This window comes from Rattus norvegicus, chromosome 1 (genome assembly GCF_021556685.1).
Source record: "Rattus norvegicus strain SHRSP/BbbUtx chromosome 1, alternate assembly SHRSP_T2T, whole genome shotgun sequence".
NCBI lineage: Eukaryota > Metazoa > Chordata > Mammalia > Rodentia > Muridae > Rattus > Rattus norvegicus.
Genome location: NC_141534.1, coordinates 57,770,718 through 58,059,075, shown reverse-complemented (window position 1 = coordinate 58,059,075; position 288,358 = coordinate 57,770,718). Strand labels below are relative to the sequence as shown.

The following is a 288,358-nucleotide window of genomic DNA, read 5'->3' as shown; positions in this document are numbered from 1 at the left end:
CCACCACCATTTCCAAACCCACCATTCCAGCATCCTCCTATGTTGAGGCATCACATCTCCACAGGACCAAGGGCCTTTCATCATACTGGTTTCAGACAATGCCATCCTCTGATATATATCACATCCCTGTACCCTCCGTGGCTGGTGGTCTATTTACTGGAAGCTCTGGGTCATCAGCCAGCATATGTTGTTCTTCCTATATTGCAGGACCTCCTCTGTCACAGGACATCCACTGTTTAAGCATCACCACTACCTCAGGAAGTCCACTGTCTGTGTGTCAACTCCACTGTTACAGGACTTCAAGTGTCTCAGCATCTCAACTATCACAGGATTTCTACTGTACAGGAGCTCAAGTGTCTTACAACGTCCAAAGTCATAGGATCATCAATGTCACAAGAACTCCTCTGTCCAAGGAACTGCACGGTCCAAACAACACTATGATTGCAGGACATTCACTGTGGAAACACCTCCACTATGGCAGGGCCTCCACTGTCCATACATCAACTCCACTGTCGCAGATCCCCCATTACTGCAGGACCTCCATTGTCACAGGACCTCCACTGTAGGAGCACGACAACTGTCACAGGATCTCCAGTGTCTTATAACCTCCACTATCCCAGGACTTCCACTGTTGTAGCACCACCATGATCAGAGCAACTACACTGTTTCAGGATATCAACTGAATCAGGACCACCATTGATGCTCCAACTTCTCTGTCACATGATCTCTACAGTTACAAGAATACTCCTGTATCAACAATTACAATTGCTGGACCTCAGTTGTCAAAGGACCTCCAATGTAGCAGAACCTTCAATTTTGCAGCACCTCCACTGTAGGTAGAATGACCTCCTCTATCGCAGTGCCTCCATTTTCAAAGGACCTTCAGTGTCACAGAACCTGCACTATTTCAGTGCCTCCGCTGTTGCAGGACCTACCTTTTCACAGGATCTGCACTGTTGCAACAACTCTAATTGCACTTTTACAAAGGCATTACTGGTTATTAGATTTGAGGCTGAATGGAATGTGATGTTACTTTCGTAAACATAAGAATTTGTTCTGTGCCTCTTGTGATTAATGCCACATGTGCTAGGACCAGTAACCTGTGGAAGATTCCATTAGGTCATAGCACTCTCCACCTCACCTTGTGGAAGCTGGTGTTTTTAGAGTGTGATAAACTTCAGGTGAAGGGATGCAGTCAGCAAGACCACGCTCTAGAGTGGGATACACAGCAGTCATATTCAGTCCCTGCTGGGAAAAAAAGAAATCCAAAAGAGTGAGAAGGCTTGGGTTAGAGGAAGAACCATAAAATATTTAGAGAATATAAGAAGGTAAGAACTATGGGGAACTGGAAAACAGAGACAGAGGAAGAATGAGCACAGAGCAAACTGGGATGGACAAAGCACAAATGTACCTGGGTTGTGCCTTCTGCATGTTCTCTGGACGATCGCCTTGTGCCTCATTTCTAGGAGAACACTCTCTTCTCCCCATATAAAGTTTCTTTCTTGAAAGAAAGCAGCAACACAACTTCATCAGTGAATTTCCCCATTGAAATTGGTGCATCCTTCAAAGCCTCTGGGAAGTCCCTAGCTGGGGAAAGTCCTCTCTGCTGAGAAACAGCAGGAAAGTAGGTTGTCCTCTGTGTTATCATTGCTACTGCTCTTCTAAGTGTGGCTGATTGTTGATTGAAGACACAGGGCACTTCCAGCATGTATGTATGCTTTATTCAGTGTGGGTGGCATTGGGAGTGTCCTGAAAAGAAGGGCAGGCACAGTGGGCCTTCTGCCTCCTCTTTGACTAGCCTTATGATCATAGGCAGACACTAGACCATTGGAAGATGAGACCAATGTGTCTACAGTGTACTCACTTCTACTCCTCTTTAGTCCTAGAGGGAAATCAGTGCCATCAGCAAGGGTGGAGAATGGCACCATAACTAGACAAACTTGCTGAGCCTGGGTTATGCAGCTATGCCGGTGAATAGCTTGCCCTTACATTAAGCAGTAGGATGCCATGGTCTGGTTGTACCTTCCTTGATACAGTGAATCTATAATCTCTTGACCTCAAAGCCCAATATATTACATTGCTTCCACAAGTGGAGTGTCTGGCATGAGAGGGATCACTTCCTCATAGGGAATTGGGAACCACTTACAGTCTTCATTGAGCATGGGTGTGTCATCACCTATGTGACTGTTAGCCCATATCTGGGATTGACTGTCATTAAGAGGCTAAGCTGCCTCTTCTGACACCCCACATTGGGCAGGATACATACCACTCACAACCTGTCTTCTCAGCTCTTGTATGAGAAAATATAAGCCTACTCCTAAAATCCATATGTTGGGTTTTTTTGATTGTTTGTTTTGGTTTTGAACCATCATGAAGTTTTCCTAGGAAGAGATCAGGTACACCAATAGGATAAGCACCATGCTGCCAGTTCAGCATTTGCCCAAGTTTGACTTGCGTTGAAGGCCAAAGTTCATGATTTTGACTTTTCCATTCTTCTCTAACAGAATATAATCTGGTTTAAGGTCACTGTGTACTATTACAGTACCCATAACCATAGATCAAGTCTGCTAATGTTTGCCCAAATATTTCCTTGACCCCGTCCTCCTCTAGGTGGAAAGACTTTCAGGTGTATTTGTAAAGCTGTAAAATTTCAACCAGTTTCACAATAAGTTATAAGACTTTTCTCAGACTCAATTGGAGAAGCAAAATGATGTTGGGGTGGATGAATATCTTCATTATATTTGCCATGGTCATGTTTGGCTGGCACCATTGCTTCTTCTTTGCATGAACTTTTATAACCACTGTAACAGGACTTCCACTCTCCCAGCACCTGCACTGTCCCAAGACCTCCACTCTCACTGGACCAATATTGCGGTAGGACGTCTGCGGTTAGGCAACTCCACTGTTTCAGACCCTCCAAATTGCAAGACCTTTACGGGCACTGGAAGTTACTGTCCCTAAACTTCCACTGTTGGAATACCTCAGCTATAACAAGGATTTCTACCATTGCAGAACCCCCTTGTCATAGCACCTCTACAATTACAAAGAAGTCCACTGTCAAATGACATCCGGTGTCTCAGCCCCTCCACTGTTGCAGGATCTCTACTGTCTTAGGATCACTAATGTTGCAGGACCTCCCCTCTCTCAGCAACTCCAATTTGCAGGAGCTCTCCTATCAGAGGATATCTACATTTACTGTACTTCCAGTGTCACAGCACCTCAACTGTTAAAAGAACCTTCATACTCATAGGACCTCCAATGTCTCAGTAACTTCACTGTCCTAGGACCTTTATGTTATAGAACTTCTGCTGACACAGGATTCCACTGTTGCTAGACTTCCACTGTCATAACACCTCAACCATTACAAGGACTGCTATTTTGGCATGACCTCCAGTGTCCCAGCCCCTCCAGTGTCATAAGACCTCCACTAGGATAATCCACTGTCTCAGCAAGGCCAATTTGCAGGACCTCTTCTAGGACAGGATATCCACTGTAACTGGACTTACACTGTTGCAGAATGTCAACTGTTGTAGGACCTCCAATGTTGCAGGACATGGACCCTGTCAGCAGCTAGAATTTGCAGGACCTCTACTGGCACAGAAATTCCACTATTGCTGGACCTCCACTGTCACTGCAAATGCACTGTCTCAAGATATTCACTGTTGCTGGACCAGTAGTGTGACAGCACCTCCATTTTTTCAAAACCCCTCCACTGATGCAGGATCTCCACTTTTGTAGCACCTTCACTGTCCAAGCAAACCAACTCTTTCAGGATCTCCAGTGTCTCAGGGCATTCACTAATGCCAGTCCTCCAATGTTGTAGGATATCCACTTTCTCAACAGCTACACTTTGGCAGGACCTCTATTGGCAGAGAAAGTCCACTGTTGCTGGACCTCCACTGTCAGTGCAAATGCACTGATTCAGGACCTCCACTTTTCTCAGGATCTCCAATATTGCAGGACCTCAAATGTCCCAGGACCTCAACTGATGCAGCACCTCCTTTGTCCCATCACTTTTACTGTCCCAGAACCTCCACTTTCCAGGACCTATTCTGTTGCAGGGCCTCCAAAGTTGGAAGAACTGCACTGTATCAAGACCTCAACTGTTGCAGGACCTCCATCATCATAGGAACACAATAGTTACACTGTCCATCACCTTCACTCTCCTAGCATCTCCACTCTTACAGGACCTACACTGTTGCAGGAACTCCAATGTCTATGCAACTGCACTGTCTCAGGACCTCAATTGTTCCAGAACCTCCAATGATGCAGGACCTCCACTGTCATGGACCTCCACTGTCTCAGGACATCCACTCTATCACCACCTAGACTTTTGCAGGATCTCAACTGGCACTGGATCTCCATTGTTGCTGGTCTTACATTGTCTAAAGACCTCTACTATCGCAGAAATGCCACTGTTGTAGAACCTTCACTGTCACAGGGCCTCCACTGTCCAAGACCTCCACTGTTACAGAATATCCACTCTTGCAGCATGTGCACTGTCTCAGGACCTCCACTGCACCAGTCAAATCTCCACTGTATCATGACTTCCACTCATGCAGGTCTTCCAATATTGCATGACCTCCAATGTGAAAGTAACTCCACTATCTCAGTGCCTCCACTGTTACAGGACCTACACTGTCAGAGGATCTGCACTACGGCACCAGCTCCACTGTCACATTTTGAAAGCATTGCTTGTTGTTAGTGTTGAGGCTTCATGGAGTGTGATGCTACGTCTGAAAAGTTAAGAATTTCTTCTTCAGCTCCTATGATTAATGTCCAGATGTGCTAGATCAGTAGCGCCTGGAAGACTCAATGAGCCGATAGCCTTCGAAGCCTCACTTTGTGGTGTTCTGTTGTCTTTTGGGAGTGCTAAAGTCCAGGTGAAGGCATGCGGTCAGAAGGACAACTCTAGTGTGGGGTACACATCGTTGTGTTGAGTTCCTGCTGGGAAGGGTAGAAATCCACAACTGAAAAAAGGTTTAGGGTGGAGCAAGAATCATACAATGCTTAGAATAGGTAAAACAGAAACAATTTTGCAGAAATGGAAACCAGAGACACAGGAGGAACCACCACAGATCAAACTGCATAGGACAAATCACAAAGGTACCTGCGCTGAGCCTACCTGCTGCTTGTTCTTTGGATGTACTCTAGCCTTTATTTCTCAGGAGAGACACTGTGCTGTCCCAGGAGAGTTTTCTTGCTTGATTGAGCACAGGAATACTGCTTGATTTGGATATTCCTAATTTCTTGGTCCACCCTGTAAAGCATCTGAGCATGCTCCTGCTTGGGACAGTCTTGCCCTCTCCTGAGGCCCAGAGGGATAATAGAATGTCTTCTGTAGTTTCATTGCTGCTTTTGTTCTCCCTGAGGCTGCTTGTTGACTGAAGGCAGAAGACACCCTGGCATGTATGTTTTGTCCAGTGTGGTGTCATCTGGAATGACCTGAAGAAAAGGCCAGTCCCAGTGGTTCTTCTGAATCCTCTATGACTAGACATAGGCATAAACTAGGCCATGGGGAATGACAAGTCCCAATGTTCCAATGGTGGGTTGGTTTCCACTCCTCTGAAGTCCTAGAGGGAAAGCAGCATAATCTTTAAGGGTAGGGAATGGAGCCCTAACTGGACCCAATGAGTGACCCTGGTTGTGAAGACAGGCACCTGGATAGCCTGCCCTTTCCGTAAGCCATTGAACGCCATTGTCCATTTATAATTTTTTTATTTAAAGAATCTTTATTTCTTTGGCTTAGAACTGAATATATTGCATTACTTCCACAATTCTAGGGTGTGGTCTGAGGTATCATTTCCTCATAGGGATTTGGGAAACCCTCCCATTCTTTGAAGCAAGGTTGCATTATGAGGTTTGTGACTGTCAGCCTATATCTGGGGTTTACTGTGATTAAGAGATAATGATGATGGTTGACCATCATAAACGTTGACAAAGAGGAGTTCAGGGGCAACAGAAGTGTTAAGCACCACAGTGTGCTTCAGCATTTGCCCTGGTTCAACTCGGGTACTAAGGCGAAATACAATGATTTTGTTTTTTCTATTAATATCCAAGATAAATACTATTTGGTTTCAGGTCCCTGTGAAATATTGTGTGCCCAGGGCAGTAGTTCATCACTGCTGATATTTGCAATATATTTTCCTGACTTGTCCTGCTTTAGGTAGCCATACTTCTGGATGTATTTGTAAAGCTGTTGAGCTTCAACAAGCTCCAAGACAAGACATAATATTGTTTTGGTCTCAATCATTTGAAGAAGCCACATGATGTTGGGGTTGTCACCCATCATCATCACTGCCATGGTCATTACTGGCTGGCATCATTACTTCTCCATTACAAGGACTTTGACAGCCACTGTCACGGGACCTAAACTGTGGTAGAACTTCCACTCTCAGGGCAACTCCACTTTCTCAGGACCTCCAAATTGCAGGACCTCCACTGGCATAGAATGTACATTTTTACAGGACTTCCACTCTTGTAGCAACTCAACTCTTAAAAGACATCCACTTTAGCAAGATTTCCAGTGTCTTAGCACTGCCCTTCTTGAAGGACCTCCACTATTGTAGGACCTCCACTGTTGCAGCACATCCATTCTCTCAGCGTCTAGAATTTTGCAGAATGTCAACTGGCATAGAAAGTCCACAGTTGCTGGTTCTTCAATGTCATGATAAATACACTGTATCAGGACCTTCACTGTGGCAGGACCTCCAGTGTTGAAGCACATACACTGTTTCATGGCCACCACTGTCAGAGGACCTCCTCTGTCACAGGATCTCCACTCGCTCAGCACCTGTGCAGTCACGGGACCTCCATTGCTTTGGACCTCCACTCTTGGAGAACCTCCACTGGTCAAGCACATCCACTATCTCAGAAACTCCAGTGTCTCGGGACATTCACTGTTGCAGCATCTCCCATGTCTTAGCACACTTATTTTTGCAGGACCTGAACTCTCCCAGACTCATCTCCACTGTCTCAGGACCAACACTATAACTGTAGGACCTCCAATGTCACAGGACCTCAAATGACACTGGATCTCCACTGTCCAGTCACCTTAACTGTCCCAACTTCTTCACTGTCGCAGGACCTACACTGTTGCAGGACCTCCAATATCGGACCAATTTCCTGTCTCAGGGACCTCCAATGTTGCATGACCTCCGCTGTTACAAGATATCCACTGTTGCAGGATAGCCAGTAGAGTTTTGCAGGACCTCTACTGGCCCAGGACCTCCATTGCTGATGGTCCTCCACTGTCTCAGTACCTTAACTAACACAGGACCTCCACTGTTGAAGCACCTCCACTGTCCTAGGATGTCCACTATTGCAGACAACGTCAGTCTTAAGTACCTCCATTTTTGAAGGGCCTCCATGGGTGCAGGACCTCCACTCTTAGAGTGCCTCCATTGTTGTAGCACCTCCACTGTTCCAACCTCATCTCTACTGTCTCAGGACCTACATTATTGCAGGATCTCCAATGTTGCTGGACTTCTACTGTTGCAGTACCTCCAGTGTTGCAGGACCTACACCATAGCAGGATCTGCACTGTTGCACCAATTCTACTTTTACTTTTTTCTTGACATTGCTTGTTATTAGATTTGAGTGTTAATGGAATGTGATGTTACTTTTGAAAACACAGGAATTTTTTTCTGCATCACATGTGATTGATGACCACATATTCTAGGACTGATATCCCCTGAAAGATTCCATGAGCCCTTAGTCCACCAGTCTTCACCTTGTCAGAGGTGTTGTGTTTTGGGAGAAGTTGAATCCAGGTTAAGGGATGGGATCAGCAGGACACAATTCTCTAGAGTGGGATACATATCAGTCATAGTGAGTCCCCTCTGGGATGAGTAGAAATCCAGAACTGAGAAAATGCTATTACAGGACCTCCATTGTCTAAACACCTCCACTATTGCAGAACCTCCACTGTCCATACATCAACCAGCTCCACTGTCCCAGAGCCTGAGATATTGAAGAATCTCCACTGTCACAGGACCTCCATTGCTGCAGGACCTCCACTGTCACAGGACCTCCAATGACTCAGCAACTACACTTTTGTAGGACCAGCATTGGCACAGGATATGCACTGTTGGCAGGCCCTCCACTAGCCTATAACCTCCACTGTCCCAGAACTTCCACTGTTGTAGCACTACCAGGGTCAAAGCAACTACAGTGTTTCAGGACATCAACTGAAGCAGGACCTCTAATGATGCTGCAGCTTCACTGTCACAGGATCTCTACATTTACAGGAATACCACTGTGTCAGCAAATACAATTTTGCAGGACCTCAGTTGTCACAGGACCTCCACTGTAGCCAAACCTTCAATTGTGCAGCATCTCCACTGTAGGTAGAATGACCTCTCCTATCTCAGTGCGTCCACTTTCAAAGGACCTTCACTGTCACAGAGCCTACACTATTTCAGTGCCTCCACTGTTACAGGACCTACCTCTTCACAGGATCTGCACTGTTGCAGCAACTCTAATTACACTTTTTCAAAGGCATTACCAGTTATTAGATTTGAGGATGAATGGAATGGAATGTTACTTTTGAAAACATAAGAATTTGTCCTGTACCACTTGTGATTAATGGCCACATGTGCTAGGACCAGTAACCTATGGAAGATTCCCTGATCTCATAGCTCTGTAGCCCTCATCTTGTTGAAGCTGTTGTCATTAGAGGGTCATACAGTTCAGGTGAAGGAATTGGATCAGCAGGACAACTCTGTGGAGTGGAGTACAATTAAGTCATATTGAGTCCCAGCTGGGAAAAGGAGAAATCCACAAAATGGAAAAGGCTTGTGGTGGAGGAAGAACCGTAAAGTACTTAGAGAGTATAAGAAGGTAAGAATTGTGGGGAAATGGAAAACAGAGCCAGAGGAAGAATGACCACAGAGCAAAGTGGGAAGGGTAAAGCACAAAGGTACCTGGGTTGTGCCTTCTGCTTGTTCTCGGGATGCTCTCCCTGTGCCTCATTTATGAGAGAACACAGTTCTGCCTCATGTAAGGTTTCTTTCTTGATGGAAAGGAGCAACACAACTTCAGGGAATTTCTCACCTTTTTGGTCCATCCTTTAAGGCCTCTGGGAAGGCGCCAGCTGGGGAAAGGCCTGCTCTCAGCTGACAAACAGCTGGAGAATAGGTTGTCTTTTATGTTCTAATTGGTGCTGCTCTTGTAAGTGTGTCTGCTTGTTGAGTGAATGCAAGGGAAACCACTGGCATGTGTGTATGCTTTGTCCAGTGTGGCTGTCATCAGGAGTGTCCTGAAGAGAAGAAGGACAGTCCAGTGACTCTTCTGCTTCCTATTTGACTAGCCTCGTTATTATAGGCAGACATTAGACCATTGGAAGATGAGGAAACCAATGTGTCTATGGTGGACTCACTTCTACTCCTCTTTAGTCCTAGAGGGAAATCAGTGCCATCACCAGGGGTAGGGAATGTTGCCATAACTGGACAAACGTGCTGATCTTGGGATTTGCAGTGATGCCCATAGAGAGCCTGCCCTTGCAGTAAGCAATAGGATGCATGGTCTGGTAATATTTTCTTTGATGTAATGTATCTATAATATCTTAGTCTCAAAACCCAAAATATCCAATTGCTTCCACATTAGCAGTGTCTGGCATGAGGGGGATCAGTTCCTCCAAGGATTTGGGAACCACTTCCAGTCTTCATTGACCAGAGGTACATCATTTCCTCTATGACTATCAGCCCATATCTGGGGTTGACTGCCATTAAGAGGCTACACAGATCCTCCAACTCTTCAGACACCCCACAGTGGGCAGGATACACACTGGCCACAACATGTCTTCTCACCTTTTGTATAACAACTGAGTCAAATCCTACAACAGTGAAATATAAGCCTACTCCTTATCTCAAATATTGTTCTTTGGACCATTACAATGTTTGCCTACGATGTAATAACAGGCATCAGAATTGTAAACACCGTAGTGCCAGCTCATCATTTGCTCAGGTTCAACTTTGGTAGGAAAGGCCAAAGTTGATGATTTTGACTTTTCCGTTCTTGTGTAACAAAATATCACTTGATTTAAAGTCTCCATGAAGTACACAATGCATATCCCAGTATATTGAGTCTGCTAATATTTGCCTATATTTTTCCCTGACCTTGTCTTCCTCTAGGTGCCAAGACTTTCAGATGAATTTGTAAAGCTGTAGAGTTTCAACCAGCTCCATGAGAAGGTATAGATGTGTCTCAGACTCAATTACTCGGTGAAGCAATATGATATTGGGGTGGATGAATATCTTCATTATATTGGCCATGCTCTTGTCTGACTGGCACCCTTGCTGCTTCTTTGCATGCACTTTGATAACCACACTAGCAGGACTTCCACTGTCCCAGTCACTGCACTATCCTAAGACCTCCCTTGTCACAGGACCTCCACTGTGGTAGTACCTCAGCTGTCAGGAAACTCCACAGTCTCAGTACCTCCAAACTGCAAGATATCTACTGGCACAGGAATTGTACTGCCCCTGGACTTCCACTGGCACAGCACTTCAACTGTTAGAAGGACCTCTACTGTCGTAAGATCTCCTATATCACAGCACCTCCACTGTGACAAGGACCTGCATTGTCAGAAGACCTCCAGTGTTTCAGCACCTCCACTGACTCAGGACTTTCAAATTGCAGGAACTCTACTAGCACAGGTCATCCACTGTTGCAGTTCCTCAACTGTTATAAGGACCTCCATTGTTGCAGAACCTTCAGTGTCCCTGCACCTTCACAGTCTCAGCAACGCCAATTTGCAGTACCTCTACTAGCACAGGATATCCACAGTAGCTATTCTTAAACTGTTGCATTACCTCAATTGCTGCAGGACCTCTGATGTGGTAGGACATCCACATTTTCAGCAGCTAGACTTTTGCAGGACCTCTACTGGCCCAAAAAATTCCTCTGTTCTGGACCTCCACTGAAAGTGCAAATGCACTGTCTCAGGACCTCCACTGTTGCAAGACCTCCAGTGTTGAAGGATGTCCATTCCCTGTCAAAGAACCTCAATTGACACAGGACCTCTGCTTTTCTAGGATTTTCACTGTCCTGGCAAACCAAGTATTGCAGGACTTATAAACTTGGAGCAACTGCATTGTATTAGGACATTTACTGTTGCAGGACCTGTAGTGTGGTTGCACCTCGATTTTAGCCAAGTCTCAACTGTACCAGGCTCATCTCTGCTGAATCAGCACCTCCAATATTGCAGGACATCCAATATTGCAAGTCCTCAAACATCCCAGGACCTCAGTTGATGAAGGACTTCCAATGTTGCAGGACCACAATAGTCACAGGTCCTCCACTGTCCCATCACCTTTATTTGTCCCACTTTCACATGGCCTACAATGTTGCCTAACCTCCAATGTCTGAGCAACTGCAATGTCTCAGGACCTCAATTGTTCCAGAACCTCCAATGGTGCAGGACCTCCACTGTCACCAGAACTCCACTGTCTCAGAACATCCACTCTATCACTGACTAGACTTTTGTAGAACCTCTCCTGGCACAGCATCTCCATTGTTGCGGCTTTACATTGTCTCAAAACCTCCACTATCACAGGAATGCCACTCTTGTAGAACTTCCACTGTCACAGACTTCCACTGTTGGAGGACCTCCCCTGTCTAAACACATCCACTATTGCAGGACCTCCACTGTCCAAGGAATTCCGCTGTTCCAGGACATCCACTCTTGCAGCACATGCACTGTCTCTGGACTTCCACTGTACCAGTCCCATCTCCAATGTCTCAGGACCTCCACTCTTACAGGACCTCCAATGTTCATGACCTCAAATGTAAAAGGACCTGCACTATCTCAGTCCCTCCACAGTTGCAGGACCCAAAATGTCACAGGATCTGCACTGTTTCCTTAATTCTCTTTCCCTTTTTTGAAAGCATTGCTGGTTATTAGTTTTGAGGCTTAATGGAATGTGATGGTATTTTTGAAAAAATAAGAATTTTTCCTGCACCTCTTGTGATTAATTACCAGATGTGCTAGGATCAGTTGCCCCTAGAGGGGTGCACGAGCCCACATCCCTCTAGACCTCACCTTGTGGCAGCTGTTTCGTTTCGGGGGTGTTACAGTCCAGGTGAAGGCATGGGGTCAGCGGACAACTCTGTAGTCTGGGGTACACATCAGTCATATTGAGTCCTTGCTGGGAAAAGGAGAAATCCAGAAGAGGAAGAAGGCATGGGGAGGAGGAAAAAACAGACAGTGCTTAACAGAAGTTAAAACAGAAACAATTTGCAGAAATGGAAACCAGAGACACAGGAGAAATCAGCACAGAGCAAACTGGGCAGGACAAGGCACAATGGTACCTGGGCTGTGCCTGCTTGCTGCTCGTTCTTTGGATGCTGTGTCTATCCCTCATTTCTCAGGAGAGACACTGCCTTGTCCCAGGGGAGTTTTCTTGCATGATCGAACACAAGAACACTGCTTCATTTGGATATTCCTAATTTCTTAGACCATCTCTTAAATCCTCTGGGCCAGGCCAGGCTGGAGACAGACTTGCCTTCTCCAGAGGCACATAGGGATAAAAGGTTGTCTTCTGTGTTCTCATTGCTGCTTCTGTTCTCCCTGAGACTGCTTGTTGACTGAAGGCAGCAGACACTCTAGCATGTATGCTTTGTCTAGCATGGGTGTCATCTGGAGTGCCCGGAGGAGAAGGCCAGTCTCAGTGGTTCTTCTGAATCCTCTATGACTAGAATTATGGACATAGGCAGAAATGAGGCCAGGAGGGATTACAAGTCCAATGTGCCAATGATGGGTTGGTTTCCACTCCTCTGAAGTCCTAGTGGGAAAGCAGCATAATCTTTAAGGGTAGGGAATGGAGCCATAACTGGACTCACTGTCTGAGGCTGGTTGTGAAGCCAGGCACTTGGATAGCCTGCCCTTCCAGTAAGCAATTGAATGCCATGGTCTGGTTATACTATCTTTGATATGATACTATCTTGGACTTAGAACTGAATATATTTTATTACTTTCCTCATAGGGATTTGGGAAACCCTCCCATTCTTTGAAGCAGGATTGCGTTATTATATCTGTGACTGTCAGCTTATATCTTCTATTTACTGTTAGTAATAGAAAATTATGATGGTTGACCATAAACATTGACAAAGAAGAGTTCAAGGGCACCAAAATTGTAAGCACCATGGTGCCGGTTTAGCATTTGCCCTGGCTCAACTGGGGTACTATGGATAAAGTTACTGATTGTGACTTTTCCATTGCATTCCAACATTATATTATATGGTTTCAGGTAGCTATGAAACACTGTGTGCCCATGGCAGTAGTTCATCACTGCTGTTCTTTGCAAAATGTTTTCCTGACCTTGTCCTGTTCTAGGTAGCCATGCTTTTGGATGAATTTGGAAAGCTGTTGACCTTCAACAAGCTCCATGATGAGACATACTTTTGTTTTGCTCACAATGACTTGAAGAAGTGACATAATGTTGAGGTGGTCACCAATCATCATCACTGCCATGGTCATTACTGGCTGACATCATTGCTTCTATTAGCAGGACTTTGATGGCCACAATTGCACCACTCCACTGTGGTAGAAATTCTGCTGTCTAGGCAACTCCACGTTCTAAGGACCTCCAAATTTTAGGACATCTACTGGCACAGGATGTACACTTTTGCTGGACTTTCACTGTTGCAGCAACTCAACTCTTTGAGGGATGCCCACTGTTGCAGGTTTTCCAGTGTCTCAGCCCTGCCACTCTTGAAGAACCTTCACTATTGTAGGACCTCCACTGTCGAAGCACATCAATTATCTCACCAACTAGAATTTATAGGATGTCAACTGGCACAGAAAGTCCACTGTTGCATGACCTCCATTCTCACTGTAAATCTACTGTCTCAGGACCTCTACCTTTGTAGGACCTCCAGTGTTGAAGGATTTCCACTGTTGCATGTCCACCACTGTCACAGGACCTCCTCTGTCACAGGACTTCCACTCTCCCAGGCTCCACTGTCTCAAGACTTCTACTATACCTCTAGGACCTCCAGTGTCGCAGGACCTCAACTGACACTGGACCTCCACTGTCTAATCACCTTAACTATCAAAGAACCTCCACTGTCTCAGGACCTTCATTGTTTTAGGACCTCCAATGTTGGAGCAACTGCACTGCCTCAGGGGCAGGACCTCCAGTGTTCCAAGACCTCCATTGTCACAGGGCCTCCACTGTCACAGGATATCAACTCTTTTAGCAAGTAGACTTTTGTAAGACTTCTGCTGGTACATGACCTCCATTGTTGAGGGTTCTCCACACTTTCATTGCTTTTACATTGACAGGAATACCATTGTTGCAGAACCTGCACTGTCCCAGGACCTCCAGTATTATGGACTTTCTCAGTCCAAGTAGCTCCATTATTGAAGGACATCTCTGGTTGCAGGACATCCACTTTTACAGTGCCTCCATTGTTATAGGACACCCACTGTTCCAGCCTAATCTCCACTCTCTCACGATCTCCAATATTTCATGATTGCCAATAATGGTGGACTTCCATTGTTACAGTAATTCCACTATCTCTGTGCCTACATTGTTTCAGGACCTACACTGACTCATGATAGGCACAGCTGCATCAAGTTCACTTTCAATTTTTATTGGCATTGCTGGTTATTATATTTGACCCTTACTGGAATGTGATGTTACTTTCAAAAGCACAAGAATTTGTTTTTTTAGCACATGGGACTGGTTTTCACATGTGCTAGGACTGTTATCCCCTGGAAGATCACAAGAGCTCATATCCCTCTATTCCTCACCTTGTGGGAGCTGTTGCCTTTCAGAGGGTAATGCAATTCAGGTGAAAGGATAGGATCAGCAAGTGATAACTTTGTAGAGTGGGGTATACATCAGTCACATTGAGTTCCTGATGGGAAGAGGAGAAATCCAGAACAGGAATAACCCTTGGCATAGAGGAAGAATCATACAGTACTTCCAGAAGGTAAGAAGGTACCAATTTTAAGGAAATGGAAATGATAGGTAGAGGAGGAACCAGCACAGAGCCAACTGGGTAGGACAAAGCACCAAGGTACCTGGGCTGTACCTGGTCCTTGTTCTCTGTATGCTATCCTTATTCCTTCTTTTTGGGGAGAATCTCTGTTCTTGTGAAGTTTCTTTCTTGATGTAAAACCACGACAAAGGTTTATCAGGGAATTTCCCTTTTTCTTGCTCCATCTCTTAAAACCTCTGCTCCGACACCAGCTGGTGAATATCTTGTACTCTTCTGAAGCACAGACAGAAAATACATTGTCTTTTCTGTTCTCATTGATGCTGCTCTTCTCCCTGAGGCTGTTCAATCAGTGAATGAAGAAGACAGTGTCTTTTGTCCAGTGTTGGTGTCATCTGGAGTGGCCTGAAGAGAAGGCCAGTCCCACTGGGTCTTCTGCCTACTCTATGACAAGCATTACGGATAAAAGCAGAAGTTAGACCACTGGAAGATGACGAAACTAATGTGCTGATGGTGGGCTGGCTTCTGCTCTTCTTTATTCCTAGAGGGAAAGCAGCAGCAGCATCAATGTTAGGGAATGGTGCCATAACTGTTCTCACTTGGTGACACTGTGTTGTGCAGCCATGTCCTTTGAGAGCCTGCCCTTGCAGTAAGCAATAGGATGCCATGGTCTTGATATACTTTTTCCTGGTGTAACGAATCTGTAGTATCTAGGGCTTAGAACCAAATATATTGTATTGCTTCCACAATTGCAAGTTCTGTCCTGAGTGTGATCAGTTGCTCATAGGGATTTGGGAATGCTTTCCTGTCTCTCTTGAACTAGGTTTGCATCATGGCATCCATGACTGTCAGCCTGTATCTGGAGTTTACTCTCATTAAGAACTTATGCAGGTCATCCAGCTCTTCTCACCTCCCACAGGGGGCAGGATTCACACAGGCTACAACCTGACTTCTCAGCCCTTGTATGACTAGTCAAATGAAACCTCTGACTACCATGAAATATAAGACTACTCATGTCTTCCCTGTGTCATTCTTTGGACTATCATAAAATTTGCCTAGATAGAGCTCCACGGCAGCAAAAGGTAATCATCATAGTGCCGGTTCTCTATTTGCCCTATATCAACTTGGTTCATAAGGCCAAAGACCATGACTTTGACTTTTCCTTTCTTGTCCAAGAAAATATCATGTGTTTTGAGGCTTCTTTGAATTATTATGTGACTATGGCAGTAGTTCGTGTCTGATAGTATTTACCTAAATGTTTCCCTGGTTTTGTTCTCCACCAACTGGCCAGCTGTTCAGACGTGTCTGTAAAACTAGTGACCTTCAAGTAGCATCATGACAAGGTATTGTCTTGTCTCAGACTCAATTACTTGGAGTAGTGAAATGATGTTGGAATGGTCAAAAATCATCAGTACATGTGCCGTCTTCTTTACTGGCTGTCAGCCTTTCTTCTTCTTTACCAGCACTTTGACGGCCACTGTAGCAGGACATCCACTGTTTTAGTATGGTGGTGTCCCAGCACCTCCACTATCACAGCTCCTCCACTATTGCAGGACCTCCACTCTTGCAGCACCTGCATTTAGTCAGGACCTCCACTGTACCAGTCCCATCTCCACTGTCCAAGGACCTCCACTCATGCTGGTCCTCCAATGTTGCCTGACCTCCAATGTAAAAGTACCTGCACTATCTCATTGCCTCCAGTATTGCAGGACCTACATTGTCACAGGATCCACACTGTTCACTAACTCCACTGTCACTGTTTTGAAGGAATTACTGGTTATTACTTTTGAGGCTTAATGGAACGTGATGTTACTTCTGACAACTTAAGAATTTGTTCTTCAGCTCTTGTGATTAATTGCCAGATATGTTAGGATCAGTTGCCCCTGGAAGATTCCATTACTCTATAATAGGCCTCTAGGCCTCTAGGCCTGACCTTGAGGGAGCTGTTGTATTTGTGGGGTGCTCTAGTACAGATGAAGGCATGGGGTCAGCAGGACAAGTCTGTAGAGTGGGGTACACATCAGTCATATTGAATGCCTGCTGGGAAGTAGAGAAATATAGAACAGAGAGAGCGCTTGGTGTGGACCAAGAATCATACAGTACTTACAGAAGTTAAAAAGGAAACAATTTTGAACAAATGGAAATCAGAGACACAGGAGGACCATCATAGAGTAAATTGGGTAGGACTTAGCACAAAGGTACCTGGGTTGGGCCTGCAACTTGTTCTCTGGATGCTCTCCCTGTGCTTCATTTCTCAAAAGAGACAAGGCGTTCTGCCTCGGGTATGATTTCTTTCTTGATGGAGAGCAGCAACACATTTCATCAGGACATTTTTTTATTTCTTGTTCCATCCTTAAAGCCTTTGGGATGGCCACTACTGGGGACAGTGTTGCCCTCTCCTTAGGCACAGAGGAATAATAGGTTGTCTTCTGTGTTCTCATTGCTGCTTCTTTTCACCCTGAGGCTGCTTGTTGACTGAAGGCAGAAGACACCCTGGCATGTATGTTTTGTCCAGTGCAGGTGTCCTCTGGAGTGGCCTGAAGAGAAGGCCAGTCTCAGTGGTTCTTCTGAATCCTCTATGACAAGAATTATGGACATAGGCATAAACAAGGCTATGGGAGATGACAAGTCCAATGTGCCAATGGTGGGTTGGTTTCCACTTCTCTGCAGTCCAGGCCTAGTGCGGAAGTAGCATAATCATTAAGGGTAGGGAATGGAGCCATAACTGGAGTAACTGTCTGAGGCTGGTTGTGAAGCCAGACAGCTGGAGAGCATGTCCTTCTAGTAAGAAGTAGGATGCCATGATCCGCTTAGACTTTCTTTGATGTAAAGAAATTTTATGTCTTGTGTTTTGAATGGATCATATTGCATTACTTCCAAAATTCCAGGGCGTGGCCTGAGAGGTATCATTTCCTCATAGGCATTTGGGAAACGTTCCCATCCTTCTTTGAAGCAGGGATGCATTATCATGTCTATGATGGATATATCTGGGTTTGACAGTCATTAAGTTTCTAAGCAGTCATCTAGCTCTCTTGACACCCAACAGTGGTCAAGATACACACCTGCCACAACATGTCTTCTCAGTTCATGTATGAAAATAGAGTCAACATTTCCAACTACCATAAAATGTAAGACTCGAACATTCATATGTGGTTCTTTAGACCTTCATAAATTTATCCTAGTAAGAGTTCAGGGGCATCAAAAGTGTTAGCACCATTGTACAGGTTCAGCATTTGCTCCGGTTTATTTTGGCTAGTAAGGCCAAAGTTGATGATTTTGGCTTTTTAGTTCTTATCCAACATATTATTTGTTTTCAAGTCCTGTGATTATTCTGTGCCCCTGACAGTAGATCCACACTGCTAATATTTGTATAAACATTTCCCAGGCCTTGTCTTTCACTATGTAGCCATACTTTCAGATACATTTATAAAGACGTTGAACCTCATCCAGCTCCATGACAAGGTAGCCACTTGTTTTGGTCTCAATTACTTGTACATGATGTTGTGGTGGTTAACCACAATTGTCATCATTGCCATGGTCATTATTGGATAGCATAATGCTTCTTCCTTACAAGGATGTGGAGGCCACTATAGCAGGACATCCACTGTCTTAGCACCTGCTTTTTCCCAACACATCCACTGTACTGACTGTCCAAGCCTATGTTGTGTTGCCTTGCCCCTGAACTTCCTGCCATTACAGAAAGAAGTAGAATGCCATGGTCTGCTTATAATTTTGTTCAGTTGAAGTGTCCTTAGTTTCTAGGGCTTGGAACCCAATATATCCCATTGCTTTCACATTAGCAGGATCTGGCCTGAGGGGGATCAGTTGCTCATTGGGATTTGGGAACTACTTCATCATCACAGCTCTTATTTGCACAATATTTCCCTGGCCTTGATTTGCTCTAGGTAGGCATACTTTTGGCATACAGCAAGCAAGATGATCCTATTGTTTGATTATACTTTGTAATATCTTCGGCTCTGAACCCAGTATGTTCTATTTCTTACACAATTGCAGGGTCTAGCCTGACAGAGCTCAGTCCTTCATTAGGATTTGGGAAAGCCTTTCAGTCTCCCTTTAACCAGGGGTACATCATCACATCTGTGACTGTCAACCTATATTTCATGTTGACTATCATTAAGAGGCTAAGAGGTCATACATCTCTTCTGACACCCCACAGAGGTGAGGATACATACTTGCCACAACCGGTCTTCAAAACTGTCAAAACTGTAGTATGAATACACAGTAAAATCTGACTTTTATAACTACCATAAAATGTAAAACTAAGGTCCGTTTGTCATTCTCCAGACTGTCCAAAAGTTTGCTGAGGAAGAGTTCAGGAGCTCCAAAAGAAAAAGCACCACAATGCCAGTTCAGCATTGACCTGGTTCAACCAGAGTTCTAAGGCAAAACTCTACTATTTTGACTTTTCCATTTATGTCCAACGTAAACTTACCAGGTTTCAGTTCCCTGTGCACTATCCCCTACCCATGGCATTAGCTCACAGTTGCGATTATTTGTCTAAATATTTCCCTGTCCTTGTCCTTTTCTAGGTGGCCTCATTTTCAGGTGTTGTCCTTCCACAAGCTCTTACTTGTAGAAGAGATATGCTGTTCAGGTGGTCGACCATCATCATTGCCTCTGCCTTGGTCATAAGTGACAGGCACCATTGTTTCTTTAGAAGGGGTTTGATGGCCACATGGCTGCCACTGAGGTAAATGTGTTGCTCCTGTGTCCCATGGTCCTTAAGACTTTATATTGAGAGTGGAAATTTCCCTGGTCAAAAATTATGCCAACAGTTAGAGTGTGGGAACTCCTACTTACTATGCGTAAGCACTGTAGCTAAAGATACTATAAATATTCCCTAGAAATAATTTAAATGTACAGAATAAAAATAATGAAAAGGATGTAGGGAAACTAAAGCTAAAATCACTGCATTGTTAACTAAAAATGAGCAAAATGTCTTGTGGATTGCAGTGGGATTTTTTGTTATTTTTTCGTTTTTGTTTTTGTTTTTTTGTTTTTTGCTCTCTCAAGAGGGCAACTCTGTAGTGCAGTAGATCACATATTCAGGTGATGTCATGTGAAATAGTAATTGGCCAACTAAAGGCTACAGCCTGTGTTTGGGCAATGGAAGGAAAAGATAGAGCAGAATGTTTTGGGGTAGGGAGAGAAAGAAGAATAGAGACAGAAGATTCGAGCAAGAAGAAGATGGGGGACAAAGAGGTTAAAAATGGAGCAGGCCCATGTGGCTTGGAGGAAACACAAGTAGGTAGCGATTTTATAAAGGGAAATAGAGTAGTGTAGTGGTATATTTGTCTAATATAAGCACTCAGCTTCTAATTATATTATGGAGTTTTCTCTTCTTGCATGGGCCTTTTAGGGTTGGAGATTTACCCCTATAAATATGGCTAGTATAAGCCTCTGGGGTTTTTCATTACAAAAGACTAAGGCAAGTCCTGTGAGAGGAGCATTAGGCAGCCTTCTGCAGGTCAGTGAGAGGTGGTGGATGGGGTGAGAAATGCAAGCAGCAGTTCAGGCATTTCAGATTAAAGTTGTTTGGTTAGAGTAGCAAACTAGCAGCAGGAACCAGGACAAGATGACTGCATAGAGCTAGCCAGGTGGGGTGAGCATTACCACTGATAGCAGAGCATAGCAAGAATTAGCATCCCTTTGTTCTCATTGCTGTTGTTGTTCTCGCTGAGGCTGATTATTGAGTGAATTCAGGCGACACTGCTGGCATGTATGTATGTTTGTCCAGTGTGGGTCTCATCTGAAGTGGTCAGAAAAGAAGAACAGCAGCCCTAGTGGCTATTCTGCCTTCTCTTTGACAAGATAATGGCCAAAGGGAGACACTAGGCCATTGGTGGATGTTGAGACCAGTGTGACTAGGGCGGGGTAGCTTCCACTCCTCTTCAGCCCAAAGGGAATGCATCAACATCATCATCAAGGGTAGGGAATAATTGTTTTCAACATGTGAGCCTAAGTTGTTCAGCCTTGTACCTGGAGAACTTGCCCTTACAGTAAGCAACATGATTCCATGGTTTGATTATATATTGTGATATCTTAGGATCTGAACATAGTATGTTCCATTTTTTCCACAATCCAGGGTCTAGCCTGACAGAGGTCAGTCCTTCATAGGGATTTGGGAAAGCCTTCCAGTCTTCCTTTAACAAGAGGTACATCACCTCATCTGTGACTGTCAACCTATATTTCGTGTTGACTATCATTAAGAGGCTAAGTGGTCCTCCAACTCTTCTGACACCCAACAGGGATAAGGATACATACATGCCACAACCAGTCTTCTCAACTCTAGAATGAATACAGAGTAAAATCTGACTTTTTTAACTACCATGAAATGTAAAACTAAGGTCCATATGTCATTCTTTTGACTATCATAAAGTTTGCTGAGGAAGAGTTCCGGAGCTCCAAAAAAGAAAGCACCACAGTGCCAGTTCAGCATTGCTGTGGTTCCACTTGACTTCTAAGGTGAAAGTCTGTTGTTTTGACTTTTCCATTTATGTCCAACATAATCTTATCCAGTTTCAGTTCACTGTGTACTATACCGTGCTCATGGCATTAGGTCACGGTTGCTATTATTTGCCTAAATATTTCCCCTGCCTTTGTCCTGCTCTAGGTTTCTGAAACCATTTTCAGGTGTTTTGGTAAAGCTCTTTGCTGTCCTTCCACAAGCTCTTACTTGGGGAAGTGAGATGCTGTTCAGGTGGTCGACCATCATCATTGTCTCTGCCTTGGTCATGAGTGACAGACACCATTGCTTCTTTAGAAGCGGTTCGATGGCCATGGGTCTGCCACTGAGACGAAGGCATTGCTCCTGTGCCCCATGGTCCTTAAGACTTTGTATTGAGAGTGGAAGTTTCCTTCCTCAGAGATTCGGCTGGGGACTAGGGTGTGGGAACTCCTCCTTACTATGTGTAAGCATTGTAGCTAAAAATACTACAAAAATTCCCTAGAAATAATTTAAAAGTATAGAATAAAAATAATGAAAAAAGATGTAGGGAAACTGAAGCTATCATCACTTCGTGTGTTAACTAAAAATGAGCAAAATGTCTTGTGGATTACTGTTGGTATTTTTTCCTCTCAAGAGGGCGGCCCTGTAGTGCAATAGATCACATATTCAGATGATGTCAGGTGAAATAGTAATTGGCCAACTAAAGGCAATAGCCTGTGTTTGGGCAATGGAAGGAAAAGATAGAGCAGAATGTTTTGAAGTAAGGAGAGAAAGAACAATAGAGACAGAAGATTCAGGCAAGATGAGGGAGGAAGTGGTTGAAAATGGAGCAGGCCCATGTGGCTTGGAGGAGCCACAAGTAGGTAGTGATTTTTAAAGGGAAATAGAGTAGTGTAGTGGTATATTTGTCTAATATAAGCACTCAGCTTCTAATTATATTATGGAGTTTTCTCTTCTTGCATGGGCCTTTTAGGGTTGGAGATTTACCCCTATAAATATGGCTAGTATAAGCCTCTGGGGTTTTCATTACAAAAGACTAAGGCAAGTCCTGTGAGAGGAACATTAAGCAACCTTCTGCAGGTCAGTCAGAGGTGGTGGATGGGGTGAGAAATGCAAGCAGCAGTTCAGGCATTTCAGATTAAAGTTGTTTGGTTAGAGTAGCAAACTAGCAGCAGGAACCAGGACAAGATGACTGCATAGAGCTAGTCATGTGGGGTGAGCATAACCACTGATAGCAGAGCATAGCAGGAATTAGCGTTGGTTTAATTTAAAACTAAGTGCAATAGATGATGTTGCGTGTGGTAGTCAACAATCCACTAGGGAGTTAGAATTCTTGTCCTAGGGATTAGAGAATTAGATTTCTGAATGAGCAGAGATGAGTCAAGTGACTCCAGCACATGGGAATCTTAAACAAACACAGGGATAGACAGACCCAAATCAGGCTCTGAGTTCTCCTCCTGTAAACAGAATCAGTATAATGAATGGCTCCAGGCAGAGAGGGAGACTGAAGACTGCCTGCTTTTAATAAAGTTTGGTTTAATTGTTGCTAATTTGGTGTAATTTTGTTTAAAGATAGAAGAGGACACAATTTTGGCCAGAGTCACCTGGGGAATTCCTCCTGAGGTTCAGAGCTAACCCAGGGAAAATGGACCCAGATTATCTGGGAGCTCCTGCTGTGCAGGGACAAGCTGAGCTAACAGAAAAACTACAACCTCCAAGGCAGAAAACAGAATTTGGATGAGGATGAAATTCTCTAGGAAAGTCTCAGTGTATCACAGGATTCTCCTATTCTCTCAAAAGTGGGTTAAATATCCTGCCTTGGCAGATTAGAAAAAAACCTGAAAAAATATTTCTACTCTGCTTGTTTGGTTTAGTTCCCTCATTTGAGTATGTAATTTTCAAAATGTATGTGATTTTGAATTTTCTGGTTATTTTACTATTTTTCTGGGAATGATGTCAAGCTAAAAATCTTTCTGGTTACTGGCTAAAGGACGTGCTAATTTGGGAAAAAGACCTTATGTTTCTGCTTAGAGGAAAAGTAATTAGGCCATGGACTCCTTCCAGGGTTCTCTGGGTCAAAAAGGGCAGAAGGAGCCCCCCTGAAGAGCTAGAAAATTCAAGAGAACCAAACAAGAAAGGTAAAGATTCCTTATGCCATCCTTCACAGGCATGAACAGACTTATGATTGGTTATTATTAAATTTGTCTCATAAAAAGATTATCTTGGGCTGGAGATATGGCTCAGCGGTTAAGAGCACCAACTGTTCTTCCAGAGGTCCTGAGTTCAATTCCCAGCAACCACAGGGTGGCTCACAACCATCTGTAAAGAGATCTGATGCCCTCTTCTGGTGTGTCTGAAGACAGTGACAGTGTACTTATATACAATAAATAAATAAATCTTTTTACAAAAAGACTATCTTTTCACATGCTCAAACAAAGAGCAATATTTCATCTTGAGTAGTCAAGGTATTTCATGTTAAACTGGTTCACAATTGGCTTAGCAATCTAGCCTCAGGATGCAGGGTAACAAGTGCATAGAAGTAACCATGGAGGCTGCGTGAAACTCTGATGCCTGTGTTTAGCCAGACTTAGTGCGGGGTTATTTTAAAATTACATGTAACAAAATGTGCTTGAAATGAACTAAAGTCAAAGTTAAAAAATAGAATACAAATTATGGAAAAGATATCAGGGAAAAAGCTAAAGTCAAAAATCCCAAGTAAAATCCAAACAAATAACCAACCTTATATTCTGTTCAGAAAAGTCACAAAGCTCTCTAGAAGGAGACAAGAGAGGATGCAGCTGTTGGGCTATCTCAGGCAAACTCTGCACCAGAGCACCTGTTCAAAGAGATTAGGGCATCATTATTGTATCATGGATGTTTAGTGGGAGAAGTGAATGATTTAACAGCTGAGTAATGGAATTCTGTAGATCTATAAAATAATCTATGCAGTGGATAATAAAGATGAAATATCTTCCACCTTCATTAATCAAAACTCTAAATTTTCAATCTAGCTCATGGATGCTAAAGGTAACTGTGATTTCAAGGTCATTTCCAATCATCTATGTTAAGTGTTTTGACTCAAGGAAACTGGCATTGCCATAGATGAAATCAGTTAAAGGCACATTTATTTCTACTTTGCCACATGACTGGACAAAAGTCAGTTTAAAAAGTTGTCATTCTTGGGTGTACTTTTTTCCTCTCAGTTACTTTATGTATTTTCTCACTTATTTAAATTTCCATACATGTATACAGTAAAGTATGGTCATATCCACCCTAACTTCTATCCTCCAACTTCTAAAAGACTCCTCTCAGAATCCCCCTCTTGACTCTCTAGCCCTGGTTGGTCTGGGACTTGCTGTGTAAATCAGATTAGCCTAGAACTCACAGAGGTCCACCTGAATCTGATCCTGGGCTTAAAATTCAGCACCATTAAACCACCCGTGTGTGTGTGTGTGTGTGTGTGTGTGTGTGTGTGTGTGTGTGTGTGTGTGTGGTGTGTGTGTACCGAAATATGCATACACATTTGTTAGTCCTAGTCATACATGCATACTATGTGTACAGCTATTCACTCTATTATCGGAGTCCTACCAGTGGCCTTGTCCCCCAGGAAAAATGAATTTCTATCAGCTGCAGTTAACTGCAGCACCTCATTTGATGCAAGGGCTTATAAGTTCTACTCCCACACATGCATGATGTGCAGACAAATGCCACAGCCACATCTGTCACTTTACTTGGTTAACATATACTAATAAAATGTTGTGGTGTTTTCAAATTTATATGTATATGTATTGTATATGTGATACATTGTATATACTTGTAATGGCTATTCCTGGTTGTGAACTTGACTATATGTGGAATGAACTACAATCCAGAATTGGAAAGCTCACCTTTGATCCTGATTTTAAGGTTGGGAGATAACAAATTTCTGAACTGCATCTTGGCATGGAGATCATGAGGCAAAGTGGCTATGAATCTCAGGAGCTTAAGGCAAGGAGATCTCTGAGTTCAAGGTCACCTGGGACAAAGCAAGTCCCAGATCCAGCTGTGGTGGTACTCACCTTTAACCTGGGACGCACCTTCTGCTGGGGATTTACATAAGGACATTGGAAGAAGGAAGAGTCTCTCTTTTTCACCTGCCTGCCTGCCTTGTGGGACTGAGCCACTGCTAGATCTTGGACTCCCATTCATACCTGCTGCTGATCATTGTTGGGGAGTTGGACTACAGACTGCAAGCCATCAACCAATTGTCTCACTGTACAGAGATTACCCATAAGTTCTGTGACTCTAAAGAACCCTGTATAAGATAATTCTCTTTTATAATATATAATTTCTATTTATATATTTATGTACAATGTAATGTATTATTTTATTCATAATTTTATTATATACATCCATATATTTATATGTAAATAAAACACAGGTTGTATGCCTATGAAACAGTAACACACTGCATACTTGATGACTGCTGCCTTGTCCCTACTCCCTACTGTAGGGGAGAAAATGGACCAGTCTCACCAATGAAAAAGGTAAACTAAAATGTTAACTACTGGGTGGAAACACAGATGGTTTGCACATACATTTACATCTTCTTGATTACTTCTTTAAAAATTTTTCTTCATTTACTAAAGTCACTTTTTATGATACATTATTATATGATATACTATCTCACAGTTATTATGGTAAGTTATTTTTATTATTGGTACAAAATATACACATTCAGGTGTGCTACTTCCAGTAATGTCCGGGTAAGGCTTCATGCACATGACTGCATTATTTAATGCTTCCCTATGGGATCCAAAGCTCTTTTGTTGTTATATTATGATCTCTAAGCAGATATACCATACCTAAGTTTTTCTCAAACATTTCATTAGCTTTCCATCGAATGCTATTGTAAGTGCGTTTGACTGTTCAGTTCCAGGGTATGAATTCCAGTAGAGCACTTTCTGGATAATATTTCCTTACAAAATGCTGTTAACTGCTTCCTCCAAGAAGTTAATTTCTTGTTTTATAATTTATAAATTATGTTTAAATAGAAGATAGAGAAGGCAGATGCTGGATTATTTAGTACCACAGCTGCTTTTCTGTCCTGATGTGGGTAAGGGCTGGTCACTTGAGGTGTTTCTCATTCCTTTAAACTTGTAGCTGTTTTAGACTTTATAAATAATCATTTTGAGTATTCCAAGTCTATGGGCATTTTCTCACCAAATTGTCCATTTTTACAGGAGTATTTTTCTTACAAGTTTGGAACCACAAAATAGAAACTTTTCCTAACTAGTCAAGCCACCAGGGTGTATGTGGGCAGGATTTTGCTCATTTCTTGCTGTGTGACTTCATTGTGCTGTTCTGACCTTGTTTTTGCATAGGGTGCCTGCCAGTATAAACTGGAAATCTATGTTAAGTCGTTGTCCAATGCGGTGTTGCAGATGTGGTCAGTATTTGTTTTAAAGGAATCAGTGAAGGGCATTCTCCACTCGAGCTTTGTGAAATACTGTGCAGATGCTCATGGCTGTGGATGCTGTGTGGTGTAAAGAACACTGCAGTTCATTGAATATGGTGTGAGGAATGCTGCTGTGCACTGACTGTGTGCTGTGAGGAATGCTGCTGTGCACTGACTGTGTGGTGTGAGAAATGCTGCTGTGCACTGACTGTGTGCTGTGAGGAATGCTGCTGTGCACTGACTGTGTGCTGTGAGGAATGCTGCTGTGCATTGATGCTGCCTTTTTTCTTTTCTCCCTACACCTGCATCCTTCTGGTGGCTCAGGTTGGACAACTAGGTGCCCATGACCAAGTCCTCATTGTGCATGGATTTAGCCTGGTTGGACTTTCTCAGGAAAGGTATGACTAATTGGGTACTTTAAAGCTGATTGGTTAGTCTTAGTGTATTGAAGTGATATTTTGCTTTTTATTTTGAAATTTGAATTCAAAAAGAAGTGATGTAAAAGCTCTTTGTGTTTATTCATCTTCCCCTATAATCCTAGTTGTTAGAGCACATGAATCTCATTTGTGTTCACTCATAAGAATGTATATTCTTTAGAGTATTTCCTTAAATAATTATATAAATATGTACACATATACTTAGAGCTTGTAAAATTTTAAATATCTTAATGTTAATGTTATAGAATAGAATATATTTACCTGTTTTATAATTAATTATCATAAGTGATGTGGACAGGACATAATCTTCTGAAAGCCTAGTTTATTTCCCACACAGCAACCGGGTTGAGGAACCTAAGCACAAGTATTCTGAACATAGACTCTACTATGACAGTGACCGCTGTTTCTTTATATTTTCTACCTAAGGCAGCTGAACTCATGACTAGTACCAGTTCCATGGTTACCCTGGAAGTTGAAAATCAAGGCATCCTCTCTCACTGCCTGTCCACCTTTCTTACCCAGCCATTGTCCCCCATGGTGCAGAGAGGTAAGAGCTAGTGACTCAAGCCAGGTTAGCCAACATATAGTGATCCTGTATTGAGATATGGCTCCTCTTAAAAGTTATCAAAATCTGGGGCTGGAACGATGGTTCAGTATTTTAGAAGACCAGTGTTAGCTCACAACTGCACCTAAATTCAGGGGATTTGAAGCTTTCTTCTAAGTTCTTTGGACACCAGTCAAGCATCCGTGTGCACACATGCTGGGCAAACACTCATACACATAAATTATTTTTATAAAGAGAGGCCCTAAAAGTCCCATGTAGTAGCTCCTACCACAGCTCTTGCTCAGCTCTTCAAGGAAGAAGTTAGTTGAGACTGAGTGCATGATGCTGAGAAATACTTCTGGATCATGGTTCAGATCAGATCTGATGGTATGGTTTCCTAGATAATATTCACAGTCAGTTTAGTGCAGTATTGTGAACCCTCTTCTGACCCTGACACAGCTTTGGAACCTGCACACCCTAGCCCTGACCTTTGTAGCTAGAGTATCAACAACAGTATCAGTATCTGACAGCCTAGAATCCTGTTTACTAAAGCATAGAACAGGAAACAATCCTGGCTAGACCATGTGTTGGCATGTTAAAGCAGAACACCATTTACAAACTCAAAGAGGGACGTGGGTAACGAATGAGTCCCAGGTGAGCAGACAGGAAGACTAAACTGTGAACAGGTGTGGATAATCGCACCAGGGGACAGCACCATGTGATGCTGTCATTCTGATGGATAATATGTGTTTTATCAAGTGAGAGAAGAGAAGTTGAGTACTTTTAAAAAATTACTCTAAAAAGGTTACTTTGTTATTTACAAATTACAATTCAGGTGTTGAGAAAAAATAAGGTCAGTTTCTCCCATAGATACTTACTAAGTAAATGAAATGTTTTTCTAGACACAATATATGTAAAAGCTTTTGAAAATGTTCATATAAAGCTATTTGTGGTGGCATGTACCTTTAATGCCAGTTCTCATGCAGCCGCTCATCCCCAGGCAGCTTCTCCAGCTGACCTAGGCTCCTAGCTACAGGTGCAAGGCTCCAAGGGCCGATTGAAACTGCTTTTTATTCATTTGTTCCTTTTTTGAAACGAGTTAAAATCAAATCAAGGTGTGAATGACCAGAAGATAAAGATAAAGTTTTTACCATTTTCTCTTTTGAACATGAAACATAAAACATTTAAGCAATGAGAAACAAAAACCACAGACATAAACTGACAGACATGGACAGCTTGGTGCACCAAGGACAGACAATAGACATAGAGGGGAAAAACTAGATGGTGTTCCACCAAAGGGACCCAGATTCCAATAGGAGTCAGCAGAAAGGTAGGATTTCCCCTTTCCCACCACTTCCACGGTGACCATCCACTCGAGTGGAATTGATATGGATGGTGGATTGTCGCAATTCCTGGACTAGTCCATCAACGTGTTGAGACCAAATTCCTGTAAGATACTGAGATATATTACAGGATAACTGAGCAGCATGACTGACATTCACAAATGGTATGGAAGTGAAACACAGTCCTGAATATTTCCACTCACAACCCAATTGCATTAACTCCATCAAGCTGTACATGGGCGTTGAGATGTCCTTGGGGGTAGGGGGTAGGAAAAATGAAATGAATGCTGTAGCTGATGTGTCCTGACTGGTCCCAGCTGAAAGTCCTTGAGACCAGGAATCCAAGTAGGCACACTCTGTACAATTCTCAAGACAAAAGTTTAGAATCGAGATACCTTTTTGTTTGATTCTCCTGAATAAATTTTTCAGGCAGTCTACCTCTACCAAATCTAATCAGTATGACTCTGTGAGGTTTCCAGAGCCTAATTACATACCTAGCAATAGCCTCAACTTGAGCCACAACAAAAGCTGCACTGACCCCATTTTTTTATCTCTGCCTTCTCTCTGTTCCTTTTATCTCCTTTTCTTTTTTTCTTTTGAGACCTTTTTTCTCCCTCCGACATACTTTCTTGTTGCTCTGCAAGGACCCTCTGACCTGTCCTAACGGCTATAACGGCTTCCCACACAATGAAAAAAATAAACAAAATTACCAGCCTTGCCCACAAAGGATCCATTGGAAACAACATTGCCGTAAGCTTGCCCTCCGCTGTTTCCCTATCCAGATCTTTTCCTAACTTGTTCCCACGCTCTACGAGCTTAATTACGACTGATTTATGAGCAGGGCGGGCTAACGTGTTTATTTCTAACACCTGCGGGGCTATTACCAGCAGCTGCACTCACGTCCTGTCTGGGGCAGTGGCAATTCAAAAGAAAGCAAATCCACAACACAAAGAAGAAAAGAAACAAAATTATAAGTCCTACCCACAAAAGATCAATGGGGGAGAAAAGCATTACTCTACCTTGTCTGCTTACAAACTTTTCGGCCTCTATACCAAGGCTTTCATTATCTCTGCTTACCTCCAGAGAACTTTATTCATCGTCTCTGCTTACCTCCAGAGAACTTTATCGTCCCTTATCCGGGAATTTCTGACGTCACCGTCCTGAAAGCTGAAAAGTTCTGAATCCACGAGGATGTCCTTGGGTCCCCGTACAGGCCACCACTTATCACGCCCACCTTGGCCAGTAAGGAAGATGCAACACGGTTGGATTCTTCTCAACAGCCTTTATTGCAGGAACACCTTCATTGCTGATACGGGGAACTCGAGCAGCAAAAGCGTTCGCCTTATATACACAGCAGGCTGGGGCTATGCTGCTTGTCCTCCAGGGATTGGCGGGGCATGAATCGCCTCATTAGCATAGTACCGCCCCGGCCAGACTGATGCCAGGTTTAAAACCTGCGCATGCGCAGTACTGCTGTGTCACAGGAGGGCTCCAGATCACCTCATTATCCTAAGCTGCCCTGGCAAGGGGACAAGCCTGCACATGTGCGATAAGTTCTTTACTACCAGACGGGACTGGATGTCGGCGCCATCTTTGTTTTACCGCGCCGCTCCCTACATGTGAGTGTGTGTGTGTGTGTATGTGTGTGTGTGTGTGTGTGTTTATGGTTGTGTAGAGCCACATATTTCATGACCCACCCCATAGCTGACCCCCTCACAACACATGTAGTGAGTGGTAACAAGAAATAAAAATAAAGGAGTAAAAAGCTTGGTGCAAGGCATGTTCTTGGGAGCAGAGCATCAAGAAGAAGAATACAGAGTACAGGGGAGCAGGGTGGGAAAATACAGCAGCAGGCTTAAAGGGTTGCCAGTTCTTAGGGTTTCGGGGTCAGGTGTGTTAGGATCACAGGAAGAAGTTGGATGTGCTTTCAGGTTTAACTAGTGTCTGATCTCTGCAGTGCCATCCCTGGAAAAGTGACCCTTGCTGTTGATGATGTAAGTGGTCCTTAGTGCCCTAGTCAAATCACAGACACTTTCACTGTCAGATCCCAATGTGCTGGGGACCCCTGCACTGGGAAGTCATCGGGGGTGTAAGGAGCATGCACTGGTTTCTTTGTGCCATACTCACCCTGAGTGAGGAAATATGTGTCTGCACCTCTTCTGGGAGCAGAGATAGTAAATATGGGTGACAGTCCTGATAGCCTGTCTGTATAAAGATTTTGCTTCAGCAGTGTCAGATCTCTGGCTCAAAGATCTAATCTAACAAGTCCTGAGATTTCACCGACTATGGAAATATGAAAGCAGTTAACTGAAACACATACTTGGCTATTCTGCATTTGAAACAGGCTTCAACCTGACACTCTTCCTCCTTACCCTTCCCAAACTTCTTAGTTTTGTCTACATACATTCCTAGTGGCATCTCTGAGGACCCAATTCTGACTTGTGACTGTGTCTGGGTCATGTTCATGGGCTGGGGATGTAACAGATGACTACACTGGGGCCCCTGTATCCATGTAGCAAATGAAGTTCCACAGCTCATGATTATAACTCTGGATACAGAACCCATTGCAAGAGATCCTCAGCTGAAATCATGGAACTCAGGTGGAACTAAAGACTATTGACTTGCAACATGATGTTCATCTTTCTAAACCCCTCAAAGTTTCAACAAATACCCGTAAATCTAGAGTACCTCAGCACACACTGAGAAGTGTAGAAAGAAAGAATTTCATGTTTATGTTCCTCTGCCCATGAGAAAGAGGTTTCAGGACAGGAAATAGTTTTTGAGGCGAAGTTTCTCTTTTATAAACACCAGTCTCTCTCTCTTATATACTACTTTAAAATTATTTATTTTTATTTCACATGCATTTGTGTTTTACCTGCATGTGCATCTGTATGTGGCTATCAGCCTAGGAAGTTTGTTGTGTATGGGCAATTCCATTTAAAACAGTCAGAACAAAGAGGAAATGCAACATCAACAGTAGAAATCAGGTCTCTGTCCTTAGGCCCCTGTGGATGTAGCTGCCCTTGGGACTAACAGTCTTCTTTGTGAATGCATGCCATGCGCTGAACTAGAGCTGTGATGGCTCATGTCCTATGGCTACCAGAGAACCTGCATCTCGACTTGTCTCCAGAATACCTGCATCCAGCCCTGTCTCCAGGCAAGCATGCTGAGGAAGAAACATTAGCCACATGTAAACAACATGGGATTTGTAAGTACACAAAGAATATGATTTCCTATGAAATCTGCATTATAAAAGGAGGGTAGCATGAAGGAGAGAGATGCTATAGACTAGGACTCCAGTTGCACAGTGGTATCCATAAGGATTTGTCAGACATGACTAGGAAGGGTTCTGGGAACCTGTGCAGACTTGAACAAACAGAAATGCTTTTCTATAATGGGATCCAAGAGGAAAACAGGATCAGATGAAAGCTCCTTACCCAAGGATGACCTCTCTTCAGTGAGAAGACCAGAGTTATGCATGGCTTCCATTTCTAGATCTCAGGTGGAAAGTGTGGTCAGGTGTCCTTTTGCCTGCTGTTCTCCAGTGCTTTTAACAAGAAGGCTTCCTCCTTCAAAATGGCAAGCTTGAGGGTGGCGAGGTCTGTCCCTTCTGTGGTTGGATTATGGTTGTCCAACAAGGGTGTACATGAGTATATGTGCACTGTGTGTATTATATAGTGCCCACAAAACCCGAAGAGGGTAAGATATTCTAGATCTTGAGTTGCACATGACTGTGACTTGACTTAGAAGTGTTGGAAAACATGTGAAGGTCCTCTGCAAAGGCAGCCAGTTCTCTGAAATCCTGAGCTATCTCTCTAGTTCCTGCTCTGAAAGTTTTCTCATGTTCTGTTGATTACTGTCTGCTCCACTAGCTTGTTCCACAGGAATCAGTCTTATGATTGTGTTGCATCACAACACCAAAAAATACTTTAATCTCTGACTGGATGCCCTGACTGATTTTTATACAGGATAAAAATGGGCTACATTTGTGTTTGAATATTAACAGTGCCTCTGGAACTAAACTCAGATCATCAGCTAGTTCTTTTCACCTCTGAACCATCTCAAAAGCTCACACTGTATATTCTGTTCTGTCCTTAGTGTACCATGTATTGCTGTAATCACCAACATTGTTAAAGCAAGCCAAAGGAGATTTATAAAATCTTCAGATTTTGAAATTTAAAGTCACTCATAGCTTGTGCTACACATCATTAATCCCACCTTTCAGGAGAGAGGTCTCTTTACTGTCCAAACCACCCTTGTGTACAGGGTGAGTTTTAGGACAGCTTCAGTTTGTGGTGACACTCTGTCTCAAATTAACCACACAACAACAACAACCCAACCACACTCACACAGAAACACATGCATGGAACACACACACACACACACACACACACACACACACACACAGCACTTTCCAGTTGCTACCCTTCCCATTCCTCAAGTGAGCATTCAGTGTAACTGTATTTTAACCTCACCTACCTCAGTCCTTCCAGTCTGTAGGCTTCTCTTAAACCCAAAGGAATTGGCGACTGACATCATGCTGGTTTCTGCTTGCTGGTGAGGAAATTGGGTTGTATTGCTTTCTTATTCTGTACTCCCTTAGCCGACCTCCCCAGGCCCTGAGAAGATTCCATTCACCTCCTTCAGAGGACATTAGTGTTTTTAAGTCATACTCAACAAAGTAAGAAACCATTTGTTTTGATTGCAGAATTTAGGATTGTGTTGAGTAGGTACCAGCAGAATGTACACTGTTTATGAAGTAGGTCTGTGAGTAAGGGCTAGGTGTAATTTTATCTGCTGAGTGAGTGAGCGTTTGCTCCATATCATTACCCATTTTGCCTTCTGTGGTATTTTTATTCCTATAGACTAAAGGGTTTGAGTTTGTGTTGGCTCCTTCTGCGATTTCAATATCCAGTACCTCTGGACTTATCCTATAAGTATTACCAGATTAACAGGGCTGTTGATTTTCCATGGAGATGCTTGTTTACATTTTTACTTAATCCACATCTTATGTGTAAGAGGAGGGAGAGCAGCTTGCTGGCTTTGCAGCAACACACAGTGACCCAGAGTGAAGGTTCTCTCTGTTACTGATTCGAATTCCTGAATCACCATGACATTTTGAATGAGCTATCCTCCACTGTCTCGGGCATTTGAGTACTCCTTTCCCAGTTGGTGACTGTTTGGGAAGATTCAGGAGGTGTGCCCTTGCTGGAGAAAGAATATCAGCAGGGCTGGGCATTGAACTTTCAGTGCTCTGCACCACTCCCTATGCACTCTCTGCTTTGTATTTGTGATTCTAGATGTGAGTCCTCTGCTTCCTGCTCCTTCCACCATGCCATGTAGTCATGGAACTTAACCTCTGGTAACACATGGTCTCTGAAATAGGATCACTAATCTCCTACTTGCTTTATAGTTTGCTGTGCTCATGGCATTTCTGTCACAGAAATACAAAGGTAGGGTCTGGGGATTTAGCTCAGTGGTAGAGAGCTTACCTAGGAAGCGCAAGGCCCTGGGTTCAGTCCCCAGCTCCAAAAAAAAGAACCAAAAAAAAGAAATACAAAGGTAACTAATGCAGAAGGTGATGTAATGGAGTGGACTCTTGCTGTGTGATACCTGACCACGCCAGTTTGTGCTTGTTACTTGTTTTGGGAAATATGTAAGAATTCAGAACTTTGAACTAGAAGTGGTTCAGTGCTCTTAGAAGAGTTTAATGGGCTTTACTGACAGGAGCTGGGGAGTCAGGAGTGCCAAGATCTATTCAGGATGTGGAAGCCCAGGACAAGGGGATTCAGAAGGCAATAATGTTTGTAACTGGTCTAGGATAATTTGTATGATGCTTTTACAAAAATGTGGCTTCCTTCCATCCACAACCTAAAAACTTACCTGAAGCTAAATTTAAAAGTAATGAACAAATTTCTTTGATGAAAATTTGAAGAGAGCCCAGTATGGCCTCTGTCATACTGTGGTTATAGGTCTTCAATGAAAAACAGCAAATGGGGCAAATAGAAATGCAAAATGCATAGTTTGCACAGAAAAAGACACTGGGAAGATTAATATTATACCCAATGCCTAGGCCGGAAGAGAGCCTGAAATTGCTTAGGAGATTAGCACCTTAATAAGAGGCCATGTCTCCTCAGGTGAAGAAATCAGTCAACTAACCTCGTAATCTGTGGTAGAAAGTGACTTACTTAGGATTTTCCTGCTGTTAACAGACACCAAGATCAAAGCAACTCTTATAAGAAGAACATTGCTTTGGGTTTGGCTTACAAGTTCAGCAGTTTGGTTCATTATCATCAAAAGTAGGGGCATGGCAGCATCTAGGCAGACATGGTGCAGGAGGAGCTGGGAGTTCTACATCTTTATCTGAAGGCTGCTACTAGAAAACTGATTTTCATGCAGTTAGAACAAGGAACATAAGGGTCACATCTACAGTGACACACTTCCTCAATCAAGGCTACACCTATCCAATGAGGGCACATCTTTAAATAGTCCCACTCCCTGGGTTGAGCATATTCAAATCAACACATGAACATTAGGTGTTTTCAGTTCCTGGAATAACCTTTGATCATAAGCTGCTGCTACTGTGGTTCATGGCGCCCAGATCTTTCCAGAACTGAAGCATCTTCTCATGTACTCTCATCAGTCACTGGAAGTAAGGAAGCTCAGCAAAGGACTGCTATGTGGGCTGAGAAAACTGAGAAAGTGTGCTTGGGAAGATGTGTCAATCTTCATCTCCACATGGAGATAGTATGGGGGTTACCTGACCTGACCTGGCCAGTTTCCATGTTTGGGACCCCTGGACCATATTCATTGTCTGGGAGGAAAATGTCATTTGGCACACAGTGTCATGTGCCTATCGTGTACCCAAAGCTGATAGATGACTTAAGAATGTAGGCTTGAAAGGTATCCAGTTTCTAATCTGGGAAGGAGAACAGCAGGCCTGAGAGGAACAGGCCTCATGTGCAGAGGGATGTACCATCTGTACATGGTTGGGAGAAGCTCAGAGAAGGTTAGTCAAACCTGTCTATCCAGTAGAGGTTAGCTAACTGTGGAAACTATCAATAACAGTAAAGGTAACTTTGAACTTTGAGGAAGAGAAGGTTTGTTACCATTGTTTGTGGACCATGCTTCAGAGATGATGAGACACAGAGAAGCTGTGTCTTGGGTTCATGCCACTAAGCATGCTAGCTGAGCACTTCACATCTTAAGTTGTGTATGTCGTCAGGGCCCTTACACAAAGTTGATCTAGAGACAGTATCTTGCTTTACTTGTAACAATCACATGAATTTAAATTTCCTACTTCTTGTTGTTCTTAAAAACTCATGATTAGTTTTAGCTGAGACTCCTGGGAGACTTTTTTCTCACATGCTGTAAGTTTTAAAGATTTGGTAATTAACATAAATAACTATTCATAGGTCAACACAGGGCCCACACTGACCTCACCTTGCTATCTGGAACTGTTACTCCTGAGCCAAGGGTCTCAAGGGTCTCTGCCTCAGAAAGAAATGTGGTAAAGTGATTTCATAATCTACTCACATTCCTTGTGTCATCCAGAATATCTGCTAGAATGAGAGGATCCTTCCCTGCTCAGGACAATGTAGATACTGCTTCCCCAGGAGGAAAGAAAGGGCCATGTCCTCCCTCCGTGGGACAGTCCCTGATGTTCACTATAATGTCACCCAACAGTCCCACCTTGAATCTGCTGTTCCACTTGAGCATGGAGCCTCCCTTTTATTCTGGGAGATAAACAGGTATCTCCAGCTAGGAACAATGGTCCAAACATGAGTTTAAGTGAAGGCAGTGAGAATGGTGTATACATATTAAGGGTTTCTGATTGAATGATACTGAACTTAATGTACTTCCTACTAGAGTCATCTGTGAGTGACATGTGAACTTTGTATAAATATTACCTTTAGGTCCAAGATTTCATGGTAGGTCAATGCCCTACTTGCTTTTAAAGATATCCTAAGAACTGGATAGAAAAGAGAAAATACAGATCAGAAAATGTTCCTAGGTGTACAGGACTGGTTTACATGTGCAGGTCCCTGTGCTCAACTCCAAGATACACAATATGCCTTAGAAAGTAGATGATAAGTGCTCTCTCTCTCTCTCTCTCTCTCTCTCTCTCTCTCTCTCTCTTTCTCTCTCTCTTCCCTCCCTTATGTGTGTGTGTCTGTGTGTGTGCATGTGTGTGTGCATGTGTGTGTGCATGTGTGTGTGCATGTGTGTGTGTGTGTGTGTGTGTGTGTGTGTGAACCTGAAGGTGAGCTCAGGGTCTGCATGGCCCAGTTGGAACAAGGATCCCATGCTGATTGACTCCCACTTAGACAAGTATCATGTTGTTGGGGTGACCAGCATATGAATATTGGGACAAGATAGAACTATTTACAAAGCCAACAGTTTTTACTGATTTATGTGAATTAGGGCAGATTTGAGAGCACACTTAAGAGTTTTAAACTGTGTTTGAAAAAACTAAACAGTATTCTTGGAATAGTTTCTTTGGAGTAGACCACCGAAGGCCACACTTTATCTGATTGTTGGTGAGCACCTGTGGGTTTTTGTGTTCCTTATGTAGTGTCCCTTGGGTTTGGGTCAGACAATGTAAACCTTACCGTTTCCACTGTTTTTAACATCTCAAATGATGTCCCACTTTCTAGGTGCCACTCCACAAATGCCTACTCCTACATCTTCCCCCTCCTCCCTCCATTTTGCCACTATGATGCTGCTCCTAAACTCACTCACCTTTTCAAAACCCACCACTCCAGCATCCTCCTATGTTCAAGTATCACATCTCCTCAGGAACAAGTGCCAACACTCCTTGGTTGGTGGTCTATTACTGGAAGCACTGGGTGGTCCAGCCAGCATATATTGTTCTTCCTCTATTGCAGGGCCTCCTCTGTCACAGGACATCCACTGTTTAAGCACCACCACTACCTCAGGAAATCCATTGTCTGTGTGTCAACTCCACTGTTACAGGACTTCAAGTGTCTCAGCACTTCAACTATCACAGGACTTCTACTGTTCAGGAGCTCAAGGGTCTCAGCTTCTCCAGTGTCACAGGACCATCAATCTCACAGGACCTCCTTTGTCCAAGAACTGCACTGTCCAAGCAACACTACTATCGCAGGACCTCCACTGTAGAAACACCTCCACTATGGCAGGGCCTCCACTGTCCATGCGTCAATTCCATTGTGGCAGGACCTCCATTGCTACAGGACTTCCACTGTAGGAGCACTACAACTGTCTCAGGACCCCCACTGTCCTATAACCTCCACTATCCCAGGAATTCCACTGTTGTAGCACCACCCATAGCAACTACAGTGTTTCAGGACATCAACTGAAGCAAGATCTCCCATGATGCTGCAACTTCACTGCCACAGGATCTCTACATTGACAGGAATACCCCTGTATCAGCAATTCCAATTTTGCAGGACCTCCACTGTAGCAGAACCTTCAATTGTGCAGCAGCCCCACTGTAGATAGATTGACCTCCACTATCTCACTGCCTCCGCTTTCAAAGGATCTTCACTGTGACAGAACCGGCACTATTTCAGTGCCTCTGCTGTTGCAGGACCTACCTCTTCACAGGATCTGCACTGTTGCAGCAACTGTAATTTCAATTTTCATGGTTATTAGATTTGAGGATATGGAATGGAATGTGATGTTACTTTTGAAAACATAAGAATTTGATCTGTACCTCTTATGATTAATGCCATATGTGCTGGGACCAGTAAACTATGGAAGACTTCATGAGCTCATAGCACTCTCCACCTCACCTTGTGGAAGCTGGTGTTTTTAGAGTGTGATAAACTTTAGGTGAATGGATGCAGTCGGTAAGACCACGCTCTAGAGTCATACAGAAGTCATATTGAGTCCCTTCTGGGAAGAGAAGAAATCCAAAAGAGGGAGAAGGCTTGTGTTGGAGGAGGAATCATAAAATACTTAGAGAATATAAGATAGTAAGAATTATGGGGAACTGGAAAACAGAGAGAGAGGAAGAATGAGCACAGAGCAAACTGGGAAGGACAAAGCACAAAGGCACTTGGGTTGTGCCATCTGCGTGTTCTCTGGGCAATCTCCCTGGGCCTCATTTCTGGGAGAAAGCTCTCCCCCACCCCCTGGTAAGGTTTCTTTCTTGAAGGAAAGCAGCAACATAACTTCATCAGTGAATTTCCCCATTGGAATTGGTTCATCCTTTAATGCCTCTGGAAAGTTCCCAGCTGGGGAAAGTCCTGCTCTCTACTGAGAAACAGCAGGAAAGTAGGTTGTCCTCTGTGTTCTCATTGCTCCTGCTCTTCTAAGTGTGGCTGATTGTTGAGTGAAGACACAGGACACTTCTGGCATGTATGTATGCTTTGTTCAGTGTGGGTGTTGTTGGGAATGTCCTGAAAAGAAGGGCATGCCCAGTGGCTCTTCTGCTTCCTCTTTGACTAGCCTTATGATCATATGCAGACACTAGGCCATTGGAAGATGAGAACAATGTGTCTATGGTGCCCTCACTTCTACTCCTCTTTAGTCCTAGAGGGAAATCAGTGCCATCAGCAAAGGTAGGGAATGGGACTGTAACTAGACAAAGCTGCTGAGCCTGTGTTGTGCAACAATGCCTGTGTATAACTTGCCCTTACAATAAGCAATAGAATGCCATGGTCTGGTTACAACAAATCTATATTTTGACCTCAAAACCCAATATATTACATTTCTTCCTCAAGTGTAGTGTCTGGCATGAGAGGGATCACTTCCTCATAGGAATTTGGGAACCACTTACAGTTTTCATTGACCAGGGGTACATCATCACCTCTGTGACTGTCAGGCGATATCTTGCATTGACTGTCATTAAGAGGCTAAGCTGCCTCTTCTGACACCCCACAGTGGGCAGGGTGAACACCTGCTTCAACCTGTCTTCTCAGGTTTTGTATGACAACAGAGTCAAATGGGAACTTTCCTACAACAGTGAAATATAAGCCTACTCCTAAGATACATATGTTGGGTTGTTTTTTTTTGGGGGGGGGGGGGTTTTGGACCATCATAAAATTTTCCTAGGAAGAGATCAGGTGCACCAATAGGGTAAGCACCATGCTGCCAGTTCAGCATTTGCCCAAGTTTGTCTTGACTTGAAGGCCAAAGTCTATGCTTTTGACTTTTCTGTTCTTCTCTAACAAAATATAATCTGGTTTAAGGTCACTGTGAACTTATACAGTGCCCATAGCCATAGATAAAGCCTGCTAATATTTGCCTAAATATTTCCTTGACCCCGTCCTCCTCTCAGTGGAAAAACTTTCAGATGTATTTGTAAAGCTGTAAAATTTCAACCAGTTTCATGATAAGTTATAAGACTTGTCTCAGACTCAATTGGAGAAGCAAGATGATGTTGGGGTGGATGAATATCTTCATTATATTTGCCATGGTCATGTTTGGCTTGCACCATTGCTTCTTCTTTGCATGCACTTTGATAACCACTGTAGCAGGACTTCCACTGTCCCAGCACCTGAACTATCCCAAGACCTCCACTGTCAAAGCACCAATGTTGTGGTAGGGCGTCTGTGGTCAGGCAACTCCACTGTCTCAGACCCTCCAAATTGCAAGACCTTTATGGGCACTGGAAGTCACTGTCCCTAAACTTCCACTGTTGGAATACCTCAGCTATAACAAGGACCTCTACTATTGTACAGCCCCCTTGTCATAGCACGTCTACTGTTACAAAGAAGTCCACTGTCAAAGGACCTCCAGTGTCTCAGCCCCTCCACTGTTACAGGATCTCCACTGTCTTAGGACCACTATTGTTGGAGGACCTCCCATCTCTCAGCAACTTCAATTTACTGGAGCTCTCCTATCAGAGGACATTTACATTTGCTGTACTTCCAGTGTCACAGCTGTTACCAGAACCTCCATTCTCACAGGACCTCCAGTGCGTCAGTACCTCCTCTGTCCTAGGACTTTTAAATTGTAGGACCTCTACTGGCACAGAATGTCCACTGTCGCTAGACTTCCACTGACATAACACCTCAACTATTACAAGGACTGCAATTTTGGCATGACCTCCAGTGTTCCAGCCCCTCCAGTGTCATAGGACCTCCACTATCACAGGACGTCCACTGTCTCACCATGGCCAATTTAAAGGACCTCTACTATAACAGGTTATCCACTGTAGCTGGACTTACACTGTTGCAGTACCTCAACTGTTGCAGGACCAACAAGGTTGCAGGACATGGACCCTCTCAGCAGCTAGAATTTGCAGGACCTCTACTGGCACAGAAATTCCACAGTTGCTGGAGCTCCACTGTCACTGCAAATGCACTGTCTCATGATATTCACTGTTGCTGGACCAATAGTGTGGCAGCACCTCCATTTTTCCCAAGCCCCTCCACTGATGCAGGCTCTCCACTTTTGTAGTAACTTCACTGTCCAAGCAAACCAATTCTTGCAGGATCTCCAGTGTCTCACAGCATTCACTAATGCCAGTCCTCCAATTTGTAGGATATCCACTTTCTCAACAGCTAGACTTTGGCAGGACCTCTACTGGCAAAGAAAGTCCACTGCTGCTGGCTCTCTACGGTCAGTGCCAATGCACCGATTCATGACCTCCATTGTCACAGGATCTCCACTTTTGTAGGACCTTCACTGTCCAGGCAAACTGCAGGATCTCCAGTTTCTCAGGACATTTACTGGTGCAGAGCCTCCCTTTATTCCAGACTTCAACTACTCCAAGCTCATCTACACTGTGTTAGGACCTCCAATATTGCAGGACCTCAAATGTCCCAAGACCTCAAGTGACATAGCACCTCCATTGTCCCAACACTTTTACTGTCCCAGAACCTCAACTTTCCCAGGACCTATTCAGTTGCATGACCTCCAAAGTTGGAAGAACTGCACTGTATGAGGACCTCAACTGTTGCAGGACCTCCAACGTTGTAGGAACACAATATTCACTGGACCTACACTGTCCATCACCTTCACTTTCCTAGCACCTCCATTTTCAAAGGACCTGCACTGTTGCAAGAACTCCATTGTCTGAGGACCTGCACTGTCTCAGGTCCTCAGTTGATCCAGAACCTCTTATGATGTAGGACCTCCACTGTAACTGGACCTCTACTGTCTCAAGACATCCACTCTATCACCACCTAGACTTTTGCAGGACTTCTACTGGCACAGGATCTCCATTGTTGCTGGTCTTACATTGTCTAATGACCTCTACTATCACAGTCTTTCAGATGAATTTGTAAAGCTGTAGAACTTCAACCAGCTCCATGAGAAGGTATAGACGTGTCTCAGACTCAATTCCTTGGTGAAGCAATATGATGTTGGGGTGGATTAATATCTTCATTATATTTGCCATGGTCATGTCTGGTTGGCATCTTTGCTGCTTTTTTCCATGCATTTTGATAACCATTGTAGCAGTACTTCCACTGTCCCAGAACCTGCACTACCCTAAGACCTCCCTTGTCGCAGGACATCCACTGTGGTAGTACCTCAACTGTCAGGAAACTCCACAGTCTCAGTACCTCCAAACTGCAAGATCTCACTGGCACAGAAATTCTACTGTCCCTGGACATCCACTGTCACAGCACTTCAACTGTTACAAGAACCTCTACTGTCACAAGACCTCCTATATCAGAACACCTCCACTGTTATAAGGACTTGCTTTGTCAAAAGACCTCCATTGACTCAGCCCCTCCATTTTCTCAGGACATCCAAGCTGCAGGAACTCTACTAGCACAGGTTATCCATTGACACTGCTTATCCACTGTTCCAGGTCCTCAACTGTTATAAGGACCTCCACTGTGGCAGGACCTTCAGTGTCTCAGCACCTTCACAGTCTTGGCACTTTTAAGGTCTCAGCAACACCAATGTGCAAGACCTCCACTAGCACAGGATATGCACAGTATCTATACTTAGACTGTTGCAGTACCTTAACCATTGCAGGACCTCCAATTTAGAACATGCACTCTTTTAGCAGCCAGACTTTTGCAAGACCTCTACTGACACAATAATTCCTCTGTTGCTGGACCTCCACCGTCAGTGCAATGGCACTGACTCATGACATCCACTGTTGCAGGACCTCCAATGTTGAAGGATGTTCACTGTTGCAGGGCATTCCCTGTCAAAGGACCTCCATTGATGCAGGATCTCCACTTTCACTGTCTTACCAAACCAACTATTGCAGAACCTACAGTGTTGGAACAACTGCATTATATCAGGACATTTATTGTTCCATGACCTGTAGTGTGTAAGCACCTCCATTTTTACCAGATCTCAACTGTCCCAAGCTCATCTCCACTGACTGAGGACCTCCAATAATGCAGGACATCCAATATTTCAGGACCTCAATGTGCCAGGACCTCAACTAATGAAGGATCTCCAATGTTGCAGCACCAAAACAGTCACAGGACCTCCATTGTCCCATCACCTTTACTGCCCCAGAACCTCCACTCTCACATGACCTACAATGGTGCATAAACTCCAATGTCCGAGCAACTTCACTGTCTCAGGACCTCGATTGTTCCAGAACCTCCAGTGGTGCAGGACCTCCACTGTCACCAGATCTCCACTGTCTCAGAACATCCACTCTATCACCAACTCGACTTGTGTAGAACCTCTAGTGGCACAGCATCTCCATTGTTCCTGGTCTGACATTGTCTCAAAACTTCAACAATCATAGGAATTCCATGGTTGCAGGACCTCCTCTGTCTAAAGAAAACCACTATTGCAGGACCTTTACTGTGCAAGGAACTCCACTGTTGCAGGACATTCATTCTTGCAGCACCTGCATTGTCTCAGGACCTCCACTGGACCAGTCCCATCTCCAATGTCTCAGGACACCCACTCTTTCAGGACCTCCACTGTTGCATGATCTTGAATGTAAAAGGACCTTCACTATCTCAGTGCCTCCACTGTTGAAGGGCCTACAATGTCACGGGTGCTGGACTGTTTTATCAACACCACTATCACTTTTTAGCAGGCTTTGCTGGTTATTTTGATGCTTAATGGAGAATGATGTTACATTTGACAAAATAAGAACTTGTTCCAAACCTCTTGTGATTAATTGCCACCTGTGCAAGGATCAGTTGCCCCTAGAAGGTTGCACGAGCCCATAGCTCTCTAGACCTCACCTTATGGGAGCCATTGTCTTTCGGTGATGATACTGTCCAGGTGAAGGCATGAGATCAGCAGAACAACTCTGTAGTCTGGGGTACACATCAGTCATATTGAGTCCTTGGTGGGAAGAGGAGAAATCTAGAAGAGGGAGAAGAATTGTGATGGAGGAAGAATCATACAGTACTTACAGAGTTAAAACAGAAACAATTTTGCAGAAATGGATAACAGAGACAGAGCTAACCAACATAAAGCAAACTGGGTAGAACAAAGCACAAAGGTACCTGTCTATGCCTGCCTGCTGCTTGTTCTTTGGATGCTGTCTCTAGCCCTCATTTCTCAGGAGAGATACTGTCCGGTCCCAGGAGAGTTTTCTTGCTTGATTGAGCACAGGAACACTGCTTCATTTGGATATTCCTAATTTCTTGGACCATCCCTTGAATCCTCTTAGCCAGCCACTGATGGAAACAGACTCGCCCTCTCCTCATGCACAGAGAGATAATAGGTTGTCTTCTGTGTTCTCATTGATGCTTCTGTTCTGCCTGAAGCTGCTTGTTGAATGAAGGCAGAACACACTCTGGCATGTATGTTTTGTCCAGGTCATCTGTAGTGGCCTGAGAAGAAATCCAGTCCCAGTGGTTCTTATGAGTCCTCTATGACTAGAATTATGGACAAAGGCATAAATGAGGCCATGGGGTTGACAAGTGCAATGTGTCAATGGTGGGTTGGTTTTAACTCCTCTGCAGTCCAGTCCTAGAGGGAAAGCAGCATAATCATTAAGGGTAGGGAATGGAGCCATTACTGAACTCACTGTCTGAGCCTGGGTATGAAGCCAGGCATCTGAATAGCCTGTCCTTCCAGGAAGCAGTTGGATGCCATGATCCACTTAGACTTTCTTTGATGTAAAGAATCTTTATGTCTTGTGTTTTGAATGGAACATGTTGCATTACTTCCAAAAATCCAGGGTGTGGCCTGAGAGGTATCATTTCCTCATAGGGATTTGGGAAATGCTCCCATCCTTCTTTGAAGCAGGGGTGCATTATCATGTCTATGACTGATATTTCTGGGTTTGACTGTCATTAAATGCTAAGCAGGTCATCTAGATCTCTTTACAACCCACAGTGGTCAAGTTGCACACCTGCCACAACCTGTCTTCTCAGCTCTTATATGAAAATAGAGGTAACTTTTCCAGCTATCATAAAATGTAAGACTCTAACATTCATATGTGGTTCTTTGAACCATCATAAGTATATCCCAGGAAGAGTTCAGGGGCATCAAAAGTGTTAGCACCGTAGTACAGGTTCAGCATTTGCTCTGGTTTGTCTTGGGTACTAAGGCCAATGTCAATGATTTTGACCTTATACTTCTTATCCAAGTTTATTTTATTTTATTTGTTTTCAAGTCCTGTGTTTATTCTATGCCCCTAACAGTAGATCCAGGCTGCTAATATTTCCCAGGCCTTGTCTTTCACTATGTAGCCATACTTTCAGATACATTTATAAAGACGTTGAACCTCACCCAGCTCCATGACAAGGTAGGCACTTTCTTTGGTCTCAATTACTTATAGATGATGTTGGGGTGGTTAACCACAATTGTCATTGCCATGGTCATTATTGGATGACATAAGTGCTTCTTCCTCGCAAGGACTTGAAGGCCACTGTAGCAGGACATCCACTGTCTTAGCACCTGCTTTTTCCACACACCTCCACTGTACTGACTATCCAAGCCTATGTGGTGCTGTCTTGCCCCTGAACTTCCTGCCTTTGCAGAAGGAAGTAGGATGCCATGGTCTGGTTATAATTTTGTTTAGTTGAAGTGTCCTTAGTTTCCAGCACTTGAAATCTGATATATTCCATTGTCCTTATACTTGCAGGGTCTGGCCTGAGGGGGATCAGTTGCTCTTAGGGATTTGGGAACTTCTTCTAGTCTTAGTTGAACTAGGGTTGCATCATGACCACAGTGACTTTTGGCCTATATCTAGGGTTGACTGTCATTAGGAGGCTAAGTAGGTCCTCCAGCTCTTCTGTTACCACACCAGAGGCACCACACACACCTGCTACAACCTGTCTTCTCAGCTCTATAATGAAGAGAGAGTCAAATGGAAACTTTCTGACTGCCATTAAATATTAAACTCCACCTAAGGTTTAAATTTAGTTCTTTGGAACGTCATAAAATTTGCCAAAGAAGAGTTCAGGGACACCAAAAGTATAAGTACTGCAGTGCTGGTTCAGCATTTACCCTGGTTGGAATGGGATACTAAGGCCAAAGTTGATAATTTTGACTTTCCCATTGATATACAACACAATATTCTTCGGCTTCAGGTCCCTGTGAAATATTGTATGCCCATAGCAGTAGCTCTTCACAGCTATTTATTTGTACAGTATTTCCCTGGCCTTGCCTTGCTCTAGGTAGCCATACTTTTGGGTGTATTGGTAAAGCTGTTGCCCTTCAACCAGCTCTGTGAGGAGATGTATTGTTTTGGTCTAAATTACTTGAAGAATCGAGATGATGTTGGGGTGATCAACCATCATCATCACTGCCATTGTCATTGCTGGCTGGCATTATTTCTTCTCTAATACAAGGACTTTGATGGACACTGTCACAGGACCACCAGTGTGGTAGAAACTCTGTTGTCAAGTCAACTCCACATTCTCAGGGCCTCCAAATTGCAGGGCCTCTCCTGGCACAGGACATACACTTTCCCTGTACTTCTACTCTCAAAGAGACTCAACTTTTCAGGACTTAAACTATTGTAGGACCTTCACTGTTGCAGAAAATTGATTCTCTCAGCAACTAGTATGTTGCAGGACCTCAGCTCGCAGAGAAATTCCACTGCTGCAGGACCTCAAATGTCAATGTAAATCTAGAGTCTCAGGACCTCCACTGTTGCAAGAGCTCCAGTGTTGTAGGATGTCCAATGTTGCAGGACCATCACTGTCAAAGGACCTCCTCTGTCACAGCCTAGCCCTTCAGACTTATCTGTAAACCTAGTGGCATTCAAGTAGCACCATGACAAGGTATTATCTTGTCTCAGACTCAATTACTTGTGTAGTGAAATGAAGTTAGAGTGGTCAAAAATCACCATCTTTACAAGCACTGTGATGTGCACTGTAGCAGGACATCCACTGTTCCAGTGTGGCTTCTGTCCCAGTACCTCCACTATCACTGGACCTCCAGTGTCATAGGACCTTCTCACTAACAGCGGCTGCATTGTCAGGACCCTCAATTTTCAGGACATCTACCGTCACAGTATGTATACTGTTGCTGGACTTTCATTGTCACAGCACCTAAACTGTCACAAGGTCCTCCAATTCACAGAGCAGTGTCTCAACACCTCTACTCTCCCAGGACCCCACAGTCACAGGACCTCCAATAACTCAGGAAATCCAAGTTCCATTACCTCAACTGGCACAGCATGTCCACCCACTGATGTTGGACTTTCACTGTGGTAGCACCTCAACTATCACAGGACACCCACTCTTGAACAACCTCCACTTTTGGAGGACATCTATTTTTTCTGAAACTAGAATTGGCAGGACCTCCTCTACTGTCGAAGCACTTCCACTATCACAGGACCTCTAGTGCTGCAAGGCTTTCACTATTATAGCATTTCTATTGTCGCCACACCTCTACTGGTTCTCCTACACCTGTACTGTCCCATCACCTCCTAGGTCAAAGATCCTGACTCGTGCATCACTTGAAGTGTTTCAAGACCTCCACTGTAGCAGCATATCCACTGTCCCAGCTGCTACTCCACTGTCACAGGACCTGAACTGTCTTAGGAACTCCACTGTTACAGGACCTCAACTGATGAAGCACCTCAACTGTCACAGTACCTCCACTGTTGCAGTACCTCCAAAAACTCAGCCACTCCACCGTCACAAGTCTTCCAATTTGAAGGAACTCGACTGTTGCAGCACCTCCACAGTTGTCGAAGCACCATTGTTATAGCACTTCCCCTGTCCTGGGACCTCCATAGCTTCTACTCTATGTTCTGAGGACCTCAACTGTTGAAGCACATCCACTGTCCCAGGACCTCCATTGACAATGGACCTCACTGTGTCAGGAACACCACTTTTGCTTGATCTGTCCCTAAAGCCTCTGGGCTGGCACTTGCTGAGGACAGACTTTCTCCCTACTGAGGCATACCAGGAGAGTAGATTGTCTTCTGTGTTCTCATTGCCATTGTTCTTCTTAGTGAGGCTGATTATTTAGTGAATTCAGGCGACACTGCAGGCATGGATGCATGTTTCTCCAGTGTGGGTGTCATCTGGAGTGGCCTGAAGAGAGAAGGGCAGCACCAGGGGCTCTTCTGCCTAATCTTGGACCAGTTTATGGCCATAGGGAAACACTAGGCCATTGGAGGATGATGAGACCACTGTGCTTAGGGTGGGGTAGCTTCCACTCCTCTTGAGCCCAAAGGGAATGAATCATTATCATCAAGGATAGGGAATAACTGAACTCAATGTGTGAGCCTCTACTGTTCAGCCTTGCACCTGGAGAACTTGCCAGGACAGTAAGCAACATGATCCCATGGGTTGATTATACATTGTAATATCTTGGGCTCTGGACTCAATATGTTCCATGTCGCCACAATTACAGGGTCTAGTGTGATGGAGCTCAGTCCTCATAGGGATTTGAGAAAGCCTTCCGGTCTTCCTTTAACCAGGGTTACATCATTACACCTGTGACTATAAACCTATATTTCATGTTGAGTATCATTAAGAGGTTAAGCAGGTCATCCATCTCTTCTAACACCTCACAGGGGGCAGGATACACTTGCCACAACCAATCTTTTCAAATCTAGTATGAATAGAGTAAAAATCTTAACTTTTTAAATACCATGAAATGTAAAACTAAGGTCCATATGTCATTCTGTGGACTATCATAAAGTTGGATGAGTTCAGGAACTACAAAAGAGAAAGCACCACAGTGCCAGTTCAGCATTGCCCTGGTTCAAATTCTGCAGGTCAGCCAGAGGGAGGTGGATGGGATGAGAAATGCATGCCGCAGTCCAGGCATTTCAGACTAAAGTTGTTTGGTTAGAGTAGCAAACCAGCAGCAGGAACCAGGACAAGTTGGCTGGATAGAGCTAGCCATGTGGGGTGAGCATTACCACTGATACCAGAGCATAGCAGGAATTTGCATGGGTTTAATTTAAAACTACATGCAATAGATGATGATGAGTATGGTAGTCAACAATGCACTAGGGAGTTAGGATTCTTGTCCTAGGGATGAGAGAATTAGATTCCTGAATGAGCAGAGATGAGTCAAGGGACTCCAGCACATGGGAATCTTAAAAAACACAGGGATAGACAGACCCAAATCAGTCTCTGAGTTCTCCTCCTGTGAAAAGAATCAGTATAATGAATGGCTCCAGGCAGAGAGGGAGACTGAAGACTGCCTGCTTTTAATAAAGTTTTGTTTAGTTGTTGCTAATTTGGTTTAATTGGATAGAAAAGGACACAATTTTGGCCTCACTCACCTGGGGAATTCCTCCTGAGGTTCAGAGCTAACTCAGGGAAAATGGACCCAGATTATCTGGGAGCTCGTGCTGTGCAGGGAGAAGCTGAGCTAACAGAAAAACTACAACCTGCAAAGCAGACAACGGAGATTGGATGAGGATAGAATCCTCTAGGAAAGTCTCAGTGTCTCACAGGATGCTCCTGTTCTCTCAAAAGTGGGTTCAATATCCTGGCCTGGCAGATTAGAAAAGGCCCGAAAGAAAGGTTTCTACTGTGCTTGTTTGGTTTAGTTCCTTTGTTTGAGAATTTAATTTTCAAAATGTGTGTGATTTTGAATTTTCTGGTTATTTTACTATTTTTCTGGGAATGATGTCAAGCTAAAAATCTTTCTGGTTACTGTCTAAAGGACATTCTAGTTTGGGAGAAAGACCTTATGTTTCTGCTTATAGGAAAAGTAATTAGGCCCTGGACTCCTTCCAGAGTTCTCTGGTTCAGAAAGGGCAGAGGGAGCCACCCTGAAGAACTAGAAAATTCTAGAGAACCAAACAAGAAAGGTAAAGATTCCTTATGCTATCCTTCACAAGGCATGAACAAAGACTTATGATTGGTTATTATTAAATTTGGCTCATAAAAAGACTATCTTTTCACATGCTCAAACAAAGAGCAATTTCATCTTGAGTGGTCAAAGTATTTCATGTTAAACTGGTTCACAATTAGCTTAGCAATCAAGCCTCAGGATGCAGGGTAACAAGTGCATAGAAGTAGCCCTGGAGGCTGCGTGAAACTCTGATGCCTGTGTTTAGCCAGACTTAGTGCTGGGTTATTTTAAAATTACATGTAACAAAATGTGCTTGAAGTAAACTAAAGTCAAACTTAGAAAAATAGGATACAAATTATGGAAAAGCTATCAAGGAAAAAACTAAAATCAAAAATCCCAAGTAAAATCCAAACAAATAACCCACCTTGTATTCTGTTCAGCAGAGTCATGAAGCTCTCTAGAAGGAGACAAGAGAGGATGCAGCTGTTGGGCTATCTCGGGCAAACTCTGCACCAGAGCACCTGTTCAAAGAGATTAGGGCATCATTATTGTATCATGGATGTTTACTGGGAGAATTGAATGATTTAACAGCTGAGTTGTGGAATTCTATAGATCTATAAAATAATCCACAGTGGATAATATAAAGTTATGAAATATCTTCCAGCCTTTTAATCAGAACTATAAATTTTCAATCTAGCTCATGGATGCTGAGGGTAACTGTGATTTCAAGGTCATTTCCAATCATCTATGTTAAGTGTTTTGACTCAAGGAAAGTGGCGTTGCCATAGATGAAATCAGTTAAAGGCATATTTATATCTGCTTTGCCAAGTAACTGGACAAAAGTCAGTTCAAAAAGTTGCCATTATTGAGTGTACTTTTTTCCTCTCAGTTACTTCATGTATTTTCTCACTTATTTAAATTTCCATACATATATACAGTAAAATATGGTCTTATCAACCCTAACTTCTCTCCTCCAGCTTCTAAAAGATTCCTCTCAGAATCTCCCTCTTGAATCTATAGCCCTGGTTGCTCTGGGACTGGCTGTGTAAATCAGATTAGCCTAGAACTCACAGAGGTCCACCTGAATCTGATCCTGGGTTTAAAAGTCAGCACCACTAAACCACCCCCGTGTGTGTGTGTGTGTGTGTGTGTGTGTGTGTGTGTGTGTGTGTGTGTGTGTGTGTGTACAGAAATACACATAAACACATTTTTATATCCCATTAAGCCCTGTTAGTCCTAGTCATATATGCGTACTGTGTGTACAGCCATTCACTGGCAGTCGTACCAGTGGCCTTCCCCCAAGGAAGAATGAATTTCTATCAGCTGCTGTTAACTACAGCTCCTCATTTGATGCAAGGACTTATAAGTTCTTCTCCCACCCATGCATGATGTGCAGACAAATGCCACATCTGTCACTTTACTCGGTTAACATATACTAATAAAATGTTGTGGTGTTTTCAAATTTATATGTATATACATTGTGCATGTATAATAACACATCATATATACTCATAGTGGTTATTTCTGGTTGTGAAATTGACTATATGTGGAATGAACTACAACCCAGTACTGGAAAGCTCACCTTTGATCCTGATTTTGAGGCTGGGAGATACAAATTTCTGAACTGAATCTTGGCATGGAGATCATGAGGCAAAGTGGCTAGGAATCTCAGGAGCTTAAGGCAAGGAGGTCTCTGAGTTCAAGGTCACCTGGAACAAAGCAAGTCCCTGATCCAGCTGTGGTGGTATGCACCTTTAACCTGGGACGCACCTTCTGCTGGAGATTTATATAAGGACATTGGAAGAAGGAAGAGTCTCTCTTTCGTCTGCCTGCCTGACTTGTAGGACTAAGCCACTGCTAGATCCTTGGACTCCCATTCATACCTGCTGCTGATCATGGTTGGGGAGTTGGACTACAGACTGCAAGTCATCAACCAATTGTCTTCCTGTACAGAGATTACCCATAAGTTCTGTGACTCTAAAGAACCCTGTATAAGACAATTCTCTTTTATAATATATAATTTCTATTTATATATTTATGTACAGTGTAATTTATTATTTTATTCATAATTTTATTACATACATCCATATATTTACATGTAAATAAAACACAGGTTGTATGCCTATGAAACAGTAACACACTGCATACTTGATGACTGCTGCCTTGTCCCTACTCCCTACTGCAGGGGAGAAAATGGACCAGTCTCACCAATGAAAAAGGTAAACTAAAATGTTAACTACTGGGTGGAAATACAGATGGTGTGCATATAAAATTACATCTCCTTGATTCTTTCTTTAGAAATTTTTCTTCATTTCCTGAATTCACTTTTTATGATACATTATTATATGATATACTATCTCATAGTTACTAAGGTAAGTTATTTTTATTGTTACTACAAAAGTATACACATAATGTTGTGCTAATTCCAGTAATGTCTGGGTAAGGCTTCATGCACATGACTGCATTATTTAATATTTCCCTATGTGATCCAAAGCTCTTTTGTTGTTATATTATGATCTCTAAGCAGAATATTGATGATCCTGAAATTATATACCATACCTAAGTTTTTTCTCAAACATTTCATTAGCTTTCCATCGAATGCTATTGTAAGTGTGTTTGACTGTTCGTTTCCAGGGTATGAATTCCAGTAGAGTACTTTCTGGATAATATTTCCTTACAAAGTGCTGTTAACTGCTTCCTCCAAGAAGTTAATTTCTTGTTTTGAAATTTAAACCTTATGTTTAAATAGAAGATAGAGAAGGCAGATGCTGGATTATTTAGTACCAAGATGGTTTTCTGTACTGATGTGGGTAAGGGCTGGTCACTTGAGGTGTTTCTCATTCCTTTGGATTTGTAGCTGTTTCAGACTTTATAAATAATCATTTTGAGTATTCCAAGTCTATGGGCATTTTCTCACCAAATTGTCCGTTTTTACAGGAGTATTTTTCTTACAAGTTTGGAACCATAAAATAGAAACTTTCCTAACTAGTCAAGCTACCAGGGTGTATGTGGGCAGAATTTTGCTCATTTCTTGCTGTGTGATTTCATTGTGCTGTTCTGACCTTGTTTTTGCATAGGGTGCTGGCCAGTATAAACTGGAAATCTATGTTAAGTCGCTGTCCAAGGAGGTGTTGCAGATGTGGTCAGTATTTGTTTTAAAGGAAACAGTGAAGGGCATTCTGCACTCGAGCTTTGTGAAATACTGTGCAGATGCTCATGGCTGTGGATGCTGTGTGGTGTAAAGAACACTGCAGTTCATTGAATATGGTGTGAGGAATGCTGCTGTGCACTGACTGTGTGCTGTGAGGAATGCTGCTGTGCACTGACTGTGTGCTGTGAGGAATGCTGCTGTGCACTGACTGTGTGCTGTGAGGAATGCTGCTGTGCACTGACTGTGTGCTGTGAGGAATGCTGCTGTGCACTGACTGTGTGGTGTGAGGAATGCTGCTGTGCATTGACGCTGCCTTTTTTCTTTTCTCCCTACACCTGCATCCTTCGGGTGGCTCAGGTTGGACAACTAGGTGCCCATGACCAAGTCCTCATTGAGGATGGATTTAGTCTGGTTGGACTTTCTCAGGAAAGGTATGACTAATTGAGTACTTTAAAGCTCCAACTAATTGGTTAGTCTTATTGTATTGAAGTGATATTTTGCATTTAATTTTGAAATTTGAATTCAAAAAGTAGTGATGTAAAAGCTCTTTCTGTTTACTCACCTTCCCCTATAATCCTAGTTCTTAGAGCACATGAATCTCATTTTGTGTTCACTCATAAGAATGTATATTAGTATAGAACATTTCATTAAATAATTATATAAATATGTACACATATACTTAGAGCTTGTAAAATCTTTAAGTATCTTTTTTTAGGCCAATCAAGTGCAGTAGTGAGAAGAGGGGAAAGTGTAGAACAGGAGTTCAATCTGCAACTGACTGTAAACAATCAATTGAGATAACTCACTACCTTCGGACCAGCCATCTTTAAATATCTTAATGTTAATGTTGTACAATAGAATATATTTACCTGTTTTATAATTAATTATCATGAGTGATGTGGACAGGACATAATATTCTGGAAGCCTGATTTATTTCCCCAAACAGCAACCAGGCTGAGGAACCAAAGCACAAGTATTCTGAACATAGACTCTACTGTGACAGTGACCTCTGCTTCTTTATATTTTCTACCTAAGGCAGCTGAACTCATGACTAGTACCAGTTCCATGGTTCCTGGATGTTGCAAATAAAGGCATCCTCTCTCACTGCCTGTCCACCTTTCTTACCCAGCCATTGTCCTCCATGGTGCAGAGAGGTAAGAGCTAGTGACTCAAGCCAGGTTAGCCAACATATAGTGATCCTGTATTGAGAAATGGCTCCTCCTAAAAGTTATCAAAATCTGGGGCTGGAAAGATGGTTCAGTATTTTACAACACCAGTGTTAGCTCACAACTGCCTGAAACTCTAATTTCAGGGGTTTTGAAGCCTTCTTCTAAGTTCTTTGAACACCAGTCAAGCATCCGTGTGCACACATGCTGGGCAAACACTCATACACATAAATTATTTTTATAAAGAGAGGCCCTAAAAGTCCCATGTAGTAGCTCCTATGACAGCTCTTGCTCAGCTCTTCAAGGAAGAAGTTAGTTGAGACTGAGTGCATGATGCTGAGAAATACTTCTGGATCATGATTCAGATCAGATCTAATGGTTCGGTTTCCTAGATATAGTCACAGTCTATTAAGTGCAGTATTGTGAATCCTCTTCTGATCCTGCCTCGGCTTTGGAACCTGCACACCCTAGCCCTGACCTTTGTAGCTATAGTATCAACAACAATATCAGTATCTGACAGCCTAGAATCCTGTTTACTGAAGCGTAGAACAGGAAACAATCCTGGCTAGACCATGTGTTGGCATGTTAAAGCAGAACACCATTTACAAACTCAAAGAGGGACGTGGGTAACAAATGAGTCCCAGGTGAGCAGACAGGAAGACTAAACTGTGAACAGGTGTGGATAACCACACCAGGTGACAGCACCATGTGATGCTGTCATTCTGATGGATAATAATATGTGTGTTATCAAGAGAGAGAAGTTGAGTGCTTTTTAAAAATTACTCTAAAAAAATGCCTTACAGGTGGATCTCATAGAGGCATTTTCTAAAAGGAAACTCCTTTCTCTATGATAACTCAAGCTTGTGTCAAGTTGATACACAAAACCAGTCAGTAGACTTATTTATCATACATGTTGAAATATTGGTATTAAATTGTTCCCAATATTATCATAGGCTCTGCAGAAATGTGTTTTTAAGGTTCCTAACATTGGTTATTTGAGCACTTGGGTCTTATTTTGGGTGATCATTTGGGTGATTAGTCTCACTAAGAGTTTATTGGCCAATTGTTATTTTCTAATTTCCATTGTGAATGTGTTTTTTAACTCATGGGTTTATTAAATATCCATTTTAATTTCAAATATAAAAAAAAACAAAAACAAAAAAAACAAAAAAAATTACTCTAAAAAAGGTTACTTTGTAATTTACAAGTTACAATTCAGATGTTGAGAACATAAATAAGGTCAATTTCCCCCATAGATACATACTAAGCAAATGAAATGTTTTTCTAGACACAATATATGTAAAAGCTTTTGAAAATGTTCATATAAATCTATTTGTGGTGGCATGTACCTTTAATGCCAGTTCTAAGAATGCAGAAAGAGGCAGATTACTGTTAGTTTCCGGTCCCCCTGCCTGTGTAGTGAATTCCAGGCCAGCCTCAAATATATAGTGAGACCCTGGGCTCTGTTTTGTTCTGATTGCTTGCTCGTTTTTGCATTTTTAGGCTGGTCAAAGAATGTATATAAAAGATCACCCTATTATACAAAGAACAGTTATTAAATATAAGAATTTTAGATGCGGAAATGGTAGATAGGTGCACTGGAGCTGCAGACCCCCTGTGCCTGAGACACTGCCGGAACCTAAAGGGACTGGATTAACAGCTCTCTGCACCCAAATCCTGTGGGAGGGAGAGCTCAACCTTCAGAGAGGCACCCAAGCCTGGGAAGCCAGAAGAGACTACACTCGGCCCACATTTCTGATACCAGAGGAAAACACCAAACGCCATCTGGGACCTCGGTGCACAGGGCTCCCAGAAAGGGTGGCACAGGCCCTCCTGGTTGCTGCCCTAGTGGAGAGCTCATAAGCAACACCCCACGAGCAAACTTGAGCCTCAGGACCACAGGTAAGACCAACCTTTCTGCTCCAAACGACCTGACTGGTGGTCTCAGGACACATAAAGGCAAAATTCCTCTAGGACCAGACACTTCCGGTTTTTAGCTGGATTCCAAACTTCGCTGCCCCGTGGGAGAGAGAGCTCACTGCCCGGGCAGGTGGGCACTCCTGAGACTGCAGAGCGGGAGAGACCACCAATACTGCCCACCCCTGCCCACATCCCTGGCCCAAGAGGAAACTGTATACGGCCTCTGGGAAATGGTAGATAGGTGCACTGGAGCTGCAGACCTCCTGTGCCCGAGACACCTCCAGAACCTAAAGGGACTGGATTAACAGCTCTCTGCACCCAAATCCCGTGGGAGGGAGAGCTAAAGCTTCAGAGAGACAGACAAGACTGGGAAGCCAGACTACACTCGGCCCACATTTCTGACTCACAGGAACACACAGGAACTCTTCAGGCCCACAGGAACAGCTGAAGACCTGTAGACAGGAAAAACTACACGCCCAAAAGCAAAACACTCTGTTCCCATAACTGGCTGAAAGAAAACAGGAAACAGGTCTACAACATTCCTGTCACACAGGCTTATAGGATAGTCTAGCCACTATCAGAAATGGCAGGACAAAGTAACACCAGAGATAATCAGATGGCAAGAGGCAAGCGCAGGAATCCAAGCAACAGAAACAAAGACTACATGGCATCATCGGAGCCCAATTCTCCCACGAAAGCAAACACTGAATATCCAAACACACCAGAAAAGCAAGATCTAAAATCATATTTGATCATGATGCGGGAGGACTTCAAGAAAGACATGAAGAACTCCCTTAGAGAAACACAGGAAAACATAAATACACAAGTAGAAGCCTATAGAGAGGAATCACAAAAATCCCTGAAAGAATTCCAGGAAAACACAATCAAACAGTTGAAGGAATTAAAAATGGAAATAGAAGCAATCAAGAAAGAACACAGGGAAACAACCCTGGATATAGAAAACCAAAGGAAGAGACAAGGAGCAGTAGATACAAGCATCACCAACAGAATACAAGAGATAGAAGAGAGAATCTCAGGAGCAGAAGATTCCATAGAAATCATCGACACAACTGTCAAAGATAATGTAAAACAGAAAAAGCTACTGGTTCAAAACATACAGGAAATCCAGGACTCAGTGAGAAGATCAAACCTAAGGATAATAGATATAGAAGAGAGTGAAGACCCCCAGCTCAAAGGACCAGTAAATATCTTCAACAAAATCGTACAAGAAAACTTCCCTAACCTAAAGAAAGAGATGCCCATAAGCTTACAAGAAGCCTACAGAACTCCAAATAGATTGGACTAGAAAAGAAACTCCTCCCATTACATAATAGTCAAAACACCAAATGCAAAAAATAAAGAAAGAATATTAAAAGCAGTAAGGGAAAAAGGTCAAGTAACATATAAAGGCAGACCTATCAGAATCACACCAGACTTCTCGCCAGAGACTATGAAAGCCAGAAGATCCTGGACAGATGTCATACACACCCTAAGAGAACAAAAATGCCAGCCCAGGTTACTGTATCCTGCAAAACTCTCAATTAACATAGATGGAGAAACCAAGATATTCCATGACAAAACCAAATTTACACAACATCTTTCTACAAATCCAGCGCTACAAAGGATAATAAATAGTAAAGCCCAACATAAGGAGGCAAGCTACAACCTAGAAAAAGCAAGAAACTAAACGTCTTAGCAACAAAACAAGAAGAAAAGCACACAAACATAGCGTCACATCCAAATATGAATGTAACAGGAAGCAATAAACACTATTCCTTAATATCTCTCAACATCACTGGCCTCAACTACCCAATAAAAAGAATAAACTGGATGCGCAATGAGAACCCTGCATTCTGCTGCCTACAGGAAACACACCTCAGAGACAAAGACAGACACTACCTCAGAGTGAAAGGCTGGAAAACAACTTTCCAAGCAAATGGTCTGAAGAAGCAAGCTGGAGTAACCATTCTAATATCGAATAAAATCAATGTTCAACTAAAAGTCATCAAAAAAGATAAGGAAGGACACTTCATATTAATCAAAAGAAAAATCAACCAAGATGAACTCCCAATCCTAAATATCTATGCGCCAAATACAAGGGCACCTACGTACGTAAAAGAAACCTTACTACAGCTCAAAGCACACATTGCTCCTCACACAATAATAGTAGGAGATTTCAACACCCCACTCTCATCAATGGACAGGTCATGGAAACAGAAATTAAACAGAGACGTAGACAGACTAAGAGAACTCATAAACCGAATGGACTTAACAGATATTTATAGAACATTCTATCCTAAAGCAAAAGGATATACATTCTTCTCAGCTCCTCACGGTACTTTCTCCAAAATTGACCATATAATAGGTCAAAAAACAGGCCTCAACAGATATAGAAAGATAGAAATAATCCCATGCGTGCTATCAGACCACCATGGCCTAAAGCTGGTCTTCAATAACAATAAGGGAAGAACGCCCACATATACATGGAAATTGAACAATGTTCTACTCAACAATAACCTGGTCAAGGAAGAAATAAAGAAAGAAATTAAAGTCTTCTTAGAATTTAATGAAAATGAAGGTACAACATACCCAAACTTATGGGACACAATGAAAGCTGTGCTAAGAAGAAAACTCATAGCTCTGAGTGCCTGCAGAAAGAAACAGGAGAGAGCATATGTCACCAGCTTGACAGCACACCTAAAAGCTCTAGAACAAAAAGAAGCAAATACACCCAGGAGGAGTAGAAGGCAGGAAATAATCAAACTCAGAGCTGAAATCAACCAAGTAGAAACAAAAAGGACCATAGAAAGAATCAACAGAACCAAAAGTTGGTTCTTTGAGAAAATCAACAAGATAGATAAACCCTTAGCCAGACTAACGCGGGGAAACAGAGAGTGTGTCCAAGTTAACAAAATCAGAAATGAAAAGGGAGACATAACTACAGAAACAGAGGAAATTCAAAAAATCATCAGATCCTACTACAAAAACCTGTATTCAACAAAACTGGAAAATCTGCAGGAAATGGACAATTTCCTAGACAGATACCAGGTACCGAAGCTAAATCAGGAACAGATAAACCATTTAGACAACCCCATAACTCCTAACGAAATAGAAGCAGTCATTAAAGGTCTCCCAACCAAAAAGAGCCCAGGTCCAGACGGGTTTAGTGCAGAATTCTATCAAACCTTCATAGAAGACCTCATACCAATATTATCCAAACTATTCCACAAAATTGAAACAAATGGAGCACTACCGAATTCCTTCTATGAAGCCACAATTACTCTTATACCTAAACCACACAAAGACCCAACAAAGAAAGAGAACTTCAGACCAATTTCCCTTATGAATATCGACGCAAAAATACTCAATAAAATTCTGGCAAAACCACTACCTAAAGACTATACATGGACTGACCCTGGACTCTGACCTCATAGGTAGCAATGAATAGCCTAGTAAGAGCACCAGTGGAAGGGGAAGCCCTGGGTCCTGCTAAGACTGAACCCCCAGTGAACTAGACTGTTGGGGGGAGGGCGGCAATGGGGGGAGGGTTGGGAGAGGAACACCCATAAGGAAGGGGAGGGGGGAGGGGGATGTTTGCCCAGAAACCAAAGAATTATTATTAAGTATTAAATAAATTTAAAAAAAAAATTCTGGCAAACCGAATCCAAGAGCACATCAAAACAATCATCCACCATGATCAAGTAGGCTTCATCCCAGGCATGCAGGGATGGTTTAATGTACGGACAACCATCAACACGATCCATTATATAAACAAACTGAAAGAACAAAACCACATGATCATTTCATTAGATGCTGAGAAAGCATTTGACAAAATTCAACACCCCTTCATGATAAAAGTCCTGGAAAGAATAGGAATTCAAGGCCCATACCTAAACATAGTAAAAGCCATATATAGCAAACCAGTCGCTAATATTAAACTAAATGGAGAGAAACTTGACGCAATCCCACTAAAATCAGGGACTAGACAAGGCTGCCCACTCTCTCCCTACTTATTCAATATAGTTCTTGAAGTTCTAGCCAGAGCAATCAGACAACAAAAGGAGATCAAGGGAATACAGATCAGAAAAGAAGAAGTCAAAATATCACTATTTGCAGATGATAGGATAGTATATTTAAGTGATCCCAAAAGTTGCACCAGAGAACTACTAAAGCTGATAAACAACTTCAGCAAAGTGGCTGGGTATAAAATTAACTCAAATAAATCAGTAGCCTTCCTCTACACAGAAGAGAAACAAGCCGAGAAAGAAATTAGGGAAACGACACCCTTCATAATAGTCCCAAATAATATAAAGTACCTAGGAGTGACTTTAACAAAGCAAGTAAAAGATCTCTACAATAAGAACTTCAAGCCTCTGAAGAAAAGAAATTGAAGAAGACCTCAGAAGATGGAAAGATCTCCCATGCTCATGGATTGGCAGGATTAATATAGTAAAAATGGCCATTTTACCAAAAGCGATCTACAGATTCAATGCAATCCCCATCAAAATACCAATCCAATTCTTCAGAGAGTTAGACTGAACAATTTACAAATTCATCTGGAATAACAAAAAACCCAGGATAGCTAAAACTATCCTCAAAATAAAAGGACTTCTGGGGGAAATCACTATCCCTGAACTCAAGCTATATTACAGAGCAATAGTGATAAAAACTGCATGGTATTGGTACAGAGACAGACAGATAGACCAATGGAATAGAATTGAAGACCCAGAAATGAACCCACACACCTATGGTCACTTGATTTTTGACAATGGAGCCAAAACCATCCAATGGAAAAAAGATAGCATTTTCAGCAAATGGTGCTGGTTCAACTGGAGGTCAACATGTAGAAGAATGCACATCGATCCATGCTTATCACCCTGAACAAAGCTTAAGTCCAAGTGGATCAAGGACCTCCACATCAAACCAGACACACTCAAACTAATAGAAGAAAAACTAGGGCAGCATCTCGAACACATGAGCACTGGAAAAAATTTCCTGAACAAAACACCAATGGCTTATGCTCTAAGATCAAGAATCGACAAATGGGATCTCATAAAACTGCAAAGCTTCTGTAAGGCAAAGGACACTGTGGTTAGGACAAAATGGCAACCAACAGATTGGGAAAAGATCTTTACCAATCCTACAACAGATAGAGGCCTTATATCCAAAATATACAAAGAACTCAAGAAGTTAGACCACAGGGAGTCAAATAACCCTATTAAAAAGTGGAGTTCAGAGCTAAACAAAGAATTCACAGCTGAGGAATGTTGAATGGCTGAGAAACACCTAAAGAAATGTTCAACATCTTTAGTCATAAGGGAAATGCAAACCAAAACAACCCTGAGATTTCACCTCACACCAGTGAGAATGGCTAAGATCAAAAACTCAGGTGACAGCAAATGCTGGCAAGGATGTGGAGAAAGAGGAACACTCCTCCATTGTTGGTGGGATTGCAGACTGCTACAACCATTCTGGAAATCAGTCTGGAGGTTCCTCAGAAAATTGGACATTGAACTACATGAGGACCCAGCTATACCTCTCTTAGGCATATACCCAAAAGATGCCCCAACATATAAAAAAGACTCCACTATGTTCATAGCAGCCTTATTTATAATAGCCAGTAGCTGGAAAGAACCCAGATGCCCTTCAACAGAGGAATGGATACAGAAAATGTGGTACATCTACACAATGGAATATTACTCAGCTATCAAAAACAATGACTTTATGAAATTCGTAGGCAAATGGATGGATCCGGAAAATATCATCTTGAGTGAGGTAACCCAATCACAGAAGAACACACATGACATGCACTCATTGATAAGTGGCTATTAGCCCAAATGCTTGAATTGCCCTAGATGCACAGAACACATGAAACTCAAGACGGATGATCAAAATGCGAATGCTTCACTTCTTCTTTAAAAGGGGAACAAGAATACCCTTGGCAGGGAATAGGGAGGCAAAGATTAAAACAGAGGCAGAAGGAACACCCATTCAGAGCCTGCCCCCCATGTGGCCCATACATATACAACCACCCATATAGACAAGATGGATGAAGCAAAGAAGTGCAGGCCAACAGGAACCGGATGTAGAGACACAGCCAGAATACAGCAAATGCAGAGGCGAATGCCAACAGCAAACCACTGAACTGAGAACGGGACCCCCGTTGAAGGAATCAGAGAAAGGACTGAAAGAGCTTGAAGGGGTTCGAGACCCCATATGAACAACAATGCCAACCAACCAGAGCTTCCAGGGACTAAGCCACTACCCAAAGACTATACATGGACTGACCCTGGACTCTGATCTCATAGGTAGCAATGAATGGCCTAGTAAGAGCACCAGTGGGAGGGGAAGCCCTTGGTCCTGCCAAGACTGAACCCCGAGTGAACGTAATTGTTGGGGGGAGGGCGGTAATGGGGGGAGGATGGGGAGGGAAACACCCATATACAGGGGGAGGGGGAGGGGTTAGGGGGATGTTTGCCCGGAAACCGGGAAAAGGAATAACATTCGAAATGTAAATAAGAAATACTCAAGTTAATTTTAAAAAAAGAATTTTAGATGCATACTTTGAAGCTCTTCAAGTCTTAGAACCAGTGAGAGGGAGAAAATGAATGAATTGGCTTTGATTTCAGTTTCAGATCATTATAGCTCAAGTAAACCCAGAGCACAGAGTGAAGTTTTTATGAGTTTTATTTTTCTTGGATATTTTATGTATTCACATTTCAAACGTTATCCCCTTCCCATGCTCTCCCAAGCCCCTCCCCCTGCTTCTATGTGGATGCTCCCGCTCCCACACACCCATTCCCATCTCAGTGCTCTGGCATGATTATGCTTGCAGCTAACCATTGCACTGAATATGGGGACCCCATTGGAGGAGTTAGAGAAAGGACTAAAGGTGCTGAAGGGGTTTGCAACCCCACAGGAAGAACAACAATATCAACCAACCAGAACCCACCAGAACTACCAGGTAGGAAACTATCAACTAATGAGTACACATGGAGGGATCCATGGCTCCAGCCACATGTGTAGCAGACGATGGCATTGTCCATCATCGATAGGTGGAAGAGTAAAGGTTTTGAGCTCTATAATAATTCAGCTCAAAACGGCTCCCCAGAGAGTCCTCAAAAGCCTTGGACAGAGCACAGTGATCCAACGAAGCTGCCCAGTAAAGACAGGCTGATGAAAAACGGAGCAGATCACATTTTCAGCCCCAATGTGACAAGAGGAGGCACTCTCTAAGTCACCTTGTAACCCAGAAGCCAGTGAGGCACTTTGTACTTTGATCATTGTTGTTTTCATAGAGGTCTCATATTAGTCCAAAATTAGGATTTTATTTGGAAAACCCTTGACCTTATAGATCAAAATGCACTGTAAATGTGTTTTCAAAAAAGTTTCAGGTTTCTAAGGTAGTGGAGATCATTTTTACACTTAAAAGAGTGGCTAACAAAGTAGTGAGGATGAAGTATACTGAATAGAGACCCCAACATCCAAAAGGCTTCAACCTCCAAAAGGCTTCACGTATTTACTCTCATGTCTCTAGCACAGATCTCATCTGGTCCTGGAGAAAGTCCTTCTCCTGGGCTGTGGCGTCAGGAGACTTATAGAGGTGCGTGAAGCCGACTTCTGATACATCTTTGTCTCTGGCTCAGTGCTAAACATCCTGCCCTCAGTGTATGATGGGCATGCCATGGCTCCTGCATTTAAAGGAATGTTATGTTTATTTTACTTGTTATTTAATGTGGCACTTGGGTTTTTAACACTATTTCTAATAGATCAGCCTCCTATCCCTGGAGAGAAGTGTGCATATACCGCTAGAACAGCAGCTAACATCTGTCTCCACTGGAGACCTCTGCACTGAGGTCTGAAATGAGCTGGAACACTTTCTTACTTGTGAAATATCTGACTTGTTTGATAAAGTTCCCAACAAATTACATTAACTATCATTCCTGAATTTTGTTCATTGAAGTTTTATTTTTAATATGCTAATATTAAAGTAAATTAATTAAAGTAAATTAATTTCAAGTAAATTAATACTAAATTAATGAATCTGGGAAAATGAGTATTAGTGTAAATGAGTAAATAAGAAAATTTGAAATGTTTTTTATTGAAAGCATAGGGTCAAAATTACATCTTTTAGCATGGCATTTAAAATACATGCTTTTTAGAAAACCATTTATTCATTTCCTTTATAATCCAATATTAGCCCTTCCTGTCTTCCCAGTAACCCACCATACAAATCTTCCCTCCATCACCCTTTCCTGAAATGGCAAAGCTCCTTTCGGGGTGTCAACCCCTTGAATGCTTTTTAAAAGATTGTAAAACAGATCCCTGAGGAAAAAGTATGCCTTTTATGCAAGTTTAAGCATCTGATTGTTTGTTTCTTTACATTTCACAAGAACAGACCCCTCTACCTAGACCTGAAGTTAGGAGCTAAATTGCAGGAGTGACAGTGCCACAAACAGCATGCATCAGTGTATAGAAAAATCTTTTTATTCCTTCATAGACACAGGAACAGCTGGCTACTTGGCGGGTGAGCCATAAAGCAGTGTCAGGTCTGGTTATTCACCCATTCCCCAGTTTTTGTTACCTCCTCTGTGAGGAAGAAACATGCATGAAATTTTGCTAACATCTCTGGTTAGTCCCTGAAGTAGTAGAGCTTCCTCTTTTCTTTTCTCAGCCTGTTACCCCTTCCAAGGAAGAACTTCAGGAAGAGTTTTACCTACTTGAGCTCCATTGAGTAGAGGCTGGCAAGGGTCTCCAGTGTGACAGTGATATGTGGATCCAGAGCTCCTCAGTGGAATCTATGACATCCAGCCAGGAGCACCTGAACCCTTCCTCCAAGTCAGTTACCCCTGCTTCCACTCTGACTAAGAGTGGTCCTGCACTGAAGAAGGAAATTGAAGAAGACCTCAGAAGATGGAAAGATCTCCCATGCTCATGGATTGGCAGGATTAATATAGTAAAAATGGCCATTTTACCAAAAGCAATCTACAGATTCAATGCAATCCCCATCAAAATACCAATCCAATTCTTCAAAGAGTTAGACAGAACAATTTGCAAATTCATCTGGAATAACAAAAAACCCAGGATAGCTAAAGCTATTCTCAACAATAAAAGGACTTCAGGGGGAATCACTATCCCTGAACTCAAGCAGTATTACAGAGCAATAGTGATAAAAACTGCATGGTATTGGTACAGAGACAGACAGATAGACCAATGGAATAGAATTGAAGACCCAGAAATGAACCCACACACCTATGGTCACTTGATTTTTGACAAAGGAGCCAAAACCATCAAATGGAAAAAAGATAGCATTTTCAGCAAATGGTGCTGGTTCAACTGGAGGTCAACATGTAGAAGAATGCAGATCGATCCATGCTTATCACCCTGTACAAAGCTTAAGTCCAAGTGGATCAAGGACCTCCACATCAAACCAGACACACTCAAACTAATAGAAGAAAAACTAGGGAAGCATCTGGAACACATGGGCACTGGAAAAAATTTCCTAAACAAAACACCAATGGCTTACGCTCTAAGATCAAGAATCGACAAATGGGATCTCATAAAACTACAAAGCTGACCCGCGGATCCCGGCCCGCAGCAGCTCTCTGCTCCCAGACCCGGTGAGAGAGAGACCCAACCGCCTGGTCAGGTGGGCACTCCTGAGGCTGCAGAGCGGAAGAGACCACCAACACTGCTCACCCCTGCCCACATCCCTGGCCCAAGAGGAAACTGTATAAGGCCTCTGGGCTCCCGTGGGGGAGGGCCCAGGAGCGGCAGGACTTCTGCGCCTGAGACACCGCCGGAACCTGAAAGAAACAGACCGGATAAACAGTTCTCTGCACCCAAATCCCGTGGGAGGGAGAGCTAAACCTTCAGAGAGGCAGACAAGCCTGGGAAACCAGAAGAGACTGCTCCCTGCACACACATCTCGGACGCCAGAGGAAAAAGCCAAAGACCATCTGGAACCCTGGTGCACTGAAGCTCCCGGAAGGGGCGGCACAGGTCTCCCTGGTTGCTGCCGCTGCAGAGAGCCCCTGGGCAGCACCCCACGAGCGAACCTGAGCCTCGGGACCACAGGTAAGACCAAACTTTCTGCTGCAAGAAAGCTGCCTGGTGAGCTTGGGACACGGAAGCAGAATTTCTCTAGGAGGCACGGTCTGTGTTTACCGGAAGTCCCACACCCGCGGATCCCGGCCCGCAGCAGCTCTCTGCTCCCAGACCCGGTGAGAGAGAGACCCAACCGCCTGGTCAGGTGGGCACTCCTGAGGCTGCAGAGCGGAAGAGACCACCAACACTGCTCACCCCTGCCCACATCCCTGGCCCAAGAGGAAACTGTATAAGGCCTCTGGGCTCCCGTGGGGGAGGGCCCAGGAGCGGCAGGACTTCTGCGCCTGAGACACCGCCGGAACCTGAAAGAAACAGACCGGATAAACAGTTCTCTGCACCCAAATCCCGTGGGAGGGAGAGCTAAACCTTCAGAGAGGCAGACAAGCCTGGGAAACCAGAAGAGACTGCTCCCTGCACACACATCTCGGACGCCAGAGGAAAAAGCCAAAGACCATCTGGAACCCTGGTGCACTGAAGCTCCCGGAAGGGGCGGCACAGGTCTTCCTGGTTGCTGCCGCTGCAGAGAGCCCCTGGGCAGCACCCCACGAGCGAACCTGAGCCTCGGGACCACAGGTAAGACCAAATTTTCTGCTGCAAGAAAGCTGCCTGGTGAACTCAAGACACAGGCCCACAAGAACAGCTGAAGACCTGTAGAGAGGAAAAACTACACGCCGGAAAGCAGAACACACTGTCCCCATAACTGACTGAAAGAGAGGAAAACAGGTCTACAGCACTCCTGACACACAGGCTTATAGGTCAGTCTAGCCACTGTCAGAAATAGCAGAACAAAGTAACACTAGAGATAATCTGATGGCGAGAGGCAAGCGCAGGAACCCAAGCAACAGAAACCAAGACTGCATGCCATCATCGGAGCCCAATTCTCCCGCCAAAACAAACATGGAATATCCAAACACACCAGAAAAGCAAGATCTAGTTTCAAAATCATATTTGATCATGATGCTGGAGGACTTCAAGAAAGACATGAACACACTTAGGGAAACACAGGAAATCATTAATAAACAAGTAGAGGCCTACAGAGAGGAATGGCAAAAATCCCTGAAAGAATTCCAGGAAAACACAATCAAACAGATGAAGGAATTAAAAATGGAAATAGAAGCAATCAAGAAAGAACACATGGAAACAACCCTGGATATAGAAAACCAAAAGAAGAGACAAGGAGCTGTAGATACAAGCTTCACCAACAGAATACAAGAGATGGAAGAGAGAATCTCAGGAGCGGAAGATTCCATAGAAATCATTGACTCAACTGTCAAAGATAATGTAAAGCGGAAAAAGCTACTGGTCCAAAACATACAGGAAATCCAGGACTCAATGAGAAGATCAAACCTAAGGATAATAGGTATAGAAGAGAGTGAAGACTCCCAGCTCAAAGGACCAGTAAATATCTTCAACAAAATCATAGAAGAAAACTTCCCTAACCTAAAAAAAGAGATACCCATAGGCATACAAGAAGCCTACAGAACTCCAAATAGATTGGACCAGAAAAGAAACACCTCCCGTCACATAATTGTCAAAACACCAAACGCACAAAATAAAGAAAGAATATTAAAAGCAGTAAGGGAAAAAGGTCAAGTAACATATAAAGGGAGACCTATCAGAATCACACCAGACTTCTCGCCAGAAACTATGAAGGCCAGAAGATCCTGGACTGATGTCATACAGACCCTAAGAGAACACAAATGCCAGCCCAGGTTACTGTATCCAGCAAAACTCTCAACATTGACGGAGAAACCAAGATATTCCATGACAAAACCAAATTTACACAATATCTTTCTACAAATCCAGCACTACAAAGGATAATAAATGGTAAAGCCCAACATAAGGAGGCAAGCTATACCCTAGAAGAAGCAAGAAACTAATCGTCTTGGCAACAAAACAAAGAGAATGAAAGCACACAAACATAACCTCACATCCAAATATGAATATAAAGGGAAACAATAATCACTATTCCTTAATATCTCTCAATATCAATGGCCTCAACTCCCCAATAAAAAGACATAGATTAACAAACTGGATACGCAACGAGGACCCTGCATTCTGCTGCCTACAGGAAACACACCTCAGAGACAAAGACAGACACTACCTCAGAGTGAAAGGCTGGAAAACAACTTTCCAAGCAAATGGTCAGAAGGAGCAAGCTGGAGTAGCCATTCTAATATCAAATAAAATCAATTTCCAACTAAAAGTCATCAAAAAAGATAAGGAAGGACACTTCATATTCATCAAAGGAAAAATCCACCAAGATGAACTCTCAATCCTAAATATCTATGCCCCAAATACAAGGGCACCTACATACGTAAAAGAAACCTTACTAAAGCTCAAAACACACATTGCACCTCACACAATAATAGTGGGAGATTTCAACACCCCACTCTCATCAATGGACAGATCATGGAAACAGAAATTAAACAGTGATGTCGACAGACTAAGAGAAGTCATGAGCCAAATGGACTTAACGGATATTTATAGAACATTCTATCCTAAAGCAAAAGGATATACCTTCTTCTCAGCTCCTCATGGTACTTTCTCCAAAATTGACCATATAATTGGTCAAAAAACGGGCCTCAACAGGTACAGAAAGATAGAAATAATCCCATGCGTGCTATCGGACCACCACGGCCTAAAACTGGTCTTCAATAACAATAAGGGAAGAATGCCCACATATACGTGGAAATTGAACAATGCTCTACTCAATGATAACCTGGTCAAGGAAGAAATAAAGAAAGAAATTAAAAACTTTTTAGAATTTAATGAAAATGAAGATACAACATACTCAAACTTATGGGACACAATGAAAGCTGTGCTAAGAGGAAAACTCATAGCGCTGAGTGCCTGCAGAAAGAAACAGGAAAGAGCATATGTCAGCAGCTTGACAGCACACCTAAAAGCTCTAGAACAAAAAGAAGCAAATACACCCAGGAGGAGTAGAAGGCAGGAAATAATCAAACTCAGAGCTGAAATCAACCAAGTAGAAACAAAAAGGACCATAGAAAGAATCAACAGGACCAAAAGTTGGTTCTTTGAGAAAATCAACAAGATAGATAAACCCTTAGCCAGACTAACGAGAGGACACAGAGAGTGCGTCCAAATTAACAAAATCAGAAATGAAAAGGGAGACATAACAACAGATTCAGAGGAAATTCAAAGAATCATCAGATCTTACTATAAAAACCTATATTCAACAAAATTTGAAAATCTTCAGGAAATGGACTATTTCCTAGACAGATACCAGGTATCAAAGTTAAATCAGGAACAGATAAACCAGTTAAACAACCCCATAACTCCTAAGGAAATAGAAGCAGTCATTAAAGGTCTCCCAACCAAAAAGAGCCCAGGTCCAGATGGGTTTAGTGCAGAATTCTATCAAACCTTCATAGAAGACCTCATACCAATATTATCCAAACTATTCCACAAAATTGAAACAGATGGAGCCCTACCGAATTCCTTCTACGAATCTACAATTACTCTTATACCTAAACCACACAAAGACACAACAAAGAAAGAGAACTTCAGACCAATTTCCCTTATGAATATCGACGCAAAAATACTCAATAAAATTCTGGCAAACCGAATTCAAGAGCACATCAAAACAATCATCCACCATGATCAAGTAGGCTTCATCCCAGGCATGCAGGGATGGTTTAATACACGGAAAACCATCAACGTGATCCATTATATAAACAAACTGAAAGAACAGAACCACATGATCATTTCATTAGATGCTGAGAAAGCATTTGACAAAATTCAACACCCCTTCATGATAAAAGTCCTGGAAAGAATAGGAATTCAAGGCCCATACCTAAACATAGTAAAAGCCATATACAGCAAACCAGTTGCTAACATTAAACTAAATGGAGAGAAACTTGAAGCAATCCCACTAAAATCAGGGACTAGACAAGGCTGCCCACTCTCTCCCTACTTATTCAATATAGTTCTTGAAGTTCTAGCCAGAGCAATCAGACAACAAAAGGAGATCAAAGGGATACAGATCGGAAAAGAAGAGGTCAAAATATCACTATTTGCAGATGATATGATAGTATATTTAAGTGATCCCAAAAGTTCCACCAGAGAACTACTAAAGCTGATAAACAACTTCAGCAAAGTGGCTGGGTATAAAATTAACTCAAATAAATCAGTTGCCTTCCTCTATACAAAAGAGAAACAAGCCGAGAAAGAAATTAGGGAAACGACACCCTTCATAATAGACCCAAATAATATAAAGTACCTCGGTGTGACTTTAACCAAGCAAGTAAAAGATCTGTACAATAAGAACTTCAAGTCACTGAAGAAAGAAATTGAAGAAGACCTCAGAAGATGGAAAGATCTCCCATGCTCATGGATTGGCAGGATGAATATAGTAAAAATGGCCATTTTACCAAAAGCAATCTACAGATTCAATGCAATCCCCATCAAAATACCAATCCAATTCTTCAAAGAGTTAGACAGAACAATTTGCAAATTCATCTGGAATAACAAAAAACCCAGGATAGCTAAAGCTATCCTCAACAATAAAAGGACTTCAGGGGGAATCACTATCCCTGAACTCAAGCAGTATTACAGAGCAATAGTGATAAAAACTGCATGGTATTGGTACAGAGACAGACAGATAGACCAATGGAATAGAATTGAAGACCCAGAAATGAACCCACACCTATGGTCACTTGATTTTTGACAAAGGAGCCAAAACCATCCAATGGAAAAAAGATAGCATTTTCAGCAAATGGTGCTGGTTCAACTGGAGGGCAACATGTAGAAGAATGCAGATCGATCCATGCTTATCACCCTGTACAAAGCTTAAGTCGAAGTGGATCAAGGACCTCCACATCAAACCAGACACACTCAAACTAATAGAAGAAAAACTAGGGAAGCATCTGGAACACATGGGCACTGGAAAAAATTTCCTGAACAAAACACCAATGGCTTATGCTCTAAGATCAAGAATTGACAAATGGGATCTCATAAAACTGCAAAGCTTCTGTAAGGCAAAGGACACTGTGGTTAGGACAAAACGGCAACCAACAGATTGGGAAAAGATCTTTACCAACCCTACAACAGATAGAGGCCTTATATCCAAAATATACAAAGAACTCAAGAAGTTAGACCGCAGGGAAACAAATAACCCTATTAAAAAATGGGGTTCAGAGCTAAACAAAGAATTCACAGCTGAGGAATGCCGAATGGCTGAGAAACACCTAAAGAAATGTTCAACATCTTTAGTCATAAGGGAAATGCAAATCAAAACAACCCTGAGATTTCACCTCACACCAGTGCGATTGGCTAAGATCAAAAACTCAGGTGACAGCAGATGCTGGCGAGGTTGTGGAGAAAGAGGAACACTCCTCCATTGTTGGTGGGATTGCAGACTGGTAAAACCATTCTGGAAATCAGTCTGGAGGTTCCTCAGAAAATTGGACATTGAACTGCCTGAGGATCCAGCTATACCTCTCTTGGGCATATACCCAAAAGATGCCTCAACATATAAAAGAGACACGTGCTCCACTATGTTCATCGCAGCCTTATTTATAATAGCCAGAAAATGGAAAGAACCCAGATGCCCTTCAACAGAGGAATGGATACAGAAAATGTGGTACATCTACACAATGGAATACTACTCAGCTATCAAAAACAACGAGTTTATGAAATTCGTAGGCAAATGGTTGGAACTGGAAAATATCATCCTGAGTGAACTAACCCAATCACAGAAAGACATACATGGTATGCACTCATTGATAAGTGGCTATTAGCCCAAATGCTTGAATTACCCTAGATCCCTAGAACAAACGAAACTCAAGACGGATGATCAAAATGTGAATGCTTCACTCCTTCTTTAAATGAGGAAAAAGAATACCCTTGGCAGGGAAGGGAGAGGCAAAGATTAAAACAGAGACTGAAGGAACACCCATTCAGAGCCTGTCCCACATTTGGCCCATACATATACAGCCACCCAATTGGACTAGATGGATGAAGCAAAGAAGTGCAGACCGACAGGAGCCGGATGTAGATCGCTCCTGAGAGACACAGCCAGAATACAGCAAATACAGAGGCGAATGCCAGCAGCAAACCACTGAACTGAGAATAGGTCCCCTATTGAAGGAATCAGAGAAAGAACTGGAAGAGCTTGAAGGGGCTCGAGACCCCAAAAGTACAACAATGCCAAGCAACCAGAGCTTCCAGGGACTAAGCCACTACCTAAAGACTATACATGGACTGACCCTGGACTCTGACCCCATAGGTAGCAATGAATATCCTAGTAAGAGCACCAGTGGAAGGGGAAGCCCTGGGTCCTGCTAAGACTGAACCCCCAGTGAACTAGTCTATGGGGGGAGGGCGGCAATGGTGGGAGGGTTGGGAGGGGAACACCCATAAGGAAGGGGAGGGGGGAGGGGGATGTTTGCCCGGAAACCGGGAAAGGGAATAACACTCGAAATGTATATAAGAAATACTCAAGTTAATAAAAAAAAAAAAATTTAAAAAAAAAAAAACAAAAAAAAAAAAAAACAAAAAAAAAAAACAAAAAACAAGCACCTACCCAGGTCAAAATCTAGATGCAGACTACTAAAACAAGCAGCTGACTTGGAGTCTACCCACCAGACTGAGCAACAGAGGAACTTAGAAACACCAACAAACATGCACAACAGTTTTTTTTTCCCTCATTTTGACAGATGTTCACTAAGTATTTTCTTAGTGTTCAGCATGGGACACGTACTGTGTACTTCCTTCAGTTACACATCCCTTGCTTTCTAGAACTTAAATTTCTATCTATTTAATAATACGAAGTAGGAAATTCAGAAAGAAAAAGCAACATGGTACACAAGTATGCTGAAGAAACTGACCACAAGCAATCAAACAAAGACTCAACAAGCTCAGGAAGTTATCCCAAGATCTACTGACACAAATCACTAATCTCAATATTTTCTGAAAACATTTAACAGCTAATAAGAGCCCTAGAAAACTTGAAAAACTGATACACATATAAATTATAAATATGTGTCTACAATCACCCTTCCTGGTGGACCGTGTAAGCAGATGATGGCAACCAAGAAAGACTAATTCCAGAAAAGAAATCCAGATGGCCAGATTCTGTTTTTCCTCAACAGGGTCGTTTCTAAAATAACCATTGTTTTTTTTAAATCTGACAAAACAGGAAACAGAAGTAACTGGGATAAAACCAAAATCTAGATCCTTTCTACTCTGCTATATGTCTTTCTTCTTGTTAATGTGTTTCTAAAACAATGATTTTTTTTTTAATATTTGTGGTTTTATAATTTATTCTACAAGGAAACCAATGGGAAAGACTTGCCAATTTCTTTGGAACTGTAATGCAGGGTAGTAAAACAAATGAAGATCTTGTGATTGTAAAGAGAAAAAAAAAAAAAAAAAACTACAAAGCTTCTGTAAGGCAAAGGACACGGTGGTTAGGACAAAACGGCAACCAACAGATTGGGAAAAGATCTTTACCAATCCTACAACAGATAGAAGCCTTATATCCAAAATATACAAAGAACTCAAGAAGTTAGACCGCAGGGAAACAAATAACCCTATTAAAAAATGGGGTTCAGAGCTAAACAAAGAATTCACAGCTGAGGAATGCCGAATGGCTGAGAAACACCTAAAGAAATGTTCAACATCTTTAGTCAAAAGGGAAATGCAAATCAAAACAACCCTGAGATTTCACCTCACACCAGTGAGAATGGCTAAGATCAAAAACTCAGGGGACAACAGATGCTGGCGAGGATGTGGAGGAAGAGGAACACTCCTCCATTGTTGGTGGGATTGCAAACTGGTACAACCATTCTGGAAATCAGTCTGGAGAATCCTCAGAAAATTGGACATTGAACTGCCTGAGGATCCAGCTATACCTCTCTTGGGCATATACCCAAAAGATGCCCCAACATATAAAAAAGACACGTGCTCCACTATGTTCATTGCAGCCTTATTTATAATAGCCAGAAGCTGGAAAGAACCCAGATGCCCTTCAACAGAGGAATGGATACAGAAAATGTGGTACATCTACACAATGGAATATTACTCAGCTATCAAAAACAACGACTTTATGAAATTCGTAGGCAAATGGTTGGAACTGGAAAACATCATCCTGAGTGAGCTAACCCAATCACAGAAAGACATACATGGTATGCACTCATTGATAAGTGGCTATTAGCCCAAATGCTTGAATTACCCTAGATCCCTAGAACAAACGAAACTCAAGACGGATGATCAAAATGTGAATGCTTCACTCCTTCTTTAAATGAGGAAAAAGAATACCCTTGGCAGGGAAGGGAGAGGCAAAGATTAAAACAGACACAGAAGGAACACCCATTCAGAGCCTGCCCCACATGTGGCCCATACATATATAGCCACCCAATTAGACAAGATGGATGAAGCAAAGAAGTGCAGACCGACAGGAGCCAGATGTAGATTGCTCCTAAGAGACACAGCCAGAATACAGCAAATACAGAGGCGAATGCCAGCAGCAAACCACTGAACTGAGAATAGGACCCCCGTTGAAGGAATCAGAGAAAGAACTGGAAGAGCTTGAAGTGGCTCGAGACTCCATATGTACAACAATGCCAAGCAACCAGAGCTTCCAGGGACTAAGCCCCTACCCAAAGACTATACATGGACTGACCCTGGACTCTGACCTCATAGGTAGCAATGCATATCCTAGTAAGAGCACCAGTGGAAGGGGAAGCCCTGGGTCCTGCTAAGACTGAACCCCCAGTGAACTAGACTGGTGGGGGGAGGGCGGCAATGGGGGGAGGGTTGGGAGGGGAACACCCATAAGGAAGGGGAGGGGGGAGGGGGATGTTTGCCCGGATACCGGGAAAGGGAATAACACTTGAAATGTATATAAGAAATACTCAAGTTAATAAAAAATATATATATATATAAAAAAAGAAAGACAAAAAAAAAGAGTGGTCCTGGCCATTGGAAAACCCCAGCAGAGGTGCTGTCCACCCCTGTCCACGTCACTGTCTCCCAGCCCATATGGACAGACCTCCCTCCACCACCTCCTCCACCACAGGTCCACTACACCAGATTTTGATGGCATTTCAGTGGATTTGCCACTCCCCCCTCCTTATGCAAACAAGGCAGGATCCCAGTCTGCTCAGGTGGCTAGGAAAAAAGAGTGAGGAGCAGCAGCGGTGGTCTGAGATATAGAAGGCCCACCTGGACAAGGAAGCAGAGAGGAAGCACAGGGAGCAGGAGAGGAAAGGGTGACAGATGCACTCTCATTCCCTGAACCTGCTTCCTTCTCTTCTTTGACCACACCGGCCAGACCAGGAAAACCTTCCACACTGCAGAGGCCCCAAGAAACGGTCATTCGGGAGCTGCAGCCCCAGCAGCAGCCCCGTACTATTGAGCGCAGGGATCTGCAGTACATAACCATCAGTAAAGAGGAGCTGTCCTCTGGGGATAGTCTGTCTCCAGACCCATGGAAACGAGATGCCAGGGAGAAGCTGGAGAAGCAACAGCAAATGCACATTGTGGACATGCTAAGCAAGGAGATCCATGAGCTGCAAAACAAGGGGGACGGTAGTGCAGAGGAGACTGACTGCCTGTGGACGCTTATGCTGGAGTGGCAGTTCCAGAAGAGACTTCAGGCCATATTTCTTGTGTTTCTCCCAGGTTCATTTCAGAATACTGTTCAAGAAGCTCAACATTTGATGTTTCCGTAGTAGAAATTTATAACAACAATGTTTTTGCCCTTCTGGCCTTAGACAGTTCTACAGTGATGTCTATGGTTAAGTGCCAGGCAATGAGAACCCAGGAGTGACATTCAGAGGTACACAGGATGACCTGCAGGTGAGGTGCTCCTGGGGCCCAGTGTCCTGAGTGCAGGTCCTCAACCTTACAGCTGCCCACTCCAGCTGTGCCTGGGATGGAGCCAGTGCTACCGACCTAGGAGGCATCTCAGGGAGTGTGCTTAGTATGTGCCCCATTGCTTCAGTGCATGACAAGGTTAATCTGCAGGAGCAGCAAGGATTTTAGCCAGCTCGCGTTCTGTATCTGAGAAAGAACATGTCTTTAAGAACATCAATATGCTCACCTCTAGCACATATCAGCTTTATATGTCAAAGATTTCATAATAAAGCTGTTTAAAACATAAAAAGTTATAGGGTAGATCAAGGGTAGGATGTACTGACCCTGAGTATTATATATAATTACACACACACACACACACACACACACACACACACACAGAGAGAGAGAGAGAGAGAGAGACAGAGACAGAGACAGAGACAGAGACAGAGAGAGAAGAGAGCTACAAATAGTTGGAAAAATAAATCTTAAAAATATATAAATAACTGTATAATTATTAAAAGTCTATATGAGAGTCAATGTTTATCACCCGAAATTGAGGAAGGGGCTTGGAGAAACGAATTATCCCCCTCCAACCTCCAAAAGCATACGTACACACAATCAATGTCATGTGTAATTATACCAGGAAATACCCGTATTTTATAGAATGCCATAATGGAAAGAACCATCTTTTTCGTTAAGGGTTGCCAATAGGGGGCTGGAGAGATGGCTCAGCAGTTAAGAGCACCGACTGCTCTTCCAACAGTCCTGAGTTCAATTCCCAGCAAACACATGGTGGCTCACAACCATCTGTAATGGGATCTGATGCCCTCTTCTGGTGTATCTGAAGACAGCTACAGTGTACTTATATATAATAAATCTATTAAAAAAAAAGGGTTGCCAATATATTCTTTTTTCAAGGTGTGTGCAGATGTGCCAGTCTTGCTCACCATGGGATGGAAGAGGTCCCTGACCTACCAGCCTAGAAGTGAGCAGGGGATCTTTGCTCCATTCTGAGACTGAGAGAGGCAGGATGCCCACTCAAGGGTCCATAGCAGGGAAGGTTTTCAAGCTATGTATAGTCCTGGAAAAGCCTACACAAGGCATACAGTTAGCAGTGATGTGTTTGCAGGGAGTCCAAGGAACCAGCTTTGTACTGATGCTGGTGGGCAAGCATTTACCATCCACCTACCACTCTGACAGCAATAAGAATGTTGCTTAAGTTTTATTTCATAGATTTGATCCCTGACCAAAATACCAAAAACTGCACCCTTAACGATGTAGCAAATAGAATCGTAGCAAACAGAATCATGGATGTTAGGCCAGGAACCTTTGACTCTTCTAATACCATTGTGTATTTCAGAGCAAGGAAGGAGAGGTATCAATGGACAGCAGTCTGCTTTCCCCACGAGTGCTCTACCACTGAGTTAGTAGCCTTAGCCCTCCTCACCTTTAGATAAAGGGTGTGACTAAGTTGTCCAAGCTAACCTTGAACTCATGCTGTAGACCAGGTTAGCCTTGAACTTCTGATCCCCCTCCCTTCTGTGTGTCTTGAGTGGTATTACAGGCCCGTTTCTCTATTGCTGACTGGCTTGCTTGCTTGCTTCCTCCTTTCTTTTCTTCTCCTTTTTATCTTTCTTTCATTCTTCCTTCCTTCCTTTCTTTCTTTTTCGTTCTTTCGTTTGTTCTTTCATACTTTCCTTCCTTTCTTTCATTCTTTTTTCTTTCTTTCATTCTTTATCTTTCTTTTCTTTCTTCTTACATTCCTTTGTTCCTTTCTTTTAAGATTCACTTATCTGTGTGGTCTATCTGCATGTACATCTGTGTGTCCAAAGAGGGCATCAGATCTGATTATAGTTAGTATCCATAATATGGTGACTGGAATCGAACTCAGGACCTTTGAACCACTGAGCCTGCTCTCCAGCCCCAGCCTATTTTCTTAAACTTAGCACACTTGGTTCACATGAGCATTGTCTGTCCAGGAGCAAGATAAGGTTAATCATAGCAAAGAGTGCTTATCCCTTGCCAGATCAACCTGGGGTCTCCTGTGACTTATGCTGTCCTTTTCCAGGCCTGTCACCAGTGCCCTGGTGTTTGTGGGGCTCATCCACAGAGGCATGCAACTCAGAGAACAGCACCCCAACTTGGTGCACAGGAACTCTTCCAGGTGTCACTTGATTGTCACAGGTTTCTGCTCGGTCAGCAAGGAAGGGAAGCCTAACCCTGTGCCAGGTCAGTTCCCAGTACAGAAGTTCATTCATGGCAAACCCAAGTGATCATTGCAGTGAGCGTTGGCGGTCTAGAGCCCACATCAAGGAGGCCTTCCAGACTTTGGAAGTGGAGAGGGAGGGAAGAAAACAAAAGTATGGTACACTCACACTTTGGAAGGACACACATCCATCCTAAGTGAAACACAAGTTCTATTTTCCAGTTGACAAGTATATAACATGGCTCTTAAGGCTACACCCACATTGTAAAAGCCGGTGATGTCAATCACAGCAGGTAAGATGTCAGCCACCTGAGTCATGCAGAGTTTGACCACATGAGACTCACCCCAGGACTTAAATGCAGTGAGTTCAAGGACTCACATGCTATGCTGCGTGGGCTCCTCCTTATGCCACACCTTGACCCCATTGCACCCTGGGCCTCCACACCATAAGCCAGAGTGCAGATCCCTGGGCACAGTAGGACACACCTAGGCTAGTTTCCACTCCCATGGATGTTCTTGTGGCCTTGTCAGAGCACTGTGACCACATCCCACATCTGAACAGCAAGCTAATCAACAGGATGCTCTAGGAGTCCATCGGTTTCTCTTCCTCAGAGACCCCATAATAGAGGGGGCAGAAATCCAGCGTTAGGGAACTACCACAGCCATGATTATTCTTTTGTCCAAGCCACTCCACCTTTGGCCAAGTTACGGCTCTGCCAGGCCCTGCCATGTTCTGTCTTCAGCAGCTTTGTGTGTCAGTGAAACTTACACTGTGTATGAACTGTCCTGCATGTTGGCCTAGAGGCTGGGCTTTCCTCTTGCATTTCCAGCAAGACTACAGAGTTCCCGGGGGAGACTCTCATGGCTCTTCATGTTCTGGCAGCACAGTCTGCAGATGTCTCTAAGGTATTGGACATCAGACCCCACTGAGGAGTGAGAGGCTTTCAGTGGCTTATAGACCCAGGGCCTGGGCATGATGGCCTTTATTGTGTGTTTGGTAGCATGTATGCTCTGCTCCAAGTGTAGACAGACACTCCCCATGCCTGTAGTCTGTGCTTGGAGTGTGGGTACACACTCTCCATGCAAACAGCTGTCTACGCACACACAGATGCCATTTTCATGATTTACACCTGTTATCTTTGATGTTTCTTTTAAAAGACAATCATATAAAGTTACTGTGATTTTGTGCTGGCTTTCTTTACCCAGCCCACAGATGAATATTGGAAGGAGACTCGAATCTGCGTGGGCTCCTCCTTATGCCCATACCCTGACCCCATTGCACACTTTTAGGCAGAGGCATGGCAGAGCGTGGCCTGTAATTGTCCTGTCCATTCCCTATGGATTGTGACCACAGTCTACAGTTCTGCACAGCCTGGCATCCAAGGAAATTGGTATAGTTCCCTACAATGTCTCCACAGGCCCAGAGGAAAGACATAAATAGAATCTTTATGAGACCCAAGTGGCTTCTCAGGGTCAGCCAATGCTCTTGGCTCCTTATCTCTGAAGACACAGGGCACAGGTCCTGGCCTCCATGCACCTGTAGCTGCTGCACACACTAAGGATGACTTGTGCTGGCCTCTGATGCTTCTGGGAGTCCTGAAAACCACATTCCTTGGGCCAAGGGGACTAGTGAGGGACAAGTGAGAACAAGGCCCCTGCCTGCTCCCTGGAGACCAGAAGCCCCAGCAGGGTTCTCACTGCTGTGTTCCCCAAGATAATGACAAGCACCTGTTACAGCAGGTCATGCTCTGGTGGGAAAGGCAGACAGGCACATCCAAGGCTGTACTGTGGCCATGCTGGGCCTGCCTGCTCTTCAGGGGCATACTCTGCCATGCCACTCAGCATATCCCAAGCTGTGTCTGGAGTGCTTTGGTCTCACAGGAATGCTGTGTTCATGGAGACACTGACAAACTAAGGACCAAGACCCTGTCAAGTACCCATCCACACATGACTCCTGCCAGGAATCAGCAGTATGGGCAACCATGTAAACATGGAGACATGGATTATTTCTTCCTTGGTAGCACTTGTGAACCACAGGGTCAGGTGACAAGCTCTAGACCAGGAAAAGATCAGGAGGAGCAGAGTGAACTCACCTGAACTTGAGGAATAGGGAACCCAGCAAGGGGAGTGACCACCCCTGGTTCACACAATTTAGGGACATATGTGTTGGGAAGAAGCTAAGTTGAGGCAGCCTGGACACATCCCATGATAGCAGGTGATTTGTGTGTGTGTGTGTGTGTGTGTGTGTGTGTGTGTGTGTGTGTACCTCAATGTGTGGCTGTGTATGTGTGTGGATGGGCCTGTCCTGACACCAGTCCTGACCGATGCCAGGCACCCACAGTTGGCACAGACCCCACTTTACACTAGGGTTTTTGTTCCCAAAGTTTTTCTAATGGAAGGTAATATGCGTCTCGTACAGGGCTAGTTCACCAGATTTTGTACAAAAGATGAAATCTGATCTTTAGGGGTTGGAGCCTGAGCCAGCCTTGTGGACTCTCCTCTTCCCACTGTTCCCAGTCTGTTTCGTGTCACAATGTCCAGGGAATAGAACCCTTAGTTCTGCCAGCACCTCTGTGTGAGGCATTGCATCAGCTGACATCCAGAATGGTTGTCCCAACTCCACATGTTCTGGCCGAGGTCAAGATGCACACAAGAAGGCCTAGATGAGGAGGTACTGCCCCACCCAGACAGACAGACTTCAGTTCCACTCTGACAGATGTTAGGAGGAGGTGCAAATATGACTCACAAAAATACATCCACTCTTAGGCTCAACTACCAAGAACGTGTGAGCAGCAGTGACAGTCAAGTCTCCTCTTATCCAAGTAAAGGGACATCAAATACTTCTTTGGACCCTGGGCAGTAAAGAAATCTTGAGGGCTCCATGAGTAGATAATATACCATGAACCTTTCCAGAGCCCATGGACAGTACCTGCTTGATGGCCCTGGACCTCCTTGGCTAAGGTAAGGAGAGGAGACCCCAAACAGCCCTATACCAGTGCCTCAGCAACACTGTCAGACAGGATGGACCAGCCTCCACAACCTGAGATGTGCAGTAAGGGTTCTTTTCCATTTCGTACAAAGATGTCTGGTTTGCAGAGTCTCATATGGAACTGAGACATACTGCAAGGGAGGCCTTTGTGTTGGGTACAGTAGGTAAAAGCAAGACATGAGAAGAGGAACTGCAGAGTTGTGATCTAGGAAATCCTGCAGTACCCAGCTCTGGGTTCTTGGAGCCTAGGCAGGCTTTGCAGTCATAGACCTCCCTCTACTGCCCATGTCCCTTCACGACATCTTCTCTAGCAGATAAGACCAGAGCACAAGCTGCTTCAGGTCTAATAAGACACTTGTTTCTCTCATACACTTATGCTCCTGAGAATCCTAGTAGCTTACAGCCACAAACAGGAAAAATAGAGCCCATCCAAAGCCCTAGGATCATGTCAGAGCTGGGTCCCCCTGTCTCCTACAAGTGGGCAGGGAAAGGAGACTGATGTGGTGGGCAGAAGTGGTAAGGGCCAACAATTGACTTTCTTGGAAAAGGCTGGAGACTGGTGATGCTGGAATGATCTCAAGCAACCTTAAGGCTGGCTGGCACAGAAAGGGCTGCTGTATATCTCTTGCCCAGACCACAATGTCCTCCAGGGTTCAGTATAGGAAGAGGTGGTGCCTGAACTTCATGCCATTGAGAGAGCTAAGCTCTTGAGGAACCAGCTGGTCCACTAGTGTGCAGTCTCAGGTTTCGCTGGGTGAGATAGTCGTGAGCTGTCTGTATGATTGAGCAGACACTTGTTGTCCAAGCTGAGGACATACTGGTCACCTCTGCGGTCATTCTCTGCCTCTTCAACCTACAGGGAGATACGAAAACATGGAGGTAATCCGCACCCTGACTTTTGGTGCTTTCTATGCTCCTACAATCCCAGGACTCCAGCTCTACATAGACCATCTAATTCTGACAGAGTCGATCTGTCCTGGGCCAGATAAGCCATCCTGTTGGTTGCTCTGTCTTAGCTTTCATGACACGCGGCCCTCTATTTTACCTCAGGCTGTCTCCTCCAAGCATCCCAGCATGCATCAGCTCCATATCCTGCCCAACATACCTTAGTGTCCCTGATAATTCCAGATACTTTAATGTTCTCCCAGGCTGCACTGTAGGCTCTTGTGTGCCTCACATTCATCCTAGAAGTTCTTGGGAGCCTCCATGCCATGGCATAGGATGTCTTTGTGTCCACACTGGGCTGAGTGATTCCATCCAGTGCAGGATTCTCTCCCTATTGTTGAATTTTGGCACTTATGTCTTTAGGAATGACTCTGCATGTGGTCAACACACACTACCCTGGAAGACCCGAGAGTTCAAGGACGGCCAACTATCACTTAAGCAAACTTGTCCACAGACTGTGTGGGTCCCATCAGCTGAGAGTAGCCTCCACATTGCAGTGATGTGCAAACTTCTGCTTTTCAGTCATGATGGACTTTAGGATCTGCCCTGAGGAGTCTACACAAGCCACAGGTAGGTGACATATAAATGAGGCATGTTACTGGGTAAGGTCTTCAGTGCAGTGTCTTAAGCTGACAGCCTTTTGGGAGGGCATATGCTTCTCTATTAAATGAGCTGGCTCCTCTGTAGGCCTCGACTCTGCTGTCTCTGCCGCTCATGCTCTCTCCTCCAAGTCTCTAACTGTCCCTAGCTCTCTGTGACTGGCTGGTCAATCAGCCTTCATGCCAGTCCAGAGCCATTCTATAAACACAGAGCCCACACTGTCCTCTGCAGAAGTTTCACAGGGCTGCTTGTTTAGTCTCTCTGGTGCGCTATGGGGGTCCAAAATCAAGTTTTTTTGGTCCCTAGGGGTCCTTAAAAGGCTTTAGAACAAGGTAGAAGTAAAGAAATCAGGAAATAAACTCCTGCAGTACTTCATGACTACCACTGGAGGGCTCTACATTTTTCTGGTCCTGGTGTGCCACTCAGCAAGCCCTCTCACTCTAAGGTTCTGAGCCTGATGGAGAGGACTCCTGCTAAACCCAGTGTTCCCAAGAAACTGGCTGTATCTGCAGGGCTGCCTGTAGAGGATTCTCCACGACCCTTAGAGGATTCTCCACGACCCTGAGAACCCAATTTGGAAATCTCAGGTAGGCAGGGTGTGTGGGGGAGTAAACAGGACTGGATAGAGAACTTAACCCACAATTTGATCTCCAGCCCTGCATTCTGATTAGAGTGACCCACACTCCTGCGAAGGTCTCTGGGTGGCTCCTGAAATTAGGTGGAGGAAGAAGAGGAAGAGGAGGAGGATAAGGATGAGGAGGGAGAGGAGAAGGAAGAGGAGGAGGAAGAGGGGAAGGAGGAGGAGGAGGAGGAGGAGGAAGAGGGGAAGGAGGAGGAGGAAAAAAACAAGTAAGCAAGGACAAGACAGGCACGTGGCCCGTACTCACTGCAGTGGCCCATCGTATCCTAGGTGTTTTCCTGCCCTAACTGTGAAGCAGGAACCAAACACCACTCCTCATGGGACTGTCTGAGATGAGGCCAGCTGTGGGTCTGAACTGTCAGCAAGGAAAGGAGCTGTCTGTGCCATACATCGAAGCATAGTGTCCCACATAAGCCCATCTCACAAATGATGCCATCTCCTCCCCAGAGTGGCTCAAGTAAGGGTTAGGAGTGCCTCATGAATGCCAAGCTCTCCCCTACTCCTGCAGACCCATGAATGGTGCCTTCTCAGGGCCCATCTATCCTGAGCCCAGGGAGCAGCCAGAGGGCATATTCATGCGATTTCATACTCAGGTCAATCTGCTATCCTGTACCCCATGAGTCGGGACTGAAACTCAGTGCTCAAGACCACTTGTTTTTTTCTGGACAAGACTTTCAGAATGTGGTCACACACAGTGTTAGTGACACATTGCATGCCCTTGACTGGCCTTCAGTGTAGCCCTGACTGACCTTTCTGCCTGCACCCAGGGATTCAGATCAGCATTGGCCAGATCAGACTCTTTGCTGCCTGGTCCTATAGCTCACCTCCACTGCAGTTCCATGTGTCCTGGCTGCTGCAGCTGCACCAGAAGCTACCAGATGTCTTCCCACAGAATCGTACTGTAATGTGGGCTCATCCTCAGACATTTCACTCTCTCCCTGCTGGGAGTTAGGCTGGATGCCTGCTGTGTGGGAGCTGCCTTGGCTTGTGGAGCAGAGAGAGAAGCAGTGGAGGAGATGTTGTCTGCTGCTCTTATTGTCCTCAGTGCCCAGGGCTTCCCTGTGGTTTGGGTTCAGATCCAGCTCCAGTGAATCACTGATTAAATTCAGCCCATAGAAGCTCCTGACACCATGAGGCACAGGGTAGACCATGACTGAGGGAGAACCAAGCAATCCAGAACCTGAGAGGACCGGGGAAGCCAATAATCCCGGTCACCTCCCTGGCAGGATGCAAGGCCAGGAGCTCTGTGTGCCCGGACAGAGATAGATGGGACCCTGACTCCCACAAAATGATCCTTCAGACCTATTACATCATCAGCTTTAAGAAGATCGTCCTCATTAAGAACATTGCACACAGCTTGCACTGCCATCTAACTATCTTCCAGGGGTGATCCTCCTCAGGAGTATTGACATGTGTCCTATGAATGGTTAATATTCTGATAATTCATTTCATAAACATTTCTCAGCATGGTATCTGTCTCCATAAGAAGTCATTCAGCAATACTTCCACAACAGGGAAGCAAAATCCTCATCCTCATCCTCATCCTCCTCCTCATCCTCCTCCTCATCTTCCTCCTCCTCTTCCTCTCCTCCTATTCCTACTCCTCCAGATTTTTCTCGTCTTCTTCCTCCTCTTTCTCCTCCTCCTCCTCCTTCTGCTACTGCTAATGCTGCTGGTGCTATTGCTGTTACTCCTGTTGGTGCTGTAGCTTCTGCTGGTGTCTTTTCCTTGGCCATGTGTCTGAAATCACCTCCTGTTTATACTCAGGACATGACAATTTCAAGATGGCACTGTGAAAGAAAAAAACACAATTTATTCTAAGCAAGAATCTTATGAGGTAGAATACTTAGATTACCATTTGGAACTTTGATTGCCTTATTATTTTATTACTTCTACTTCTCAGTTAAAATTTTTGAAAGAAATCATTTAGGAATGTTACATATATATCAATCACTAGGTCTTGGGAATGAAAAAATCAGTATGCAAAAAACTATGCATGCATGCAGGATTCTGACCAACAATAACCCACAAACTAGGTTGTTGATACTTATTCAATGACAAACCTTGTTATTAATTTTAAGGCTTAATGGAATGGGATGTTACATTTGAAAACATAAGACTCTGTTCTGCAGCACTTGTGGTTGATGACCACTTGTGCTAGGACCAGTAGCCCATGGAAGAGTCCATGAGCCCATGAATCTCTAGTCCTCACCCTGTGGGAGCTATTGGCCTAAGGGGGAGCTGGAGTCCATCTGAAGGGATGGGTCAACAAGACAACTCTGTAGATTGGGGAACTCATCATTCATATTGGGTCCCTGCTGGGAAGAGGAGAAATCAAGAAGAGGGAGAAGGCTTGGTGTTTGGGAAACCTCATAAAGAACTTAGAGAAGATACAAGGTAAGAATTGTGGGGAAAATGGAAACCAGAGAGAAAGGAAGGACCAGCACAGAGCAAACTGGGAAGGACAAAGCACAAAGGTACCTGGGCTGTGCCTGCTGCTTGTTCTCTGGACTCTCCCTGTGGCTCATTTCTGGGGTGAGATGCTGTTCTGCCCCAGGCGAGGTTTCTTTCTCCTTGGCAAGCAGCAACACAGCTTTATCAGGGCATTTGCTATATTCCTGGTCCACCCCTTAAAACCTCTGTGCCGGACCCTGCTGGGGATGGGCTTATCCTCTAATGGGGCTCTGTGGGAGAGTAGATTATCTTCTTTTATTTCCTTGTTGCTACTCTTCTTACTGAAGATGCTTGTTGTTTGAATGCATGGGACACTCATGGCACATTTGTGATAGTGGTCTTGTGTAGGTGTCATTGGTAGTGGCCTGAGATGACCAGCCACAGTGGTTCTTTTGCCTGCTTTTGGATGAGCCTTCTGGCCATAGTGAGATACTTGACCGTGGGAGGATGACACGCGCAAGGTGCCAAGGACTGGCAGGCTTCCACCCCTCTTTTGTTCTAATCTAAAAGCAGCAGCAGGATCAAGGCTAGGGAATGGGGCTGCAACGGGACTCACTTGCTGTGCCTGGGCTGTGCAGCCATACCCCTGGAGAGCCTGCTGTTGTAGGAAGCAATAAGTTGCCATTTCCTCATTATATTTTCTTTTCATTAGAGAGTATTTTATTACAGAGGCTTGAAATCCCATGCTTTTCATGGCATCCAAAATAGCAAGGTCTGGTGTTAGGGGAAGCAGTTCTTCATAACGACCTGTGAACCCCTTCCCGTGTTCTTCGAACCAGGCGTGTTTCATCACCTCGCTGGCTGTTGGTCTATACATTGGATTTACTGTTAGTAATTGACTAAGGAGGTTCTCCAGTTCTTCTGAAACCCCACAGGGGGCAGGATACACCCCTGCAACAACTTGTTTTTGTAATTCTTGGATGATCACTGAATCAAATGGGAGCTTTCCCACTACCATATAATACAAGACCACTCCTATTGTCCACATGTCATTCTTCATCCCGTCATACAGAAGTCCAAGGAAGAGTTCTGGGGAACCAAAAGAGTACGCACCGCAGTGCTGGTTTAGCATTTCTCCAGGTTGTGTTTGGATGCTAAGCCCAAAGTCAATGACTTTGACCTTTTTGTTTTTATCAATCATTATATTGTCCAGTTTGAGGTCTCGGTGAACAATCCCCTTTCCATGGCAGTAGCTCACTGCTGATAATATCTGTTCGAATATTTGCCGGGCCTCATCCTCCTCTATGTGCCCTGACTCTCTAATGTACTGGTAGAGTTGTTGGCCTTCCACCAGCTCCATTATGAGGTATATTCTAGTTTTATTTTCAATAACTTGTAAGAGAGAAACAATGTTGGGGTGGTTGATCTTTCTCATTATGTTTGCTTCTGTCATGGCTGGCCGGAACCACTGCTTGTTCTTTCGGAGAACTTTGACGGCCACCGGGGTTCCTGTGAGCCGGTGGTGGGCCAGGAGGACCTTGGCATGGCTTCCTTTTCCAATAGTCTTCAATACTTTATATTGGGAATGAAAGGTTCCCTCCTCAGAGATACTGGGATCAGGACTAGGAGGTGGTAACTCCTCCTCAGTCTCTGTAGACATTTTATCAGTACTAATGCTACCTAAAAATAACAAACAATGGAATCAGGTAATGAAAAAGATGGAGCAATTCAGAAACTAAAATTACACATGTGGTACCTAAAAGAAACAAACAAAAGAAAAAGAAAAAATAAAAACAAAGAAAAGACTAGACTAGAAAAATAGAGTAAAATTATGAAAAGGGGGAAAATATGAAGAATCATAAGTAAAAGCCACCCAAATAGCCAACCCCAAAAGAGAAAGCCAAGAGCACACACATACTAAATGCAATGATGAAAATAAAAATCGTCATACTACAATAGGATTGGGCGGCCAAAGATGATCAATACTGTGAATGGATGTTCATTGAAGAAAACAAAAAACAGATGAAAGAAATGAGAGGAGAAAGACTGAGTATAAGACAAAATAAACAAATATAAAAAGCCAACACTTAAGGGGAAACTCCATTGAATTTCAGGACCTAGTGATCCACAAAAATCCACAACTCTCCAGAGCAAAATACTGAAAATTAAAATTAACCAACCACAAGGAATAAGGCAGTTAAATATCAGTGAATAGTAAACCTTAAACAAAGGCCAAAGAGTCGAAGTGTCACAAAGGGCAAATTTGTATCAAGTCTAAGCCAATGATTGCTTGTACTCAATAGAGAAACAGGAATAATGTAAAAGGATGAAACCGCAGGACATTGAAAATGGAGATAGAGTGAATCATCGGACTGCAGAAACGTAAATAATCAAAGCAATAATATAGCATGTGAGAACATAAAAACCACCACCAAACAGAATCCAGAAATCCATAAGAAAGAAAGAAAGAAAGAAAGAAAGAAAGAAAGAAAGAAAGAAAGAAAGAAAGAAAGACAGACAGGAAGGAAGGAAGGAAGGAAGGAAGCATAAATAAAAATCAAAACCATAATAAGGAAATAGCCAGTGGTCTTGTGAATATATGGCCTAGTTCTATCTCTTAAACACATAGAAAAAAAATCAGTAAATAAGCACCCAGCCGTCTATATAGGCCTTTAATCTGACATTATGGGGTTGGCATATCAAACCCCTGGGAGCTACTGGTTATCCAGCCCAGGTACTTGGGCACCTGCAGGCCAGTGAGAAAGCCTGTCTTGAAAATAAGGTTGATGACCTACCTCAGGAACAGCAGCCAGGCTGACTTCTGGCGTCTACACTCTCTAGCACTGAGGTGCAGGTAATATAGATACAAGGGGCAAAAGGGGATGGGCACGTGCGTGTACACACACACACACACACAGACACACAGACACACAGCACACACACACACACAGGCACACACAGAAGCACACACAGGCACACACAGAAATACACAAAAGTGTACATATACTCACGCAGACAATCTCTTACAAACACCCAGATTCACACAAAACACAATCACATAGGAACAGATACACACATACTTACACACAAGCACACCTGTAAAGATGCATATCACAGACACACACACACACATACATGCACACACGCACAAGAGGTACACACATACAAACACATACACACAAACAAACCTGTAAACTCACACACTCCTACATATACTGACAAACACACAGGCGAAAGTGTACACACACTCACACACAAGCAAATCTGTCAACACACACCATCCTAAACACACTGATACATACACATATACACAGTACAGTAAAATCCGATACAACCACACACAGCTCACTAGATACAACCAAGTCCCAGAGGGCTCCATTCCACACCTCCTCTCAAAGCACTCAAAGAAATCCAGGCCTGGCTACAGCTTAACATCTGTTGGCTGGACCGCCTCACAGTCGCTCCTCATGAGGTCACAATAGGACCTGTCATGACATGGCTGGGAAGGGCTTCAAGGCTCTGGCTTCTGTGGGCTATGGAGAGATTTAAGGCTTTTAGAAATCAAAGCTTGTAAGATGTTTACTCTCCTTAGTTCTCTGTTTTGAATATTTGCTATGCCTCCTGCTTTAAAGTCCTCATGTCTATGCTCGCTGTGTCACTTTTTCTTTGAATTCTGAATGATTAGCCTCAAACTGATGGTACAGTTTTAAAAAAATAAAAAACGACAAAGCTGTGTTTCTAAACTGACCCATCAAGAGGACACTGTTCTCATAAGTCCTCAGAAAGGCTCTAGGTTATCATCAAACACCTGAGACAAAGCTGCAGGGATAGGCAGAGCACTTGCCTCCCACGGGTGAGGACTTAAGTTTGAATCCCCAAAACCCCCATCAATGTTGGATGCATCAGCAAAGCCCATAAGCTCAGCATCTGTGGAGTGGGGAGGGGTTGGGGCTTGAAGACAGGTGGTCTGACATGCAGGCGTGAGGACCTGTCCAGAGGATGGCCCCTGACAGGACATGGGGTAGTGGTATGCATGGACACCTAGGCACATAAGGGGGTATGCATACACATGCAGACACTTCCTCTCACACAGAGGTTGGCATGATGTATAGAAAACTAAGTCCATCCTGAGTGTAGGGCTCCCTTTAAATATTAAGGTCCAATGATGGGATGGGGCGTGTGTGATGACAAGGAGCTCTGTGCAACCTGGGACCAGAAGGAACAGAGTGGCTATGCTGACACAGTTGAAATAAATTCTCAATCACAGTCTATGACAGCCAGGTTACAGGACCCAGGCATCTGTGTTATTTGTGAGCAGCCAGTGCAGCCAGAAGCTAACTATTGAGCACTGACTGGCCCAAGCCCAGAAAGGGTCTCTGTTTTTCAGAGTGCTGGGGGCAGTGTAGTGTGTAGCGCTTTCCTTCTGAAGACTCTTCTGGGGTTTTGAGTCCCCTGTAGAGGACCCTCATGGCTGCAGACACTAAGCCTGGGAGGAAAGATCCTCATCTGTAGAGTTCATTGTAAGGCCTGAGAGCAGAAAAGGAAAGAAACAGCAAAATGTGCCACCTCTGTTCACTGTGGTTCAGCTTCTGCCTTTGCAGTTGAACTCAGGTGCCCTGGAGTCCTCCCTAGCCTGAGTCAGTGATCTCAAGTTCAAGTCCCTACTTCCTGGTTTGTAGTATCAAACACAGCACAGTTTCAGGCAAGAAAAGCTGTGAACAACATCTAGACATTGCTGTCTACATTTGAGGGGGACTGTTGAGCCCCAAAGGGAGCAAGGGTTACAAGGTCAGGTATTACAGGAATGGGCTAGGGTTGGAATCCAAGTTCCAGTCTCCCTTTGCTCTGGGCAGAGGGTAGGCCTGGTAATTGGTTCTTGCTGTGTACATGGGTAGAATCAAAGGGTCTTATGGGATCGGTGGACAGACCTGCCCAAGCATGGCTTAGGGAGCCTCACACCAACTCAATATTTGATGTGTTCCCAGCTTTGTCTACCACCCTCAGCTGTGTGCCATTTTCCCTGCCTCCTGCAAGGGACTCTAAATATCTTCCTATAAAAGGCGATCAAGGAGGAGTTGCACAAGGACAGGTGGGGCTCTGTGAGGAGGTTCACATGGGCTAACAGGACCGATGCTGGGTGGACACTCTCCTCTGACATCCAACACAGAGATCAAGAAAAGGCTTCTCTGAAAAGGCAGAGCACCTCAGATTCACAGACTCAGGACTGACACCCATAGAATGCTGTAGAGGAGCCGGTTGTGATTAAAGGGCTCATCTGCCTGGATCCCTGAGCCTCTAGAGATGAGCCCAGGACTGGGCTGTGGCTGGTTATGGGGTCAGACAGGAGGGTGGGAGGGGGCTTGTCCTTGGCTCCTGGGAGTAGAGCAGTTTTTCTTTCCCTGTCCCTGCTTTTTGAACTTTTCTTTCCTTGGGAAAAGGGAAGGACTGGAAGAAGTCTGTCTATGGGGAGTGAGGTTGGCTGGGAAACTGCTCGCTGTTTCCCATTCTCACCCTGCTGGGGTCTTGGGGCTGTTGGCAGGATAATCTCTCCACCATTCCAGTCTGCTTCTCTCCACTTAATCCATGCATCTCTGTCCCTGGGCTGGGAGACCTGGATACATAAGTTCTACCAGTCCAGGGCTTGAGTCCCTCAGTGAGTGGATTCCAGATGGTTCTGTGTAAAGCAGCATCGAACAGGGAAGTTGCTGAACATGTAGGTACATGGAGGAGGATACTGCACTGCACCCACACACATTTCATATGAAACCAATCCCCATGCTCAGGTACTAATTGGTTCTATTTACACCTTTTGCTATTTCACTGTCGTCAAAGTTCTGCGAAAGGACAAGCAGTGGTTCCAGCCAGCCATGATGGAAGCAAACATAATGAGAAAGATCAACCACCCCAACATAGTGTCTCTCATACAAGTTATTGAAAAGGAAACGAGAATATGCCTCATAATGGAGCTGGTGGAAGGCCAAGAACTCTACCAGTACATCAGAGAGTCAGGGCACATAGAGGAGGATGAGGCCCGGCAAATATTTGAACAGATATTGTCAGCAGTGAGCTACTGCCATGGAAAGGGGATTTTTCACCGAGACCTCAAACTGGACAATATAATGATCGATAAAAACAAAAAGGTCAAAGTCATCAACTTTGGGCTTAGCACTCAATTTCAACGGGGATAAATGCTAAACCAGCACTGTGGTGTGTACTCTTTTTGTGCCCCTGAACTCTTCCTTGGCCATTTATAAGACGGGCCAAAGAATGACATGTGGACAATAGGAGTGGTCTTGTATTATATGATAGTGAGAATGTTCCAATTAGATTCACTGATCATCCAAGAGGTGCAAAGACAAGCTGTGGCAAGGGTGTATCCTGCCCCGTGTGGGGTTTCAGAAGAGCTGGAGGACCTCCTTAGCCTGTTACTGACAGTAAATTCCAGCTATAGACCAACAGCCACAGAGGTGATGAAACACCCCTAGTTCAAAGAACACTGGATGGGGTTCCCAAGTCCTTATGAAGAACTGCTTCCCCTAACACCAGACCCTGCTATTTTGAATGTAATGGAATGTATAGGATTCCAAGCCTCTGTAATAAAATACTCTTTAATGAAATGAAAATATAATGAGGCAATGGCAGCTTATTGCTTCCTGCAAAGGCAGGTTCTCCAGGGGTATGGCTGCACAGCCCAGGCACAGCAAGTGAGTCCAGTTACAGCCCCATTCCCTAGCCTTTATGATGCTGCTGCTTTCAGATTACAACTAAAGAGGAGTGGAAGTGCACCAGTCCTTGGCACCTTGCTGGTGTCATCCTCCCATGGTCAGGTGTCTGACTATGGCCAGAAGGCTAGTCCAAGAGGAGGCAGAAGAGCCACTGTGCCTGGTAGTCTCAGGCCACTACCAATGACACCTACACAGGACCACTATCACAAATGTGCTGTGAGTGTCCCATGCATTCAACCAACAAGCATCTTCAGTGAGAAATGTGTAGAAGCAAGAAAATAAGACAATCTACACTCCCACAGAGCCCCATTAGAGGATAAGCCCATCCCCTGCAGGGTCTGGCCCAGAGGATTTAAGGGGTGGACCAGGAATATAGCAAATGCCCTGATAAATCTTTGTTGCTGCTTGCCAAGGAGAAAGAGCATCTCCCCACAGGAAATGAGTCCCAGGGAGAGTCCAGAGAACAAGCAGCAGGCACAGCCCAGGTACCTTTGTGCTTTGTCCTTCCCAGTTTGCTCTGTGCTGGTCCTTCCTCTCTCTCTGGTTTCCATTTTCCCCACAATTCTTACCTTGTACCTTCTCTAAGTTCTTTATGAGGTTTCCCCAACACCAAGCCTTCTCCCTCTTCTTGATTTCTCCTCTTCCCAGCAGGGACCCAATATGAATGATGAGTTCCCCACTCTACAGAGTTGTCTTGTTGACCCATCCCTTCAGATGGACTCCAGCTCCCCCTTAGGCCAATAGCTCCCATAGGGTGAGGACTAGAGATTCATGGGCTCATGGACTCCTCCATGGGCTACTGGTCCTTTCACATGTGGTCATCAATCACAAGTGCTGCAGAACAGAGTCTTATGTTTTCAAATGTAACATCCCATTCCATTAAGCCTCAAAACTAATAACAAGGTTTGTCATTGAATAAGTATCAACAGTCTAGGTTGCTGATTATTGTTGATGGTCAGAATCTTGCATGAATGCATAGTTTTTGTATATTGATTTTTTTTTGTTCCTAAGACTTAGTGATAAATAGAATTTTATAACTAACATTCCTAAATGATTTCTTTCAAAGATCTCACCTGGGAAGTAGAAAAAAAAAGAAGTAATAAAAGAGTAAGGCAATCAAGGCCCCAAATGGTAATCTAAGAATTCTATCTCATTAATATTTTTTTTGCTTGGAATAAATTGTCTTGTCTCTTTCACAGTGCCATCTGGAAATTCTGTCATTTCCTGAGTATAAACAGTAGGTGATTTCAAACACATGGCCAAGGAAAAGACACCAGCAGAAGCTACAGCACCCACAGGAGTAGCAGCAATGGAACAGCAACATTAGCAGCAGCAGAAGGAGGAGCAGGAGGAGGAGCAGGAGGAGGAGGAGAAGGAGGAAAAGAAACATGAGGAGGAGGAGGAGGAGGAGGAGGAGGAGGAGGAGGAGGAGGAGGAGGAGGAGGAGGAAGATTTAGCTTCCCTGTCCTGAGAGAATTGCTGAATGACTTCTTCTGGAGACAGATATATGAGCACTGTTTATGAAAATGATTTAACAGAATATTAACATTCATAGAAGACACAAAAATATTCCTGAGAGGGTTCACCCCTGGAAGATAGAGCCAGATGGTAGAGTCAAGGTGTGTGGAATGTTCTTAATGAGGATGAAGCTGATGAAGTAATAGGTCTGAAGGAGCATTTTATGGGAGTCAGGGTCCCTCCACCTCTGTCAGGGCACACAGAGCTCCTGTCCTTGCATCCTGCCTGAGAGGTAACCTGGAATATTGTCTTTCCTGGTCCCCACAGGGCCCTGGATTGCTTGGTTCCCCCTCAGTCATGGGCTTCCCTGTGCCTCATGGTGTCTGGAGCTGAATTTATATCAATGATTCACTGGAGCTGGAGCTGGACCCGCACCACAGGGATACCGTAGGCACTGAGGACAATAAGAGCAGCAGACAACATCTCCTCCACTGCTTCTGACTCTGCTCCACAAGCCAAGGCAGCTCCCACACAGCAGGCATCCAGCCTAACTCCCAGCAGGGAGAGTGTGAGATGTCTGTGGATGAGCCCACAGGGACTACAGGATTCTGTGGGAAGACATCTGGTAGCTTCTGGAGCAGCTGCAGCAGCCAGGACACATGAACTACAGTGGAGGTGAGCTATAGGAACAGGTAGCAAAGAGCCTGATCTAGCCAATGCTAGTCTGAATCCCTGGGTGCTGGCTGGGATGGTCACTCAGGGCTACATTGAAGGTCAGTCAAGGGCATACAGTGTGTCACTAACACAGTGTGTGGCCATATTCTCAAAGTCTTGTCCAGAAAAAACTGGCCTTGGCACTGAAGTTGAGTCCAGACTCATGGGCTACAGGATAGCAGATTGACCTGAGTATGAAATCGCATGAGTATGACCTCTGGCTGCTCCCTGGACTCAGGATAGATGGGCCCTGAGAAGGCACCATCCCTGGCTCTGCAGGAGTAGGGGAGAGCTTGGCATTCATGAGCCACTCCTAACCCTGACTGGAGCCACTCTGGGGAGGAGATGGCATCACTTGTGAGATGGGCTTATGTGGGACACTGTGCTCTGGTATGTGTCACAGACAGCTCCTGTGTTTCTTGCTGACAGTTCAGACCCTCAGCTGGCCTCATCACGGACAGTCCCATGAGGAGTGGTGTTTGGTTCCTGCCTCACAGTTAGGGCAGGAACAAGCCTAGGACACGATGGACCACCGCAGTGAGTATGAGCAGTGCTCCTGTCTTGGCCCTGCTTACTGGTTTCCTCCTCCTCCTCCTCCTCCTCCTCCTCCTCCTCCTCCTCCTCCTCCTCCTCCTCCTCCTCCTCCTCTTCCTCTTCCTCCTCTCCTTCTTCCTCCTCCTCCTCCTCCTCCTCCTCCTCCTCCTCCTCTTCCTCTTCCTCCTCTCCTTCTTCCTCCTCCACCTCTTTCTCCTCCACCTCTTTCTCCTCCTCCTTCTCCTCTCCCTCCTTCTCATCCTTATCCTCCTTCTCATCCTCTTCCTCCTCCACCTCATTTCAGGAGCCACCCAGAGACCTTCGCAGGAGTGTGGGTCACGCTAATTAGAATGCAGGGCTGGAGATCAAATTTTGGGTAAGGTCTCCATCCAGTCCTGGTGGCTCACACACACACCCTGCCTACCTGAGATTTCCAAATTGGGTCCTTATGGTCGTGGAGAATCTTCTACAGGCCGCCCTGCAGATACAGCCAGTTTCTTGGTAACACTGGGTTTAGCAGTGGTCAGAGCCTTATAGTGAGTGAGAGGGAACGCTGAGTGGCACACCAGGACCAGAAAAGTATAGAGCCCTCCAGTGGCGGACATGAAGTACTGCAGGCGTTTATTTCCCTATTTCTTTACCTCTACCTTGTTCTAAAGGCTTTCTACCAGACCCCTAGGGACCTCAGAAACTTGAGTTTGCACCCCCATAGGGCACGTGAGAGACTAAACCAGCAGCCCTGTGAAACTTCGGCAGAGGACAGTGTGGGCTCTGTGTTTCTAGACTTGCCCTGGACTGGCATGAAGGCTGACTGACCAGCCAGACACAGAGAGTTTGAGACAGTTAGAGACTTGGAGGAGAGAGCATGAGCAGCAGTCACAGTGGAGTCCAGGCCAACAGCGGAGCCAGCTCATTTAATAGAGAAGCATATGCCCTCCCAAAAGGCTGTCAGCTTAAGACACTGCACTGAAGAAGTGACCCAGTAACATGCCCCATTTACACATCTCCTACCTGTGGCTTGTGTAGGGTCCTAGGGGAGATCCTAAAGTCCATCATGACTGAAAAGCAGAAGTTTGCACATCACTGCAATATGGAGGCTACTCTCAGCTGATGGGACCCACACAGTCTGTGAAAAAGTTTGCTTAAGTGAAAGTTGGCCGTCCTTGAACTCTCTGGTCTTCCAGGGTAGTGTGTGGTGACCACATTCAGAGCCCTTCCTGAAAGACATAAGAGCCAAAATTTAACAATAGGGAGAGAATCCTGCACTGGATGGGATCACTCGCCCCAGTGTGGACCCAAGGACGTCATATGCCATGGCATGGAGGCTCCCAAGAACTTTAGAATGAATGTGAGCCACACAAGAGCCCACAGTCCATCCTGGGAGAACATTAAAGTATGTAGAATTATCAGGGACCCTAAGGTAGGTTCGTCAGGATATGGAGCTGATGCATGGTGGGATGCTTGGAGGATACAGCCTAAGATAACAAAGAGGGAAGTGTGTTGTGAGAGCTAAGACAGACCAACCAACAGGATGGCCTATCAGACCCAGGACAGATCAACAAGGCCAGAATTAGACGCTGGAGTCCTGGGATTGTAGGAGCATAGAAGGCACTAAAAGTCAGGGTGAGAACTACCACCACGTTGCTCTATCTCCCTGCACCTTGAAGAGGCAGACACCATCCACAGAGGTGACCATTATGTCCTCAGCCTAGAGAACAAGTGTCTGCTCAATAATACAGACAGCTCACGACTATCTCACCCAGCAAAACCTGAGACTGAACACTGGTGGACCAGCTGGTTCCTCAAGATCTTAGCTCTCTCAATGGCATGAAGTTCAGGAGCTACCTCTTCCTATACTTGCCTGGTGAAGACAGAACCCGGGAGGACATTGTGGTCTAGGCAAGAGCCATACAACAGCCCTGTCTTGAAGGTGGTTTGTGAGCATTCCAGCATGACCAGCCTCCAGCCTCCAGCAAGTCAGTTGTTGGCCCTCAACACTTCTGCCCACCACATCAGTCTCCTTTCCCTGCCCACTTGTAGGAGACAGGGGGACCCAGCTCTGACAGGAGGCTAGGGGTTGGGATTGACCCTATTTTTCCTGTTTCTGGCTCTAAGCTCCTAGGATTCTCAAAAGCAAAAGTGTATGAGAGGAACAAGTGTCTGTGTTAGCCCTGAAGCAGGTTGGGCTCTTGTCTTATCTGCTAGAGAAGGTGTCGAGAAGGGACATGGGCAGTAGAGGGCAGTCTATGACTGCAAAGCCTGCCTAGGCTCCAAGAACCCAGAGCTGGCTGCTGCAGGATTTGCTAGATCACAACTCTGCAGTTCCTCTTCCCATGTCTTGCTTTTAACTACCCAACACAAAGCCTCCCTTGCAGTATGTCTCAGTTCCATATGAGACTCTACAAACAAGACATCATTGCACAAAATGGAAAAGAACCCTTATGCACACCTCAGACTGTGGAAGCTGCCTCCACCTGGCATGACAGTGTTGTTGGGGCACTGGTAAAGGGCTGTTTGGGTCTCCTCTCCTTACCTTAGCCAAGGAGATCCAGGACCATCAAGCAGGTGCAGTCCTTGGGCTCTGGGAAGGTTCATGGTACGTTATCTACCCACGGAGCCCTCAAGATTTCTTTACTGCCCAGGGTCCAAAGAAGTATTTGATGTCCCTTTACTTGAATAAGTGGAGACTTGAATGTCACTGCTGCTCACAGGTTCTTGGTAGTTGAGCCCAATAGTGGATGCATTTTTGTGAGTCACATCTGCACCTCTTCCTAACATTTGTCAGAGTGGAACTGAAGTCTGCCTGGCTGGGTGGGGCAGTACCTCCTCATCTAGGCCTTCTTGTGTGCATCTTGAGCTCAGCCTGAACATGTGGAGTTGGAACAACCATTCAGGATGTCAGCTGATGCAATGCCTCACACAGAGGTGCTGGCAGACCTGAGGATTCTGTTTCCTGGACGTTGTGACACAGAACAGACTGGGAACAGTGGGAAGAGGAGGGCCCACAAGGCTAGCTCAGGCTACAATCCCCAAAGATCAGTGTTCCCCATTCATACAAAATGTGATGAACTAGCCCTGACCAAGAAGCATATTACCTTCCATTAGAAAACCTTTGGGAACAAAAACCCAAGTGTTATGTGGGGTCTGTGCCAACTGTGGGTGCCTGGCATCGGTCAGGACTGGTGTCAGGACATGCCTGCCCACACACATACACAGGCACATATTGAGGTGCGCGCACACACACACACACACACACACACACACACACACACACACATCACCTGCTACCATGGGGTGTGTCCTGCCTGACTCGCCTTAACTTCCCCCCACCACGTATGTCCCTGAAGAATGTGACCCAGGGGTGGTCACTCCCCTTGCTAGGTTCCCTATCCCTCAGGTTCAGGTGAGGTCACTCTGCTCCTCCTTGTGTTTGCCTGGCCTCATGCTTGTCACCTGACCCTGGGGTTTACAAGTGCTCCCAAAGAAGAAAGTAACCCATGTCTCCATTTTTACATGGTTGCCCATACTGCTGGCTCCTGGCAGGAGTCAAGTGTGGACGGGTACTTGGCAGGGTCTTGGTCCTTAGTTTGTCAGTCTCTCCATGACCACAGAGTTCCTGTGGGACCAAAGCACTCCAGACAGAACTTGGGAAATGCTGGGTGGCATGGCTGAGTATGCCTGTGAAGAGCAGACAGGCCCAGCACAGCAACAGTACACATCTCTGGGCCTGGATGTGCCTGTCTGCCTTTCCACCAGAGCATGGCCTGTTGTAACAGGTGCTTGTCATTATCTTGGGGAACACAGCAGTGAGAACCCTCTGGGGCTTCTGGTCTCCAGGGAGCAGGCAGGGGCCTTGTGCTCACTTGTCCCTCACTAGTCCCCTTGGCCCAGGGATTGTGGTTTTCAGGACTCCCAGAAGCATCAGAGGCCAGCACAAGTCATCCTTAGTGTGTGCAGCAGCTACATGTGCATGCAGGTCAGGACCTGTGCCCTGTGTCTTCAGAGACAAGAAGGAGCCAAGAGCATTGGCTGACCCTGAGAAGCCACTTGGGTCTCATAAAGATTCTATTTATGTCCTTCCTCTGGGCCTGTGGTGACATTGTGGAGAACTATGCCAATTTCTTTGGATGCCAGGCTGTGCACAGCTGCAGACTGTGGTCACAATCCATAGGGAATGGACAGGACAATTACAGGCCAGGCTCTGCCATGCCTCTGCCCCAGAGGGTGCAATGGGGTCAAAGTGAGGGCATAAGGATCCCAGGCAGATCCCAGAGTCTCCTTCCTATATTCAACTATGGGGCTGGGGAAAGAAAGCCACCACAAAATCACAGTAACTTTACATGACTGCCTTTAAAAGAAACATCGAAGATGACAGGTGTAAATCATGAAAATGGCATCTTTGAGTGTGGAGAGAGATGTCTGTATGGAGAGAGTCTACTCCAAGCAGGGACTACAGGCATGGGAAGTGTCTGTCTACACTTGGAGCAGAGCATACATGCTACCAAACACGTAATAAAATCCATCATGTACAGGCCCTGGGTCTGTAGGACACTGAAAGCCATTCACCCCTCAGTGAGGTCCGATCTCCAATCCCTTAGAGACATCCACAGACTGCCTCTCAGACTGAGGACAGCCATGACAGTCTCCCCCAGGAACTCTGTAGTCTGACTGGAAAGGCAAGAGGAAAGGTCTGCATCTAGGCCAACCTGCAGCACAGTTCATATACAGTGCAAGCTGCACTAACATGAAGACGCTGAAGACAGGACATGGCAGGGCCTGGCAGAGAGGTCACTTGGCCAAAGGTTGTGTGGCTTGGACAAAAGAACAACCATGGCTGTGGTATCTCCCTAAAGCTGGCCCTCTGCCCCTTATATTTTGGGGTCTCTGAGGAAGACAAATTAATGGACTCCTTAAATAGGTTAGTTAGCTTGCTGTTCAGATGTGGGATTTGGTCACAGTACTCTGACAAGGCCGCAAGGACATCCGCTAGGGCAGCCAGACTCCAGTTAATAAAGTTCTCTTCAGTTTCAATCTAATGACCCCAGACACAGCTGTAAAGTACGCAGACCAGTCACCTGTGAGCATGCCATCAGGAATAGAAGCAGAGATGATTTTTGGGAGCGGCCATGGGGCCCACCCAGTTTCCGAGGAGACACCATGACCTGGTAGCCATTGAGTTACCTAGTTTGTTAACACAGTCCTTTTAATTTTGGGTAGCCATTCATCTAGGCATAGACCAGAAGCATGAAGGCCCGTCAGAAGGTAACAGGGGTATAACATGGTCTTCTGTGCCAGCTCACAATCTCCCTCTACTCTGTTGCCCTTTGGTGATGCTGGCATTCATGCTAAGGCACACCTAGTTCCCTGCTCATCTACACGCTCCCTGCTGACCCAGTCCATGACCTGCAACCTGACCAGGAGCTGCCCAGCATGGTCTGCAGAATCCGCTGGAATGGTTTGCAGAGATCATGCCCACTCGCTTTCTCATAGAGGGAAGCTCAGCTGGACTTTAGGGCTGGGGACAGGAGAGTGGGAAACAGAAGTGGCACAAAGGTTTGCCCAGCCTCACATGGATCTGAAAGACTGATGGTCCCTTTGCATACAACTGAGACTCCCTAAGCACCATGAGGCAGGCATTGCTTTTGCTATAATGTCCCCCAGTGGCTCCTGTGTTTGAACAGTTCTCCTCAACTGATGGAGCAGTTTTAGAGGAGTAGCCTGGTTGGTAGATGTAGGCTAACAGGGGTGGGTGTTGAGAATTATAGCCCAGGCCCTCTCTGGCCTGAGATCCCTGCTTCCTGACAGGTGCCTTCTGCCAAAGCCACATGACCAGGTCTTGTCCCAGCCACCAAATATTTTCCATCCTGAAGGACTATGACCACAAATGCATGCTGGTAAGTACTGTGACCACCATGAGGCAAAGTTGGTGATCTCCTTTCTAGATAGTTCCCTAAGTTTTCTGAAAGCCAACAGGTCTTTCAGGACTTCTCAGATCCAGGGTCTTGGGATATATCTGAGTTCCTTTGCTACCCTGATCATAAACTGAAGTTTGTGTGCAGAAACGTGATCTACTGAATATGACTGCTTGATTCAGACTCACTGTGATGCACCTTAACATACACGTTAAGGATGAACAACTGAGTCTTTTAAGGAAGGTCTCGGCCCCTTGGAATATGATGAAGCTAAATGCAGAATGTTATGAAGACAGGTTTATACATCTATGAAGATTCTTTCACTGTTGATAGATAAGAAGCAAGCCTATGGTTGTGGGTGCATGTCCTGAGGGACCACTCTCACCCTCAAGGCTACTACACATCTCTGAAGCTTACAGAGTGCCTGTCCATGCAGCACAGAGGCCTAAGCTGGCAGGTCTTCTGGGAACAACAGCCATGGAGAATTAGCAAAGATTTGCAACATTGTTTTCCAGAAGCAGTTAGTCAATGCAAATTGATGAACACATCTGTTCATTTGCACAAATATTTAATGAACACTGGCTTGAAGGGGCTGAGGTGGGCGTCCTTATGTCATTGCCTGGCTCTGTCCTTATGTCATTTGTCAGGCTCTTGTGTTTAGGACATGAAAGGGCAACACAACCGGAGGAATCCCCAAAACAAAACCACTCTCGGGGACAGAAGCCTAAAGGAACCAACCTCACTTCTCTGTGAGATTGCTGCCTGCAGGTATGATCTCACTTCTCCATGGGATAGCTGCCTTCAGCGTGTGACCCCACGAACGAGCAATTCCACTAGAGATATAGAATATCCAGCCTCAGGTCTATGTGGAGGATGAGATGGGAAGCCAAGAAAGTGACCTTCCAAAGGGGCTCCAGCGACAGCCACAGGACAGCTCGCAAAGGCCACAGTGTCCAGGCCGTCCCACTGAGACAGTCTACTGAAGACCATCTTGCAGCCTTCCTTCTAGGACTTTGTTTGGTAAAATGATTAGCAGTAGCAGCATACATCCTATGGGGATGTGCAAATGAAACGGGGACCTTGATGGTTTCCTATATGGAAACCTTTACGATACTCCCTCCATGCTTTACGATGCTTCCATCAGGAAGAGAGGTGTATCTGCTCTGCCCGCCCTCTCCAAACTCAACCCTACCCACCCCTTCTACTGTGACCAGATTTACTTGGAGCTTTCTTGGGAGCTCTTCCCATGTAAACCCATGGGAAGAAGGGGCAGCGTGTGTGTCAGGAACACCCAGAAGCAGGCTGCTGCTGCTAGCGTTGGCTAAGTAGCCTCTGACAGGGGCAGCAGCTCTGTCCAGCCTCCATGAGGGCTTGTTTTCTCAGCGCTCACTCTGCCTGATTCATGACTTTGCACAGTTCCCTTGTGCCTGCCCTGAGTGCTCACCACAGGGTATACCTGAAGAGTTTCTCAGCTGCTCTGGGGATGATCCAGAATCTTCCTCAACACCTGAGAGCAACCCAGATTCCTCCTCAAAGTGCAGTTCAAGCATGGTGTAGCTCTTCTCAATTCCAGTCTGTCCATATGCCACAATGCACACATTGTACCTGAAATTCAAAAGTATTTAGGATACCAAAATGTAAATGGTGTCTGGGGCAATTAAGTACAGAGAGTTTTACCTGACTTACAGATTGGAAATGCTCCCCTGCATCTCTGGTCCTTGTAGATCAGGTTTTCATTTGCCCACACTGTTATTTCTGTCCTCCATCTGCTGGACCTCTTGTGAACTCTGATTAAGGTAAGCTTAATCAAAACACTCCTCCCCAGGTTCTCATCATGAGCTCAGACAGCCTTCCCAGGGCCACTACACGGCGCTGCCAGTTATCACATTATTGGCATTCAGTGGTTACAGAGTCACCTTACATGGATCTGTTTTCCTAAGTCAGGCTTGTGCCATCTGATTGGAGTAAAGCTTGCACAGTGTCCTCAGAAAGTGTGCACAACAGTCGCAGCACAGTGGGTACTGTTGTGCGCACAGCCGTGTTTTCATTGGTTTCTGTTTTAACATTTCACATTCTGTTTCATGGCGTGTGTGTCACAGCATACATGTAGAGGTCCAAGGACACCCTACAGAAGTTGGTTCTCTCCCTCCACCACGTGGGTTCTAGGGATCAAACTTCAGTTCTCAGGATTTTCAGCAATCATCTTTACCCACTGAGTCATCTTGCCAACCCAAGAGCCATTTTTAAAATGAATTGTCATCTGAATGTCTGTGGCTTCATCCTCACAGAGGACACAGGAGTACTGTGGCCCACTCATATAGACAGCATGTGCTTCTGCACAGTCCTCTGATTTGCTGTTTTATGACATGATTACGTCATATAAGCCCAGACTTATTGATGGATTTCTTTCTTTCTAGCTATTTTATCATATCACCAAAACACCAGAGGACTGGGAACTTTTAAAGAGTATTTGCAATTGCTTATGAATTGAAATTATATTTAAACTTAAAGTTTTTCTTGGCTGTAAGGAAGCAGGCCTCCAGGCCCTACCTCCTGTCCATGCATCCTGCAGAGAACCTCAATGACAGCTTGGAGTCACATGGCAATGTGCAACAGCTCATAAACTCCTGAATAGAGAAATCCAACCTCATTACCTCAAGTCAGAATTATCTGTCTAGACTTGCAAGTTAAACAAGTGTGTGTCACTCTTTGATAAATGGCTTCATGCAAGGGTCCTGATTGGTGAGCATCTGTGTCACATATGGAGCCACTAGAGGGAGATCAAAAGAACCAAATCAAAGACTTCTCACTCCTTTCTCCTGGGACACTGGGACACTGAAGAGAACAGAGTGGGCAAGGGGTGTTTAAGCTATCGCCCCAGTTGCTACCATACCCTGTTTGTACCACATCCCACACTTCTGTTACCTTCCAGAAACATGGCTGTGTACTTGTCCCAAGAGGGGTCCCTTCAACTGCAACCAAGACAGGCTCCTCACAGGGTGAAGCCACTAGACATGTGGTTGGAGGAAAGACAGCACTCGAAATGGTGCCATGGCTGCCATGAAAGGCAAGTCTGGGAGGTGGTCTGACCACTGTACGCCCTAAGTTAAAGAATGGATGTTGGTCAGGTCATCCCTTGTCATTTCTGGTGGAGAATCTATTTTGCACAGATGCAAAAACAGACCTAAAGCTGGAAATGCATCCCAGAGAAAGGGAAGATTGGCCCATAGACAAGTGTCAGTGGGGAGGATATGGGTCTCCCAAAATGGACTTTGCAGATTGCAGGGCTCTGGCCACACAGCTCTGGCTAAAAGAAAATGTGGTGGCAGAGTTTCTACTTTGCTAGGAAAGTCTCTTCTGGGGAGTTTTAGGAGACTCTCTACAAAACTGAACTTCTCAAAATGCCCACAAAAGTCTTCTAGAAGTCTTGGCTTACAGAGCTGCAATTCATTCTCTGACCCACAGCTCTGACCACTGCCTCTTGTCTATGGGCAAGATTAGAAGAATAGTTCCCAAAGAATACAGATCCCCAACAAGGCACTGTTGTTGCCAATAGTTTCTAAATTGGTTAAGAATTCTAAAAGAAAGTGGGTGGAATGCTCTGCAAGTACCTGTTTCGTTAGAGATGTTGGATCTGTGATATAATTTAACCCTAATTTTTCCCATTTTGTGGGGAGGGGTGTCTGGATGGCCTGTATGCTAGAAAAAGTGAATTATTAAAGTCATCTGCTATTTCTGGGTCCTGGCTGATCTGAAGCTCTATGACTAACAGTGTTTGTTTCACATATTTGTATGAAGTTGAGTGCATCCAAGTTCAGGCATATGTAATGTTCTTAGTGAACTGCTTCCTTCTTTCTTCTGATTAGTTTTAGCTTCTAATCTCCTGGGTATTACAACAGACAATACCTGCTTGCTTACTGGGCCCCTTTGTCTGCAATTCTTTCCCATACCTTTTCTCTAAGGTGCTGTCTGTCCTTGAAGGTGAGGTTTATTTCTTGTAAGCAACAACAACAGGATCCTATTTTCTAATCCACTATGCTAGCCTGAATTTCTGGATGAGGAATTGAGGTTATTAATATTCGAGGTCACTACTAAAAGACATGTGTTCCTTGTGGTCCCTTACTGACAGTATGGTGTTTGTCTTCTCAGGCCTTCTTCACTTAACAACTATCCAAGCCCTTTTTCTCTTTCACTTGTAGTCTTGTGGCTATGCCCACCCTTATATCTGGCTCTAGGTATTCCTTCCAAAACTCTGTGGGATTGACATAAGGTGGTCATAAATTCCCTTATTGTGGGATGTTTTACTTTCTCCCTCACTTATTACAGATACAGTTTTACAGGGCAGAGTGACTTGACTGGGTTGTCATCTATAGTCTCTCAGAACTTGAAGAACATTGTTTCTGAGGCCTCATGGCTTTTAAAGTTTCTTTCCAGAAGACAGTGGTAGCACACTTAGCCTTAACCAGAACATTTATACCACCCCCTCTGAGGTTCAAGGAACATCCTGGGAAAGAAAATAGAAGGAAGAAAAGTGTTGTGGGGGTGGACGGGAGGCCTGTGAACTGTATTCTAAGCATGATGTAGCCATCGGGATCATGACCAGACTGCAGTTGCCTACACCAGGCCTACAGGAGACTGAGCCTTTAAGTCACTGGCAGACATGGCCTGGGGAGGACTCAGTGAGCCCACCCTCTCTGCTGAACTGTCAGCTACCGCTGGATTCAAGGCTGAGTGTTTGTTTTCAGTTGTGGGCCCATTGCTGAGCCCACTAGCTCCATTGGCTACTTCAAACCCACTGTCATACACATGGTCCAGGTTAAACTTAGCAGGTCACGAACAAAGCAAAGGCATAAACATCAAAAAGAGGCTAACAGAAAAGCAGCAGCTGTCAGAAGTAGGAGGAGAATAAGATGATGGGGACCAACAGTGTGAGTGTGTGAGCATGTGCATGTGCGTGTCCCTGTGCCTGTGGGTATATGCCTTTCTAAAAAGACTCTTGTGGTGAAGAAAACTTCTCCAGGCTGACAGGGAACATGGTGGATGCAGCACAGCTTGCAGCCATGAGCTTAGTTGATGCTAGACTGCTCACCTAGTGTGGGATCCTTGTCCCAACTGGGCTTCGGCAGTTTCTGGGCTCACCTACAAGGACACAAACACAGACGCACACAAACACATACAAGCACAGAGAGAGAGAGAGAGAGAGAGAGAGAGAGAGAGAGAGAGCTTATCATCTATTTCTACGGCATAATGTGTGCTCTTGGAGTTGAGCACAGGGACTTGCACATGTAAACTAGTGCTGTACACTGAGGAACTTTTTCTGCTTTGTATTTTCTCTTTTAGATCCAATTTCTAGGACATCTTTAAAAGCAAGTAGGGCATTGATCTACCATGGAATCTTGGACCTAAAGGTAAATTTTAATACAACGCTCACATGTCACTCACAGATGACTCTAGTAGAAAGTTCATGAACTTCAGTATCATGCAACCTGAAACCCTCAATGTGTGCACACAGTTCTTACTGCCCTCACTTAAGCTCAGATTTGAACATCTGTTCCTAGCTGGAGACACCTGCTCATCTCCCAGCACAAAGTGGAGGCTCCATGCTCCAGTGCAACAGCAGATTCAAGGTGAAATTGTTGGGTAACATTATAGTGAATACCAGGGACTGCACCTCAGAGGCAGGAAGTGGCCCTTTCACTCCTACTGGGGGAGGAGTATATATATTGTACCTGCAAGGGGCAGGATTCCCTCATTCTAGCAGATGTCCTGGGTCACACAATGAATGTAGGTAAAATATGAAATCACTTTAACACATTTCTTTCTGAGGCAGAGACAATGAGAACTTTGGCCCATAAGTTAACAGCTCCAGATAGCAAGGTGAGGTCAGTGTGGGCCCTGTATTGACCTATGAATAATTATTTATGTTAATCAAATAATCTTTAAAAATCACAGTGTGTAATAGCAAAAACCCCCAGAACCCTCAGCTAAAACTAATCAGTAAGATTTTAAGAACACAAACAAGTAGGAAATTTAAATTCATGTGACTGTTACAAGTAAAGCAAAAGGCTGGCGGTAGATAAGGTGATAACATTTGTGTAAGGGCCCTGACAACATACAGAACTGAAGATGTGAAGTGCTCAGCTAGCATGCTCAGTGCCAGGAACCCAAGACAGAGCTTCTCTGTATCTCATCATCTCTGAAGCATGGTCTGCAAACAGTGGAAACAAACCTCTTCTTCCAAGTTGGAAGTTACCTTAACTATTGTTAATTGGGGGCACAGTTAACTGGGCTCCACTATCTGGCCAGATTAGACTACCCTTCTCTGAGCTTCCCCTCACACCCCTATATAGATGGTATCTCCCTCTGCACATGAAGCCTGTTCCTCTCAGGCCTGTTGTTCTTCCCAGATTAGGAACAACATACCTTTTAATCTTACTTTCTTAGGTCATCTATCAACAGTGGGTACACTGCAAGCACAACATGACATTGAATGCCAAAAGACACTTGCCTACGGGAAAATAAACATTGTCCAGGGGTCACACTGCCAAGTGTGGTAAGCTCAAGTCACCCTAAACTGTCTCTATGTAGAGATGAAAATTGACACACCTTCCCAAGCACACTTTCTCAGCTGTCTCAGCCCACACAGCAGTCCTTTGCTGAGCTTCCTTACTCCCAGTGACTGATGAGAGTACATGAGAAGATGCCTGATTCCTGGAAAGACCTGGACCCCATGAACCACAGTAGCAGCAGCTTCTGATCACAGGTGATTTCAGGAACTGAAAATGCCTAATGTTCCTGTGTTGATTTGAATATGCTGAGCCCAGGGAGTGGGACTATTTGCACATGAGTCCTCGTTGGATAGGTGTAGCCTTGATGGAGGAAGTGTGTCACTGTAGATCTGATCCTTATGTTCCTTGTCCTTGCTGCTTAGAAATCAGTTTTCTCCCAGCAGTGTTCAGATGAAGATGTAGAACTCTCAGCTCCTCCTGCACCAAGCCTGCCTGGATGCTGCCGTGTTCCCACCTTGATAATAATGAACTGAACCTCTGAACCTGTAAACCAGATCCAAATAAATGTTGTCCTTATAAGAGTTGCTTTGGGGGGTTGGGGATTTAACTCAGTGGTAGAGCGCTTGCCTAGGAAGCGCAAGGCCCTGGGTTCGGTCCCAGCTCCGAAAAAAAGAAAAGAAAAGAAAAAAAAAAAGAGTTGCTTTGGTCATAGTGTCTGTTCACAACAGTAATACCCTAACTAAGACAGTCCCTATCACAGATTACTTAAATGAGAGGTCCTGCCTTAAAGAGACATGGACTCTTATTAATAGTGTTAATCTCCTAAACAATTTCAGTGTCTCATCTGGCATAGGCATTGGCTATAATATTAATCTTGCCAGTGTCCTTTTTCTCTCCAAACTATACATTTTCTATTTCTTTCTGCCCCAATTGTTCTTTTTCATCGAAGACCCATTAAGAGTAATTACTAATAACCACATTACATATGCCATCCTGGGCTCTCTTGAAATCTGCACTGAATAAATTTGTTTATTAATTGTAAATTTAGCCTCAGGTAAGTTGTTAGGATGTGGGCAGAAGAAACCCACATTTTTGTGGAAGCATCATAGGAATTATGCTAGACCAGTCGCAAACATCATTCCCTGCTGAATGCCCTTGTCCTGGGCTTGCACAGTCTGAATAGCCCTTGGCATTCCTGACTCCCAAGCTCCTGCCAGTATAGTCCATTAAGCTCTTTTTAGAGCACTGAGCCACTTCTAGTTCAAAGTTCCAAAGTCTTCTAAACAAACACCTCAAAACAAACACCAAAGGAAACAAGTACAAATCAGCATGGTCAGGTGTTCACTCCCTTACATCATCCTGTGAATTCATTATCCTTGGATTCCTTTGACAGAAATGCCATGAGCAAAGCAACCTATAAAACAACGAGTCTATTGGGGCTCATGTTCCAGAGACCACGTGTTACCATGGTTACGTTCCATGACTGCAAGGCATGGTGGAAGGAGCAGGAAGCAGAGGGCTCAATCTAGAATCACAAGTACAAAGCAGAGAGTGCACAGGGAGTGGTGCAGAGCACTAAAACCTCAAAGCCCAGCCCCACTGGCATTCTTTCTCCAGCAAGGGCACACCTCCTGAGTCTTCCCAAACAGAGTCACCAACTGGGAAAGGAGTACTCAAATGCCCGAGACAGTGGAGGATAACTCATTCAAAATGTCATGGTGATTCAGGAATTCGAATCAGTAACAGAGAGAACCTTCACTCTGGGTCACTGTGTGTTGCTGCAGAGCCAGCAAGCTGCTCTCCCTCCTCTTGAACATAAGATGTGGATTAAGTAAAAATGTAAACAAGCATCTCCATGGAAAATCAACAGCCCTGTTAATCTGGTCATACTTCCAGATTAAGTCCAGAGACTCTGGACACTGAAATCACAGGAGGAACCAACACAAACACAAACCCTTCAGATTTCAGGAATAAATATACCACAGAAGTCAAAAGGGGCAAGGTTATGAACCAAACATCACTCACTCTGTAGATAAGATTGAACCTAGTCCTAACTCATAATCCTACTTGTTAAACCACTTTCATTCCACCAGTACCCCTTCAACACAATCCTAAATGCTACAATCAAAACAAATGGTATGGTATTTTGTTGACTATTACTTGAAAACACCAAGAACCTGTGGGGCCATGAAAGGCCGCCTGGTTCCCAGTTGAGCTAAGGCTAGAAGCTCCAGAGGCCAAGAAGGGTAACTTTGCCTGTTCCCAGCCCCCAGGCCCCAGTCACTGGCAGCAGCCCCCCATAGATTTGTGGCCATCAGTCATGTAACCACAATGCCTCCCATAAGTACAAAAGGATGTGACCATCGGTCATGTAGACTCAAGATATGCTAATGAGATACATAGAGGCCTGGAGGGCTTAGCCAGTAAGCTTTCCTTCACAGACACTCATCCCTGCAAAAGGTATTTAATCTCAGGCCCATCCTGAGAAGTGGGGCATGGTGTCACACATCTAGTGTCCAGAGCAATAAATGATTTGGAACCAAAGACTGTCTCTTTTCATCAGGATCCACTGTAGGGAGCCATGGAGAAGGCCTTCTGTAAGAGAGCCTCTGTCTAATCTCCAGTACAAGATTTCTCTGCACTCCTAGCCACACTATCACCAAGCCAAGCCCATGTCTGTGGCCATCAAGTCAAGGACTACCCCCACGGGACCAGCCGGAGCTCCCTTCTTTGCCCCCTGTCCAGGGCCAGATCCAGCCCAGCAGGCCCAGCTTCTGTTCTCAGCTCTGTTGCGACTTCCAGTGGATTCTGGATGTCAAAGAGCCTGGAAACTCCACAGTCCCTGCCTTTTCTCAGGCCTGGAACCAGTGCTTCCCTATGGCCCAACACCCACCCTGCAATGACATGGGGTATACAGTCAACTTCCTGCATAGTGAGTGGCCGTGCCCTGTGGCAGAGCAGACGCCGTACCCACAACCCTACAAAGACCTCTGACAGAGGTGAATGGAATCTTGTCAAGGCCTGCGGACACTGGCTTAGGGAGTACAGAATAACAAATCAGCACAACCCAACTTCCACAACAGCAAGCAGAAACTGACCTGATGTCAGTGGCCAATTCCTGAGGAATGAACACAAGCCTGTAGACTGTAAGAGCTGAGGTAGATGAGGTTCAGATATGGTTACAGTGCAAGCTCATTTGAGGAATGAGAAGGGTAGCAATTGGTGAATGGATGTTTTGTGTGAGTGTGTATGTGCGTGTGTGCATATGTGTGCATGTGTTTCTGTGTGTGTGTGTGTGTGTGTGTGTGTGTGTGTGTGTGTGTGTGTGTAGTGGGGTTGTTTTTGCTTTGTTGGCTTTTTTTGAGACAGAGTATCACCACAAAGCTCTGGCTGTCCTAAAACTTGCCATGTAGATCAGACTGGATTGGATGGCACAAAGTGCCTCTGCCTCCGAAGTGGTGGGATTAATGGTGTGTAGCACCAGCTATGGGTGTCTTTAAACCTCAAATCTTTAGATTTTATAATTTTCCTTTTGCTTGTCTTAACAATGCTAGATCTTGAGGCAATACATGGTACACTGGGGACAGAACAGAACATACTGTGTTGGTTTGTGAGATAGATCAGAGGTGAAAGAAACTCACTGACAATCCGAGTTTAGTGCCAGAGGCACTGTTCACTTTCAAAAACAATTATAGTCAATTTTTATCCTTTGTAAAAATCAGTACAGACATCCAGTTAGGGATTAAATATTTTTCGTGTTGTGATACTACACAATCATAAGACTGATTCCTGTGGAATAGGCTAGTAGAGCAGACAGTATGGCTCACGGTTTCAGAGCACTGGCTGCCCTGCAGAGGGCCTGCACATGTTTTCCAGCACTTATACGTCAGCTCCCAGCCATCTGCAACTCAAGACCTAACATATCTTACCCTCCACTGACATGGGGGCACTACATAATGCACACAGTGCACATACACGCATGTATGCAAAGCACACATAAACACAAAATAAAAAATGAATCTAAAAGAAAATTCTTTAGGGCAGCCAAACAGCCTCATGCTACTCAAGTGGCCACACTGACTCTTGAACTTGAGATAATGGCTATCTTCTTTCTTTTAACATGGGAGAGCAGCTGCATTAACGAACCCTCATCACCAGAGTAGACATAGAAATTCTTATGACCTAAGAGAGTGGCCACACCAAAACATGTGTCCTGAGACTTCAAGTTAAGTTCAAAACTGCCAATATTAGCAGTCAGTGGCTTTCTAAATTAATTTTGTGATGTCTGCAATAAGTTAGAGCAAAATATAAACCCAACCCAACTCAATGTACCTTCCTTCCTGCAGACTTTCTGACATGTAAAAACTCAGAAGTGACAGGGCTATTAGGACCATTTCCCAACATCAAACAGTGAGCCTCTCCACTCTGAAGATATTCCTGCACAAACCAACTTCTCTCTTCTGAAATATACTAAACTGAAGCTAAAGCCATCTCAGTCCACCTCTACAGCTGCAGCCTGGTCCTCCTCTCACAAGCACTCTTAAAACATAACCCCATGACAGTAGTCACACTGTGAAATGAGTGTTGTTTTAAGGGTGCCTGAGAAAGTCCACTTTCTGTTGCAAGAACAAAATGACTGAAGCTGGCTTATGCATGAAGAGGTTTGTTTGGGACAGTTTTGTTATTGAAAGCTGGGATGACCTCACTGGCTCAGCTATGGTCATAGTACCATGTGACATCATGGTTGGAGTGTGTGCTAGAAAGAAAGATCCCATGACATGATGAGAAGTGAGAGGGTTTGGAAAGAGTTTGGTTTTCATAGCAACCAGGTTTTGCTACACAGGCTCCCTCTAGACATGACCTAATCATCTTGCAGTTGGCACCATCTTTGTGTGTGCGTGTGCTTGTGTGTATATGGTGTGTGTGGTATGGTAGGAGGTATGTGTGTTTGTATGTGATATGGCATGATGTGTGTAGTGTGGTATATATGCATTATTCATGTGTGTGCATCTCTTTTTGTGTATGTACATAAATGTATATAAATATGTGTGTTCCATTTGAGTGTGTGTATGTGCATGTGTGCGGCATGGCATATGTGCTGCATGTGTGTATATGTGCATATATGTGTGTCATATGTGCATACGTGTATATATGCTTCTGTCTCTCTCTCTCTCTCTCTCTCTGTGTGTGTGTGTGTGTGTGTGTGTGTGTGTGTGTGTGTGTGTGTGCATGTTGAGCAAATGCATCTGTATGTGAACATGAAAAGGCCAAATGAAAAGATTAGGTAATTTTTTCATCACTCTCTCTTAGGAACTCAAGTCAAGCCACTCACAGAAACACAAGTCTGTCATCTCAGCTAGACTACAAGAATATGCTGGTATTCCACTGCCCCCCAGTTCTAGGATTATGGGCATACACAGTCACAGCTGGTTAGTGCTAACGGTTCTTACATGAGCTTACAAGGCCTTTTGGGGACATACATAATCAAACGATGACAGGGACAGACGTTGCCACCCTCAAGCATGCCATTTGAAGGAGGATGCCTTCTTGTTAAAAGCAGTGAAAACAGCAGGCATGAGGACACCTGACCTCACTGCCCTCCTGTGATCTGGAGATGGAAGCGACACATAATTCTGGTCTTCTCACTGAAGAGGTCAGCCTTGAATAAGGAGTTTTCATCTGTCCCTGCTTTCCTCTTGGCTCCCATCACAGAAAGGCATCTATGTTGCTCAAGTCTACACAAGTCCCCGACACCCTTCTTAGTCATGTCTGACAAATCCACATGGAGACCACGGTGTAACTGGAGTCCTAGTCTATAGTATCTCTTTCCTTCACACTACCCTCCTTTTATAATGCAGATTTGATAGGGAAATTATATTCTTTGTGTAGTGACAAATCTCACATTGTTTACATGTGGCTAATGTTTCTTCCTCAGCATGCTTGCCTGGAGACAGGGCTGGATGCAGGTATTCTGGAGACAGGGCAAGATGCAGGTTCTCTGGTAGCCATAGGACATGAGCCATCACAGCTGTAGTTCAGTGCATGCATGGCATGCATTCACAAAGAAGACTGTCAGTCCCAAGGGCAGCTACATCCACAGGGGCCTAAGGACAGAGACCTGATTGCTACTGTTGATGTTGCATTTCCTCTTTGTTCTGACTATTTTAAATGGAATTGCCCACACACAACAAACTTCCTAGGATATCTGACAGCCACATACAGATGCACATACAGGTAAAACACCAATACATGTGAAATAAAAATAAATAATTTTAAAGTAGTATATAAGAGAGAGAGACTGGTGTTAATGAAAAAGAAACTTCCCTTCCAAAACTATTTACTGTCCTGAAATCTATTTTTCATGGGCAGAGGACCATAGACATGAAATTCATTCTCTCCACATTTCTCAGTGTGTGCTGGGGTACTCTATCTTTATAGGTATTTGGTGAAAAGTTGAGCAGCTTAGAAAGATTAGCATCATGTTGCATGTCAGCTGTCTTTAGTCCCTCCTGAGTTCCATGTTTTCAGTCAATCATCTGTTGCAATTGGTTCTACATCATGAGTTATAGTCATGGTCTGTGGAACTCCATTAACTACATGGATACAGGGACTACAGGTGGTCATCTGGTACTTCCCCAACCCATAAGCATGACCCATGCCCAGTCACAGGTTGGAATTGGGTCCTCAGAGCTGCCACCAGGAATGTATGTAGACAAAACTAAGATATCTGAGGAGGGTAAGGAGGAACAGAGTCAGGTTGAGGCCTGTTTCAAATTCAGAATAGCAGAGTATGTATTTCAGTTAACTGCTTTCATATTTCCCTAGTGGGTGAACTAGTGGGTGAAATCTTAGCACTTGTTAGATTAGATCTTTGAGCCAGAGAGCTAACACTGCTGAAGCAAAATCTTTATACAGACAGGCTATCAGGAATGTCACCCATGTTTACTATCTCTGCTTCCAGAAGAGGTGCAGATACATATTTCCTCACTCATGGTGAGTACAATTCAAAGGGAACCAGTGCATGCTCCTTACACCCCTGAGGACTTCCCAGGGTAGGGGTCCCCAGCACACTGGGATCTGACAGTGAAAGTGTCTGTGATTTGACTAGGGCACTAGGGACTACTTACATCACTTTTCCAGGGATGGCACTGCAGAGATCAGACAGTAGTTAAACCTGAAAGCTCATCACATTCAACTTCTTCCTGTGCTCCTAACACACCTGATCCCCACACCCTAAGAACTGGCAAGGCCTTTAAGCTGCTGCTGTATTTTCACACTCTGCTTCCATGAACTCTGCATTCTTACTTCTCGGATGCTCTGGTCTGAAGTCCCTGCCTTGTACCACAGTTTTTTACTTCTTTATTTTTATTTCATGTTTCCACTTCCTGGGTGTGTTCTGAATGGATCAGCTATGGGGTGGATCATGAAATATGTGACTCTACACACACACACACACACACACACACACACACGTACCAGTTTAAGACAAGACAGTGTGTCTGCAGGGGATCCAATGCCTTCAAGAACTGGGACCCTGAAAAAAGAGCACTACACTTCAAAACAAAAATCCAAGGAAAATAAACAACTGGAGTGTCAGTGGAGGTTGTGTCAGAAGAGTGTCAGAAGAGCCTGTGAGAAGGTGAAGGGCACACTGAACACCCAGCCACACTGGAAACGTCTGAACCTGAACTGTTCAGCATGCACCCTGCAGTGTGGCATGCTGTGGGGGTGTCTGAGAAACCATATCTCATCACCTGAGTTTGCACCCATTCAGACCAAGTATTTGGGGGTGAGAGGTGACTGCTCTACCCTGCAGATGGGAATGGACTAACAGTGGAACAGATCAAGCCTATGAGGAGCACATGCCTGTGAGAACTGCTCCTCGGAACTAAGTCTGACAGGACAGTGCTCTCCCCAGCTGCAGCCTTGGACAAAGGACCATGGGTATGGGCTTGAAAGCATTCTGTGCAGCATGGCTAGCAGAACGGAAGACTCAAAGATTTGAGAAGAAAACATGTCAGCCATCACTAAGAGCATAGCAGTATTTGGGACTTGGCAATATGGCCCAATGGTTAAGGGCACTTCAAGAGGAGAGTATGGATCCTAGCATGAGTATATGCTAGGTGCACCTATGATGTGTGTTGGGGCAGAGGTGGGAGGATTAGTAGGGGTTATTGGCTACTGACCTCGATGAAAAAATCAAGTTCCAGGATCAGGGAGAGATGCTGCCAGGAAAGAATATAGTGAGGAATGACAGATGAGGACTGCCCCCTAGCACCCTCCTCTAGCCTGTGTGTGTGCAACTATACAAACACATACACATACACACATATGCACATACCATACTCACATACACACACAAAAAGGACAGAAATGGTGTGTGCCATACAAGGAGTGTAGAGCATAAAGACAAAAGTATCAAGGAGGCTGTTATGGGATGGGACAACAGGACCCCAAGCATGGATCTGGCCAGGGAGTCACCCACTGCAAATCCCAAGGAGACGAGCCTAGCCCAGATAGGGAGGTTAGAGGGTAGGAGCAGACAGGAAAGAAAAGAGGAAGAAGCAGAGGATCAGGGTCTTCTTAGGAGCATGGCCGATGTCCTGCTGAGCCTGGGGATCAAGGCTCACTGGAGTCTCACCACCAAGATTTCCTGCATGTCAAAAATATCAACAGTCAAAACTCAACACCCCTTAGCCTCTGGAAGAAGAAAGGGTGGAAAGATGCTGTCTTTGGTAAAACTGAAAGGGGAGGCTGAGTTGGGGGTGGGGGGATCCTGGACAGGACAGAGCGTTAGCTGATGGGTATGTTAACACAGATAATACTCTGGTCACATTCAAGCCCAATCCTGTTGGTCCTGCTCTGTGTCATGAAGGAGCGCCACCCTGAAAGACAGCTTCGCCTGGGCACCAGGAGCTATTCCAGGGTCCAGGGCCAGGAATGCAGGGTCCCTGCAATGCCTGCCATTATCCTCTCTTCAGACGTGTTCCCAAAACAAGCCATTTACAGACTGAATGTGAAATTAAATGACCATCTTTGTGATGCTGAAACACCCAACTTTCTATCAAGTGACAGGAAGGGACTGATGCGACAGCTTTCAGAGCTTTCGGTCATCCACACAGAAGCCAGCTCAGCAGCAGACCCACCCTGACCCCTGAAATCTGAGCAGGGCAGCCAGCTTAGCGCCACTCAGGTTTTTTTATTCAATCATAACAGATTTGTTCACTGAGTTGGAACGAAGATCCAGTTCCTGGGATAGTGGGCATTTTAGGAGGAATTTCAAGAATCCCACCTGTGGTTCGTTATCCTCACCCTCCCTGGGGTCATCTGGATGCTGTCTCCATCAACGTGAGCTGTGCTCATAGAGTCAGAAGGCCAGTCTCCTGGGCAGAAGGAGCAGAAGGATTTTGTGGATACTGTTTGGTTTCAGATCCCAGAACAAGGGACTGAAGTGGATATGTTACATATGAAAGCAGACCTGGCCTCCAAGTTCTCCCAGCATCCCTCAGTCACACCCTGCCCCCAACCATGAACTTTCCAACCCAAGGTTGGACTGCCCTTTCCTTACAAAGGGCTCCTCCCTACATAATCCAGACATTTGGGTCTCTTCCTACCCTCTTTCTCCCCACCCCCTGTCTCTCTGAGCATGTATTCTTTCTGTCTTTCTCTTCCCCTCCCCCTCTCTCTTCCTTCCCATGGCAACTTCTGTCCTTGGGGCTGAGGTGAACTCACGGCTTCCCAGTAAACCTGCATTTCATATAATCTAATCTGGCTTGGATTGGCTCATTTCACTGGCCAAGAAACAACTTATCAGATACTGTCAATGTAGGATTCTACACTGCCAGGCAGCTTGCTTGGTGTCCCTTCTGCCAAACTGGGTTGAAACACTGGTGATCCCTGCTGACTCCAAGGAACAGTCCAAGCCTGTGCCTCAGGCTTGGGTGACAAACCCAGTGCACAGTTTTGGACACCTGGAGTGCTGCCCTGAAGAAGCCCATCCATCTTCTTCCCAGCCTGAAGGCATCCCGAGTTCAGCTGAGATCCTGTCTTCCATTTAGTCAGCTTAGTACCACCACTGTCCTGAGATGGCTCCAGCCTGTATCATCTAGTTTCTTCCCTCTCCAGATGGGGCCGTTGCACAGAGATTAGGCTTGAGGCAGTCCTAACTCAGCAGGCCTCCAGTCAGCACAGGCTGTCGGGGAGCCTTCTCCTGCCTGCCAGCTCTGACCCATATCGCTGACTTGGCTTGATACAGCCTGACGTACCATACCCAAATGCAATCGGATGCCTCATTCAGACAGCCTCGGTTGCACCCAGCCCCTCAGACTACAAAAGCACACTCAGGGATGCTGGAGAAGGACCACTAGCACAGGAGTGAACATGCAGGTGAACAGGAAAGGTTCACATGGGAACGCAGCCCTTTAATGCTCCCACAAAAGAGGGCTGGGGTGTGGGCAAGTGCAAGAAACCTGAGACAGGAGGTGGGACCCAACAGACCCACCCATCTGCAGAGCATGGATGCTAGCCTGAGAGACAGAGCTGGGCCCTCTGCTAATCCTGTGGATGAGGTTGTCGCCATCATTGAGAAGGGTTAGGAAAGACAGGGATAGGCAGAGGAACCCAGCAACTAAGATGCTGTAACCAAAGCCAAGACTGCTGCCTGCATTTGTCGGTGACCTGGTAATACCAGTAGCTATTCAGACATGGCTGCTGTGGTCAGGGACTGTCATCATTGCTGTGGGGACCCTGTGTTCTCCAGCATCTATCACTCACACTCTTCTGGCTCTCTGTGTCTAAGCAGACCCAGTCTATCAACACTGCCTGTTAAGACAGGTTGTGATACTCTTAGCCATTGTTCCCTTTCAATTTCCTATGGTGGTACACCTCAGCACATCTGAAACCGGCCCATTTTCTGTATGCCATGAGGTACTTTCTCAAATGCCTGCAGTTAAGCACCGTGCATCTTCTCAGTGGGAGTCCTTTGTTCTCACGAACTTTTACCCGGGTTCTCAGGGAGGGGCGCTTGTTTTCCCTTTAAAACCAGCTGTGCTGTGAAGATTAAAATGTTTTAGTGGGTGTTTTTTTTTTTGTTTTGTTTAATCTTTTCAAGACAGGGTTTCTCTGTGAAACCCTGGCTGTCCTAGAACTCACTCTATAGTCCAGGCTAACCTTGAACCCAGAGATCCACCTGCCTCTGCCTCCCAAGTGCTGGGATTAAAGGCGTGCATTTCTCAGCTGAAAACACTTAGAGAGAGAAAACACTTGAGAGACAGAGAGATAAACAGAGGGGGGGAGGGGGGAGAGGGGGAAAGGGGGGAGGGGGAGAGAGAGAATTCCCTTAAGTGTTGTATGTCAGTTCTTGTTATGCTTTGAGCACCCAGAATATCTATCCTGTCAGGTCAGTGTTCTGAACAATGACACAGGTGATAGATGAGCTGAAAAGCAGGTGGTTCTCAGGCCTGGCTCAAGTCCAGTGGAGCTGTGTCACGAGGGGCAGACACACAGGTTCTGGGAAATTAGCAGACAGGGTTCAGAGAAACTAGAAAAAACACACCCATGGAACCCTGTCTTTGAGACGTGAGCTGGCCAAATGAACCCTAGGTTTTCACTGTTCATGTTGCTGTGTGGAGGCCTGAGCTAGGCCTTCTGATCTTGCAGGGACCTTAGGTTTTATGCCTCTTAGGAAGGCAAGAGATCCTTGGAGCCTTCTCTGTGGTGGAAAAGCAACACAAGGCGTTGAGGAAGGAAGCAAGGCCTCAGGGACCCTGAGCTTCTGCCTGTGGGAAACTTCTGGGGTTCTCCTATCCTGAAAAAACACCCCCTACTCACTTTTGTCCCACATCTCACATCAGTTTAACCGTCAGTCTTAGGTATCTTGGTATGATCGCATTAACTATAATAAACACAGCTATTGGTGCTTCTTAACCCCAGTACTAGGGCAAATCTCTTCCTCCCCATTATGTCTCCTGGCTGAGCAGAGTGGCCAGTGGCCTCCAGTGATGAGTATGCTTGATCCTGACAGTTCACAGCTCAGCTCTGACATCCTCTGCCCTACCCCAGCTGTGAATCCTGCCGCTAAGCACTCCCGCAGGATCATAACACTTTCAGTCAACTCACACTCAGCTGTGGCCTCACAGTCATCCTTTGGTATACACTGAGCTGAGGGAGCACTGTGGTGACAATGCAGGCACTCGACCCCAGGCTGTTATGGAGGGCTCACCTCTTCTGCTGCTCCAGGTGATAACGTGAATCCAGCTCCTGCAAGCGCTGTGGTTGATGTGTAGCCTCTGACAGGCAAGCTGCAAGGACAGTCCACCCAGGTTACAGTCCAGTCCTTATGAGGAGACGCTATAGTCTCCTGTGCAAGCAAGATTTAAACCACAAGTAGGTTGGTGGAATAGGCTTTGGGCCACAGTGTATTCTACAACAAAGGTTCTAGGTGCTCCATGCTCATGGTAACTAAGACCACAAGAAATCCTGGCTCTGGGACCACCTACTGTGGACTAGAATGCACCCACCCCTGAGCTGGTTCAAGTATGAAACATTTTCATGAGGCCCCTCCTGTGTAGAATGAGACCACATGGCAGAAGTTGGGGCTGACTTCTAGTTCTTCCTATAAATCTGGGACCCAACATTTTCTCTGTCCTACCAGGAACACCATACACATGAGCTTATGTACACATGTAAATATATCACATATAACCGTATCATACATGTAAACGCATACACATAAATATACTATAAACCATATGTATATACATACACATACATACACCTCACAGACATACACACACACATGTGTACATGTATACATGCCATACAAACACACCCATACATGCTCACACCCACAAAAACCTCAGGAACCTCCAAGACCTTACTGAACTGCATCTTACTATGGAGACTACTGTGAAATACCTGGTCACCATTATCTAAAATAAAAGGCTAACCTACCCTCAAAACAGTAAAAGGCTGTTAAGTTTTGATGAAACTCTTTAGAGATAACACAGTGATGACAGACTTCCCTAGGACTTGTCACAGGAATGGACTGCAGGGCACTGGAGAATAACTGGGGCTCTTGCACGCTCAGTGTCACTGGGGGATGTAAGCGGGAGCACAGGAGCCTTCTGGCACAGGTGTAAGGCTGGCATAATCTAACAAGCTCACTCTTGCTCCACATCAGGACAGCTACTAGCAGATTCCTGGAAATGACAACACTGAACTGGTAGATCAGAACCCTACCAATTCCCTATTCACCTCAACTTTTGGAGGAAATCTGACCCAGAAAGCTCACGTCCCTGGACCTGTTATGTGGGCGTCAGAGGGGAAGAGGGGACCTTTGGCAAGATGAGCTACAGGGGAGGTGGGCAGACCAAACACTGGATGCGAGGGGGCATTGAATCACTGTGTGAACAGCACAGTATTTATTACTGCCATCGCATTAGGGATAGGCCAGGAGTGAAAGGAAACAGGGTTGGAGTCCCGGGCTGGTCACTGTTCATAGAGGTTTCTCCTAAGTGTGCACAAATACATGCTCTCACCTTGCAGATCTCACTGCCCAGCTGTGCCCTCTGCACACCAGTCATTGCATCAGAAAGGCAGTTCTGGTACTCATCCTGACAGCACCATAAGAGTACCAGAAAGGAGGGTTGGGGATTTAGTTCAGTGGTAGAGCGCTTGCCTAGAAAGCACAAGATCCTGGGTTTGGTCCTCAGCTCCGGGGGGGGAAAAAAGAGTACCAGAAAGGATTTGGAAACTCCTAGACATCCTGTTGACCTCTCTCTCTCTCTCTCTCTCTCTCTCTCTCTCTCTCTCTCTCTCTCTCTCTCTCTCTCCTCTGAAGAAGGCAGGCACTTTATTGAAGATCTCCCAATCCACTCATATCTTATTCTACTGCATGTGCACTGAGAGACCACAGATCACAGCTTGTCTCAGTGGGAAAACAGAGGTCTGGCTAAGATTTTGATTAACTTATCATGGTTTTGCATTAATTTCCTTTAGCCAAAGCTATTAAATAAGCTAAGGCAGTTATTCATATCACTGGGGAAATTCAGGACATAACAACAAGAACAACAAAATAGAAAGGAACGACAGTCATTTTCTCTTTACAATAGACTCAACTCAATCTGGACTTCCTCAAGCTTTAAGTTTTTAGAGCCTCTTCATTTCTGGTTGCCCGTGGTCTAGATCCATTCACAGGTTTGAAGCTCCTTTAGTGAATAAAAAAAAATTTTTTTTGTAACAGCAAGAGGTAGCTTTTATTAACGAGATCCCTATTAGCAGGATCCCGGGTCGATACGTATCCCACACAGGAGACAGAGGAATTGACCCCAAGCTTCCAAACTCGGGGGTTTATATAGGGGCATTCGAGTGGTTACACATGATTGGTCAATTCAAATTGTGCACAGTTACTTTCGGTGCGAAATTACATCAGCAAGGTGTACATGCTCTCTAGCAGCTCGGCAGGCAGGTAGGGTGGGTCATCTCACTCGGGGGTGAAGGAAGGGGAGGGGGTGGCTACAGATGGTCAATGTCCTTGGGGCTGATAGCTGGTTTGGCAAGTCCTATCTCTGGCTCTCCCTCAGGCACATCCGGACTCTGACAATGAGTAACCTTTTTAAAACTCTAGTTCTACATTCCCTTCTTCTTTTTTGTTAGTAGTTCTAATCTTAGAACTACATGGAGAACTTAGCTTCATCTAGCATAAGAGCTTGGTATTGTTGTCTTAACATGAGGATTCTAATCTGGACACTATCCAAGCCTATCCACCAAGGTCATGACTAGCTTTTAGAACTTCTAAACTTATACAGACTGTGATCCCTGAGGCACAGTCCCAAGAACTATTAGGAGTACTAAGGTATGTAATGTTACATCATTTGTAATAGAAATCAAGCCTATCCTCACACCTATCTTGATAGAACCCAGGACAAACATGACTGAATTTCCCTCTAGGTCCCAGCTCTCAGCCCCAACAGCTAGTACACGGCTGGTGAGGGCTGAGAGTTGATGGCTGTCAGGGTGGTCAGCAGCACCAGGTACAGTCCTTTCTAGCGAGGCTCGAGTGTCTGGGCTCAGTGTAGCTGCAGTCTCCGACCTGGAACTGATGGGATCTCTCAGGGGTCTCCAGGGCATAGGCTACTGTCAGCTGTGAGCAGATTTCTTTCTGTATCACCTGTAGGTCTTTTAGCCTGGCACACAAATCATTATTACTATGGCACTATGACATGTTGGTTCAGTAACATCATCTAATACAGTCAAGGGAGCTGAGGCCCCGTATAAGATCTCAAAGGGGGTAAGGCTGAATCTGGAAGGGGTATTTCTTGCTCTGAAGAGAGCAAGAGGGAAGGAGTATCACCCAGTCTGCGCCAGTCTCCATGGTCAATTTAATTTGGTCAGGGTCTCTTTTTTTTTTTTTGTAAATTTAGAGAATACTTTATTAGTTTTTGTAATCAAACCCACGTAGATAAGACCTTACATATTTAATACAGTGTGTTACCCCTGTACAAATGGAAAAAACTTAAGTTCAACATTTCTAGACCAATATGGCTGTTAATTTCTGTACAGTGCCAACTCAACTCAGTAAACGGGGATACTTTTTTCCAAAGTTGACAGCACAGCTAAAGTTTCAAAAAATTCAAATTATATATCTGTATATATATATTTATATTTATATAAAAAGACCAATAACAGCAGTGTGTTATGCATCAACAGCAGCAACAGCTTTTCCAGGTTCTGCAGTCATCTGAACAAAACTGTAGAGACATCCAGCACACTCCATTAAAAAAAAAAAAAGTAAAAAAACAAAACCCGAGAAAACAGCACAGTTCTGTTACTCTTGTGGTACCTGGCACCATTTTTTTTTAAATTAGCTTCTCAATCATCATCTGGAAAGAAAACATTCTGAGCAACATCATTAAAAACAGCTCTGATAAAGCACGGTCACTACTACGTATCATAAAGCAGGTACAAGCTATTTTACATCCACAGAGGTATGATACAGTACTGTCCTACATCTATAATACTAGAGGATACAATTTAAAAGGCATTATTTGAGACTTGATTCTACTTTTCCAGCAGAGGGCCCAAAGGATAGTGTGACACAGCTTTGTAAAGAAACATACTCTAGACAGGATTTCCTTTCACTAGTGGCACAGTTCTAAGGATTCATTCTCTCCATGAATGTCAGCTAAAACCGTTATTAAAAAAATGAAATATCCCTAGAACAAAACTGTATAACCACCGGATTCACATGAAGATGACCTAGTGGAGACAAGCTGGACCTCACCTTACCAACAAGCTATCAAATCTGTTATGTTTAAACAGTGAGACCTCCAAGGAAGGAGATGCCAAGTAGTGCTTCAAAGCTTCGGACCACAATCAAACACAGCATCCTTTTCAACAGAAGCAGAAGCTCATCTGAATATGCTCAAGGATGCTGACATCAACATTTAATCATCTCCTCACTCATCCAGGAAGAAGGGGAGATCAGTTACTACTGTACTTTATTGTGTTCAATCAAATCACCATGTTACAAAAATAGCAAGCTGCCATAATAAAAAATAAGGCTCCTCTATCCAGCACCAGATAGCATCATTTTACTTTCAAGCCTAGAAATTGCACACTTGTATATAAACCAACCGAAGATGAGGATTGAGAGTTCATCTTGGTGGATTTTTCCTTTGATGAATATGAAGTGTCCTTCCTTGTCTTTTTTGATGACTTTTAGTTGGAAATTGATTTTATTTGATATTAGAATGGCTACTCCAGCTTGCTTCTTCTGACCATTTGCTTGGAAAGTTGTTTTCCAGCCTTTCACTCTGAGGTAGTGTCTGTCTTTGTCTCTGAGGTGTGTTTCCTGTAGGCAGCAGAATGTAGGGTCCTCATTGAGTATCCAGTTTGTTAATCTATGTCTTTTTATTGGGGAGTTGAGGCCATTGATGTTGAAAGATATTAAGGAATAGTGATTATTGCTTCCTGTTATATTCATATTTGGATGTGAGGTTATGTTTGTGTGCTTTTCTTCTCTTTGTTTTGTTGCCAAGATGATTAGTTTCTTGCTTCTTCTAGGGTATAGCTTGCCTCCTTATGTTGGGCTTTACACTTTATTATCCTTTGTAGTGCTGGATTTGTAGAAAGGTATTGTGTAAATTTGGTTTTGTCATGGAATATCTTGGTTTCTCCATCTATGTTAATTGAGAGTTTTGCAGGATACAGTAACCTGGGCTGGCATTTGTGTTCTCTTAGGGTCTGTATGACATCTGTCCAGGATCTTCTGGCCTTCATAGTTTCTGGCGAAAAGTCTGGTGTGATTCTGATAGGTCTGCCTTTATATGTTACTTGACCTTTTTCCCTTACTGCTTTTAATATTCTTTCTTTATTTTGTGCGTTTGGTGTTTTGACAATTATGTGACGGGAGGTGTTTCTTTTCTGGTCCAATCTATTTGGAGTTCTGTAGGCTTCTTGTATGCCTATGGGTATCTCTTTTTTTAGGTTAGGGAAGTTTTCTTCTATGATTTTGTTGAAGATATTTACTGGTCCTTTGAGGTGGGAGTCTTCACTCTCTTCTATACCTATTATCCTTAGGTTTGATCTTCTCATTGAGTCCTGGATTTCCTGTATGTTTTGGACCAGTAGCTTTTTCTGCTTTACACTATCTTTGACAGTTGAGTCAATGATTTCTATGGAATCTTCTGCTCCCGAGATTCTCTCTTCCATCTCTTGTATTCTGTTGGTGAAGCTTGTATCTACAGCTCCTTGTCTTTTCTTTTGATTTTCTATGTCCAGGGTTGTTTCCATGTGTTCTTTCTTGATTGCATCTATTTGCATTTTTAATTCCTTCAACTGTTTGATTGTGTTTTCCTGGAATTCTTTCAGGGATTTTTGCGATTCCTCTCTGTAGGCTTCTACTTGTTCTCTAAGGGAGTTCTTTATGTCTTTCTTGAAGTCCTCCAGCATCATGATCAAATATGATTTTGAAACTAGATCTTGTTTTTCTGGTGTGTTTGGATATTCCGTGTTTGCTTTGGTGGGAGAATTGGGCTCCGATGATGCCATGTAGTCTTGGTTTCTGTTGCTCGGGTTCCTGCGCTTGCCTCTCGCCATCAGATTATCTCTAGTGTTACTTTGTTCTGCTATTTCTGACCGTGGCTAGACTGTCCTATAAGCCTGTGTGTCAGGAGTGCTGTAGACCTGTTTTCCTGTTTTCTTTCAGCCAGTTATGGGGACAGAGTGTTCTGCTTTCGGGCGTGTAGTTTTTCCTCTCTACAGGTCTTCAGCTGTTCCTGTGGGCCCGTGTCTTGAGTTCATCAGGCAGGTTTCTTGCAGGGGAAAAGTTGGTCCTACCTGTGGTTCCAAGGTTCAAGTTTGCTCGTGGGGTACTGCCTAAGTCCTCTCCGCGGCGGCAGCAACCGGGAAGATCTGCGCCGCTCTTTCCGGGAGCCTCCGTGCACCAGGGTTCCAGATGACGTTTGGTGTTTTCCTCTGGCGTCTGGATGTGCACAGAGTGCAGTCTCTTCTGGTTTCCCAGGCGTGTCCGCCTCTCTGAAGGTTTAGCTCTCCCTCCCACGGGATTTGGGTGCAGAGAACTGTTTATCCAGTCTGTTTCCTTCAGGTTCCGGCGGTGTCTCAGGCGCAGGGGTCCTGCCGCTCCTGGGCCCTCCCCTACGGGAACCCAGAGGCCTTATACAGTTGCCTCTTGGGCCAGGGATGTGGGCAGGGGTGGGCAGTGTTGGTGGTCTCCTCCGCTCTGCAGCCTCAGGAGTGCCCACCTGATCAGGCGGTGAGGTCTCTCTCCCACGGGGTTTGGGAGCAGAGAGCTGCTGCGGGCCGGGATCCGCGGGTGTGGGACTTCCCGTGAATAAAAATTTTGATGGTGGCAGAACAAGACTTCTCCATCCTGTAGCAGCTGGGATCACAAAGCACTGTTTCTCCTGGCTTTGGACAGCTGGATCATTGTCGGATAATCTAGAACAGTCCAACTGGATGGTTTCCACTAGAGAAAATGTACAAAGATAAAGACGTTTACAGCCTGTTCATGCTTTTAAGGTAGAATAAAAACAATAAGCACTTCCCATACTGTCAGTGTTTTCTGCAAACTAGCATCCCTTCATTCTTTTAAAAATATTTGTTGGGGCTGGGGATTTAGCTCAGTGGTAGAGCGCTTACCTAGGAAGCGCAAGGCCCTGAGCTCCAAAAAAAAAAAAAAAATTGTTTAATACATATATGTGAGTGCTTGAGTGGAAAGCATGTGCACCTCATTGTGTGCAGTCCCTTACAGAGGTCCAAAAGAAGAATTGGATACCCCGGAAGCGAAGATACAGGTGGTTATGAATCACCGTGTGGGTGCTGGGAAGATTGCGGGACCTCTGCAGGAGCATTAAGTGTTCTTAACTGCCATGTCATCTCCTTAGCCTTCTTTAGTTTTTAATTATTATTAGTGTCTGATTTTTTTCAACGTCTTTTTTTAATTGGATTTTTAAATTTACATTTCAAATGTTATCCCTTTCCCGGTTTCCAGTCAATAAACCCCCTGTCCCAGGCCCTCTCCCCCTGCTTCTATGAGGATATTCCCCAACCTGCCCACCCAGCCCTTTCCGCCTCCCCACACTGACATTCCCCTACACTGGGGGGTCCAGCCTTGGCAGGACCAAGGGCTTCTCTTCCCATTAGTGCCCAACAAGGTTATGCTCTGCAACATATGCAGCTGGAGCCATGGGTCTCTCTATGTGAACTCTTTGGGTGATGGTTTAGTCCCGAGGAACTCTGGTTGGTTGGTATGGTTGGTATTGTTGTCCTTATGGAGTTGCAAGCCCCTTCAGCTCATTCAGTCTTTGCTCTAACTCCTTCAAAGGAGACCACCTACTTACTTCAATGGTTGGCTGCTAGTATGGGAATTCCTCTTGTATTTGTCATGATCTGGCAGAGCCTCTCAGGAGACAGCTATATCAGGCTCCTGTCGGCATGCACTTCTTGGCATCAGCAACACTGTCTGGGTTTGGTGGCTGTATGTATATGGGCTGGATGGCCAGGTGGGGCAGGCTCTGAATGGCCATTCCTTCAGTCTGTGCTCCATACTTTGTCTCCAAATATCTTCCTGTGAATATTTTTGTTCCCCCTTTTAAGAAGGACGGAAGCATCTGCACTTTGGTTGTCCTTCTTCTTGAGTTTCATGCGGTCTGTGGATTGTATCTTGGGTAATTCAAGCTTTTGGACTAATATCCACATATAAGTGAGTGCATTACATGTGTAGTTTCTTTTGTGATTGGGTTACCTCACTCAGCACAATATTTTCTAGTTCCATCCATTTGCCTATGAATTTCATGAAGTCATTGTTTTTAATAGCTGAAAAGTACTCCATTGTGTAGGTATACCACATTTTCTGTATCCATTCTTCTGTTGAGAGACATCTGGGTTCTTTCGCGCTTCTAGCTGTTATAAATAAGGCTGCTATGAACATAGTGGAGCACGTGTCTTTTTTTATATGTTGGGGCATCTTTTGGGTATATGCCCAGGAGTGGTATAGTTGGGTCCTCAGGTAGTACCATGTCCAATTTTCTGAAGAACAGCCAGACTGATTTCAAGAGTGGTTGTAGTCACTTGCAATCCCATGAACAATGGAGGAGTGTTCCTCTTTCTCCACATCTTTGCCAGCATCTGTTGTCTCCTGAGTTTTTAATCTTAGCCATTCTTACTGGTGTGAGGTGTAATCTCAGGGTTGTTTTGAATTACATTTCCCTGATGACTAAGGATGTTGAACATTTCTTTAGGTACTTCTCAGCCATTGGATATTCCTCAGTTGAGCATTATTTGTTTAGCTCATACCCCATTTTTTAAAATAGGGTTATTTGAGTCTCAAGAATCTAACTTCTTGCGTTCTTCGTATATATTGGATATTAGCCTTCTATTGGATGCAGGATTGGTATAGACCTTTTCCCAACCTGTTGGTTGCTGTTTTGTCCTATTGACAGTGTCCTTTGCCTTACAGAAGCTTTGCAGTTTTATGAGATCCCATTTGTTGATTCTTGATCTTAGAGCATAAGCCATTAGTGTTTTGTTCAGGAAATTTTCTCCAGTGTCCATGTGTTCCAGGTTCTTCCGCACTTTTTCTTCTATTAGTTTGAGTGTATGCGGTTTTATGTGGAGTCCTTGATCCACTTAGACTTGAGTTTTATATGGGGGGGAGGGATAAGAATGGATCAATTTGCATTCTTCTCCATGCTGTCCGCCAGGTGAACCAGCACCATTTCTTGAAAATGCTGTCTTTTTTCTGCTGGATGGATTTAGCTCCTTTGTTAAATATCAAGTGACTATACGTATGCCGGGTCATTTCTGGGTCTTCAGTTCTATTCCACTGATCTACCTGCCTGTCTCTATACCAATACCATACAGATTTTATCACTATTGTTCTGTAATACACCTTGAGGTCAGAGATAGTGATTCCCCCTGAAGTTCCTTTACTGTTGAGTATAGTTTTTGCTATCCTGAGTTTTTTGTTATTCCAAATGAATTTGCAAATTGCTCTAACTCTATGAAGAACTGAGTTGTTTGATGGGGATTGCATTGAATCTGTAGATCGCTTTTGGCAAAATGGCCATTTTTACTCTATTAATCCTGCCAATCCATAAACATGGAAGGTCTTTCCATCTTCTGAGATCTTCAATTTCTTTTTTCAGAGACTTGAAGTTCTTGTAATACAGATCTTTCACTTGTTTGGTTAGAGTCACACCGAGGTATTTTATGTTATGTGTGACTATTGTGAAGGGTGTCATTTCCCTAATTTCTTTCTCAGCCTGTTTATCCTTTGAGTAGAGGAAGGCTACTGATTTGTTTGAGTTAATTTTATACCCAGCCACGTTGTTGAAGTTGTTTATCAGGCTTAGTAGTTCTCTGGTGGAACTTTTGGGGTCACTTAAGTATACTATCATATCATCTGCAAATAATGATATTTTGACTTCTTCCTTCTCAATTTGTATCCCTTTGACCACCTTGTCTGATTGCTCTGGCTAGGGCTTCCAGTACTATATTGAATAAGTAGGGAGAGAATGGGCAGCCTTGTCTAGTCCGATTTTAGTGGGATTGCTTCAACTTTCTCTCCATTTAGTTTGATGTTGGCTACTTGTTTGCTATGCATTATTTTTACTGTGTTTAAGTCTGGGCCTTGAATTCCTGATCTTTCCAAGACTTTTAACATGAAGGTGTGAATTTTGTCAAATGCCTTGTTAGTATTTAATGAGATAATGTTTTTTTTCCTTTGAGTTTGTTTATATAGTGGATTACATTGATGGATTTCTGTATATTGAACCATTCCTGTATCCCTGGGATAGAGCCTAATTGATCATGATGGAAGATCGTTTTGATGTGTTTTTGGATTCAGTTTGTGAGAATTTTACTGAGTAATTTTGCATCGATATTCAGGGGGGAAATTGGTCTCAAGTTTTTTTCTTTGTTGGGTCTTTGTGTGGCTTAGGTATAAGGGTAATTCTGGTTTCATAAAAGGAACTTGGTAGTGTTCCTTCTGTTTCTATTTTATGGAATAGTTTGGAGAGTCTGATATAATTATGCACTAAACCCATCTGGTCCTGGGAATTTTTTGGTTGGGAGATTTTTAAGGATTGCTTCTATTTCTTTAGGGCTTATAGAACTGTTTAGATGGTTTATATGATCCTAAGTTAACTTTGGTACCTGGTATCTGTCTAGAAAATTGTCCATTTCTTCCAGATTTTCCAGTTTTGTTGAATATAGGTTTTCTAGTAGGATCTGATGATTTTTTGGATTTTCTTAGTCTCCGTTTTCATTTCTGATTTTGTTAATTTGGATACTCTCTGTGCCCTCTGGTTAATTTGGCTATGGGTTTATCTAACTTGTTGATTTTCTCAAAGAACCAGATCCTCATTTTGTTGATTCTTTGTATAGTTCTTTTTGTTTCGACTTGGTTGATTTGAGAGCAAGTCATGATCTCACACATTCCATATTATTAAGATTCGTAGGAAACAGGACAAGTTTTTCAACCAGTTTCTGTAGTACAGCTCACTGTCGATGTGGACAGCCTTCTGACCCATTTAACAACCTGGTGATGTTGGTGGTGCACCAGGCTGTGTTAAGCAGGAGCAAAACCCTGATGGGTTGTCCAGACCAACTTCTGGAGGCTTCATTACCATGAGCTCATGCCAGTAAGAAGCAACTGTCATATCCACATGCGTGACATAGTTCCAGAAACAGTAGGCACTGGAGTGCTCAGGAACTTTGGGAACAATGCAGCTGATTTCCTGTGCGTCACACATGCTTCCTGTCCAAACTCAGCAATTAGCCCAGGGACTTTCAGCTTGATGACTTGACAATGAATAGTTGAAAGGATGTAGCCTGGTTTAATATTTACTATCAATAACACATCATAACATATTAGTTGAGCTGAAACATATGGTTTTTGTCTCATTAGTTATGAATAATGGAAATTCTTCCCCACTTGGGAAACATGTTAATAAAATGGCAAAGCTAAGCTGAATCAAACTTTTACTATATAGAACATAGGCAGTTATATGGCATATTCAAAGATAGGCTGATCTTCCACTAAGGTGGAAGAGAATTTAAAATGAGTTCTACATAAATCTATTCTGAATGGACATAGTTTAAGGCATCACATCTGAATGTGACAGGTTAATCCTGTTTGCAGATGGTGCTTATACTGTTAAAATCATTTTTTTCCTGTTTCCCATGCTGACCACATTGTTTTTAACACAAGGTAGAACAATGTTTTTAATTAACAATATAAAAATATCCACCACAATCTCATGTTGGAGATTTGCCAAATACATTAAGTGAAATAGCTGTTTTCCTGGCCTTTCACTTTAGAAGCCACCGACACCCTAAGGATTGCTTGAATATGATGCTGGAGCAAGAAATGCCTAACACATCTGACATACACAAATATGTTCTATTAAACGTTAAAATAACAGCAGTTCAGAGTAGCCTGGGTTCAATTGCCAGCATTCATGTGGCAGTTCATAACTCTCTGTAACTCCAGTCCCAGGCGATAGGATGCCCTCTCTGATCTGAGGGCAACAACATGCATGTGGTACAGACTTTCATATAGGCAAAACAGTCGCACAAATAGAAATGAAGATAGCTGTGACTTAGGAGACTGAGATTCCATTGCTCCTATCTCAAGCCATTTGTCTACTGGCTAAAACTACCTACATCTTGTTTTTGCTTAGATGTCAGTCATTAAGTGCATTGGGGCTTAGTTTTATTTAGTGAGCGTTGGAATGAACCTCTCTCAGTGACCTGAGACAAGCCCCACTCTGACAGAGCCAGGCTCTCCTGAGCCCCATGTCACTCAACATCCCAAGCATAAACATTTTGGGAGTGCTGAGGAGGCAACTTTGACCCTAGCTGTAGCCAAGCTGGAAGAAGGCTGAATGAGTACTTGGTTACTGACACTGACTCATCCGGACCAGAGCACAGTGCCAGGCCTCACAGCTGCTTCTGTTCATCCTTCCCTGGTACTGTATAGAAAGAAAGAAAACACAAAGTTTTAAAACCTTGAAATTCTTCAAAGAAAAGGAAGTTACTGATAGTAACACAGGGAGAGATGTGTAAATTGTACAGCACGGCTGTCAAGAAACAGCTGTTGGGTGTATCATTAATGAATTACTCCTTAAATACTTGGGAGCACAAAGATAAATAATTTAGGATTCATCTCTGTTCCAGTATAGGATGACACACTAAGTGTCCACCTCACTGAAGGGGACAATGGCCAAAGGAAACCTGCCATCCTTAACATCTTTTGCAACTGCAGTAGCAACCACTCACATGTGGCTTGTTGGTCAATCAGCCTACAGGACATTACCTCTGCCAATCTCAGGGACAGAACAGCATTTTCTGTTTCCAGTTCAACTACCTTTCTTCATTAAACTACAGCCAAGGATCCAAACGGAAAATGCATCACTTACCTGCTCACTCTGAAATACCATGATTGAACAGAGTGCAAGAAATGGTAGAAACAGTCTCAGCAAGGAGAAAGCCAACTGTCAGGTTGTGAAGACTCCTTCACATACTGCAGAGGCAAGACAAGCCAGCCTCAGCAAGGCTTGATCGGCTACCCACACACACACCATAGCTCTGAGCCCATCAGCTCCAGACCTGAGGACTACAGGGATGCAAGCCTTAGACTCCAGACTCTTTTATCCTTTGGTCAGTAAGGTGCCAGAAAGCCTAGCTGGGAAGCAGTTTACAGAAAAAGCCATAGAAACATTTCAGCATTAAAAAACAAAACCAGACCCCTTCAAAGCCAGGTAGGGGTTTGTGTGTGTGTGTGTGTGTGTGTGTGTGTGTGTGTGTGTGTGTGTGTGTGTAGGGGCTCAGAAGACATAGGTAGTCTTGGAACATCAAGGAGAGGAAGGTTTTTTGAGAAGCTGAGATGGTGGGGAATGAAGGGTGGATGTTGGAAGGAAGCTAGAGCATGGTGGGATTTTATAAGCCAAAGAAGTGAAATTCGTATTTAATTCCCTTAGACAACTGGTCCAGGTGCAGTGTTCCTGATGGTGGTTCAGTGTTCCAGCTGTGGATTCAGGGAACTCAGAACATCGTGATGAAAATAATCTCTCAGACTAAAGAGTCAAATTCCTGCTGGTGCTCCAGTCTCATCAGAGAAGAAATTAAGTCCCTTCTTCTGGGATCTTCTCATTTTTGTCATTCTCTCCTGCAGGAGCTTCAGTCCTTCCTTTTATGGGGTTGCTCATACCTGCAGGGGATATAGACCCTCTTGAAGGAAATTCTGTCTCCAGATTGGGATTCGGACCCTCCTGTTAGGGGATTAACTCTCTAAATCTTCTCACAGAGTATGGGTGATCACCTGGAGACAGCATTTTCTGCACTTCTAAACTGATTGGTAATGGAAGCCCAGTACCCAGGAGTTATATAGTGTTAATTGCTAAATTTCTTCAGTTTATTATGAAAATATCTAATATTTTAATGAAATTTATTTAATTTCTAGATTTCAAGCAATAGCAGCTGTAGGTATAAGTTTAGTATGTATTTGGTCAAATTTATTTCAAAATATTTTTGGTTTTGTTCTATATGGAATTTCCTTGATTTTTCTTTTGTTTACTGCTAGGATATAGAAATACTTTATTTCTGTTGACAGAGCTTATATTCATTGGTCTTGTATAGTGCAAAGGTTTTAGTAGATTCCTTAGGGTCTCTTCTATTTAAAATATAGAACGAGTAGACTGCCTTGTTCTTCCTTTCTCATGGAATACCTTTTTCTCAGTTTTCACCCCAAATTGACACAGTTATACCACTAGAACAATGCTGTGTAGCAGTGCCAGAAAGAACTGTTCACCACAATCCTGAGATGCAAACATTTCCAATGTCTGGTCCAATTAGAATAAGGCACTGTGAGGCAGTTCTGTCAGGTTTGCTCTGACTTCAAGTCTCTCTTCCGTGCCTTAGCTTGGCCAATGTGTAACCCAAATATTACTCAGCAGGTGACATGTGAAGACAGTGCCTTCAAGGTGATCGATTCAAAGGAGCTTTAAGGGTGAATTTTCTTATAATGTCATTAGTGTTCTTCTGAAGGGATCCCCAAAGCCACAGACACTTCAAGGATGTGCAGAGGGAAGACCACAAGACACCATGGGGAAGCAGCTACCTAATAACCAAGAAGAGACTTGGGGCCAACTATTGGGCCCAAGACTTCCAGTCTCAAGCCCACAGAAATCTCTGCTCAGTTCTGGGGTCAGACCACCAAGATTACAGTGAGCAGATTTGGTGTGCCCTTGAGTCTGCAACTCATGATGTAAGCCCAGGTCGATCTTGGGGTGGATGGGACTAAATGACAAGTACTAAGATTTGTCTCTCAAGGTGAGATAAAGTGGTCCTGTGTTAGGTGTAAAGCAGTCCTAGGATATAGCTAAGCTAAGGCTTGAAGCAGGCAGAGCTGTGCTGTCTTCAAGGAACTTATCACTTGTTGCCGGAACAATTCTTCCTTCATGTATACTCAGGCAAATGCTGCCTGTGGCTCTCACCAGTTTCCCTTGGAGCATGCCCACAGACTTCCTTGTCTTCTACTGGGAAGCCAAGCCTTGTCTGATAACGGGCTGCGTATGTAGTCATCTGATCTCTCTGGTCATGAAATACTACCTGCTACAAACTCACTTTTAAGAGGCAGATCAGATCTTCTTTCTGGTTATGGTCATTCTGTAGTGTCTCCATAACTGGTAAAACAGTCTTTGGGTGTTGGCCATGAGCCTTGTCTGGCCTAAGCTCCCATTCCCTCAGCCACTATGTTATTTCCAGTATACCACACAGCCCTGGTTGGTCACATATTCCTTTCCACAGAGACCTCTGTCTTCTAAGCCCTCAGACCCCCCTGTTAACAGGAGTTTCCTGTCCCTGCAGCCCAGTCATGTACTTTTTAACTTTTGGGTGAAGCTGATTTGAAATCATCATGTAAGGTTCAGAAATTCTGCTTGGTAGCCATTTCCACTCATGGTATTTATAGTTTTGTTCATTTTATCGATCTATTTGCTCTGATCTGTTCTCTAAGAGGGGAAGGACTAGGATTACATAATTACTGGTTGTTAACAACTGTACTCCCAAAACTTGCTCAGTATGCAATGTTCAGCAGAGCTGAAGGAGGTGCTAAGTCAGGAGACTCTGATGTGCTCACACGGCAAATCAGAGGTCAGAGAGGCCCCAAGTGAGAGTTGGAGGAAGGAGCCTTAAGAGCAGATGGGAGAAAACAGGTCAACTTCCATAAGATTCTGAAAACAAACCAGACCAAGTTGGTCTCCATCGCAAGGGACCTCAAGATGAGACCCACAACACAGTGCTACAAAGCCAACCCCAATTATGCTAGGTTCCCCACATCCCTGAGAACAGAGAAGGGTGGTTTCAAAATTCCTGGGCTCCCTTCACATTCACCTTCATTTGATGCTAAGTACCACAGTAACCTAAGGTTCTCAGGCACTTCCCTGCTTCTGAAGACCTGAAGACTGAAGGGCATGGCTAAGTCCTGGGGGTACCTTTCATCAACTGCTCATGTGCACATGCACTATGTCTACCAACATTAGCTTTTCCCAGGCTAGCTTAATGGCTCATGGGATGTGGGACATTGCTCCTGCCTTCTCAAGAACAGCAGATCCCCATGGCACTTGTAGAATACGTATTACCTTACTGTGGCCTTGAATATTCACCTCACCTGGAGGCATCACTTTCCCAGCCCACTCAGGATCCAGCCTAAGCCTTCACATTGAGGAGGCTCTTCCTCTTCCCCTCTACCATCTGGAGAGCCTACGTTACAGATAATGTCTTGTAGGGTCCTTCAATCAACCTCCAAAGGTTCTATGTTCATTTCTCACATTGTTAAATGTTATAAACATATATGGTCTGCATTCTGATCCCCCAACCTACCCTCTATGTGACTGCCTGGAATCATGGGGTGAGTAGGGGCAGTACTATCTGTACACTGCTTAAAAGGTTTAGGCAATCTCAAGACTGGCACTTAACTCCCAATGCTGTGAGTAAACAGGTTGAAAAACGTTGTATACAAACACAATCACCTGACACTTTAGGAGATGAAAATTTCTTCTGCCAAGTCAATGAACCACCCTATTCTGCTTAATTGTATCATAAATTCATGAGTATAAGTGTTTCTGAAATCACTTTATTACCTGGGAATGGACAGAGGAAGTCTTATGTTGGGTTTGGAAGAAAATGAAGTGGTACAGAGACCAGGGGGCACAGTAGGCCAGAGCCACAATCTCCCTAACAGAGTAGGGTGCATAAGAACACATGGTCCTGAGTCAGCACCAAATCTTATATGGGATGTCTCTACATATTTAAAAAACATAGCAAACTACAATATAGAAACACAAACACTAATCCCAATATATAAGTTCTGTTCTTCCACAAAAGTTCCCCACAAGCTTTTTAAACCCTCAAACATGCTTCCCCTTTCTTAAAGTTCCTTTGCATTATTTATAGGACACTGCTGAGTGTCATAGGCTACAGGTAACAGTACTCAAAGTCATTCCCTGTTCATCTGAACTTTACATCCTTTGACCAGCAACTTCCCAACTCCATCCTTACATTTCACCCAAACCCTGAGATTTGGACACTGTCCTGCTCCCCCTGCTAAAGCACAGTAGTCATGAGGGTGAGGGGACCCAACATCCCACTGACCCTTCAGCCTGCTGGAACTGATCAGTGTATCCTGTACTATGATAATAAAACATACCTTCCTTCCATCAGTACTGAGTGGCCACTTACATTTGAAACGTGAATGACCAGAAGACCTTTTAGGCAATGGGCTTATCGGTGCGTAGTTTGGGAGTCCTGGAACCAGGACAGGGGAGTGAAATGAGACATGGACCCAGTGGTCATTTGGAGCAGAGAAAGAAGACATCATCCCAGTGGTTTTTGGGATGTTGAATTCATAAGGAACAGTCATGAAAACAGAGGTGACCAAACCTTCACAAGGGACTCTTGTGAAAGTGCCACCCTAGTCTTCTGCTGGCTGAGTCATCAAAGAGCACTTTCCCACAGACAGAAAAATAATCAAGGGACAAAGGAAGGAATGACTCAGCAGTTTAATGAAGGAGTGAAAGATGGAAATGGGAAAAAGGAATGCTGGCATTACAAATATAAACTTTGTCAGCACTTTGAAAACAATAGCAAATACACTTAAATAGATACAAAGTTTATTAAAAATAGGCTGCAACTGAAATACAGTAGAAATGGAAACAGCAGTTTGGGTATTTCCCCACAGTAATACACACTATTCAATGTGTTCTTGCAACACTTATTCACATCTGACCTCACTGTGCAGGGATGGCCATGTCTACTTCACTACAGGTCTCACAAACACACATGCAGAGTTTGCAGATGCTTGCAGGTTCTTGAGTGCATCTGTCTTCCCATGGACTAGGGACAGCAGGTACCTGCTCTTCTTCGGGAGGTATTTTTATGATATCAAAGGCTGCCCATGTGCTGCAGACACAAGGAGAATGCACTTCCTGGGCAAGACAAGTGTGCAAATCCTTCATCAGCTCTCTGGGACATTCTATTCTCTTACAGAGGAAAAAGCAAAGACACACTTTCAAATAGGAAACTGGATAAACATAAAAAATATTTACACTTGTATTTCAACATTTTATCATACAGCTCTTATTAAAAGTGGTTTTTTGGGTTGCAAATACCTCTGTTCTACTTGAAAGTGTGCATATTTTCCTGATGCACAGATTTGTAAGAGAATAGTATGATACAGAAAGATTATCTGGACCCACATTAGAGGATTCTCAAAGAGAAAATGTGCTTGAAATAATAAAGTCAACATTACCACAAAATAAGCAAACTGAGTTCTTTCTCCCATAACTCAGCTGAGGAATGACAGTGCAAAATTGAGTAATTAAAATTAAATAACTCTATTACGCTGAGAAAGAGATGCAGACTCAACTGACACAAGTGTTCTTATAGCACTTAAGTCACAGGAGGCACAGCAACACGCTTCTTCCTTTCCTGACAGTGTTTCTAAATCTCTTTACTAAATTTATAACTTCTGAGATAGCTGTGTTTGACTGCCACCCATGAGCTCCCATTCTTCTCGGACGTCTTTGCTCCTACCTGCAAGAAAGCTCTGTAATTAGAGCGCCCTAGAGACTTTGGAACCTAGGTAACTTTCTAACAGAACTGTCATCTTTAATTTCCACCAGTGATTAGTCTAATGATGATTTGTATTTATAAAATCCCTAGGATTAAATTCACAAATGTTTCTTTAGAATTTTCAAAATTGAATTATTAATAAGATATTCAATCTCAAACATTTAGAATTGATCAGGAGGCTCTTACTTGTCAAGAATGTTGTGTTGTGCACCTTACATAAAAAGACTCCTTCAGACCACCTCATGCAAATTACAGAAGATAAAGGCAACATTTCACCTGTGCTGAGAGGTCTGTCTCCTGCAGACAGGGTCCACTATGACACAGTAGTGCTCTGAAATGCTCAGCTGTCACTATTGCGTAGCTGAATGGAGTTTGGAGAAAGAATGGAAAGATAATTTCTAAGGCCTACTGCCCTTGGAATGACAATGGAGAAGATAGGGTAAAGGAAACACCCTGTCATCTTTACAGCCCTTCATTCTGCCCTTTGAGTCCAAGACTCCCTAAAACTAACAAGAACAGGTAACTTCACGAAGTCCGATCACTAAGAACAAGGCAGGATTTTTCTTGGTAAAGTAAAACAAAGTTTCTTGGATTTGGAACATCTCTCAATTGCAACCATTTCAGAAAGAAATTAAACATCACTTAGAAGTACAATTGTTCCTTCCTCTTCAGGCCCACCCCACAAATCCACTGCCAAGGTCAGACCTGCTTGAGTACAGGTGACCTCTCTCTTCTCACTTGGTGTTGAGTTCATTCTCAAGCTCTGTTAATTTACGAGAAGCTTTCACTTTGTCTGACACATCTTGACCTTGTGAAAAGAGGCGCTGACGCTCTCTAAATGTCAGGTTTTCAGGGGCTCCAGAACTGCCAGGTAAGTCTGCATCTTGGCTGGACAAGAGGAAAACACAAAAGATTATGCATAAAAATACAAGTCATCAGCCTAACTAAACTTTCATAAGAAGTATAGCGTTTCAGTGAGACGTGTTCATTTTTGCACATTATTTCAGTAATTTTATGTACTGCGGCTGAGACAAACGAAACCTACGCTATGGTCTGAGTAGAACTTTAAAACCCAATCTGTGCTCATACAACTAAATCAAGTTCAAAGAAAAGGGCAGGGTCTGTGGCATAGCCCTATAACCAACTTTTCCAAACAATTATGAGTACAACTTAAAATAAATCGAAAGAGTAATAAACCAAGAAACAATTCCATGTAGAAAGGGGGGCAAAATATTCTCTTGACAATGACTTCCAGAAATGAATAAGGGGACTAGAGACAGCTTAGTGGCTAACTGGAGATCATATAAATACTAGGAAGACCAGGCAGCCAGCGTAGAGACTGAGAGAACCTCTTTCAAGGAAGAGTAATTTGAGGACAATTTCTCAGGCCTCCACACAGAGGAACATGCACAGATGTGTTTATAAGCCTGGTGCAACCCACCCACACTAAAGATGGAGAAAGAAAGTAACAAAGCCAGTGTACTCAATTTCAGTAAGCAGGCAATTCTTGCCACCTAAGCAAGTTTAGCAATGGGGGTAGTTTAAAAGTACAGCATTTCCACAAACTTTCCCCAATCTAATACCGAGAGTCAGACCAGCCCTGATTAATGTAATTCAGTGTTATAACAGCAGAGGACATCTAAGATGACTAACACGTCTAGCTAAACACAGAGGGGATTAGCCTGTGCTAACAAGAATTCTGCCTACACCAGCAGGCCTGCCTTCATGCCTCCAGTGCTTTCTTCTTACAGCGTGTTCTTTACCACCACCTCAAACTGACCCAAGGTTAGCCACATTAACTTAAAGAAAGCCTACATGCACCTGTGTGACTCACACCTCACACCAACGTACTAGGGACACCTTAGAATAGGGCCTACCGAAAGTTTGAGGCCAGTCTGGCTACACAGTAGGTCCTAGACCTACAGAGGGTGCAGAGAAGTTAGGGAGAAAAAGAGAGAAAGAGTTATAGACAGACAGTCTACATTCTCATGTGATTTTGTATAATAACAAATACTCGATTCCTGATAAAAGTCTGATACAATTCATCAATAACATGAACATGAGGGTAAGCCAGCACACGTTAGGACCAGCTCTGCCCTTAGTACCTTCTACTGAGTTTTTCTCTTGTGTCCCGAGGAGCATCATAAGTTCCAGCAGTTGTGCCAGCAGATCCCGAATAAGAGTTTGGTCCTTTTTCACAGGGGAAAAAAAGTCCACGTTAAGGTATTTAATTATCTCTTAAACTTTACCCATGTTAGAGTGTCTTCAGAAAAACAAGATTCCCTTAATTACTGAAGAAAAACCCAAGAAATCAAAGGCTCTTTATATGTTCAAAGATTCGTTAATAAAATTCATTACTCTTAAAGGCCTAGGTAATCCAATCATTATGTTTAATAACTTAGAATGGAAAAGCTGTAATATATTCTTTAAAAACCAATCAAATCAAAATAAAAACAATAAAACTCCTGACTCAAAAACAAGGCACAATAACCACAAATACAAAAGAAAAACTCACAAAAGACTTACTTACATGGGAGAGAAAACAAAAATGTTTAGACATACTGACACACTGTAGTTTTCTTATACAATCACTGAGAGCAAATGTAACCCCAAAGTTCAAGAGGCAAACCTACATCTATAATTAAAGTGCCTTTGTACAGGGTAACTATTAGATTTCTTTTTCAAGATAGATCTAATTATTAAAAGTAAAATAAAGCCTTTGAAACGGATGGGCTTCCATAACCAAACTAAAATAAAATTCGTAACATTCCACATTACTGCTGGTGATAAAAAATTCCCATCAAAAAACAAAGTGAAGGCAAAACTGAGGTGGCCCTGGGCAAGCGCACATCTGTCTTAACCAAGAAACCGCAGCTGACTTAACACCTACCAGTTGGCCAGCATTTGCCAAGACTTTCAGGAGGCATTGAAACATGATGCAAATAAACCTTTACCATGTATCCAAGTCTACAGTAATGCTCTATTAAAGAATACCTCACTGTTATTACTTTACCTACTGTAACATCACAAAATACAGTAAGGGGCTCAGCAGTTAAGAGTACTTGTTGCACTTGCAGAAGCCCAAGGCTAGGTTCCCAACTTACAACTATCTCAAGTTCTTGGTGATTCAGACATACATGCAGACAAAAATTTTGTAAAATCATACTCATATCTGAAAAACCAGTATATAATGTATAGGGTACAAAAGACTGAATATTTGGCAAACATGGACAAGATTGGATTAAATAGGTCACAAAATTATCAGCATGTTTTCAGATTATAAAACTCTACTCCGTTTTAGACAAGACAAAGGAGAACAAATTTTCTTCCATATAAAGAGCCTATATGGTTAGGATTTTTCGGATGTATTTCGACAGACTACAGTGGTCTTCAAACTGCAAGTTCAAGCACCAGAATTTAGGCTTTGAAGTCATCTCAGAAGGTGTCATCTCCAGCAAAGACTGTCTTCTATCTCCTGGCAATCTTCAGTGGGATCTAACATGGTATTTATGTAGTTGGTCTCAATTCCCAACTGTATATTCATTTTGTCTGTAATTAAGAACAGTGCATTGTACTTTTGTGCTTTGCTGAGAGTGACACTGGCTTCTTCCATGGGCAAATCTTTCAGAGTATTTAAGAGTTGGCTATAACACTAAAACTTGGAGCTATTATAATATATATATACACATATATATTATAATATATATATGTATCTACATATATATATATATATATATATATATATATCCATTTATAACTATTTTCCCAAAAGCTTTAGTGAAACAAGCACATCTTTTAAAGATATCCTATCACCAAAATTGAGTCTTCATCTTTCGAACTGCATGAGCTCTGGGTCTCATGTGAGCCCTTGGAAGAGGCCAAGTTCCACCTGCAGAAGCATGCTTCATCAGAGAAAGGCCAGACACAGCACATGAAGGAGGTGGACAAGGGAAGGCACAGTGCTGCTGCATGTGTGCATAGTGGTGCTTTAGGTGTGATGTGAAGTAAGGGTTGGTGGTATGATTGGGTTTGACGTCCACAGGCGTGGTTCCTAACTACAATGAGACTATCCAGTTTGTCCTGACATTCATAAGATATATATATAATCCAACTACAAAACCTGATATACGATCAACAGCAATTTGCTTCAAAATGTATTGCTATTCCAGAAATGCTTGAAAGACCATCAAATTCTCAAGATTTATAAGAGAAATTTTATAAAGAATAGAATTGGGCTTTCAGAATGATTGAATAATATTGCATACCAATTCTCCAAAATAGATTAAAAGAGTCAGTCAGAAGAATTTAATTACCAGAAACGACAATCCTACAAAGGTCTAGATACTAGTGTAGGAGGTGCAAGAGAGCAGGATAATAAAACAGAATGGAGCAAGTGAGAGGGACAGAGGAAGAATTTCAAGACGACATCTGTGAGGAGGGCTTGCCTGCCTTGGGCAATGAAGCCTTACTGTTAGCTACTTCAGTGTATGTCCCAATATCCCACCAAGCTTCTACAAGGAGTTTGAGCCACTGCAAGGGCCTCAGGAATAGAAACACATGTTCTACTCACATTAAATAATGTAAATTTAAAATGCAGCTGGTACCCGGTACTCTGCCTTTACAGATCATGTTTGAAAAGGCACTTGTTTGAACAAAGGTAAGAATTGTTTTATAGGAACAGTAAAAAAGCCAAGGCCAACGGTACTTTACATAATTTGGTGACAGTGGAGGACTGACTGTTGTGAGATGGAATAACTTTAAGTATAAAAGAAATTGGAGAAGAAAGGCTAAATTAAGAGAGGATCAGCACAAACAATCAGAGGCAAAGGGAGATCACATGCTGAGAGTGATCAGATAAAACCCAGCACCAAGGCAGGCATGGTCTCCATGCACCTTGCCAAGAGGCAGGGGTACAGAGATTCCAGGCTCAATCATCAAGGACAGAGAGGTCTGATTCATTATTCCCTCTTTTACCTCGACCTTTCCAGTGGCCAGGACCATACAGGCTTGGTTTGCCTGGCGGGGGAGGGGGCTGGCCTGCTTTGTAAGCAGTACTGTGGGCTTTGGCCAAGGGTGGCTGGAACGAGTTGCAGAGAGAGATGCCATCCGAGGCTGGGCGTGGCTGGCAGGGGGGCTGCTGCGGCTTATGAGTGGCAAGAGGAAGGTGCCCATAAGACTTCCTTGTGCTGGGGTACTTATCCTGACCTGCTGGGACGTAGTTCTCCTCCTCCTCATCATCATCATACGCAACAAACTTGGCAGTGAACAGCGAGTCTGGGGAGAGGACCTGTGTTTTGAGGTAGGAGGCATTTCGCTGAGGTGGGGGAGGAGGGGCACTGGGTGCTGAGGACTGGGATGGGGGCTCGTAGTCCTGTGGAAGTGGAGGTCGGCTCAGCCCGGGTTCTTCGGGCTCCAGCAACCTGCGTGCTGCCTCTTCATGCTGTCTGCGCCTCTCAGCTTCTAGGCGGCTGTAATACCCTTCTTCCTGTCGCCTCTGCAGCCCGGAATAGACAAGAGTGCAAAAGGTCAAGGATCAGGGGGCATCAGTGGACCCTTTGTGCCTTTACAGGGAATGAAGGTACCCTGATCATCACTATCCATCACCACATGGACATGCCCACAGGACATGTTTCAGTGTCACAGTTACTATAACTGAAGAGTCAGGCCAATCCTGAGAGCCTCTTGTCTCAGTACTTAGGAGAACACCACACTGCATGACACTGACAAGAACTGGAGGTGGGGGAAGCACAGGATAAGTCAAATCTTAGGAGCTTTCACTTGCAAAATTAGGCTTAAAATCATCTACATTCTTTATTCCTCCTCTTTTCCTGGAACCTTTTCTCTCTTCTGTTTGGACAGGATATTAACTTACCTGTTTCTGCTGTGTTTCTAGAGGAAACCATAAACAGTAAGAAATATCACTCATTTTCCCATAGCCACAATCTAACAAGCATGCTTTCCACAGTTAATGTATGTCTCAAATCTTAATAAACTCTCTGAGGAACAGAAAATGAGAGCCAAGCATTAATAGTATTAGCAGATATATTGACACACACTGTACATTTTCATACAGGCAAACTACAGTTGACAATATTGAAATTCTTTTAACATTTAAAAAGGCAAGAACACAGTTTTGTTAAGGATTGACAAAAGTTTTAGAGCACAAGAAGGAAGTAAATATGAAAAGGGACGACAGAGGGAACAAAACAATCTGCCTTGCCTTAAGCAAGTGCTCAAGTACAGCCACACAGAGAACTGATCCCAGGGACTGTGCTGGCATCGTGTTTCTTGGTCCCTACTAAGCCACATTCTTCCCATGGCCCCTCTAGAGCTGCACACAAGCACACACAGTGAACACACAATGCTCCCTGCTTCATATTCTGAGAGAGAAAGGGGAAAACTAAGATCCAGCCCCGTTCATTACCCTGGCCCCAATTTCCCCTTTACTTCTTGTTTTATGTTATAAAATCCTAAAGGAAAGAATTTTTATCTTCTTGACTATACAAAATCAGTACTATCTAAGGCTGGGCAATTAAACTACGATGATTCCTGTGGCTTTTAAGTGGCACTATCAAGAATGTTAAAATTACATGAAAAACAGTAGCTTGGATAACACTGTAGGAAGAGACCAAACAAACCTTGTTCAATTACACCAAGAGCAGATACAATTAAATGACCATGGTGACTTTATCCAGAAAATGAATGCACATATTTCCATAACAGATGAAACTCATTAATTGAGGACATTCTGTAGTAAAAATAGTATTTCAGTTTCTTTTTTTACATTGACTACTCAATTATAGAAACAGTTACTAAAACACAAGGATATGTAACATAATTATCAGTTATGAGAACACATACTGGAAAAATTAAATAACCGAGAGTTTCTCAACACAGAAAGCACAGCCTGTATCTCTCTGTGCATACAACTCTGATGCAATGACCAGTGTGCTTCATCTGGGTAGCTGTCCAGCCCTGACCTGGGAAAGCACCTCTCTCCACAGCCTGAGGACTCTCAGCATAAACAGCAAAGCAAGACCACCATAACTTAAAAACCACACGGCTCCTGTGCTGGGTACTTCCTGACTTCCTAGAGAGAGCATCACTTTCCATTTACATTATGCACATTAAAGACTCATGGTAAGCTCATCCTAAAAACTCAAAGTCTCCAGAACTACTTTGTTGTAACAGAGTCACTGCTTCTGATGCAAATGTGTGGCCTCACACCATCCACTCTACGTTCATTTAAATGAGCCACACCATGTGTATCAATCATACTCTTAGATTGTCTTATGACCAAATCATTGCTTTCATTAAAAAGAACCTCCTTAAAATTTTTTAACTCTTTTTGGGGGAGTGCTATTATTTACATAGTTCACTGGGACTATCAAGGCAATAACTATTAATAAAAACTAAACTTTTCCCACCAGTAGTGACACTCAGAGCTTCTACCTTCACGGAAGGGAAGTAACAGAGAAAAATAGCTTCTCTCAAACCACACAACATCATACAATCCCTAGGGTAGGACAGAGCAGACCTGGACTCAGGGTAGCAGCCTCCTTACCCAGGAGAACCTCAGCCTCAGACGCAGATGTGAGAGATCCTAAAACTACACCTTAACTTCCTGCTTTGCTGAATGTCAAAATCAGTTGTCATTTTAAAATTCAACTATGGAAAGTATCTGAGTTAAAATCCACATGTAAAAATAACCAGAATGCTTGTGGGTTGCATTATTAATGTGAGTTTTTTACAAGTCATCTACACTCTTTATCATCAACCAGAATGAAGGGATTTTAGTAGATTATCTATTTGAAATGGCTAAAGAGAACTGATTGCCTTCCATGTCACTACTGCCTCCCACAGAACTCACTCTCAATTCTCAGAATAACTGTAACACTTCATAAAAGCCACCTGAACCCTGCCTGGGAAAACCAGAGCAGAATCATACCCCATACCCTTTCCTCAGGGACATAGTGCTCAAGAATTTGAGGGCGGTCAGCTCAGAAGGCAAGGGAGCCTGAAGACAGTCCAGAAGAGAGGTAGGCAGGCCAGATGGGGCTAGAGTTTTTGGTCCGATAGCAAAATTTGGAAGATGCAGCCCTGTTCTGTCTTATGCATCCTAGATACACATAATTTTTAGCCCCCTTTGCCCTAGCCAATCATTTGTGTTCAGGCTAATTTGGTAAAAACTAGAGGCCTTTAGAGGACCATAACCTTTTCTTCAGCATCTCTCTTTACTCGCTCCTCCTCCTGATGGCGTCCATCTTCCTCTTGTCTTACTCTGTCTTCAACTTCTCGTTTCCGCATCTCTTCCAACTGTTGCTGGCGCCTGCGCTCTTCATCCTGCAACTAACAACAAATAGAATTTAATTTTCACCCAGTCAACCCCACCAGCACAGATACAAAAAGCACATCCTGAGACAAGCAGACACAGACACAGACACACACAGACACAGACAGTCAAGTAGAAAACACCAGGCTAAATCACTGTTGGAGGCTGGTAAAGCTCATGTATTAATTAGCTCTTACCATTTATTTCAAAGCAAGTTACCTAAAACCTTTGTCTCCAAGTCCCAGTGTTATTCTTCCATCAATCATGACTCAAAGAAACAAATTATTCCACACATTCATGCATTAATCAAGTGTGAGTCTTCAGCTAGAATAGATTTGTGAGCTACCTCCTACAAATCACCAACAGATTCCACTTTAAGAACTGCATAACGATAACCACCCCAAATGTTAAGAAATCCCTCTTTCTCCTGAGATGTGGATGGGACTTGCACATAAGCACAAGGCTGCCTCTCCAGAACCCAAGCTCTGTTGGCAGCTGTAATAAATAGCATACACTTACTTGGGAGTAGAGTACAAGTCTAGAACTCCTTGCCTTCTAGCAATCCCATTCCCTTTATGCCAACCCGGACTCTGGGAGTCTCTTCCTAACCTGACATGACCTCAGACTTAGAGGTAAGAGTTGGGACTCATTTTGCCTCATTTCTGACTATGACACATATGGGGACCACTGTAGAGGGCGCTCTACTACATAGAATGTGACAGCTAGTTTAAAAGCTCATATGCTAGTCCCAGCCAAATCCATCAGCTGATGCTTCTCTATTTCTAGTCATTAAGTTCTACCTTTCTGAAACAACAAAAGACCCAATACCTTCTATTCCCAGTGTCCAACACTACTGGCCACCTTCACCTGCTGGTGATATGCGTCTCCTTGCTTGTTTTGGCTCAGCCTCCTGACCATATTCCTCAGCATCACAAGTTCTAGGGTAGGATAAAGACTCCCCATTATCCATCCTGACCTATAGCTATGTCTGCTATTTTGTCGCAGACAGTGGTGACACTGAAATGCTGCACAGACCTGTGCTGTAGGGGAAAACCTACACAAACACTGTGGTATGTCACCAGGAGGACTGATTCAAAGTCTTCATAATTTAAATCCCAAAATTATGACTGCTAGCTACTGCAGAAATTCTTTATAGTAAAGAGATTCCTGTGAGATACAGTTCAAGTTCCATAAAATCGCCAGGTTTCCTACACACTGTTTATAGAAAAACTATTTAAACTTCTGAATTTAGATTGTATGTGTATGCTTTTAAAAAACACACACAAAAACTATCTAAAAATGTTGTTCCATATTTTCAGTGAAATAAAACACTAGGTCTAGGGCTGGAGTGACTTTCAGCAGTCATGAACCCTGGATGCTCTCCTAAAGGCTCCAAGTTTGATTCCCACAAAACTCAAAATCATCTATAACTCCAGTCTCGGTGGATCTGATGCCCTCTTCCAGTCTCTGAGGGCAACAGGCATAAACATACATGCAGTCAAAATATTCAAACATATAAAATAAAAATTTCAAAACTCCACTATATCCAGCAGAAAAGATTATCTTGTGAGTTGGGGTTATTGATGCCATTAATAATAAAACATCCCATAAACACTGTCTTCTAAAAAAGAAAAACCAAGTTAAGTTTGTTTTTCGTTTTTTGTTTTAAACATAAAGTAGGTCCAAGTCCAAACAGAGGTTGAGATTTAGGGTGGGTTTTATAGCAGGCATCGACACTGCTAATGAAGAGCCATGATACAAAGAGACAGGGGAGCAAAGGTCTTCCTTGAGAACTTCAGTGATGGTGCTGCAGCCAACTGTGCACACCCCAGAAGAGCCAATGTCAAAACAAAAGAGCATGGTTAGGAAAACCCAGAAGAGGCAGAACCCCACAAAAGCAACAAAATAAAAAAGCCCAGGAACCATCAAGTGCTGAGAAAAGGCAACTTAAGGGCAAAATGAAAGCTAAACTTGCCATTCTCCACAACTGAGCTCTTTGTGTTACTTGGCAGGAGAAGCACTTAACTACGGTTTAGGTGACTAGTTAAATTCCAGAGCTCATAATTCCAAGTACAATTTCAGGCTAACAAATGTGGAAAGAGACATTGCTCTAAAAGTTATGGTTCTACATTCTCCTAGCTGGTGAGGTGGTTGACAAAGGGTCTTCTGTGTATGTGTAGTTCACAGGTTACTATTTGTTAAAAAATACAAATTAACTAGAGGTATTATAACTAAAACATTTTTTCTACTATTTAGTAAATTCTATACTTCTTACTCTGAAATATTTTGTTTTGTTCCTTTAATATATTTTTCCCCTCTCTCCTTTCCATGAACATTAGTTGGAGAGGAAGGGAGTTTCTTAATTTCTTCAAAAGTACAACTGAAGACAGGACACTGAGCTGTAAGGCATACAAGCATCCAATAACAGAGGAGGGGAATCTTCTTCGACACCAGTCTCACTGTTCTGTAGCCCAGTAACAAGCTGCCCCAGGCATGGAAACTGAGCTTCTGGCATCTCTGATCTGAGCAAGGCCAGCAGAGAAGCCTGGCAGGCTCTGCACCAGTCTGTATTTCTAAAAGGTGATTTCAGGTCAAACAAACGCTGCAGGTTGAGATTTGTGTGTTTATAATGTCACAAAAACACACTAAGAATGGTACTGTTATTAAATTATCAGCCATTTAAAACAGGATCATGACAGCCTTTCCTTTTTAACATCCGAAGTCTGCTAGAGCCTAAAGCATTTTTAAAAATCCTTTTCCAGTATAGGTATAGATTTTTTTTTCTAAAATTGAGCCAATTTTGAGACAAAAGTATAAAAAAACTTGAAATAGTTAGATTATTACTAAAGATGTTTTGAACTGCTTGCAATCAGTCCTCTAAGACCTGGGTTTAGAGCCTAGGCCTGCAATATTCCTGCATGAGAAAAAAAAGCTCTATGTGTGGCATCAGAGTTCTTTAGGAAACAATGATGCCTCTAACAGTGGCAAACTACATTTAAAAAAAAAAAAAAAAAAGGAACACCTACAACAGCACTCAGTAATTTCTCTTAGCAGTTTTTTTTTTTAAAGAAATTTGAATTCTAAACTCTAATGCTAAAAGACAAAGCAGAAAGTCTAAGAAGTCCAGGACATATCTGAATCCATTCTTTGAGGGTTAATACTCTACTTGGCCTTGAGGTACGTAGGACACCTCTTGATTCAACCTTTGCACACTTTGAAGACTCAAAATCTTATGTCTGAGCACTGTACAAAGGTCAAGACAGCAGTGTAGCCCATGAGGGGAGGCCTAGCAGTGTTTTGACTAATTAGAAGAGCCACTGAAATCTCTGGAAACAAGTTTTCATGTGTCTCACCCCATGTAGAAGCTCAATCCTGTGAGCATTTATGTTTCCCATGGAACAATGTGACCCATTCACATGTGGTGAGAGGACACAGCTTTGACAAGCTTTTGAGGGACAAACAGGTCCAGGGAGTATATAGTTGATAGCGCAGAGTGACATTTAATCAAAAGGAAGTACTTTTGATGAAGCAGAAATATAGATAATGGGACAGGCCATGCTGGCCAGAAAGCAAACTCATGCTGACTCTGTGTGACAGAGGATTAAGGTTAACACATTGGGTCTGGAGTTTTCCTTGATAATGGAAGATTTGTTATAAAGAAATACAATATAATCATGAAGTCTAAACACAGTTATCACTAAGTCTACAATGACCAGTTTTTACACCTCAACTGGTAAAGACAGCAGGAAGGGGCGGTGAATCAGCCAGGGCAGCAATGTGGGCAGGGTAGTAGCTTCTGAAGAGTGAAGTGGGTCATATAAGGCTGTAAAGCTCAAATGAGTACAAGTATATCTTGGAAACTAGGAAGCATGGGGCAGGGGTGGAGGTAGAGTAAGCTGCAGTGCAAGGGGCACAGAAGGAGGGATTTCATTTTGCACTGGCTGAATTTGGAAAGCTGGAGGAGATAGGATACAGATATGTCGCTAACCAATCTTATGGTGCAAGAGGGCAAAACTAGAGCCATGAATAAAATGTCACTGGCATCAATACTGTCTCAGAGTTATGGATCGAGGACAAGCAGAAAGAGGCAGCAGGCAGCAAGCCTTGGATCAATGGTGGCATCCGGCCATTAGGCCGCCTAAGGGAAGACTGGAAATCAGTTAGGCAGTCATCCAACCTTATGGAACTCAGCTGCTCCTAACAAGGTAAAACCTGCCTCATTTATCCCGTGAGTCACCCAAATCCATCCTATGATAATGCCAAGAATATGTCTTAAGTCTATAGAGCAAACTGCTACCCAGAGACACACGTTTGCTACTACCCACTAATTCTTAGGAAGAGGATCCCAAGATAATCTCCCAATTCTGACAGGTTAAGAGTTCTATGAATAATGCATTGCTGTTAATAACATTAGTACTTAATACTCATATTAATATTTAATGATGCTATTAATATTAATAATTGATACTAGGGAACTGGGATAAGAAGTGCTTATAAACAGTGGTTAATAAATTTTTAATCTTTTATTAATTATTAATTGATAATAATCAAAATATTTATCCCTTTAACATAAAAAAACTGAGAATTGTTGACTAGAAATAAAAATTAAATGCAAACATTACTTAGCACAAATAACTTCACAGCAGAAAGCTATTCTTGGACCAAGAGTTGCTTAGAGCCTATGGGAAAACCAATGGTCAGTGCTTGCTCTGTAAGGAATACTGATAAATACTTGCTAAATAATGAATAGCTCTTAAGCTGCGTATCATGGTACACACCTGTAAGCCTTGAAGGATCTGAGATTGGGGCTATCCTGGCTTATGCAGTGTAATCATTTTTCAAAACAAACAAAGTAACAGAAGAAAAATTTTAACTACCCTAATATAGAACTTCATATCTAAAGTTTCTGTGGGGGGGTGCATGTTTATTATCCTTGATTCATATAAAGAAGGAAGACATGGAAGTCAGAAATAGTCCTCTCTTCACCAAGAATGGGAAATGTTTATAAACAGGGTTATCTGAGTATCCTATCCTTAAGCTACAACACAAAACAGGAGGACTAGCATTTGATGAGATGGCCACTGAAGTTAAACTTTAAAGAGCTGGCTTTTTAATGATTTAGAAGTTAACCTAGGATAAGGATAAATGTGTGTGTGTGTGTGTGTGTGTGTGTGTGTCCCCGAATTTAAGTATGAAGTAACAAATGCATTACTGAAGCTTAAACACATTAAATGATCAAATTTGTTTGATAATGCACATGGTGTCAAGAAAAATAGGATGTTGGTTCACAGGAAATCTCTTATTTTACTACAAACAGTGGGAGTAGTGGCAATGCCCTTTCAACTGAGTTCACAGTGAACAACATCCTTAAAATCTATTTCTAATGCAACAAGTAATAGTTATCCAATGCAAAACCTATTTCATTTGTTCATATACACGAGGCTAGCTATGAGACAGAATCAGATTATGACTAACACTGTAGAAAAGTCAAACCCATAAACAAACAGTGACAATCAAGGTTAACAAGGAGTTAAGAGTAACTAGTCTAGTAACATTCAGAGGCATGCTTCTAATCACAGAGCTTGCCTCCTGACTCAGGAGGTGCTAGGGAGAAGTGACTACTGAGAACACAGAACAGCCATCACCAAAGGAAGAAAGAAAATCAAGACAGAAAAAAAAGTACCAAAGGGAAAGAAACAAGAACATACCAAATCTAGAACAGAGATTGCTGGCATAGCAGTCTGCTGCAGGTAACAGAGAAGGGAAAAAAGAAAGATGAAGTGTCAACGAAAAAGTTAGGTTTAGACCTGTATTCCGCCACCGGCATCTTTGTTGCTGTCATGCGTCATCTGGTTTTAGACAACTTGATGAAAAACTATAAAACCACAGGCTAACTTCTAACATTCAGAAATAGAAAAATGTCCACATGGCATTAATATTTTGAGTTTCAACATTAAAAGACATAATAAAAAAGCAAAATTTTCCTTAGTGTTTATTTGGAGACTAAGAGATTAAACTAAATATTATTATAATGAAATTACTCTTTACTACATATCAAAATTTATCCAAGCATCATAATCCATACTAAGAGGCTTTAAAATATTCAAAGTATCAATTTTGAAAAACCATGACAAATCTTCAATAAATATTTCATCCTCACAGAAAAGACTGAGATGTTCCAACATAGTAGCTAACTTAAATTCCTGCTGTCAAAGGAAATAATGCTAATGCTGATGCTGTGTGACCAGTGGCTATGAATACCAGCTGGACATTCAGAGTATGAACTGGAGTGCAGGGGAGGGGAAATCCTCCTCTTCGTGGATCTTGGGGTGAGGGCATTACAAAGCCACAAATCACTATATCTATCCCTAGTCAGTCAGGGCAGAGAGGAACATACCAGTGCTGGCCAGTGTAGACAAGCGCTATACCAGTATGTCTGAGAGTCCTGAGCATGAGCACAGTGGAAACTATTCAATGCATCCTTATTATAGAAGTCTCAGTCATTGTCTGCCCTTTCAGATAAAATATTTGAAGTGGCAGACACTGTTATTTTTAAGGATGTGTACTAAGGATACTAAAAAATACTAGTATAATGTAATTGTTAAGATTTATATTCTGGTCTCATTTAAGAAAGCCAGTCTCTAAAATGGATTCAAAATGAATCAGAGCACTGTATATGCTGAAGCATGAAGAAGTCTATGTGTGACAGTCTTCAGGAAAAACTCACTGAAAAGAGACTAATCATACTACTGGACTGTTAACAATATCAACAAAGGTTAAATTTCATTATGCCCTTGAAGTAAGATGTCTGACCTAGCAGCTAACTATTTAACAACCCCTTTCATGTGCAGCATAAAAAAAAATAAAAAATAAAGTAAAAAGAAGAAAAAGAAAAGAAATAAGAAAAAACTACACTGATAAAAATATCGATAAAACTCACTAACACGACAGACAATAGCACTTTCAGCAAGTTAATATCAAGTGCCCAGGTTAGTAAAAATAAATGCCTGTTAAGGAGCAAGAATCGTTTTCACCCAAAATTTGGTATTTTAAGAACTTATTTGCATTAGGCTAATTTAAATTTTTATTTGAAATGAACATAATAAAATTATTTTTATAATATGGAGAGTTTAAATTCTATCAAAAGTAGTCAGCATCTTTTTGTTACAACTGCAGTTATTAACTTAATAAAAACTTAAAGTATTAACAGTAAAATAGCTGCATAGTCCTACTTGAGGTAATGACCCTGCACTTTAAAACTGATGTCCTAAAGTCCTTTGCTCATCATGCGTGTCAGGACCAGAAGCTTTCTGTGTGCATCCTTGTTGAGTCAGCCAAGCTCAGTGTTTGCAACAACTCTGAATATTCTGCTCACAGCGGAGCCATGTGACAATTATACTTTACATAGCCCACCAAATCTCAGGGATTTACCATCTGGCCCTGTGCCCTGATCATCACTGTGAGTGGTCATTTCTAAGAGCTTGTTTTCTCAACTTAAGTGTAGCTAAAATGAGGCTGCTAATTAAAACAATGAAACCCTAGGAGCCTGGCTCATCCCTGCAAAGTGTCAGTCAAGAGTGAGGTAGAGAAACCAGGGGCCTCTTAACTCTTCCTTGTGACTGTAAAAATAGCTGTCTGCACAGAGTCACCCAGAAGATAGCATAGGGAACACAGATACGCACAACCGAGGCCTTTCCCCTTTACCCTGGCTCTCCGCTCCGCCTCCAGTCGCTGCATGATCAGCATGGTGTCAACATCATCATCTTCCTCTTCATCATCATCCTCATCCTTCTGCTTGGACTCCTGTAGTCTCTTCTGGAACTGCCACTCCAGCATAAGCTTCCGCAGGCGGTCACTCTCCTCTGCAGTACGGTCCCCCTTGTTTTGCAGCTCATGGATCTCCTTGCTTAGCATGTCTACAATGTGCATTTGCTGTTGCTTCTCCAGCTTCTCCCTGGCATCTCGTTTCCATGGGTCTGGAGACAGACTATCCCCAGAGGACAGCTCCTCTTTACTGATGGTTATGTACTGCAGATCCCTGCGCTCAATAGTACGGGGCTGCTGCTGGGGCTGCAGCTCCCGAATGACCGTTTCTTGGGGCCTCTGCAGTGTGGAAGGCTTTTCTGGCTTGGCCTGTGTGGCCAAAGGAGAGAAGGAAGCAGGGTTCAGGGACTGAGTGCGCATCTGCCCCAACTTCCTCTCTTGCTCCCTGCGCTTTCTCTCTCGTTCCTCCTCCAGGCGGGCCTTCTCTTTTTCATACCACCTCTGATGCTCCTCTCTCTTTTTCCTCTCTGCAGCAGCCACCTGAGCAGACTGGGGAGCTGCTTGGTTGGCAGGAGGAGGTGGGAGGGGCAAATCCATTGAAATACCATCAAAATCACTGGTGTAGTGGGCAGGTGGTGGAGGTGGTGGTGGAGGGAGGTCTGTTCGAATGGGTTGGGAGACAGCCACAGGGGTGGGGAGCACAGCTGCTGGGGTTTTCCAACGACCAGGACCACTCTTGGTCAGAGTGGAAGCAGGGGTAACTGACTTGGAGGAATGGTTCAGGTGCTCCTGGCTAGACGTGCTAGATTCCACTGAGGAGCTCTGATTGATCCACATATCACTGTCACACTTGCGATCCATGCCTGACTCTACTCGATGACGCTCAAGTTGGTAAACCTTCTCTTCCCGAAGCTCTTCCTGGGAACGGGTAACACGCTGAGAAAAGAAAAGAGGAAGCTATCATACTTCAGAGACTCATCAGAGACATTACATACAAGTAAGTCACATCTTAAAAGAGGAGACAACAAAAACTGTGGAATGGGCATAAATAACCAGACCTGACACTGCTTTATGGCTCACTGGCCAAGTAGTCAACTGTACCTGTGTCTACAAAAGAATAAAAAGACTTTTCTATATACTGATGCATGCTGTTTCTAGCATTGTAACTGCTGCCTAGCAGGTGAGGGGACCTGCTCAGGCTCCAGGGGGCTGAATCACACCTGACTTCCACAGATGAGTAAGCACAGTATAATCTAAGAGGAGCAACAACACCTTCTGTTACCTAAGTCTAACTATTACAAGTACACATTGCATGCAACCATGGCTTGATTCCAAATGACTTATAAAGCTCAGTTCTAGCTTCGTTTTCTCCTATTAAGCCAAGCATGCAAGGGCAATTTCCATTCATCAGAGATGTTTTAGCTGTACTGTTTTCAATGAAAGGAGGCAATAGTGTACTTTGCTCGGCATAACAATTTTTAAGGTTATGAGGAAAGAGATACAAAGAACTATTTTCTTCCACAACGGTACAATGAAGCCTGCCAAGTGGCATTTATGGAAGCAGTATATCCTGATAAAAACAATGACTATGATATGTGAATCAGTTATCCTTATGCCACCTTGACAGTGAACAGAAATTGAATAAAGAAACCTGAAAATTAAACTATTTCTTTTCCCTTTAACAAAAACAAGAACTACCACTTAAAAAAAAAAATAGCCATAACAGGAAGCTTGACATTAACTCCCAATATTTAAGTACAGCTCAACTTTGAGCAGCTTCCTCATCATGGTGGCACACAATCTACACACCACACAATAACATCATGAAGTCACATGTTCACACAATCTCACAATCTACAAACCACACAAAAGCACCATGAAGTCACATGCTCTCACAATCTACAAACCACACAGAGCATCATTAAGTTAGGTAGGACAGAGACCTGGCCCTGCTATAAAGCTAACTGCACCCTCTGTCATATGTCACTGGTTATTACTAGAAGAGAGATGGTGTGTGCAGATGAGGAAGACAACAAACGCTTAGAAAGCCCAGCTGCTAGCGGTCAAGAGGTCCACTTAGGAGAGGGGAAATGAGACAGGGAACACACCAGAGGATCACTTTTTGCCAAAGGAAGTTTCCTATTAACTTAATGCACATATCCTGTGAGTACAGCCTTCTGCTGTCTGCCTATTTCTCTCAACCTGTAAGGCTCAGCTCAATTCCCACGCCTTTTGTCACCACTGTAGTGATCCATTCCCATGTCCTCTGTGACAGCTCTATAGAGGAATGACTGTTTTCAGGACTCTACATCATTTACTTACCAGGACACATATCTGTTTTATGTGGTCTAGAGGAGTTTTCTCTTTAAAGCACACTGCTGGTTTCTTCTTCTAGTCACATCTGATAGTTTAATACCCCAGACTGACATCTCTACCTTTAAAATTTGGACAGAAGTCCAAACTCGTTAGCTAGCACCCACAGCTCTCCAATGAGGCTGCTTGCCTTCAGGCTCCAGCCTTGCCCTCTGATGTCCAGAACTTTAACTTCAGTCAGAAAGCCAGAGCCAGAGCAAGACTCCATACGAGCACCAGGGATGGAATCCAGGGAGGAGAGATTCTTTCCCAACTGATACCCCTGGTCAAACCCACCTTTTCAACCACTCTCAGTATTATATGGTTTCTGTATGTCTCAGTTCTCAGCCCTACCTCAAGAATCACTGGCAGAGAAAGAATCAAGTGCTAGCTATGCCAGTCACTAGACTTCATCTTTCACTCCTAGAATCAGTAAAAGCCTTGCCTTCAATGCTGTAACTATGCCCTACATTACCAGCATTTCATCAACCCAACATTGCGCAGAACTTGTTTAAGATGTTCTGAAGTTGAACCTACTTCTTTGTGCCTCAGACTTAAAAACACACATGCAAAACTAAGACGACAACCTAGCAATTTGAAGTTACCGACTGTGTCTCAAAACTCACGCCCTTCAGCTGGGAAGAGGGTGGTTGCTGTCACAATCTGATCCCAGGATCCCATATCATTGAAGGTGACAGTTGATTTTTGGAAACTGTCCTCTGACCTCTGTTCCTGTGCCCCATACTCTCACACACAAAATACAAATAAATTTTTTTAAAGAAAAAGACAGTCACCATCTTTATCCTGCCAATCTAGTCTACCATACTCCTCTGAGAGATGAGAAATCTTTGTGAGCACCTTATTCCTAACCTGGATTGCAATACTGGCATGATCACTTTCTGTGTGCATGTGTGGTTTTTCCTCATAATTTGGCCACTGGTTTTGAACAGGAGCCATCCGATCCTGCGACTTTGAAGCTGGAAAGGTAAAATACTCTCTGGTATATGTCTGAGTAGGGATAGGATAGGCTTCAGGTCTAGGTGGAGGGGTCTGCTCCTGTAAATGTAAAGAAAAAGAAAAAGAAAAAGAGATGCTTAATATTGTACCAAACGCTAACTTAATACTCAGGGATCTGGTTTACAATCCTTTAAAAAAGCATATAAGGGAACAGGACTTACAGATACTAGGATGAGACAAAGGGCTAATATTGGATTATAAAGTGAATAAATGTGGTTTTTAAGAAAAGCATATATATTAAATGCTGTCTTAAAAATTGAAAATTTGACTGACCCTATGCTTTGAATAATGAGAAACATTTTAATTTTCCAGATTTACTTATTTAAACTAATTCTCATTTTTTACAGATTTATTAATTTAATATTAAATTATTTGATGAGTATAATAAAAATTTAAAAACTGAATGAACAAAATTCAGGAGTGATAGTTAATGTAATTTGTTGAGAACTGTATCAAACGAGTCAGATATTTCACAAGTAAGAAAGTGTTCCAGCTCATATCAGACCTCAGTGCAGAGGTTTCCAGTAGAGACAGATGTTATTTTAGCTGCTGTTCCAGAGGTATATGGACTCTTCCCTCCAGGACTAGGGGGCTGATCTGTTGAAAACAATAAAAAACAAAACAAACAAACAAAAAAAACCCAAGTTTCACATTAAATAACAAGTAAAATATATACATAACAACATTCCTTTAAAAGCAGGAGCCCCATCGTATCCACCAAACATTGATGGCAGGATGTTTATCACTGAGCCAGAGACAAAGAAGTACCAGAAGCCAGCTTCACAAACCCCTACAAGTCTCCTGACACCACAGCCCAAGAGAAGGACTTTCTCAGGACCAGGACCTAGCTGAAATCCTTGGTAGAGACATAAGAGTAAATACTTGAAGCCTTTTGGAGGTTGGGGTCTCTATTCAATAACCTTCATCTTCACTTCTTTGTTAGCAACTCTTTTAAGTGTAAAAATGATCTTCACTAAGTTGGAAACCTGACACCTTTTTGAAGACACATTTAAAATGCATTCTGATCTATAAGGTCAAGGGTTTTCTAAATAAAACCCTAATTTTGGACTAATTTGAGACCTCTCTGAAAACAGTACTCTAGCAGGCCAAGAGACACAAACAACAATGATCAAAGTACAAAGTGCCTCACTGGCTTCTGGGTGACAAGGTGACTTAGAGAATGATTCCTCTTACTTGCCACATTGGGGCTGGAACGGTGGTCAGCTCTGTTTTTCATCAGCCTGTCGTCACCAGGCAGCTTCTTTGGCTCACTGTACTCTGTCCAAGGCATCTGAGGACTCTCTGGGGAGCCGTTTTGAGCTGAATTATTATAGAGCTCAAAACCTTCGCTCTTTGGTCTGGGTTTACCTGAGCCACGACGATCTGAAACTGAAAACAAAGCAGACTTATTTATTCTCCCCCTCACTGGTCCTAAGAGCTGAAGAGTTTCAAAGGATGCATCTAAAATTCTTATATTTAATAACTGCTCTTGGTATAATAAGGTGATTCTCATATACATTCTTTAAATAGCTTAAAAAAAAAAAAAACAAGCAAGCAATCAGAACAAAATAGAACCCAAGAGCTCACTAGATAGTCATGGCGGGTTTGGAATTCATAGTCCAGGCTACCCCAAATCCATAGAAATCTGCATCCTTCTGCATCCTTAGCGCTGGCATTAAAGTTACATGCCACCACAAATAGCTTTATATAAATATTCTCAAAGCTTTAAAATATATTGTACCTAGAAAAATTTTCGTTTTCTTGGTATGTACCTATGGAAGAAATTGACATTACTTTCTCAACCGCTGAACTGGAATTTGTAAATAACAAAGTAACCTTTTTTAGAGTATTTTTTAAAAAGCACTCAAGTTCTCTTCTCTCACTTGATAACACACATATTATTATCCATCAGAATGACAGCATCACATGGTGCTGTCACCTGGTGTGATTATCCACACCTGTTCACAGTTTAGTCTTCCTGTCTGCTCACCTGGGACTCATTTGTTACCCACGTCCCTCTTTGAGTTAGTAAATGGTGTTCTGCTTTAACATGCCAACACGGTCTAGCCAGGATTGTTTCCTGTTCTACGCTTTAGTAAACAGGATTCTAGGCTGTCAGATACTGATACTGTTGTTGATACTCCAGCTACAAAGGTCAGGGCTAGGGTGTGCAGGTTCCACAGCTGAGGCAGGGTCAGAAGAGGGTTCACAATACTGCACTTAACAGACTATGAATATATATCTAGGAAACCGTACCATTAGATCTGATCTGAATCATGATCCAGAAGTATTTCTCAGCATCATGCACTCAGTCTCAACTAACTTCTTCCTTGAAGAGCTGAGCAAGAGCTGTGGTAGGAGCTACTCCATGGGACTGTTAGTGCCTCTTTTTATAAAAATAATTTATTCTATGTGGATGAGTGTTTTGCCTGCATGTGTGCACATGCATGCTTGACTAGTGTCCAAAGAACTTAGAAGAGGGCTTCAAAACCCCTGAAACTGCGATTTCAGACAGTAGTAAACTAACATTGGTGCTGTGAAATACTGAACCATCCTTCCGGCCCCAGCTTTTGATAACATTTAAAATGAGTCACATCCAACATAGGATCACTCTAGGATGGCTACCCTGCCTTCAGTCACTTACTTCTCTGCATCATGGGTGATGGCTGGTTAAGGAGAGTGGCCAGTCCGTGATAGATAGCGCCTTGCTTTGCAACTTCCAGTGTTACCACGGAACTGGTTCTTGTCATGAGTTCTGCTGCCCTAGGAACAGAATAGAGTATAAAGAAACTGAACACTCACTGTCCCAAGAGAAGCTGTCTCAGAACACTTGTGCTTAGGATCCGAAGCCTCATTGCTGTTTGGCGAAGTAAGTCAGGCTTTCAGAAGATTATGTCCTGTCCACATCACTTTTTTAAGATTAATTATAAAAACATGTAAATATATTCTATGCTCTAATATTAAGATATAAAGATTTTATAAGTTCTAAGTATATGTGCACATATTTATATAATTACTTAAGGAAATACTCTATACTAAAATACATATTTGTGAGTGAACTGAAAATGAGATTCATGTGCTCTAGGAGCTAGCATTATAGGTAAAGATGAGTAACCACAAAAAGCTTTTACAGAACTACTTTTTGAATCCAAATTTCAAAATTAAATTCAAAATAACAATACATTAAGACTAAGCTTTAAAGTAACCAATTAGTCATACCTTTCCTGAGAAAGTCCAACCAGACTTCGTCCATCCACACTAAGGAGTTGGTCACCAGCAGCTAGGCGTCCATCCTGAGCCACCAGAAGGATGCAGGTGTAGGGAGAAAAGAAAAAAGGCAGTGTCAATGCACAGCAGCATTCCTCACACCACACAGTCAGTGCACAGCAGCATTCCTCACACCACACAGTCAGTGCACAGCAGCATTCCGCACACCACACAGTCAGTGCACAGCAGCATTCCTCACACCACACAGTCAGTGCACAGCAGCATTCTTCACACCACACAGCATCCACAGCTATAAGCATCTGCACAGTTTTTCACAAAGCTCGAGTGCAGAATGCCCTTCATTGTTTCCTTTAAAACAAATACTGACCACATCTGCAGCACCTCCTTTGACAACGGACTTAACGTAGATTCCCAGTTTATCCTGGCCAGCACCCTATGCAAAAACAAGGCCAGAACAACACAATGAAATCACACAGCAGGAAATGAACAAAATCCTGCCCACATACACACTGGTAGCTTGACTAGTTAGGAATGTTTCTATTTTATGAACCCAAACTTATAAGAAAAATATTCCTTTAAAAATGGACAATTTGGTGAGAATATGCACATAGACTTGGAATACTCAAAATGGTTATTAAGTTTAAAACAGCTAGAAATGCAAAGGAATAAGAAACTCTTCAAGTGACCAGCCCTTAATCAGATCAGGACAGACAGTATCATAAGCTGTGGTACCGTATAATCAAGCATCTGCCTTCTCCATCTTCTCTTTAAACATATGGCTTAAATTTCAAAACAAGAAATTAACTTCTTGTAGCAAGCAGTTAAGAGTGCTTTGTAAGAAAATATTATCCAGAAAATACTGTACTAGAATTCATACTCTGTAATGGAAGACTCAAACACAATCACATTAGCAGTCTATAAAAAGCTAATGAAATGTTTGAGAAAAATCTTAGGTATGGTATATAATTTCAGGATCATCAATATTCTGCTTAGAGATCATAATATAACAACAAAAGAGCTTTGGATCACATAGGGAAGCATTAAACAATGTAGTCATGTGCATGAAGCCTTACCCGGATATTACTGGAAGCTGCACAACTGAGTGTATATACTTTTGTACCAACAATAAAAATAACTTACCTTAATAATTATGAGATATCATATCATATAATAATGTAGTATAAAAAGTGATTTTAATACGTTAAGATAATTTTTTAAAGCAATAATAATCTGGATGATGTAAGTGTCTGTACAAACTATCCCCATCTCCTCCATTAGTTACCATTCTAGTTTACAGTTTTCACTGGTGACACGGCTCCCTTCTCTCCTCTGCATTTGAGAGGTGGGACAGGGAGGCAGTCACCAGCTATGCAATATGTTACAGTTTCACAGGCATACAACCTGTGTTTTATGGATATATACATATAGGTGTATATATATAAATATATAATAAATTATGTATGTTATAAAATAAATTAAAAGTAAATATGTATTTATAATAATAGAAATGATATAAAATTTAAAAACCTGGTATATATTATATATCATTATACATACATATACATACATACATATATATATATATATATATATATATATATATATATATATATATATATATAATTGAAAACAGCAGACCACTTCATTAGTATATGTTAACTGAGTAAAATGGCAGATGAGACTGTGGCATTTGTCTGCAGGCCATGCAGACTCTGCACAGCTGTGAACTAAGTACAGAGACAGACTGAGTGCTTCTCCATCCGGAACTCTTTGCCCCTAACATGAAGGATGAAGGTTTTCCAGTTTGTCACCACAGCCTCCTCCTGTTTCTGTCTATACTCCCTCCTGTGTAACATACTGCACATGTCTTACCAGCCCTGGGCTCTCAACTGTGAGGCCAGTGGGTACTGTCAACACTTAACAGCAACCACAAAACCACAACTTGGACAGCTGGCAATGCCAAAGAAAATCACAGATAAATACAAGAGCAAACTGGAAGTCAGGAGGCAATCAGGAGATGAGGGGATCAACCTAAAGGAAGACGGTATGAAAGAGCCAGACGGGAACTTAAGAAATTCCAACCCAATTTAAAAATGGAACTGGAGGGGATAATAGTACAACATATCTGTTATGGAATATGTTAAAGGGTTAAGCAGAGGCAGGGTGAGGAAATGGGGAAGAGAAATGTATGGGTTAATCAAAGCTCAGGATTAGGAAAGGCCTCAGGGAAACCCAAAGATTAGAAAGCTAACTTTGACATGTAACAGTGTTGATGATGGTCAAGGGGTTTGAACAGAGGCTCTCTGCATGATGCAGGATGCCATCCCTAGATGACACGGGTAAATGAAAGTGCAGGGCAGTCATGGGAGACCTTCCTGCTGGTTAAGAAGGGTCCAGAAGTCTCTAGAATGACACAGGCTATTAGCATTGCTCTCAGTCACCACCATAACTACAATTATGCTACAAGTACCATACTCTGCTTACAGGATGAAAAACAATCTCAAACCAAAATAAGAATTTTTTTCCTTGTTCAGTGTCAGAGGGTACAATATAGGCTGCTGGGGGAGAAACCATACCTATGGTCTTATTAGTGCTGGACTCTGGCTTGCTAGAATACAGACCTGCCAAGAAAGATGCACAAATGCAGCAACAGTGACATGCCTGTGACTGAGGTAACTAAATACTTTCTGACTATATCTGCAATCTGCTCCACAAGAGGAAATTTAGTGACTCGTCAAAAGCCCACTGCTCGGAGTTCATAGAGCTCCTACTTGGGAACTTACTGTTCTTTTACTAAATGGTTATGACCTCAATTTTCCTTCTAAGCACTTGTTTATATTCAGAGACCTACTGCTCTCAATCTTGGTCCAAGAAACTTCTTTATGCAGTGGGCAGCAGCTGATGAAAAGACTCACACTTAGTCAAATGCTGAAGGTAAATGAAAGAGAAGAGCTGAGTCCCAAATGGAGCATTTCTCAGACCTTGTAGAAAGAGCTGGAGGAGGGAGAAGTGCTGTGAAATGCTGCTCCAGATGTGACGTGACCACAGCATCCATGATGTCTGGATGTGACATGGTGATTGCATCCATGACGTCTAGATGTGACCTGGCCATTACATCTAAGACACCCGAATGTAATAAGACCATCACATCTCCACACTCACAGCAGCTGCAGTTACCTGAGCAAGATGAAGCCAGACATAATTCCAGCATGGGTGGGAGAAGAGCTTGCCCCACCCATGAGAAGCTGCATTAACAGCAGCTGATAGGAAATCAGTATGGCAACTGGTAGGTTTCCCATACTCCAATGAATGGCTGTACACACTGTATGCACTTATGAGTAGAACTAACTGGGCTTAATGAAATACAAAGATATGCATTTGCGCTTTTAATCCCAAGAAGCAGATGCAGGTGGACCTCTGTGAGTTCTAGGCTAGTCTGATTTATCCAAGACTAACCAGGGCTATAGAGTCAAGAGGGGGCATTCTGAGAGGAATCTTTAAGGAGTTGGAGGACAGAACCAAGGGTGGATGTGATCATATTTTACTGTATACAAGCATGAAATTTTAAAATAAATTACTATATATACAAAATAACTGGGTGGAACAAAAAAAGTACACTCAATAATGGCAACTTTTTGAACTTTGTCAAGTTTCTTGGCAAAACAGAAATAAATATGCCTTTACCTGATTTCGTCTATGGCAATACCAGTTTTCTTGAGTCAAAACACTTAATATAGGTGATTGGAAATGACCTTGAAATCACAGTTTCCCTCAGCATCCATGTGCTAGACTGGAAATTTATAGTTCTGATTAATCAAGCTGTAAGTTATTTCATAACTTTGTATTAACCACTGCATAGATTTATTTTTTTAAGGCTATGTAATTCCACAGCTTTGAAATCATTCAATTTTCCCAGTAAACATCTATGATGCTATCATGATGCCCTAATCTCTTTGAATAGGTGCTCTGGGATAACCCAACAGCTGCATCCTGTCTTGTCTCCTTCTAGAGAGCTGCATGACCGATTCCTTTCTGACTGTGATCCTAGACAGTACTAACATTTATTCCCACTCCCGTCCCCCCGTCCCCCCGCCCCCCAAGTTCAATTTCGTCTGCTTCCCACTGACTGACAAAGAAACAGTGGCTGCTTGATGCCAGAGCACCACTGCTGGTAGTATGAACAAGAGCTACACTTCCACACGGCAGTTTCTGGTAATGCACCACAGACCTTATAATTTATTAAAGTTTTATGTTGAATTACATCATGTTCAATTACAGCTTTTGTGTATTTTTAGAGTACATCCACAGAGACCCACAGAGACCCTGGAGCTAGACCTACTGATAGTTTTGAGCTACTCTCACAACGTGGGGGCTGGGAACTGAACTCCGCCTCTGAAGGAGCAGTATATGCTTCTTAACTGCTGAGTCCTTACTCCAGCCCAACCTTATAATTTAAATTGTAAAAGTTTCTCCTTTAAATACAAACCAACTACTTCATCTATAGCAAGAAAAACATTTAGCAATAATAAGTAATATATTTTAGGAGCATTGCTATAAACAACACCAAGTATAAAGTTTAGAACAATAAATGGATCATGTGTCATTTCTGGTGTTTCAGAATATTACTAATAAACCCCAAAATAATCTCTCTCACACCTGACAATCTCTAGTGCGAATACTTTTTAAAGTCATGAAATGGATGGACATGGAATGAAGGCAGCCAACCTGGCTTTCCTGAACACACTGCTGCTGCCTGCAGGAGACTAGCAGCACACAGCCTGCCACCTGCAGCTTGCTGCCTCTGTGACTGCTTCCTGCAGCACTGTCCTAACCTCTTAATGTCTTCAGTGCTCAATCTCCTGAAACAACTGTTAGGCTCCTTCACTCACAGATACTCTACATTCAAGACACCTACTAACTACATAAGCTCATGCTGAAGACGTAATATGAACTAACTGTAAGCAGTTATTTAAATAATTTCAAATCCTGGGTATTTCAAGTTAGATAATTTGCCACACAAGCATATATAATGAGAAATTTTAATAAACATAAATTTAAATACTCAAGCAAAACTGGTCATGTGTCAAGTATTTAATGGTATTGCTATGAATCTTAAAGCAGTCATGAATACATCTTCAGTGCCAGAAACATTCTGGCAAAAAGACGCAGCGATGGCTGTCTCATATGCTCATCTCTCTACATCGCTCCTAACTAGAGAAATTACCTCTTGTAAAGCACATGTGAATACCACACCGGCTATCACTATCTGCCTGCTGCTTGCACAGCACACACTTTCTCCTTCCTGATGTTCAGGTATAACTTCCCAACATAGCATTCTCAACTGGATTTGGGCTCAGCCATAGGCCTCCATCAGTCAGTCTCTAGACTTACCAACCACACTTCTGTCCTGTTCTCCCAGAAGACATGCTACCTTTTTCTATGTTCATATGGAATTTTCTTTGTTCCCCTGAGGAAAGAAGAATAATATCTTGCCTTACAGCTTTTGTGTAAGTGAGATGGCCTCTCTTTTCAATTACAGTAATAAAGAGCCCCCCACTTTTTTCCTAGAAAACCTGTCATCTGTTGCATCACAAATATTCCTTATGATTTTGAGAACTCTCTCTTTTATCATATCAACATGTTAATTAGTCTAAGATTTAAAGAAGTACTACATACAATCAAATTCTAGGGGCCAGAATTCCAGGGTTCAGCAGTTAAGAACACTGATTGCTCTTGCAGAGAAGACCGATTTGGTTCTCAGCATCTACATGGTGGCACAGTAGTCTGTAACTCAAGTCCCAGGGGATATAATGCCCTCTTCTGACCTCCTTAGGCACCAGGCACACATATGGTACACATGCATACATACACAGCACCCGTATACATATAATAACTAAAACATATTTTATGATAGTTCTACTCATTTCTTAATTAAAGAAAAATAGAGTGTAGAAGTTATCTCTTAATTGCTACTGCATGTCAGTGTATGTATGGTATAGCAGTCACTGAGGGTTACATGCACGGCGCATGTCAGTGTATGTATGGTATAGCAGTCACTGAGGGTTACATGCACGGCGCATGTCAGTGTATGTATGGTATAGCAGTCACTGAGGTTACATGCATGGCCATTTTAAGCACTCACTAGAAGCCAACAGTAGAGCATAGAATAAGTATAAGGGCATAGTATAAGGGCATTGGTCAAATGGTACTAACTACTTACACAACCAACCCTGCTGTTCAATATCATAGTCACTGGCCACATGTGATTACAGTATGTAAAATGTGGCTCATTCACAATGAAATATCTTGACTTCAAAGGCAGAGTATGAAAAAAGAACAGAAAACATCTCATTAATCTTTTATGATAATTATGTATTAAGGCAACATTTCAAAAACATTAAATTGAAGTTGCCCATGTGACACACAGTATTTTTGGTGACTAGCACTTCTTCAAGAAAGCATTTTATGGCATGTATTGTAGTTTCTCAGTCATCACTATTACTAACAATAAATTCATAATTATGCACAAAACTGTCAAAATATCACATTACTGTAACACATATATTAACATCACATATCCTGATTTCCAACAATGAGAATAATATTGAGATAAATATTTATGGCTAAATAATTTTTAAAAAAAACTAAATGTAGCTAAAATGTTGTTTGTTCTACTTAGTTATGAAATTAAAAGATTAAACATAACTACTAAGAACTTCTCATTTCATAAGTCAATCCCTTGAATTAAAAGAAGATCTTTCAGAAAACAGTTACACATTAGTAAACACAACATGCAGTACCAGTTCTGAAATTATTTGAGCAAACTTAAATAAAAGGCATAAACTCATTTTTCCCTCCTAGAAGCACCTGAGATCCATGTCCAAAGCATCACGCTCACATCCAGTCGGCCGGGCTCAGCCTTGTGCCTTTCCTAGAGTGCCTAAGAAGCAAGCAAGCAGCTGATGCCCAGAGAAGGCAGGCAAAGATCTGGACACCTCCTTACACTTGCACCATCGACACCCTAACCTTCACACCGCATCCCACAGGTGGATACTTCTGTTTAAGAGGAAAAGTGTGAGGCCGGGGGAGCTGGCACTAATAAGGGAGGAAAAAAGATGACTAACTGCACGTTATGTATAAAAAACGTTAGCAAAGAAAGACAGAAATAAACAAAATCTGAAAACAGAAGGCTAGTGCTCCAAAGGGGGTGGGGGGGGGGGGGAGAGAGAGAGAGAGAGAGAGAGAGAGAGAGAGAGAGACTGAGACTCCTACAAACCTCTTAGCTGCCTCAGCCTCTGGAGAAATGATGCCCAGAGAGAAAGCTGCCTCTCTCTGTTCTTTTCTCAGAAGCTGGAAGGGCTCTTCAGTAGGGAGTCACTACCACAAGGAGCCTGTGCTCCAGACAGCTTGGCTGCAAACAGTGTGTGGGAGTATGCCTCAGTAACAGCATAAAAACATCATTAAACACAATGGGGGTGGGGGTGGGGGAGGAAGATGTGTCTGCCAAGTACCACAGGGCTTAGGCTATTGTTCTAAGGTGGAGGCCCAGCCTGAACTCCTCAGCTGGAACCCCAATCAATCCTGGCTGGATGACTTAAGACCATGAGCAGCCCAGATGAAACTCTCATGCCTTAGGTAAGTGCTGGCACCTCCTCACACCTTTCAGTTCAGTTGCTCTTTCAGTGCAACAAACTATCAAAGCTCAAAGGGTCTTTAAAACTCTCTAAACATCTTTCTAACTTAATTTTAAATTGGTTCTAAAATGGTTTCTTCACAACGAATTTCACCTGCAGCAATTATCAAAATAAATGTTATTGTAATAGGGTGGTAAAATAACTGAACTCTAACCTCAATGGCATTCCTTTACCTTTTACATCAATACCAACAGCACCAACACAACATTTACCAAACCATCCATCTTTTCTGTCTCTCTGAAATAAAGGAGATGACCCAGCCAGAAGATTCTGAACTGAGATTCACAGATATAGTTGGTCTATCAACCTCTCACGTCGGTATCCAATGTGGGAGGAGGTATTTCAACAGAAGAGATTATGCAGAACATGCTAAGAGTCTCAAACATGAGAGCGCCCGGAAGCCGCCTAAGGTGTGACTACAGAGTATGTACACACCCAGATCCCTAGGCCTTAAATGAGGGTGAGGTGCAAGGTAGGCGTTGTTCTGTTTCTGTCACCACACAGTAAAAAATGGTTCTTCAGAAGACTAACAATTTGTGTAATTAATACTACAATGGAATTCAATATTTCAATCAATCCCGGAAATAAGTACTAAGGTAATAATCCTAAAAAACTACCTTTCATGTAATTCACTATTTTCTTTTTAGCAAAAACATACATAATAGTGTTACAAACTCATAAACCAGTCATAAAGGACACTGTGCTATTTCACATAACAAGAGAAAGATACTTTTGGCTATCTCTGTGGAAGACACTTTCCAGTCACATAAGGTACTCTGGAACAAAAATAATTTTTAAGTATCATTTTATCTGTATTCATGCACGCCGCAGGAGTCTTGAAGATGGCAGTGGGTCTCCTGGACACAGAAGCAGCTGTGAGCTGTCTGGCCTGGGTAATGGGAGCAACCTGGGTCCTCTGGAACAGACTCTGTGCTCTCAATCTTGAGTCAGCTCTCCAGCTAGGCTTTAAGGGGAACCAAAATCCTCAGCTCACTTCTTTAACCAGGTCTTTCCCATAAAGGGTTATCAGACCATTAAAGAACACAATAGGAAGGTCTCAGATGCGTCAAAGGCCTAAATTATAGTCTATGGAAAGAACTTGCTCTTCAAGAGAAAAGGCAGCATGTTAACACTGTGTTGTCTCTTTTTTTAAAGTATAGGAACCTTATGATTTAAGCTAAGATTTAAAAACTTAAAACTCAGTTATTTAGTTTAAAAGAACAAACTGTAATACCTTTAAGGCAGCAATTAACCATTTGTTTCTACATAAAATATTGCAATATATAGTAAAAATATATTGTAATATATAGTAATAAAATTAACACAATAGTAAATATTGTAACATATTTAAACTATAAATTGACGTTTTATGTTATCAAAAGGAAGAGCACATCAAAAAGATATGGAAAGTCTACTCTGAAGCTATCGAATGTACCCGAAAGTAAGTTTTTATGAGCACCTGCCTATGCCTGCTTTTGCAAATTATACTGCAGTAGTTACCATTTAAAGCCATTTCCACCATACTATAACTAGAAAAGCTAAATCTTATGGGGTTTTCTGAATAAAAAAATCGTAAGAACTTTACATTCTTATGAACCTTAAGTATTTGTAACATAAACAGAGAACAACAACTCTCTCAGTCTGTAATTACAAGCTACGTTACGATCTTCACTCTCCATGAGCAAGTTAATTATTAACAGGTTTGAACAAGACATAGTGGAGGAGGAAGCATTCTTTAAGGATCAGTTTGCACAAGAACATTCAGGACAATACCCTGAAGAAACTCACCGCTGATTCTGTCCTTCCAACAACAGAGAACCACATGTTATCTCTAGGACAACAGCCTTGAGCTGGAGACTAACTGTCTACGTGTCTCAGTTTCCACAGCAAGCAGCCCAGATGCCTTTTCGGGAATGGCTGGCCACAACACTGCCTGGGTGCTGTGACACTGCATGGCATTTATCAACAGGAACTGGAGCCAACGCAATGCTCAGGTTCTTATGCAACCCAGCCACTCTGATTTTCATTCCCTTTGTCCTTTATTAAACTTTAAAGGGTTATAAAAATGAATGGGAATTGTTTATATTTTTAAAATCCAAATTAAACAGGAAGTGTTGGCACAGTGCTGTCCCACAGATGAGTAAGAAGTAGTAAGCTGTATTCTCCAAAAGCAATGTCTCAAAAAAGTAAACTGCAAACCCACATCATTTCCAAATCATCTGGATTTCATAACGTTTAACCACCATGTGGAGGGCAAGGAGAAGAACTTAATATCAAAACATGGTTCTGGGTTACAGCAACGGAGCCTCGCAGCAATAAAAACAGGGAAGAGGCCTGAGTTAAACACTTAGACTCGCAGCAGACAACAGAATGAAGGTGTTTGGGGTGACAGGAAAACAGCGGGCTGGGTGGAAGCAAGAGCTACAAGAAATAAGCAGCTACTGCCAATGTTTCCCATGGCTTCTTACTCAATCATGAGGGAACACAGTCATCCTAGTCTTAAAGGCACAGAGACATGCCCACAGCCTGCAGTGCCAGCAGGCTGAGGACAGCCTACAAGTGGCTTAGCAGGAGGCAGGGCTGACCATCCCAACTTGTACCAGAGGTCTGAACATTCAGAATGTACCCTGGAATCTTTACTGTAAGTTGACTCCATCACTATTATCTACAGAGACCTGAACACTTCTCGCCTGTGCTGTGCTGTCCAGCCGGTCCTGAGGTGACCTGTTTTTCTTTGGCAGAGCCTTCCTTCCTATACTTAAACATGGCATATACAGTGTAGAATAGAATAGAATAGAATAGAATAGAATAGAATAGAATAGAATAGAATAGAATAGAATAGAATAGAATAGAATAGAATAGAATAGAATAGGCACAGTGAATTGCTATTCGTCTGTATCATTTAGAAAACAAATGTTAGGTTACTATTATTTATATATTAAAAATGGCACACTGTCCAGGTGACAAAGCATTTTAGTTATTGCATTCAGAGTGCCCACATACCAATTATTAAATTTTATCTCTGTCTGTAACTTTCTGAGCTCCATTATCCAATCCCCTGCTAAAAAACATTATTTTATCTTACCAGGCTCCCAAAATTTTAAGTGTGACATGTTCAATCCTGAACTCACAATTCCCCTCCACCAACTCCTTCCTGTTCTTCTTGACAGTCCTACCTTCAGGACCCAATGGCTCAAGTCAGAACCAGGATTCTTTGTTTTCCCCCTTTGTCCTACTACACTCACCTGAACACTGTCATCCAGGAAGTAAATATCACTACTGACCATGACCAAGGAACAACCCCTCAACAAGGCAGGGGATAAAGCAAGCTCCCTCACAAGGGTCTGGTACATTTCTGTTACTGTTTACCTTCTGCCACCCCAGCTACTAAGATCTTTCACTGGAAAATGAGTACAGAAACCCTGTTACTAGAAACCCTGTAACTGAAAACTAGTTACTTTTCTCCCACTATAAAAAGAAAGACCAAAAAACCAAAGCAACCACCACCACCCCCAAAAAAGAAAAACTGGTAAGTTTTTGTTTGTATCTCATGGTTCGAGAAGATTAAGTCCATCATGGTTAAAAAGATGTGGCAGCAGGAATATGAGGTACCTGGTCACACTGAATCCACAGATAAGAAGCAAAGGGAGACAAATGCTGGTGCTCAGCTGGTTCCTTCCCTTTCCTTTTTTGTTCAACTTTAGGAACCTAGTCAAGGGGACAGTGTAGTCACCGAGGTGGGTCTTCCCTTCTCAGTTAAATCTCTCTGGAAACATCCTTAGACAACACAAAGGGGTCTGGGTGTCTCCTGGTGATTCTAAATCCAGTCATAATGACAATAAAAGTTTATCATCAAAGCCTACAATCCCTACCCCACAGTGAGGTAGTATAGTATACCTTACCAAACTATACCTTAAGTCAAAGCCCTCTTTCTCTCACCTATAATAAAAAGTACAGTTTTGACAAGATGCACCTTCACAAGGTTGAATCTCAGGGCTGAATAAGCCTATTCTAGTAAATCAAGTTTAAGGGAACACAGGCTGTACTATGACTTTCAGCTTGGCTTGATGCCCTATTACTCCACATGATACCTGACAGAGGATACGAGTGAACAAGGATGCAAGATGGAGCCTGAGCCTAGTACAACAAAATGCAAGGTCTTTTGCAACAAGACACCACTCCAGGAGATCAAACCTAAGTCAGACTAGAGTCAAGAGAAAGTAAATCATACTGCACTGTAAGACTTTTTCAACTAGAAATAAAAGTTACTCTCTAGCAGACCGGTATCAGGTGAAAAGATTATGTCCACAACAGGAAATACAGAACCTAAGGCTTCTCTGCTTTTGTTTTTCTTTGCAGTACACAGGAGCCAGCGCAGAGCTTTCCAAGTGCTGAGAGGCTATTTCACCACTGAGCATAGCCCTCCTCGGGAACTGAGTCTTCCTGCACATTTGAGTATGGCAGACTGCCCTTGAACTTCTGGTTCCCCCTAGAAATGGGCAGTAATTCAGCTGTAAGAAGGAAAATGTCCCACGGCAACACAACATGTTCCTTTCATATTTCCAAATGCCCTGAGCTTGGGTCAAGATTATGATAATAGTCTAGAAGTGTACTGTGTGATCTGGGCCACATGCAGTAAGCAGGAATTTTGAACTATAAAGTGGGCTCAGAGGCTCAGGATCTCTACTTTGTCACAGTGATTTCAGACTTGAGCTTGAGAGATAAGCAACTTTCCCCACCACAGGCTCACCCAACCTAGTTCTGAACAGACTTGTCCAAAGCCTCTAGCCTTCTGCTTGGCATGTCACCACGTCTTAGACACCACTGTCTATCCTCCTCCAAGCCCTTCATTTTGTTGTGTGGCCAACAAGGCAAAAAGACTCCTCCCTCTCCCAGCCACAACTCCAATACAGCATAGCATGACTTTCCCCATCTTCCCTGGTCTCCTTAGAGATGCAGGCTGCTCAAACCTGGTACACAGTACTGGTTTGCTCTCTCCTGCCATGTCTTCACTTCTACCTATAACATATACCTCTGCTGGGCCATCTTTCCAATTTCTTAATTCCAAACAACAGCTAATATCCCACAATGCTTGGATGAGTACTTTCATACTCATTAATCTACTTATTTCTTAACTTTTAAAAAGCTCAAAATACAGTGTCAAGTATCTACATTGAACCTTAGTGTGTTTAACATTATGGGCAACAAGTTTCTTCAGAGTAAACTCAGATAACACTATTCAGTTAACAATTTAGTATACTGATTAGTTAAGTTAATGAAATAAAGGAGTGGCACATTGTGTTAGCAATCTTTGTCAACTTGGAATAATTTAAAGTCACTTGGGAAGAGGGAACTTCAATTTAGGAACTGTCTCTATGAGCCTGGCCTGTAGGTATGTCTGTGGAGGGTTTTCTGGATTAATGTAGATGGAACCAGCCCATTGTGGGTATTGTCACCCCAGGCAGGGGGTGCTAAGTAGTATTAGAAAACAGTACGAGCAAGCATTGAAAGGAAGTCAATAGTCAGTACTCCTCCACAGTTTCTGGTTCAGTTCCCGTGTCCAGGTTCCTGACCTTGGTAACAGACTGCCTCTGCAAGCTGGCAGTGCTCACAGTCCTTATCACAGCAGCAGAGAGAAAACTAAGACATGCATACTTTAAAAGAAAAAAAACAAGTTCTCATTCTGACTAACAAGTAATTTTGTTTACCACATCCCAGCAGCAGACCTAGGAAACAGCACTAGAGAGAAAAATGTTGGTTGGTTATCACTGGCAATACAAGCCAACTCCTAATGCTCAGACTCCAGTGCTGTGGAGGATTAGAATCACACAAAGATATGCCTTGGCTCAAGGACAAATTCAGGACCAATGAGCTGCTAGTAAGATGCTGGAAAGTAGGCCATTAACTATGTGCTTTAGCTTTTTGGCACTGTCTTGTCCGTTGAGACAGGATTAGCTATGTATCCCAGGCCAGTCTAGTCTACTCTCCATCTTACTGATCCTGCCTGCTAAAAGCTGGGATTGCAAGCACATACCAACATGCCTCTTCCTGAATATAAGCAAGAAGGACAAATATCAAAGAAGGAGGAATGGCAAACATACTTACAATCCACTCCCAGTCAAGAGCCACGACTTTGGTGAGGTGCTCATCCTTCTAAATGAAGAAATACTGTCCTCACAGTCTGCCCCTACACCTCATGCCATAGGTATCATATGTAAATCAGTGGGAAAGGGTAGGGGACTTAGGCAGCCTTTAAAACAACACAAGGGAATGATGAGGCTTCAAATATCAACCTCCAACTACTATTTATCATAACTGATGTATAAAAATCACTAGCACCAATTTATAACATTTCTCAGAATGCACTGCATCATGACATTTAGGATGCTCCTTCATAATGATGTACAGCATTTGCAAGCTTTTCAAATATTCTCCGGGAATAACACAAAGGTTACAACTTCAGCTGACAAAGTATTATATTATTTGAGACATAATATTATTACAGCTCAACAGAGTACCTTGTTAAATATTAGCTAAAAAACTTATATTTGGAAAGGAAAAGGCAATAACATACGTGATGTGAAAGTAGAGTGGAGAATATTTGTGGCAGAGGAGAATGACTGAGATTCACACACAAAATCATTTGTTCTACTAAAAGTATGTGACTATAATTGTGGAAGCTTTTTTTAAAAAACTAATTTCTAGCATCTGGTTGCCGCCCTCATGGAGACCTAAACCAAGCCCCAAAGAGCAACTTCAGGCCCGAGACCAGAGGTAAGACCAACTTTTCTGCACCAAATGACCTGGACACACAAAGGCAAAATTCCTCTGGGACCGGACACTTTCAGTTTCTAGCTGGTGCCCGAACCTCACTGATCACGGCCCACAGCTCCCTGCTCCCAAACCCCATGGGAGAGAGAGTCATCGCCCAGACGTGTGGGCAATCCTGAGCCTGCAGGGCAGGAGAAACCACCACTTCTGCCTACCTTTGCCCACATCCCTGGCCCAAGAGGAAACTGTATAGGGCCTCTAGAAACAAGAAGATAGGGGCAGTCAAGCTGCAGGAGCTCTGCAGTCCAGACTGCGCCTGGATCTGAATGGACCCGGTCAAACAGCTCCCTGCACCCAAATCCCGTGGGAGGAAGAGGAGACCTTTATTCAGATGGGCAGACATGCCTGGGAAACCAGAGGAGACTATTCTCTGCCCACATTTCTGACTCTAGAGGAAATCACCTAGCGCCGTCAGGGCCCCCTGTGCACAGGGACCCAGAAGTAGGAGTTAGGCCCTTCTGGTTGCTGCCCTCACAGACAGCTGAAAGCCAGTCCCGAGGAGCGACTTCAGGCCCGAGACAGAGGTAAGACCAACTTTTCTGCTCCAAGTGACCTGCCTCATGGACTCACGACACACTCCCAAAGGAACCACTGAAAGCCAGTGGACAGGAAGGACTACACACCTGAAAGCAGAACCATCTGTTCCCGTAACTGGCTGAAAAGAACAGAAAAACAGGTCTACAACACTCCTGACACACAGGTCTATAGGACAGAACAATTTGCAAATTCATCTGGAATAACAAAAAACCCAGGATAGCTAAAACTATCCTCAACAATAAAAGGACTTCTGGGGGAAATCACTATACCTGAACTCAAGCAGTATTACAGAGCAACAGTGATAAAACTGCATGGTATTGGTACAGAGACAGGCAGGTAGACCAGTGGAATAGAATTGAAGACCCAGAAATGAACCCACACACCTATGGTCACTTGATTTTTGACAAAGGAGCCAAAACCATCCAATGGAAAAAGGATAGCATTTTCAGCAAATGGTGCTGGTTCAACTGGAGGTCAGTATGTAGAAGAATGCAGATGGATCCATGCTTATCACCCTGTACAAAGCTTAAGTCCAAGTGGATCAAGGACCTCCACATCAAACCAGCTACACTCAAACTAACAGAAGAAAAAGTGGGGAAGCATCTCGAACACGTGGGCACTGGAAAAAATTTCCTGAACAAAACACTAATGGCTTACGCTCTAAGATCAAGAATCGACAAATGGGATCTCATAAAACTGCAAAGCTTCTGTAAGGCAAAGGACACTGTGGTTAGGACAAAACGGCAACCAACAGATTGGGAAAAGATCTTTACCAGTCCTACAACTGATAGAGGCCTTATATCCAAAATATACAAAGAACTCAAGAAGTTAGACCGCAGGGAAACAAATAACCCTATTAAAAAATGGGGCTCAGAGCTAAACAAAGAATTCACAGCTGAGGAATGCCGAATGGCTGAGAAACACCTAAAGAAATGTTCAACATCTTTAGTCATAAGGGAAATGCAAATCAAAACAACCCTGAGATTTCACCTCACACCAGTGAGAATGGCTAAGCCCTTGGTCCTGTCAATGTTGGACCCCCAGTGAACAGGATTCTTGAGGAGAGGGCGGTAATGGGGGAAGGATGGGGAAGGGAACACCCATACTGAAGGGGAGGGGGAGGGGGCTGTTGGCCTGGAAACCAGGAAAGGGAATAACATTTTAAATGTAAATAAGAAATACCCAATTTAATAAAGAAAAAAAAAACCTAATTTCTAGTCATACTATTAATTTCTTTTAACTGAAAGAAAGAAAATCTTCCTTTAGAAGACTAATAGATGAAGGGATTGATATGCCAAGAGAACAGGGAAGGTGAAAGAGCTGTCAATGCCTGCAATGGATACACAGCTGTATTTAAGCTCCAGTCTATTTTCCAGTAGCAAATGCCTTGAGATTAGAATGGTTGTGTGGTCCCTATGAACGTCACACACAGAGCTGAAAAGAGCTGTTACCTGCTATCATAAAGTGGCAGATGCAATTGTTTCTCTTGTGTTTTTCACACCGTGACTGCCAAGCCTTTACACTACTTCCTCTGAAACTGCCTATTCCATGTCAAGGTACCATTTCCTGTAGCCACACTCTCACACAGAGATCACTCTTCAATTGTCACGGATGGGAGAAGATGCTCCTGGGCTCCCTCAGTCGTACCTTTGCTGCAACAATGCTGAGGCCCATTCCATTCTGCTTCTTCAGGGTCACAGTGATTACCTCAGGCTCCTTCCTCAGAGGCTGGGTCTAAGGTGACAAAAGAAGCCTCATGACTAATACGAACTGCTTTCACACGGTTAGAAAAATAGCTGTTTGTTAGAGAATGAGGAAGGGTATATAAAAGGTTCACTGTCTCGGGTAAAAGATTTATTTTACTTATATGAGTTACACTGTAGCTGTACTTCGGACACACCAGAAGAGGGCATTGGATCTCATTACACATGCATGTTACCCATCATGTGGTTGCTGGGAACTGAATCCAGGACTCCTAGAAGAGCAGTTAAGTGCTCTTAACCACTGAGCCATCTCTCCAGCCCCTTCAGGTACTTTTCATTTGATAGTCAAAATACTGAATAGTTTGACCATAATCTAGAAGGTCAGTCTAGTTACCAATGCCATTTAAATGTTAAGAATTTAATATATGGAACAAAATTAAACCTATCAGGTTAGAAAACACAACCATAAAAACAAAATGCAATTTTTGGCTTTATGATCTTTTAAAATAAACAGTTAAGCTTGTTTTGTCCTCTACTGAGAAAAGTTTAGAATTATTTCACCTTGTCTGGGAAGATCGCAGAAAATGTCTCTAGCAGAGATGAACTAGTATCTTTGTCTCTTGGAAAACTGAGAGCTGTTTTATTTAAAATGATGGTCATAAAGGAACTAAAGGATGCATTAGAAGTATTCCCAGCACTTTGCCAAGAAATGTAACCTGAGCTGGGCATTCATTACAGAGAGACTGAGCACAGTGTAACCACCGAGCAGTCAGAGCTTAGACACAGTCAAAGGAGGCTTGTTGGTCATGGTTTTTTTTTTTTAAAGGAAAACATTATTTAAGTCACATGTTACACTCATGCCAGACTTCAAACCAAAATATGAGCACAATTAAAAAGCAAAATGAACACCGAGTATGTGCTGATGAAAACTTAACTCCTAAGATACATGTTACAGAAGGTGGTGTTTAAACAAAGGCAAGTAAAGGTATAACCAGTGAAGGACCAGGAGAAAACACAGTCATGTGACAGCAAAAATCTATCTCCTGAGGACTCTGAGAATAAATCTGAAAGATGACCAACCAATGAGCACACGAAGTACTTGTTTTCCTGCTAAGATCTGCTTGTCAGTTGCTGCTGTTATTACTTTGAATTTGACCAAAAATAAACAAAGGAAGTCAAGAAAAAGGAATGGTTACTGTTAGTTGTAAGCCATATGTTTGGTGTAATGACGACTATCAATTCAATTTTAGGAGACAGCTCTGATGTGTGTTCAAATCTAAAGTATGAATGAAGCCACAACTACCACTCTGAATTTAATATACAAAAAAGTATTCATTTTGAAACTATATATTTGAAGCAAGGTATAATTTTTCTTATGATAGATCAAACTCTTTACTATCTCAAAATAGTGAGTTGTGTAACATACATTTAAGATAAGGCAGAAATGAGTATAAAAAATAAATTATTTTTGCAAATGAAAAATAGTTTTCTAGTAATATCTTTCAAAGTTACCATACGTTTCATGTGTCTGTGTGTGTGTGTGTGTACGCGTGCGCGCAGGCAGCCATAACTGTGAGTGCAAACTCTACAGACCTGTCTCAAGGAGCAAACATACGTGTTTTCACAAATCAAGGTTTTAAAATGTTTGAATCAGTCTGGTATAAGAGAATCATTTTAAATGTCCATAATAACACGTGTAAGAAAAGATTTTATCACAGCTCCAACTCATTAGAAACACATCCGATGTTCTAATCCATCCAAACCTCAAATACTTGCCAGTTCTGTGTTCTCACGCATGAGGTGACTTTCATAATCTGCTCCTTCAAAATATATTGTCCAGGTACCTGGAGAACGTGTGTGAGGAACCAACCTGCAAAATCCTAAGAAGAAAACAGTAATTAAAACATACCTGACCCATACAATTTTCACCAAGGAACAAAGACAGAGTATCAATTTATATTGGGAACTGGGATAGGTATTTTGTGACAGGGTCTAATTATGTATCCGAGACTTGTCTGGATCTATGCTTCTGCCTCAGCTTCTCATCCCTGGCATTTACAGGGATATGACACCACACTCATCTGAAGGTTTAATAACTTAATGAACATTCTTATCTTTCACATTCTATTCCTTTATTCTCTCTGGAAACTGTTTAAAACCATGTACTTGTTTTGATCCAGTAACTTTGAAATAAAGTTGCTGGGTTTCCTCTCCCTGTACCCCAAAGAACTATTTTCTTTTATTATGAATATTAGTAAATTGCTCTGTAACTACGTTCTTGCAGAACTATGCATTCCACCCTAAAGGAACCATTAATAACACACATATTTGTTTAGCAAAAGACAGGCACAAAGAACCAGAGAATGGCACAGACACAGTCTACTACAACATGCTGGATTAAATTCTCACACTATAGACCATTTAGCATGTACATCCTGGGTTGGGAGGGCCCATTCTTACAATATTATGTCCAATTTTTTTCTAAGTTCATATGCGCTTAAATTACTAACAAATAATTGTTATAGAAGAGTTCTGCTTTGTTGTTTTCTGAGACAGGGACTTTGAACTTACTTTGTAGCCTAGACTGGCTGCAAACTCATGATCCTCCTGCCTTAGTTTTCTGTTATAGCTAAGTGTGGAGCATTTTATCTAGAATGTGCAAGGTCCTTACTAGCTAGACCCCCTGATACTCCCACCCAAGTATGTATGATGCCTGATTATGGACACACTTAAAGCACTAAGACTCATATGCAAAGCCATGTCACTTTCACTTAGTCAAGGTTTACTTTGTACTCCTCGGGGTTCTTTTTTGACAAGACCATATTACACAAGTTTTCCGGAACTGTGACTATGCTACAGGGCTGCTGCTGTCTTCTTGTCCTGAATAGCCAATGCTACTCAAGATGGCACTCCTGTGGACATGCCTGATGTCTAGAACAGACACCCTAGGGAGGCTTCCCTGGTCTAGCACTTTAGCAATGTAGTATAATGTACATTGCTGCTATCAGACATATTTGTGGGAGAGGAATAAAAAACATTAAAGCAAAAAACATGTAATTTCACTTTTATAAATGTTTCAATCCAGTTTCACTGATATATAACTATATAATCTGACTTTGCTTTTCTTCATGTTTTAAAGAATTATAATTATCAAAAATTTGAATTTCAACAATTGTAAACAATGTTTTATGTTTTCAAATATCAGATTTCCATGACAAGCTCTGCCCTATACTGCTAATGGGAACTGATCTGTCATACCTTGAGGTACTCATCACAACCCAGGCATTAGTCTGGGCTGGTTTTATAGTCTTTGACAGAACTGCTTTGTACTGCGGGTGGAGGGGGATTGGCAGTACACAGTAGTTCTTTAATCAGCTTACAAAGAAAGAGCGCAGAGAATTAACAAACACTGATGTCATAACACTTAACCCACTCTATACCTCTACAGGCATCTGTGTGCTAGGCTACATGAACTATAAACACCCAACATGTACAAAACAATGTATGGATGCCAAGACCAGAATCAAATATCACATGGCCTAACACTACTTATCCAAGAGAGCCTGGGGGAAAGTATGAAGGAAGCTCTTCATCAGGTTAAGTGCTCACTGTTTCCATGCTGGCAAATACCTATGGCACACATGACAAAACTGGCACACTATAAATTATGTCCACCGCCAAAGTCATAGCAGACTGTAGTCTCCTGGCTTATTTATTTATAAGATATTAATTAAAGCCTTTCTGAGCATTCAGCATCAAACATGCCTCAGTGAGTATAGGCAGGAGTGAGGAAGCCCAGCCAAACCTAAGCTCCAATAGCCCAGCACTGTGACGCCAGGGTGCTCACTCTCAGTATGAGGATACAATAGGAGGATTGTGCCTAGCTTGAAGGCCATGGCTTCAACCTGATTTCCTGAGACATGCACATGAAAATACACCTTTAAGCAACTCCACATCAAGAAGTCAAATAGCTTTACTGCATTCCCAATGCTGTGACCAGGGGCCTTCAATGGGCTTGAATTCTTCCATTAGAGAGGGGTACCTAGAATGTTCGAGGCTATTTCAGTCTGGCCATAGTCTCACCATCTGGCCACAGGTTTACCTGTGCCATAAATGAGGACCCTTCAGGTCTAAACCTATTCACACTCCTTCAAACTTCACGGTTTTCTTAAATGACATCACCTCTGCTTCCCTGACCCTGGACTTCGTGTCTTTGAGAACAGTAGACCTGCTAAGAAGACTAAAGCACAAACTGCTTTGCCAGCAACACAATAAAATGATCTTTTTTCACTATACTTTTGAAGATATAAAACACATGTATTGTAGTAAGTGAATAGTCACTGAAGTAAAACAATTGTCTATGGCCACAGCACCTTTACCGGCCTTACTATTTGTTATTTAACGAGCTCCTGTACTTTGGGTATATTTTTCCTACTCATCTGTTATTCTCCACACATATATATATAGCAGAGTACAATTAAAATTTGGTTTGTTTCAAAAGCTATGCTTTAAAGAAAAGCTGGTGTTTTTTTTTTTTTTTTTTTTTTTTTTTTTTTTTTAATTGAAATATACCAGCAAAACAGGGAAAGAAGCAGTCAGGGAAAAGCTAGAGATTGATACTAGTCTGCATGGTGTGGTAGCCTCAGAATCTACACAGAGCGCTCTCCCTAAAGGCAACCTGTTGAGTTCTCTGGCCTCTTGGTCTGATTTATAAGGAAGACACTAAGGCAAGGGGTGACCTGCCCTGACAGTCCAGCCGGCTGGCAGTGAGCTGAATCCCTCAGAACCCAGGGTCCTTGTGCTGCTCTCCATTCTATCCAGGAGAAAGGTGTGGCCAAAGATGTTTTGTGTTACGGCGCCACGTGGGAAGAGAGCAGGTGCACATTCAAATGAGAGACCACACACCCACATGGTCCTGCCTAGACATGCAAGATCTTTCATCGCAGTGAAACTCTCTTTGAGTCACAGAACACAGCTTCCTCAGGAGACCTGGCACAATCCCACAGGCCTGTTATTCAGAGAGTCAGTGCAAAGCACACTTGAACCCAGTGGGAGCTTCAACTGAGGTATAACAAGTAGTATTTACCTCTCTGGCACAGAGGGTCTAAAAATTCTTGTAAACCATTTGGAATGTTTCTGACAACATCACAGGAATAGCCATCTTCTGGCAGAAGAAAGGGCAGTTGTAGATCAGGGTCCTCCTCTAACTGCACATCTCTGCCATCACTGCGGGCAAGCTCATCAGCTGTGTTCTCAGCAACAGCCACGACATTTTCTATGAGATCCTGCAGAAAATAAATGTGGACTCATCATGAGATGCTCAGCAATGGGAAGTACCTCACTATATCACAGATGTGACCTCAGGGGAGCAAGAGGACATGTAGACCTGGTTTCACAAAGTGCCTGCATGCCAAACAACACCACTTACAGACAACAGAAGGCTTTACAACACTGGTTTAACATCTGAGGTTATTTTTTGTCAAAGCTGATTTGGAAGTCTATCACTAGAAGAACTGCTGAATTGGGGGTCTGTGGATGATTTACATTCCAAGGTATGTTATTAACACACACATCATATCTGGGAGTGGGAGTGTGGCGAGAAAGAAAGCAACACGCCAAGCTCTTCATTCTGAGACTCGTCAACATGAACATCCCCGCACACTTCCCTGTGACTTCCATCTGGAGAGCACAGCAGCCTGTGGAGGCAGCCCTGGGCTCTACCACTGTTTCCTTTCCCACGTAGGGAACAAAAGTCTAGGCTTAGTAACAATGTCACAGAGAGTTTTGTCTACCATTGAAATTAACCATCAGAAGCCACTGTATGTATTTTGCATATGGTTTCTTCTACAACAAGTGCATCATAACACTCACTCATGTTGTCATGACAACCACAATTCCTTCCCATCGCTGTAACATGACTTTCTGGTGCAGTGTACTGCTAACAGGGTGGTTTCCAGTGTTTGGCTATTTATTCTGTACCTGCCTTTTGTTGAAACTCAGCATGAGCTTCATTTGTCCACCAACTAGCATAATCTTCTCAACACAGCTGGCTGGGATGGCGGATGCTATGGTGTGGAGCTGGCGCATTCTCCTAAAGGTCTGTGTACTGACAGAGGGGCTTGCTACCCTATGCTTAGAGATAAGGCTTTGAGGCAACGATTACATCCACAGGGCTCTTGTCTTCACCAGTGGATTAATACTTGTGGAATTCAAACTTTGAATAGGTTACTGCAAAGTGGTGGGACTAGGGAAAATTGGGTCTAATTAGAAAAAGGTCACAGAGGATGGGGGTGTCCATCTTTAAAGACTGTATCTTGCCATGGCCCCTTTGTCTTTGAATGATCCCCCACCCCCACCCCGAGGAGTCCATATATCTACTATCCCTGTATAAAGAGGGTCAAAAGAGACGATTCTACCCAAGCCTAGCACAGTAAATAATTAAAAGGGGTTACTTAGAGGAACATGGGCAACTTACAGGCAGATATCCCAGCAAAGGAGAGTTTCCCAACCCCCATGCCATCTGCTTATATATTCTGCAGGAAAACAAATCCTTTCAGTCCTCCTTGATCCCACTGCAGAAGGGGAGTGAGCTCACCCTGTGTCCTGAGATTCTAGGATGAGTTCTCAGTTGCTCTAATTTTAAGATGGCAGCACTATGTCATGACCAAAGGACACACTACTGCAATTTCTGTTCACTGACTGCAGGAAGGAAGCAGCTCTACTCCACAGCATCTGCAAGCATGCTCTCTGCCTTACTACAACCCATAACCATGAAGTCAGTTGATCGTGGACTAAAACTCAGAAACCCTGAGTCCAAATCTTTCCTCTTTCAAACTATCAGGTATTGACTTGAGATGGCAGCAACTAGAGCACAGCTCTCTGTCTCTGTGTATGTACATACACACACACACACACACACACACACACACACACACACACACACACTGGGTTTCTCACCCTGAAGTCCTTACTACAGAGGGAGATCAGAATTCCCACAGTTCCAGACTTTCTTCTGGATGAGACTTTGGTTGTTACCAATCAGACACTGAAATCAAGAAGGCTGCTATCTAGTGAAGACTCATGCTGTTCCTGATAGGAGTAGTATACCTATGTCATATAAAAAGTAGCCTCGTAGCTTCAGTAGCAGCTCTGGCTCTCTGGTACTCAGGCATGATGGTATGAACTTCAACTCAACCTCCTCTCCTCTAGTCCTTCCGAAGACTTGCCAAGAAGCAATGCCCTGAATCAAACCATTTCTTACTTAAGATCTATATACAGTCTCTAGTGTTAGCACTGGACAGCTAAAGTTTCAAAGTAAAATGACCTCATGAGATAGTTCCTTCCAGGTAAGTTAACTACTGACACATTAGAGAGCATTCTTTCCTTTTTTCCCACCCTCATCCCAAGTCTCCTGAGCAGACATACCCACACTTTGTGGTACAATACATACTCACATACCGTAGGAATAAAAGGCTCATCAGGTGCACAGTGGTAATTCTGTAAGAGGGCTTGAAGCTGCAGAGAATTTAACTTAAAGCATGTGCTGTTTATATTTGGAATGTCATCAGGTACATACTTATCCATTGTAAGCAACGTAGTAGCCTATTTAAAAGAACAAATACCATGCAGTAATATAGTTAAACTTTTTTTTTCTTTGAAACACATTCTTTGAAAAGCTGAGAGTGTAGTTTGTAAAAGACCTCACACTCAGTTATCATGTGTGAAGTCCTAGGTTCAAATCCCCAGCACCACAAAACAAAAAGTAAAATCCATTTGTAACTACTGTAAAGCCAGAAACTTTCTAACTGGGTTTCGAAACACAAGATGCTTTTTAAAAGGCATTAACATTTAGCTACATATGGTAAACTACAAGCATACTTTTGTAGCTTTTAAACAGACTGTTGGGTTTTATTTTAGTTTTTATGTTTTTCATATAATTTGATACAATTACCAATGTTTATACAGTCTTTTAAACAGTCTCTTTGAAATTTTATACCGCAATCCAGATGATTATAAGAATCTGGTAGTTTTGATAATATGAATTTTTGTTAAAAGTTGAGAGCTAACCAGATTCTTGCGTTACTAAATATCTTTAGAGGAGATGAAGGCATAAAAACAAAAGTTAATAAATACATTTAAAATAAATGTTTTAAATTGTTGTAAGTTTTGAGGCTGCATATAACTCATGTCCTTAATTTTAAACACCAGTTCCTAGATGTTGATATCTAAAGCTTTCCCTGAGAGCTGTTAAAATAGTAGCATCTAAAGAGTTAACCTCTGCCCATTTTAAAATCATCATTTTATCCTTCAGTAACACCTATTTTGCTGCTCTCATAAAAAAGAACATGTCAGTAACATTTCTGTCCTACTGTCTACACACCTTGTAATAGAATGAACCATGTCCTTGAGATTCTAATGCTGGAGGCCAGAATACTACGGAGGAGTGGCCTTGGGCATACAAGTGGTTTAAAGGAGGCCAGTTTACTGATGCCCTGTACAAACCAGACACTTGGACAGACATGTACCCAAGAATGCCACATTAAGTCTGTGGCAAAGACTGGCCAAAGAATGCCTAAGTTGGGTGTAAACCCCCAGGGGCTGGAAAAACCAATTTATATTCAAGTCCCTCTGAGGCCAGCACCTTGATATTAACCTCTGGTTCCCAGAAGAGGGAGATAATAAACCTCTGCTGAGACATTTAGTTTTAGCTGGCTTGTTACAGCAGCCCAGAGGCTACCTACCACAGAGCTATTTGACTGTATGCATATGAAAACAAAAGCAAAAACAAAAACACTGGGGCTCTATCACCCCAAGTTCTCACTCATCATATGAATCTAAAATTTATCACAAAATGTACTGGCAGGGAAGAGGGAGAAGCAAAGAGGATGGGGTACAAAAATTGTACACACCTGCACGATCCTGCTCAAGTGACAGTCAGCTGCCAACTCTAGTCCCTGCTTCTCTGCCCAAGCTTCAATATGCCCCAGCTGCTGGCGGATAATTGCGCCCCAGTAGTGGGAACACAGGCCTGAATCTGGGTCAGTCACCAGTCTGTTGAATAGCCACATATTGATGAAGTGGAAAAGCTGAGAGAACAGCTGGATGGTCAAGGCGGCATTGACTCTGCAGCGCCGCAACAAGGACATGGCTCCTGTGAGCGTATGCAGCACATCATCTGTTCAGGACATGAAACAAAATGTCAGGGGCCACATATCACTGCAGAACCTTCTGAGTCACACCAACTTTAAACAAAGGTAATTATAGCAATTAACAAAGGTGCCAAGCCAGCTACAAATACCAAATTCAAAGAGAAAGCAGGGGTGTGGACTCAAACACATTCAGTTACTAACCACTATTCAGATAAATTTACCTAAAAGAGTTTTAAGGAAGTATTACCAAGATAGCAAAGCAAAAGTGAAAATTACTCATAAGTCTGACAGACAGACAGCTCCTTGGAAGTCATCTCAAAGATACAATAAGGCACTCATCTAAGAAACAACTCTGGGGCTGGAAGGGCAGTTTCACAGCTAAGAGCATTTGCTGCAGCATGGCAGCACTGCTCTTCCGCAAGACCTGAATTTGTCTCCTAGCTGCTTATACTCCAACTCTATGGACTATGATGTCCTCTTCTGGCCTTCTTGGGTGCCCACAGCATATACTCACACAAATACATAATATAAGTAAAAATAAATCTTAAAAAAAGAAAGACATTCCTTACAATATACTGAACATAGATAAACTTAGGGCTGGAGAGGTAGCTTGGAAACTGCTGCACTTGCACCGATATGGCGTAAGAACCATCTCTATATAACTCTATTTCCAGGAAATCCCATGACCTTTTATGGCCTTTGATGGATACTAGATACACACATACAAGTAATCAAAACTCTAAAATAAAGGCCCTTAGGAGAGTGGCGCAGCTGAAGCTTGATGGGCCTATAACCCAAAGAGAGGTCAGTGGCACCAAGAGATTAATAAAACTAGGAAATAGAGAAATGGTTCAGTGATTAAGAACACTGGCTGCTCTTTCAAAAGGCCCAAGTTCAATTCCCAGCACCCACATGGTGGTTCACAACAGTCTTTAATTCCAGTCCCATGCAATCTGACACCTTCTTCTGGCTTCTCTGCTCATACATGATACACACACACACACACACACACACACACACACACACACATACACACATACATATATACACACATACATATATACACACACACACACACACACACACACACACACACACACAAATATGCAGTCAGAACACACATACATTTAAAATAAAAGTAAAGACTTAAAAATAGGGCTGGAGAGATGGCTTAGTGGTTAAGAGCACCGACCTCTCTTCCAGAGGACCTAAGTTCAAATTCCAGCAACCACATGATATCTCACAACCATCTGTAATGAGATCTGATGCTGTCTTCTGGTGTGTCTGAAGACAGGTTACAGTGCACTCATACATAATAAATAAATCTTTAAAAAAAAAAAAGACAAAAATAAATCCATGTTAAATGTTAGGGGAGGCATACAAGACCCTAACCTATTTTTGGTCTCTGCAGACTGTTCTCCTCGGGATCATCCAGAAAGGCTGGCATGTAGTTATTAAGTTCTGACTGAAGGCAGTGAACCAAGTACCTGAAAATAAATAAACAATTTTAATCACCTGATCAGGTTGCACAGACAGTGTTAGATCTTTTGCCATTTGAGACAATCTGATTTAAGAATATTTTCCATTAAAAATTAACAAAAATCACACACTGGAACACTCGCAACACTGCAGTTGTTCCAGAGCTCACTGCTCTCAAGTCAACACAGTCTCCTAGGCTTCTTGGCACGTGTCTTCAATTAAGGTAAGTAAAATCTTTAACACTGGCTTTGAAAACAGAACATAAAGCATATAAATTTACTCTTTCCAGAATGTGCTTCTTACTTAAATGCCATCTGAACCAAGTGTGCTAGAACATCCTGGGCATCCAGAGTAATCCGACTAAGGTCTCGGTCCTGCTTGATGAAGTTGAGAAGCTCAGATGCATTTGCCATCCAGAAAGCAAGTGCTCCTGCAATGTTCTTCTGTTTCTGTGGACAGAAAACATTTCCATAAACAATGCAAGACATTAGAAAAATTACAAATAAACAGGGATGCTCCTGAGAAGCTGAAGATAGACCAGTACCTTCCCATCTCTACCAGGTAGTTACCACAGATACCAGATACTTGCACAGAAATTTAGGTACACGCAGAGCAATGGGAAGCAAATAACCAATGCAGTGTCTAAGGATTCAGATACACAGACATACTGGTCTAATTTGCAGAGTCAGTAGAGAAATGGAGATAGTGGGTATTAGCAAACCAAATTGTAGATTATGCATTATCTGGTAATCTGCGTAGCATACACACAGGTATCCATGGTTACCCACAGCCACCCTGATACTTGTAGTCACTGGCTTGGACACCATGCAACTCAGTATCAAGTACTGATCTATCACGTCCTCTCCCGACCACATTTGCAGGCCAGGCAACCTTAGATGAGATCCAAAGAATAGGAACCAAGGATAAATAATAGAGAAGAAACAGAACTTTTGTCATTTCATATCCATACTGAAGTGCATTAAGCAGAAATTATGAAATGCTGATAAAAGTTGCGCAGTCAAAAAGGATTTTAGTGTTGCATGTTTCAGTTGCTGAATGAGTGTTATGAACTGTTCAGTCCAGTTTTTGTAGGCTCATATTTGTAATGGAAGCAGCATGAGAAACTCAGCTAAGCCAACACAGCTAGGACCAGTTCCCAGCAGTATGTCCTACCTGATCAACCTGGTCTACTTCCTGGAGAAAAACAGACGAGGGGAAATCAAGCAGAACGAGAGAAAGAAACTTGTAAACAATCATGATAATTTAAAAAAATCAAAACACTAACATGAAGGTACGACATGAGCACAACACTTAGTTATTCCCAAAGTATCTGACACAAAGGGTTAGGTTCATGTTCTTAACATCAGCACAACAGTTTTACAGTTTATAAAGATGATGTCATAATAAAACACAAATAAACATACTGATCTCTTTGAAAAATAACACAAAGGAGGGACTTCCAAACACTTTGAAATGATACTGTGAGCTTACTATGTGAGGGGGAAAGGGTGCACTCCCCTGGATTAACTATGAGGATGAAAATGAAAACACTGAAACAATCAAAATAAAAGCTGACAATTTCTAAAGTGGTTTCATCTACACCTAAACTAAAGGGAATGATGTTTTTGGCAGTAGAATCTAAAATTTTCTACTGTGGTAATTCTTTTCCATCATCAATGAGTGATCCAATTTTACAATGAATCTACTGTGAACTTTAAAAAGCTTTTTCTAGCCAGTAGCGAAAGTTCCCACTAGCGGACAATGAGGATAAATTCTCAAAGGCAGTTTGGTGACAAAAATATCACAGTCTGAATGACGAAGGCCTCAAGTCCACACATGGCAAGAGACAAGCAATGGCTTTGAATGACATTTTATACATAAAATGATAACAGAATAATGAAGTATCCAGATAAAACAGTCTTTCCTTTCATCTATTCTTTAGCTTAAATAAGCTCATCAAAATCTTACTATGCTAATCAGTTAAATGTGAAAAAATACTCGTGGAGAACTTCTAGCTTTTAAAAATAACTCAGAAAGAAAAGCCATCTCACTTACCTTCAAATTATACTGTTAGAAATTTTTTAACTCCTTAAACCATTTAACTAAAGTATTTAACACTGCACTTTTAGTTTCTTAGCTGAATTAAGAAAACTTTTCTAAAGTCTTTAAATTTACTTATAATAACCTTATAATGAAATCTTCAAACTACCTGTAAAAATAGAAAACATCTGCACCAAGTTTATGAACTGTAGACTGGAGAGTTAAGGGAACCAAACCATCACCAGAGAATTCTTACCAGGGTGAGAGAATTCCACCTTACTGAGTTTACCCTCCAGTCATCAACCCTACAGACACACCTGTCAAGAATCCATACATGCAAATGCACCCAACACCATAGGCTCATCACAAAGAAGCAAGTGCCTCGCACTAAAACAAAAGTCTAAGAAAGTGGACAGACACTAGGGTGGGTGGGAGGGAGGATGGCTATCCTTGCTGCACTGGAGAAACACTTTCAGAGTAGAGCTGCACACATCAGAATGCAGATGACTGTACACTGTGTGAATTTCATTTCAATAATTAAAGAAAATTCAAAGAAAATTGACTACCCGATCAGCACTCTCTCACACATACTATAATTTCAGGGTATTTTTCACAATTGTTGTGTTACAACATATACAGTTTATCTTCATTTACTCTATAATTACAGAAAAGACAAGTTTTTATTTTCTTTCAACTTTAAAAGCTACTATGCATTTTTATTTAAAGAACAAAAACAAAAACAAAAGAACCCAGGTAAAACTTGTAACCAGATCACAAGAAGCTAACAAGATGGCCACCATCATCCCAGCACTTGCTGGGCTGCCACTCACCTGGATGACCCCTTCCATCATGCTCACCATCTTGTTCACAACAGCAATGGCCTTATGTGTCCGCTCTGTAGGACTGATGTCGGGCCTGTGCTGGCTGGACAATACATACCGGCATGCCATGTATAACACATATGTAGGTGACAACTTAAAATGAACTGTAGAGCTATTGGTATAGTTTATAATGGCAGATAAAAAAGAGTCTTCAGCTGTAGAAAAAGAAAAATGCACATAAAGTATGAAAGTCAACTGGAGAAAATGGAACAAGAGCTCATCCACTGACAGTAGAATCTAATATCACTCACAGCTTTCCCGGAATTCAATGCTGGCAGGCAGCATCAGTTCAGGCCCAGCAGCATCCTGAGTCCTGAAAGAAAAAACCTGACATTATTGAACCTGCCTTAAGGTGGGATCAACAGCTGATATCACCATTCCTCACTGCTATGTGCACCTCTAAGCTAGTTTGTATCACAGAGTTTCGAAGTGTGACATAACAGTACAGACTCAGCCTCCTCAGCTACCTAGTCAAACATTCAGATGAACAAACAGAAGCCTGATCCCTCGAAGTAGCTACCGTGCAGATATAACACAAGCCTGGATTATTAATGAGTGCGACATGTTAAAGACAAGGATCTAAACCACCCAGCTCAGGTAACAGTGAAAAGACACTGCTGGGAGACAGCACAGTGAGCTAGAAACTGGGCATTTCCAAATGGAAGCAAGCATGTCCTAAGAGGCAGGCAGCATTCCATCCCCACAGACACAGATTAAACACATGCTGGGAGCTGAACCAGGGTCCTCTGCAAGCAAGACAGGTGCTCTTAACTGATGAGCATGTTTTGAGCTCCTCGGGTTTTGTTTTAAATAACACAGTATTTCCTCTTTCAAAGCTCACAATAAGGCATGCTTTAAACACCACCACCAACAACAACAAAAATTGTCGTTCTATCTACTTGTCTTCCTCAAGGTCACATAAATTCCAGGTGCTTTCTACCATTTTGCCTATAAGGAACCACCAAAAACGTAAATAATTGGAAACATTTCTAAGAGCTAGCTAAGTATGGTGCTACTGTTTATCCATCTCTAGGTACTCGGGAACAAATGAAATATCAGGCTAAGGACATGTCTAGTTCTGCAACAGAGGTCTTCAGAAGATGGCTCACAGCCCAGAGCTGAGGAAAGAGAGCTCAACACCATTCTACCTCACTAACTCCTCCTCAGTTGTAAACCTGTACACATGCCTAAGTACATCCAACAAGTTGCATATACCTCATATGCTGTGACTATGGCCAGAAAACATTTGAAAGTTACGAAGTCCTTACAGAAATGTGTAAAATACACAATTATCAGTCCACTGTAGCTCTCCTTACCTTAATGGCAAACATTCCCCTCAAATACCCTTTCCTTTTGAGATACAATTAGGACCATAGTTGTTTTAAGGTAGTTTGCTACTAAATAAACAGACCAGTAACTTTGTTAATGTTTCAATATCTTTTTCACTTTAGTTCAATGTTACAGAAATAATTAGGAATAATTCTTAAAATTAGAAAACTGCTCCCCATCCCAGCATAAGCCTAGAAACATATGTTCTCCCTTTCTGCAAAATTCATTGTGAATTATAATGGCATAGTAGATTAGAAACATTAAGTTAAAGACAGACCTAAACGGAGATGGAATATCATTCCAGGCCAAGATTCCTGAAGCAGAACTACTTGCTAATGGCTTTATAGTGAGGATCCCTGTCTCTAATACTATCTCATTACACTAAGCACAGGCAGAGGTGATAAACTGCCAGATCCAAGTACACAGGATCACTGGCCCCCTCACAGCAAGTTAATACAAATGCCAAATAACATTGTTTGGAAGTAAAAAAAGATAGTTTGGGATAGATTTCTAATAATTTACAGATGACTAGCTGAACTAATTCTTTCCCAATAGCAAATAGCTCCCTTTTCCTTAGTCTCACCTCTGCCAAGCATGGAAAGATGAGGAAAAAAAAAAAAAAAAAAAAACCACAATGGATTGGAGAAGTGCTCAACACTCAAGAGACTGCTATGTACCCACACTCATGCGCGCGCGCACACACACACACAGACGCACACACATATGCACGCACATGCACACTAAACACATTATACACAAATAAATGTAAAGAAAAGAACCACATGGGCTGGAGAGATGGCTCAGTGGTTAAGAGCACCCGACTGCTCTTCTAGAGGTGCTGAGTTCAATTCCCAGCAACCACATGGTGGCTCACAACCATCTGTAAAGAGTTCTGATGCCCTCTTCTGGTGTGTCTGAAGACAGCTACAGTGTACTTATATATAATAAATAAATAAATCTTTAAAAAAAAAAGAAAAGAACCACAATGTTAACACACACTATTTATCATTTTAAAAGCAAAATTATTTCCATTAAATTATATTAGTCAAAGTTTACTCCAGTCTATAACAATTTAAGTTTAACTTAAGATTTTAAGAAAACAATATGATTTAAATTCACAATTATTTCAATAAGGATCTTATACTAAGTATCCATTTTTGAGACAGGGTCTCACCATAATACTCTGGCTGACTGGAAGTGACTATGTAGACCAGGCTAGCCTCAAACTCATAAAATCAGAGATCTGCTTGCCTCCAGGATTAAAGGTGTGCACTATCATGCCTGGCCAGCAGCTTCCAATGCTTAAATGAAATAGCTTGGATAAACTGTGTAAACTATTCATTTGGTTGTTTTAACAAGTTTAGTAAAGAGTTTATATAAACTGGAAAAAGAAAAAAAACTTGATTTAAGAAAAATCATTCCCATCACTCTAAAGGATGCTTATACTTGCCTAAACTTCTAAGTTTAAGCCTAAAATGACTCCTATTTTAAGGTACACCATTTAAATTAAGCATTGCTAATTTCACCATTGTCAATGTGAAAACTGTAGTAAGAATTAGAAGGTTTATGTTTCCATTTAATATCAACAAACAACATAGTTATAAACATAGTAAAACAACATAGTAGTATTTGCAAAACACACTAGGCTTACCTTGCAAAATATTGTCAATAAGTGTTCTTATAAGGAATAATTCATAATTAGCCATGGCTACTTTGATATAGCAAGAGTGTATTTACTTGCTTACATGTTCCGTCTCTCCTTTTCCCACTTAAGATTCGCAGTCACACCTCTCCATCACCATATCTTAGATGTATGGTTGTGCTCATTACAATACCAACTCATGCTGGGCGTGGAAACATTAATTCCCAGCACTTCAGAGGTGGAGGCAGGAGGATCTCTTTGAGTCCAATGCCAGCCTCATAATGAGGACCAAGGACAGCCAGGGTTATATACTGAAGCCCATCTCAAACAAACAACAACAACAAAAGCAACTCCACTCCACTATGAGGGACAACATATTTACTCTACTCCACCCAATACAAGTGCAAACAGGGAAAGAGTACTACATGTATACCACCTAATAATCACACAGCCAAAAAATTCTTACATAAACAGCCAAAAGCACACAATAAAAGTACCCTGATATTTGCTGATAACTACATATTTCATTTCTGGACTGAAGTTATTAATAATCTTGTGCACAGCACCCTCTGCTGGGCGACAGTAAAGTAATAAAGGATGTCTTAGGTTGACAGTCAACTCTAACCCTAGGCATATCCCCTGCTTCTGCCAACCATCTGTTCTGGATCTCGGACAAGAACACAAAGAATGTCTCCTTCAAAACACTGACACAGGTTAGTGTCTTCAGATCCTGCCAACAACAACACATTCACTCAGCACCTGACTACTATGGTGTCACTAACAGTGAGCATGTGGGACACGGCCTGCTATAGCACTTAAAACAACTTCGGAGATTACCAGATATGGAATCCTGATTTATTAAGGTAACATACTAGAAAGTATAAAAGACTACAGAAAGCAAAGGAGCCCTGTGTTACAAGAAATGAAGCAACAATATAAGAAAACCAATTCACCCTCTACTTGCCTCAACAGAGAGACATATCACGGGGTCTGCACAGGGAAAATGTTTCTCCAAAATCATTTGTGTCTTTACATCTCTACAAATGAACACAATCTATAAAACTGATGGCATACTATAAAGACATCCTTCCTCTCTGTGTGTATAAAGCAGCCAACGTAAAGGAGCAGTGTAACCCAACATGCCTGTGTCAGCATGCCTACACTGTGGCAAGTAAGGAATGCACCTACTAAACATTCATTTTTCCCAACTGCTCTCTTCTCTCGGCTAGTCAACATGAGTTACCTGCTTTCTCTTCGCCGGTAGTCCTGCTCCTGGTCCAGTCGGATCATTGGCTTCACCATCCCTCGCTCAGCTGTGCTAGAGGCAGAGGACACCCTGTCACTGTCCAATCTAGTAGTGCTCTGTGACAAGGGAAGCCAGAGTGTGTTAGAACGCTCACACCCCAGCCGTCAGCTTTACACTTAGCACTCCAGGCAGTAATCTGATGTGCAGTTGCTACACAGGTCAGGTAAGGACACAGACCAGATAGTAACTCAGAGACACGCAGGACATGCTGCCCAAGGTCCTGCCCAGAAGCTCACAGCACTGAACACAACAGCATGAAAAACACTACCATGTTGATTTTCAAAGGGCAAGGAATAAACTTTATCAACAAAATATAAAGACAAAATGATTTTCAGAGATTAGTCATTTTACTTCCCAAAGTTACATTCACAAAATCAAATTAGCCAACAAATGGCACAACTTTTAGGTTTTAAAACTTTCTAAAAATAAGCTTATATATGGTGAGCAATGGAAAAGTAAATTAGGACATTTTTATGTGTTTATCCACTAAAGAATTGTTCTTAAGTGACTTATGAAAACAAAACTTGCTCACAACCTAATAATACATTGACAGACAAAGCCTAATGGAGTTGAAACGTGTGAGTGCATACAAAGGCACAGGCACACATCTCCCTATGACACAAGCACTGTGGAAAGGGTCCACAATGCTGAAAAGGCTCATCTATATCCTATGGATAACAGATCTCCATTCTCCCTCTGTATACCAAGTCTTCTGTGTTGAGTATACATTGTGATGAGCAAAGTTCTGCTTGACCTCTCAAGTCTTTACTCGATTTCTGTTGCAGCATGGCACTACTCAAAGCAATAGAGGCATGAGTAATTGAAGAAGAAGGGTCTAGAGCTCAGACCACATCATCAATTAGCAAGCAAAGAGAGCAGCAGCATTAATAGTTATATAAAAGTCTTACATGGAATAGTATGACTAGATGATGCCCAAGAACAACCCATCAGGAGGGTGGGCTAAAACAAAAAGGGGCCAATCATATGAAAACAAAGAATGAGACCAAGCACAAGGTAAAAAGAGCTTCAGAGAACCAAGCGGAACGCCCAGGAAGAGTGTAAATGAGGAGAGCAGACACAACTTACAACATTCCCAGAGACGTGGAAACCACAGTAGTAACAGCTGTCTGTGAGTTCAGAAGATTCGGGTAGCTTTGACAGCAGAGCCAACAGAACCAATAGCATGTCTCTAAAATTTGAGAGCAACGACAACCAGCAAGGGTTGACCAGGAGCACGAGGGAGGAGCTGTGGCTCACAAAACTGCTATGAGCAAGGCAGAGGCATCCAGACATTTTACAGCCAGAAACCAGGACACAACAGTCCTCATGTAGGAGTTGTGCAAAAGTAAGAAGTCAAAGTCAGCTTCCGTGGGGCAAAGCCATGGTTGGTGGTATAACTTACTAAAACAAAGACGATGAGTAAGAATTAAGTTTAAGAACAAAAAACAAAAGCCACGCTTGATTTGCTATGTTAAACTTGAAGTTCCCATCAAACATTATAGCATAAAAATGATACAGGAAATCAGTCAAGCCTCTGAGGATGTCAGTTTCAAGAGACCAGGGTCAATGGCATACATTAGGGATCATAGATAACAACAAATGGTGTAATCATAGGCAACATGGCAAGGTCTCCAGGGACCATGCATAAATACAAGAGACAGAGCCCTGGAGCTGACAGCTTAGCTCTCCAATTTTCAGAAATTAAGTATATCTGAGAAAGGAGTACCAAAAATCCACCTAGAAAGAGCCACCAAGCCATGACTCGGAGATAAAGACAGAGTTACCCTGGAAGTAGAAAGATAGGTCTCAAATAGTGGTTATTTTTGTACTTTTATAACAAGAACACAGAAAACAAAGGAATCTGGTGGATGCCACAAACCTAGAATATACAAACAGCCACCTCAGACCATGTCTTCAAGAAATTATGCTGAGAACCAGAGTAGCAGAATGGGGTCAGCAACTGGAGGAATACAATAGGCTAAATCAAGAGATCCTGTGCCTTTTTGACACTGATGAGAATGTTCCAAACTTAATTGCATTATGGTCTCAAAAAAACAAGAAAGCTGCTCAAGGAGACTTCTTCCCTTTAAATCTTGCTTCAATCAATAAAAGGCAGAAAAAATGGTGCTATGCCAGCCCTGAGCCTAACCCATGAAAATGCCTGTGAATTCAAGGTCCTACAGAGCACTACTCAACTACAGAGAGGCAGGGTGGATAGTCCCACAGTGTGTCCTCTGATTCACCTGCTAGTTCACTACACTCACATGAGGGCCCAATAACAAGACCAGTAAACCAACTGCCCTAGTAAACTCAAGCCAATTTGTCAGTAAATGAAGGGGCTGCTGTTTTAGCTCAACAAGTTTTGCAGTGACTGCAACCCAAGAATAGATCACCAAAATGAAGAGAGAAATGACTTGTCTATACGAGAGCAAAGGATGACTGTGGGAGGTGAGTGCCCAGTGGAGATTTGGGTTTACACCCAGTGAATAAAGTAGCAAAAGCCCATTATCCTCAGCATGATCTGGTCACAGAGGTTAGCTGCACACCGAGCACAGGCAATGCACATACTCCAAGTGAAAGAGAAAGCACTAGATTCTGACCTCAGGACAAAAGGAAGAGCTAGCTACCTTCCATTCATGCATCACTGTGTGAACAGATAGAGCAGAGTGGGATGCAGCAGAGAGCAGTCACTGTGAAGTCGTCTTTATAAAGGAGGCTCTGATCTTGACTGTCCTATAACATCGAACCCACAGGGTGTTCAGGTCATGAGTCTGTAAATACTTACCCTGCTTGCCGGCAATGCTGTCCCACTGTGGATATCTCCTCCCAATTCAAAGGTTGTCTCTTGAACGGCTCTATTGAAATGAAAAAGAAACGAAAATTAAATTTCAACTGGCAAGATAGTACTTGTAATACAGCAAGAACAGAGGAGTATTCCAATATTCAAGTATCACTAATAAATTCATTTACTTTGGCATACAGCTTTTAAAAAGTAACAGTAAATATGTGAACTTTTCTTATTAGGAGATACATCAAAAACTCTTATGGTCCTATTTTTAAAACTATATGTTAATAACAAAAACAAAATATTGTGACTAGAGAGATGGCTCTAAGGTTAAGAGCATCTGCTGAGTTGGGTTTCCAGCACCCACATGGTAGATCACAACAATCTGTAACTATAGTTTCAGGGGATCTAATACAGTCTTCTGGCTTCTGTGTGCATCAAGCACACACATGCTGTACATGTGCATAGGCAAAACACTTACACATAAAATAATAATAAAATTTAAATAATACAAACAAAAATCACATTTTCAATAGGAACAGAGATAACGCAAGCAACAAGATATTCTTTGGCACAAACAGAGTAAATACAACACCCTGTTCCCAACCTAAGGGGAGAAGGAGCCTAAAGTCCCTATAAACCACCAAGAGCAATTTCTGGATTGTTCGAACATCTAAGAACTGCATCATAGTTTAATTTGAAAACTTAAGGATGGAGAAATTCAAGCCATTTTTTATTAAAAATTCCTCTATACAATTCTCTAAGAAAATAAAATATATCGTTATTTAAAGCAGTACCACACTCTGAAGAGTAACTTCTAAGAGGTTAAAGCATTTTTACTAACAGCTAAATAATCACTCACTTTCTGCATGTAACTGTCTGTAAGATATCAGTTTGGGGTGTGAGGGCTATGTGATAATACACTGATTTGTAAATTATTTACCTATCTAGTCATTATCCATCAAGCATCTACGTTATTATCGTGTTCTGAATCCTAGGAAAGGTATGATTCTTATAGCCAAAGGTTATAACATGATAGCATCTAAGTCAGTATAAAGTCACTCTGGACTTGGGCTAGATTCCTGCCTACATTGGTACACATACCCAAGAACACACATTACAAAAATTATTAATAAATAAACAAACAATTAGAGGTGAAAAGCTGGTCCAAAGTGTCCTATCTGTGAAGGTGCCCAGTGGTCTGTGAAGTAGGTGGACCTCTGTGAATCTGAAGACAGCCTGAGCTACACAGTTGAGTTCCAGGCCAGGGCCGTGCCAAATGGGTGCATAGGTTGGTTTATTTGTATACTCTTTGGCAGAAAGTTACACTTCTGTGAACTTAGAAGCTTATTCTAAATACCATGAGGAGTTATGGCACCTACTTTCCAAAATATACTTTATTAAACTATAAAATAGATAACAACATAGCTAAGCAGTATATATTTTCAAAATTATCACTAAAGGAAAAGTCACTCTTTAAAAGAAAACTCATTAGTAGACCACACTGCAAGACCTCAGGGAAACACTAGGTGGAGCTAAAATGCTCTGAATTCCTAACCAGATCCCCTAGCATTACCATAGCTTTCAGGGAGAATATGGGTGATAGCCCACAAAAGAACCATCATCTTTACCAGTAAGTAACTTTACCAGTGAGTAACCTTACCAGTAAATGACTTTAAAACCAACTTCAAGATAGAGTCAGAATCTACTTTTTTGCTCCAAAGCTCAGCCAAACTTGTGATAAACTCCCATTGCATAGAATACTTTTCATCTTTAAAGATTATTTTAAATGGGTGAGTGTTTTATCTGCGTGTATATATGTGCAACATGTGTGTGTATAATGCCCACATCAGGACTCCCTAGAACTGGCATTACAGACAGATAGGAACTGCCTGATTCAGGCGCTGAGAGCCAAACTGGGTTCCTCTCTAAGATCAGCAATTGATTTTAAGCACTAAGCCTCTCTTCACTTTGATCTTTTAAAACTGAAAATTTAACGATGGGAAAAATGGCAGTCTGACAATCTGAGTTTGATCCACAGGACCCACAAGCAGGAGAACCTACTCCTGTGAGATGTCTTCTCAACTCCAGAAAAAGAACAAACAGATACACAGAAATTTTAAAACTAATGTAATAAACTGTAAATAAAGATATTTACATCTACTTGAGATTACTTTATAGTCAAAACACTCTAAAATCCTTAAGGTGATCTATCACATTCACCCAGGTTTATGTCTTGGGCCCTTGACCATCAGGCCTCCATCCACAGATCTCTTGGAAAGAACGTGGTCCTGGATGGGGTCCACAAATTTAAACACATGCGAGGTGCCAAACTGCAGTCTCATGCCACTCTGTAGCATTGTGGTCTCTGAGATGCGCTGACCATCCACATAGGTCTCTGCATCCATACTTCTGGGTGTCACAGTGACCACTCCATCCATGTTGGTGAGATCACAGTGATGGGGCTGAATTCCAGGACCAAACAGCTATGAAGGGAAGGAACAGAGAGTTCTATCATGAAGCACACAGTATTTAAGAGTTTGGTTATGATGAATGCAGTCTAAGAAGCCCTCCATTCTCTGTTTTTTTTGTTTGTTTGTTTGTTTGTTTTGTTTTTTTTTTCAGAGCTGGGGACCGAACCCAGGGCCTTGCGTTTGCTAGGCAAGCGCTCTACCACTGAGCTAAATCCCCAACCCTCCATACTCTGTTTTAAGTGGATTTCTCTCTAATAGTGTAACACCATGTCAGGACAGCTGGATGCTGTTAACATCTAAAGACCGTTGTCATGCACATTGTAACTCTGTTTTACTAATCAGATAATGGCCTGGGAAAGCAGTTCAGTCCTTGGCAATTTGTATGAGGTCCCAAGTTCCAAACACACACACACACACACACACACACACACACACACACACACACACACACACACACACACACACACACACACAGGTAGCAACATTCCCATTGTTTCTCTACCATCCTGAAACAGACCTATAAGCTGTTAGTCCATGTGTGTGTAGATATAAACAAGCCATGTTCTCTCTACATTAAATCAGAGAAAAGTGAGTCAGAGGATGAGTGACACATTCAAATACAATTCTGTCTGTCACCTTCATTCATTCCCTTGCAGCTGGTTCCTGGGTGAGTGCTTACTAATTATTGACAGGAGGAACTACCATAAAAGGTTTAGGCGGCAGGCATGATCAAGTACCTGAATAGAATTGTCATCGAACTTCTCTGTCCCAACTTCAGTCACACTTAACTGAAGGCGGTATAACTTTGGCTTGTCTCTGGAGTCAGAGCCATCTGCAAGAGGGAAGAGAAGGCACAGAGCTGTTTGTTTCAAGCACAAGAACATCAGACTTGACAAATGAGTTTATCTTACTAAGGATAGGCACAGTTTTACTTCTCAGGATTTCTTTCCTTGGAGTTGATGTTCCAATAAAACTTAACCAGACACAGAAGCCAAGTAGCTTCTGCTCGAATAGAATGTATAGTGTCACTGGTTCTAACACTTTCTGATTATGAGTTTTCCTGCATGCTCCCCTAATATCCCCTTACTGACTCTGAAGATGGACTGAGAATATAGAGTAAGACCACATAAGCCATTACTTCAAGTGCCTTTGTAGAGCAGAAGTACCATGCACCTTAACAGTTCACAGCATCATATAGCTGGTGGGTTATAATGGGGCTTTTAACTGTGCAACCCTCCAGCTCACCCAGATCTCCTAAACCACAGTCTTAGGAGTCCATCTCATGTGATAATAAATGCTAATGAAATGTTTAACTCCCTTGAGATGAACTGGTGTCAAAAAGGCCAAAAAAGATTTTTTTTTTGCTTTTTATTTTTTAATAGTTGTTTTTTTTAGAATTTCATACATGTTTTGATGATGTTTACACCATACCTCAACCCCTCCAGATCTACCCAGCTTTTGTACCCATGCAACTTTGTGTCCTTTAAAGAAAATGTGTATTGAAATTGCCATAAGCCTGACTCTCTGTGATGGGGAAAGGGCTAGAGGAACAGGAGGCAGAAGACGTGTTTTCAGAGTTAACATATGACCTCACAGAACACGGCAGTTAGTGTATACCAGGCCACAGCCCAACATTTAATGTCAGTTGCAAAGGTTTCCTTTAAAAAGTAAGACTTTCATGACTGCCTAAGTAATCTTCAGTCACTTATTCAAATCTTAAGTCATTGGAATCAAATGTTAGCTAATGAGAGGTTCAGGCGTTTAGAGGGATTTTGGTGTGTATTCAAAGACTGTTAAAAGTCTCTCAGCTGTGATGTAGTCTGAACTCTTAAAAATAAAAGACACCATAAATACATACCTAGTTCTCTAGATCTAACTTTAGTTTTGGAGTACACGAAATAGCATTCCACTGATATAATTTTCTATTTCTGAATTATCAAAATCTGTAACAACTGGGTGAAGGTAAGAGGAAACCAGGGTATGTCAGAGACATAATGCCTAATATGGACCTCCCAAAATGGACTGTCTGTGTTGTTTCCCTTAAGGTTAGGATATTCCCATCTCTAACTGTTCTCATAAACTCTGGATTTCAATGAGACTTCAAAATCAGAGAAGCTAAACATTGTGGTGCATGACTAATTTCAGCACTTTGGAGGCTGAATTCGAAGGAAAAGAAGTGTAAAGTCAGCTATACATTAAGACCCTGCCTCAAAAACAAAACCAAGGCTTGTGGCCTTGTGGTTTTCTGGTCATGGACTCCTCCCCTCCTAGGATGTTTTATGTTTTCTCGACTGTCACAGGCAGGTCACAAACTATACCTCTCCTACATTCGGAGCACAGGAACCTTGTATTACAAAGATTCTCACTGAATAGGCCCCTAAAAGTTACAAGTTCCTTGGTAGCTAGGCCTACTGACCTTCTTTAATAATTACAGTTCTAGAGCAAACAGTTACACTAAAACTAAAAGTATAATGCAATACAGTACACAAACCACACAAATAAATTACAAGGAATCAAATAGTAACCATGTGAGTTAAAAACCACAAGAACACGAAAGACATGTCTATTAGGAGCAGTGTTTACATTGCCATTCTTCTGCAGCTAACAATGGGTCACTACATTGTGACACCAACAGACAGGGCTGCTTTCCCAGTCTCTCCTTTCTTCTTACTTCACTACAGCAGAAAGCCAGAGACAGCCTTGTGTAGAGTACAGAGAAGCTAATGACTACAGGACCAGTGGGTGACCATCCAAGCAGAGGGAGGCTGGCAAGTAAGAATGGCTGGAAGAGTTTGGTGCCTCTGACCTCTCTCCCCATGGCAACCCACCTCCAGCTCTGGGCTGGAAGCTGATGATCACAAGCGAGATTGTTATGGATGTTCCTTCAACCTCCATTCCACCTGTCCTCCACCTCCAGGGAGCACTCTACATAGCCAACTGTCCACAGCACCTGAGTGCCTCTCCACTGGAAAATTAGGATATCAGAAATATCCTAATTATAGGTCAGCCATAATCAGACTCATGGCAGTCACAACAGGCTACCAAAGCCCTTGCCACATTTCATAATGCAACTTTCCCTCAGATTTTCACAAAAACACACATATTTAATATACTACATATTGTGGGGGTGGAACCCATATTTAAATATGAATTCTATGACCATATAATAGATAGCTGAACACACACCCTTACAGGAAACTGCACCCAACATATTTCGGGTGCCTGGGTGACAACTACATCCATTACATGAGGTCATCCAGTACATTAGCCACTTTCCCTTCTGGCTTCACATCAGCACTTAAAACATTCCAAATTTGGGGATGAGGGATGCTTATCTTGTTCTGTAAGTATGAAAGGGACACAGGTCATAACATAGCCCAAAATCACTTAATGGTCCTTTGCTTGCAAGCTACAAGTCTGCAATCAATCCTCTGTCTGCATCCACTACCCAGAGGGAACTTGGGAAAGATAAACAACTAAAAAGGGGGGATTCCAATAAATTATCTGGACTCTAGACATGGAACACTAAATAGATATGACTAGAAAGCCAGCATGTTACACTTCTTACACATACAGTGTCTGCTCAGTCCACATTGTTCACCTAGGAGGTCCTGTGAGTGCCCCAATTACAAAAGTAGTATTAAGCATAGCATTACCTTCGTAAGTGTGATAGCTGTAGTAGGCAAAGTGATTCCTTCTCCCTGGGATTAAGAGACATGCCAGGACCCAGGTGAAGGCAGCATCAGCAGGACAGAGACCATGCAGAACAGGTGGGAGAGGGAAGGAGGAGAAGAGACGCAAAGGGTGAGCTTCAGTGAGATGCTTCAAAGGAAGAACTAGCACATTTTACCCAGCAGCATTCAGAGCTGTGGGGGAAAGACTACAGTAGACCCAGTCAGTGTTTTAGAAACCAGTGCAGACTGTTAAGGAAAACAGCAGGATAACAGGTGAGTCACCAAGCAGCAGGACAGCTTGTGTTAAATTAACAGTGAGTTAACCTGACAGGGTACCACCCCACTTGGCTGGCTCCCTCTGTCTAAAGGGCACATTCAAATTCAATACACAACAGAATCAGCACCCTGACTTCCAATCTTCTGTAAACCTGTGAACACACCTGCACCTCAGAAAACTCCTGCCAGTATCTCACAGTCTTCCACACTGAGGCACATACTTGACTGACAATGTGCCTAATGCAAATATAGTCCATATCCACCCATAACATATCAATACACATGAATATTTCTCATCAAGGAAAATATTCACTCAGGTGTCGTGACACAGTTCCCAGGCAACAAAGACCTTATTCTAGCACTCAGACCTGCCAGCAAACCTTTATGACGAGAGCTATGTTTCCTCACGAAACCTATGTTTCCTCATCTTGGATATAAAGGCAGCTCTTACAAGCAGCCCAGAGACCTTGGAAGGGAGTGTGGATCTGGAGAGGCACTGAAATAGAACTCAGTTTATTACCTGGTATCAGGGACAGTTTTAGTCATCTTCATATCCATTGATCTGTCTACATAAGGAACTCAATAAATATTGCCTAAAGGTAACAGAGTGCTAAGAAAGGTACTAGAGAATATGCAATCGTGTTGTTGCTAGTATTTAATGAAAAGTAGCACAGAACTGCTCTTTATCCAGGGTCTACCATCTTTTTAAAAACAAAACAATATTAGATGCATGTGGTTATCTGAGAGACAAGTAGTAACTACGCAAACCATGGAAGCAGTCGTTAGATATGAGGTCTGGGTCAATCTGTGCTATTATCGCTCTATGTCTGAAGTCCAGAATGGTGTCTGATGCAGCCTCTCTGCTGTCTTCCAAAGTCTATTTTCTACTATACATTTAAACTCTTCAACTACCAAATGTAAGTTCTACATCCAATGCAAATTGCAATGGACAGACCCATCCTTGAAAAAGCCTCAAAGTTTCCAGCTAAAACCCAATGGCATTTTCACCATTTCTCCTCCTTTCTTGAGGTAAACAGGTACCATGTCTTTACATCACAAACAGGAACATAGGATGTCTGACTAACCGTGAACTCCTAGGCAGGACAAAGTAGCACCAATAATTTTTCACAAACTGCTTAATAATGAATACAGATCCTCAAACATAAATAAATATGAAACTACTACCCAAGGAAGCACACTGCCTTGACCATAAATTAGAGTGGCTTTCAAACATTACTATTCTATTCTGCATCAGTGTAACTCAGCTATCTCCTAAGACTGTTGAACCACAAAAAACATATTTAATCTCCAGTTAATTATAATAGCCAGCTGGAAGAAACTGTAGCAACCTTAGAAATAAAAATGAACACTGAAACCTGAAGGAGGGAGGGAAAAAAAACCTGCCCAAGGAATCACATATTATTTACGTAATATATTCTTTTTAATCCTATTTTTCTGTAATTACTTTTAGTTCCTAACTAGAAGAAAGTAGATAAAATATCTTCACAATATTTAATAATACAGGCCACATATTGCCACTTTAACTAAATTGGAAGTTATGTCATTTTCGCTGACTGATAAACAAGTCACATAGAGCACATAAATGCTAAAGACATACTACATGGGGATATGTGTATCTGTAACATACTTACGGAATGTCAGTGTATTTGTCTGCCTAGTGACAAACTTATGATAACAGCTTCAGCTTGCAAGAATTCTGTGATACAATTAGAAGACTAATATGAAAGTAAACTTGTTATTTTAAAGCAGCCTACTAGTTATAGTTACTATGATAGGTTTCAAAGACATTGTTAAATCTACTAAACACTGTACATAGGTCATACAAAAGTAGTATAATCTCTCCCTTTCTCTCTCACACACATACACAGAGGTTGACTCCAGGAAGAATAAATTTCAATTTGTTTCTAGTACATTAACTAAAGTTACTTTGGAAAAGTTTTCTTAAGAGGAACTAATTATTTAAAACTTTTAAATACTACTTATTACTTTAAAGTATGTGTTATATTTATTTTTGTTCATGTGAACTTAATTTTTATTCATGAATTAATTAATTCTATGGCCTTAAGGGTTTTTTTTAAGCTTTTTGAAAAATGTCATTTTATGATTGTTTGATTTCTTGAGTAAATAGACACTTAATACATTAAAAAGTAGAAACATTTATGCTAAAAAGCACACTTCCTACTCTACCCAGCTTTCTCACCTGGGCTGAGCTCTACTAAGTAGGGCAGCTTCTCAGGAGGAAGAGCAGAGCCGTAGCCAGACCCGTCAGCTCTATCTTTCCCCTTCAATGGCTTGCCTTCAACATGTTTCTTCATTTTCTTTGGAATGTAGTCCGGTGGTCTCCTCTTCAACTGAAAGACTAAAATCCCTGGAAGAGTGACAGTGGCAATTATCAGCCAAGCAAACCAGGGGGGATGATTATTGACTGGCAACCATTGGCCCAAACAAAACCAAGAAGACATATTTTAATAACATCTTTCAAGGAGTAGCAGAGCCAAGCTTACCCAATTGATATCTTACTCAGTGAAGAATGACCTAGTCTAGTCTGTGTGCTCAGAAAAACCCTAAAGAAGCAAGAGAGCTACCAAGGACCGCATATACTAGTAAATGGCACATTAGCTTAAACATAAATGAACTTGCACTTGTAGATAGCCTTATCGGCACACATTCACACACAAATACACAGATACAAATATCTCAGCTGACCAGATTTTTATTTAATTCAAATGAATTAATTCAAAATTCAAAACAATTTTCAAAATAAACTGTTTTAACTGTCTAGAATACTGCAGAATGAGTATGAAACTAGAAATGCACTTACTCTTGGGGGTTTTGGGGGCTATGTATTTTAAACTATCCATCTACATGCAATATTGACTTGAGAAGGGAGGATTATTATGTCTTCATTAAGATGAAGGTACTCACCTAGAAAGTCAACTATATCAATCTTATGAAGTAGAGGGAAATGTCTCAACAGCAGCAAGTGTGAACCCATTACAAGTTGAGCATCCCTAAATCCAACACCTGAATCCAAAATGCTACATTATCCAAAACCAAACCTCATGACAGGCTGCACAAACAACATCAACTCATGAAAAATTATGTGCCAAATTATATGCAGGCTATGTGTACAATATATGTTAAATATAAGAAAATGTCATGCTTACGACTTGGCACCATCCTCAAAGTATCTCAAACACTTCTGTATTCTAAGTTCTGAGTTCAGATTACTCAGCCTGTATCTGAAGGGACTATTACTAGACAGTCCTCAGGGGTGCAGGTTACTGTCCAGGTCCCAACAAACTTGCTCAAACACCACGTAGCCCGTATCTTCAGTATGGACACAGTTTCCCAGGTCATCTTTAATGATGGCTTTCCACGACATCACAGTCAGGCCCATCACACCTGCCATGTCATCTGCACAGGACACTCCAATGAGCTGAGTGTGGCCCCGCTGGCCAAGGTACCACAGAGGAGTTGTTCAGCAAGTCTAAGAAACAGCTTGAGACTAGAGCCAAAAGCCATCACAAACGCACATTCACACCCACATTTTCCATGTCACCGGATGAAAAAGAGGTAGCAGAATCTGATTGGTGGACTAACAAAGTGTACTCTCTACCTTTGTCACTTGGCCATTCCCTGAAGATTTGTAAAGGGCATTCATCGTCATCAAGAATTATTTCCTTAGCACCTCTCTCATCAGAATGCTGGGCTCCAGGAGGAAGCATAACCTAAAAAACCATAATTTACAGTGAATATACCACAAAAGCAAATCAGCAACTGCTCAGGGGAAGCTCTGCAGCCTTTGGTTTCACTCTGCAGGCCAGGCTGGCCTCCTGAATACTTACTGGTGCACTCCTGTACCTACCTACCTTCAAAGCACTGTTCTGAATGAGGAGAGAGAGAGAGAGAGAGAGAGAGAGAGAGAGAGAGAGAGAGAGAGAGAGGAAAGAGAGAGAGAGAGAGAGAGAGAGAGAGAGAGAGAGAGAATCAAACCTATCAAGCACTATAAAAAATTTCCGCTGGTCACTGAAAAAAAAGGTTAATAAAGTATATAGGAAATTGTTTCAAACAAAAGCTTATATAGATAGCCAATTTGGCAATTATTCGCTTGTCTCTTCAGAAAAGTTATACTAAGTATTTGCATTTATTACAAATTTCCACATGGAAAACCACAGAGAATAGCCAGCCTTCAAATCATCTCTTAAAGGAAGGTAACTCCTCACTACAGTCCTCCGCAGTACTGACGCCATCTTTCACATTCACGCAAGTATTTATGAAGTCAGTCACATGATCTGAAATCTTAAACCACAACTCAAAATAGTTTTTATTGAAGATAACTGCATGGTGTAATTTTAAGTATACTGTTTAGGTATATTACAGAACTACTCAACTGTTTTCAGGCAAATGTTTGATAATCTTGTGCTCACTGTACTCTTAACAGTGCTGTTACTATTTCTTATGCTTGTCTACTTCCCGTTCCCTCAGGACTCCAAGGGGAGAGGAATGTGGTTCATGCCTCTACAGACACTCGTAGTTTACACTCTCTGATTCAGTGCAAAGAAACATGAGAAGCCGAGCCACTTTCAATTTCTTAAACAAAAGGGTCTGAGTGCAACAGACTTTACCATGCAAACCTTCCATCATGCTTACACACACATTTTAAACAATTCTGGGGAAACCTATCATTCCTTTGTACAAGGCTTCAAATTAGCCTTAAAAAAAATAAAAAAGAATAACAACATCCCCATGCAAAACTCATCATTCTTCATTAGCACTTTTTATTAAATTCTATATCCTGCACCTTCCAGACCTTGACCCTCCTCAGGCTCTCTTTGTGCCACTCATTTCTAGGTCACAGGCCTGGGTGTACTAAGAGCCCACAGTCCAGGCCGCCTGTGTGGTACGTCACAGAGCACTCTCTAGTTGGAAGAAACTGTCTCTGTTCTATTTGACCTTTGGTCTTTTTCATTATAAGCTCTTTTAGGGGCAGCTCCTAACTTTGTATTCTAGCATGAGAGCTAACAGAAAAAAAAAACTTAAAATACTCAACAAATGATCATGTAACTATGAAAGAAAAATATGAAACAGCTATAGTTTACTATGGCAAGCTGGGAATATAAGGCAAATCTAATTTGAGTAAAATCATTAACCAGGTTGCCTAAATTTGCTCAAGAAAGCTGCTCAGACTAAGCAAAAGGCCAAAGTACCAGAATTTCTCCAGAGGAATCAAACAAGCTCAAAAAGGACTGTCAATGAAGCTCATGGTCTGCTTCTGTAACTTTAGGTCCCTGAGAAACGTTTACTTTACTTTCTAATTTTCATAGCAAAAACAAATCACTTAGTTAAAAAGATGAAGATGTTACAAAGTTCATTATCATAGATCAAGCTGTGTAGCTCCATAGAACATTAATATTTGGTTTATATAAAAATCTCCCCTTGTCATACAATTTAGCAACACCACATTTCATGAAAGATGCACAACATTTAAAGTGCAGGCAAGAGAAATACAGAGATCAGCAAAGAGCAGAATGTATAAACTGACTCACACAAATGAAGGTGACTGATCAAAGCATTCAGAGAGAGGTAACAGGCTTTCAAACAATGCTGGGTCAACTGGGTATCTCAATAATGGAAAAGATAGCAACATTAACTTAAAATGAACATACTGATTTATATAGAAGCTAAAATTAACATTAAAAAGAATGGGCCAACAAGATGGTTCAGTGGGTAGAGGTGCCTGAGAGAGAGTTGAAAAAGTGTCTTCTGAATAGCACAGGACCACTAACTCAGCAGGGGCTGTTGTTGCCTGCATAAGACCAGCACAAGATCTGGTCAGTCAGCATCCCATCGCAGAGCAGTGAAAGGCTCCCAAGCCCCACCCCATAGCTAAGGAGCTACACACAGCTGGTGACTTCTGCAGGAGGGAGGGTGGTCATTGGTAGACTGACCATGCTTAGTTGATGGTTCCACGCCCATGAATAAATATATTTGAAGCTGAACTGAAAGGGAACATAAAGTTGAGCGGGGGCTGGGGGAAAGCTGGAGGAAGAGTTAGAAGTGAATATGATCAAAGTACATTGTGTGCACATATGAAATGCTCAAAGAATGAAAACACTAACAACAAAGAAGACCTAAACCTATAACCTCACTGCTGGGGGAGAGGAGACAAGGTCCTGAAGCTCAGAGGCCAGCCAAAGCAGCAAGCTCCAGGCTCAGTTAAGAGAGAGCCTGCTTGGGGTTGGGGATTTAGCTCAGTGGTAGAGCGCTTGCCTAGCAAGCGCAAGATCCTGGGTTCAGTCCCCAGCTCCGAAAAAAAAGAAAAAGAAAAAAAAAAAAAAAGAGAGAGAGAGAGCCTGCTCAAAAATAAAGTAGAGAGTGATGAAGGTACCATGTCACCCACACCCACACACAGGTGAAAAATTTTTCTTTTTAAGTCACTTACTGTAATAAAACACCAGCTATCTTTGTTTTAAAATCTATTATAATTCATTTCTCTCTCTGCTTCCTGACCATGGATAGAATGTGAGCAGCTGCCTCACAGTCCAGCTGCCATGGATTCCTACCACAATGGACCAAACCTTCAAAGCACTGAAACAAATCCTTCCTTCCAAAGCAAAAAACAAGCTACTGTTAGTTATAACTGACTCAGAGGCTAAGAATTCCTAACTGGTTTATGGCTAAATAGAAAATCTGTTTTACTTACTCCTACAGATCAATTTCATTTTACAAACAGTCACTATATTCCTTGATAACTAGTGTCACAAGTAGAGTACCTCTGAGAAGCTGCAGGTGATCATGAAAGGAGATTTTAGTATTAATACAATTATGCTGCCTATGATGGCTGATCTTGAATGCCAACCACACTGGACTGTGTTTAATGTTGGCTGGCCTAATAACTGACGTGGGGAAGATCAGCCCTGGATGCAGCACCAACAGACTGGGGGCTTAAACAAGACAAAAGGAAGGAAGCAGAGGAAAGCAGCAGCATGTGCAAGCCCTACACTTCCATGGCTGCCGTGGACATTACTCCTATGCTTCTTCAAGTCTTTCAACAGAGGATCACAGTAGTGACTCTCCAGGGAGCTACCAGACCTTCAGCTTCACACCAGGACTGCAGCACGACTGGACCACTATGCACGTGATGCCCACACCTTAGACCGAACAGCCACATGGTTCTCTCATTCTCCACTGTGCAGCACTGCTGAGACTATTACAAATACATAGATTGGTTATACTCCTCTTGACTCATATAACATATGCACAAAATAAAAATTGGAGGAATGCCTATCAAAACTTTAATGATGAAGTTAACTTTGGTAAAATAACTTTGGGCTACATTTTATTCAACTTAACTTTTAAGAACACAAATTTGTTTTTATTACATTTGTTTACTATTCCTCTGTGTATGGGGGTGGGGTCATGAATATGAGTGAATATACACCAAAATTTTTTAAAAAACAATCTTTCCGGGGTTGGGGATTTAGCTCAGTGGTAGAGCACTTGCCTAGCAAGCACAAGGCCCTGGGTTCGGTCCCCAGCTCCGAACAATAGAAAAGAAAAGAAAAAAAAAAAAAAAAAGACGTGCGCCACCGGCACCAGCACCGGCACCGGCCTGTCTCAAAAAAACAATCTTTCCTTTAAATGCTAGACCTTATCATGAACAATCCTGGGGAGAAGTCAACTTGTAGTTACGTACCCGAGCAATGCAGTAGTCCTTGGGGTTCTCTTTTTCCAGACCATACTTCTCTAAGGACTCTGCTACAGCAAAGTCTGCAGGATCTGTAGTAGACAGCAGGATTGTCTTGTATGGAATATTTGGTTTTAAACTGTCTGCATAGATTCTCAGTGTTCCACCTGAAGAAAGAATTGTGCACCTTTGAGTACATCTTCATTTTAGGTCAATGACAGAGGCTGCTGACACTGACCATCACTAGGAGGCACCAACAACAGTGGTACAAATGTATCCAGTACAGACCTGGGGCTGGCTTCTACCACAGGGAAGAACTGTGGTGCAGTGCTCTTTCCCTGTTCCCACCTTCCTCAACCCTGTAACCACAAGACCTGTTTCCTCCAGTTCTACTTTTGAAGCTTTCATTTGAAGCAAACAGCCCAAATACATCAAGAATCAGTTCCATTAACCAAACCAGTATTTTAAAAGTGAGCTAGCATTGGAGGAGTTAGAGAAAGGATTAGAAGAGCTAGAGCCATTTGCAACCCAATAAGAACAATGATACCAACCAACCAGAACTCACAGGGATTAAACCACCATCCAAAGAGTACACGTGGACAGACTCATGGCTCCTGCTGCATAAGTAGCAGAGGATGGCCTTATGGGGCACCAATGTGAGAAGAAACCCTTGGTCCTGCCAAGTCTCAACCTCACTCCCCGCAGTGTAAGTGAATGTCAGGATGAGGAGGCAGGAATGGTTATGTGGATGGGTGAGGGAACATCCTCATAGAAGAAGGGGGAGGGGATGGTATAGGGAGTTTATATAGGGGAAATCAAGAAAGGGGATAACATTTGAAATGTAAATAAAAATTATCCAATGGGGGAAAAAAAGAAGGAAGACTGAAACGTGGATGCTACATTCTTTCTTAGCAGGAAGAACAAAATACTCACAGGGACAAAGAGTGGATCAGGGACTGAAGAAAAGTTCGTCCGGAGACTGCCCCACCTCGGGATTTATCCCATGTGCAACCACCAAACCCAGTCACTATTGCTGATGCCAAGAAGTGCTGGCTGATGGGAGTCCAATATGGGTGTCTCCTGAGAGGCTCTGCCAGAGCCCTACTGATACAGATGACAATGCTTACAGCTAACCATTTGACTGAAAAAGGGGACCCCCCCCCAATGGAGGAGTTAGAGAAAAAAACTGAAGGAGCTGAAGGCATTTGCAGCCCCATAGGAAGACCAACAATATCAACTAACCAGACCCCACCAGAGCTTCCAGGACTAAATCACCAACCAATGAGTACACATGGAGAGACCCATGACTCCAAACACGTATGTAGCAGAGGATGGCATTGTCCAGCATCAATACGAGGAAAAGCCCTTGGTCCTGTTAAGGCTCTTTTCCCCAATGTAGGGAAATGCCATGGCATTGTAGGAATGGGTGGGCAGGAGTGGTAGCATCCTCATACAAGCAGAGCAAGGGGCAGGGTATATGGGAGAGTGGGAAAAGGGTATAACATTTAAAATGTAAATACATAAAATATCCAAGAACAATATAATTTAGAAAAAATAAGTAACCTTAATAAAAGTCATTGGTTCACTAAAAAAAAAAAAAAAAAAAAAAAAAAAAAAAAAAAAGTGAGCTAGGAAACAGAAGACCTCAGGTACTTAATCCAAAGACTTCTGAGGCATTTGCTACCACAGTGGGGCTATTTCAATCGTAGGCACTACGAACTAATTGTTAGATACAGGTATACAGTCAATCTAAGGGGCCTGTAAGTAAGAAGGGTAATTTAGATTTCCTCAGGTGTTCTGTTGTTTGTATGTTCCCTTCTTAGTGGAAATACACATATGCCACATTACTGTTGATTTGACTCTCTTAATCTATTTTCCATTATACCTTCATGGTTAAGAAGCCCTGAAACAAAGCAGGAGCAGTGGCACATGCCTTTAATCCCAGCACTCCAGCAGAGGCAGGTGGATCTCTGTGAGTTCAAAGCTGCATAGTGAGTTCCAGGAGAGCCAGGACTACATAGTGACTACATAGTGAAACCCTGTCAAAGAAAGGAAAGAGTAGAAAGAAAGGAGGGAGGTGGAGGAGAAGGCAAAGAAAGAAAAGAAAGGAGGAAGAAAAGGAGGAAGAAGAGAAGAAAAGGGAAGAAGAGGAAGAGAAGGCGGAGGAGGAAAAAGAAGGGGACGAGAAGGAGCCCTAGAAGAAGTATGTGCAGACTGCAGAACAGAAACATGACAGTATGGCCAAGCAGGCAATGCCATGCCTACAGAAGACTTAACTGCTCAGCTACTAAATCTGAAGACAATGAAAAGACCGAAAGACTTGACATCAAAGGTCTACATATAAAAATGATTTCAAGAGGAAACAAACTAGCAGACAAACAAAGGAAGGAAATCAATTCAAGCTGTAAAAGAGGACAGCAACGTAAAACAGGGCCACGGACTGGTAAAATGGCTCAGGAGTAGGGGCACATGCAAGCAAACTTAAATCCATGACTTCTGACCTTCACATGTTCTGAGACATGTGTGCTCCTGAACTCACATGTGCATTTGCAAAATCAAGTAAGTAAAACTTAAAAATAAGAGTCAGCAAAACAAGAGAAATTCAGCAAGAAAATTGCAATTTAAAAAAAAAATCAACTAGCTGAAATTATCAGGCACTTTTTGGATCAGCTACGCTTTGGAGACATCACTGAGTAGTGTTGTTTTTAAACACTAGCTTTGCATGACCAGGAGCAAACCCTGTGTGAGCTTTGATGCCTGATCAGCTTCCAAAACACAGCCAAGGGTATGACAGTTGCATCAGGTCCTAGGAAATTACAGCTTCCACTGTCATGCTGTTCCCAGTTTCATTCATAGGCTCAACCACTGCACTAGGACACAGCCATAGTAGGCTAGCTATCAGTGTGCACTTCTCTCAGGCATTTATTAAATCAAACAAGAATAGGGTGGGAGAGATGTCTCAGTGGTTAAGAGCTCTCTTGTAGCTCTTTCAGAACATCCAAGTTCATTTCCCAGCATCACACAGGGCTACTCATGGCTCTGAAAGGCCTCAGCTCCCTCTTCTGGCCTCCACACATATGTATGCGTGCACGAATGCACTACAAACATTTTTTTTAACTGACAAAAATGTTGAACCTAATAAATGAATATTTACTTCCTTGGCAAACTGCTACTTTTCTGATAGTATTTAGTTTACTAGAATTTCTTGGGTATTATAAATACATAAAAATGGTTTGACTTCCAACCATTCCTTTAATAAGCAAGTTCTGCTTTGATTTTATAATACTTCTCCTCCTTATATTAGAGATTTTTTCTTTGCTTATTCTCCTTTTGCTTTGTTTTGCTTTAAGACGTGGTCATAGTTTGTAGCTCAGACTAGCCTAGAACTAACTCTATTTCCCAGGCTGGACACAGGCTTGTGGCAATCCTCCTGCCTCAGGCTTCCAGGTGCTGGAATTATAGGCATGTGCCACTATGCTGGCAAAACTTCTTGAACCAATTTTTTATTTTTAAAATTTGGACTTATTCGCACTACAGGAGGCATGTGTTCAACACTATGTGAGCTTAGTTCAAGTATTTGAATCTTTATATTTTCTTTACAATTTGAAACCTTCTAAAAAGTAACTGTCCATAGTAAATATCAGTTTTTGTTTGATTTTTGAGATATGGTCTAATTTTGTAGCTGGGCCTGGCCTCAAACTAACAATCCTCCTGCCTCAGTCTCCTGAGTTTGGGAACATAAGCACACACCACAGTGCCTGGTTAACTTCTCTTATGATGGCTTAAGACTCTGTCTGACCTGCAGTACTTCCTACCCAATGACATCTCACACTTGATGATACCTCCCTACCACACAGGTCCCCCTCCCTCCCATTTACATCTGGCATTACCGCTCACTCTAGAGACAATCATTATCTATCCAAGCTGACCTTCAGTAACAGCCAGTCTACTATCCATCCCAAGCTCATGTACCTCACAGTGTTCTTCAGCTTTCTCTGTATGGCCTGTCAGTGTGGGGCAAGAGGTCAGAGGTCATGCTTTATGTGGGTGGTGTAGTACTTCCATAAATTATGTTGGGTTTTAGCACAGTTCCCCCACAAGCATCCTATACTCATCTCTCCAAATCTGAGGCTGAGGCTAAATAGAAAGGTTGCTATGCCCCAACCTTAAAGCTCCTTGGCAGCTTATTACAAAATATAAAGAAGATTCCCATCAATACTGCCAATGACTATGAAAAATACATACTGTGGAAACAGGCCATCTGACACTCAACAAGCTTACCATTTTCTTGAAGCTATATCTCAATGCTGCATTCAAGCCCACATTACAAAATACTTTGTCTCCAGGAATGTTTTATCAATCGAGTTAAAAACTAATACTCTGAGCCACTGTCTTCTTCATGATTCACACACTCCTGAGCTCTTACCTGAATGAATATTTCTCAGGTAGAACTATGGTTTCATTTTCCAAAGCTCATTAGATAACAATGCTAGGTCCTTCCTACAGAGCAGAAGTATCCAGACGTGGTACATGGTTAGATGCATGAGTTATTTCTGAGCACTCCCTTTGTTACCTGTACTCTTCTTTATTTTTCTCTGGCCCTCGAAATCTTTTTTAAGTGTTTTTTTCTCAAGACAGGGTTTCTCTGTAGACCAGAATGCCTCAGATTCAGAGATTCGCCTGTCTCTGCCTCGCAAGTGCTGGAATTAAAGGCATGCACCTCTTTTTTTCTTTTTCTATACATAAATTTTGGAACATGACAGAATAAGATAGTATACAGAATCCTTAAACAAAATCCTTTGCCAGAATAGTTATGAAAACAAGAAGCCCTCATTCTTCTCAATTCTGTATGTGTGTTTCTGAGCAGATTTTAGTATGTCGTCCTTAAGACCTAAAACTGTCTCAGCCTCTGCTGTGGTTTGAGTGTGAAGTGTCTCAGGTGTTTGGATACTTCGGTCACTAGGTGGCTAATAGTGTTGCTAGGCAATGTTGCCGAACCTTTAAGAAAATGGACTTTCACTGGAGGAAACTGATCTCTGGACAGAGCATTGAGGCTCTAGAGGCCCCTCCCTAGTTTCTGTTCATTCTCTGCTTCCCAAGTGCAGATGCAACAGGACCAGTTTGTCCCCCTATTCACACTATACTGACTACTGCCATGTGTTCCTCACCATGATACACTCTGTATCTTTGGAACTGTAGGTTAAAATAAATTCCTTTTTCCTTAAGTTGCTTCCAACAAGGTATTTTATCACAGCAATGTGGGAGTAACTATGATCTGATATGCACTTCCATATCTGGCTTGTAGTTTTTGGTTTTTTGTTTTCTTTTACAATCATTAACACTACATTCCTATAAAATATACAACAAAGACTCAGTTTCAAGACACTTGTCTTAGTTAGTGTTTTATTACTCTAAAGAGAAACCATGACCAAGGCAGCTCTTAAAAAGGAAAACATTTAATTAGGGCTTTTTTTTTTTCAGACGTTTAAGTCCATTACCATCATGGTGGGAAGCATGGCAGCATTCAATCAGACATGGGGCTGGAGAAGCAGCTGAGTGCTCTATTCTACATCTTGATCCACAGGCAGCAAAAAGAAACTGTGTGCCACACTGGGAGGAGCTTGAACATATATCTGAGGCCTCAAAGCCCACTTCCACAGTGACATACATCCTCCAACAAGGTCATACCTCCTAATAGTGCCACTCCCTATGGCCAACCATTCAAACACATGAACCTATGAGGCCCACGCCTATTCAAACCAGCACAGCATTGAAGGCTGAATCAAGTATACAGTGCTGAGGCAGCAAGAGGCCTACTTCCCACCACAGCTCCAGGCAAGAGAAACCTTGCAATCAAGTAGACTTCACAGTCACTGGGCAGAAGCAGGTGGTCCTGCATTGGAGGACATAGTCTGTGGAGCCTACTCCTTAAATGAGACCATGACAAAACACAACACAGTGCACATTAGATGACTACTGAAACAATAACCTGGATGAGCGTAAAATCCTTTCACTCAGACTTGGATTTGAAAGAAAAGGTCTATAATAAAGTGAGTTTTCTCAACTTGAGCTATTGTTTAAAAAAAATTCTGTACATCCTAACATCAGAATCTTTTCGCTATCACGTAAGCTAGTCTCCGTGTACACGGAAGATGGAACTGCAGTAACCAAGAGCCGAGCACCTGGAGGGTGCTGAAGAGAGACACAGCTAACTACATTACAACATTACACTAAACTTTCGGGGTAACGCAAGATTAACAATATAACTCTAATAAACTTATTTCTCTCTGAAACTCAAAATGGTTATCCTATTACTTTTTAAGAAGTGAAACTGCCTCATCATAAATGTCTGCTTTGTAACAAGTATTTTCTCTGCTTAACACAATTTCCAGTTAGTTATAAGTCAAAGTTTTATCAAACAGTTAAAAATACACAGAAGCAATATATAGTTCAAACAGTACTGCTAACTATTTCAGCTCTCTTTATCATATCTACTTCTTACATAGACACGAAGCAACTGTCAGGTACTTTGAAGGAAATAAGGCAGGAGAGCCCTGCGCTCTCTGGCCTGCATTGCCTTGTACAGCAACAGAAGCCAAACTCCTTTAAATGTACTTCATCTGTGAAGTGGCAAACTCTAAAGAAAATAAAACCCAAATATAAACCAACATGCAATGCTGCCATGTAAGGAGGAATTAACTATGCTAAAACAACTCAAAACAACTTCAGGTACATGTCTTTTAAAGCACACACACACAATTCCATAAACTCTTAGAAAATTTTCAGAATCATATTACTAATAATAAAAAACAAAAGGGAAGGGGAGGGGGGTTTTACTGCATAACCCTGGCTGGCCTCAACCTCACAGAGGTCCACTTGCCTCTGCTGGGACCAAAGAAAGGTGACACCACACTTAAAACACTATTATTCTTTATTAAGATCATTAGAAAGTAAGTATGTAATTGCAGAAGACTCCCTAAAGTCATAATAGTTTAAAGAAAGAAGGACTACTTGAGAAGTATCTCCCAGGCAAAGGAGACACAGGAGTGTTTCCCCATGAAACAAAGCCAGCAGAGACCAAGGGACGCCGCCTGGCTCCAGGTATGACCACCATTAACAGAAAGGAAACAGCTGCAGTGGGCTGAAAAGTGCTGGTGAGGGTTAAACCCAGGAGTTGATGAGAAAGTTATAATCATCACTGGCCAACTTTAGAGGACACTAAAATAAATATTCCTGCCACATCAACAGCTTCATCTGCATCTGCATCTACATCCTAATCAAGAAAATAGACAGAAACGCAGCAATGAACACCAAAGGATGTCACCAGACTCTATAGGACAAATAACCTAATGTCTTAGGGTCTCTACTGTTGTAAAGAAAACCAATGTCAGCTTAACAGTTGTCAATCAACTACTGAAGGGTAGTCAGGGCAGGAACCCGACAGCAAAACCAGAGACTATGAAGAATGCTACTTACCAGCTTACTTCTTATGGCTTTGCTCAGAGCCTACTTTCCTACACAACCCAGGACTACTGCCCAGGGGTGACAACACCCACAGCAAGCTAGGCCCTCCCACATCAATCATTAATCAAGACAATACCCAACAGACTAACCAACAGGCCAATCTTACACAGTCTTTTCTCTATTAAGATTACCTTTTCCCAAATACCTCCAGGTTTGTGTCAAGTTGACAAAAGCCAACCAACACAGCTAAATTTTAAAAGACAAGCCAACAAAAAAAATAAAATCCTAAAGGAAACTCTAGAATGAGAGACTTACATTTATGACTCAATCTTGATCACATGTGTGTGTACATGTGTGTACATGCGTGCATGTGTGAAGAAAAGAATATCAAAAGCAATCATGAAAGTTTAAACAATGGGTAAACATGGCTGAAGGAGCAGCTGTTGGGTGCTTTGTATGTGATGGTGGTCCTAAAGTTTATTATGAGTCTTTGCCCTTCATGAAAATGCATTAAAATACTTAAAGGTGAACTAGTAAGTTTTCAATCTGCTTCAACAGTTTGGGACTGAGAGGGCAATGCATACTGGAAAAGAGAATACGAGCTAATGATTTTCAAAACTGTGGTAGTTACCTTTTGTATATATTTAATATTTTCTGGGTTGAAGGCAGTGGGAGAAGAAGAGCCTTACTGGTGCGTCTACTTAACAAATGCTAACTTAACTCTAAGTGAAAAGAATTCTACATAAGCCATACACGAACATATCTGCTATTAAAAGGCTACTTCACACACTTTCTTAGTTTAAGAAACACATATATAAAAGAGTGCAATGCAATACATTTTACAATGACTATTCAGAAAAACAGCTCTATGTACCCGAGTCGGGCCGCCCATCTGAGCTCCGAAACTCTTGCATTCTCTTCTCCAGTTTTTGCTGCCGCCGCCGTTTCATAACAACTTCAGGATTAGAAATCGTTCGAGTAAAGCTGGTTTCAGGCATGTCTTTGTAAACTTCAGCAGCCAGACGAGAATTCTCACTGAAAGGAAAAAGATCACCAACATTATTTTAAACCCTTTTCCTATTAGAAATACAAGTATCACAATGGCAAATGTCATCTGTAGGTCTATTGTAACTAGTTACCATATGTAAATTACCATGAGATTAAAAACAGTTTCTCTCAAGTATAAATGCACAGGCTAAGAAACCTGTAACTAAACTTTTAAGTTTACACAACCCAACTATCTTGTGCTCATGAACAAAGCAAAAGGAAGGAAGGAAGGAAGGAAGGAAGGAAGGAAGGAAGGGAGGGAGGGAGGGAGGGAGGGAGGGAGGGAGGGAGGGAGGGAGGGAAACATTTGGACCATGCACTTCAGTTTCTAGCTGGATTGTACAGTTCAGTCTCTAGTAGTGCTGTGCTACAACACAGCAAACAACATTACAGCACAGCATCCCAAATACAAGAAGCCATACTGAAAATCCTTACTTAAAATTATAGTAAATCTTAAAGAATCTAAATTAAATAGCATGATTGTTTTTAACACCTAAAAGATCCACCAACATTTACTTTCCTGAAGTTAAACTTTCATAGGTATACTGCTCCAACAGTTTCTGCAAAGGAATCAACTGTACAAGGTCACGGGCAGAAAACTGAATATAAGGTATGATGAAAAAAACTGAATACTTGAATAAATTTTAATGATATAAACATATAACCATAGAGTAATTTAAAAATTATTTAAAAATAAGTTGCGGGGTTGGAGATTTAGCTCAGCGGTAGAGCGCTTGCCTAGCAAGCGCAAGGCCCTGGGTTCGGTCCCCAGCTCCAAAAAAAAGAAAAAAAAAAAAGTTGCACTTTAAACTATCAGGTTAAATGATATGATTCATCCTAAGTAGTTCATTTTCTATACCAAATAATGTAAAGGTAAACCAAGGGAAGAACGAGCCATGCAGTGTGAGTGGAAATGTCTCATTTCTAGGATGTGTTCCATCTCTTTGGTAACTGTATGAAATAAACCCACTTACTGCTATTCACAAGCAGCCCAAGTATCACCTTAGGGGGATGATCCACCATGAGGCTGCTGCCACAGAACATGAATGTCCAAGGTACATCTGAATTTGAAAAGGAAAATCTGCCTTGCTGCCTAGTCTGCCAATTCTGACCAGTTTATATATGGTAAATATGGAACCACAATTGCCTCTGGGACCAAAACCACAGAAGTAAGTTTCAAAGGACTAGCTGAAGAAATAAGAGACATCTGAACGTGGTGGTCTGCTAAACAATGTTAACTAGTGTTTGCCTAGAGGGAGCAGAATCCTCCCCCAAGACATGGTCACTGCTAATGGAGCAGGGTGCCATGTTGAAACAAGGCCCTCCAGTTTCCCTGGAGGGCTTCAGGTTTCCACAGCAAGGCTGACATGACAGTCTCAGTCACTGTGCCACCAGTTACCAATAACTGAGATAAGTTTGCCATATTAGACACACCTGGCTTGTTTGTAGCTCAGAGTGACAGAAATACTTCCAGAAAGACCTACCTGTCATCCCCTTGAGAAGGCCTTTCTTCCTTATCAGAGGCTTGTCTCAAAGCCTCCTTCTCTCTCTTCTTTTTTTCCTTCTTTTCTTTCTTTGACAGAGTTCTTTTGAAGTTCTGAATAACACCTTCTTTCTCCTGCTTCTCAGGTCCATTACTCTGAGCCTTCTGGTAAAAGCAACATTATCACCACACTGACCACACCCAGGAATTGCACCAGGTTCCTTAGGCTGTGCTGCCACCTCTGCCTCACAAGCCAGGGACAAACAGATAAGCAAATTCAGATGGTAAGGGACCCAGGAGGGACCTTGACTAAGCTGACAGTCATACTATAACATTTGTCACACCAAGTGTCACACCAAATGAACACACATGCAACATGGATGTATTTCACATGTAAATTTCACCTCAATTTAAAACTAACAAGAAAACAAAATACCAAATTCAACATTGAAAATAGGATACAACTTTTAAAAAAATAAATTTAAAAAAAGAGTACAAAGGAGAAAATCTGATTCTAACTAAGTAAAAGTCAAAAATGTTAGTATCAAGTAATTAAGAGAAGGAGATATAGAGGCAAGGAAATCTATTGAATAAATAGGTGTTTTTCTAAAACTGTAAAAGTGTTAGCCACAGCTATAAGCAGGTTTTCATGACCCAAAGTTGTATTTATTTTTACAAAAATGTCTGATTTTTTTCCCCAGATTTTATTAGTTGCTTATTTTAGTTTGAATTTCAACCTACAAAGTTGGTCTGTTAATACATAAAGCTACGTTGTTTTTTAAGTAGCTTAATAAGTAAAGAAGAAAAACAATAGTTATAGTGTAGAGGAGGTTATAAATGTTATACATGAACATGAGGGAGCAGCCGCAGCTGAAACCAAGACTAAACATGGATAGGAAAGCCATGGCCCCTTTCTACTTACATACATTTGCCACTAGTACAGCCAGCCACCAGAATTCAGGGGCAGGAAAAGCCAAGAGCACAACTGTGTAGCTATCCAGGATAGCACACCCCACAGACACAAGACAACAGAGAACGCCTTGCTGCTATGCAGTAGCAGCATTTTCACAAGGGGAAATTTAGAAGATTTTTCAACCTCAGTATTTGCTGCCACTTGCTAATACCAAAATATTGCAGATGATGTCACTCAATTTAGCACAGAATTTAGCACAGGACTACATATTTTCAAGTTACATCAATGTAATAGATCAGCTGTCTCCTGCCTCCGGTACTTCCCCATCGAAGTGTGAGGCAAAACAAACTCTCCTTTAAGCTGTTTTGGTCAGACTATCTTATCACAGCATCAGGAAAGGAACCTCAACACATTCTATTATGCTATCTAAAGAGTCCAAGGGAGTTTTCTGATTCCTAATCTTGAACATGAAATATGAAAATGCTTTAAATGTGTCTTAGGAAGCTGTACATGAAACTAGGTCCCCAACACTTCCTATAGGAACCACTGTGATTTTATAATTTGGAAGAAAGCTGAAAATGACAAGCTCATCACCAGCTCTGTCTCAACAGCATCTAGAACTCTCCTTTGGAAAAGTGAGGAAGGATGACTGGGTGGCCAGGGGAGAGAAGGGAGGAAACAGGTCCAACAGGCTGCTTTTCACATATGTGCTAGGAGGAGCTGAGGGACTACAGAAGAGAAGCAAAGACAAGAAGCTCCTACGACAGAGAATAAGCCTTGTCCACTCCACTGACCCAGCCCTTGGCTACAGATGGCATAGACATGGGGACTGCTCCCACCTTGGCAGGAATGGCGTCATTCTCGTTCTTAAGGACGAATCTACCCTCCCGATCATCTTTGTTCCAATTCAACTGTACAACTAGAGGTTTCTCATCAATGTCCAATCTTCTTTCTTCTTCAAAACATGAAATGGAAAGAAGAACAAGCCGTGGTCATTTCCTGGCACGAGCACAATATTGGCCATCATACATTTAACTCTTTGCAAATAAAATACCTTAGTGCCTCAACAACCTGCTGAAAGACTGAAATGTATTGTCCTCGTTCTCAATCAGTTCTCATTAGTTCAGCACCTTGTTGCTAGTTCCACCATGCTGATCCACTGACCAGGTGAGATGTATTGTTAAGAATGTTAAACCAGTTTTAATTAATGGACATTTTATTGCTAGTGGGTGTGTTTGTCACCACAGATCCAGTACCAGACACTAACCAGGACCTTTATTCAGATCTGAGAAAACAAAGTAGATGTAGGTTTCTATATATCAATCTATTTCACATACAACTAGAAAATGAAATCATGTTAACAGTATATACAAGCCATTGATTAATCAGATTTTCCTTATCTTCAAAGAGCAACAGAGCATCACCTGTCTCAAGTAATTGAAGCCTTCCTTTCAGTGAAATTGTCCTCTGATGTACACACACACACACACACACACACACACACACACACACACAAACCCATGTGCTCCCTACCCCCAATATCATTAGACAGACAGACAGACAAGTAAAAGTTTTCTTGATGATTGACCTGGGATTTGGCCCATGAGAACATAGCAAACATGAGAGACGCCCAGCAACAATTGGCCACATATGATATCCAACTGGAGCAGGATTATCTTTAGTGCCAGACTAGACAACAAAGAACCCCTGGCTCCAAGTGGGCTCCTGGTCTATAGCAGTCTACAGAAAACCCTGTTAGTATCATGTGGAAGAGAAAGAGTCTGTCAGAAGTTCACCAAGTTCAGGAGGCACAGGCTCATCAGGAGTAATTGTGATCAAGAACGAGAACAGCTTTCTTTCCTTAACATTTATATGTAAATACTCACCAACACCTGAATCTACATAATAAATGAAAGTCTATGCATTTCTTTGGCCTAGTAATCCATACACCATTAACAGATCAGTGAGGTAATATGGCTGGGGATACAGCTGGGTGGTAGGCAGCTTGCCTAGTATACAAGAGACCCTGGCTTCCAGCCACATCTTGAAACAAAGAGAACAAGGAGAAAGAAGATAAAGAGCACATGAAGAGCGCAGAGAGGTTTCTGGAAAATCAAAACCAGGTAATTTTCAAAATCATGTAACCAATCTTGCATATGATTCCAAATTCCTTACTGGTGTTATTCAAATAACCAAAGGGCACAAACAGCAGCTTCCTTTTCTTTGGGATCTAGTAACAGGGATTTGCAAAGGAAGGAAGAATTCAACTCCAAGAAAATCATCCAAACTAGGAACGCCCTCTACAATTGACTTTAGACTGGGTATTATTTTAGCAGGGAATATGCTCACAACCATAAAGTAATAAATATAGACCATTTTATATGTTCCAAAGAAAGGTGATTACAACACTTGACAATCCTATACATCAAAAACATTTCAGTCTTATTCCAAATGTACAAAGAAAGCTGTGTGCATAAAAATGAAGAAAAATCTATTATATTTTTAAAAATTTCACAGCTGGCATTTAAGAGGTACTGGGGTTGGGTCATAATCCTTTTTATCGGTGTTTGTTGTACTTCACACTTTTTAATATGGTCTACACATTTCCAAATGAACCTATAAAATATTTATGTTTCTGCATTTCTAGTCAGCTCAATTTGTAGCATCAAGTTGCAAGACACTTTTATTAACTGATGATAGACAGCAATTTCCTGACAGAAAATCTCCATCTTAGCGGAAAGCACATTAAGACACAGAATCTGCTAAAGGGATGTCAAATATTCCATCCTACAGGGATGCGCCTTAAGCTCAGGAAGTAAATAAGTTAACTTGAGGAAATCCCTAAAGCTAATCAGAATCTCTAAACTCCCTATCTGCCCAAGTGCACATAAGCAGTAAGGACTGCTAGAATACTCTCAGAGAAACTGAGCTAAGGCTCTGACCAGTGGAGCTACCTGGAAGAAGCAGAGACCAGCCATGCTGACCAGAAAGGACAACCTCCAATCTGCTGAGATGTGTGGTTTGCTGCAGATCAGCTTTCAAGAGTCATGCTGGAATAGGCTTTTTGTGATGTAGCTGACTTTGAGTCATTTCTGTGCCTGTAAGTAACCCCTCACTCATATCCCTCTAAATGGTCCCAATAAAACTCATTGGTTCAAAAGTACTTCAACTTTGGTGATGTCTGTACTTTGGTCTGTTATTGATTCTCTATCTAGAGTGAATAAAAATTTCTTCATGTCTCCCCAGTAATAATCTCACACAACAACTGCTAATGTTAAAACAAGTAGAAATTACAAAATCTATAAAGAGATTTTCATCAAGATGGCCTACTGTTCCCAAGGAATGATAAAAATGTGCTGTGAACAGAATGCAGAACTATGATGGTAAGATCCCTGACCTGATCTGCACAGATCTGAGTTATGAGTAGTCATAACAGTGTTACCTACACCCGAGATTTCTCCCAAAAGCAAGGAGCACACAATACCACTGACATACAAGACACTCAGATCTGTTGGAGGATTTTAATTAAATGTTAATGATACTTATTTTGAAGAAATAATTATACATAAAATACATTCATCCTAACTTCTAATAAATGTTATGTGCAAGAAGAACTTGAAAACATCAAGTCTTGAAAAAGTTTGTCATCATGTCAATCACTGTTGGGTAGAGGAAAGAGAGAAAAGGAGATGAACAGTAGCAAGCAGTTGACCCCAGGTTCAGACACAGCCCTCACTGACCTCCACTGACATGCACTTCATAGAGGGAGTACTTGGGAGAGGAGAGCATGCGCATATCAGGGCGGAACTTCTCTGCCAGTGTTTCAATGACATCTTGAGTGGTTGCTGTGCTAGAGACCCGAATACATTTTGTTGCAAAGTTTCCAGCAGCTTTATCTTGAAAATAAAATCTCATGACTCCATGAAACTCCAAATCCTACAAGAAAACAAAATGATGTTATTAGAAAACTTATTCTGAAACGTTCAACTTTTAGTAAAAATGAAAAATCTGTCCATGAGTTTTCTGTTACCACTGAACATCTTAGAACTCCCAATCCTGCCACAAATTAAAGTCAATGACATTTTAAACTAATTTTCTATATATATGAATTATCACACTAAATAAATGAATGTATTTCAGATATGTCTCAAAATCTTATGGAGAAAGACCATGGTGGAATTCCAGCTCAGGGTGTTCCTTTCGCATGCTCCTCTTAACTCTAAGTCATGCTAGAGGACGCAACTGTGATCCTCCTTCAATTTCTTAATACATCCAATAATTTCCAACAAAATTCTGAGCAATATTTCTAAGTGTAGTTGCACACATGTCTCTCAAAGGAATAAAGACTTAAATGTGCTATCAGCATCACATTCTTTCTCTTCTTTCTGTTTACCCTTTGTGTCTAATTATTAAACAAAAAAACCAACTAGGCTTAAACCCGTCTGTTTTATCTGTGTATTTGTTGGGGGTGGGGGGTGTTGTCACACATACACAGCACAGTGCCACAGTTGAGACCAGAGGACAGCTTCTGCTGTTTCAGTCAGTTCTCTCCTTCTCCCATGCTCCTGGTATGGAGCTATGTTGTCAGGCTCAATACCAAATACCCTTCCTTACACGCTGACCTTCTTTGACCTGCAGGGATTTTCCCTTCTCTCAGAAGTCAAATTCTCACTCAATGACTAATAAGCCTCTCCAGTTCTCCACAACCCACAACCTTTCCTGCAGTTATTAAGGAATTTTTTTTTAATTACTCATGTAATGAACAAAAACAGGAGTCTCTCGATGGAGTTAGCAAGTGGAGTTAACAAGTATATAGACATAGGAATTGAAGCCAAAAAATGAAGCAGCCAAGTGGATTTCTAGCCTAGTGTTTTCCTGGGCTTGTTCAGGCTTAGGCTATCAAGTAACCTTCCTAGTATGTCAGTGGGAGACCACTAACTCTGAGGAAAAGAAGGCCACCAGGTATTGGATGAGGGCTGATAAAGTGTAAGGAGTTAGCCCTTGTAAGTAAAGTAATGTTAGTTTGAACTGTGTGCTCTGGGTCTTCTAGAAATTATAGCAACTGCCTCTTTGGTTTGGAACAATCAACAGAGCATAGCTAACATGCCTACTAAATATTGCTGTTGGTATATTACCCTGGAAGTCTGTCAGAACACATGTGGAATAAGTCCCTGAACCAGAACCTGAAAAAGAGCATTTCTAACACTAAGTTGTAACACATACCAACCTTTGTACTAAGTACTCTTAAATGGTACTCACTCACCTTTCTTCTGCTACAGACCCCCTCCCATCCTCTAGCCCACTGGACTCAAAATTTAAGTATCTTCCACTTCAGATTTTGGTTCCTTCTTTACAGATTTCAAAGAACCACCCCCTGACACACACACACACACACACACACACACACACACACACACACACACACACACAAAAAGTTATGTTTCTAAATGAGTTATATTTTCACCCCAAGTTTGTAAGACTTTACTCTCACCCTGAATAAATATTTATATCACACTGATCACTCTCAAATGTCCCAAATACTTGCACAACTGCTCTGTGTACCCAAAAGCTCTAAGAGGTGTCACACCATAAAAGCAAGTAAATGTCCATGGTACTTAACCATTTTGCTACAAAGCAGTGTTGCACCATTTATAATAATAGAAAAGTCAGGTGTACCTAAGTCAAGAAGCCATCAGTTTCTCTGAGAACTGGCAACAAGTAATCCAAACTAGCAGGTATTAAAGAGCCAAAGCCCAGCAAACAAAACAAAACAAACCCCACCCAGACACAGTGCTGTCACTAGTAAGTAGGCAGGGAAGGCATGCTCTCTAACATCCCAAGAAGAACCAAGGGTTTATTTAAATGGGGGCAGACACAGAGAACCAGTGACAAACCACTACACTGTCCTCTCAGTACGTTGTTAAGAATTGCCCCACACTTCACAGAGAAAGGAAACTCAAGTATATATCTCACTTACTAACCTTCCAAAAGCCACAAAAAAAAAAAAAAAAAGCAAACCCAGGAGAGTGAAGGGAGACACTGGTGTCCTCATCCCAGAACCACACTCCAGGGGAATGAGGGGATACTGGTGTCCTCACCCAAAGCTACACCCCAGGGGAGTGAGGAAACACTGGTGTCCTCACCCCAAAGCCACACTCCTGGTACTCCTGCTGATGTTTGTAGTCAAACAATTCTCAAGGTCTTGTCAAGCTGAAATATAATACCCTATAAAAAATTTGGACATGACTTCAATTAATACTGTAAAGTGTTAATTGGTAATTTAGTTTCATGTTCCACAAGAATAACCAAGTATACTTAAAACCAGAATAGTCCTGTAATACTTAAGATCAACATTCTGTTCAGTTACTCAGCCAATCCTAAATCTGGCTGCTGTCAATAAGTCTAACAAATTTTATCAGACCTAAAAGTGATAATCAATTCTTGAGCCTAAAAATTGAATTTATAGTAACCAAATGGACAAACTGTAATGTTTATTATAATTAGCATACAATAAAGGGCTTACTAAATGTTGGGTATTAAGAATTTTACACTTAATCACCAATCTAAATGTTGAGTTCTATCAGCAACAGCATTAAAGAGGGGAAAACAGAAGGGTTAAATGCACTGATCACAGAAACACAGCTTTTGCCCCTGCTTCCAAAAGTACTATGCCATCTAAATAGAATTACGATAGTAATTATTTTTCTTTGGCCTTACATTAGATATAAGAAAAGTCTCAAAAGAAACAAATAAATGGGGGAAAAGACACCTGGAGCCCAGAAGCTATACACTCCAGTTTCCTTATTTAGTTTTAAAAAACAAAACAAATAACCTGGTGCTGGAGAGAGGGCTCAGCAGTTAAGAGTTTTGGCTATTCTTCCAGAGGACCTGGTTCAATTCCCAGCACCCACATGACAGCTCACAACTGTCTATAACTCCAGTACCAGGAGACTTCACCCCCTCACACAGACATACATGCAGGCAAAACGCCAGTGCACAGAAAAAAATTAAAATAAAAAATCCTAGTGTGTACAAGATCCACTTTAATTCTCAATACTGTAAAAACAGTGGCCAGGCATATTAGGGTACTTCTGTCATTTCCACATTCAAAAAGCTGAGGCAGGAAAGGATTGCTGTTTGAGTTGAGCAGGCTATATGTAGTAAGTTCTAGGTCAGTCTATCTGTACTCTATGAAAAACAGCCACCATTACTCAATAAACTTGGGGTGGGGGGAGGAAGAATGCGGGGGAGGGGGGTGTGGAGGATATGTGTGCATGCATTACATGTCTGTGAGAGGAGTACAGACAGAGGTCAAGGGTCATTTCTTACATAGCCCTCTCCCCAGTTAGGCTATAGTTAGTTGTAAGTTGCTAACTTCTGGCCTTCTATTATCTTATATATTAAGAAAATATTTTCCAGTATTCATTATTTAGTACTTCTGAAAGATGACAACTTTGGCTCACTTCAACAAGTATTCTGCCTGTGATGGTTAATCTCAACTGGCAGCTTGGGGAAATCTAGAACCACCTAGCAGGCAGCCTCTAGGCATATCTTCTGAGGTTCCCTTCACTTCGTTAGCTGAGGTGCAAGAAATGAGAGAGAGAGAGAGAGAGAGAGACAGACAGACAGACAGACAGACAGACAGACAGACATAAAGAGAGACACAGAGAGAGACACAGAGAGAACATAAGAAAGCATAGTAAATCTCACCACGACCTAGGAGAAGACCTTCTCAAAGGTCAGGCAAAAACACTAAAGGAACAATAAAAAATCCACATACGACTCCTATGGACCAGGTGTGGTAGCTGGCTCAAACCCAAGCTCACATGAGACTGGGGCTAAGGACTGGACTACATTGAGTTCAAACCAGCCATTGCTACCAAGTAAGTCCCTGTCCTGAACACATACCTCTCATACTGTAACACAAACAACAAAATATTTCCAACTTGCACTGAAGTATATTTATTATTTAAAAAAAAGAATAAAACTCAACTAAAAAAAAACACCCCCCCCAAAAAAACAACTAAACATGTCAAGAATTATTAAAATGGTAGATAAGCGCTTAAATAGACAAAAGGATGAACCACTCTGTTCATGGCAAAACCATCTCAAGATAATACAATGAGCAGTAAAAAGCCTTTCCTCAACATCCTAGCTGGTAAACATCCAAAAGTTCTAACAGCACACTCTATTAGTGGAGCTGACAAAGAAAGCATAGTCAAGGAGCAGACTCAATATTTTGCAAAAAGGTCACAATCCTACTGCTGTGGGCCTACCATCAAGGAGAGGAGACAATGCAAAAAACTGTTACCCGCCTGGGGACCAAAAGAGCAGATTCCAGTACATGCATATGTGGTGGTTTGAATGAAAATGGCCCCCAGACTCATAAGGAATGGCATTTTTGGAGGTGTGGCCTTGTTGGAGAGATTGTGTCATTAGGGGTGGGCTTTGGGGTTTGACAAGCTCAAGTCTGGCCCAGAGTCACACTCATTTCCTGCTGCCTAGGGATGCAGATGCAGATCTTCTCAGCTCCTTCTCCAGCACCAAGTTTGCTGCTGCATGCTGCCATGCTCCTGCTCCATGACAATAACAGAGAACCTGTAAGCCAGCCTCAGTCAAATGTTTTCCTTCATAAGAGTCGCTAAGTGGGAGCCAGATGGGGAGACAGGAGCAGCAGTCCTGACTCCTCAGAGATGGACTGTAACCGAGAAGTGAAGGTAGCTTTTCATCCGTGTTTTCCCACGGCAACAGAAAACACACCAGAAGAGCAAGCATTACAAAAATCTATTACAAAAACTCAGGAAACACATTCAGCATCCACTGGACTGTATTCCTCAATGGGGAGAAGCATGTTTTCTAATTATACTTCATTACAAGGCTTCATTTTGGGAACTGTGAAATTATTTTTTAAAAGGAAAGACAAAAGAATTAAATTTTAACAAAATGCAAGCATTTAAAAGTTTCAACCCAAAATGAATCTATATAATAAATAGATCACATTATCACAAAGAAAATCATCTCTAAGTGATTGTAGAAAACAAAGTTTAGGTTTATACTCCTGGTTGAGGAAGATAAGAAATTCCAAGTCAGCCTGGTCTCCTAGGTAAAACTTGTCTCAGAAGGCAGCCTTGGGCTGGAGAGATAGCTCAGTGGTTAAGAGCCTGACTGTTCTTCCAGAAGTCCTGGTTCAGTTCCCAACAACTACAGTGTCTCATAGCCATCTACAATGGAATCTGATGCCCTCTTCTGTCATGCAGGCATACATGCAAATAGAGCACGCACATACATACATACATACATACATACATACATACATACATACTCTTAAAAAAAAAAGACTACCTTTCTGTTTTGAGATAGATGTCTAGCCAAATTTATACATAACACCAATCTGTATTTAGAGTCAGATAAGTAAGATAATTCTTTTATTTATGTAGTCATACCTATTTTTATACTTTCCAATATTATACATTCTTCCCATCCTTTATGGTGACACCTCCAAAAAACTCATTTTGAAAGTGCAGTTTTAAAATACACGGGTAGCAATTTTGAGTGTTAAATTAGTCATTGAACACTGGGTAATAACCAATTATCTTGACATTTGAAATATGAGTTGACAGGGCTGGAGAGATGGCTCAGCGGTTAAGAGCACTGACTGCTCTTCCAGAGGTCCTGAGTTCAATCCCAGCAACCACATGGTGGTTCATAACCATCTGTAATGGGGTCTGATGTCCTCCTTCTGGTGTGTCTGAAAACAGCTACAATGTACTCATATAAATACAATAAATAAATCTTTTTTTAAAAAATGAAATATGAGTTGACAACATTTGTATTTAATTTTTACTTTCTAAGGTGGACCCAAAAACAGAGAATGAGAATAGGAAGAGACATTAATGGTACATAAAATAGTTTTTTACTTCACAATTATAGACCAATGGTTCTTAACCTATGGGTCAAGACCCCTTTAGGGGTTGTCTTTGTTGTGTTTTATTGCTGTGAAAGAGATACAATGACCACGACAACTCTTGTAAAGGAAAAAGTTTCTTTGGGTCGGTTTACAATTTCAGAGGTTTAATCCATTATCATCATGACAAGAAGCATGGCAGCATGCAAGCAGACATCATGTTAAAGAAAGATCTAAGAGTTCTACATCTTCATCTACAGGTAGTGGAAGACTGTGTGCCATACTAGCTCAAAAGCCCACCTAGCTCAAAAGCCCATACTAGCTTAAAAGCTCAAAGCCCACCTCCACAGTGACACACTTTCTCCAACAAGGCCACACCTACTAATTAGTGACACTCCCTATGGGCCAAGCATTTTCAAACTCGTAAGTCTTTGATGGGTCATTCCTATTCAAATCACCACAGGGGTCGCCTAAAATGAATGGGAAACACAGATATTTACATTATGATTCATAAGAGTAACAAAAAGTAGTGAAAATAATTTTATGGTGGAGGATCAACATAACATGAAGAACTGTATTAATGGGCTGCAGCATTATAAAGTTGAGAACCACTAATACAGACATTTTCAAAATTATGTACTGAGCCGGTAGCTTGGAGATTTATGAATAATTAAATTGTAGTGTAGAGATGAAAAGCTAATTCCATGATTCTAAAAACTAAGCCTTCCTTAAGCTAATGTTAAATTAAAAGAAACCACAGTTTAATGAAAAAGTGGTTCCTGTTTTCTAAATGGACTCACAGAAACAGGAGTATAATAAAAATATGTTGGTATAAAAATATTTTGTTTCTTTTCACTATGTTCATCATGTATCCCTGATATGCAATGTATTTCTTGAATAACTATTTTTTGAGTAAATGAGTGGATGAGGACTTTTTGTTCTGTTTGTTTGTTTTGAAGTCAACCTGAAGAGGTAAGCAGACGAGCAACCCCAACCCTACATCTTACATACCTTTCTCATGTATAGGGACCAAAGCTGTAAAAAAGATACTGTCAAAATCTTGGTCAGAAAAAGTAATGAGTTTCAGCAACAGTGTTACGTTAAGAAAGTAAGAAGCTCTCCAAGACTGGCTCCTTTCAGAAGTACACAGCAGAAACAAAGACTGCAACCTACTAAATCATAGAATACACAAAACCCCACAAGTTCATGGTAACGCTAAAGACAAACAGAAAAGGCTAAATCAAGACTGGAAATATTCTGTTTGGATAAAGACTCCTACTATGCAGCCCTGGCTAGTCTGGAACTTGCCATGTAGAACAGATGAGCAAGTCTGTACTGAGTGACCCTCCTGCCACTACTTCCAGGACTGCACAATTACAGAAATGGGTCACTGAGCCCAGAACCGAATAAGGCTTCTGCACAACTAAATATTAGCCAGAATCAAATGTGTCATAGATCTATGAATCTGAGGTCTTTCTGCCAGTTTATGTTGTCTTTTGGAACTTCACCACAGCTTTGGTTCTGAACACAAAACACAAGCACCTATGACAAACTAACCACTGTAACTCTAGTTTCTGGGAATCAAATGTGTGTTCTGACCCCACAGGCTGCACTGGGACACAAACACGCACACACATACACACACACACACACACACACACACACACACACACACACGTGCGCGCACACACACACACACACACACATACACACACTCACATACACATTTAAAAAATTCTTTTTTCCTTAGGCAAAAAGGAGTCCCAAATGGAAAAACTAAGCATTTGTGGCTTGGGTGACATGGAAATCCATGTCTACTTGCAAAGAATTCCAACCAAGAAATGAAAAGTGATGGAATCAGAAAAGCATGATTTTGAGAGCCCAAGTGATTTGGACAAAGAGCCTACAGATGACAGCTTTAGATGAAAGCTAGTAAAGAACCCTGACACAGCGTGACCTGATGGGATAGGTGTGAGATGCTTAGCTTGTTACAGATATGCCACATAGCTAAGCTTGCATCCACAGAGCCTTTAAAGCTGGAGACTCCAACAAAACCACCTTCACTCTGGAAAACAGCAAAGGAAATCCAGAAGTGGGACAGACAGTCTGTAGGAAAACTAGCCCAGTGTTCTCAGAAAGTCTATAGTATTTAAAAGCACCCTATGACTAAAAGGCAATTAAGGCTAATTTTGAAAATTCTAATCTGGGAGATGAATTTTTACCTGTTTGAAAATTTTAACATTTAAAAAGTAAAATAGTTATTTCAAGTGGTGGTGCATGCTTTTAATCCCAGAACTCAGGAGGCAGAGGCAGGTGGATTTCTTTGAGTTATCAGCCTGGTCCATACAGTGGGGACTATGTAAGAAAAGACCCTGTCTACACACACATACATACACACACGCACGCACGCACGCACGCACGCACGCACAAAAAAAGGGAGAGGTACAGACAGACAGACAGACAGACAGACAGACAGAGTCAGGAAGAAACTAGTTGGGCTGATGAGTGGCTAAGCAGGTGAAGCAGAGTTTGATCCCAGGGTTCCTCCACACAGTAGAAGAATTCAGTCCCATGAGGTAGAATCACACATGTGCTATATAGTACATATGCCCCCACAAACACATATAAAGGGAAATAAATGAATAAATGCTCATATGAAAGTCACCTGCACTCAAGGGGCAGACTGGAGTATCAGGAGTTAGTTCAGGGACAACCAGAGCTACAACAGTGCAATTCTATAGAAGTACTCTGTACCCCTCAGCTGTAGAGCAGAAGGGAACTGCTGCACACTCCATCATGAGGCCTGGTGCTTACTAAGGATTAAGCCATCTGTCACAAACTGAGGCACTTGTTATCATTTTCTGTCTATAAATTCACAAGTGAACAAGTAGTTGGAAAGGATGCATATGTATATATAAATCCTATTTGTAACAAAGTAAAAGTAAAATTACAATATACGTTTAAAGTCTATGTCTAAAAAACTGGAAATTAAGGTTCACATATATTATCTCTACAGGTTCAAATCACCCCAGCTATTTAACTGATTCTACCTACATTAACATATATAAAAGCATGAAATGTCTTCCTGTTCAAATAACGATGTGCCTGAACTCAGCTTCTGCTTCCTAATATACTAAAGAAAACCCAAGTAGAAAAAACATTAACTTAGTTTCATAACCTTCGTTGTGTATAATATATAAGCAGGAAGTTTCTAAATTTTAGTCAAGAGTAACGCCCCATAAAAATTATAAGCCCTAAGGTTGGTAAGCTGTCATTCACCCATGTTTGTACTAATTTTCCCATCAATGCAAAATAACTTTTTAAACGGTGGCAAGTTAATCTAAGAATTCTCTATAATAAAAATGTCCCCCCTACATCTTTACCATACACTAAAACTGAAATCATAGCACTCAATTTATTTCAATTTTTCAAAAATCTCCAAGCTACCTATCTGAATTTAACAGTATCTTCAAAACTCTACCCTTTTCATTATTATTAATCAGCAAACATTTGCTTAATTTCTTTTTATTGATAATAAGTTTTTCATGTAATGTTCTAATCACAGTTTTAAATTTGAGCAGTTTTTTCAGTATTCTTATACTGTCTTTCACAAGTGACCCAAGAGAGGTATGTATGGTTGAGAAATTGGGAAAAGGTGGAAAGAGCAAACAAGAGACAGTAAGTTTTGAGTAGTCCTTAGGCCTTAAACGTTACTAGTTTCTAGTGGGGAACTTTATAAACAGCAGAGACCCTCACGGCTTTGCTCGAGTGTTGAAGAATTCTCCTTGCCGTATTAGCAGCAATCCTGAACCACAGTTGGTACCTGGTACCACCAAGTACCCCCTCCTGCCTATCTTCTTGTTTCACTGTTTGCATCACCAAATGACCACAGCAGACTGGAGTGTCATTTGGTACCAGGCATGGAGAGAACAAGAAGGTAAGCTGATAAACCAGCTGAGCCATTTTAGGAAGAAGGTCTGGTTGTTCCAGAGTTTCTAACTGTGATTATTTACAAAAATAAAGAAGCAAAGAAGTGAGACAAAAGCAAATAACTCACTTTTAAAATGAGTGCTCTTGACATTTATCACAAAATCAGAACTACTTTGAACAGAATCAGTCACTGAACTGGATTCTCAGTGACAGGGAAATGCTGCACCAGAGACACAGGTTCAGGCAGACTTCCACAGTTAACCTGACACACCAAGCTAGTGCACACTTGCATAAACCAAGAAAAGAAAAAGTAGGCTCTGGAACAGTCTTTAGCAGTGGCATGTATCACTGGAATGCACTGAAGACAGGGATACAGACATACAGCAAGTGTTGTCATTATGCAAAAATACCACAATCAGTGATTCTGCATACATAAAGCTATGCTAATCATAATACCTAATTTAAGGATACATTTTTAAACTGTATCACATTTTAGTATGTGCATCTGCACGTGCACCCTCAAGCATATGTGTGTGTATGCAGGAAGAGTATGCCAGTGCCCATGTGGAGATCAGAGGACAACTTGCAGAATTCAGTTCTCTCCTTCCATGTAAATTTTAGAACTGCACTCAACTTGTCAGGCTTACAGCAAGCACCTTTCCAACTCATCTTTATGTCAGCCCCTTAAGGATACTTTTGGAATAGATAATACAATATCTATGTTGTAACTACACACAACATAAACAAACCAGCTTTCTTCACTTTAAATTATGAAATGCAGAGTCAACCTAAAACACACAACCAAAAAGCTAAGTACCTTCCTGAAGCCTCCCCAACAAATGACATAGACTACAGTTAAACACGTAGTTGTGAATTTCCATCCTCAGAAAAGCAAGATGTTTTGCTACCAAAAAGCAAGCAAAGGAGGACAAAAGAAAACATAGAAAACAATACTACAATGCAAATACTAATGCAGATCAGAAACTACTAGGTGCCTACCTTGTGCCAAATAATATATTAGAAGATTTTATGTATCTACTTCAATTTTTAAAACCTTACATGGTAGATGTTATCCCTACTGCTGCCTTTTCCACAGAGATTTACCTATACTCTCTGTACTTCAGGTTTCAAATGAGTGAGTTAATGATGGCATGGGTTTACTAAGTATGTAGCAAGCAAAAGTGAAGGGACAACAGCACGCAGCAGATAGAGCCAGACAGAGCAGAAACATGAAAACATCCTCAAGTCAGGTGCTTGACCCAGCAGAGACAACTACAACAGTCTGAGAGAGCAAGCAAATATAGCATCTTCTGATCAGACCCAATATCCAGCAGCAACTGACTGGGGAAGCCAGTGACAACCAACTGGTATTCCCGACTGAGAGTCCCATGCAGAGCAGAACCTGCTTCATTTTTATATTATGAGATAAAACAGTAGCTCTGGTTGGAAATGGTTTAACTTCTAGCTGGTCTCAGGATGTGATGTTCTTTATCTGTTTACCTTTCTCCTGTTACAGAAGCAGGACAGTCTACCTCAGAAAAGGGTCTTCAGAGACCACATGATAAACATTCAGGAATCTGAAGAATGGGACCCATCTCTTGTAAAGTCGGCATTCAACAAACAAAAACACCTGACAATTTACTAATACAACTAACTTATATTACAGTGTCTCAGGGGGAAAACCAAAGCAACAAACTAGGCTTACAAAGATATAGTAACTTGATCATGGTCACATAGCTTGGACCAGAGTCTACTTGAGCAATTTTGACACAAGAAGTCATACTTTATAATCACCCTGCTAACTGCCTCTTATCCTGTTGTATGTACAAAACTAAGGTTGTAAACATACCCAGTTCTGCAATAAGACTAAACAGTCAGGAATCACTCTGTTACACAATAGCTAACAGGCAGAATAAGCATGCTACCAATATGTAACTGAGTTTGTGAAAATAAACAAGAACACATGCAAAGGAAATAAAAGCTGGAAAATTATGTGTATAGTTCTTCAATAACTGGCATAGGGCAAGAAACACATCTTAAAGAGTCCAGATCAACTAACTACCTAAGTATGAAAAATTAAACTGTAAAAATTTTAGAATGAAATCGGGAATGAACACATCTAAACAAAAAAGCATATAAAGTCAAAGATTGACAAATCTAATTTGGGGTGGGGTTTTGTTCTTGTTATTTTTGTTTTGTTTTGTTTAATATGTTTTGGGTTTGTTTGCTTGCTTGCTTTGTTTTTTCAGACAGGGTTTCTCTGTATAGCCTTGACTGTCCTGGGACTCGCTCTACAGACCAGGATGGCCTCAAACCCACAAAGACCTACCTGCCTGCCTCTCCCTCGAGTGTTGGCATGCAACACTACAGCTGGCTCAAACCTAAGAAATTTTTTTTTTAAGTTTTGGATGTAAAGAAGAATAAGAATAATGTATCTGCAGAATATGTTATAGACAGAAGAATAGTATTTACCTATATAACGAAGTCCTACAAATTAATTCTAAATTAAATTTTAGAAGACAAACAGCTCATATGAAAAATAAGGGCAAAATATAGGTAATTCAAAGAAAATAGAATGGCTACAAACACAGGAAAGCTGGAACTCCACTAATATCAGGGTATGTACATTTAAAACATAACCAATTTCGAAAGTATCAGACCGTTAAAATCTTTCAGAAGACTGAATGTTCTGGAACTCTCAAAGTAAAGCCATGAGTCTATCCAGTGAGCTGAAAGATACTTAGGACCAGAGCTCTCTAAATATTCCCAGTATCTATAAATACTATAAATACAAATAATAGTAAAGAGCTTGATGCTACCTGTGAGGCAGGAGCAACAGAATTCTTGAAGCTGGGAGTAAAGTTCACTCCATAGTGACTCTTTGATGTCACTTTAAACATCATAAATATCAAGTAATACAGTGTAGTGAGACTTGAGGTTTCTTTAAACACAGAAGTGTTATTGGAATATATTTTTGTTTTAATCTCAGGTGTTAGATATGGGGCAGCTTCAGATTGTCCACAGCAGCAGACTATGATTTGCACCATGCCTTGGCAGGGGCATGATTTTGCCAGCTGTAGAGAGTTTCTGCAAGTGTATGACTTTGGAATTCTGGGGACACAACACCAGACTATAGCTGTCTATCTGCTTCACTGTTATTTAATTCACAACATGGGGAGTTAAACAGCCATCACTATGATCAGTTGAGAGGATATAAAAGCTCTGAGAGGGGTGGGTATCTGCTCCTCTCCCTGTTTGCTGCTGCTTGGGAAGATCAAACTTATCCCAAGGAAGTCAAAGCCCCTAACCAGCAAGAAGTAGTCTAATGAGATTGACAGTCCCTTTCCCCTCTAACCATCTTTCTCTCCTGTGCAGTATAGGGGGCTGGGAAGTATACTAGTGAAGCAGGGTGATAGGAAAAGGAACCTATAATGTAGCCAAAAGTCTGGCTGTAATACAGGAGTGCCAATCCATAATAAATTTCTCTCATTTATTATTTGACAACATCATACATGCATATATATATATATATATATCTCCATCCCCAACTTCCCTTTCTACTCCTCCCATATCCTCCCCCAACACATCTCTCTCCTTCAGGTCCCGCCCCCCTCTCTCTTTTGGTAGCCCACTGAGTTCAATGAATGCTGCCTATTGAAATAGTGACAGACAATGGGTTGATTGTATGCATGTAATTTAGCTGCAGTGAATTAATAAGTACAATGGTCATGTCATGTCCAGAAGACAGTATCTCTAAGCCCTTCTCCTGTCCTCTGGCTCTTACATGAAAGACTGCAATGAGAGGGAATGTTCTCTCTTTTTATATTTCCTAGGCCACAGAGAAGGCAGGTAGATCTCTGAATTCAAGGTCAGCCTGGTCTACAGAAAAAGTTCCAGGACAGCCTGAGCTATACAGAAAAACCTTCTAGAAAGTGAAAGGGAGGGAGGGAGGGAAGGAGGGAGGGAGGGAGGGAAGGAGGGAGGGAGGGAGGGAGGGAGGGAGGGAAAAAAGAAAGGAGAGGCAGGAGAGAAAAGAAGCAGGCAGCTTCACAAATTATAATAATTTTTAAAGAACACTGCAAGTTAGTAACTAAAGAGTACTCAAAAGAGACATTAAACCTGAAGAGAATACTTTTATTCAATGTTAAATCACCAGCAAAACATGCTCCCCTTACCTCTGGGCACTGGGAACACAAAATAATTGCTGCTCTCCTAGCAGAAAGTACACATAGGACCAGTAGGAATGGACTGAAGTCCAAGGGGGTAGAAAGAAAGGGGCACTGTCACATTAGGGAGCTGAAGCTTCACCATAGGGAAACAGCACCCAGGCAAATCCAGTTGGCATGTTGAAGAAGCATCAAGGAAAACTGTACATACAACAGAATGAGAAGGGGGAGAACCCTTAGAAGCTTTACAAGTGAGGCACTCTTGAGGAATATAAAAATCTTAAGAGTTTGGCAGGAAAAGTACATGATTTAAGATCCGAAGTATGTATCTTTATTTTAAAAAACTAATGCAGCAGAAATATAAGATGTCATATAACACTATACCATACAAAATAAGACTTGAACAGTCAACCTGGCAAGTGGTAAAAAGTGGTTTTAAAAGGCAGTGGTGGGGCTGGGGATTTAGCTCAGTGGTAGAGCGCTTACCTAGGAAGCGCAAGGCCCTGGGTTCGGTCCCCAGCTCCGGAAAAAAAAGAACCAAAAAAAAAAAAAAAAAAAAAAAAAAGGCAGTGGTGCTGACCACGCTGACAGGTTAGGCATGAAGTGCAAGGGAAAAGAAGATAGGTGTTGGGTAAATGCCAGGCACTTGCAGGGGGAGCAGATAGCTCCAGACTAATCTACGAGTCCTGGATTGCACACCTAAAGATGTCCAGGGAACGATAATTATGTGGATGAAACTCAAGCTCAGAAATATAAATTCAAAACATACTAGTTTGTAAGCCATTAGGATGATTTCCCAAAGGGGCAAATGTGAAGAAAGAGACAGACTAAACCCCAGGTATTTTCCCTATTTGCCCAAAGCAAGAAACCAATCATGAGTGCTGTCTTAGTTAAGGTTTCTATTTCATCTATGAAACACCATGATCAAGAGGCAAATTAGGGAGGAAACGGTTGATCATTTCTACATCACAGTTCATCATCAAAGGAAAATGGGATGGGAACTCTCACGGGGCAAAAACCTATAGGCAGGAACTAATGAGTCACCATGGAAGTATGCTGCTTACTGGCTGCCTTCACATGGCTTACTCAGTCTGCTTTCTTATAGAACCCAGGCCCACCTCTTCCCAGGGATGACACCATCCACAATGCGCTGGACCCTCTCCATTGATCACTAGTTGAGAAAATGGCTTACAGGTGGATCTCATGGAAGCATTTCCTCAACTGAGGCTTCTTCCTCTCTGATGACTCTAGCTTGTGTCAAGTTTTGACACGCAAACCACCCAGTACAGGTGCCAGGAGAAGAAAGTGCCATGGATGATAGACTAAGTGCTTGGGAATAAGATAAACAAGACAAGAATGATGGCTGGTAGTGTGGGCCCTGACCATCATGGCTTGCAGAGAAATGTTCAGAAATGTATCGTCTATCCTGAAAATGAAGAAGTTTAAACTGAGAGCAGAGTACAGACACATTTTACCATCTTCTTTTATATATAACACGTTCACAGGAGATAAAAGAATATAATCACTGGCCATCTTCACAAAATGCAGCTCTCTGCCAGAATATGCTAATCAATGTCAGCTTTATAAGACCTTGAACTTTAAGGATTTTATAATGCATAACTCCTCTGAAAATGGCTCTTACTAGACAACCAATATTTGGCCACTCCCTCATTCCCATAAAGGATTCTGAAAGTACACTAGAGAACAGAATGCTTTCCTGTTTTTTCATGTGTAGTATTTTTTAATCAACCTATTAATTTATATTTTTACTGGTGAGAGCAGAGGTCCTTGTGCTCACAGATAAGCTCTAGGGAGACCAGGAATATTAAACATACAGGGTTGTCTCTTCAGAGGAAGAGATGCTTAACCTGTTTTCTGCCCCGAAGGCTTGGAGGTGGCTAAGAGCCTAAGTGACCTCTGCACTGCCTATAGGGCCTGGCCACACCTGCTTCCCTCAGGCTCCCCCAGACTCTTACTAACAGGACGTAAGGTAGTTAACGGCCTAGTGACTTTTCTATCTGTATGACAGAGACCACTCCAGATCCTCCCTGAGGCTCTCAAGATGACACATGTAGTCTATCTATAGAACTCATCTTCACAGAAAAGGCAATGTGTACTTTGATAAGAGTTTCAATGTAATTCTGCCTTAAGCTTTACTGTACACAAAGGACTGTGTTATACCAGGAAACTTTCCCTAAACTTTAGTGTACCTAAAATAAACTGGCCAGTGTCAGGCTTTTTTTTTTTTTAACCAACACCAGTTACTGAGTCATGTTGAACAGACCTTCTTCCTGCCTCACAAAAACCAATATTTTACCATGATGTCTGTGGAAATAAATTGAAAAAACAAAGCTACTTTATCATTAGATATACATATATGTGCCACAACAAATAAAAAGCTAATTAGTAGTTTTAAGTAATCAGATAAGCATATACATACATAACATGAACATAAACCTGACATAGTCTACAACTGTGGTAGGCTATGCCACCTAGGTTTGTAGCAGTATCATGTTCACAAGACAAATAACATACGTCTTAAAACCCACACACTAAGTGGCATGTGACAATATTTACATCACCAGTAAATGATTTCTAATCAATAAAATAGTTGATCAATTAGCTACCTTCTATAACAATCACTGTTTATTTTTAAACTTTTGCAAATATATGCTTTCATTCTGAGGGAAATTTTAGTTCATTTATTACACATGCACACAAAGAGTATAAAAGAAAAATGTGCCTGTATGTACATATATACAATAGTTCACTTAAAAAAAACTGTACATAAAGGAACAAATCATTAAAGTATAAATAAGTTTAATTTTTTTGTAGTTCTATAGAAAACAGGGTCTTAAAATCAAAGGTATCAAAATCAGTCAACATTTAAGGATCTCAAAACAATGTTGTTCTACTGTTAACAACACAGTGGTACAGTGACAGTTAGGGTTCTATTGCTGTGATAACACATGACCAAAATCAACTCGGGAAGCAAAGGGTTTATTTCAGCTTACAGTTCCACATCAGAGTACTTTGCCAAAGGAAGTGAGGGCACTCAAGCCATGGAGCATGCTGCTTACTGGAGTACTTCTCCTGGCTTACTCAGCCTGCCTTCTTAGAGTACCCACTTGCCCTGCTCAAAACAACCAAGAAAACACCTCACAAGCTTGCATGCAAGCCATCTGTTAGGGACATTTTTTTCAATAGAGCTACCCTTCTCACAAATGACTTACGCTTGTGTCAAGCTGACACAGAAGCAGCCAGCACACACAGCTGAAGAGGTGGGAGCCTGACTTAGGAGAAGACTGGCAAAACGGCTCCACTGGTAAAGGTGCTGCCAAATCTGACACCTCATTTTGATCATTGGGACCCAAATGGTAAGAAAGAAACAACTTGCATAGGTTTTCCCTTAGTGCAGCATATACACAGGTAACATTTTCAATTCAATTAAAGAGAGAAAGAGAAGGGGAGGGGGGCTACCCAAGCTCTGATAAATGTGGTATTTATTGGAATTTTTTTTTAAGGTACAAGCTATCAATTACAGCTCCAGCTAAGATACTGATATTTGGAGCATTAAGTGTTCCCTTAGTTTTTCCAGTACCATTCAAGTACCCTAAATATAAGAGAAAACATTTCACTGGTGGCAAACACCAAAACTAGGAAATTACTAAGAAGGAAAACGCATTTGTAAACATAGGGTAGGTAAGAAGCCAATGTTTTTAAGCCAGATGTAGTGCTGCACACCTTTGATCCCAGCACTCAAGAGGCAGAGGCAGAGGCAGGTAAATCTCTCCTAAGTTTGAGGTCAGCCTAGTTTACATAGAGTCCAAGGAGAGCCAGAGCTACACAATGAGACCCTGTCTCAGACAGACAGACAGAGCCAAGGAGAAGGAGAGAGGGAAAACAGAAAGAAACCGACACACAGACACAGAGAGATCAATGTTTTTCTAAAAAGAATTTTCAACAATTATAATACATATCCTGACAAAAACAAGCATTTCACTTAGAAAGGCAGTGCAGGTGGCAGAACTACTCATGAAAAGATGCTCAATCTTAACAATGAGCAAGAAACTAAAACTCTGAAACAATACTCATTCTGCCTGGCAACTTCAGGACAGCTGAGAAAGCAGACAGACTTCTAATTTTACTCTAAGGATTTGATTAAAAATAATGAACTAATTTTACTCCACAAAACTCATTAAATACAAATTTTTTATATCACTTGTTATATGACTTACATTTACTATCTCCTGGAAAAAGGCCTACATTATCCCTCAGTAGCCACTATTGCAACATTTTACTCAGGTTGGGCAGAAAGTAAAACCTTAACAGATCAGGTAATGTGGGAGAGCACATCCAGAGCAAATCTGTATTTTTCATGACATGCTACCAAGTCACTAATGTCTATACAAGCTCCATGCTTTTCCTACACTTTGCTCTAGTGTAAGTTACCCACCTTCTAAATTCTGTCTGCAAGTCCAGTGATGAGGGTCAGATTTCTGAAGCACTAAATGGAAGGCCTTTGTTTACTGCAGCTTGTGCATGAATCCACTTTCTAAAGCTCATACTCCTTAGAGAAGATGGATGTTCTGTTCTGCTTTCTGTTGCTGTGATGATACATCCCAACCAAAAGCAACAAGGGGAAGGAAGGGTTTACTTCAGCTTACACTTTCATGTCACAGTTCATCACTGAGGGAAGTCAGGGCAAGAACTGAAGCAGAGACCAAGAAGAAATCTTGCTTACTTGCTTCTTTGGCTTGCTCAACCTGTTCTCTTATACAACCCCAAACCCAGTAGCAGCACCAACCAATGGGCTGGGCCTTTCTACATCAATTAATCAAGACTTGCCTACAGGCCAATCTTATGGAGGCATTTTCTTAATTAAGGCTGCTCCTTCCCAGAAGACCCCTAGCTTGCATTAGGCTGACAGAAAACTGTCACAGTGTGCACAATGAATACCCTTGCTCTCAAGTCTCAGAAAAGCACAATGCAGGAACCTGTCTTCAAAGTGTTCAGGTTTATTATAACCCCACCCCCATGGATGCATGACACATTTGGACACTAATGTTTCATTCTTCAATCTTGAGAATGAATGGTTGTCTTATACTCTCTACCTTAGGAAGCACTCTCTCTTAGTAAGCCACATCTCTGGCTTACTAGAATTCCCTCTGCACCTCTGTCACTCAGGAGAATGTCAGAGATTGCTAAAAAGATAGAGTCTGGGATACTGAGGAGGAGCAGCCCTGAGAGTTCTTGTTACCTGTGAGTGTACAATGATTAAAAGCAAAGGAGCTGATCAAGTTTATAATAAGGAGGCCATGTATTTTCTTTTTTTTTTTAAGATTTATTTATTTATTATATATAACTACACTGTAGCTGTCTTCAGATACACCAGAAGAGGGCATCAGATCTCTTTACAGATGGTTGTAAGCCACCATGTGGTTGCTGGGAATTGAACTCATGACCTCTGGAAGAGCAATTGGGTGCTCTTAACCGCTGAGCCATCTCTCCAGCCCGAGGCCATGTATTTTCACACTGGCCAATCTGTGCTGGAATACAATAGTACTAGAACTCTAGAAATCCCAACTCTGGTCTTGCTCACCATGTACACTTCATCCCACTGGACCCGAAGAGTTAGTTCACTTCCCTTTCTCCTCTACACTACTAGAACATGATAAAATTCTTATCCATGGCTGTCCACCAAAATCATAGTTTTGATTTATTTTTGTTTTACTGATCACAAAAATCTCCCATTTGAGAATTTTCCTCTGGCAGATTCTGGGATGCCAACATAACTGTAAATCCCCAGGTAAACATGTAGCACAAAGTCAACATGTAAACATCAAATGTGCACTATGTCAGCTACCATCAGTATCATGTGCCCACTCCATGTCAGGAAAATGGCTCTATAGGTAACTATTTTTCTTAAAGAAATGAACAAAGGGTAATAATAATAAGTACTAGAACACATTGCTAGAAAGAAAAGAAAACCCACTAAGGGCACAGGAAAGAATTTCTAGAAAGAGACAAGTGTCACCTGGGGGCAGGGAGAGGGAGAAGAGGAGAAGGAGAGGAAGGAGGGAAAAAGAGGGGTAAAGGGAGAGGAAGAATGAGGAAGGAAGGAGGGGGTGAGGAAGGAAGAGGGGAAAAGGAGGTCGAAGAAGAAAGAGGGGTAAGAGGGGCGAGGAGGAAAAAAGGCAATAATCAAAGTCTTTTGTATGCAGCACAATGGACAACTGGTTTCAGCAAGGAGAAACAGGAGGGCCTCAAGAAAGCCAACATTAGCCTGACCTAGATGCACACCTTTAATCCCTGCAGTTGGGAGGCAGAGGCAGACAGACTCTGAGTTCCTGGTCTATGCAGCTAGTTCCAAGGCAGCCTCAGCTACACAAAGAAACCCTGCCTTGAAACACCAAAAGAAAAAGGAAAGGAAAAGCAACCATGAGGTAGGCTGAAAGCAAGAAAAAAGCAAAAGTGAAATGAGTCAGAGGCACAAAGAAAAGGGGACTTCTTCAAAGGTCAGGGTAGAAATCGATATTGTAGTGGTGGTGGGATTCGGCAAAAACAAAAAGCAAACAAAACAGAACAAAAACTTTAAAACTAAAAAACAATAATAAAATACAGCCAGGTAAGGTAAGTCAGTAATGCTACAAATTCAGATGCAGAGACAAAAGGATCAAGAGTTTCAGCCTTGACTAAGAAAACCTATATCAAAAAAACCTATTAAAAATAATAACAAATGAACAAGACCTTACCCCTGATGTAGGTTTCCATTTGTTGTTTTGAGACAAGCTCTAACAGAGTCCAGATGCACCTCTAGCTGACTAAGGCCTAACATGAAGTCATGATTCTCAAGCATCCACCTCTAGAATGGTGAGCAGCACTGAGATTCAATCCCAGAGCTCCTGAAAGAAAAAGCCTACCCTGACTGCCTCTCAAGAGAATAGGAACAAAACAACAACAACAACAACAACAACAACAACAAAGAATGAGTGGAAATGAATGGAAGTAGGGAAGAGGGAAGAGAACGTAACCCAGGGAGAAATCAAGAATGGCAGGAAAGTTCCATGAGCACAACACTTCAAAACCAAAAGGCCAGGGCTGGAGAGATGGCTCAATAGTTAAGAGCACTGACTGCTCTTCCAGAGGTCCTGCAAATCCCAGCAATCACATGGTGGCTCACGACCATCTGTAATGAGATCTGATGCCCTCTTCTGGTGTGTCTGAAGACAGCTACACAAATAAATAAATCTTTAAAAAACAAAACTCAAAAGGCCAGCCTGGTGCCAGGGTAACATACACCTGTAAATCCAGTACTCAGAAGGCTGAGGTAGGAGGATTCTAAGTGTGAGGTCAGGAGTGCCTGATTCTATAAAAGGCACTAGTGAAAATACTCTTAAAGGAATAAAACAGATCATACACAGGACAAAAGAATGTTAGGAATATATGCACTACAGTTCTCTAGAGGAACAAAACCAATAAAAGTAGTATGTATTTAAAGGGTAGCCCAACAATGGCTCAAATACACCAGATCTGCTCAATCTGACAGGCTTAGCACCTCAGGAGTAGCAAGCTTAAGGAACTAAAGGCCTGGTGCATTCCTGGAGAGTTGTCAGTTTTCAGTCTACATTGGAAATCCAAAGAAGCTGGGCGGTGATTATCACCAAAGGAATGCAAAAGCAGAAGCAGCAGCAGCAGCAGCAGCAGCAGCAGAAGCAGCAGAAGCAGCAGCAACAGCAGCACAGTAGATGAATTTGCCAGCAAAAGTGACAGCAAGCAGGTAAAAAAGCAAGTTTCTTTCTCTCACCTCCTCTTATTTGGGCTGCCACTAGATGATACTGCCCACATTTAGTGTAGATTTTCTATCTTACATAACCTATGAAGAAAAGCCATGACAAGGATGCCCAGCAGTTTATCTTTTAGCTGATACCAGATCCAGTCAAGTTGACAACCAAGTCTAACCACAACAGATTTCACTGAAACATAACAAATTCTAATAAACAGTACCACCAGGGAGCCAGAAAGCGAGGGCTTCCCAGAGTATTAAAGAAACTTGACTTAACTCAGCAGCAAGGAGGAGATCTTGGGAGGTATGCCTACCTTGCCTGAAGAACAGCAGGGACTCAACAGCCCCACCCTTTCAGCTCATTGGAAACTCCTGAGTTTGCTGTCCTGGGTTTCTAGTCTCGGGGCCATCATTTCACTCTCAACTACACCTTGGCTATAGCTCCCTGACAGTCACCCTGAATTCCTGGCTCCCATTACTCTTAACTGAGTCGGAAGTGTCTAGGAAACTCACAAGTACTCAAATTAGATAAATGCTGAAAAGAACTCTTTCCCACCCCCAATTCTAATGTACCATCTATACTTTCTGCTATGGTTAACAATGTCATTGCATAGCTGCGATTTCCATAAACTCCTTTCTGTCAAACATTTTCTCATATCTCATAGAGTCTAAATTTACTTCTTCATAACCTTCATTTTCTCCTTCCACGTGAACTATATTACCTCAACTCATTCAGGCCACTGTCTCACTCAGACAGGTGCGACGTGGCCCAGGTCTCCTGCCTCCAGCCTGAAGAGCTCCTGCCAGCTATACACTCCAGTGTCTTAGCTAGCACCAGTCTCCTCAGCCCAACTAGAGTAGTACAGCCACAGTCACATACAGGTAAGTAACATTTCATCTCTAACTTATACTGTGAAAACAAGTGGCCCAAGGCAATAGACGCTCTCACAGCGGTGCTTCTTTTTGTTTGTTTTTGTTTTTCCAGACAGTTTCTCTGTGTGGCCTTAATTGTCCTGTACCTCACTCTGTAGACCAGGGTGGCCTCGAACCCAGAGTGCCTCTGCCTGCCAAGTGCTGGGTTAAAAACATAGGCCAACAACAACCAGCCCTGTTTCTTTCTTAAAATAATGCCTCACTCTGGGAGCTGGGACCAAGGCTGAAAGGATAAGGCCTACCTAGAACATCCTAATTCTTGGAAGACAAAGAAAGGGAAGCATTGCATGAGACTCGACACTTCTGCTCTTTCCCGGGAAGTAACAGAAATAACTTAGTAAAGCCTGATACCCACAGAGAAACATTTAAAATCCTTTTACAGGGGGCTGGAGAGATGGCCCAGCGGTTAAGAGCACTGACTGCTCTTCCAGAGGTCCTGAGTTCAATTCCCAGCAACCACATGGTGGCTCCCAGCCATCTGTAATGGGATTGAATGCCCTCTTCTGGTGTGTCTAAAGATAGCTACCGTGTACTCATATAAATAAAGTAAATCTTAAAAAAGAAAAAATCCTTTTACAGGGAGAAAAGCAAATCACTCACTATGAACAATCACGGACCTACATGAACTCAACAACTGTGAATACCTGTCACACAGTTCTCCAATGCCCCTCAGTCCAAAGTGAACTCACCTGAACGCATTGTGCTCTCCCACACACAGTCCCCACAATGCTGAGAGAGCATGACAGTGCAGGTAAGTCACAGCAGTAAGTGCCTTCTGCCTAATCCCCACAACTATCCCAATCTCATCTGAAAACCCGGTTTATAAACATATCCCACACCCCACTACCTACATGAAGGAACTTTTTGTGGGTAGCCATACTAAAATCAAGCTCCACAAGAAAAGGATCATGTGTCAAGTGTCACAGTCTCACTTGTACAGTAGCGTACAGTAGCAACCTGTCTACTATGTGTGACTACTAAATAAGTAAATATGAAAATAGAAACTAAGTGAGGCCCGTGTGTTAGGGGTGGCACCCAGATCTGTTCTGCTACTACTCCATTTATTATTGGGCAGGGTACACTTCTCACTCTCTCCTCTGAGACCACAGGCTTTCATCTGAGTAAACAGCCTCTAACAAAGCCTGACAAGAACAGGTTCTCAATCAGTCTGTCTGAATGAACAAAGACTCCTGCACCTACGACAACTCCCCATAATCTGAAGGTAACCTTTAAATATTCATTTTTTTTTTTTTAGCAGAGCTGGGCCATTACAAAACAAATCAAAGAAAAGGGAACAAACGCTTCCTCACTGTAGGAACTCAGTCTATGATCTAGGCACCAACTACATCTAAACTTTCTGCTGCTTACACACATCAGCTCATGATGTAAATAAATGAGCACTGTAAAGTACAATCTGCAGTACATCTCTAGAACTGAGCAGGTGATACCAACTACCTACATTAGTAATCAAACACTAACAATCAAAGCCTAAGACGTCACTGAATAATAAAATGGTGATGCACCTAAAGCATTAGAAACTCGTTCCAAAGCTGCAACCTGGGAAGAAGCAGTGCTGACCGCTATGTGCCACTTCATTAGATAAATAAATAAATACAAAATTTACGTTAAAAATAGAACTTTATTCAAGAATACAAACCACAAGACTGTGGTTTGAATATGCTTGGCCCAGGGAGTGGCACCATTAAGAGGTGCCTTTTGAATAGGTGTGGCCTTGTTGGAAGAAATGTGTCACTGTGTGGGTGGGCTTTGAGACCCTCCTCCCAGCTGCATGGAAGCCAGTCTTCTTTAGCAGCCTTCAGATGAAGATGTAGAAAGAGCTCTCAGCTCCTCTTGTACCAGGCCTGCCTGGAGGCTACCATATTCCCTCCTTGATGATAATGGTCTGAACTCTGAACCTGTAAGCCAGCCCTGATTACATGCTGCCCTTTATCACTCTTCACAGTGACAAAACCCTAAAACAATACTAAGAACATTCTTTTAACACTTATTTAGTGAGATTTGTTCTTGGGGTAAAATTAAATCTGCAAATATGTTATTCTTAGAATACTTAAGAAAAGGCCTCTTATTTATAAAAGAAAGGCATGGAGAAGGCCCTGCATTTCTGCAATTACAATTTCTACCACTTCAGTGGCCTCTGTAGACTGCAGTCCAACTAACTGCAGAAGTAAACAGCTCTAAGGTTTTGGTTTTTGTGTGTATGTGTGATGTTTAATATGTGTTATGGTTTATTTCTGTGTGCATATGTGTGCTGCATGCCTGCATATAGGCTAGTAGGTCAATATTTTCCTCAATCCCTACTTATTTTGAGACACAGTCTGGCACTGAAGCACTGAATCTGGAGCTTACAACTCCAGCTGCACTGAGTGGTCAATGAGCATCAGGATCTGCCTGTCCACCCTTGCACCGCAGCATCAGGGTTGCAAATGTACAGGTCAGCTTTTACATGGGTACTAGACATTCAACTCACTTCCTCAGGCTTTTGCAACAGGTCGTTACTTCACCAACCGAGCTGACTCCCCTGCCCAAATCATAATTTTTAAATTGCATGTGACTCTGGGTCCTGTCCAGGACCTGAACTCTCTTTGTCTTGAGTTCCCACAAGGCATCTGGTTTTTGCCTGTCATTTAGTAGCCATGGCTATTATCAAATGGACTGTTATGGTAAATAATACTAATTTTAGTTCCTAATGACCTCAAAATATAGATTTTTAATTAATGTACTACATATTTTTTTAGAATTGTTGCTAATTTCTGTTCCCAATCTATAAATTAAACTTTACCATAGAGATGTGTTATAAAAAGTTAATATATATAGGTTTGGTACTATCCCTGGCTTTAGGCTTCCACTGAATGAATAAATTCTTAATGAACCCCTACCAACCAGGGAAGCCAACTGGTTTAGCTTCCCACCTAGAAGTTTTCTCACCAAGCTTTACTAATCTTACACAAAGAAAACAACAAAAGCTCATCAGTGGGCTTAAGTTTCAGCAGCTCACCACTCGCCTGCCCAGTGTATGAAATTCCCTCCTCTTTTGGAACCACTCATATTCATCTGTATATAGTAAGAATCTGCTAGTCACAATCAAATACTGCCTACGAACAACTTTTCTAGAATTCAAGTGCTACCTGGAGAAAACTGATACACACACACACACACACACACACACACACACACACACACACACAAATTTTATGAAGTCAAATTTTAACAGAAAAAATAATCAGGGACTAAGAGTCACAGAAGAAAGAGGGTATCTTGTTTCCGGTGTAGCAGTACGAGGGAAGGAAGAAGGGAGTCATTACAGCGGATGTCAGACACTGTCCCACAGCACTGTCAGACTCCTTATCTCATATTTATTTTCTCTTTCTCCCTATTCCATGAGCATAGGGAGTTTCAGTAAAGCTACAAAGTTTCCCTCACACATCCAGCACTCATGCAATTCTGGCTGCTGTATAGGAAACAAAGTAACTTCTATACTCTGCCTGAGTTATTAAAATATGGCATGTATCATCTGGGCTAAAGACAGAACCATCTATCTCAAATAAAGACTGTAACAGAGCTTTACAAGTCAAGATAAAAATCAATAAACTACAGACTGACTGCCATCAACTGAATGACCTAAGTTCAATTCCTGGAATCCACATGATCAAAGGAGAACTGCCTCCTGCAAGTTGTCCTCTAATTCAAACGTGTGACTGCCACATACACATACACACACACACACACACACACACACACACACACACACACACACACACATATATATACACACACACACAGAGTAAATAAACAAACAAAATTTTAAAAATCAATACACTCAGCCAGGAGTGGATTACAAACATAGTTAACAGCCAAATGTCATCAGACTACCTGCCCACAAATCTGTGCAACACAACTGACTGGCTGTATTCCCTCACAAATTATCTAATCTACTCTTACTCTACTTTCTCTTCCATTCACAGATGCAAATAGCAAGAGCCCTACCTCCCAGGGTTGTCAGGAACACTGAAGGAGGGAACACAGAGAAAGCACTCACACAAACATCAGACAAACAGTGGGCCTCAGGAAGTGTGGAGCGTTGTTACCAGAATAACCTGGATCGGTTTTAGTAACTAAATTCTTGGCAGAGAAGCAGCTAAGAAATATGATTCATTACTGGCTAAAATGGAAATGATTAACCAGATACAACATGTACTCTCCTATCCCTAAGTAAAATAAAATCCTACAAGAAAATCAGAAAAGGCTTAAGAATTCTTCAGACAGCATACCACTGAATACTTTGTTACCTTTGCTTCTAATATTATTTTCCAAATATCTAAAACATGATTTTACAATAGAAAAAACATGCACCTTTAAAATACATAATTTACTACAACTAACCCTTTCAGGTCTAACAGTATTCAAGAATACTAACAAACAGCCAAAACAAAACCAACAATAATATTCCCCAAAACAACAATTTCATGAATAGAATATTTTAAAATTTAAACTGTAATGATCAGCAAATATAGAATAAAATCACATTAACTGTACAATGAACTCACCAAGGTCATCTTTGCCAAACATTTTTAAACAGTGGAAGGCCTCAACATTAGAAACAGTGAAATCACTGTCCATGGTACTCATGGCTGGCTCCTCCTCTCAGATAAACAGGGCTTGTTAGATCTAAAGAGATCTTATTACAAATTCATGTGCTTAGAAATTAGAATCCCTTGTCTGAATTGTATTATCCTTATAAATTAATGCTAAATAATAAGCTTATTTCACTAAAAGGTTAAAAATAGTACATAGTCAGAACAGTTCAATAATGCTGTCTATAATATTAAATATAACAAGGACATGAAGAGCCAAAGAAACTTATATACACCCAGGAATTAACAGTATAATATAATGTTGTGAAACAAGTTGCCACTAGATTAAAAGCAAGGGGATCTTAAATGCTGCCAGTCAGAAATTGAAGTATTACAATTCCAAATGCGCATGATAGGTTTGGGCATATAAAAGCTGTCTGTGCTTGTCTTTTTCTCAAATTTTACTCCAAGGGAGAGAAAAAAATGCCACAAGTGGGCACTAAGCTTCTCTGTTTAGAAGAGAAAAAAGGTCTGTTTTGTCCTATTTGTGTGTGTGTGTGTGTGTGTGTGTGTGTGTGTGTGTGTGTGTGTGTGTGTGTGTGTGTTTAGTTACCTGTTTTCTAATGAGAGGGAGAAAAAAAGGTGTGGATTTGAGTGTGTGGGGAGGTAGGAAGGATCTGAGAGGAGTTGGGGGAGGAAAAGCATGATCAGAATATATTGTATAAAAAGAAATATTCTCAAAAAATAAAGGTCAACCAGGTATCTAAGACACAGTCTACATTAGACAAGGATATGTGGCATCCTCCTTACACTATACTGTGGTCTGGGACTAGAAGACTTGAACTAGCAATTACACACATAGGACTGCTTGTATCATATCTACAAATGGGTTAGAATAATAAAATTTGATGGTCACTACTATGGCTAGGTGTGGCCAGCAATACTGAATAACAAAAATGTTAAAAAATGTTTATATCACTGATAACTAAAAATTAAGAGTATTTTAAAACATAGAAAATGAGGAAACTTGTCTAAAATTAACATTGACATCTACTGTCTTTTAAGTCCTATGTCCATTTAAAAATATTAAAAATTATGCTATAGCCCCATCTAAAATTTTCATGCAGAGATCAAACTTTAGAATACTACTTATTTTCCTCCTCCTCCTCTTCTTCTTCTTCCTCCTTTTCTTCCTCCTCTTCCTCTTCCTCCTCTTCTTCATCTTCATCCTCATCATTGCTGTAGTGCTAGTGATTAAATCTAAGGACTTTGTGGAGGATAGGCAAGTACTTTAATCACTGAGCTATATGTCTAGCCCCCAAGACAAAAAAAATTAAAGCCATCTCTGAATATTTTAGAGCATAGCTTATAAATTATAACCTTGCCTCAAACCTTGAAGTATTCTGTGGCTTTTTCAGGTCATCTGAATGATATTTTTGTAATAATAGTTAAACAGTATTAGCCTCTCCCGTGTGTTGGCATTTACACAGGTGGTTAAAACTTACAATGAATAAAAGTGACAGTAACTTGGATTTTATACACATCATGTTGGTATGAGGTTATACAATTTCAAAATGAAATGAGCTTTTAATATGGAAAATTTCCTACAGTGGCCATGTTGTTGCTTCCTCTACTAATTGCATCAAAGAAACTACACACAAATCAAGAGGAGCAAAGCAGCAAGCTCAGGGTTTTGTGCAGAGTGATGCTATCACATAACTTCAAGGTATCAGGGTTGGCAAGGACTTTTTAAATACAACACCAATGGTACAGAAAATAACCCCTAGTAACTACATAGAAATTAAGTTTCTGTTCAGCGGGGGCTGACGAGATGGCTCAGCAGTTAAGAGCACTGGCTGCTCTTCCAGAGGTCCAGAGTTCAATTCCCAGCAACCACATGGTGGCTCACAACCATCTGTAATGAGATCTGGTGCCTCTTCTCATGTGTCTGAAGACAGCTATAGTGTACTCATATATATATATATATATATATATATATATATATATATATATATATATATATATATATATATATATATATATAAAAGTTTCTGTTCAGCAAAGGCAAAAATAAACAGAGTTAACAGACAGCCCATAGAATGGGAGAAAATCATGACCTGCTACACTTCAGACAAGGACCTAATACCCAGAATTTACGAAGAATTGTAAAAATTAAATACTGAGGAAATAAAATCTCCAATCAACAAATAAGCAAATGAAGACAAGATGGTTTTCAAAAAAAGAAAAGAAATACAAGTGGCCGATAACTATTTTTGACAATGTCCAATATCTCTAGTCATCAAAGAAATACAAATTAAAACTGAGATACTGCTTCCCCAGTCAGAATGGCATCATTAACAAATCTGATAAGTGTTGGAGAGCATGTGGAGAAAAGAACCCTTATCGCTAATGGTAGGGGTACACACTAATACAGCCAATGAAGAAATCAGTTTGGAAATTACTCAAAAAAGTAAAAATAGAATACTATGGGGCCCAGCTATTTCATTCCTGGGCATGTACCCAGAGAGGTTCACACTCTACCACAGAAATATCTGCACCCTGGCTTTTCCTGCTGCTGCCTTATTCACTATATCAAGGAAATGGGACAACACAGCTGTCCGATCAGCAAGTGAGTGAATAATAGAAATATTGGATACATGAAAACAGGACATTTCTCAGTTCTAGAGAAAAATTTAAAATTTTGTAGAAAAGTTGAATGGAATTAGAATACTAAATAAGGCCAAGTATTCTCAGAAAGAAATAAAACAAATGTTCTCCCTCAAATATAGCCTCTAGACAAGGATATGTGTCTGTGTAAGCAGATATATCTGTGGGGATAGGTACACCATGCAGGAAAGAGAACAAGAAAGGCTGCGTGTGGGATGAAGGGACAGTGCAGGAGTGCAGATAATGAACACAAGCTATGGGAGAAGATAGAAGCTAATTATTTTTCTAGTTCTAAATCTGTTATGGGTTTGGTGGTGACTAAGTACATAAAATATATTCAATACTAAAAGTGTAAAAATTAATGTGAAGCCTCGCATCTGTTTCACATGCCAATTCTAACTGAATATTAACATCAGTAAGCTGTATAGAATTTGGGCCTGATTTATTTGGGTGTGTGATATTTGTACTTATTTACAAGATTTTTTATAATAAAGATCACTAAAACATAAAGAAAAAGAAAACAGTGGGTCTTCAGGCAAAGCTGCTTTCTAAAGGACACAAGAAAGACACAAGTGCTCTAAGGGTTAACAGGCATAGGGCAGCATTTACCTGATTTCCTTTGTTTTTTTTTTTTTTCAAGATTTCCTTTGTTTTTACTTTATGATTTTTACGTGTACATATTTTGTTATAGATCTTATGCTTGCACCTATGTCTGTGCACTCCATATGTGCAGTGCATGCAGGGGCCAGAGGAGGGCATAAGATCCCTTAGAACTGGAGTTACAGACAGTTGAGAGCTGCCACATAGGTAGGTGCTGGGAATCAAACCCAGGTCCTTTAAAAGGGCAACCAAGGCTCTTAACCACTAGGTGTCTGTCTCTCCAGCCCCTGCTTGATTTCCTCTAAAAGAGCACATGAAACCAAGCAGGAGAGAACCAGGAGATGCTAACCAATAAAACAGCCAAACAGCAAATGGGCATGCTTTTCTCTGGTCATCAACTCAAACTCTGCTAACTTGAAAGTCAGAGATGTTGTGTTGCATTCTCCGCAACAGTTCTTCCCAGCCTGGAAACAACCTGTGCACATTCCTCAGCACGGAGCTGGGTTCCTCCAGAGCACATTCTCAGCTTTTTCCCTTACCAAGATGCAAGCTGGTTTTAAAGACACACACAGAGACACAGACACACACAGACTGAGTAGTCTGTGAAAAGGCTAGCAAACTCCAGCAAGTTCAAAAGGACAATAAATAAAGACAGATCCACCCGGTCCACTCAGAAACTACTTAAGAGCTAACAGAAACAATGCCAGTGCATGCCTGCTGCAACTAACATCCAGCCTAAGCCACGGTGTGCAGAATGGTTGCTCTAACTTCAATGTAGTTGCATTTACAAGGAAAGAATATTAGATAGATAGATATATCCAAAGTAAAAACTTGTCAGTATAATCAATTTCCAAGTCTCCAAATAACTTCATTCCTGTCACAGACTTATAAACTTGAGTAATGCAATCTCCTATCTTTCAACTTTTAGGCTCAATTTCCATTAGGAAACTATTCTCCAGTACTGTAAGTAAGCCTTTTGTCTGTATGTCTATTTTCACTTTATTAAGACATTCCCTCTCTACATTTAACCCACCTGGAACTGATAGAGCATCAACGGGATGTACATAACACAATTCTTAGTGCCTATCTTAGTACCATTATGTGGGTCATTCACATATGCAAACAGAGTGATTTTTGTTGTCACTGTTACTAGAACAAAATCCAAACTAGGAATAGGGGGAAAGAAATCTAAGCCAGATAACCTGAGACCAGCAAACATAGTCAAGTGCCCTTGCTAACTCTGACTACTTTAACCCACTTTTAAATTCCTACAAGCTTGGGATCAAAGCTATTTCCAGAACTCACATTTTTCCGGGTTTCATAGTATCTGCATGTACAGAAGAAGGTGTCTTGAGGATAGGGCATGAATTTAAACATCAAATTTATTTGTTCAATTTATGTTACACCTTATAAACAGAACATACTTGTAATTCTATATAACATTGTTATTGTGCTCATATTTTTACTGCAACCTGTCATATGAGGTCATTTGTTGACTTTTCCACTTGTGATAAGACTATTTTGGATTCTGCACCATTTTGGACTTTAGATTTCAAATTGAGCAAAGATAAGAAAAAATGTGCTCATGAATAAAGAAAGTCCATCACTGATAACATGCACACTCCTGCAGTCAACCCACTTGTTGTCAAAAGGCAGCAGCAGGCAGACTACCTGGGGATTTTTCGGCCTTAATAGAATGTCAGTGCTAACATTTAATCCATCCAGAACTGATAAAGAATCAATGTGATGTACGCAGCACACTCTTAGTACTATCTTTCAAGTATAAACGCAAGACAAGTACATACACTGATCCTTGTCCCAAGCAAGCATCATCTACATAGTTGAGCTGCATCTGGACATAGCCTCTGCTGGGAAACTAACAGAAATCCCAATTTTCTGAACAAAACACAATCAATACTTTCCCTAATGTGAGCACAACTCTCAAATATTAAATCATGGTAGTTTTTTAGCAATTTCCATCTTATTCATAAGAAAGGAAAGTAAGTTTATATCTAAAGAGTTGCTTCATTTTCTGACATTCATTTCATTTCTTTCCCAGAGTTCAAGTCTGGCAAAATTATTTAAAAACAAGTTAAGCCTATGCCACCAGAGCAGTAACTAATGTTTAGCAGTGATCCTCAGATGACAACTACTCAATTCACCCATGATAACTTAATAAACTTGTTTCTTAAGCTTCCACCAACCTGGCACCATATCCTAATATGGTTCCTTTTTTCCAATGTTTAAGACACTTCTACTGTTATTCTACTCTTGTCATTTAATCACAATTAAAATTCCATAAAAATCTACAGCTACAAAATGTATATTCCACTGGGCCAACAAACTGCATAAAGTTATTTTCATTGGCACAGGAAAGTGAATTAATGAATTAAAACTGGTCTAAATGAAGTAATTAGCACTAATACCAGTACTGTATCTAGGTGGCCAAGCCTCAGCTGACGAGGGGGTAAGTCAAGTCTCTGCTCCATGACCACATGACTGTGTGCAAACTTACCAACAAAGACAAAGCACCCAGAAAACAAGGAGCTACAGAAACCACTGACAGAACAGTTCACTCTCTCTCCATGTTGAAGTGAAGGAACATTTCATTAAAGTGGACACAGGTGTGAAAGGCTCAGGCCGACCCATGAAGGAACGTTTCACTGAGGCAGACACAGGAGAGGGGATGCTCTTCTAAAGCAAGCATGTGAACGAACACAAGATGGAGTCTTTGCTAGTGACATGAATGCATTGGTTCACTTTACACTGTGTGGTTGAGCTGCATTTGTCAGGACACAATAGAGAGAAATTCACCAAAAAACTTCTGGTGGGGGGTTGGGGATTTAGCTCAGTGGTAGAGCGCTTGCCTAGCAAGCGCAAGGCCCTGGGTTCGGTCCCCAGCTCCGGAAAAAAAAACAAAAACAAAAAAAAACAAACTTCTGGTGGTGTGCTCTAGTTTCTTGCTACTCAGACTCAGGCTGATTGGATGGATGGATGTGTTGAGGTAAGACACGTGCTGAAGCAAGGCACGTGGAGGACAAGTGATGTTTGGAGGGTATAAATAGAACTCTTCAGTGACAGAGACAGAGCTTAACTTGCTGGTACAGCTAGCTGTGGGTCTGATCTTCACTTTCCTGAGAGAGGCACAGCTGAGAAATTCTGGTGTTCCTGCTGGTTCCTCCTGCTGACTGGAGCCAAGGCTAAAGCCTAGCTGTCTCTGCTAGGTAGTGCCACCGCTGCTGATTTGTGTTTGCTCTCCCGACTCTACTGAGCTAGACTGCTGGTGTATCCATGAAGCGTTTACAAGCTGCCACTGCCTGCTAACCTGTGAACTTAACGGTCAATTTCCAGACAACACAGATGGGAAGTGCTCCAAAGAACCTTTCTAAACAGGTCCACTTCCCCCATATCCTTTCTTTTCTACTACATCTGGTGGGTGGTGGGCTGTAAGAGAAGGTTAAAGCATTTAAGAACCATCATTAAAATAAGATTTAAAAAAATTAAAGTTACAGGCATTGGCAGTTCTCCTAGTTCCACTATGTGTGAACTTCAAACAGAAATGCAGGATATAGAGAATTTACAGAAGTCAGATGTTTGGGAAAACTGGTTTCAGCAGTTCAACCATCTAACAATTACACATTAACCTGTTAAAATATTTCTGGACAATGCCACCATCTGAAATTAAGTACGTAAATGTAGACAAGAGCTATATAAACACAAAAATTTACATCAGTTATTACAGGACATAAGGACTGCAGAGAATTACAACAATCACTACAGGTCAATAAGGGGGGGCAGGAGGAAGAAGCACTGGCTGAAGGCTGGTCTGTGCTACTCAGGAAGACTCTGTCTCAAACAATAACAATAAAAGTAAATAAACGACAGAATGGCTGAGCATAGTGGTACAGGAGCACTTGAGAAGCAGAGGCAGGCAGATTTCTGAAAGTTTAAGGCCAGACTAGTCTACAAAGTGATTTACAAAGTGATTTCCAGGACAGCCAAGGCTGTTAAACAGAGAAACTCTGTCACGAGAAAAAAAACAAAAAAAAAAAACAAACAAACAAAAAAAAAGAAATAAAAAACAAAAAAAGAACTAAAAAGGAAGGAAGAAAGGAAGGAAGGAAGGGAACAGGATGCCTATGAAAATTAAATCTCACCAATAACTACCACCTGTTTCATCTACGGTCACAGAAAGATTTTCATCAGGACCAATACTTAAACTACAACTGTTACCTTCAAAGTTTTCAAATATAATAAGGTTGCATGACACAGCATCATTACACCCTAAGTGTCAGTCTGGAAAAAGGATGTAGTTAAAATAAGCTATGCAGTTACCACCTCTTCTCCTGAACACTTCCTAGTCCACCTCTTAGTCCTAGTCCACCTAGTCCTCCACGTTGTTTTTTGCACACATCTTTTATAATATCATCACATGACTTCTCAAGATTAACCAAGAAATTAGAATGAATCATGTTCACCTATAATAAAACACATGTGGGTGTATACACAGATTCTGGGTTATTTCTCCCCAGAGGCAAAAAGGCAACAATGAATTAAATAATGAATGACTGAAAAGTACCTCATAAAACTAACGTCAATAACGTAGCAAAGTTTATCAGCATAACCTTTACAGAAGTACGAACAACTTTCAATGAACTTGTATAAGTTCTTTGCCAGGAAGAAAGACATACACAAAGTAAACTATATTCAATATTTCTTTATGCTTACTAAGTACCAATTGTGAGAGACAGCAATTTTGCCAGAATAAATCTTAAATTTCTTGCATTTGTGTAATGAGAGGGAGAAAAAACAGTGATTCTGATGACAAGTCTTGGTAAGACCTATGGATGAGCAGAGAAGCCTTCTTCTTAAATGTACTAGGAAATTTAAAAGCTTCGAAGGGGCACTCTCCCATTAAAAATCATCAGAAATCCCTGATTTCGTTATAAATCCTCAGAAATCCTAATTTCATTATAAATCATCAGAAATCCCTAATTTTAAAAGGAAAAGAGAGTCCCATAACGCTTTGAAAAAATGTGTATTAGTTTCTATAGTGGCAAAGGTATTGATTCAGCTTAACATCAATCTCCCAGTCATAAAATGTTCACACTGAGTTTGGATCATTAACTTTCATTTTTAAGAAGTACACAAGACCCAAGTAAAGGGCTGACTGAAAATTGCTCAACAACAACTTGCTGGTTCACAGAACGTGCTCCCTTTACACAGAAATGTGAACATACAAGAAAGTGCAACCTTAACCAGGATGAGGACTAAACATACTCTACTTTTCTTTAAGGGTAAATCTAATCCATGTTTATCATCTTGCTCAATATAGAAAGCAAAGAATTATCAGTGGTTATCACAGCTGCCAGACACAACCAAGTCACAGGTGACTAGTGGAGTTTAAAATGTGGCAATTGACACTGAACACTGTACCAAAATAAAACACTCATCACACTCTTACAAACATGCATAAAAGACTTCCCAATTAAACAAATACAAGGCTTCAATCTTCGACAGATCAACTTCTGCAGTGAATCTTTTCAATGGTTAGTGAACATCTACAGGGGTTGGTGTAATTCGTATCCTCTTGTAGAAAACTGCTTGACTTTTAACAGCCGAATGGAATAAAAAACAAACAGAGGGTGGTAAAACTGTTCAGATTCAGCTTGGATAAAGCAGGCTGCAGCCACTGGCCTTACACTACTGCTTTGGAGAACTCAGAACTCGGCTTACTTTTATGATGCAGTGTGCTAATAAACTTAGCTTCAAACTGAAGAACAGAATAATTTTAATAGTACCCAAAGATTCTCTAAAATACAAAATAGAAAATGTGAGCTAGTCATTACATCATAAAAAGACATTTTGAAAACAAATTAATTTCATCATGAAAGGCTTTCAATCACAAGTTGTTTCTAAAAATAGCAATGTTCAGATGTAAGGGAGGATAATCTAGCATGAAAAAGGCAATTTCACCTTTAATTTTTTTCATTGTCTACACAACTCTTTACCTGCAGAAAACTGCGGGAAGGGGGAAGCATCCCCCAAAACATGCAACTTTAATAACTGTTCACCTCTCCAAAGTGATAGATAAAAAGTTCCAAATAGATGCTTATAAAATAAAATCCATTCAAATCTAAAATATTTAATTTATAATGTTTTAAAGTTAACACCTCACTTTAAGACTAAAACACTAGGCTGAATGTTACTTCTCAACAGAGACAAAAACTCGGGGGGGGGGGGGGCGACAGGAGAATTCACCTGACTAGCAATAGTTTACTTCCAAAGTTTATCCTACCATTAAAAAAAAAAAATCAAGCTAATTATTTTGAAAGACAAGATAATGCTGAGACTTTAAATTGGTTGACAGCTCCTTTCTAAAGAATCGCTTGTAAGGCTTTGAATGAACACTAACTACACAGTAAATTTGCTTACTAAAATACAACTCGTAAAATCGTTACAGAAGATGAATTATGAATCAGGAGTAACTTAACACCGGTGTTCAAATTGGCAACGAGAACCTAATAATTTACCTTAGCTTGTCAAATAGGGCTCGAGAGAAAGGGTTCTAACTAGGTCAAGTATGCTCACAAGAAGGTGAGAGGAAAGGAGAGGGAAACCTGCCTTCCTCCACAGGCAAAATTAAGTCAAAAGGGTCATGCATGAGAGTCAATTCGAAGAGATAGCTCAGATCTACCAAGAGTGTGTTCGCAGCTAAGCGCTGGCTGCTGTGCTTTAGTCAGCCCCTCTTACAACAATTCAAAGCCAGAGCTATTTCCAGATCTGGCACAAGTCTAGGGTAAAGTGTGGGGTCGCATGGAGCAAGTCTGCCCAGCCACAACTTAACCAAAGGCCCTTGGGCCCGCTGTCACAGGAGGCTTCCCCGGGGTCCCCGCCAGCCACGCAGCTCCGCCCGCAGTCTCCCGGGTACCAGCCGGCTGGATACTTGCCCTCACCCCACCCACAAGATAGTCCAGAACTCTTCCCGCACTCCCGTTGCGTACTGCCAGAGCACCGGGCTGGAGCAGGGGTTATCGGTCCGCCCGCTGCGCGCCACCGTGCCCCGCCAGGCCCGGATGCACGAGCGCCGTGGAGCGCACGGGGCTCACACCACCGCGGGCACCGGCCGGTCACGTGGCCTCGGAGGGGCCGAGATCCGCGTCCCGACTGTAGGAAGACGCCATCAAAGAAACCGGCCGCGATGAGCGCATCCCGCAGGGGAAGGCCCACGGCCCGCACGGTCCGCGTGGGGGACCGGTGCGTTGCCAGGTGGGGGCCCGGAAGCACAGGTGGGTCGTGCGGGCACAGGTGGGCGGCCAGGTGCAGTCCTGTGGGCGCGAGCGGGGCCTGAGGACACAAGTGCGTGTCCTGAAAAGGGTCCCCGTGACACAGGTGGGGGTCTGAGGACACACGTGGGTGGCCAGGCGGGGTCCGGGGGACACAAGTGCACGTCCAGGTGCGTCTCCGCACGCAGGTGGCCGGCCCGCCCGCTGCAAGGGCTACCAAGTCGCCCTGGACCCCGCCCGAGCGGCGGGGCGCGGCAGGAGGCGACAAGGACGAGCGCCCCTAGGGACCCCGCTGGCCAGCACGGTGGGCGGAGGCCGAGGGGACAGGGCCGCGGGCGAGGGCGGGTCCGCGGGCCGGCAGGCAGGCGGGCGGGGGAGGGGCGGCCGCGGGACCCTACCGCGCTCTGCCTCCCGCGGCCTCCGCGTCGCCGGCCCGCGCGCGCCCCCTCCCCTCACGCCCCGGCGGCGGCGCTCACCTCGGTCGGCTGGCTGATCTCGAACAGGTCCAGCCGGTTGGCGTTCCAGTGGTGAATGATGTCGGCCAGCTTCCGCCGCTCTTCGTCGCGGCCGCCCGCCGACATGATCGCGGCGGCTCCTCTCCGCGACCCGCTGGGCCGGAACACCTCAGGCCGCCTCACCACCACCACCGCCGCCGCCGCAGCCGCCGCGCGTCCTCCGCCAGGCTCGGCCCGCGTCCGGCCCGCGCCGCCTCAGCCCGCCTCAGCCGCGGCCGGTGCGCCGAGCGCCGCCCCCCGCCCTCCCGCCGCCGTGCGCGCCCGCCCGCCGTGCGCGTCCCCGTGAGAGCGCGCTGCGCACCGCCGCGCCGCTAGGTGCTGCCCCGTGGTCGCGCGCGCGTGCGTGCAGGGGGCGCGCCGGGTGTCTGCGGGCAGTACTCGCTCTGTGCCGGCGCTGTGAGTCTAGACTGGAACCGCTTGGTCCTGAGACCGCGTTGGGTCCGCCCTGGGTAGGCTGAGGTGTGACGAACTTGCCAGCGAGCGGCCGGGCGGCACCCTGACGGGCGGGGCGGCCGGGAGCTGCCTAGCCGGGTGGACAGGTGGGCGTGGGCTGCGCGGCCGGCGGAACTGGCCGGCCATCCCGCCGCGGCCCTGACGCCTGGGCTGCGCTGGCTGCTAGGGTCAAGTCCCAGCTGACCTTTCTCCCGAGGAAAGATAAATTATTATGGTTGTGTGTGAGCGTCAGTGCAAATGTTTTCCGAGTCCTCCTCCGGCTCAGGGTGCCTTTTGGATCCCCCGCATTCCTCAGCCCCTGGCAGGGAGCGGCGGCGCTCTTTGTGTCTCCGGGGAGCGCACGCCACCTCGGGGGAAACAGCGAACCCGAGTTAGAACGGGGAGAGACATAGCTTCCCCTAGCGTGAGATTTTTAATCTTTTAAAGCGCCCCGGTGAACCTAGAAACCCAAAAATTAATTTGAACAGCAAATGCTCTGGGTTTTACAGACGTTTGTTTCTTTGTCTTTTTTCATTGCCTCTTCCGTGCCAAAAATATCTGTTCGCTGGAGAACACATCCGGAAAGAGCTGTTTTCCCCTGTTCATCCAGGTAAAACTGGTGTTTGGCATGCTCTGTGGCATGCTCTAAGGGAAAGCCTTAGGAGCTAAAAGAGTAATACACTGTATTTAACACGACCTCTTTACTTCTGCTATCTCCCTCTTCCAGTGAGAAGCTATGTTTGTCTCTCTACCAGTTGGATTTCTTCTTTTGTAGGAAAGAAGAGCATCTGTCCCCCAGGCTGGGCTTTGTCTTCCGTTGCTTTGCGACTGCACTAGCACAGCAAGGCTACATAAGGGGGCCTTTCAGCAGAGGAGCCTGGTGTTGAACTCGTGCCATAGGGAATGAATTCTTCTATAGACCCCTCGTCCTCTTCTGCAAGTTAAAGGAGGGGTGATTTGCAAAAAAAAAAAAAAAAAGAAAGAAAAAAAAAAAAAAGAAAAGCATATGTGTATGAATGTGTCTTCCTGTCCTAGCATTCTGTTCCTTTGTGCCTTTAAGTTCTTGTGCTTTTGTGTGGACTCCACTGTCAGTGTAGCTCAAGACCCTCACTAGCCTCCACACTCATAGTTCCCCCTTCTAGAGCCCGTGTAAACTGGTTTTCACAGCATGAGCTGTATTCCTGCTGAAGAACTGGCTTTTACAGAATTAGGTTGCCAAGCTAGCAATTAGACAATGAACACCCATGGCACTGTGTTGCTAAAGGGAAAATTCAGTATTGCTAGAAACTGAAAATGGACTCTGCAGTGTTGTTTTTATGGGAAGAAATGTGTATGGAGAGAAGCCGCCATACAGTGCAAGGCTTCAAATCCATGTCAGCTACCATTGGTTTCTGGTTTACTTTAAAAAGCTCCATCTGTATCATCTTGACCAGTGAATCAGTTCCCAAAGTATAAATCATTGTAAGTTATTAGTATATTGATAAAGGCTTAAAAGCAACTCGAAATCTACAGAATACCTGTGATTCTCTCACAACCAGGACTCAAAGAACTATTCTGTGTTCAGCCAAGGAGAGCTTTAGGCTGGCCCATTATTCCAATCCTCATTGTTTGAGACGAAAAGATAAATGAGGAGTGGTAGGCCAGGCCTGTGTTCTAAGAACAGGGAGGCGTGGCAGGAAGATGAGGAATTGAAGGCCATCCTTCAGAGTGAGCTAGAAGTTCAAGAAGAAGCATAGGGAACCAAAACAATGTTCTGAGTCATGTGTCGTGATGACCATAAAAGAAGAAAGGGGCATAGGGTAGCCATGGTGATACAGCCTGTGTCCTGAATTTGAGGGGGACAGGTGCTTAAGCCAAGGGCTCACTGGGGCTGCAAGTCAGTGGTACAGAGGTTCCCAATGTGCATGAGGCCCCGGGTTCTGTCACCAGCACCATAAAGAGAATTATGCTTACAGATGTTCAAATGACACGTGAGGATAAAACCCTGACCCTTTTGTCCTTAAGCATGGTGACTGGTCACACCTGACAGTGTGATGTGGAAAAAGAAGAAAAGCCCAAAACCTCAGTGAGCTTCATTAACCACGTCCAGTCCAGAAACAGATCTAGTGAAAGAGTGTATGTGAAGTCCAACAAGGCTGCACTAGGTGAGGCCGACTGTAATCCAGTTAGTCAGTTGTGAACATTTAAGTTCCCACTTGATACTTCAGTCCAGATCTTCCCTTTTCAAGATATTAAAATGTTAGTGGCCTATTAAACAGTAAGAACTATCAGTACTGAGCCAGGCAGTGGGTACGCACGCCTTTATTCCCAGAGCTCAGGAGGCAGAAGCAGGTGAATTTCCGTGAATTCAAAGACAGCCAGGACTACACAGAGAGAACCCCTGTCTTGAAAACCAAACAAACAGAAAAACAAAAACATCAGTACTAGTATGGTGGGGGAAATATATGAGAACAAGTAAATTACAAGATGTTAGTTTTCCTTTCCTCCTTTTTTTTGACAGTCTTATGTTTCTCGGACTGGCCTTGTATTTACTCTGTAGCCAAAAATGACCTTGAACTCTGATCCTCCCCTGTACCTCCTGAGTAACAGGGCTATGGTGGGGGCTGTTGGGGTTGGGGGCTACGTACCACTTCCAGCTTATGCTGTACTGGGGGTTTGAACACTTGGCTTCCTGAATGCGAGGCAAGTACTCTACCAACTGAACTATATCCCCTTTGAAATTTATGTTCAGTAAAGTAATTTAAAAAAACCAAATCACTGAAGCTGGAGAGATGACTCACAGGTTAAGAATTTTGTCTGCTCTTCCAGAGGTCCTGAGTTCAATTCCCAGCAACTACATGGTGGCTCACAGCCATCTGTAATGGATATTATAAAAACAAACCAAATTTATCAACTTATTTTGTATGTTTTCATGCCCCTAATTTTAAAAACCTACATATGTGTAATAGTTAACATAGGCTACATAAAGAATGTATATGGGTTGGGGATTTAGCTGAGCCATAAAGCGCTTGCCTAGCAAGCACAAGGCCCTGGGTTCGGTCCCCAGCTCCGGAAAAAAAAAAAAAAAAAAAAAAGAATGTATATGTATGTATAATTTTGCTAGAAAACTAATACTCTAAAATATAAATTCCCATTAAATCTTTTTTTTAAAAAAAATAAAAAGTCTCTGTATGAATTCTAGCAAACACTAGGCCCTGAGTGATCTGAAACGCACTATGTAGACAAGACTCATCTCCAAGTCTTAGAGATTGCTCCAGCCCCTTCCTGCCCCTGCCCCTGCCCCTGCCCCTGCCCCTGCCCCTGCCCCTGCCCCTGCCCCTGCCCCTGCCCCTGCCTCCTGGATGTGGGGATTGGAAGTATGCAGCACCACACCTGGCTGGCCTCCACCTTTCCAGCATATTCTACTGGCATGAGCCACAACAATCCACAAATTTTATTTTAGAAGTAAACTACACATCAACTGAAAAGAAAATGCCATTTTACAATGCCTCACCAACAATAAAAACAAGAGAAACAAAAAGCAGTGTTGAAAAAATGCCTTGTATATGAATGTTTCCTAAGAGAAACCTCTTCTTTATCTACTTGGGTATCTATAAATAAACTAGATAAAAAATGAAGGGTTTTACTTGCTTTTGAAAATTCAGTGCCACTTAGACATTTTAAATATGCTGTTGACATTTTTAATGCCATGAGAAGTGGAAGCTTGGCTCTGTCTGGCCTTCTGTTAAGATGGTGGTGTGAGTATGTGCGCTGAAGTGCCCTGCCACTGCCACATATCTGCCCTAATATACACCAGGAATAAGGGGGAAATGTGGGTGTCCAGTAATGGAAACAGCTGGGATGTAGCTGGGCACCCCTGTCAGAAAGGGTATACACAACAGCAAGAAGGTGCTCGGAGGATCAAGTCCTGCTGGACCTTGCAACCTGTAGCAAACAAATCCTGCACAGGCTAGGTTCTTGGGTGGAGAATGATGGCTAGGAATGCTGTCGAGGGGAGAAAGCTACTGCCAAGAATAGCATGCAGGTGTTATTTACATAAAGCTGTGTACCAGAAGAGAAGCCACCAATGCAGACTTGTAACCAGTAACTATGTTAGCCCATCCAGTGAAGGGATCTGATTCATCCATCCATGTCAACAGGATGCTCCCTTAGTCACAGCCCTCCTTATAGCAAGAAAAAGCTGAGCAAAGAGAGTACTAAGCATAACACAAGCTAACAGACCAGGAATTCCTAAAGTGCATGAAGAGACTGGGTGCCAAAGACCTTCACACTCTGCAACCTAGAGAGAAATTCTTTCCAGAGGCATAAAAATAATATTCTGAAAAGACCTTAAAAGTAAATGTGTTTTAGGAACCTTAAAGAAATGTATGAGAAGATAATGTGGAGTCTAAGAATTGTAAGGTATCGGGCAAGCTGGTAATGAATAGTGGGGCACACTTAGGAGTACCAGCCCAGACTACTGTCAAAAAGAAGCAAGTTAGGGCAATGGTGATAAATACCTTTAATCCCTGCACTAGGTTTGTGTGTGTGTGTGTGTGTGTGTGTGTGTGTGGTGTGTAATCTTATATATGTATATTATGCACACATATAGATATATAGATATATGGTATTTGATTTCAAGTAGCTTAAATCTAACAAATATGCCTTCAATCCAACCCCAAACCCAGCAAGTCAGACTCTCAGGAAGAGGCCAGTAATCTGTGTCTGTAAGTCTCCCTTAGTGAGTCTGCTGCTGGTTTGGGATTAATAATCATTGGCTGAAAACCACTGAACTGAGAACAGGACCCCCATTAAAGGAATCTTAGAAAGGACTGAAAGAGCTTGAAGGGGCTTGAGACCCCATATGAACAACAATGCCAAGCAACCAGAGCTTCCAGGGACTAAGCCACTACCCAAAGACTATACATGGACAGACCCTGGACTCTGACCTCATAGGTAGCAATGAATAGCCTAGTAAGAGCACCAGTGGAAGGGGAAGCCCTTGCTCCTGCCAAGACTGAACCCCCAGTGAATGTGATTGTTGGGGGGTGGGCAGTAATGGGGGGAGGATGGGGAGGGGAACACCCATATAGAAGGGGAGGGGGAGAGGTTAGGGGGATGTTGGCCCGGAAACCGGGAAGGGGAATAACAATCGAAATGTAAATGAGAAATACTCAAGTTAATAAAGATGGAAAAAGAAAATAATAATCATTGGCTGAAATAGATCTCCAGGTTCCATTTGAGTTTGAAACTGGGTCTCTTTTCCAAGGTCACACTTCTTCCAGGCTGGTGAGCCTGTCTCCACTCCAACACAGAACATGCGTGTGATCACAGGAACAACACTGGCCAACAGCCACAGTGCCCAGGTTTTCGATCCACCTCTGAGACTGTGTCTAGGGCTGTAAACAGATCTTGTAGCTGTCTGAGTCTAAGTCTCAGGAAGGAAATAACCATGGAGGTCAACAGACCTTAACTGCCCTTGCTGAGCTGCTCCTAGGGTCAAAGCCAATGAAGGCTTACAAATTGTTTTCCAAGAATCTGTTTGAAATGCAGTGCTCATAAGCTCTTGTTCAAGATTTAAACATTGGCAGCTTGAGGGAAGTTCTGAAGAGCACTGCAGTGTATGGTGAGGGAAATTGTGCAGAAGAAGGAGAAAAATCATTAAAGTTTAACTTACCATTTCATTTTAATTATTAAAAGGCACTGCATTAGAACTTCCATTTGTTCAGAAGAGTTCAGTCAAGTTCTGAAGTCTTTGTAGGACTTTAAGCCTTAGAAGGCAGTAATATCTTGCAATATCTTGTGTGTTTCTGTTTTGGAAAGGAGAGCGCTGTGTTACCCTAATTGTTTTCACTCCAGTAAGTTTCATGAATTTGGCTTGGTGTATATCGTACCTTTTTAAACTGTATATTCTCAGTGGAATGAAACCAGTTCTCACCTAGCCTTACCCAGACCGGGCAATCTCCAACCCTGAGTACCTGGGCTCACTGCGAAGTCACCTTCTGCCATGCTGCCACTGGCCTGCTGACTTTTCTCTAAGTGCTTGATTTAATGACTCATCTCTTTGACCCTGGTGTCTCCCTGAACACTCCCTTCTTGCTCGAAGCCCACCCCCTTTGTCTAATCCCGGCAGTTCTGCCTGTCACACAAGCATTTAGTTTTCGTTCTCTCATCGCAAACCGGGCCTCCGCACACACAGCTCCCATAATGTTCCACTTGTGTTCACAACCAGTAAGACCCTCGCATTAAAGCCAACCATCCAGTTATTTCTGTAGCTTTTTTTCCCCTACAGTGGCACATGTGAATTCTAAGCAGAGTAACCGTCTCCCAATATTTCCATCCCTGTACCCCTCCAGCTTCATATCTCCACTTCTCTCTGTGTGCAAGCGCCCTTTCCAAACTCACCAGATGAAATTCTGACCACCTCTGTTGTTTACAAGCTTAAACTTTGCACTGCTGAGCTCACAGAATTTCACTTTCCACCCTGTAAAATAAGCATAGCCATGTGACTTGTTTTGGTCAGTGAGCCTTGAAGAACTAGCAAGTCACTTCTGGTGTAAGTGGTGTCCTGCCCTCTCTAACCTTGCTGCAGAGACTGGGAAAAGAGACATTAGAAATGTCACAGTGCCCAGGAGCTAGGGCTCAGTCACAGCCACAAGACATCAGCTCTGGAAAGCCAACACACCCCCACAGTGATATTTACAAAAAGCAAGTTCTGTTCTAATAAGCCCAGAGCTGAGATTTGAGGTTCCTTCTAGAAGCAAGATAATGTGGCCCAGCTGGACTCAAATGTCTCCCTCCATAGACCCAGCTGAAGTGCCCTCTGCCAATCAGGGCTCCTACCACCCCTTCCTCCAGAAACCCAGAGCTTTTTGTCTCTTTTTCTTGAAAATTGTATCTCAAAATGATGAAGTCAATATGACTTTAGAGTTGTAAAGTCCTGAATTCATCTAGCTGAATTTAATGCCCAATTTAATGGTCATTTAATGCCCAACTGTCTTTCTGAAACTCAGTTCTCTTACCTGAATAATTGATGTCGTTCCTTGTAGCACTGTTTAACAACAAAAACCCACATCAGGATTATGTGTGCAATTTTCACAGTTATTAAGGTGTTCAACATAGATTTTGTTGTCTCTCCTTGGGGTTAAAAAAAGGTTATGAAACCTAAGAACATGCTCAAAGAATATTTTTATTTGTGAATTATAGGACAGTTACATACATAGACAAATATCTCCACTTAATATGTTCACCCACGTGTACTTTCTCAAGGTGCAGATGCCCAGCCATGATAGTTAACATGGTAAAACACAAGTATATAGTTTCACTAAATCATCAAGGATGAGCCAAGTGTGATGGTGCACACCCTTAATCAGAGCACTAGGGAGGCTGAGGCAGGTGGATCTCTGTGATTTATAGACCAGCCTAGTCTACACAGTTACAGGCCAGCCAGCAAAGAACAACACAGTCAATAAATAAATAAATAAATAAATCTGAGTTCCCAAGTTCAGTTCCCAACACCCATATAGGGGGAGTGGCCGGGAGCCTCACAACTCCCTGTAGTTCCAGCTTCAGGGGATCTAGCACCCCCTCTTTCAGCATTATACCCACATGTCCAAACCCACACTTGGAGAGACACACACACACACACACACACACACACACACACACACACAACTAAAAGTAAATCTTAATTACCATAGAAAATACCTTTTAACATTTGGTTTGTTTTTTTAAAACAGCATCCTGTAGCCCAGCGTCAGCCTCACGTGTAGCAGAAAATGGCCTTTAACGCCTAGTCCTTCTGCCACAGCTTCTCAGGTACTCAGATTATAGGCACAGACCGGCACACACACCTGCATCTTAAAGTGAATTTTAATTGGATGCTCACAAGAAAAGGCAATTTAAGAAAACCAATCAATTATAAGAAAAGTTAAACACATTGAAACGAAAACTTTAAAGTTATTCATACCAGTCTTAAATTACCTGTGGCCTAGGTATCTACCTTAAAATGTATGAAAATTCCTGATTTAAAGCTCTTTTTTGGCTCATGAGAGATTTAAGTAAACAATGGTGGTAAAATGTATGTTTATTGTAGATTGACTCAAGTATTTTGACAGTAAGAAACCAATCATCATTTAGATACCAAATCCTTTAAAATGACTGTGTCATAACACACTGTGACTACCATAGTTTCAGCAGGCATAAGGTGCACTGTGGCCAAAAATACATCATCAATGAAATCTGGCACTTGGCAGCTACAGTAATTTGTGGTTGTAATTTCTATAAGAAATTTAGCATGTCATTAGCATGTTTAAAAGCATTAATCTCAGCATCTGCTTATGAGAGAGTTTTATGTGATTCTAGAGGTTACCTTGAACTGGGATTCCAAAAAATAAATTTTCTGGCTTAATTTTTTTTTTTTTTCCCGGAGCTGGGGACCGAACCCAGGGCCTTGCGCTTCCTAGGCAAGCGCTCTACCACTGAGCTAAATCCCCAACCCCTTCTGGCTTAATATTAAGATTTTTTTTTCCCCAAGAGGGTAATATTTAAATCTTAATTCTTCATACAGTACAAAGAAGACAGTATTACAGGTTGAATTGGAATGTTGAAATAACAGTAAAATTAAAAATGGCATTTTAGAAAAGACATATAGTATAATTTAGGGTTTTTTTTCCACCACAAATTTGCCTTCTCCCAAGTAGCTTGTCATGACTGTGGATTAATATGTAAAAGCAAACATGAATGTTCTTTTTTTTTCTTTTTTTTTTCCATCTTTATTAAATTGGGTATTTCTTATTTACATTTCAAATGTTATTCCCTTTCCCGGTTTCCATGCCAACATCCCCCTAACCCCTCCCCCTCTCATTCAGGTGTTCCCCTCCCAATCCTCCCCCCAAATGTGAGTGTTCTTAACAAGAGTCTACAAATGGGCTGGATATGGCCTACCTCAGAGTTTTTGTAGATTTAGGGTAGCTGACTGTTTGGTTGATTTTTATTTTTCTGCCTTCCTTCCTTCTTTTCTTCCTTACTTTTTTCTTCCTTCCTTCCTTTCTAAGACAGGCTGATTTTGAACTTTTGCACCCCTTACCTTAGCCCCACAATGGCTAGGACTATAGGCATGCTTACATTTTTAAGTGGTTGAAAAACACCAAGTGAGTTGGGCTGGAGAGATGGCTCAGTGAATAATAGCACCGACTATTCTTCAAGATGAACCTGGGTTCAGTTCCTAGCACCTACATGACAGCTTACAACTGTCTGTAACTCCAGTTCCAAGGGATCTGACATCTTCACACAGACAAACATGTTGGCAAAACATTAATGCACATAAATTAAAAATAAATAAATTTTAAAAAGGAAAAAATCAGAATGAGTCACAACAAATCACAAAATACCGATTTTAAAGGCTAGATATGTAAGATAAAAGCTAATAGATACAAAGTTATAGAAGAAGCAAGACAGAAGGAAAGTGGCCGATTCTTGAAAATACATATCACTATGAACTTGCTTTTAAATATTTCTCAGAGGACAGTGGCAAATCCAAAGAAAGTATCAGAATCCAAATGACACTGACATTTTAAGTCAGAAACATCAGGAGCCATTTTACCCAGAATCCCTCTAAAATCCCTTGCAGAGTTCACAGACAGGCCTCTGGGGAAGAACTTTAATCCCTAATTAGATTGTCTGAGGAAGCAGCTCTAGGGAAGATTGTTATTTTTTACTTTGCAATTATATTTTCTTAGCTGCAGATAGACAATAATTATGAATGCACCTCTATCTGTTTTTGCAAAAGCACACAGATTAATTAATGAGTACCCTCAGCTGACCCAGGCAGAGGGTTCGGAGGACAAACCAGAAATGCCACCGTGTGTGTGTGTGTGTGTGTGTGTGTGTGTGTGCGCGCGCCCTGTAAGTAAACACAGGAGCAGACTAATCCACATACCCTGTCTTCAGATAAGAAGACAGTGTGAGGGCCCTGGGGATGCAGGCGAAAGCTCGCTCCACTCCAGACTGACTGTACCTACCTTCTGTCACACTGGAATCTCCTTTCGCAATTTCACATCAGTGTTTTTCAGTTAACTATTGTGTTTCTTTATTTCTTCATTGCCAAGAAGCACCCTAGTTTATCACGCACTGTAGCAGGTCATATTCTGTCCTCTGCACTCTTGCAATATTGGTTTCTAAATCACCCATTTGCCCCTTAACACTACATTTCTGCAAGGATTGAACTGATGCACCTCTTTATGTGAACCACATACAGAAATGATTACACCCCACAATTGTACAGCTCAATTAACTTGCCAAGCATTCGGAAGAACACCATCCCCACCCCAGAAGCCTTGCTCTCGTCTCTCCCCAATCCTCCCCTCCATCTTCTGACAAAGGTAAGCAGGGTCCTGACTTCTGACATCATAGGTGAAATCCTCTTACTTTTGACGTTTGTGAAGATAGAATCATATAAGTTCTGTCTGTGTTGCATGCTTGGTTTTCCTGTTGCTCAAATCATGTGTTAGAGACAGCAGTCTTTCTACATGAACTGTCATGCAACGTTCTAGGAGTGACTACTGCTGTCCAGTGGTTCCTGCTTTCCACCCTTTCCTGAAAAGTTCCAGAAGTCCTCATGTGTAGTCTGGGCACACGTGTCATTTGGATCTGAATGAAGGAGATGCTGGAGCAGAGGTCTACATGTGTTCAGGTTTCCAAGACCTGAATGAATCCATTTATGTCTCTGTCAGCAGTGTCATAGAGTGGACAATGTCAGTCTTAAGCCATTAAGTCTGGTGGGAATATACTGAGATTTTAATGCCTTAATTCACATTTTTTCATTTTTCTCATTTTTCTCATTTTTTTTTTAAATTTTTTTTTTTTTTTTTTTTTTTTTTTTTTTTTTTTTTTTTTTTTTTTTTTGGAGCTGGGGACCAAACCCAGGGCCTTGCGCTTCCTAGGTAAGCGCTCTACCACTGAGCTAAATCCCCAGCCCTTTTTTTTTTTTAATTTTTTTTTTATTTTTCTCATTTTTAATGAAAATATTTTCCCACACAGTGATTGTTTGGATACTACTTTTTTTAAAAAGGATTTATTTATTTTATGTATGTGAGTACACTGTAGCTGTCTTCAGACACTCCAGAAGAGGTCATCAGATCCCATTACAGAGGGTTGTGAGCCATCACGTGGTTGCTGGGAATTGAACTCAGGACCTCTGGAAGAGCAGTCTGCTCTTAACTGCTGAGCCATCTCTCCAGCCCTGGATACTACCTTTTATGCTGTCTCAAAGCCCCTCAGTGTGCAGGTGTGCATGCACACACACACACGAGTGTGTATGTACCTGTGTACACTTATATGTGAAGGCTAGCAGTCAACTTCGGTGTGAATTTTCAAGGGCTGCCACCTTGTTTTGTGAGGGATTCTCTCATTGGCTTGGAGTTTGCCAAGTAGGTCAGCCTGTCTGGCCAAGCAGGTCAGGCTGTCTGGCCAAGCCCTCTGGATCCTCCTGCTTCTGCCTCCCCACTACTGGCTTATAAACAAGCACAGCTTTTACTAGGGCTCTGGACATAATACCCAGGCCCTCCTGCTTATACAGTAAGCACTTTATGGGCTGAGCCGTCTTCCTACCCACTGGGTCGTCTGTCTTCATTATCTGGAGGAGATGCTGATGCATTCTGAATATGACATTTTTTTTACTCTGTCACAGCCGGTCTGTCCCTCAGCATCTTGTCTTCTTGCCCTCAAAGCGTCACCCTTTCTTCTTAGATCTACATTCTTATCTATTCGTCTCTTCCTTTATGATTAGGGCTCTTTCACAAGCTATTTGAGAAATTTTCTCCTTCTCAGAATCATAAACGTTTCATTTCCAATTCCGCAAGTCTTTTTATTAGACCCTTCACACTTAGATTGTACACCAAATATTTCTTTGGGTTTCAGTTCAGCTTGTGTTTTTTCTAAGCGGCCTTTGTTGAAGACAGTAATGTCATGCAGGGTGACTCTCTCCTCCCTGAATGTCTGCATAGCCCACACCAATTTGCCTTCCTTTGGCCTATTTGCCATAGTCTAGCAAGGCACTGTCTTGATCACTGGCAGACACATGCATAGTCTTATGCCTCGAAGGGTGGTTTTTTCTACCTTGTTCTTTCTATGAAAGATCATTGTGTTTCTATGACTCTTAACGGCTCTACCTGCTCCTTATTAATTTTAAAATTGGCTTGTTAATTATCACAGAAAATTCTGCTGTGGTTTCCCTTGAACCCACCTTGTGTTTCTAGATCTCTCCGAGGAGAATGGCAACATTTATCACAATAACATTCCTAATCCATAGAATATCCCCATTTAGTAAGATTATCTTTAATTTTTGTTAATAACGTTGGGTAATTTGTCTGTATAACCCTTAGGTATGTTTTTAGATTTCATCTTCAGTCTCTGATACCTTATTCTCTTGTATACATGATGTGTGCTTTACTGTTTTACTTTCCAGTTATTACACAGAAACATAGATGATTGCTAAAGTAAGTATATTGCGACTAACAATCTTGTTAAACAAAACTCACTTTTAATTCTACTAATTTTTGTTTCTTACATGTATAAACATGTTAATGTTAGGTCTCAAAGAAACCAAGGGACAAAACCCAGGGGACCATGTGGTAGCACACGCCTTTAATCTCAGCATTCGGGAGGTGGGGGCGTCTGAGTTTGAGGCCAGCCTGGTCCACAGAGCAAACCCTGTCTATTAACATATCTTAACTGATGCGGGCCAGCTTTCCAATACTTCTGCGTCTGTGGCTCCTCCCTTCACTCCTCGCCACACCCCCTACCCTGACCCCCTACACAACTCAGCCACTTCCCTAGGTTCTCCCTTCCCCTCCCCCTTTCCCTCCTCCTCTCCTCCACCCTCCACCCTCTCCTGCTCTCCCCCTCTCTGGAAGGTTGGATTATTGTTTGTCTTCCCTGCGATATCTTTATTAGATTTTGGTGAAAAAGCATTCGGAAGTGTCTCCTTTTTATTCTGTGACCTTCCCCACTTCCCTTGAACTTTTACAGACAAGGTCAGGGAAAAAGAACTTTACGTACTGATCTGATTTCTGGAATCCTTACAAATCTATTGACATTGAAATCCTGTATTTTTTTTTCTGCTATTCATATTGGTATTTTCATTTGTCTGAAATTTTCGGCAACTTTTTTAAAATTTCAAATCTAGCAGCATGAGTTTCAAAATGATTTCCATGTCAGGAATTCACAGTGATCCCTCAGTTCACTCCTGATATTTGCTGGTCATCTTGAGGTTGGTGATTTTTGTTTATCTTTTCAAAGAGCCAGCTTAGGCCTGCCTAGGGTGGGAGCAGAAGATGGGGAGGTTGAAGGCTGGCCTGGATGATAAGAAATGAGATCCTGTTTCAAACAAATGGGGACAAAATAGAGTAAAATATCCTTGCTTTTCTACATGAATTAGTAATAAGACACTTCCAAGCCAATCCAAGAAGTTTTGATTTGGAAATACTTATGTTTGAATTTTGTGACTTATCAAGATTGTCAGAAGAAAATATTTGCAAAGCATGTATCAAGGAGAGGGGAGGAAAGGGTATTCCAGAGCCACGAGGTACTGTTCTGATGCTCTTGACGTCTTCATTGGCGTGGCCACTGGACCTTTCTCTTCCCATTGTAGCCACATAAATAAAATGATTTATGCTTTTCAAAAAATAAGAACAGTACAGTGTACTCTCTAAATAAGCAGTTTTATCCAGAAAGAAAGTTTTGACCGGTGAAATAGTACGGGAGGTAAAAACACTTCCTGATGGCCTGAGTCCAATCCCTGCTCCATGGCCGTGGAAGAAGAGAACTGGTCCAGATGGTTTTTCTCTGGCCTCCACACTCTCATGCGAGCATGCCTATGCTCACACATACATCATCTACACAAGTGGCTCCCCCAGTACTTTTTTTTTTTTCTTTTTTTCGGAGCTGGGGACCGAACCCAGGGCCTTGCGCTTCCTAGGCAAGCGCTCTACCACTGAGCTAAATCCCCAACCCCTCCCCCAGTACTTTTTAAGGAGAAGAAAATGAGATAGACCAAGCTGCCTTGCATTTACATGCCCTTGCTTCAGTCTCCTACATACTGGATTATGGGCATGTCCAACCAGGCTGGCCTAAAACAGTCTCTCAGTAAAGCTGGAAGAAAAGATTCCTCTCCTCCAGATGCAATACTTGTCACTGTTTGACCAAAGTGACTTCCTGTTGTGGTTTTCACTTCTTGAAGTGGTTAGATTTAAGCAAAACACGTGGCTTCATCCTGGCCCTTTTCAGATATTGAATTTGAGAGACTTTTTCCCTGATTCCCACCCCTTGACAACAATCGTATATGGTATAAATGTAAGCAGGTAGAGACATTGACAATAAAGAGTAGTCAATTGCCAAACACCTTTCTTAAATTTTCTTCCAAATAAAAAATGTTTCCTGGTAGGAAATCTCTGCAGAATTACACATAAAACCAACATTTAAAAGGTGGTAATGGCACACACCTTTAATCCTAGCACTCTGGAGGCGGAGGCAGGAGGATCTCGAGTTCAAGGCCAGCCTTGTCTACATAGTGAGTTCCAGATCAACCAGGGCTACACAAAAACCCTGTCTCAGGGGAAAAAAAAAAAAAAGAATATTTATAGTATCCAAATTGAAGTGTCACATACCATATATGGCAGGGCCCAAGCATGTGGCAGCCCCTGCCTGGCCTTATATTCCAAAGAGAGCATGAGATTAACACAGTGGTGACCTGGGTGCTCACTTTTCTGCCAGTTTGCTCTCCTTTCTTTTCCTTTCCTTTTTAAAGATACTTTTTAGTATGTCTGTGTCTGAGGTGTGTGCCTCCCTCTGAGGCCAGAAGTCCTGGATTCCTCTAGAGTGCTGCAGGCAGCTGTGAGCTGCCTGTGTTAAGTCCTGGGAATGAAAGCAGGGTCCTCTGGGAGAGCAGTGTGCACTCTTAACCACTGAGCTGTCCCTCCAGGCCCCTAACTGGCTTTCTGCTTTCTCATTCTGCTTTCTCATTCAGCAGCATAGTACTGGCAAGTCAATGGGAATAGGCCTGCCACTGCAAATGTCTGTCTTCAGGATGTTGGAAGGGTAAGCTCAGCAGTGTGGTAGAGTGTGTCTTTCATGTACCGGTTGATTAGTCCTTTCTGGTGCAGCTCTGTTGTATGGCTCAGGGGACTGAGTTCTAGAGTCAGAGCTCTATAGAGGTGAACTCAGATTCTTCATTTTAGTAGACAGGCTGACCTTTGGCAAGCTGATTACCCTTTGAACTATCTTCTTACTGACCTACTAAGAAAAATGACACTGGTCCCCGTTGGGAGAGAATTCTCCCATGCACTGACAGCTGTGGTCATTGGCTCCCACTCTAACACTTGTATCAATAGGTTGAACAGTCTCGAAATAGAAAAGGTGGGCACAAGTCAGATTTGCTTGTAGTATATTATGAAAGATAGGGGTTTCCTGAGCTTGGACACAGCTGTAACACAAACCCATCTTGCCTGCAACAGCCCCCTGGGAGGTTGTGTGTCACCCTCCCAGGGGACTTGTCCAGTAAAGGGAGCTGTCACAAACTAGAAATACAAACTGAAGACTGTGGCAAGTGGAAGGGAGTCTTCGCTTCTGAGTCAGGAAGCTCAAGTCCTTCGCTGAAAGCATGACACCAGGGCAGGGTGCCAAGTTCCAGGATGACTGAGAATGGCTCTGACATGAGCAGCTACGCCTAGGAAGCCTCCTTCCCTGAGACCGAGATCTGACACCATGTGAGTGTGAGTCCACCAGGTTTTGTTCAGGTTTCGATTGGGGATGGGTAATTATTAACAGATCCAAATGCCTCGTAGTGGGGAGAGCTGCAGGACAGACTGAGAGGTGAAAGTGGGTACACTTTTTCACCTTTACCAGATCCTCCCATACAATGGATCCGAGCTTCCAGCGCTTAACAACAATGTCATCAATCCCATAGGTATCTGGCATAGTACAGCACATGCTGTAAGCAGGTAGATAGCACTGTTTGTCCAGTGGTTCTGTCCTACTGTGTTTTATAGTGGATAGGGGATAGATTGTGAATAGATAATGTGAAGCAAAGCGAGTGACCATTCTTAATAAGAACAGTCCCCTGCACACGTGCTAGCCCCAGAGCAGTAGGTCTGTGCTGAAGATGTCAAATACTTTTCCAACAGTAGATCCCGCTTAAGGATCTCATGGCCCTGTAGTGTCTTCAATGAAGACTGTCTTGACCCCACTCCCACTCTCTTACCCATCTCCAATCATCCAGTGTGCGTACCCTCTGCCAACACAGCAGCGATCATACAAGGCAAGTCAACCATGGAGAAGTCTTTCATGCTAGGGAATCACAGCAGAGTTTCTTGTAAAAGTTTCACAGGGTGAGTGAAACAGGCCTTTGTTGAACCGTGTTATTAGAACTTCTGCCTAAGAAAAAATCAGGACCAGCCCTGTGTGCTGCTTATGTTAGCTGGAAAGGCCTCTGTACAGTATTTCTGGGGATTCATCCTTGAGGTACCACTGCCAGACGGTGCACCCTTGCCTGAGATCCTTAGTTTTCAGGAGGCAGCCTCCAACTTCCTTTTCAGTTTATAATACAGTTCCCAGTCTGTACCGCCCGCCCCTATGCCTTCTTCCATTTGTGATGTATTTATTGGGCTGTCATTAGCAGGATTGGGAAATTTAAAGCACACACCTTCTGTGACCAAAAGCGGTCCCTCAGCCATACCACACAAGTGCATGACCAGTAGCTGCAAAGAGATGTAAATCTGACTTCTTGATGACTCCGGGCTCCCTGGCACAGCAAGCTGGAAAAGCAGGCAGGCCTGCTGCTGGCGCATTCCTCTGGTGTGACTATTTCCCAACACTGAGGCCATATCTTCATCTGTAAACAGAGGCCGTAACACCTACTTCTGGCACTGTGAGAACCACACAGACGCCTCATAAAGGCAGGCTTGGCTTGTGGGAAGCTCCTCTCTCACCTCCTCCCTGTCATCATCACGTGCCTTCACCTCGAGGGGAAGCACTGGAAGCAGCAAGTGACAAACACAGCTAAGGGATGGGCCCTGTTAAGAGAGCACATTTTCTCACCCTTTCCCACACTAAGCGCAAGGTCAGTGTTCCTAGAGTACCACTTGGTGGGCAGCCCTTGTGATTTCTGTGGGTCATGCAGATGATGCCTGTGGAAGAGGAAAGAGGAGTGACCTCTGTGCTTGTGGAAGCCAGCATGCACGCTGCCACCCACCCCCCACCCCCTTTCAAATCCCTATCTTCCTGGATGGTAAGCACCGTCGGACGTCGGACGTTGATTTCTCTTACTAACAAGATACAAGGCTAGTCATGGAGGACCAGCAAGGGTCAAAGAGCTGTGCGAGAAGCAAGTGGGGACCCTGTAGCCCTGGGTCCCCAGGAAGCTTGAGTCTAGGGACACTGTACATGACAAGCTGCAAAGTTTTACAGTCCAGGAGCTAAGGAGGAGCCCAGTGAGGCTTAGGCAAGTTCTAAGGTCGAAGGAAGGAAGGAAGGAGACTGTATATTCCAGCAGTACCAACAAAGCTTTCTAGTTGTCCTCTGTCCTGCTGCACCTGGCCTGTGCCCAGCAGGCTGCTGCCTGCTCTGCTGGGTTTGAGCAGCAGGAAACACTGCAGCCTGGGTAAAATGCAGTCTGGGTAAAACAAGAACCACCTTCTGCTGTCCCTTACTATACCAGGTCAGGCAGTAGCCTTGTTAGGTGACCCCTTCAGAGCCAATTGTAGGCTCATACCTCTGGCTCCTCCCCCATCTGGAAGACTCCTGGTAAAACCAACAGCTTCCCTTGATAGCTAGTGACTTTTTTTTTTTTTTTTTTTTGCCTGTCTATTTGCTTCACTGATATTTAATTCACAAAGCCTGATAGTGGGTGGCTTCTGGAACATGGGGAGTTGACTAGACATCACTATGATCAGTTTTGGAACATTTTAAACTCAAAAAGACCTGATGCCTGTTCACAGTCCTTCCTCATTTCCCTCAGTACCTCCAGCACTCAGGGATCCCCAACTGTCATTGCTGTGCCTACAGAACTGCCTGCTCTGGAGATCCCCTGTGAAGGGGTCAGGTGACATTCTTCATCCTTCTGAGCTCCCTTAATGTCGCCCACACCTGTGTAAACAATCCCTCCATAGGGCTCCCTCCAATTAACCCCGTAAAGGGCACTTTGTCTTCCTGGGACCCTCAGTTTAGACTTGTTTACCAGTCAGAGATTGAGAAGAGAGGACAGTGAACAAAAAGCAGGAAGAGCAGGCACAGCTAAGGATCCCTGGCAGTGGCTATGGGTCATAAATAGAGCAAAAAACATGATGAAAAGCATAGAATTTGGGCATTGTGGAAACTGAGGGGGACCAAGGCTGCCCTTTGGGGTATTAGATTAACTTGCTTGCAGAGCCCTGGGGAAGAATGTCCAACAGGCACTGAGGTGCAGAAGACTGTAGCCACCAAGAGGGTATGCTCTAAGCATCCCTTCTGTGCTTCCGCCTTAGACCCAAGCTCCAGGTAAGGACCCCAGGCCTTCAAATGCACTTTTGGATGTGATAAGGGCATACATGTGTCCATAGGCCTTCTAGAGAACTCCACACTCCTGCCAGCTTTGATCCCTCCCCCACAGGCCACTTCATTGTATCTTCGGAGCATTTCCAAATCTGTATTCTTGCTGTCCGTCTAATCCCGTCAATCACCATGTCCAATACAACAGGAGGCTATCTTTAATGGACCCAAGGAGGTAAACTAGAGCTGAGAGTCATGTAAATGGTGCCTTGACTTCCTCCAGGGCCTGGTGTGTATACAAAGCATTATCTGCTATGCATGTTGCTAAGGGAAAGCTCCAGATGGCCTTGAGGGAATACCAGTGTGTGACGGGCAGGTGGGAGAAGGGAAACTCAGGCAAGGGAGCGACCAAGAGTCACAGAAATTTAGAGAGAGGACCGTTTCTAGAACTTGAGAAGGAGATTTTGGGGTAGAGACTTTGGAAGACAGAGATATTGGCATTATCTGGGTTCATCCACTGGTAGGGTATAAGGAGCTTCACCAAGGACATCTCTCCCGGAAGGTGGTCTTGGAAGATTGCTTTTCTCTTCAGAGACCTGGTCGGGGGTAGGAGGTGAAGGGTGGGATGTCTCATTTTAGTCCTGTTAAACCACCACTAGGAAGTTGGTAAGGAGAAAGGAAACTGTGGCTTCTCTGTGGAGAAGTTCGACAGAGAAGGAAGGAGGAGGGATGTGGGATGGAGAAAGCAGAAGTCAGGAATGTTGATGGTAAAGTAGGGGCCATGGAAGATAATGAGGGCACCGGCTGGAGAAGAAGGGGTTGGGCACAGGACCAGCAGAACTTTTAACTTGGATTGACTTGTTCCTAAATACTATAATTGTTTCATACCCAGTATTAATGGTTTTCCTCTGTGTATTGGTAGGCCTGAGGAGAAATGAGACATGGAAGAGACCCTAGGTCAACAAGCTGGGATAAGCTTCCTCCCTCAGAAGTGTCTTCAGCCTGCCCCAGTCTGCTTTCTGTCTGGTGGATTTCACTTCCTGTGCTTTCTGGCAAATGCACTTCCTGTTTGGGATGTAAGTATTCCAGGGGAGGCATCTACCTCCCTTCCTCTTGCTTCCTGGCCTGTGGCACAATCTTAAGGGTGTTCAGCATGAGCCCTGAGCTGTTGTTCTTGTGGAACAGGAAACCAGGAAGTCTTACTCTGTTGTCAGCTACTGCGTCCTGAGTCACCAAGAAGGGTAGAACTTGATGGGATTCATTCCAAACACTTTTTTTTAAAGCCGCATTATTAACATGAGCCACACCCCTCATAAACAGGTTTACATGCTGGCCCATTTATATAAGTGAAGGGCAGATATTAAATAATTGTAGTCCGCAGCACACACAGCCAGCAAGACAGCGTTGTCAGAGGGCGGCTTTCACAGCCTTAAGTGCTAGGTTGGGCTTCTGATAGTTTGTTTCGTTTTGAGATAAATATGGGTTTTTAGGGGGAAAAAAAATACTACAGCCTGTGAAAATTTCATTTACTGTCAGAAACCTGTCTGTCTCTCTTAATTGAATTAATAATTTTTATCCAGTTTTGGACCATGTTCTCCCATTGCTCCCTGTCAAGAGGAGGCCTTATGTCGCAGCCCACAAAGATAACATGGAGAGGATTTGTGCTTCTAGCCTCCTACATCATAAACCTTTGATATCTTTAACGAAGGACTATTGCTCTTCTTCTGCACAATGGGAAAGTCAGTGACAAAGCCCTTGAATGACAGCTCAAGCTCACGAGTACGGGGGAGGCAGGCCCACACCTCCCACCTCTGAAACTCAAGCCTCACCTGAGCAGGTTGGGAGCTGGACCTAACTGCTGGGTGAGTCTCCAGTTAGAACCTGTCCTCTAGAAATATCCTGGGATCTTTTTCACCAAGTTCAGTGTCACAGAACAGTGCAGCTCAGAGGACCTCGGAAGCCACTAAAGACAACCTTCAGCCTCTTGTTTTACAATCAAATGAAAAAGAACAATGGCCATAACTCCATTAAAGCAATCTATAAGCTTCAGAAAAATCATTTTTCTTTGCCAGCATACTAAGTAAAAGAAACCTGATTGAGGACCAGGGTGTGGTGGGCATAACTTTAATCCCAGCACTCAAGAAGTAGAGACAGGACGGTCTCTGAATTAGAGGCCCGTCTGGTGTCCAGCCCGGTGTCCAGTTCTAGGACAGCCAAGGATATACAGAGAAACCCTGACTTGAAACAATACATAAAACCTGACTGAAACCGACAGGTATTTTGAAGTGGCAAAAGCTAGTATTGTCCAACAGGAATATAACACAACCACTTATGTAATTTAAACCTTCCTTTAGCTACCTTGCAGCAATAAAAAGAAACAGATCAAAATTGTTTTAATTGCATACTACATTTTGCCCCATATATAGAAAATACTATAGCCTGGCATATGTTTAACGCAAAAATTGCCAGTAAAGTATTTTACACTCTCCTTGTAACAAAGCCTTTGAAATTGGGTCTATATTTCAATCCTGTGTGTCTTAGTTCATTCTAACCTAGGTTCTTGGAGAGTCCCTGCCTTTACATCATTGTAACATTTTGGAGGATCAGCATATCCAAAGCCGTGTCTGAGTGGCATGTTCTCTGGGGAGGTCTGGACTGTCTACTTTGTAATCATGGATTACCACGATACTGCAGTCACTTGAGAAACAAGGAGCTACCTAGTTTCACTGAGGGCTGATATTCTTCAGTGGTTTCTGGAAATTTCCAGAACACCTTAATTAAAATTTTCCTTTCCAGTTGGATAACAAGAACCACATTGGCCCATACAGCACAGTGCAGGAAACTATTATAGACCATGGTCCATTTCTGTTTCCTGAATAACAAGGAATGGGCCTTATGCCAGTGACCCCAGCACTCAATAGTCTGAGGCAGGGGAATCACAGGTTTGTGTCTCCTCTGAGAAGGAGACTGTCTCGACGATCATAAAAACAATCAGGGGATGTACATTGAGGTGATAGACACATGCTCCCCACAGCATTATCTTTTTGGATCCGTAGCTCAGGATGTGCCACCTCTTGACCATTCGCTGACAGACCCTGACCTGGCTGTGAGTCATCTTGACACTGAGATAATGACCAGCTGCTGCCGGAACCAAACCCTTTATACCTAATGCTTTAACTCCCTGTCCCTCGAGCATCTTTGTTGTGCCGGT

General features: G+C 42.5%; 2 protein-coding genes and 2 pseudogenes across 52 annotated transcripts; 2 read left to right on the top strand and 2 right to left on the bottom strand.

Annotated features, from left to right (window-relative positions):
* Positions 1-63,538: 63,538 nt before the first annotated feature.
* Positions 63,539-76,314, top strand: LOC148007022 (afadin pseudogene; annotated as a pseudogene).
* Positions 76,315-81,443: 5,129 nt separating this feature from the next.
* LOC120100104 (sperm motility kinase Y-like) lies at positions 81,444-89,618 on the bottom strand. 2 transcript variants are annotated; one of them, XR_015646106.1, is made up of 4 exons: positions 89,011-89,618; positions 86,303-87,895; positions 84,646-85,611; positions 81,444-82,489 (listed from the first exon to the last, which is right to left on the bottom strand). XR_015646106.1 is itself a non-coding variant. In XM_087598813.1 (3 exons), the coding sequence occupies exons 1-3, from the start codon at positions 84,970-84,972 to the stop codon at positions 82,364-82,366; spliced, it is 624 nt and encodes a 207-aa protein (XP_087454939.1). In that variant the 5' UTR covers positions 84,973-85,451; the 3' UTR covers positions 81,444-82,363. The 2 variants fall into 2 exon arrangements, 1 of the variants encoding a protein (XP_087454939.1); XM_087598813.1 differs by lacking the exons at positions 86,303-87,895; positions 89,011-89,618 and adding an exon at positions 82,742-82,912 and having other exon boundaries at positions 84,646-85,451.
* Positions 89,619-91,883: 2,265 nt separating this feature from the next.
* On the top strand, positions 91,884-96,757 carry LOC148007021 (sperm motility kinase Y pseudogene; annotated as a pseudogene).
* Positions 96,758-137,633: 40,876 nt separating this feature from the next.
* On the bottom strand, positions 137,634-266,446 carry Afdn (afadin, adherens junction formation factor). Of its 50 annotated transcripts, none has more exons than XM_087641060.1 (35): positions 266,176-266,446; positions 227,576-227,771; positions 224,675-224,790; positions 222,924-223,087; positions 221,267-221,427; positions 212,938-213,095; positions 208,858-208,969; positions 207,439-207,606; positions 204,924-204,968; positions 202,005-202,099; positions 201,017-201,279; positions 198,794-198,863; positions 195,946-196,064; positions 191,983-192,044; positions 191,681-191,886; positions 189,984-190,004; positions 189,114-189,259; positions 188,724-188,818; positions 187,092-187,357; positions 185,641-185,784; positions 183,269-183,467; positions 179,959-180,062; positions 178,127-178,213; positions 161,785-161,850; positions 161,409-161,482; positions 160,834-160,952; positions 159,384-159,578; positions 158,695-158,786; positions 158,031-158,228; positions 154,761-155,756; positions 152,765-152,800; positions 146,939-147,073; positions 143,699-144,218; positions 140,830-140,914; positions 137,634-139,612 (listed from the first exon to the last, which is right to left on the bottom strand). In XM_087641060.1, exons 1-35 carry the CDS (start codon positions 266,278-266,280, stop codon positions 139,459-139,461), a joined length of 5,772 nt encoding a protein of 1,923 aa, XP_087497186.1. In that variant the 5' UTR covers positions 266,281-266,446; the 3' UTR covers positions 137,634-139,458.
* Between the last annotated feature and the right edge of the window lie 21,912 nt (positions 266,447-288,358).

What these genes read in the sequence shown, in the direction of transcription:
- LOC120100104 (XM_087598813.1), bottom strand. Translation starts at nt 84,972, where the DNA reads ATGGTCTACCCTGTGCCTCATGGTGTCAGGAGCTTCTATGGGCTGAAT. An exon ending in CACATGGAACTGCAGTGGAG is followed by an intron (nt 82,913 to 84,645) that starts GTGAGCTATAGG and finishes ATTCAACAATAG; the next exon opens with GGAGAGAATCCTGCACTGGA. An exon ending in GAATTATCAGGGACACTAAG is followed by an intron (nt 82,490 to 82,741) that starts GTATGTTGGGCA and finishes ATCTCCCTGTAG; the next exon opens with GTTGAAGAGGCAGAGAATGA.
- Afdn (XM_087641060.1), bottom strand. Translation starts at nt 266,280, where the DNA reads ATGTCGGCGGGCGGCCGCGACGAAGAGCGGCGGAAGCTGGCCGACATC. An exon ending in TTCCAGCCCCAATGTGGCAA is followed by an intron (nt 158,787 to 159,383) that starts GTAAGAGGAATC and finishes TGTTTTCAACAG; the next exon opens with ATCAGCCCCCTAGTCCTGGA. An exon ending in AGAGAAAAACTCAGTAGAAG is followed by an intron (nt 139,613 to 140,829) that starts GTACTAAGGGCA and finishes CCTCTTGTCCAG; the next exon opens with CCAAGATGCAGACTTACCTG.